Genomic DNA, 245,113 nt, shown 5'->3' on the forward strand with positions numbered 1-245,113 from the left:
CCCTTAGAAAAGAATGGTCTTCCATATTAAATGCCTCCAAACTTTCATTTGCGTTTTCCATGTGTATCCTGCGAGCAGAGAGAATGAGAAGGGAAGTTGGGGCAGAATAACTGCCATTCTCATAGGAGAGCAGATTTCCTTGCAAACCCCATGCACATTATTAGTCCTGATCTGCCTGTCTGCTCCTCTCCTGCTTCAGAGACCCAAGGACATGGGTTTCACTTGGGAGCCAGAGTTCATGGGAAGTAGCAGCTTGTGCAATGTTTGGGCAAGTGAAACGTCTAGGACATAAAAATCATCTCGGTGTGCCTTGTCTTCCATCTCCTGTGTTAAATAATAAATAGTCACCTAATGGAACTGAGTCTGACTGCAGGATGCAGCATAAGTGTAGCCAGAGCAGACCTGCGTCTTCCCCCTTACTTCATCATCAGTGAGTAAATGGGTCACTGGTGAACGGGATCTAAGTAAATCTCCATCCTTTTTATTCTGTCTTTATAGTCAACCTACTGCAATGGGATGCGGCTAAAACTCAAACACCTCTGCTACAAAATGCTAAACAGAATTAGACATGATCTCACCAAAACCTCTCATGTTTCTACTCTGAGCTCAAGAAAACTTGAGGAAACAAACTTTTTCGTTCTAGAAATCCTTCATTTGCTTTTTAATTGTGCAGTGGGATGTCTTGGGATCTGGTCTTTTTCTCCCTCCCCTTTTTTTTTTTTAATTTTCTATTTATTAATATTTAATCTCCACACAGTGCAGAAGAAAATCACTTCTGCAATAACATCAGAATGGAAGGGTTAGAAATCAATAGCCAAGCTCTCATAAGACACATTCAATCTCTTCTTAATCCATTTTCAACTGCTCCCCTGTCTTATTAGAACAGCCAAGTTTTCCCACACTCGTGAGGTTGGGATATTCGCCGTGCAGAAGGGAACTGAAAGCACCCAGAGAAGCAGAAACCTCCTGAAAGGCAGGAAAGAGAACAGAGCATTTGTCTTTGGGAGAGAAGTCTAAACCTTATTCTGAACCCAAATCCTTATTCTAAAAACCTTCTGCTAGAAAGCCTGGGTTCACAATAAGTTTCTGTGAACCCCGACACATCCTGCACACACTGTCAGCCCTGACCCATGCTGGAACATCTTTCCATCGCAGTTTTTCTTCAAGGCCACCTGTCACATCCCATCACCTTCTGTAGCGCATGGGGCCGTTCTGCAGAGGGGGAAGCGCCAAACAGGCACATGCAGTGGGACCAGCCGTTGTCTTAGAAAAACACTTGGCAGAAGAATCCTCTGCACCTTCTTTAATCCCTCTAAGGCTCGAGGATTTGACAACAGGGACTTATTATTATGCTTGAGCACAGAAAGCAAAGCCCAAGATTGCCAGCCTGCACCAACCCGACCACGGATCTGCATTCGCATTGCACATCCCCGGGCGGCTCCGAGCCCGGGTGCTGCAAGGCCGGGCTTTGCCAGCAGAGGGACCTGCAGACCAGAGCATCGCTCCTTCCGTCCTGAAACAGGCACCCAAGCTGGCGGCTACACAGTCTTTCTTCCCTCCTGCCTGGAAAAGAGAGGTGTCAGACACCTCTGTCAGTGCTTTGGACCAGCTGGGTGATGGTTGGTTTGGTTGTCGAGGGTTGGGAGGGGTGCTGCTAAAGACATCCATTCAAACAGTCAGACAGCTGAAAACTGCTTGCTGTATTAAAAAAAATATTTCTGCGAATCTTTATACGTATCTTCTTGCTGCCACCTAGTGAAGGGGAAAAAGTATGACTGACTGACACAAGCACAGCAAAACCTATCCCAGTTAAACAAACTCTTACTTTGAAGAGACTGCCTCAAAATAACCTTCAAAGGTGCCCGAAGCTCAGTTCCTTCCCTGTTGGAAAGTCTTCTTCAGAAAGCACCCTGCCAGGTCCTGGAAGGGACAGCTACTGATGGAGGCCTCACTTCATCCTTGTACACGATAAGCAATACAATATTGAGCATTTTGTTGTACTGAAACTCCTTGGAGTGCTTTTACAAGCTGTAGGAATTGTTGTGGTTTTGCAGGATCAGATAGTAAAAGAATCTCTCACTATCTTTTATTTTATCATGGATATGTAATTAGTATAGCCACTATGGCAGGGAGGATCGTAAGCACAGACTCTTTACACATCCACCTAATTTCTCAGGCAGGTGCCTTAGCCAAAAGGTCTTCCTTCCCTGAAATAAAAATGGTATGTTCCTGCCTCATTCGGAGATTTTTTGAGAGGGGACCCTCAGCTGTGTGATAGACAAGTGACAGACAAGAAGTCAGCAGAAACGCTAACACTTCAGCAGCTCCAGTTCTTGTTACTCTCCTGTCATGCTTCCAGGGAACAGCCATGACCCCGAGCTGGTCCAGATCTACATACGGGTTTGGCAGACACCTGCCAGGCTGAGCTCTGCCTGCTTTTCCCTGCCTTGAGTTTCTGTCCTCTGCCTACCCATCATTTCCAAATAGCTGGAACCAGCACAGCATTGCCGTAGCTTGTGCTTTTCCTATTTGGTTGCTCTTGCTGATTTTCTACTATTCTGCACAAGAGGGAAGAAGTATTTGCCCACTATTTCCAGCTGTTCCAGTGGAGCTTTCAGGATAGAATAACTCCACTTGTCCCAGCATAATTTGTACTCAGCAGAAGACAATTCATTCATGTGTTTTGATGCTGGAACACCTCCTCATTTTCCACCCTCCATGTGTTTCAATAAAAGATCCAAAGACCAGCCCCTCACGACAAGAAAGACATTGAACTACTGGAGCAAATTCAGAGAAGGGAACAGAGCTGGGGAAGAGGCTGGAGCACAAGTTGATGGGAGCGGCTGAGGGACCTGGGGAGTTCAGCCTGGAGAACAGGAGCTGAGGGGAGACCTTCTGATCTCTGAACTGCCTGAAAGGAGCTTGGAGCCAGGGGGGGTCGGGCTCTGCTCCCAAGGAACAAGCGCCAGGACCAGCAGAAACAGCCTCAGGTTGCACCAGGGGAGGCTGAGGTTGGATCTTGAGAAAAATTTATTCCTGGAAAGGGTTGTTGGGCATTGGAACAGGCTGCCCAGGGCAGTGGTGGAGTCACCATCCCTGGAGGGGTTGGACAGACGTATAGAGGTGGTGCTTAGGAATGCGGTTTCAAGGTGGACTTGGCAATGTGGGGTTGACGGTTAGACTCGATGATCTTAAAGCTCTTTTCCAACCCAAAAGATTATATTATTATATTATTCCAGGATTTTATGATTTCATGATTCCATGACTGCCAGGCTTGCTGCAGCAACAGGGATTCACAGGCCAGGTACCCAAAATACAGACTGCGGGATTACAACCCGAGACCCATAGGCGCACGTGGGTCCTATTGTTCCTGTTAGCTTTTGGGGTGACTTCTGATTTTTTGGCGCTTTGCCTCCCCGCGCCGCGATGCCGAGCAGGGCAGGAGGGGCCGCTGAGCTGCGGGGCTCGGAGCAGCCGGTCGGTAGGTGTCAGCCTGGGACCGCCACAGCGCCCACCGCTCCGGGCTGCAGCTCCCGACCACCCCCCCGGCCTCACCAAAACCAGAAAACCAGAGCATAGCGATCTCTCTTAAACCTCCTTCCTTCTCATCTTTTCAAGACATTTTCGTTTTGTTCGACTTTTATTATCCAAATCTAGCTGCTGGGGATGGAGACGGCATTTCTCACGGTTGCCCCCTCCTCTTTTCTGATGGGAAAAAAAAATCTGTCTGCGAATTGGTCCCTCAGTCAAAAATGCTGCTATTCAGCAGAGCAACTAAAGTTTTTAAAGGAATGCAGCAGTCTCTGCAACTAATTTTCTTATATACACAGAAAGGGCTGTCGGGCATTGGAACAGGCTGCCCAGGGCAGTGGTGGAGTCGTCATTCCTGGAGGGGTTTGAAAGGCGTTTAGATGAGGTTCTCAGGGACATGGTTTAGTGCTAGAGTTAGATTGCAGTTGGACTCGATGATCCTGAGGGTCTCTTCCAACTGAAATGATTCTATGATAATAGGTCCCTGAGGTCTTTTATCTACAAGGGACATGTAACGTGGCTCTGAGTAAAAGTTTGTGCTTCATAGCTCAGTCCTACCTCATCCCGGTCCTCTAGACATGCAGGCAGAAGGCACCAACATCATTTTATTCAGGCACATGGCTGCAAAAGTAAAACTGAAATTGAAGAAAATATGTATTTCTTTTGATGCTTTTCTCCCTCTCTTCGCATCGAAACTGAAATAAATTGTATTCAAGCTCTTCCTGTAGTAACAGGTGCTACAATATCCAAGCTGCAGCTGGGAGCTGTAGTCCTGAAATAGCCCCAACAACAAGTGTTTCTCTTCCTGGGCAGTTTTCACTTGTCAAACTAACACGAACCCTTTGAATTTATGAAGGCAGGTGTGAGGAATGCAGTAATCAGATCATTAACACTGCCTATTACTTATAAAATGTTTGTGGCTTGAAAGAGTGTTAATAAAGGTGTGTGTCCTGCCTCGAGGAACTCACAGTTACAATAACTGTTATAATTGCAGTGGTAATAGTCTGCTATTAATTATTAAATATTCATACCAAGTACTGAATATGTAAAACAGTACAAGGCAAAAACCCATTTTAAGCTGGCAAATACTCTACAGTATCTGATAAATTTAATTCGTATTGCATGTGTCCATTTTTCCCCAAGGCACCTGGAAGAGATTTTATAATGTTTTCTGCCATGTTTTTCCATATAAGTCACTCCCTTCTGGTTTTTTTTTTCTTCCTTGTTTGTTGGTCTAGTCTATGATGTCAAAACCCAAATCAGATTATTCCATTTCTCAGTTTGCAGTGAGAAACCAGGTTGAATAGTTTCAAAGATGCATATTCATAGCTGAAATTTGAGGAAGAATTCCAAAACAAATTCTTCCATGTGCATTTTTTGGTAGCACATTAAATCTGTTTTGACTTCAGTTTTATACAGGATTTCTCTCAGCTTTGCATTTTGGAATTACATATAAAGCAGCAAATCCTTCTGCTCTCTTCTCTTGTAGTTTATATATCTCCCAAGCTGCCTTTCAGTGTTGAAATAACCCTTGAAGAACACCTCTGTTTATTAAACCACTAGAAAGCCTGTGTGAAAAGTGTTTACTTCTAATTTCCAGCCCACTGCTGCTCCTGGCATTACCCTTGTTAGATGCATATGACATACCTAAAAAGCTAGTGCTACTTGTAACATGTCTTTACAAACAGAATTCCTATAATATTGTAACACTGCTAGTCCTTCTCATTGCAAGATTTCAACACATTAGAAAATAAGGTAAATCATTTTTAGCAGGGGACAGTCCTGCTTTTAACAATCCCTGATCATCTTTCTTATGGGAATGATTTATGCCAGTGATGATTGTCTAGCGCCTCACTCCCTTTGTCTGTTATCACTTGAAGTGTAGGACTGATTCCAGAGATGAGCAGAAGTTACACTGTGCTCACCTATATTTGAAAGTCACCATGAACATATACAGTGCTCTGTCCCAGGAGTAGTTAAGTGGTCCAATTCTCATAAAACAATTAAGTGACTAAAACCAGTAATCAATCTTCATGGTCTGATAAGCCTGATAAGGGCAGCAAAAAAAGAGACATGATGGTATTGTAACATGTTCAGACACTGGAGGTGAGATAAGAGAAGACGAGTGAAAAGTACGATGCTCAAACCTTGTACATCCTCTGACAGCCAGGCTGGGACAGCAGGTAGTTTAATGTGTTCCACCACTCCGAAATGCAGAACCACGACCTTCCAGACACACATTCCCGGAGCAGGGAGCAGCCTCATGCCAGGCAGCAGCTCTCCAGCCACGGGTGCATGTGTCACCTCAGATCTCAGCGCTCTTGGCTCTGATGTGGAGAAAGAAGAGAGACAAGCTCGTCATTTCGCGTTAGCGCGCTGCATAAAGGGAGCTGATGGGAAGAGGACAAGCTAACTACACTTTGTAGAGGGCCTGATGAAAACAAAACACATTCTGGGAAAAGCCTCATGTCACCTTAACGCCCAAACTATTTACTACGGCAAATAACCTACCAGGTACACCTGTATGAACTGATTGCATCTGCCTGTAGGCAACATCCACCTACTTGCATCTGTACATCAGGATACAGGATTCATCCCATCCTTCCTAGCAGACACTCAAAGGGCCTGGACCAAGCACACACCATGCTTGGAGAAAGTCTGGAATGCCCTTATACTATCTTTATACCAAAGCTCAGTACTAGGAAGCAGTCTCAGAAGCCTAAGGAAAAAAAAAATACTATGACCTCTTTCTGTTGCAATTAAAGACTAAGCCCTCTCTGTCATCTCAGTGCAGGAATATGGGACAAAGCACCCTGATTATCCTTCCCTCTGCAGCTCTCATCTTTGCCAATGTCTGCCTTGGATTCTCCATGGGATTTCTCTGTTGGTCAGACACTCCAGTGGTCACAGCAAGGATTCCCCCCCAGTGATGGTTTCTCCACATCATTGCGTGGAGCTGTTCGTTTCTTTTCCCAGCTTAGCACTTGATTACTGGTACTCACAACTGGGAAGAACAGAGAGTCCCTTCAGAGCTGGACTGATTCACCAAGGATCAAATTTATTTTTGGGACACATGGAAGGAAGGAGCAAAGTGAGTCTCTGAAGAAAATGGAAACAGACGGGGCCTTTGCCTTGGAAAACTCTCTGTGCAACAGGTGCCTCCTCTGTCATCCCCACCTAAATCAAATGTGCTGATCAGCAAGTCATGCCCACAGCTGTCAAGACCTTGCATGCCTTTGCCTCCCATCACAACATGTACCATGAGTGGTGCATGGTCCCATGTCTTGGCGGGGGGTATGCGGGGGGGACAGGAGTGTTCACTTCTCCAGTTTTTCCTGAGAATGATGCTAGGAAATTCTCCAGAAAAATATTTTCCTTCCCTAGTCAATTCTTTATTTGCTTTGAGGCTGACAAGGGCTAAGGTGAGAGGCAGCATGAAGCAGCAGTTCAATCATCACCTTTTCTCATCAATTTTAGAAAGGGAAACAAGCAAATTCACAGGCCTGGAGCTCAGCACTGTCACCTCCTAAGAGCTGAAACTGCTCTCATGTTTCCAAAGAGTTCAGACACGGCAAGCCAGAGGCTGGACTACAAAGTCATGATGCTTTCCCTGCCCTTCCAGCATCCAGGGGCAGCTTCCATTAAGCAGAGGTAACGACTCTCGTTGCTGCACTGTTCATTTTCTCCTCTGCTGCATTGTCCCAGCCAGCAAATATAGAATCATAGGATTGTTTTGGTTGAAAGAGACTGTCAAGATCATAGAGCCCAACCATTAACCTAACTCTGGCACTAAACCATGTCTCCAAGAACCTCATCACCCCGTCTTTTAAACCCCTCTAGGGATATAAGTTCTAGAAGCTCAATGGCGATTTGTGTCCATCCCCGCTCACTTTCCAGACCTGTTTTGTCCTGCCGCTCCTCGGGCAGCGTCTCCTTTCACCCTCTGGTGCCCACCAAGGGGTGTTTGTCGCCCCGTCGGACCCCGGGACCGCTCCGCCGGGAGCCGGGGGAGCCGCGGGGCTGCGGTGGCGGGGCCGGGGGCGAGGGAAGCCGGTGACGGAGGGGAGGGCAGTGTCGCCCCCCCCGTCCCCCCTGCCCCGCTGATTGGGCGGCGGGGGAATCCCGCCGGGCCCCTCTCCGCCGATATAAGCGGCAGCGGGGCCGGTACCGCGCTCACTGCCCGCCCCCAGCCCGGGCGCAGCGGGACCGCCTCCTACTCCTCCTGTTCTTCATCATCATCCCCATCATCATCCTCAGCGCTGAGGCAGCGGCGGCGGAGCGCGGCTTCTCCCCGCCAAGGCCATGGCAGAGCTCAAGTCGCTGGGCGGCGAGACGTACCTGGCGCTGACCCCGGGCTACGGGCCCTCGGCTTTCGCCTACGGGACCGTCCGCGGCGGTACCGAGGGTCCGCGAGGGACGTACCCGGGGGGCGGCGGGACGGACTTTCACCCCGGGGCGCTGGGCAAGTCGGCGGAGAGCAGCGGCGAGCAGAGCGGCGATGAGGAGGACGGCTTCGAGGCCGGGGTGAAGGGCGGTGCGGGCTTCGAGCGGGAGGGCAAGCTGAAGGGGGGAGCCCTGGGCAAGAAGCCGAAGGAGCAGCGCTCGCTGCGGCTCAGCATCAACGCGCGGGAGCGGCGGAGGATGCACGACCTGAACGATGCCCTGGACGGGCTGCGCTCCGTTATCCCTTACGCCCACAGCCCCTCGGTGAGGAAACTCTCCAAAATCGCCACCCTGCTCCTGGCCAAGAACTACATCCTCATGCAGGCGCAGGCTCTGGAGGAGATGCGGCGGCTGGTGGCTTATCTGAACCAGGGCCAGACGCTGAGCACCCCGCTGCCCGCCACCCTCAATCCCTTCGGACAGTCGGCCGTCTACCCGTTCGGCAGCGCAGCCTTGCCCGGCTGCCCCGAGAAATGCACTGCCTTCACAGGAGCCACCTCCGCCCTCTGCAAACACTGTAATGACAAGCCTTGACTTCTGGCTTCTTTTTGGTTTTTATTCATTTTTTTCTTTCTTTCTTTGCACTTTTCTTTCCACTGCCATCAGCCCTGGCTTCCTACCATCAGTTAAGTCTGGGTTTTCTTTTTGTTTGCTTCTCTTAAATATTCCTCTCCCCGCACCCCATTTGGAAATATTTGGCAGTTTATGTGGACCCCAAAACCACCCACTTTTCAACTTTTAGTTAACCTCCCCCACCCTACCATGCAACTTCATCTATAGAGTTATTTCCTTCCTGGCCTGTTAGTGAACTGTGAGCATAATGTTGCTTTTCTGCTTGCTCTGATCTACGAAGGTTTTGAGCAGTTTTTAAACTAAACTGTAGAAAAAGGAAGGGAGAGAGATCTGGAGATGGAAATCTCAGTGAGTTTTCTTTGGCACGATCAACCCGTGTTAAAAAACAGCTTAAAAGAGGGGGGAAGGGGAAGCAAAATCCAGCTGCAAAACTATGCAATGTTTCAGAATCTTGGGGAGGTGTCCCGTGTAGCCTGCTGGGGTTGGACTGCACTCGCAAATCCCAATGAAAATGTCATTCGACCAGCTCATGGGAGGGGGGAAGGTCAATGCTCTTGATAAAACAATAGATGCTTCAAAATAAGATGCGCTTTTTTTTTTTCTCTTAAAAAGAAAAAGGAAAAAAATTAACCTCTTCTTGAACTGAGAGGAACCTGTGATTGTATGCTAATGCTTGCTTTTTGCCTGTTTCTCAGCTTGGTTAAGTTTTCCAGATGATTTTTTTCCAAAGTCGTTGCTCATCATGATAAACAAAGCAAAAAAAGTCACGTAACATATTTATATGTATTTATAATAAATAAAAGACATGAATAACCACTTTCTCTGTCCTACATGTCTCTAAAACCAGCTGGCAGTCAAAGCTAAAGCCCCGCTGAAGTAAGGTAAAGCGGGGACGGCCACGGCCATCCTCTGTGGAGGAGCAGTGCTGTCAAGTTAGCTGAATGATGGGAATACGTGGGGAAAAGCTTGTGGACCTTCAGCTCCTTATCAGCAGGGATTTAGTTTTTTCCCTCCAGTTTCTCATGAATCGTGAACACGCACAAAAGTGTTGTTTCTGCCTGATGTTTAGAGTTAAGTAGGCAGAGATTTAGCTTGTGTATTTTGACACTTGCTGGAGGTTGCTGCGCCCTGGAAGTGGTGTTTGAAAGGGGTTATTGTGGCACCAAGCTTGGCTCTGAGGACACCGCTGTCAAACACGGCAGGGAAGGAAATGGCTTAAAGACTCTGCTTATCCCTTTCTCTTGGTTTTCTGTTATATCTACAGCTTGACCCTAGACCTGTGCAGGGGGGGTTGGACCACTTAATATCACAACTAAACTAATAATCTCTTGCCAAGTATTGACTGTGTTAGTACAAGTTACAAAGTGAGTCCCTTGCTGGCAAAGTTTGTGATGTTGCTCGTGTTGGTTCACTTTGGTTTATGATGTTTAACGCTTTGGTGGCTTGCACGCTTCACTAGTCATTATATAATAATAATAATAATTGAGGCGCATTCAGTGATTTCTGTTCAGATTGAAATACCCACCCAATGTCAAAGCAACCGCACAAACTGGTACAGCCGCAGCCTGAGGGGCTCGAGCTGTCCGTGCCCATTTGCGTTAGGAGTGGGGTGTAACTATTTAGGGTTATTAAACCAATTTCCATGCCTGTCGCTAGTGTTATGCTAATTTGAAAAAGACTGCCATCCCTCTAAAGCTGCTTGTCTGTGGCACTTGATTTTAATTAATACATTTCCAAAAGACTTTTTGTGTTTGGAAAACGAAGTGTGTGATCCAGCCACATTCATAAAGACATATGCCTGAAACTGGTTCCTGCTCATTTCCATTTTTATATCTTTATTTCTTCTGATGAAGCGAAAGCCAACCAAAACCACTCCTGAAGCAAAAATGACACAAAACTGCAAATCAGCAAAGGTCATTTAAAATGTTGCAGCCTGAGTTGTTGCTAGATAACATTTTGGAAAAAAAAAAAAAAGTCAGTTTAAAAGAGAATTATCATTTATAAGTAAATGCTTATTATTTCTCATTAACATTATAGAAGATTGAGCAGTTGGAAATATTTTAATGGAAATTAGTTAAACTGTTAATTTTTCACCAAAACTAAAATAGCTGCAGAATGAAGTATTTAACAGCTTAATATTAAATGTGAGTTTGGTTTGGTTAAAGACTTACACTAATAATAATGGAATTTATAATTGATTCTTTCTCGAGTAATTATGGCAAAGAAAGTGGCTCGCTAATTTCAGAGTCTAAAAAAGTCTTCATAGTCATAGAGAGAAGCTATTTTTGGAACAATGGTTTTTAGTACAGTGATTGTTTAACTCTTTACATGATTTATGTATCTACCTAGAATCCTAAAAATCCACCTTCTGAGAGTGCCTGAAATATTCAGAAGGCTCTTTGAGAGCCCACTTTGAATTAAACAATCTCAGGAGGCTAAACATGGAATTTCAAATATAGAAGATAAAACCTGCATTAAGCAGAATTTTGATCGCAAAAAAAATCAAGCTTGAGTATCTAAGTCCTATTACAAGTCTAGTATTAAAAACAGGAGTGTAGAACTTAGCAAAACAGTACTAGAGGAACTTGTAAATCATTATTAAAATCAACCTTGAAGTACAGGAGTTTTTAATTCAAAAGTGAAAAGAAGTCGAATCATAACTTTTCCTGCAACAAACATATTAACATGAAACTAAAACAAAGTTGCCTTCTCAGTTAATCTGAAAGTTCAGTCCTGTGAGTTGCTTCTGGTCAGCAGGGGCTTATAGGATTTTAACTCTTCTCTTGAAACTTGTCCTGGGACCTTCGCGTTTCCCCTCAACAGGAGGCAGCTATTTCGGTGTGATTTACATTTTGTCCTGAGCTGCTGCTAAAACCACTGCCCAATACCCCTGGCAAGATGATTTTGTTGGCACGGGATAAACTAGTCTCTGGTTATCGCATTTGCGTGTGTGAAGCATCGGTGCTCACCTTGCCAATGTGCATGGTTGTCCTGGGGATCAGACCCTGTAACTTCTCATTTGTTTTGCCCCTTGTCTGGCATATGAAAAAAACAAAACAAATCAAGCTTATTTTGTGTTCCATGTAAGATTTTAAGTGTCTGCTTCTAGTTGGTGTTTCAGACAATATGAAGGGAGGACTTCAAAATGCCGAAGATCCTTTTTTCTGCTCAAATGTTCTTGTTATAGTGCTCGCTTTTTCTCCAAGAAGGATTTATGGTGTATACTCAGATGGAACTGAAATACAGATCATGTGTTCTAACGTACTTGTTATCCTGGTATGTTCATACTTTGAAGAAAACATAATGCCAACTTTTAATTAAAGATAATATTTTATTTTCTAACCTCATTTAGTTTTTCTTTAAACTTCAGGAGTGATCAGCATGAGGAGTCTTTAGGAAGAGATGCAAAGAGGAGATGCAACTCCACTCTCTGTTGCTTTTTTTAAGCTGTTTAATTCCAGTCACTAACCAAAACTAACAACCAGTATAACCTTATTAATAGATAGCTGGAATCTGCTGTCAATTTGCTCTGCACCAGTCAACATTCACCATTAGCAGGCTTGAGCTTGCAAGGTAAAATCTTGTTAAATCAAATACTGGGAAGCAACAGGTTTGAAGATGGAGAACCCAGAAGGCTGCTATCTACTTCAGATACCAGCAAAACGTTAAATCGGTTTGAGTTCCTGGAAAGAAGCCGTGAGAATCGTGCAGTTTTTCTTATGCTTTGATGTGTTTCGCTGATTTTCAAGCTTTTTTTCGAGACTTTAGGAAGTGATTGATCTTGTTCTCAGTTTATTTTTCAGGATTGTTCTTTACATATATATTTCTATAATTTCCATTCTAAAATAGGAATTGACATTTTACAAGGGTGAAGGGAGCGGAGGGTCCAATCCTGCTGCTGTTTTACTAAATGATGGCATTTCTGGTGATATCGGTGACAGCGAGATATGGGGCCTGATGCTCCGGAGCACAGAGGTGGTTTCGAAAACCAGAATAATGCTGCTGCCTTCTCTAAGAGGCTCCAGAGGACCAGAAATATCTGTACAAGCTTTATCCTTTCACTGTATTCGCCTCATAGTATAACTGTAAAGTGTGGGCACGATGGATAAAGATCTCGCTTAAAAAGCTTTTGCGGTTCTTCAGCCCAAACCTTCTTGCTGGCTCAGCGTCCTGCAAGGCTGAGTTCTCACATACGGCAGGTTTTTAGTTAAGTTTTCCACAATTCAGATTATTTAGCTTAGAGTTTAGGAGAACAAAACTAAGCATTCCACATTGCACTTTCCCCTCCTTCTATAGCATTTCTTCAAACAATTGTGTTTCCTGAAAATAAGACTTTGCAGCGTTATTGGAATTTATTTTTGCCAATGCTTGTTGCCAGCCATGTGAATTATCAGCAGAGAAATCATTGGTCTGATCTCAAATAGGTAAAAATACTTTGAAAGAATACCAGAATACACCAACCAATATTTTTAATTTTCCAAACTGCTTTTACTCCGTTATCTGTCATTTGATAGGATTTTGATTAGTATTGCACAATAGAAAAGTTGAGGTTTTCTGTTTTCACTAATCCTGATTAAGGATGGAAAAGACTCTTGATTACAGTAATTTTAATAATGTAAATTTGTTTGTGATATGTCTTTAGTCTTTAATCTCCTTTGGCATTCCATTCAAAGGAAGATGAAAAATTTGGGCATTTCTAACATTTAAATCAGTCATTCTGCGAATGCTTCTCAGGCAGTTGTTCTTCTACCTGAAATAAAAAATACCTAATGGGTATATAAAAAAATATTTTGCTATCAATCTAGAAATGTTTACATATTTTTTATAGAGAAATAGCTTAATATCAAGTATTTTCTCTTTACAATAAAACTTATGTATAAGAGAAAATGGAAACTATTATCAAAACAAAGAATATATTTGAGACCTTTGCCATTCATTTAGATGTTTCAAAGTGTTATTTTCACCATGAACTTTTAGTAATCTTTTCATAGTTAAAATTTACATTAATTCTTTTACCTGTTACCTCAAATTCTGATTTTTATTTGTATTTATAAATATATAGTTTTAAAACCATCTTGTTAAATTTTTAAAGTATTCTTAGCTGCATTTAGCAACAGTAAAATCTGTGTTAATGTTTATTCCTGAAATGCTAAACAGTTTCAAGCATAATTCTCAAAATGTTTTTCAGGCCAAATAGATTAATCTGAAGTATTAGAGCTGAAATTAATTATTTTGTAGAGATATTTAGCCAAGCTGTTTCAGACAAAAAAAAAAAAAAAGGGTTTTAATTCTTTTGCTACACTCAAGATATTGAGATTTGCAGAACAAAGACTTGCAGAAGACAGATCACAAGTACGTAACATCTTACACAACAGAGGAGAACATGCTGGTTGTCAAACTCCTTGTTCTAGTGAAACAGTTAAAACATATATTTTTTATTACTATTTAATACTTATTTTAATTTTTAAGTCTCTAATTTCATCAGTAATTCGTGTTCATTTAAATCTGTTTCATTAATGCCATTTGCATTTGCTTAATTTCTATTTCCTCACGCTAACACTGATGTTTTCTGTGTTTATGGATATTGATACGAAATTGTGCTATGAATATAACCCAACCTTCCACAGCTACCAATGGGAAAAACTATCTGCTCTTTTGCCTTAAGTATTCAAAGGGAAAAACATGGCCAAGCAAAAAACCATCACCCCAGTTTTTCCTCCAAGCCCACTTTTGTCTAAAGTAATGAGGCCATAGTCAGTTGGCTCCAAAAAGCGGCGTGATTTAGTGTGACGTACAGTGAATCATTGCAGATCCACTCGGACTGCATTCGTTATTTTAATGAGACGGAGGCAAATCTGGTTTTTGGCCGCAAACCTTAAGATGCAAGCATAATGTGAAACGGTTCTTGATTGCCACAAGGCAACTGACATTATAGATTTTTATCGCCATCATTATGTGGCTTAAAACTCGCCACATCCCAAGGTATTTAGTCCCATCCCTTTTTTCCTGCAAATGACAGGGAAGTTGCAACCCTGACATTTAAAAGCAAAAAGCTCATCTGTTTAATTTCTGCCCTTATTAAAACCATACGTTGCATCCTAGAGTCTGCACTTTTGTTTTTATTATTCACATTTTCCCAGAGGAGCAGGAAAATCCCCCCGCAACGCGGTCACCCAAAAAAGGTCACATACAGTTGGGCGACAGCAGCGCTAGGTCCCCACCAGCCTTTGCTTGATGTAGTACAAGAAATGACAATGGGGCGGGCAGATCTTTGCACAGACCATAATCATAGTAATGGTGTTCATCAGAATTTACTAGTGCTGAACTTTTCCCCAGTCTGTAGTAACATTTCCTCTGCCGTGATACCAGTAAGGAATTTATTGTGCTTGTACTTGCCTTCAAGCAGATGGTGGTCGATTGATTATTGACAAAAAAAACTTTCAAAATCAGGTTACGCTGATAAATGTGGTTGTATGTGTGGGCATGTTTATCTGTGTAAAATGCACATCCACATGCGTGATATATTAATGCATATTCACGATGGCTTCATGTATATTGCACCTGTGCCTGCATGAACAAATATTTCTATAACATATTTACTCAATGTGTCTTTTTCCCATCAGTTGTTCGTAGCTTTCCTGGAATGCTTTTATTATATTTTCATGAAACTTAGTACACCACCATTTAATGATAGAACAGATAGTGTCATCGCATGAAAACAACTGGTCTCCTGAAAAAATTGCTTTGGCTTGTTCAACCTGAGAAACCCATGGATAATATTTTTCAGCATTTGATTTTACCCTTAAAAAAAAGAAAATGTTGTCTTGGGGTGGAACAGGGTGCTTGTTTCACGTTCTGCCTTTGGCAGCTTTGCAGGAAGAACGACAGAGAATCCGGCGTATTTTTGCTTTTACGCGTTTCCAAAAGCATGCACCCTCTTTTTATTGTTTTGCTAAAAGTAAAAGTCATGCATTGGGCTCTTCACAGAGATGTCATGAAGAGATCCTTGTGCCTCCAACTTGAGAATTACATTACCTCAAGTATTTTTCCTCTCCCGGCAGCTTCAGTGTAAAGCAAACTCCGCAGCTGACAGCCAGAGTGGGTGCGCTCGGTGTTTACAGCACAACTGAGGCTGTAGGGGAAAAAGATGAAAATCTCTCGCAAAATGTTAAAATGGCTGCTGACTTGGAGGCCTCTGGGTTAGTTTTACATCCTTCCCAATGTCCAAGAAAATACAATTTTACTTCTAACAAGTTTTCTCCCCTCGGCTTTTTCCCTCTCTTGCCTCAATCAGTTTGCTGGAAGATTTGAGGACAGGAAACACTTTAGTTACAGGAGCTCTATTACTCCTAACAGTCCTTTTTGCAATTGAATGTGGCACCGTATAGAATAATCTTGGTACTGGGAGATTGTACAACATTTTCAGCTTATTCCTGTGGGACCCGACTCCTCTTTCAGGTGTTTGCTTGTTCACAAATACCCTTTTGGGGGGGGTACGCAGTGCTGCAAAGAGCATCATTTCTCAACTTTGCAGATGTTCGGGGTCCATCTTACGTTGCATCAAAAGCAAAACCAAAATCCCTTGTCAGGCAAGAGATTTTCCTTTCCTTTTTGAGCTCTTGTGTGCACTTGTTAGGACCAGACAGCTTGTTGAAATTCTTCTTCTTGCAAATTATCCCCCCTGTAAACGTTTTTGCCCTCAGCGGGATTGTGATTCAGCCTGCAAACAGAATAGTTTGCATGTACATATGTGAAAAATTAGTTCTCAGCAACACTGGGTGTTGCATGTCTGCGTGTGTGTCTGTAGATATTTACCTGGTTTTGTTTTTAGAGTTAAACCAAATTTGGAAGTGGCATCTGATCATTTCAGTGCAATTCTGTTGCTTTTGACTCCCTCCTCCAGTTGCCTTGCCCTGAGGCACAGAAAAGATCAAGGCGTTTGCCCATGGACACACACTGACTCCAGTGAGTGGCTCCTCGTAGCTGAATTCAGATGATCTCAGCTTGCTGCTTGCCAAAATAAACCCCACATGACGCTGCCTCCTCGGCAGCATCCACACGGACATTTGCTCACTCCGCTCTCTCCGGGTCCCTGGGAAGATTGAGCCTCTATGGTGGCCGTGGTGTCACCCAGGTCACCTCCTGGTTCCTTCTGGTGCAGTGACAGCCGATGGAAAAGGAGATTTAGCTGGTATTTTTTAGCCATTTCCTGCTGCTAAGATAGCCCGAGGCGACTTGACTCTTCCCCAGGGACCAGTCGGTCCTCAGCTGCTTCCAAGGTGGAGAAGCAGCGAGGTGGCTTCAAGCCACCTTTGTTCTCCAAACCTTGTCTTGCGCTGAGTGCAGCCGAGTCACAGGGGAGAATCTGGGCCAGAGTTTACAAAATGCTTTGCTGTAGAAAACATTCCCTGGTTGCAAAACACAGCTTTGTGCTGCTCTGAGCTCCTGTCTCAACACCCGTCGCTTCTTGCCCTGCAACGGGGGAGATGGCAAAGGCTCCAGCCAAGATCCCAGCCTTGTCTGTAGGAGCACCAGGCTGTAACCGCAGGGATGTCCCTTGCTGCTTTCTCTGTGTCTCTGTCTCTTGTTGAGACACAGGCTCCTGCCTCAGAGGGTCCTGCACGAAGCTGGTAACCCCAGGAAACAGCCAAGACTGATACACGATGGGAGGAGGAGCTGCTGTCACGGGCTGAACAACTCTTTGTTTTTCTTTCTACAAGAAAAACAGGCATCTCTAGCAGGGATTTTTTTTATTATTCATATAGTCACATCCCTACTTTAGCCTCACTTTTGGTTTTGAACCAGCCCTGGTTTGCTCTTGTTCATCCTGATGTGATTGTATTAATACTTACACACCTGTAATTCCCTTCCCAGTTTGATATCCAACATTTGATTTTCATTCGGTGGACTTAATCCATTTCTGACACTAATTTTGCACCACCATCACTCTCCTAACCTCAGGGAGCCTTCTCATTTGAAAATGATACAAGCGCCAGCCTTATAAAATTCACTTCTTGTGATCAGCTGTATTTGAACAGTCAACTTCTAGCACATTTCTATTGTCTGGCCCTTCCCAAGATTTTCTGTGTAACATCAACATTGCTGATCACACACACACACTTCTGGCTGAAACACTTTTAATGGCTGATTCTAGCTGTCTGAGATGAAAGAATTCTTTTCACCCAACGACATTAAAGACTCTGCTAGGAAATGACACGAGGAGTGCTCTGGTCAAAAGGAGACAACCCAGGTGAGCAGGTAAGACACAGAAGATATTTAATTTAACCCAGACAAAAAGGTGTCTCTGCTCATTGCTGAATGTGGCAGGTATGCTCCGCAGGACAGTATCTCCCATCAGGTCCTGCTGTAGTAGTAACACTCATCTTTTGCACTTTAATAGAATCTAGCTTGGGATAGACCGGAGTGGTCTTGATTTCTAGTATCTGCCTGGATAGTCCCAGACAGAGCAAAGTATCTTCATTCATTCAGGAGTTAAGAAGTAGAAATTACATGTCTTTCCTCTTCATTTTCTCTGGGAAAATCTTTTAACTAATTTATGGAGTAGTTAATCTGGTTCTGCATGTGTGCGAGTAAATGAGCACGTCATGCGTCTTTGCACGCTGGAGAAAAAATTATTTCCTGATGGCAAGATAATGGAAACATATTGGGGGTGAGAGCAGGGTTTCATTAGAAAAGCACAGCTTCACAAATACGATTCTTGCATACGAATCATGACTCATCTGCTCCAGAGTGAAAAAAAAAAAAAAAATCACTGGGAGTCAGATTATTGTACTTAACATCTAAAAGTCAGACAACTAATTAAGCCTAGGCTGTCTCCATGCTGAGGAATAATAGATAACGGTTTCCCAGGGGTGATTCGTGTCACTGTGGAATAGGTGGACACGTTGCCTTCCGGGGATGCTCATCTCTCACCACGGTCTGCAGAAGCTACACAGGTAGCTTAGAATAGATCCCAACTTCCAGACACATAAACGTAGTGAGAGAAACCCTGGATTACAGCCTAGCACCAGAACTTACAACGAGAGCTTAAAAGGTTGCGGTTTCCTTGCAGTTAGAATAACCTGGTCCAAATGAGGAGCAGCCCATCAGCAGTAAGAATAACCCCAGGCGATGTGAAATTAAAAGCAACTTTCATTAAAACTGCCAAGGGAAAGTGTTTCTATCTGTGGGAAGCAAGTGTGGTCACTAAATAATATGGGATAGTAACAAAGAGATAAATGAATAGGGGTAGATGGAGTAAATTATGCTGACAAACCTCAGTTAAGCTCTTAAAACTGAAGGTTGAGGAGAGTGTCTGCGATCGGGACATGTTAATGCAGGTCAGAGCCTCTTTCAGAGGCCCCTTGGACAGAACTACCGAGTACTGCAAACTGCATTTGTCACACAAAATACTTGAGTGGGTGAGGTCAAGTTTGTACTTCTGTGTCGCCCAGGAGCTGAACGTGTTGATGTTATTTGCTGTAAGAAGATGATGCACAGACATGCTGCAAAAGTCAGCCAGCACGAATCTAGTGAAAAGTCCCAATTCCATAGTTACAAACTGGAAAAAACTACTGCACATGCGAGATGGCATTTTGCACCTGGGAACACTGCAAAAAACAACGTATTTCTGAAATGCATAGTATGGCACTGCATTATATGCTTACATCTGATGAATGTAATGTGAAGGTGCCTTAATGCAGTCTGTTATTTGTCCTGAAATATTCTGGAGCTTCTGTGAACAAATATTAAGGAAGCTGTGAAGCTGTCACACTTTGTAAAGGCCACTCAAAGGCTGTAGATTTAGTAACTATTATTCTGAAATGCAGTTGTGTTTTTAAAGCATTTCTTTTCCCCAGGTGGATTTTTCACAGACACCCAGAAGATTTTTTTAATTGATGTCCGTAACTCTTTCCAGGTGTGAGCAGGGCAGCAGAGAGGGCACCGATCCACAGGTGCACTGTGGTTTATGTCAAGGCTTGACAACAGTTTTCCATGCGTATATACTGGAAAATACTCTTAATTTCCCCTCAAACACAGCAAGTCTGCCATCCAAGATACCGACAAAACCTGAAATTCTGTGATGGAGTGAGGGTGGGCAGAGTCATCACGTTTAACCCATGACTGCTGCATTTTTCATCCTTACAAGGACGTTAGACGCAATAAAATGAATTCTGGTGGATGTGTGTGTCTCCCTGAAGTGGGCAAACGACAGGTTAAGAGAAAGCAAATGAAAGGTAAGATTAATAGCATTTATCATGGCAGATAGACTAGCAGTTTGCTAATTAAAGATGTTAGAACATAGAAGCAGCCAAGGATCAGTGGCTTTTAATGAGGATGTTGTAGGGTGATTTAGGTCTAATTTTCTGCTTAATAAGGCTGGTTTAAAAAGTAATTTTGTTGGGATGTGACTCTCCTAAACCTGTTCATTATCAGTGATGGGACTGCACTTCAACACTCCAGGAAATGTTGTGTTTAATTAATATTGTGTCGGCAAGTGGATATGCTGACAGATGAGAAAAAAATTGATGAAGAACTTTCAAGGACATTGACTTCATTACACAGCTTCATTATAGCCTGAATAACTGGCTAAATATGTCATTGGAAAGATAATGTGCCACTTTCAACTCTGTGTGTTGTTCATGTAAGTAAGCAGAGCGTATTTTCAAAATAGTCACTATTGGAAAAAAAAATGAAACAAAATCAAGGGATCAGTTCTACAATATTTTCTGATTGCTCCTTTCTCTTTATGAGATTTCTAACTGATGGTGGACTGTTTAAAGAAAAATACCATATAATATTTACATTAATTTAGCAACCATCTTATTTGGACAGAATAAGACTTTAGTAAGTGACATTCTTCATCATTGGGTAATTTTCTACAGGTCTCCTGAGACGTGAGTGGAAATTAATTTAAAAGATTTTTATTTCTCTGCACAAAATAACATCCTAAGGTATAGTGATGGATGTATATATATCAATATATCTGTGGATGGAGATATATTTACACTTGTTTGGCCAGTTTGTCAGCACAGCAATGAACGTTTGCCCATTTAAAGCCTGTGATCTTGTATACACACATACACTTCATTTTATGCATCTGGGTTTATTGAAGTGGAATTATGCGTCCCAAAAAGGTCCTACATACTTTGCCTCTATGTAGGGGGGAATGGATTTTAGCAGTTTGAGTGAATCACAACAGGGTTGTGTACAGGCAGGGATGAGTACCTTGCCTTCCTTGAGCCAGGGATGCTTTTAATATCTGCCATGCAAGAAACTGGTACCTGGGAGGGATCTCAAACAAACATTTTCATCTCAGCTCAGAAAAGCCACACTGCAATCTTTATTACCCACCAAGGAACACTAGTTTTAGCCCTGACCTAGTGGGTAACGTATTTGCAGCCTGAACCATCAGCATCTGCTTCTGCAGCATTCTTTGATTCTTTGATGATTTTCTTTGCAAACAGACTCAATTTTCCCCTGGCTAAAGCTGAGCTTGAGAAAATCACCCTATGGAATAATTCAAAAAAGAGAGTCTACTAAGTTCAATTATTTTTTGAACAAGGGGCCACAGAAAACTTAGCAAAGATCACCACATTTAAATCTGTTTCAGACGGGATGTTGTGACCCAAGCACGACCTTAGAGACTTTGGGTTGGGGTCCTCTGATCCGTGTTATGCGACTTTTTGCAGCAAGGGAAAAAAACTTCAAAATCTTTTAAACAAGGGTTGGGAGAAAAAAAGAAAAGTACTGAGCATAGAGTCTGGAGCAGTGTTTACCTGGAGGATACAGAAAAGCATCCAAAAGGTGTCTTACAATCTTTCTAGAGAAAAACAGGTCAAGCAGCAAACCACTGACTTCCTGGGTTTCAGTTGCCTCTTCTTTCAGAAATAAGACTGTTTAAAGAATGAAAGGAAGAAAACAAAGATCAACCTTTGAGGCTGAAAGCAAAAGATGAAAAACAAAAAAAAATGTTTTCAATCTTAATCATTAGGGATACTAGCCAAGAGAAGAGGGCCAGACAGGGGGAAGAGAAGAGGCGCTGACTGGAGGCGACAGCTGGAGTTTATCTGATGCGTCAGTTCTCTTTAACACCTCCATTTGGTGGCTGCTGTCACCTTCAGATGAGGACTTTTACAGAACGGGATTCACTAAAGCGTCCTGCCGTATCAGCTCTGTTACACACCGGAGAGCTTTGTCTCCATAGCAGTATTTGCATCTACATTCATGCTTCCTATAGCAGAATTTGCATTTATATTCCTATTTCCCATAGCTACAGGAAGACCCACACATGACAGCATGTCTGTGCCCATGCAGCCATGGGCATGTGTGGAATTTGGCCCTCACCCAACACCTTTGAACTTTGCCCACGTGCCAGCAACCATTAATAATGACTCGTTATTTTTTTACCCTTGGTAATAAGGAAGGCAACACTCAGCCCAACTGTTCAAAGAAAGAGGAGCAGATAACGTCCTGTCATCACCGCAGAGCTGAATCCACTCCAGCACCTTATGTCTAGAGAAACTCAGAAATATATCCTGGGTTTGGAAAAAGAGGAAGGGACTAACAAAAGCTGTCAATCTACGCCCAGGTTTGTTGTGTCGGTACATGTATAATAACCTCCCTAATGGGTAATTGCGGGATTAGAGTTTAAATACGACACAGGGACATCTGTCAGCAGAGCAAACCATCGCCTGGCTGCCGTACGATGCTCTTAGATGCTTATATGGGTCAGCCCACAGGAGAGGAGGTGCCTGGGAGATGTAACACTGGTTAAGCCTGTTAAACATCGCAGATCCCCCCGTTTCTTGCACGTGAGCATGGGATGATGGTGGGCAGAGCCCACGTGTGTTGTGTACACATCACCCCCATCATGGACACCTTGGGAAAGCAGGGATCTTGTTCCATAGTGGCAGCAGGGAGTAGCTGGGAAGCGGCATTTCAGGATGCCATTAAATGTGCCATGAGATTTGCCATCATCCGTCAGATATCTCTGATGGAATCACACCTAATGTGGAAAACAACAAGGGCCAAACAGCTCCTGGATGGAGGCTCGAGTCATACCCAACTTGCCTCCCATGGATACCCACCTTGAACACCACAGCTGCTTCTCTCTCCTGACTCAGGATAGAGTCAGGGTTGTGCATCTTCAGGAGCAGAAACTTTCTGCTCATCTTTTAGCAATATGGGTGGCATGGCAAGCACAAACCCTCAGGCACAGGGGAGATCACCCAGTCCATTCCTTCACACTAATCCCCATTAAAATGCTGTTGGCCAATAAGGGATTAAACAGCTTGTAATGGAGACTCAGGGAATATTTTGTGGCTTTAATGGAAAACATGTTTCTTTTTAAGGGCTGAGGTAATATTCTCAAGGAATCTTTCCATGGTGCTCTTGTCATTTTGGAGGGCACCTCATCTTGTGACAGCAGCTTCGGGTCATCCCCTTCGAGAAGTGTGTTGAAGTGAGGTTGTCAGAGCAGCATCATTGCCTATGGGTTGCCCATCCATGTGCTCTGTCAGCACCCGCAGGTGGAAATCACTGTGTCCTTTAGAACTGCAGCATTATCATTTATGTCTAAGGAGTCCACCCCATTATGAGCCACTCAGTGCACTTTGTCTCCTGTGATTTAGTTAAGGATGTGGCCTCTTGGGTAAATTCCACCCACATGGGATTTGGTCCTTGGTTTTTCAATGGTTGGACAGCCAGAAATATCACAAGGACTTCTTCTAAAATAACATCCTCTCTTACCTTGGTCCACAGAGGGATGTGCCTTACTTATTTATCTGTGTTTAATTGCATTGGTTGTGCTGCTGCATGCTCTGATGTAAATGATGTGCAGCATATGGCTCCCAATTCTCTCCGGATGTCTTGTTTCTAATAGCTTTCTCTGTGCTACTCATGTAAATAATAAAAGCTGGGGTCTGGTCACTGATCCGGGTCTTGGCAGGTAGAAGCTTTGTTTAGTTGCTCAAGATCTCATCTACAGGATGGGAAAATGAGAAACCTCATCCCCCACACAGGGCACTTACTGGTGCTGCTAACAGTCTCTTGGATCTTCTCCTGTGCCCGGGTACGCCGGTGTCGTGGTGACACCTCACAGGGAGGAGGTGACATGACCAAGGCCAGCGGGGAGGTCGGTGGCAGAGCAGGGCATCGTCTCCTGACTGGATCATCTAGGTATGAATTAAATAAAGAAACAGGTGTAAATTTGGAACATATATATGTCAGCAACACATACACCTGTTCGCCAGAAGAGCCTGTTGCTCATTTGTGCGGTTTCTGGAATATCTCAACTGAGCATTCACCTTCTGGGCTGGAACAGAGTCCCTCAGCACACACTATATAAATATTTAGAGGGACTTTTCAAACCAAATGCTATTAGAAATTTGGCTATTGTATAATCCAGTACCATGCACAGTTATATAATTGTCAGAATCCAAGAGTTTAATATTTTGTAACATGCCAAAATCAAAAGCGTGCTCTTATTAGCATCCCAAGCGTACCAAGTGTTTACTAAATACTGGAAGATCTGTTTCTTGCCCCAGAGAACATACAGTCTGAAAAATTAATATTGATTCTAGACAAATCAATGTTTACTTACTGAGATCATGTGCTGAATACTTTATAGCACCCGCACAGCTGCAGGGAGATTGTGAGCAACATCTCCCTGCGATGCCATGAAACACAGCGCGAATCTGTTCACAAGGCTTCACCTTCCCGCGCAGCTTCAAAATTGTGGCAATGATGTTACTGAACAACATCTCCCCTCAGTAATAGTGGAGGTAAAGAGGAAAAAAAAAAAAAAAAAAAAAAAAAAAATCAGACATTTTCTGCAGATCCCCAATGGGTTTCTTTTAGGCAGGGACTGTGTATATTAATACAAATCATATTTTATGTTACTCACAGGACATAGAGATAATCAGAAAGCTATCTTCATAAACAGAGGGTTATTCATAATCCCTCACATGGCATTTCAATTATCAGTCTGATGACGATGTGACATTATGGATGAGGTTGTGATTAAATTTTCTTGTGTAATGACCCTAAGTAAATCTTTGCAATTTTCATTTTGCAGAGATTTAATATAGATTGGTGGCCTGTTGTTTGGCCCCTGTTTAATCCAAAATCGCTCATTAAATTGGGACCAGTAAACATCTGATGATTGCATTTCATGGGCTGAGCTATGAATTTAACATATTAAATCTACATTCCAGATGGATATAAGCATCTGTTCTCATTATGGTTATTGGTGTTAATCTGAAACTCTGACCTGTTTCTCCTAACATTACTCATATTAAATTCCATCCCAAATTCTAACAAATATTGGCATGAGGGCAGAAGATAACTGAAATACCTTCACGTGCACATAATCCGGTGAAAGATCAACAGCAGAAATTAGGGGACAAATAGCATGAACCTCTTTCTTGTCCTCACAAGGTAGCTTTCATTGCTGCAGCATGTCAAACAACTGCTTTTGTCTTCTACCATTGAAAAAAAAAAAAAAAAAACCAAACAAACACCCTTGAAAAACCCCGGTAGCCAATTCCATTCAACCATATACTTGCTAATCACCAGGCTTGAGCTGTATCCTTTACAGAGCAGCACATCCCTAATTTGTAAATCTGATTTGTCACTAAATCTCTGCAGAGTTTGACCCAGCATCTTGCAGGCACTTGCCTGGCAGTAGCCAGGCTCCTCTGCTTCAGAGCCAGTCAGCTCAAAGTCAAATTAATCGGTGACTTCCAAAGACCATTAGGAAGAAGATATTTGTTACAGGGCTGCTGAGAGCTTCTCCGCACTGAATGATTCATGTTTATTGCAGCCGGGGCATTTATTTATTAGATTGCTCAGTGTAATGGGAAATTTAAAATGACACACATTGTATTACAGGGAGGCTTAGCAAAATATTATCTCCCTGTTATTGTAAATCAAACAATTCTCAATGTCAGCTCAGATCACCTTTGCTCAGCAGAAGTTTTTCCAGAGGGTTTGTTTAGTTCCTTCAGGTTTTTTTGCTTTACTTTAAACAAATATGCTCTCTTCCCAACCTGATATGCGAGACGAGCTGCACGGGTCGGTGCCGCAGACCGTGTCGGGATCCTGGCTGCAATGCTGTAATTCTTCCCTGGGTCTTCACACCCAGGTCCCGAGTATAAAGGATCAGGCAATTCATCTCCCTGGTAAAAATAATAATAATAATAATAATAAAAATAAATAAATTTTAAAATAATTTTTACCTTGAAAAGGAAGAAACCATTCAACGTTTTGCAGGAGCAGAAGTTGATCTGTTCTACCCACCTTGTACCAAAAGGCACAAACCCCGTCCTGATGCCTCATTAGCTGATGCCCAAGGGTTTTCCAGCTTGGCAGACAGAGGGCAGGAAGGATCCAGCTTCTGGGATGGGGGGAAAAGGGAAAAACAACCAGGAAAATTGTAAATAGCAGAAAAGCCTGGCTGAATACTAGTAAAGCTGGGCTGGAGCCAAAAATCTGAACTAAGCTCATCATGAGAATTTGCCTTCCCCTGGCACCTTCGCCCGGTCAAGACCACCTGCACATGGACTGTGGGTGACTGATAGGAGAAATAAGAGCTGGGGGAAAAGGCTCTGCTGGTTTTTAAACACCAAATATTCACCTGTGGCAAATAAACACTGTCCCTGCAGGACAAAGTGTTGGAAAATGTATAAAAGATGGGGTTATTGATTAAGCAGTGGGATGCAGCAATTCCCAAAGGCTGCTCCCTTTGCTGGGCAATTGCTCATCTGTAACATTTCCCTGCAATTTTAACAGGTTGAAAAGTGCAGAAACACAAATATATTGTTTCTAATATGAACTGCAGCTTGTACATAAAACAAAGGAAAATGAGATTTAAATATGTACTAGGTATTAGAGAGTAAAAAAGAAAAAGACACAGAAAAAGGTGCAGCCACCTGTACCCATTTTGTAATAGGGAAAAAAAACCAACCTGATCTCTCAAATACCATCTCAGAGACCACAAAAAGAAAGGGAGAAAAAGAACTGCAGCGTTCAGTGGGTGGAAATGCCCACTAAGGTGTGTGTTTACCATCACTTGGGGTTGTAACAGAAGGACACAAAAAAAAAAAAACCCACACACAAAAAAAACCCCAACATATCAGCTTTGTCATTAGTAATTAAGCCCGCATCATTCATGGGAGAGCCGTTGTGTATATGCAATGAGGCTAATTATCTCCAAAGTACTGTCTGATTTAAAAGAGTTGGGTTCCCGCGGACGCACGGAGGGGCTCGCACAGCCAGGCTGGCTGCGCTTCAGTCGGAGCAGTTTGACTTCGGCTCCTCGCCCCGACGATGGGGTTCGGAGGGCTGTTACCGCTCATCAGCATCTGCAGCTCCTGACAGCTGCAGCGTTGGAAGGATGGAGCACAGCGGCGGGATGATAGCAGTGGGTGTGCAAGTGGAGACGGAGGAGATGCTGCCTGAAATGATCGACCCAAATTCATTTTTGCTCCAGAATGTGTATTTTTCACAGCCAGGTTTTTGCCTGGTTGCTCCCCGGACAGGTGCGGCGGCAGCAGTTTGGTTGTGTGGGCATCACCGAGAGGGTCACCAGCTCATCTCAGCTACAAGACGAGGTGACGGTTTGTTGGATCGTTGTATCTAATGGTGTTTCCCACTGGCTGCAGACCACGGCCGCAGCACTACGTGCATGCAGGAGCAGACACATACGTGGTAGATATCTCTATATCTCTCATCACCTGGAGACTTCCACAGCAGAACCGTGGAGCTAGAGAAAAATCAGAATTAAAAACACCCTCTCCAACAACAGACTCATATCATTTTAAGTAGAGGAAGAGCCATCCGTGCCAGTGAGGGCAGTCCCTGAAATTCCCCCCAGCCTCCAAAATGAGGAGTTTTAAGAGAGGATAATGCTGAACAATGGCTCCGGGGAACCATCCTGAAACTTCCAACACAATGGACCCAAGATTTTAATTGCTTGTTAACTACTATTGTCGCACACAAGTTAGCAAAGCTGAAACCGTCTGACATAAATCACATGTATCAGCCCAATAAATCTCCTCCTGAAATGACAGCTTTGCAGACAGCACTAAATTAGAGCGGCCGTTGCACAGACCTGTACTTACAACTGCCGCCTGCAAACCGGTGACAGATCTGTTGGGACCAAAACACTTGGCATTCTGCTAATGTCTGTCATTACCGTGATTGATACAACCCCTCTATCACATTCTGCAGTTGTCTGCATTTGCAAAGCTTTATTAAATTACCACGTCTCCCAACTGTTATCCGGCATCAGTACAAGGAAATGACCAAGAGCAGTCAGGGACAACTTGAGGATTTTGAGCTCCAAAGATCCGGGAAGGTGGAAGGGGTTGAAAGTTGGGGGTTTGGTGATTTTTCTCCAGCTGAAAGCTGAGTACAGAATTATCTTCAAGCTCACGGATGGGAGCTGACACTGTCCCCACTTTTGGCAGTGAGGGGGGTTGCTCACAATAAAAGCAATAGGTTACACCGACAACTCCCCCTCTGCCTCTCAAGGCTTGGCAGGACCAAGGGACTTTCTGCTTCCTTCAATGTATTATAATTATAAAGGCTGAAAGATTAATTTTGCGAGCCCTAGTGCTCTCGGGGCCGGGGTTATTTAATGACTGTCCTGCAAGTGTTCCCTTTGACCTACCTTCAGTGCAAGCCTCAGTAACAGGTGCCATTACAATATATTCCGCCCCACTGAAAGTCCTGTCTTCGTGGAGACTTTAGGAGGAAGAACATACAGATATATTGTTTCTATAAATCCCCTGATATTATCTTTTATCGGCAGTAATAAATGTCCATATTAATTAACTTAATGGTTTTAACTGCAGTAATGACTTTGTATTAAACTAGTACGCTTTCATGTCTCATATAAAAGCTGCAATAATAAAATTCATCTGCGTTTTTTTTTTTTTTTTTTCCCCAACTTCTATTGTGCTGAAACAAAGCAAACCCATTGCTGGAATATTCCAGCCACTAAGACAAGCAAATGAATCAAGCTTGGTGTAAGACATTTCCATTTTAAAATGAAAGTATATTCAAGTTTGGAAAATTTTGAGCAAGCCACAGGTAGAATAGAAACAAAACAGGGCAACCACTTTTTTTTTTTTTCCTGTATTTTACTAATAAACGAGTAAATCTGTTACTCAGTCTTCTCTCATCTGTCACTGTGAATATTCTGGGTATTCCCAGAAATATTTGAGAAAAATCACGGGTTTTTGCAGTCGTTTTGGAATACGTGTCAGTGCCAGAGGAGGTGTTGGCCACCAGTAAGGGAGACAGAAATACTGTGTGTGATGAGAGTAGCAAGTGAATATCAAAATGAATATCTTCAAAATTTCATTTGCATTCTCCAGGCTGAAATTTCTTTACATTAAATGGCAACTTCTGGAACTGGAAATGCGGAAAATTGTGATTATGAGTAGCCAAGGCACTAGTGGAGGAAAAAAAAAAAAGCTTATCTCCATAAATTGACATCTGTGAATAGTTTTTATTGATTCTACCAGAGCTATGTCTGGGCCAATTGTATTCAATGGTTTTGCTGTGGATTTAAAATGGCATGAATGTCTCCACCATCTGTGTGAACTGGCCCCATTTTCTAGCTGACTGTTACAAACCTTTTCCCAGCTTTAAATCACTCAGACACATGTTTGTTCAGGGCTTCCAAACCTTCCTGAGAAAACCTGGGACTTCCCAGCATCCCAACACCACCTACACAGTTCCTTTTAAGCCATCCTTACCTGCTTCTGGAATTGGAGATAAAGCCTCTAAATTAGAGTTTCTTGACACATAGGAAGTGCTGCTTTCCAGAAATAGTTTCTCTCTTGCATTTGATTTGGAAGATAAAAAAGGGGATGCACCAGAGGGAAAGGTCCACAAATGGAACCCACCATTCATTCACAAGGATTTCCTTCACATCCGAATTGCACTGGAGAATGACTTAGGCTGGGTATAAACAGGTTTAAATTTTGCACCATAACAGCAATGGATCTCTGCAAATTAGAAGTTTTCCCCTAAGCTTCTTCACACTTTCTAACAAAAGCATATTGCTGGCACAAGCTGGTTAAAATAAAAGTGGAAGCCATGCTCACAGCCAGCTCACAGTGAAGGCTTCATAGTCTGGTCCATATTCCCAAACTTTTAAAAGTGAAAATTAATCCTAAAGTCTTTTCCAAGAAAAAATCGTTAGAGAGAATTAGCCCTTACGAACAACCAAGCGAACTGAGAGGCTGCTGCCACCAAAAATCAGCCCCTGTTCCCCCTGCTCTAACCACTGATCCAAGCTGCTACCCATGTCATGTACTCCTTCCTGGATTTTAACATCAGAAAGTCCTAATTTTTCTGTGCAGGGGGGGTACTTACCAATAAGCTTACGGTGCAACAAGTCTTTCCTGGTCTGTTAAGATGGTTTTGAGCTTTTCTGAGCAGCTTCTAACAAACTCAGGCTGAGTCCAGAGCAGCTTCCCTGTCTCCTCTGAGAAAAAGGTCAGAAAACATTCAGGCTCTTGATGACTTATTTAAGTCTTTGTGCTCTTTAACCCCAAGGGCTGCAGCTGTGTTTGCAGCAGTTTGCAATTTTAAAGCCCTGGTCGTGCTCTGCAGACTGGGGCAGCTGAGCTGAACTGGTGGATATCACCCCAAAACCAGCTGGTTATCCTGCAAGCTTTATGTAAAGATTTTTAAGTGGCACATCTGTCTGAATTACAGCCACGCCCTCCTGGATTGTTAATTGTGGGTGTTAATTCAGCTCTGGTGACCAGTTTACATAAATTAGGGAGCTGGCAGTGAGCAAGCTTTGAGGAGATGGGGTATGGGTATAGTGAAGGCTGATTTTTTTTTTTTTTCTTCTCTCTGAAATGTATTTTCTCCTAAACTAGTGCCCCATCCCAAAGCTTGAATTATTGTGGGGGAAGGAAAAAAAAAAAAACACAAACAAACAAAAAAACCCTGAGTAATCCAGCTCCGATTGTTGAAAGCAAGCAGCACAGTTTTGTTTTTACCCCAGTGCTGGTGTGCCCAACTCACACCAGTAGTCTAATTGACTTTAATTGGCTATATAAAAAGAAAAGGATTTGGCATTTAATTTTGATGGCTTACCCATTGGGCAAGAGGCAGAACCAGTGTAACTTGGCATGGCTCTGCTGGCAGGTGAGCATTCGCTTTCTCCAAACTCTGGCCTTAGGACTGGGATATCTTTGGTTGATATTCTTATCCATGTCATTCCCTTTGTTCTGCCTGAAATTACTATGGTCATGAGCCATTTTTCCCCTGTCACGTCCTCCTGTTCTCCCAGGCAATCATGCATTTAACACCGCAACCACTGACACGACTGATGCAGATGTTTAACCATCAAGACACCCAGGATTTGTCCCGAAGCCCATCAAGTGTCCCTTGCTTGGATAGAAGCTGTAAACAGGAAAGTCAGAGTTTCCTTTAGCAGCATATGCTTGTAAATAAAGTATTGCTGCTTCAAGGAGCAGTAAGCATGTATTGCCTGCTGGGGGAAAAAAATCAATGTCTTCCCCATAAATATGTGTATTCTGCAAATGAAACAGAGATGGTTTTACCATTGTCTGCCTCTTGCTTTCTTGAAACTCTGCTTTCCTCAGGCATTTCACAACTTAAACATGAGACTTACAGAAATACCCCCAAACATGTGCTAGTAGAGAGAGATTCCTCTTTGCCAGTCAAGATGGATCTGCAGTCACCTACCCGTATACTGTGTAAGACCATCATGCTGCACCTATGAAAAAACCCATCTGCCACCTGGCATCGCCCACCATAAACACTGTAATATTTACTGCACTGTTAGAAAGAGCTTTGCAAGAGGAACAGAGAAATGCATTATTAATAACCACCTATTTTATGGGTGGCTCTTTAGAAAGGTCAGCTGTCAGGCAGGAGGAGTACAGGACCAGATTCAGATTAAAGGAAGGAAAGAATATGAGAAGCACAGGCTGGAAATCTACTGAGATAATCTGGTCAGATGCACACGTGCTTAAACTGTAATTAAACTGTCTAATTAACTAAAAGAGTTGCTGCAAGCGTATTTTGCGCTCTGACTTTGTCTCGACTCAATTACACACTTCAGATCTTCTAGACGGTTGGAGAGTAAGAGGAATATGGCACCTCCTTGAAAAATGTCAACCTGAAAAAGCAAAACTAACTAAAAATGTGGTTATTCCCTCTGTCCTGTCTGAAATGAGACTGCAAGCTCCCCAAGGCACTGAGCGATGCCTGCTTGCTTGCTTTTTCCTTCTGTAAAATGCCTCCCATGCCACTGGGCCTTCTATTATTGTGAGAGCATCCTGGTCCCCATCCTTGCTGCCACTGCATGTTTTCTTACATCCCAGATTGTCTCAAATCCAAGGAGCCAAACCCACTGCTGACGCAATGGCTCTGAACAGGACTGCAGCTGGTTAACTTTTTGACCCTTCTTCCCAATATGTACACTAAGAACGATGAATTTCATCCACTTTGGCGACAATTCAGCTGCATCCAGGCTGGTCCAGAGCTCGTTAAGGCTGGCAGGAGTCTTCCCGATGCTCCAACAGACGCTGGGGCAGACCTGCTGCCATGTGCATTGCAGGCGGGTGCCACCGTTACCGAAGCGCGATCGCAGCGCATCACTGCATCCAGCAACCAGACTTTCCAGAACAAAAGCTTTAGGGTTTTTTGTTTCATTTTTTTCGCTCTGGCTGGCTGATACTTTTTATGGAATCACTCAAGGGCCAGGTTGTAGTTTTGTAATTGTACAGGGCTGTCATCCTCATAAATATTAAACACCGCTTCCAAGTGAAACTGCAGGTCCTTTTATTGCACAAAGAGGTGGATATCCCAGCTGAAACCATCCTGCTTCCTTGCTGGTGCCTGCTGAAAAGTGACTGTGGTTCAAAATATTTATCGATGCTTTGTTGTATTGGGAGAATGCTCAGTGACAGATGGACACTCTCTTTAAAACCTCAACGTATGCAAATCTCCATACAAAAGAGCCCAGGATGTTTTTAATATCACACACTTGCCTCAGGACATGTTTTTAAATCCCCACTTACCAAGGGCCCTGGCTTTTTATCAGTCAAACGCCGTAAGCGCTATGTCAATGTGGACATCTGGCCGCGTGTTTAAAAAAATTTTTATTTGCTAAAATATTTAGTGATGTGACAGGGGTTTTAACTGGGAACGTCGAGTCTAATGACATATGTTTCAACCCAACTGCTCAGAGAGGACAAACTAACGAGGTAGCTGTTCGGGGCAGTTTACCATTTGGTGTGTAGGAAGTCAAAAAAAGGGAGAGGACCAAAACCAGGCGTTATTCTCTACTAGCGCTGGGGCAGAAAGAATTTGGGTTAAACACACTGAAATAGCTCATTGGGATTATTCTGATTCCCCTCCATCACTTTGACATGCAAGAGAAAGTCTCATAAGGATGTGTGTGGGTTTTAAGAGCTTTTCCCTGGTTTTCAGGCTGTTGAGGTTGGCCAAGGAGGCTGACTCCAACTGTTCCCACCTGGGAGCCTGAGCAGCAGTGAAAAGGGGTTTGGGACTGGTGGGGATGGGTGGGGGAAGATTCCCAAGGAGTAAAAGAATGAAAAATAACAGACATAAAAGTGTCTTGAGCCTTTCAGGTTTCTTTCAGACCTCTTGCACTTAGCACTGAGTTACTCAGCAGTGACAATTCCCACCCAACATCGTCTGGAGAGGGAGTCTCAGAACTTCCCGCAGGTTTTGGTGCTCCATCAGCATCCAGACCATGAAAGAGTTCTGATCCCAGCGATACCAAGCATCGACTTTCCTTTGGTCCAATTAATCCTGGCAAATACTCTTCAAGGAGATCATCAAGTTGGGACTTGTACAGAAGGTATTGAATAAAAACCAGCATCCTACAGTATAATGGTGCCAGGGTTGTTCACTGGGACTTTTTGGGGCCCCAGCCTGGTGTCAGAAGCCCTTTTGCTTTCAGAACAGTTATCTTTCAGCTTTAAAAATTGGATATGCAAAAGTGATTTCTAGCCTACTATGCACGGATGTGACACGATACATTTTGCAATAGCAGGAGCATCAGCTAATTGTTGCTCACCTGCTAGAGCTATTCTGTTCCCAGTTAACACCCCTATTATTAGAAAGTCACAAGTGAGTTGAAACATCAGGCATGTTTGCCTTCTGCATGGGCAACCAGGCAGCCTGAATTGCTTAGAGAAATCCAGGCTTCCTCACCTCAGTGCTAAGGCTAAATCTGAGGATCGCCATTTAAAACCATGATTAACCATTTCGTCGCTGCCATTTCAAAAGGAATTTATGTGACACTGCTGCTGCTACAAAATGAGCTCGTGGAGGCAGAAAGTAATGTGGGTCACGTCACTGTTGTCATGTTTGATGGTAGGGATTGAAGAATCACTTCATTTGAGGGCAAAAGTTTCCTCTTCCTTCATTCAAGGAGAAAAATCGACCAGAAAAACCAACCCGCTATCCGACCGTTTGTCTTGTATACACGGGACACCTGTGTTTTATGTCACTGCATTATTCATGTCTACATTTGATTAACTAAGACCCCTTGGGATTTAATGGTATTCAGGGTGGATGCAGATATGTCAGCGTGCCACGGAGTTTTAGGTCAATATGTTAGAATAAATGAAGCCACTTTCTCTTAAAATAAAACGCTGCCTCTTGTATTGGCTGGCAAATGTTGCATCACTCCATTTCTCTTGTAAAATGAATAAGAAAACAAATTTGGTGGAAGAGTTGCATATTACAATGCAATGTGATGATGTAAGGCTAATGAACAGTGCAATCAATTAATTTCAGCTCATTTATGCAGAAAAGGCCAAACTGTGCCAGAGCCCAGCTCCATCCATATTGGCGTCCCGTCTCTGCTGGTGATCAGAACTCTGCTGAAGGTCTAAGAGCATCCAGATGCTGATGTGATAAAGTCAGGTGTGAAATCTGAACACACCACCACCAGAAACAGGTTTGGATCCTGGTGCGTGAGGTTCTTCTCTCTTCCAAAGTGCTGTTTATTTTGATCGTTGTGTGGGGGAAAAAAGTATTTAAATTGAGTTTATTAAAATTGGTTTTACCTGGGAAGTGCATAGATATTACAGTGGAGCTTAAAGGTCTGACAGGAGATACCTGGACCTTCTTCTGACAGTTGTGCCTGTAGAAAAGGGAGAGTTTCTGCAGGGGTGAACCAGCAGAGGACAATTGCCACACGGTCCCCATGGTCCTTCAGGCACCTCCTGGGTTTGGTGCCTCCCACCACAGAGTTCCCAGCTCTGTATCTGCTCTCCCCTCAGAGGGAAATATTTCTGCTTTCCCCCTTTTTCTCTTCTGGAAAGAGAAAAAATGTCAGGACTGGATCCATGGCATATCGAAAGAATGAGACATTATGGTAGGCATCAAGCTCTATGTTAGATTTGCTGCTTATTTGTCAAACAAGATGGTGATATAGCTCTCCTGAAGCTAAAGCTTTTTAGCAAACCCCTAGATTACTTCCTTTTTTAAATAAAAAGTTATTTTTCTCCTGCATATATTACTTTCTTTGTGCCATGTGCTTGTCTTTGCTGCATTTCTCCTGAGAACAGTTGGTCACTCTATTTTTATGAAGTATTAATACCCCACCAGTGATATTTATGTACCCAGATCTCTTTTTTTTTTTTTTTTTTTTTTTACCTTTAGATGTTCAACAGCATGAATATTCTTATTTTTTATTTAAAACTAATTTGGAGTTCTCACTCTCTAAGGGGTTTCTAATCACCAAAAAGTGCCTGAGGCTAGAACTGATTGACAGGAAAACGTTGTGGCTTCTGAAAAGTAAATTGGCTATTGACAGAGCGGTACACAAAGGAAAATGCTAAATGCTTATTATTTATGAGCTATTAGGGAAAATGTTATTAGCATCTGTTTCCCACATGGGCAAAAACACCTGTCAGACATCAGGAAACTATAAAACGATGCACAGTTAATAGTTACTTTGTTTAAAAAGTCATTAAAATTGAATGTCAGCTAAAACTTAGGAAAACATTATTCTTCAAACAACTTTTAATCTTGCTGTTCAAAAAAAAAATAGAAAAGACCTTGCCACATTTTAATTTCTGGGAGCAAAAAGGCAGAAGACGTTTGATTTGAAAGTGATGAGGTGACTTCTGGTACACAACAAACAAGGTATTGAAAAAAAAAAAAGCAGAGGAAAAAAGGGACAAGTTGGCTCCTCTCCTGGACTTGTACAACAGAGGGAAAGCAGAGCAAGGTCAGGCGTTTACATGGGTTTTCAGCGCACATCTTGGGGATGTTTGGATTTAATTGAACCTGTAAATAAGATGCGTCTGTCTGTCTCTGCCATGATGCTCTTCCCAGGTGGAGCTAAATCGTAGAGTGGCAATGGTTTGACTCCAGAGCCAGCATTGGCCGCAGACCAGGCTGGGGGCAGGAGTCATTGGTGGCCTTTCTGCAGCAATAGCAATTACCTTAACGAGTTGCACTTAGTGGGCAGACTAATGGTTGACCCTTCTCCAGGTGGGAGAAACCTCAGGAGCATCACCAGACCTGAATCGTGGCCAAACTGCTCTGCACAGGGTGGGTCACATCCAGGTAGGACTTTCTTATGTCTGCAAATAAAAAGGAAAATTTTGGCCCGGGTGTCCCAGAGAGACCAACACACTCCTGTCCCCCAGTCTGCATCACGTCTCAATAGAGATTGACTGTATTTTGATGACTTTTCCAACTGCAGAGTTGCAAAGAGCTGCATCTAAAAACACCTCAAGCATCTCTCTGCCCTACAGCAAGAAAGGGGATAAGGCTGGGATAATCCAGGCGTTTCACACTCAGTATATTTAGATCTAGTCTACCAAGACTCGCTCTAAAGCAGCATTTCTTGTTAGAGTTATTGAAGAAAATGAAGACTCATCTGGGGTTTTTCTGCTAAGGTGGATCCAGCCAGCATTACAGATCAGATAACTGGAAAGCAAGAGGCTTTGATTCTTACTTTTACAAAAGCCGTAGCATCTTTTGCTGTTCTATGTGCCATCGAAATTTATTTACATAGCGAGCTATTTTCCTATTACAAATTCGTATATGTTTTTTCAAGCAGCCTTATTCAGGAGGCAAACCTGAGCTCTATGTTCTACACACAGCTGAGCACACCCCCAGCATTTTAGCACTTGTATAAACAACCATGGTAAAACCAAAGGCTTTTTTTCACACATGTTGCGATGGCACTTTTCCCTCCAGCTTGGTCACAACTTTAGCTCAGGTTGTGAAACCAAACCCAGGGTCTTGAATGGACGCAGGGCCTAAAGGTGAAAATATGCTTAAAATATTCTGTTCTTAGTGTCTGAGCAAGTATAACAGTAAAATATACACACACAAGCCTTGGTGGTGAACAGAAACATGGTCCGCCTTCCCACAATTGCACAAAATACCTGCTGTCGCAAAGTAAAAAAATCCTTTGTCTATACAATTTATGTTTCCACCTGAACAGGAATTTCATATCTGGAGTTTTACTTTGGGAAACAAAAGAAAAAATCTTTAAAACAAGCCCTCACCCCAAAGTCACCCTTGGTTTGACTTGTGGTGAATGGAATCTTAGTGATCCGAGACACAAGGACAAAACCAAAGTGACACCAGTAAAAATGCCAAAGAAATAGAATATAAAATATTGCTTGTCCGTTTAAATTATTTAATGTTATTAACATTAATTACCATATTCGGATACCCTGAGTGATTCACAGGTTTTCCCTCCCACATCTTCTCCTCCAAAGTTTAACTCTGAATTTCGACACCCGCTTGTTTTCTCCATCCATTTCCGTAGAGCAGCAGAAGGGGTTGGGCAGATGGTGTCTCCCCATCCTGGTCCTCTTTGTTCCAAATCTTATTTCCTCTACATCTCTTTTTGCACCACAGCCACAAGTCCCGGTTTGGTGTGTCCCAGTTTCCAGCTGTCACATCCATGGGGATATTGGGGGGTCTGGAAGGGTTTGGCCAAGACCCAGGGTGGTCTCAGTGCTGTTGGGTATCAGAGACTCGCAGGTGATGAGGTTAAAGAGATACCGGTGGAGTTCAGCACTCCAGCACAATAAGAGGGTCATATAAATAGTAGCATAAATTATCTTCACCTGATGAAACTGTTGGCTTTCATTACTAAGTTTTAGCACAATTTCTTGTGTAGCCCATAAGTTGAGACAACGTCTGGTCTGCTCAAGGGAAAGAGCATCCTCACCATGTGAGGGACCAAGGAATTTGGATGTCCCCAAGACACACTGGCAACCTAACAGCCAGATGGAGGATGCCTCATCTTCTGAAAATGGCCAGGTAGGGAGGCAGAAGATTCTTTTAGTTCATTATTAAATTAATTTCTGGGGTTGGTTCCGATGACACTGTTGACACTTCAACAGCACAGGACAAAGCGGTGACTTTCCAAACAGCATCATAAGCAGATGTGCTTCCCAAAACCCTGATCTGGACCTCAGCTGCCTTCAGAAGGACATGGGGCTGCATCTCGACCCTTCCCACCCTCTCTCCGAGGTCTCCTCTGCCTTGTCCCATCCTCCAGGCAGGAGCCCTCCTGGCTGGGTGCTTCAATATCAGGCTGGAGCTGCCTTTGATGTGCCATTTTCTCTTTGAAATGCAATGTCTCGCTCATCTAATCCCCATCACATTTGGGAAGCTTCTCTTCAGTCTTTCAGATCGGGATGTCAGGGGAGTAGAGTTTACTTTTGAAAGGGGCCAGTTTGAAGATTTTTGGGGTTTTTTTTAAACGTAAATGCTTTTTTTTTTTTAAATCAAAATGTAAATGAACCCCTTTGGTGGTTGTTTCTGGTGGGGTTGGCTTGAGGTTTTACTGTTTTGTGGGGTTTGAGGTTTTTTTGCTTGAGACAGTAAGTAGCTCTCAGGCACCTTGGATCTGTTTTCCTCAACTTTTCCTTGATGCTCACCGTATAGTCCGTTTATTTCAAATCTCTGAATTGTATTTACCAAGCATTTGTGTGAGTTCACTCCAGAAAAACTGTACTTAAAGTCAACAGAAACCAACACCGTGCCCATTCCAGTCTCAGGGAGGAAATCCTAATGAGTAGAATATGCAAAGACCAAAACCTGCTGTAATTTGTCCCATTTGGCTCATTGAAATGATCGTCCCCAACTGCTGCGCCCATGACAAAGTGATGGGTACTTTCTTTCCAAGGAACCGATGTGAAGGATGGGAGCTGTGCTGGAGCTGCTCCCAAATCCCCCAAACCTGCATTTTTCACTTCGAAACAACTTGTCCTCAGCCTGTTTCTCCCCACACTCACCTTTCCCTCTCCCAGTCTTGAAAGTTAGAAACATCTTTTCTATTCCAGAGGCCAAGGGGCTAAACTTGCCTTTAATTAAAATGCATATTCTTTAATTAAAGGCCCCATAACACATGAAGGGCATTCATTGAAATACGATGTGTGACATAGTCATTACCCTGCTGTTAATTACTAATTAATGAAGCTATTTCAATTAATAGCTTCCCCACTGTCACTCTGGCTTTGACAGGGCTCCGTGCTGAGAAGCCGTAGTGGAATCACAGGCGATCGTAACTCCTGGAACGGCACCAAAAGGCATCAGCTGAATATTCATGTCGGACGATGTTAACGCTTTTCAATTAAACATAATAAAGTAAAAGCTCCCTCAAAAGTGTATATCAAACATGCGTCAGCCTTTCCCTCTCCCCCTGTTCTCTTCCAGCTTGTCAAAAATAACTAGAAAGAAGTAGAAAAAAAAATAATAATTGGGGTTTTTTCTTTCCTTCTGACACTTCAGGCTTATCAAGCAAAGGATGCTGCTGCACGCGGGGAAGATTTAAAATGAGCTCAGGCTCTCACAGGCGGCTCTTTTCCCTCCAAGGTCTGAGCGTTGCATCATCCTCCTCTTTTCTCTCCCTTTCCTACTGTAAAACTGCAGTGAGGACAGGCCCTCGGTGCCTTCCCAGCCTTGGGCCAAATTTGGGGAGCTCAGAGCAACGTGCTTCCTTTCCACAGTTAAACGAATCGCTTCCCAAGTGCGGGTTTTAATTACTGAGCTGTGTCACCAAAGAGGCTGCTGCTAAGGGCTGGTATAGGAACAGTGTGAAAGAAGCTATTTTGCAGTTGATGATGAGTTATATCAGGCCAAAAAAAAATGCAAAGCTGCGATGAGCTCTCTTGGGCGCCATCTGGTAGAAGTTTTCCATTCGAAACACTCGGAAAATGAAACCAAGAGAAAGTCTTGTGGAGTATATGGATATTGAACCCCAAATGGTTTATTATAAAAGCTGTTTTTTTCAGGTAAACCTTGAGGAGGGAGAGGAATCTTTTAGAGAGAAAATATTATTTATAGAAAACAAGAAATTGGGGGGAAAGGAAGATATTGTCCAACTATCCCTGTTGTTTGGGTACACAGAGGTCTCGTATGATTTGTTGCAGAAAGCAAAAAAAGACTGTGACCTGGTGTGGGATACTTCTGTGATGGGAACAGAGAGGAGAGATGGAGATTCCTGTAGAAAAAAGGAGGAAAGCAAGAGGGACTGGAAGGAAATGCTTCAATCCATGTCCCAACTTGCAGTTTCCCTCTGAAGCCAAGCAAGACAATACTCATTACGTTGCGTGTTGGTAATGCATTGCTGGGGTATTAGCTAAGAGCACATCATGTGGTGGGACTAATAAATAAATCATGTGGGTTGTGTTTATTCTTTGTGTCAGGTTGTGTTTCTGCGTTTCAGTGTCTCAAATTGAGCCGTGGCACAGAGGGAAATGTCCTTACTGCCCAATCCTGAACATCAGCTGGAGAAATTATTCCTGGTAGTTCTAAGAAAATGCAAATCCTTTTGTTATGTTTGTTGTGTAGCAATGGTAATGAAACAAAAGAATTGTGAGGCCATGTGGTTTATCAGCGCTGGGTGGAGCGATCCACCCCCCATTTCCTTCTCCATCCTTACAGACATGTCGATGATTTTCTTTGACACTTCAAGGACTTCCCACTTTGGTCCTAGACCAAGACTGGAAGCTAAAATCAAACCAGCTCTTAAAACCAAGTATTTCAGACTCTCAGAAAACTGTGGCTACAACACCCAGTTCCTTCCTTGGGTGGAAGGGCCGTGACCCTTGCCTGCTCTGCAGCAGCTGCCAGATGTGCTGATGGTAAGTCAGGACAATTTCCCCTGCAGGCACTAGTCCCCAGCTGGCTTTCTAACACCTACTCTGCCTTACAGCAGTGTTGTTTGCAAACCTGGGACCATGCAAAGAGTACAAGCAGATGAAGCGGTCAATACGCAGAATAAAATTCCCAGGGAGGGATAGGCAGTCCTTCTGAATGCTTTCTTTTGCCCCCACGCCAAAAATCTGATTTTTTAAATTCCTTTTTTCTTTTTCCTTATGGCCACCACCATAAAGCCAGATGAAAGAGGAGCCCAGCTGATCTGTCCAAGCACAACGGAGGATCGAGGATCAATCGTTTTTTGTCCGGCTGATTGACATCTAAAGGCTGGTCTCTGAGGTCTTAATTAGAGTTCGGGGCTCATTCACCTCCACCTCTCCTGGGACGAGGTTTCGCCTCTTCTGCTCAATTATCCACGGTGTCTCCTCCACGTGCAGGACAGACCAGGAGGGACGGAGCTTTAGCTCCATTTTAGTTGTAACCTCTGAAGCATAATTCAGAGCCACACATTGCCATAAAGGCTCCACAGATTGCTCTTATAACATAATAGGCCCTTGATCTGTTACTTTTGTGCGGGGTATGGAGGCCAAATTAATTAATTGGACAGACCCTTATGTCGTTTGAATGCTGTGTCCCTCTCTCAGAGGGTGCACGTGGTGGTAAGTGGCGCTACACAAGGATTTGTACCTGACTTCCTTGGTGCTGGTAGTAATTTATGTGTCTGTCTGACATGTGCCTGGTTTTATTCTTTATTATTAGCAAAGTAAAGAAAAGGCAGAATTCACACAAATTGCCCTTTGTATATTTATAATGGGAAATGCTGGTGTTAAAAAAGATACTGAAGCTCCAACACCAGTGCTGTGAACTGCTGTCTGTCTCTGGCCGTTAAAGATACTCCTCCGTGCCTGCAAAAGAAAAAAAATGTTTCAGGGTATGTTGAGAGAAGTATTGGCTGAGATCGGAGTTGCCCTTCCCTGGAAATATTAATCCACCAAACACGGATGAATCTCCTGGAATAATCCTCTCTAATGCACGTTCAGGAAATCAATTCGGTGCTTTATTCTTTAATCCAGAAATCTCCAAGGAGGAGGAGGAGGAGGGAGAGGATGAACAGTTACTATCAGAAGAGGATAAAAATCAGCACTGCATTTAAGGAAAAGAGAGAAAACAGTGTCTTTACGGAGAGTGGTACAATGCTCTTACCAGCCCAGTGGTAAAGATTTACCTACAAATACTGAAGCCCTGAGCTATGCCAAAATGTGCCATTTCTTACTCATGCTGTAGTTTTTGGCTCTGCTTTAAATCTGCCAGAAAAGGGCAGGTGCTAAAGAAAACCCCTCCTGGTTTGCAGTGCTCTGGGACCCTCCTGGAGGCAGATGCCTTATCGGAGCTGTCAGCCCCTCAATCCAAAGCCCCTCACCCCCTCTCAATCCAAACAGCAAAAAACCCCAGTAATACCCCACATTGCATCACCTTGGAGTTATATTTACAAGGCAGATTTTCATGTGTCTGCGCCATGTGTAACTGCGACCGTGCCTGAAGATCCAACCCACACATGCAGGTCTCAGCCAGGGTAACCACCACGGCAAATTCAGCAGATTAATAGCGTGTGTATTAGCATATTTGGTTTTGAAACCACAGTGAATCTGGTTTGGTTTCCATCCTGACCAGCTTTATCCATATCCTTTAAACCTGTGAGTAATACATCTTAATGATGCTCTTTCAGGCAGGGTTTCTATCCTAAACCCTTTAAAATACAGCTGGTTCCAGGCATGTTTATCTTTTAGCTGTCTCAAAAAGTTCCCATTTTTCAACACCAAGCTATTATGAAGGATTTCTAAAACCTGCCAAGAAGAGTTTGTCCATCTCTCTGTTCCTGGATATTCAGTAATTTTATACTAACTTGTTTCAAAGTTATACAGTGCATTTCTGAAAATATTTAACCTGAGGGTGCCAAGAGAGATCAGTTGGTATTTGATAGAGCTCAAATGATGAAGAGCTGTATCTGGAGTCTGGTGACATAAAGGCTAAAGCTTTTCATCTAGTTTGTCAGAGAGTCATGAACCAAGGGAAAAAAAAATATTTGGAGTGAATCAGAATTTTCCCACAGTTTTTAATCCCCAAAAAATGCATCACTTGACTAAGCTATAAGTTAAATTTGAATTTTGTGCTTTCAGCTGACTCCAGGCACAAAATCCCCAGAAAACAGGTACCCCTTTGAAAAGGTTTGTCATGGTCCCTGGATCTGAACCTTTTTGTCCAAGTGCAGAACAGCCCATCTCCTGCTGGCGTTGGCTCTCCTGGAAGGACAGCCCAGGGCTGTGCAAATATTTCTCAGGTCACACACTTGGTTGCAATTCATGTCCTACTTAGAGGCTCCTGTGTAATGAAATCACAAGGATGGAAGTTTTACCCTGAGCTCTGGCTGGTCCAGGTGGCTCCTGCAGTGGAAACTGCAGCCTCCAGCCCTTTTCAAAGCACAATTGTGCCCCAGATGGGCTGAAATAAAATGTAATAAAGCAGATCACAATAAACTACTCACCTGGAGACCTCATCTGTGATATCTGATTATGCTCTTCCTGATAATACTATTTGTTCGGGGAGGTTATTTTGCTAAATAACCAGTAAATAAGCAGAGTCAGAGGTGTGGAAGAAGAGGACACGTCCTCCCCTGAGCCTGGGATGTGTGGGGACCTCATCTGCTCCCCCAAACCAGCTCAGGGGGCTCATGGAGAGGGGCTGGGAGAGGGATGGATGGCGGGATGCAGGAGCCAGAGGGAGGATGCTGGAAGAGGCAGCACACAGAGCTGCAGGTACCAAGGAGCGGCAGCAAAACCACATGAAGGCAACTGCAGCTGGGAGATTTGTGACATTGGGTTTATGGGCACGAGCCGTAGCTTCTCGTTTGGGCCAAAATAAGAGCAAAAGCATAAAAAGGCTCCTGTGACCAGCCAAGGTTTGCACCAGCTCTGGGTATCCAAAGGGCTGAGGATGAATCTCATAGAAGTGTAACCCATGCAGGTACATGGGAGAGACTGTAAATGCATGGGTTTGTACGAGACTCAGTAGGAAAGCAGGGAAAAGTCCCAATGTGAAAGGAATTTAACAGCTGCAATGAGCCTAAATGGTTGCACAGGAAAATCCCCCATCAAGCACAAACCATTTGCTTTTAATGAGAATGCAAGACACGCGCGAGCAGGTTGCTAATTCTTTATGTAAAATCCTACCGATAATTGCTACACGTGTACCTTTCCATTTTGTCCCATGGAAGTGGGATTTTTAATTTTTTTTTCATTTGGAGCTGAAATTAAAAGCTATTTATTAGAGGATAATTAATGCTGAAGTGCCAGAATATCGTGCCTGGCGCTGTGTTTGGAAGAACAAGAGCGAGTCACCAGTAAATTGGTAGTTGGACAGAGCAGGGGAAAGCAATTTGGGAAGGATTCAAGGGATCAGCAGAAGCTTGTCTGGCAGGCAGTTCCTCAGTCAAACCATTAATTTTTGTTAATCCTTTGCAAAAATCTGGTGATTTGGAAACAAAATTTCACAACAATTTCAGTACTGCTTTAGGAGGCCAAATCCTATTACTGGATAATGGGACTTTGGCCTTCCAGGAGAAGAGACACTTTGGAAGATGTGGGTTTATAGGGGGGTTTCTTCTCTTTTCATTATTGGATTAAAACCTACTCCACCCTTAATCCTGCACTGGGAACGGTGTGAGCGGGGAGCTACACCAGTCTGGAAACCAACTGGAGCATAAAACCCCAGTGACCATTCCTGCGGCTGATGGTCACGCTGTGATTTCGGACTATTCCTGAGACTTTCTGCTGATGAAGTTTGGCTGTCCTGACTTACACCAGCTGGGATAGTCTGGCTCAAAATGATGCCCCAAGGATCTCTCTGCTCAGAGACATCCCCAAAAATGGCAGCCCAGGAGGACCGGCATTTTGGAGGTGTTTTGGTAGAGGAGAAAAGCTTTTTTTTTTAAATCAATCTGGACTTGTGGAAATTAAGATTGGTTTTCATGCGGTTTTCAGGCCACCTGCCCTGAGGACAGTTATGAACAATACCAGGAAAATTATTTTGAAGAAAGAAACGAAACTGAGAAGAAAAATCAGGGAGAGCATTTAAAGCTGCTGGTGAGAGCTTGATGCCCTGGACGGCAACTCCCTACCATTGCCCCCCCATTTTTAATTACAAGCAGTCAAACTGTAAAGACCTTAATGGACATCTTAATTATTACATTAAAGTTTGAAATGGAAAATTCCTCATTACGTGCCATGCAGTAGGTCACGGCTGCAATAAATGGTGATATTTTGCTTGTTATGGCGCTGGGTGCCCTTTGCAGAATGGTGGTGACTTTGTGGCATGTCCCAGCCCTGGGGACCTGGCAGGTGGATGTTAGATCAGGTTTCTGCTGTGAGAGCATCTGCTTGTGTTTTCAAGGCAAAAGTATCAGTGAGAAATGCTCTTTGCTATTTCTTTTCTCCTCCACACAGTGCTATTTTTCTTCTGTGTTTTGCTTTCCATCTGCTCGGATGGGTTTATTGATTTAGTGTTATGCAAACTGCAATAAAACAGTATCTTTCCAATCCTCCAGAGCCAGCTACTGAATGTGGCCCAAACAATTTAAATACAAACAAACGCATCAATTCCAGCTCTCGGCAGCAACACCATGTACCTGTGATTTATCAGCCTTTAAGCCCAGTCACAAATTCCCGCTCCCTTTCGCACGATACCAGTCCCAGCCCGCCCAGTTTAAGGAATGTGGCAGAGCTCCTTTTCTCTCAGGATTTTCACACTTGCAGGATACCATGAAGGAGAACAGGGCAGGGTTTAAGGTGGGTCTGTGGCTTCTTAGAGCTTTTCAGGTCGAAATAGCTTAAGTGTGTATGTCAGGGGTTGGCTATACCTTTATGAGAGGAGCAAAAGGACAGGAAAAGTTAAGGATAACTTGCGTTCTGCTGAATTACCTTCAGCATCACTTTCATAAAACAAAGTTGTTTTTTTTTTTCAGAGCACATTGAGAAGAGAATTAGTGGAGTCTGCAGTCTTTATTTTCTTGATTGTGTGACTCAACAGACATGGTTTTAAAATTCCTTTAGTGGCTGCTCCTCATGGGGCTGGGATCTGCTCACTGCCAGCTGTGCCAGCTGTGCCACCTCTGCCAGCCAAACCAACCACGCCATCCATCCCAGCCATTCCAGCTGTGCCAGCTGTGCCAGGCTCGGCAGCTCTCGGCTGGCCAGAAGCTGCCACATCCCAAATCTAACAGCTCCCTCTGTTGGCATCTGTTCGAACCTCTCAGTGAGGATGGAAAAAAGTTGGCAACGTATTAATTATTTTTTAGCCCAGTCTCCAGGTGGAAGGCGATCTGTCTGCAGGGGCACATCCCACCTCACCGAACACTTGTTTCATTTGTGTTATTACTCTAAAAATTTATATCGGACTATGTCTCCTGATGCTGCAGTGACCACAGCTCTACTGAAAACAGCTTTTCAGTCATTTTTCCAAAATAAGTGGGAAGAAGATGTAGCTGGATGTGCTCTGAGGTCCAACATCCAAGTATATGTGAGGATACTGGGAAAATCTGCCAGCCCAGATATTCTCACAGCTTCCCAATCCTCTCACACCAGCTCTAAGGAGTTAATCACACTAAATACACTTGAGCTCTGTCTGTCCCTTACTGATCATCAAATTAGCACCTCTGCATTCAAAGGAAAATCAGACGGTCTGCAAATGATTCACTACCTTTATTTTTTTCAGGTCCTTCCGTAACAAAAATCCTCAGATGGCAAGCTTTGGCAAGGTTGCTTAAACAAATAATAGCACAGCAATGTCAAATGGTTTCAATACTTCACCAAAGAGGTAAGAATATAATGAAACCTAAGCCTCAAATGTACTTCAAATATTTAACTTATTAGCCAGTTTACAGGGACAGATAATCCGGACAACCCACAAAAATGTTAGCTGGATTTACAGCGAAGGCACAGCTAGAAACGTTGATTTTCCTTTCATAATCTCAGTTCCAGACTTCCCAATTTGCAGAACCAAGGGATACCCAAGCTGCCTGGGTCGAATGTGAGTGATTTAAACCAATCAACTCGTCCACAGAAAATGGTGCAACCAGCAAAGACAACCAGAATTCACTCCTTGTGTTCCTGAATTGCAATGCTGAACAGCTGGGAAGATGTTGGGTTTGTTTTTTGGTTTGGGTTTGTTTTTTTTTTTAATAAAAAAGCCACCTTGGGTTTTTTTTTCCTGTGTCCCTATAGAAAAAGCTGTGCAAACAATCTGCTGGGATGGGAGGAGGGACAAGGCTGGCAGGGATGTCTGCACAGCCTCGGGCCTTTGGCAAGCCTGGTTTCCATTTGCTCTGTGTGCCCTCCCCATTTTATCCACTGATTCTAAGATGCTTCCCAGCAGCGTCCACGTGTCCTGGCTCTGCAGCACCCCAGACACAGGGTTGGACCTGTGGTAGTAACCAGCCTTTTAGAGAAAAAAACCACAGTAGGAGAAAAAAATACTTCCTTATCTCTCTGGTCCCCAATCAGACCACACTGATCCTTCATTCTCTCGTGAAGACATCAGGCAGTTGCATCTTTATCTCTTAATACCCCCAATAAGCTCAGCTTAGTTTAGTGGCACTCATTAGCATCTCTGCGATTAAAAGGCTGTCTGTATTTTCACTATAAACCCAGCTATTCACAAACTCAACATGGCTCCAACATGTCTTCCAAGAGGAAACTTGGCCAAAACAAAAAGAGAAGCAGGGGATAATTTATTTTTTCTTAAGGACAATTAATCTGAACTTATAGCTTTCCTGCACAGCAAGGTCCCTTGGGAAATCAGTTCCCAAGTCTCAGCTGAAGTTTTCTGGTAAGTACGAGATAAATCAAAGAGATCCTTTCAGGCCGTAAGAAATGGGTGCAAGGAAAAGCAGTGAATTGGTTTAATATGAAATGCCCCATTTAAAATAGATCCTACAAAACCAGAAACTGTAGGCTGGAATATTCTCTCCTTCTAGAAATACTGTGGGTTTTGGTGGGAGTAACACTCAAAATAAGAATGCAGAATCAGGCCTCACATACATAAAATATAGAATTTGGTACCTAAATTTAAAAATATTTATAAATAACTTAAGACATTCAGGCTCAGAGGCGTGTACAGCCGAGTATTTCCCTCTGACACGGGGAACAGCAAGGACCCACATCCAGTGCTACTGATCCCCAGTGCAGAGATTTGCTTCACGTTTAACGTTGAAACAAAACCCGCCCGTTGCAGGCTCTTTGGAAAGTCTCCCATACCCCTTTGAGAGCACGTGGAGGACACGTCTAATCAAGAGGAAAGCATTTGGAAGTGTAGATCCACCGCACAGAACACGACCCGCTGTTCTTACACATTCACAGCGCGTGGCAAACCAGCCCGCGGGGGATTCCTCGGCTGCACCTACAGTGCGAAGTCAAGCCCAGCTAAGCCTGACCACGGGCGGCTGCAGCTTTCCTCGGCTCCGAGATGGTCAACCTCAGCTCAGAGCTGGAGATAAGTGACCCAGGAGAGGAGGGAGCCTTCAAGCTCTGCCCTTGAGCAAAGCTGGGCTCAGCTGGTTCAAGCTATTGGCTCTGCAACCTCCTGGCTCAGCTCACACGTGGGGAAGGAAATATGGATGCAGCCTCATGCCCCCGGGTCTACAGGAGACATCCAGCCAGAAGCTTTCCCCTGAAGGGAAGCCTTGAATTCATCTCACAATCCGTTCTCTTATACACCCGGCTTGCTCCTGTCGAGCAGATGGCAAAATGAAGGCACGTGAGGGAGAGTTAAGGTCAGAGGTACATTCGTTTGGATTATTCCTTTCCTGGAGTTCAGACGACACGTGTCCGGTGGCAGCCGGAGAGCCGGCCATCGTCCCTGCTGTCACAGGACGGCGGAGCATGGAGGGACCCACTCCTGATACAGCAAAGCAGGTCCCCTCGGTGAGGGACCGTTCCAGGGCAGAGCATCCAAACCGCAGCTCCCTTTGGGTTAAGCTGCTTTGGCCACATAGATATTTGTCCACTAGACATGGACTGAGGCAAACCAGTCCCATGGGCCATATCTTCACTGGAGATGTTGAGCTGGATGGCTCTAGAGGCCATCAGCCATGCCCTGAGGAAAAAATGAACCCTAGATTTTTTTTCTCCCATGGGTTTCACTCAGACCCATTATGTACTTGGTCTCAGTATATTTTTTTTCCCTGTTAAACACCTAAAAAAAATAAAGTTCTTTGGCACTTGTGCGACAATGACATATAGATGTGACGTTTTGGCTGTTTGCTGGACTCATCTCTAGAGGTCCATATATGCAGAGTCTGTGTCCACCCTCTGGGCTGCTCCAAACATGAGGAATGCACAGAGGCCAATGCTGTTAACAGCAGCCACCAGGTTGAAAACAGAAATCCAGGAGCCAGTCATTTCAATCAGGTGGCCAGCCAAGTACACGCAAATGACACCTGGGACAGGAGAAAACAGAAATGCAAAGTTTCTGGGGCCAGATCCTGCCTGGAGAGGAGAGCAGAGGACTCCTCAGGAAAGGATGAGCTGCAGGGAGGTGTCTTACCTAGGAGGGCTCCACCTGTATTCCCAACACCTGCGAAGAAAAGAAAGAAATTGCATATTCAAAATGCAGACACGAGATGAAATTTTGTACACTGAGGGTGGTGAGAGCCTGGCCCAGGCTGCCCAGAGAGGTGGTGGATGAACCATCCCTGGAGACATCCCAGGCCAGGCTGGACGGGGCTCTGAGCAACCTGAGCTGGTGCAGATGTCCCTGCTCATGGCAGGGGGGGCACTGGGGGAGCTGGGAAGGTCCCTTCCAACCCAAACTGTCCTGTGATTCTATGAGTGCTTTCAGCCAGGCTCCAACCTGATGCCCAGGCTGTGCACAGCGAAATACTTTGCCGATGGCTGGGACAACTGACACTCGTCCTTGTCCCCACCCTTTGGTGCAGGGAAGCATTTGGCGAATCAAAGCCAAATTGGTGTGTTACCTGCCCCTGGCAATGGCAGGTGTATCACAGAAAGAACCTGAGGCTGCAAATACCAAGTAGACGTTGCACAGAGCAACTCAAACCTTAATTCTGACGACCGTGTTCCCCCCGTCCCGCACACCCCAGCTCTGCAGCACAACCGACACCCCGCAGGAATCCTCACCGAACAGCAAGCCAGCACACGAGGGGGCCAGATCCTGGACGTTCACTGAAATGCCACTAGTGAGAAACAGAGAGGGGGAAATGGCTGCTTTAATGGAGCACAACTGCTTTTTCGTCATTTACACAGAGTTTAGTTTGTCAAACAAAAGGAAGGGATCCTGGACAATAAATGGCACTGTCAGAGGAAAGGAGGAAAAAGGTTTGAGAGTGAAGCAGCACGGTAGAGCACGAGGAGGAAAAGGATTCAAATTAAAGTGGTCAGAGGGGCCGAAATGCAATTCCCCTCTCGCTTCATCTCCCTAATCCCTGCCTGGTCCAACGTGCCCTTGGTACACCCAGCCCTTCCCCATGACACAGGTTTGCCACATCAATCCCAATCCAGCAGGCACTAAACTCCATCGGCCTCGCAGGGACCAGCACACGATGCTCAGACAAGCGCCGGTTCTTGCTCTGACAGTCAGACGGAGGCAGCCTCCTCCAAAACCCCAAAATACCGAGTGTGGGGTCAGAGCTCCTGGTGTTATCACACTTCTTACCTGTGGTTAAAGGTCTGAAGTCCAACAGAGGCGGAAGCGAACACTATCGCTTTGCAAAAACTGGATGTCTGGCCCAGGCATAAAGCAAAAATGCTTGAGACACCGGAGCCAATGACCTGGAAGACGGGAAAATTAAGTACCACAGCACATTTTCTGCAAGGAAGAAAGCAACTTCTTTCACAAACTGTCCCCTTTTACAATGGCATGAGCTCGGATGCACCAGGTGCTTCTCAAGCCGTTTTTCCCTTGGTGTCCTGCTGTTCTGTGCCACAGCTGTGTCGAGAGGGATGCGGTGCTGCAGAGCAGAGGATGCGCCGTGCTCTCACCCAGCATTTCTATTTCTGCTCGCCCTTGTATTGCTATTTCCTTGTGTCTAGGGAGTCATTTGTACTGACAGCGTGTGGTCGGCCTTTGCGTGTGACAGAAAACCTCTTTGGAGCACTCACAAATCTCCGTGCTCAATGTTATTGTTGGCCCATGCTGTTTCTCCATCAGGTTTTTTCCTCCGGATTGCATTTCCCATACACACTGAGCACTAGTCTATCTGCAAAGCTACAAAACCTTTCCTCCTTCCACCTGAACCCACCAACCCCGCTCCATCCGGGTCTCACATGCCGTGCAAACTGAGCTCAGCAAGCAGCCCCAGCGTCACTCCTGCGGCTTCACCTCTCTCACCTGCATGAACTTACGGACGGTGATGGTTTTGTACCCTGGAGGAGAAAGGAGAGTCGCAGTTAAGCACAGCTCAGCAGGTCTGAGCTCAGGTGGCCAAGAGACCACAGGGTAAGGGGATTTCAGAGGGTCAGACTTCATCTCCAGGTGGATATTGTGACTGAGATCAAAGGGAGCCCCAAGGACATGAATGGATTTGGATCCTACACTACTTAACCCGTTTTCATATCAGAACCTCACCTTGTCTATTTGCTGGGTCTTCTCCCTACCAAAAAGCCCACCTCCTCCCACTCAGATCTTCCTTCCACATCGCATAAGAGCTGAGGAAAACCCAAAAGAGCTCTTACCCTGGTTGATTAAATGATCAGACAGAAATCCACTGAACAAGCTCGTGGGAATTGCAACCAGCCAGGGGACAACATTAAACACCCAACCCTGAAAGGGAGCGAAAAATCAAGAGAGGTTTGGTGTCAGAGATGAGTTTGTTTTCAAATATTGCATTTGATAGCCTGTGATATTTGTAGAAGGGAAGAAAAATGAAGTGATCAGGACTTCTTGCAGGATCTCAGCAAGCTCTCAGCTACACCCTGCACCACTCCGAAGTCTGTAGGGTGGCAGGAGCGTCACAGGGCTGTGGCATTTGGTAGCTTTGTTGTTTTTCCTTCTGTCCTGGTGATTTTGCATTCAGCGGGGAGGCAGAAAACTCTGTTTGCTCTGGGAAAGAGGGATTAAATGTGGCAAAGTTTACTGTTCAGCAAGGTGATGTGGCAGAGAGCCACCGAGCCCTGGAAAGCAAGCTATAGATTCTACTCTGTCCCATGGGTTGTTAGTAGAGCTGCCGGCAACATTTCCGACATCAGCTGCAACCTCATTAGCAGCGTTACTGCGAAGCTGGGCAAACACAGCTGGATTTTCTAATGCCAGGATTAGGTAACATTACGGGTAGCAGCATACTTTGGTCTATTTTCAATTAAGAGAGCTTGCTGCAGTTGTAATCACAGACGATTACTGGTCATCTGGATTATAGCTGCTCAGAGGCATTTTGATGCCCAGATCCCTGGAGGAGCTGAAATCAGCGCAGGTTGAGCTGGGTTTCACCTCAGCTGGTTGAACCTCCCTGTCCATCCATGGAGACAGCCCTCCCTTCCTCGGGAGGCAGGAAGCCCGGCTTCAGGATGCTCAGGAAGGCTGAATAATCTTGGGTTTAAATAATCCTCTTTCAGCTGCTCCTGGAAATCGTACCAGGGCCCACCTGCAACTTTCATTGCCTTGGAAACTCTGGGTCTTTGCCACTTTGGAAAATGTTAGCCCATAGGACTTGTGGTGTAATATCTCCAGTGTCTGAGGTTGCTCAGCAAGTCAACCTCGACACACCACTCTTGTCTCATCCCTATGGCCCATCGCCCTGAGCAGCAACAGCCGAAATCCTCCACCACCTCCATCCAGGTGGGCTGGGGCAGCAGTGGAGGCAGCTCACCTGCAGAAAGGGACTTTGACCGGTAGGTGACATTGGTTTCCCACACTAAGGATCATCACCCATCCTTTAAAATCAAGCATCCTCAAGCCCCATTTATTAAAATGTAGGAAGCGATTATCAGATGCAGGAACACTATATAGAGCATCTTACATAAGGGCACCATGATATAATGCTTAACAGATGGTAAATTACTGCTGCACAAGCATATTACTCGAGGTGCACAGATCTCATCACAACAATATGTTTGCTGGTTTAAGAGACGATTTTAATATAAATATCGAGTATGCCATAAAGCGCCTTATACATGTAATATGAAAAGGCATTTGTAAGCAGCTCTGGAAATTATAAAAACCAAACAGAGGCATTGTGGAAAAGATTGTCTGAGTTTCTGAGAACAAGAACACCAGCTTTCAGTCCAGCTGAGTACTGCCTAGTTTTCTGAAAAAGGGGGACATTGTTTGTGCTGAGGAGAAGGAAGCTTTCCTAGTATTTTTGAAGCACAAGTTTTTAATGGTAATTATCGTTTTCACAGGCAGCTCTTTGAAAACTCAGGAGTGAATGGGTTGATGGTCATTTGCAATAATGTCATGAGGTCTGTGCCATTTGGAAACCATCCTTCCCTGAGAAGAAAAGCAGACTAAACCCCAAATATAACTCTCTCTTCTCTCCTGGAAGGTGCCCCAGCTCTGCCTCACTTCAGCATCCCTAAAGAAGTGACTGGAATCCAGCCTCTGCCTGCCTGGATGGAGGATGCTTGCACCTCAGGCTGGACATGAGGAAGAAATTTTTTACACTGAGGGTGGTGAGAGCCTGGTCCAGGTCGCCCAGAGAGGTGGTGGATGAACCATCCCTGGAGACATCCCAGGCCAGGCTGGACGGGGCTCTGAGCAACCTGAGCTGGTGCAGATGTCCCTGCTCGTGGCAGGGGGGGCACTGGGGGAGCTGGGAAGGTCCCTTCAACCCAAACTGTTCTATGATTCTATCTCCAAATTAATGTGCACGGGGGTAACAGCTCCCAACCCTACAGGGAAACCTCCCAACCCTTCCTGCCGTCACCAAGACCCTTTGCCATCACCTTCCTCCCCAACCAACGCCTTTTGCCAGGAACCCAGCACGACCTCATTTGCACGGAGACCGGCAATGCCCATGCCTCAGAGCCAACTTACCTTTGACTCGGGGAAAGTTTCCTTAAAGAAAGTCGGCAGCCAGGAAAGGAGAGTGAAAAACGTGCTGGCCGTGCAAAGCTGAGCAATGATGACAGCCCTAGAAATACACAGCGGGGAGAAAATAATCAGGAGTGACAGGTCATGCCGGGTGGGAAACGTGCACTCAAGCAACCCAATATTTCAGTTCCTGGGCTATAAATAAATCCCTCACAGCACTACAATTGCTTCCTGAGATTTTTTTCATAGATAACTGCTCCTTTTGGCTCGCACCACTCCTTCCCTCGCTGCCCTCGCCCCCCAGCGCCCGACGTCATTCCTGGGTTCAGACAAGGTTAATTGCGGCAGCGATTGTTCAAGTGCATTTCCCACCAGTCCCTTGAGTGCTGCAAGAGCTGCCTGGTTCCAAGAGGTGTCGTTTGGGGTTTTCTAGGGATTTGTTATCAGCAGATGCTCTGTGGTTATTCAAGGCAGGAATGGGCTCACTGCCCTGCAGCCCCATCGCCCTCCTAGTCTTTAAACAGCCCTTGGGAACGTGCTCAGATGAGCTTCAGTACCAAATGCAGAATGCCAAAGAAAACAACGGCTATTAAAAAGATGTTTTGCCACCAATGAGAACACAGCTACCTACCATATCGGTGCCTTCCTAAACAGCTGCTTCCAGGGAACTTTTGTCTGCTTGGATATTGAGAGGCTTCTCATTAAATAATCGATGGGGATGATGAGTTCTGCAGGGAAGAAAACATCCAAAGGAAAGCTCTGATTAGTCATTTTCTTTGCAGCTGGAGGGAGCCCTGAGAGACCACTATACAATCACCTTTAATCTCCTTCTAACCCTTGCTTTTTGGCTATACCACCATTGAATGCTCAGGAAAACACCTTGTTATGTTGACCAAAATTTTTCCACTGCATCCACACACTTCCCCATCCAACCACCTTCGCCCACTTGTTATATTTCTTGTTACAATTAAATAAAAATCCCTTGGGCAGGGAGCAGGTTTGGATTTTGTGCAGCACCAGCTCCTGATGAGCTGGGCTTCTATATCGTGCTCACACTAATAATGCTGTAACCAGGTGTAATGATTTCCCCATGTGTGGAATTACTCCCAGACAGCTATTTGGGAAGAGATAGTCTGGATTAACTGGTTTTTAAAAGCTCTATGTGTAGATGCTCTTAGTTTGGAATAAGTATCTTGCCCTGCTTTAGCTTAATCCACTTTGAAGATCATGCTTTGTTTGGTGTTTTCACTGGTGCTTAAGGGTACTGAGGAGTCAGATCAGGCTCTCGACAGCAACATAATCCAGCGTGGGACTTGAAATAGGAAATCGGCAACGCAAGAGCTCAAAACCTTGTTTCTGGGTTTAGTGTCTTGGGTTAAGACACAGCGTGTATTATAAAAGGCATCTGAACAAAAGGGTTTTATGTAAAATCAGGCATGACCTTGGAAATATGGGGGATTTACAGAAAATAATGGAGAGGAACCATCGGGTCCCGCAGCCTCGGGAGCGCTGGCGGCTGCACTTACCTTTCTCACTCAGGAGGTACTTGCAGGTACAGTAAACCCAGAGCAAAGTGAGCAAACCAGAGAAGTAGAAAACGCTCTCCCAGCCGTACCAGTCCAGGAGGAGAGACCCTGCACCGCCGATCACCAGCGTCCTGCAAGGGAAGCCACACTGGGATTTACAGGTCTGGGTAAGAGCGTTTGGGCTGCAGGCGTCAGTGGGAGATGCTCCCTGGGGTGGACGCTGCGTGTCACCAAATGCACTTTAAAGAGTCCATCTGCATGGCCACCTCGTGACTCTGCAACCTGCCCTGTTCCCTGTGTGACATCTCAGGATCCTCATCTGGGCAGAAGAAATCACTGCAGGGTCCCACGCTTACCCGTCCTGCACTGAAAAGTGCTCGTCGGGGAAAGAAAATGAGGTTGCTGGTGTGCAGAAAGTATCTCAGAGAATGTATATATCAGCAAAAGAAACTAGTACACCGGAAAACCAAGTGATTAAACACAGTAATATTTCTAGTTGGCTTTTAAGCAACCCTTCCATCTAGACAGGACATTCTCATGGAGATTAGCAGGGATGGGAACGTTGTATTATCCTCGTTTATCAGCGAGGACAGGTGACCAGTCTCAGGCTGACCCTTGCTCTTCCTACTGAATCATGCTGTTTCCCATAGTAATTAAAAGTTGCAAACACTCTTCAAAGCCTGGCTTGAAAAGAAAGGAAAAAAAACCAAACCATAAATCTTTGACATACACGACAGCAACTGCCTGAGGCTTCCTCAGCCACAGCCGGTGTCCTGAAGGACCCAGGAATCCCCATGTACTTCGGGCTGCAAGTTTTGCCTCCAACTATTTAACGGCATTTCATCATGTGTGATGTCCGGAGACTGTCACTCACTGCTCAAAGCCTTTTGAACTTACCCAAACTGTGAGCCGGTCCCCACGGTGCTGTAGGTGAAGGCTCGTTCGCTCTCCCGGACCTTCTGGGACAGGAGACTGGCCAGGGATGGGAAATACGCCCCTGCGAGCGAGGGAGCGACCAGGAGCGGTCAGGCTCCTGTGCTCTCACCAGCAAATGAAAAGCAAGTTTAAAAGAGCCAGCAGGAGCCAAACACTGAGACAAAGCGACAAAACCTTTGGTGAATTCATAACAGGGATGTAAAATAAAATGAGTGAATTCAACCCCATGAAAGGTTTGTTTGTGCGTTCTCCGTAAGCCCCCGCTTCATCATCACTGCTGCTACTGAAAATCCACCAGTGTCAATGCACTTATCCCAACGGTTCCCTTAGCAAGAGAGAAGGAAAATCATCCCAAATTATCCAAAAGTTTTGGCAAGGACCAATTTTCCCCGAGTGCTTTGAAGGAATTTAAAATGTGGGAAATCAAGCAGGAGCAGTGATGATTTCAGAGCCAGCAGCCCTTGTCTGGCAGAGATCTCTACGGGGGAATGATTTGTCAGCTGCTTTCTCTAGAAATGTCACTTTCTTTTCCCATGGAAGTTCTGGATGTGAAGGCAGTTTTGAGGCAGAGGAGAAGGGGTCACACACTGCCAGCCACGACTCGCATCTGAATTTACTGCGTATGCGAGGAGGTCCCTGGGCAGACGGACACACAGACACACACCCAGGACGCAGGTCTCACCTTGCAGCAGCCCCATGAGGAACCTGGAGCAGGTCATGAAAACGAGATGGGCAGAAGTGAGGTGGGTGAGCAGCGGGGTGAGGACCGTGAGGAACCCCCAGGCTGACGCCGAGAGGAGGAGAACCTTCTCACCTCCTATTCTGCAACAGAAAACACGCTATGAAAAATGAGCAGGGGGCAAAAGGGCAAAGCCTCCCAGGCCAAGACTCAAGTGTTCTTCCCAGTTCAGCCTGTTTTCAAGAGCAACCTTTCCATCAGACCTGTTCTTCTCCTCTTACAGATGAGAAGACCAGCCCCAGGACACGACCACACTGGTGCACTCCAGTCTCTGATGGAGGAGAAGCCCAAGCTGCTGTCACCGTTCTGCTTTTCTTAGCCAATGACAGTGTTTTCTCTTCCATCTGTTCTTTCGCATCAGCTCTGCCTGTTAACATTTGTTGATTTTTGCAGGCATTTGCTTGCGAACTATTAAGGAACATAATTAAATAGCATAGTGCACTGCCTGGATAAAGTACTCCTTCCAGGCACATGTTTCTCACAAAAGATTTCATAGGAAAGCCCTCCTCACTAAGAACAGGGTGGCTGGGGAAAGGGACTGGAGCAGGTAATTACTCATATCTTTCATTACAACTAACCGGGAAAGTTCGTTTTCAATTGATATGATAAAATGAAGACACTTGATTTTCCCAAATACGATGGAAACCGTGATGGGCACTTGCTTGTGAAAAGATTGCATGAGAATATAGGGTGGAAAAACTGGAGGCGTTGAACTGAAAATGAAGGTATGACTGTGCGGATCATATAGAAAAAAGCTGTATTCCTTCCAAAAAGGAAATATTTTCTTCTCTGGTTAGTGATTGCAGCTATAAACCCTTCCAAATGGCTGTCCAGCACCACTGGGATTAAACTGTCTGTTAATGGACAAATAACACTCCTGGTGAGCAGCAGCTATGAACTATGCAAAGAGCATCAGCATTTATCACATTTCTAAAATAAAGCCTGCTTGACACCCACTATCTCTTTCATCATCTTTACATGTAAGCTTGTGGCTTTGCTTTTTTTATTCCAATTAATGAACCGGTGCTGAAAACAACCTCCATCAGAAAAAAAATAGGCTGGTATAAAAGCGCTCTTCACTGTTTCCAGGTGAAAAAAAAACCAAAACTATGTTGGTCGAAGTGTCCATTAACATGAGTGTAGATCTGTCCTGGCAGGAACCACGGAGGCTTTGACCATCGTGGGAACTGTCCCTGTGCAAAGTCCCCCAGCACATGCTGCTCTATAAGCATAGTGCCAATTTTAATATCCAGAGATCTAACCAGACAGTCAAAACCACACGTGTCCTTTCTGAATCACAGCTACAGACCCTGAGTGATGGAGAGACCTGAGCTGCTTTCAGAGCAACCTGCGGAACCCCACAAAGCTTTTCCCCATGGACGCGCTTCACCCTCCCATTCCATCGCTGTCCCAGGGTGAAAATTTCACAGCCATTCTTGAGACATGAACTTGGAGGTCAAAACCAAGTGAAGTGTCATTTCATAGAATCATAGAATGGTTTTGGTTGGAAGAGACCCTCCAGGTCATTGCGTCCAACCATAACCCAACACTGTCACTAACCCGTGTCCCTCAGAACTTCATCTCTATCTGTCCAACCCCTCCAGGGATGGTGACTCCACCACTGCCCTGGGCAGCCTGTTCCAATGCCCCACAGCCCTTTGGGGAAGAAATTGCTCCCCAGATCCAACCTCAACCTCCCCTGGCGCAACTTGAGGCCGTTCCCTCTGGTCCTGGCGCTTGTTCCTGGGGAGCAGAGCCCGATCCCCCCTGGCTCCAAGCTCCTTTCAGGCAGGTCAGAGATCAGGAGGTCTCCCCTCAGCTCCTGTTCTCCAGGCTGAACCCCCAGCTCCCTCAGCCGCTCCCATCACACTTGTGCTCCAGCCCCTGAAAAAAACGCTGAGCAGAGGGAAAAAAAAAAAAAAACAACAAACAAAACATGAGAATAATTTCCAGTACTGATCACTGATGTGTCCCCCGATAATCTGTGTCAAGCAGTAGCCCCAGAAGAAGCTGCTGAGCACGATGCCGGACTGCTTCTTGTCCCAGTCGAAGTGGGTGCTCAGGGCGATGGCGCAGATGGGGACGGTGACGCGGGTGCAGTACAGCAGGCACGTCCCCAGCAGCAGCATCACCATCCAGACACGGGACTCGGGCCTGCAAGGATGGAGAGGAGGATGGGAACAGGGCAGAGGGAATGGTCTGCCTGGTAGATCCACGCACAGTGAGGACTTGCTGGTCAGACTGGTTTGCTCAAAAGCTGCAACAAGTCTTGATTAAATAAAGGTCAGTGCAATCCCCCTGTGGCACAGTTGTTCTGACACAGGGCACATCGCGTCTGGTGACTTTTATCAAGGAATCATAGATTCTAACTTTCATCCCAAACATTATTCAACCCCAGCAGTAAAATGATGTCTGTCCGTAGGCTGCAAGGTGGCATGGGCTGCTCAGACAATGTTGACTGCAAAACAACGCAAAGGCAGGGGAAAAACCTGGTTTATTTGCTATTTTTTTCTCCAAACAAAAGCTTTAGAAACTGTTCCTTAAAAGATAAGAATAACAAAGGAAAGGTCAGTGCATGAGGTTGGAAGCATTTGCGTGAGACACACCATTCTTGCAGCAAACATTTGTTATTTGGCGTTCCTACCCATTCCCCAAGAGAAGCGGCATGTGTTGCCCTTCCTAAAGAGGAGGGAGATGCAGGAATTGTCTAGTGAGAGACAAGACATGAGGGGGTTGAATATCCCAGAGAGATGAGCAAGATAATCCAGCCTGGCCTGATAAGAAGTTTAAGATGAGTAATAATAAGTTAACAGAATACATTTTTTGGTGCATGAGTACTCAGCCCCAAGAAAAGTGCTCCTGCAAAAGATACAGGCTGGAAATCAGTGGGAAGGCAATTTTCTCCTGTTCCAAGTCAGTGATGTGCTTCTGGAGCAGAGACCCACATTTTGCGGCAAACTTCAGGCCCCAGGTGTAGCTGAACTCTCCCGCCCTACTGTCAGTCTGGGTCCCTCTTTTTCCGTGAATTATGGAGTTAAAAGCTCAGTGAGAACACCCACTATTTGTATTATTTGTATTTGGTTATTCTTACGCCCAGAGGCCAGAGCACAAAGCACTGAGCAAACAGACTCTCTCTGCTCCAGAGACAGAGAATTCACTGTACCGGGGCATTAACCTCTGTGCTTTCCACCCGACTAAACATCCCCATCTTCTGCATGGGAAATAACCTGGGTCACTTCTTACATTGAAATGAGCAGTTATTTCTCTGTACTGGAATTATGATAAATGTAGGTTAATTCCCCACAGCACAAAACCATTTATAAATGTGTCAAATGGCCCATCACAGAGGGAGGCAAAGGAACAATGAAAAGTAAACCACGTCAGGCAGTTGTACCCGCTGGAGGTGGATTTATTGCTGTTTCCTGATGAGGCAGATAAGCAGGTTGGCGCAAACTCTGGCAGGAGGAACTGGAAGTGTTTCAGTTGATGCTTTGAAGGTTGGAACCATTTTTGCACACATGAAAATGCACAGAATAACACAGGAACTAGGAAACCTCACGAGTCTTTGCTGGAAGAATAAGTAACCAAGGGTTGACTTGCCTCAGCCAGTTGAGCTGGCAGACAAACACTCTCAGAATCCCTCCCGGTCTTATGTCAAGAGGAAGATATGCAGCAACCATATCTTCATTTGCTGCAAAACCAAAGGTGATTTGGTTTTTTAATCACTGCGTTATCCAGGCAGCAAGTCCGACCTGCCCAAGAGCTGGAAACAAAGTGCAACGTCGCTGCTTGCAAAAGCACGACAGCAAAGTGCGGCTGAGACACAGCGGTGGGAAGAGATCGCCCAGCAGAGACGTTCTCTCGACAAGCCTCATCCCAGCTGATATTTTGACAAAAACCCAGTGAATTATTTTCACTTGACTTTTATTCTTTTTTCAAAAGCACTAAATAAGTCTCTGGGTGTGTGACATGGTCTCAATACTCTCTTTGGCTCCTACTCCATTCTACACATTTAGATTCATTTCCTGTAGAATCACAACAGTTTGGGTTGAAGGGACCTTCCCAGCTCCCCCAGTGCCCCCCTGCCACGAGCAGGGACATCTGCACCAGCTCAGGTTGCTCAGAGCCCCGTCCAGCCTGGCCTGGGATGTCTCCAGGGATGGGGCATCCACCACCTCTCTGGGCAGCCTGGGCCAGGCTCTCACCACCCATGTGTTTAAAGCATCATTAGAGACTTATGCTCAAAACAAGTGGGGAGTATAAAGATGGCTTCAGCTACCACTCGCTCTGTAGGTAGCGTATCCAGCTAGGAGAATCCACTCAAATAATATGAGTGTCATATGTAATCACTAGCTGCCCACACCCACCTGAAAGCACAGCAAGAATTATTTCTCTGCAAGGACAATGATGTGCTTGCATCAGAGGAAAGAGCTTTGTAAATGCATTTTCTCCTAATTACAGTTATCACAGAGGCTGCCGATGACTCAGTGTTCTGCTCAGTGCAAAACAACAACAGCAAAGGTTACAGCAGAAACCCTGACTAGCACAAAGGGGAAAAAATAAAACTCTCCTTCAAAAACTAAGGAATAATGACAAATCAAACAACAGTTTTTGTAGGTAACACCAGCCGCCTGAGAAGCAGAGCTTTACCAGCACTAATAAACTAAATCTAATGGCTTCCCTGAGGAGGGAGGTAGAGATAACCTGTGCTGGAGATAACCAAACGGAGTCAGAGTAAAGCACATCTAAACCCAAGGAAGTCACAGCCGTCGGTGTCATCGGTGTCACCGTGCCCATCCCACCAGCCATGGGAACACACCGAGCATCCCCACGTCCCTGTGCCCGTCCTGACCGAACCCCAGCTACGCGGGACAGAAACCTCCACGGGAGGGGACAGCCACCCACAAACCGCGGGGCAGGTGAATCACCGGAGCTTGTCTGGACGCATCTAATTGACTTAATTGGGAGCTGCGTGACGGCGGCAGCTCCTCGCTGCCCGGGCTGAGCTCTCCTGACCTGTCGTGCCGTTCTGCTCACAACAGGCACTGCAGGTGCATCCCCTCCTGCATCTCGCTCTTCACTGAGCGAAGCAGCCTTGCAGCTTGAAACACTTCCTATTTCATCAGCCTCCAACCACCACCCAGACTGACTATAATTAGCTTGAGCCCTAATGACTCTTCCTGGGTAGCTTTTTGCATGGCAGCAGCCCTATATTTGAGCAGCCCTGCCTGATGCCCTCTGGTTCTCCTCTTCCAAACACAGCCCTGGGCAGTGCATGGTCACAGCTTTGCTTCAAAACGTCTAGTGATTCCCCTGGAACCCAGCTCCCACTAATCCAGCAGGTCTCTGCTCAGGGCACAGTGGTTAAGATTGATTTTCAAGGACGACTGAGAGACCCAAAGGGGCAAAACCAAACCGAGCTGTCCCGCCGCAGCAGGAGAGCCAGCAGCACAGGGTATCTTTATCTTCAGCATGTTTTCCTGCTGGAGGAATTTCTCTGGTAGATGCCACAGAGCAAATATTTACTCAACTTTATTTCTCTTGACTTGCTTCCCTCCTTTCCCCCATCTGCAGGTCTGTCTGTTTGCAGACACTGCAGGTCGCTGTTAACATGGACTTGCTGGATTTTAGACTATCAATTAGATGACAGTTCAGCATCTCCCTCAAGGCACAAGTCTGGACCGTCAGGTATTTTGAGGTGGTACAAGAGCTGTGTTAAACAACAAGACTACAAACAGTCTGTCCGAGCAACAGCTCTTGGCCAGAAGCCATCTCCGAGGTTTGTGGGTGTTTTCCTTAATTGGAAGTGGGACAAGAACCAGGAGCTGCAGCTCCTGACCTGCATCAGAACTGGCCATGGCCAAGGTGGGCGCAGGTATCCTTGGCAGGGCATTACCACCCACCCCCAGGACATCTCTGCCTTAGTTCTCTTCTGTAAAAAGACACTAAAACCAGCTCTGTGGGAGGTACATGGAGGGTACATCACCTGGAGCCACCTCCTGTGTCCCCAGACCGCTCGCTCATTCCAGCCACCAGCAGCGGCCACTCAGCCGTCCCTGCAAGAACCCCGGGATGAACAGGATGGGGATGAGCCCCCGTGGTGGTACCGAGCTCCCAGCCACGCTGCAGGGCCACCAGCTCCCAAACAAGGGCACCCAGCAGCCCAAACACGAGGCCACCTCCCAGGGGAATGTCCCCAGCACAGGCAGCCGGTGCTGTGGTCCCCGCCTGGGGACACTCTGCTCCCCGTGACCCGTTCCCATGGGAGCATCACCCTTCGAAAACCTCTTTTCCAGCTTACCTGCCTGTGGCTTTAATTTACAGTAACATCCAACACAACCACGGCCTGACTGACGTGGCGTAACCACAGCACCGTGCAGACACTCCTGTGCCAGCAGATAATACCCAGGTAGCTATTTTTAACCCGGTTTGACAGTCCTCTCACTTCTCTTTGTTTTTTTCAACAATTTCTACTTCTCTTGAAAATCTAACCTGCTTTTCAAGAGAGACGTTTGTTGGTATTTTTTCCCCTCCTTGAGTTGATTTTGCCATGCTGCAGACCGGCTCCAAGCTAATGATTTGTTGCTGTCAAAAGCAGTTTTGGAGTTTAGAGGAGGGTTTTTTGTTTTTTTTTTCCAGCCCACCAGCTAACGGCCAACGCGAGCAGCACAGAGGACACTGGCCTTTTTTTTCCTGGGAAAGCTGCTGGTTTCCTGTCTGCACAAACTCCTTCCGCAGAGCAACCAAGTGGTGCTCAGCACGTGTGGCTCTGGGTTTATTCCCTCTCTTCATTTCTTGCTTTTGGCAAAAGCAAAGATAAAATTAGATTTCAGCCACTCCTATGAGCTGGAAATAGTTGTTAAATTCCAGGTGGAGATGGTGGGAAAACATAATAATAAAGTTCATACGTGTTTTGCACACTGATCTGAGAGCATACATGGATCAGCCAGGGATGAAACGTGCCCCTTGGTTACATTTTCCACGTGAAAAAAAGTTCTTAGCAAGGTCATGAGGAACTTGTACAATAAAGAAACCCAACCACCAAAAAAAAAAAAAAAAAAAGGCAACTGAAGCTGCAACATTATGTTGACAAAAGATCAGGGCACAGAGCTCAGAAAAACAACGTGACCGTTGGCTCTGGGCAGAGTGTGGTCAGGAGACTGGAGACCAGCTTGTGGCCAGTGGTACAACCGCTTTTATCTCTGGAGCTTGAAGAAACTGTGATTATAATAATCCCTCGTCTTCAGGTGTAGCCAGAGGCTGGGTGGTGCAGGGTAGTTCCAGGAGTCATTCGCTTCCCAGGACACGCTGACTTCTTCATGTTCTATTTCTCTCCTGGGGGTACCATCCAAAATGTGATCCCCGTGTCTACTGCTGGACCTGCCCGTGGCTCTGTGTGCAGCCTTCAGTGAAAAACAGATTTCCCAGTGCTTCGGTCTTTCACCCGGTTAAACCCGAGGTGCTAACACACTTCTACTGCCTGAAGGATCCTGCTTGGGCATGTTAAGATCTCCATTAAAAAGTGCTATTCAAATGTCCAGAAGCACTACATAAACATGAGGGCATTTTCAAGCCCCGAACAGAAATCTTGTTGTTCTTGGCAGAGCAAGAGGAGATGTGTAATAATGGAGCCATTGGAAACCTGCGGAAAAGTTTGGGAAAGGCAGCTGGAGAGGCAGGATAAAACGTAGGGCAAGAAGAGTGGAAGAGGGAGGAAAAGCCAGCTGAAAAAAGGGAGGACAAAAGAAGAAGCAGCATGAACAAAGACAGAAGAACAAACCTGCCAAGATAACCGTTTCTCTCTCCTTGCACTGAGGGTGCAGACAGATCTTGGAAGGCTGCCTGGCCTGCCTTTCATTGGAGCACGGAAGGAGAACCCATGTCAGCTCCCCCACTTGACAAAACCTTGCCTCCATGGCAATAACTCATTACCCGGAAATGGTGAGAGCTATTTATTTGCATATGATGTTCGAAAACTGTCCACCAAATTGGTTTGAAACCACCCAGCAAGGTGTTTGATAAAGCTCGACCAACCTGCTGACGTGACCTGGTGGATCGCTCCCCCTTTCTGCTCCCCATTTCCCATTCCCACTCTCCGCTGCCCTGTCTATTTCCATTATGGTCTATAGACCATAAAACCTCCATAAAACCTCTCCAAACAAGGGCTGTGACCACATGCACACATCTACAGCAAACAACAGGGACGTCACCTCAACTTCTGTCAATTACTGCAATATAGATAATAATCTGATTGGAGATATGGTTATCGGGCTGCTCCTTTGCATTAACCAGATTCTTTCAATGACTAGCAGCACTTAAGATAGTCAGAATCGCTTCCAAACACATCTGTCTGGACCAACGGACTGTCTTCATCAACAGCCTCTTGTTTTGGAAAGTGTTATCGATGTTCGTTTTTTTTTTTTTTAAAGAGATTTGAGAAACTGGAGGTTTCATTCTGGCCAAATGTATTCCATTTTTTTCTAGAGGAAAAACATTCAAATTTCTAGCAACCCTAGTGCCAAAGGTCGGCTTTTGAGATCTACGCCCTTACTCTTGAGATGAGCGTGGGTTTGATCAGACTTGCAGGTCTCTGACTGCAGGACAAGTCTCCCTTGGGACGGCAGTTTAACGCCAGCTATCGGTCTGTCACCACTGCAGGGAGCAATTGACGATAAACCTCTATTTACCCAGCAGCTAATTGCTATAGGCCACTGTGGCTGCCAGGCGTCAGTTCCTCTTTGTGGCAGCGTTAAACCAAACCCAATTTCAAAAGTGTAGAGATGACCCGGTGAAGTTCAGGGGCTCCCAGTTTGGAAAAGCCTCTGACCATCACTTCCAGCTGCCCCACGGTACTTCTGCATCACCATCTCACCCTGCCTCGGCTGGGAGAAGTGGCGGATCCCGAGGGTGAGGTGCTGGATGACTTTCCCAGGGTGGCAGAGAGGAGCAGCACTGCCCCACATCTCCCAGCTCTGCCCCTGGTTTGTAGCCTCTGCTCCAAACACAAGCCCACCCTGTGTTTGCTTATGCGCCTACTGTTAAAACTGGGCAGCTTGGGCTGAAGAGTGTTTTTAACTATTTCAGTTCCTCCATTTGAAGAACAGTTTGTGCTGTCTAGCTGCTGCCCAGCTGCTATTCCAGACTTTATCTTAATTAATTACTATCACCAGTACAAATATCCTTCTTCGATAAGAACCTCATAGTGGTTCCAACGGCATGTTTAACTGACTACAGGCCAGAAATAAGCTCAATAGACTTTTTTTCCCGGGTGTTTCTCAGTAATTCGGCATCTCCCCTCTTTCCTCAACCGTCTCTGGTGGAGTTGGCGGAGTGAGGCAGTGGGGACAGCCCGGGCCGGTGGGTCCGTGTCCCCGGTGCCGTCCTCCTGCACGCTCGGAGGGGCAGAGGAGGGGCTGGGACCGGCGGCATCCCGGCGGGGAGCACCCGGCACCTCCCGAAACCGCCTCTCCGGAGAAGGGTTCAGGCTGCGTGACCCCCTCCATCCCGAACCTGCATCAAGAGGTGGCGGAGGGGACCTCCGGCTAAACCTGCCCGAGGCTGCGGGGAGTCCCGTGGCCGGGAAGGGACCGGCCGGGGGATGCGGGAGGTCCCGGGCGAGCGCTGCAAGGAGGGGAGCGGCTTTTCCCGGGAGCGGCTCCAGCCTTACCTGGACCAGTACGGGTCCCCGCCGCCATCCCTCCTCATGCCGTCGCGCTGCTCGGCGCTGCACAGCGGCACATTCCTGCCGCCGGCACCCGCGGCCATGCGGGCAGCGCCTTCCGCCTCCGCCGCTTCACATCGCGGCGGCCGCCGGGCTCCCTCCCCCCGCCGAGCCGCGGCCACGTGTCAGCGCCTCCCGCCGCCGTTCCGGGAAGTCCCGGCGGCCGCGCCGCTGCCCGGGGCCGCCCGCAACGCGGGGACCCGCTCCCGCTGGCCCGGGGCGGCCTCGCACCCGGGGCAGCCGGGGGATGAACGGGCGGGGGTCGGTTTCTCCACCGAACACCCACGAATAGGTGTTGTGGGTTTTCTATTTTCTTTTTCATTCTCCCCTCCCTCTTTATTTTTTTCTTTTTTTTTCCCCTTGTTTTTCCCCTTTTCCTTTTTTTTTTCTCCTCCGGTAAATACTTAACAACCCCATCGGCAAAGTCGAGCGGGGTTGACAGAGAGGACTAAGCAGGGTCTCTCCTTCTGACATCTGGAACGTGCAACACTGCCGGTGAGGCGGCCCCTGCTCCTCTGGCTTTCACAGGTTTGCCAGCGGAAAAGTCTCCGTCTCTGCTTTTTAAGCATTAAAGCTCAGTATGATATTCCCACTCGAAGAATTTCACGAAAAAAATAAATAGGAATCAGTATAGTTCCAGCTTGATTTAACTCTGTTGGATAGAGCTGTTACCTTGCTGTATCTGAGAGAGATTATCAGACTCCTTTATGGAAACAGATAATTAAAATGATGGTTATCTCAGTCCGAAACAAGAGGTCTCGTGGCTCACTTCAGGGATATGAATGAGCAGGCAGAGAGCTTTGTGAAAACATCGTTCAGGTGATCCTGTGCCCCATGGCAGAACTTCAGGATGCAGGAGCTCCCGCTCAGCTCAACCATGGTCCTACATGGCCCTTGGGAAAGGGACCGGAGCTTCTGGGCTGCACCAACACGAACAGGGTGTGCAGGTGCAGGGCAGGCACCTCCTGCCTGCTCCTCCTGCAGCCAGCAGCCTGGAAACGCTCATTCAATTGAGCCCTTAGCAGACTGGTGTTTAGTTACCTCACGCATTCTCCTAACCTGGACACTTTGCCACTTACATCAAGAGTGGTGACAGTATTATTGAGCTGAACCTTAGAGAGTGAAGGAGCAAAAGGTTCTTCACACACTGTGGAGACAATTTCCAGGTCTCCACGGCTGACAAGAGCTGTAGTCATGAAATCAGACTTTATTCTTTGCTTCAGAATTTCTTCCTCAGAGGAAAGAGATCTACCTCAAAAGGCCTGTGGCATAATCAGAGTCACATAGACCTGCTACCAACAGAGAAAACAAACAATCCAACCAGCTTTGGTGCAAGTGGAAACTGAGAGGAACCACGTGTAGTAACCACAGGGCTCAACCTTCATCCTGCTGCAGGCTTTCCTTCCTTTATTGGCACAGGAAACTCGAAACTATAAAGAAAGTAATTTTATTCACTCTGCTACTGTGCCCGTTTCCAGAAGAGGGAGCCAAGTCATGGTAAAATACAGCCAAAAATCAGAACCGTTGTTCAATTGGTTGTGGAGGGTGTATATTAACTTTTTAAACTTTTTTTTTTTCTAAATAGCGTATATGTTTGAAGTTCATGCTAGGTAGGAGATGAGTACTGATGTAACTACAGAAGTGAAATGTGTGTAGTATGCTCAGAAAAGAACTGAAAAGGTAATCACAGATACAGAAAATTATCATTAACTCATTATTAACTCATAAATCATTAACTCATCCCCGTGTATGACTTAGAACTATGTTACGTCTCACTGCTGTGGGATGCAAGCACCTTCAACACAAACACTGCAACATTTCCTACTAACTTGTTAAAATTATCATTCAATTTGGAGTTTTCTGTATTTGTTGTACTCTTCTAGGTCCTCTCCTTGCACTGCTCAGCATCACCTCCTCAATTAATAGCTTCTTTGACTAATTTACTTCTCACGTAAGCACCTAGTTTTGCTGTCAAAAATAGCTGCAGTTTAAAAAAGTGCTTAAACATAACATCCACCACATACAGATAAATAATTTTAAAAGGTAAAAACAAAGACATGGTTCCTTTTACTGCTGCATAATTTTCTAGAAGCCAACCTCCCGCCAAGCTGATTAAATGGCAAATGGAATTGGTTCAGAAGACAGGTGCTGAGTAAAGAAAACGATCTTACGCAAGAACACAATCTCCTCTGTTTTTTCTGTGTTCAGTTTAATCTGTCAAAAGATTAAACCAAACAAAAGATTATTGGGTTAATATTTCAGCTGACATTTACTACTATTGAAGTTTATCCAGACAATGGTTGTATTATTTGAAGATCTGATGAAGTTAAGCACAGATCAAGGCCAAAGGGGTGTGAAAGGAGAAATCCCCGCACACATTCCACAAAGGACAATTTTTGTCCCTGAAAGGATGGTCCAGCTGCAGCTTCAAAGCTCCCGCTCACCAAGAGCAGCTTCAGTGCAATTTGTTCACACTCTGAAGAAAACGCACATGGTTCCTAGTACTAAATAATGCAGCTTTGCAAACCCACTGCAGACAGCGATATGCTGAAAAACAAGCAAATTATCAGAGAAGTTGGTCTTCAGTGGACAGCAACTCCCACACCAAAACTGACCCAGGTGGGTGTGAGTAGTAGCACCCTGTTGGAATCCCCAAACAACATGTGAAGGGCAGAAGGGAGAGCAAAAGAATAAAAATAGTTTCTAGCACCTGGACATGTCCATTAAGAAATAAATATCATTTGGAGGGTGTTATTCACAAGCTTTGTGTTTTGTCAGCTGATGAGCAGAGCTGGGGACACCGTTGCTCACAAAACAGCGATAAACCTGCTCGTCCTTTTTCATTAAGAACGTTATAGCAGAAACAGATACTGACCGGTAACATGCTTCTGGATGGATGAGAGATCCACAGCACAGGTTGGAACCCATCTCAACTTGCTGTAGCCTAAAGGCAGATTTGGGGCAAAAAAAATGCATTTATATTCTTTGCAGTGAGGATGTTTTCAGCTGCTGTTGGCAGCAGGTGGCCCCGTCACCCGTGAAGATACAACACACAGGGATCACGCTCCAACTCGATTTAATAAGCTTCGTAATCAACTTGGACAGAAAGTGGTTTGAAATAAGTCGAGCAACACTCATCTACTCGTCAAGGATATTTTTTTTAAGTAATGCTTTTAAGCTTATACTCAAGCATACAAAGCATAAATTTTACAAATTAAAAACAATAAAGTCATCCTAGAATAACATCATGGCTTCCCTTATGTGTACAAGGAGTAGAAAGCACACAAAATTCCTTCCGGGTAATTTCACACATCTTCAATGCTACGTAATTGCTCTCCACATTCGTTTCCATTTTTCTTTCAGTGTGGGTGGAAGGAGCTGAAAGTGTTTCAATGAAATAACCTTAAAGAGCGAGAGGTGCTTCCCCAGGTTCCAAGCTGTGTATGTTTGCCTCTTCAAAAGCCTTGAGAGGAAAAGCTTTACTTCAAATTCTGCTGTTGGTTCCTGTGCAGCAGCCTCTGTTTTTCCAGCTCTATGGAATGAAACAGTTCAGTATTTCTCAGGAAGTATCACCAGTACTTCACCTTCATGGAAACCCAGTATCTCCCACCCTTCCCAACTGACTCCTCTGTACAACAGAAGCAACCACAGTTTAGCTCAGATTTGGCAGGCAGAAAAGAAACATGGGAACAGCAAAGGTGACAGTTATTGGGGAGGCGACAGGTTTTGGAAAAGCACATTTGTAGCCTAATCAAAACACACCTGATACACAGCCTTTCTGCAGAGGCATCTAACATGGGATATTTACAACCCAACTTCTTCATCTCCACAGCATTAATGGAAAAGATCGTATTTGCTTCCAACAAAGGGAAGGTTGGGGGAGGAATGAGCGTAGTGCACCACGTTTAATTACTGGATTGGTTTGCCACCATTGAGTTGGGAACAGATCTTCTTACAAAAGTTATTTTCATCTTGTTCTAAATTAAGTGGAACAAAATACGTATTTTTACACTAAAGCAAACTGATCAAAGTGGCATTTAATAATATTTGTTAAAGTGGTTATCTAACAAAAATGGGTTAACAAAATCCCATTCATTAGTAGTCACCAAATAAGACATTTCTCATGCATATGACAAAAGTTCATTCGTGTACTGAGAGGTCTGTTTACTGTGTACAATACTTCCATAAATTATAATATGCTTCACAGCCCCTACCATTCAAGAATATTTCAAACAGATTATATATTATATTTGTATATGCAAACTATTTTATATACACTAATATAAAGATCCTTAGAAGTACCATTATCACTACCTTTCTGCTTTCTCTAAAATGCATAGCTTTCGAATATTTTCTTGCAGTTACCAAAAACTTTACAGATTAAAGCTGCTTATCAATGTGGCATGTTCATAAAAACAAAGTGAAATACTTCTATACTAATTTTATATTAAACCCCTTAAAAAACGTGTTTATTTTTTTAATGGAAAAAAAACCAAGCTAGTGAAAATTCAAGTAATCTATGCTCAATCTTTGCCCAAATACTATATGAAATTAACGTAGCGTTCTAGAAGTACAGTGAACTTCTCAACCAGGACTGCAATACTGCATTTCTCATGGAGAAAAATGCGAGTCATGCCACAAAAACGCACCACTTTCCACGTCATCCAGGAGAAGCTTTAGATGAGATTTAACAACACGAGTGTCAAAACAGAGGAAAAGCTGATCAGTTACAGAGGAAGAAATCTGAGCTATTCCAGTTTTGTTTCTGCAGTTTGTTATTAAACAAAGTTACATTAACCATACAGTTTCTCACAAACTAGAAGTTCATACATGGTTTTTAGACATCAACCGACTGGAAAAGGAAAAAAAAAAAACAAACCAAACCAAACCAAAAAAACCCCACGAAAAACAAAAAGAAACCCCCAAAACAAAAACAAAAAACACATAAAAAACAAACAAACAAACAAAACAAAAACCCCCACAAAACAATCCAAAACCCACAACTGTTCAAAGCTTAGTGTGAGAATAACCAGCCCGGGTGAAGAAAAGCCAGACCGCAGCTGCAGCTGGGGGGCTACTGATCACTAGTTTGTCATGTATAAACTTTAAGACTCGATATCACAAATGCCTCAAAGTGGAGAACAGAAGGATCAGTAATAAACGGGAACAAATAATTTTGTTATATCCATCATCTGGCTTAACCTTGGCGCTCAGCTCTCTAATAGCTGCTTAATAAACAACAGTTTCCCCCCACAAAAAATAGCTACACAAGTAAACAGTGTTCACAGTAATGCAATCAGTAACAGGTTTTGTTATTTTCCATAAGTCGGGTGTATCTGCAAAGCTTTATACAGTTTAATGCGTAAGTATTCCAGTAAAATTAAGTGAAAACTAAGTTTCATTCTACAGGGTAGTATCTACCATACAAGACTAGATTATGTACAGTATGGGACTGGTGTGACAACTGCCCGTGTCTCATGATGTTCAGCTATTTCACCCATCGGTCTTTGTTCAGCAAATCTCTAATAACCTGATATACAGACCTAAAAATCTAGAGATCGATGTGGCGAGATTAGTGCTTACTACCACTGGATATATACCAGCGTACAGTGCTGAAAATTTAAGTCGACCAGAACACCCCATACCCAGAAGATCACAATTTGTTGACTTGAAAGTCTGGACTTGACATGTAAGACATTATAACCCTAACTGGAGTGAGGACAGTCAGTAAACAAATACAGGTGAAGATGAACTGCATCTCTTCAGAAAGGTGAGGAAGAATCGAGAGAATGGAGATTTCTCATTTTAGACAGCCCTGCTCTGCTCAGCTCAAGGCGTGAAAACAGCCCAAGTAGCTCTAAAACTACGATTGTTTTTCAGCAAGCATAAAGGCAGATCCTGCGCAAGATGAGGCATCGGAGGCTTCAACGAGCATCTCTCCCGCCGCATCATTTCCTAACACAAGCACGTCTTCCAGCTTATAAACATCCAGTGGCCTTCAAAGCTTTAGTGGAATCACTGCAGTGTCTACAGCTGCAAATTTAATATAGGGGGAAAGGCCCCTGTTAACAAAAACCCTCAAATGCCTCTGGGGCCATTTTGGTCATTTGTGAAAATTAAGAAAAAAAAAAAAAAAAAACAAAAAAACCAACTTATTTCCAACAATACTCCTCCTGAAAAGATGGGTGACTGATCCATTATGAACATAGCTCTCATCATATAAAGCACCAAAAAGTCAGAAACAAGGAAAAAAAAAAAAAGTCCTTAAATTACGATTTACAAGTTTGTACACTATTTCCTAAGCAAAACGGTTGACCTTACTGCAAAATTTATAGAGGAAAACTTGACCAGTTACTTTTAAGGGGAATGTATATCTGGCTATAACTTAAAGGTAGAAAATATTCACTGTTCTATATACACATTTCAAACAGGAGACAGTTAAACTTAACTGAATAGTTGCCAATATAACTCCGTGTTAACTCACCGGCCACTAAACTAGGCATCAGCAGCCAATTAGAAAGCTCGAGTTCTGTACTTTTAAAAATGCTATTTTATATCCTGTCCTGTTTTTAAAAATGTATTATAGTGCATAGCCTAAGTCAGACTTTCAAAGAGATACAGCGCCTTTCAATGCAGTTTTTGCAGCATTTAAAAGGGACTTTTCTCCCTTCAAATCAGATGTTCATTGAAAAATCTGAATTGAGTGCTGTACTGTAGTAAAAATATTTCAGTCACAGACTGATATAAACGTATACTGTGCAGTACTAAGATTGTTTGATGTCCATCTGCACACTTTTTACTTGGGTTCTTCAATCGTCCCCTTGCTGAGGTCTGTCATTTTGGGATATTTCACTTTCTTCTGGTCCAGCTCATTCTGAGCCCACAGTAGTAGCTTCAGTAATTTTGCCAGCTTGGGTGTTGATTCACGATTTTCATAGTCTAGAACAGCTTGGTTAACCTCACTCCATACCTGGAAAAGAAATACTGGAGTTCAGTAATAGTTTTCCTATGATTAACAGCGTAAATGTCACGCAGACACTGAAAAGATCACAACTAGCGCGCTAATTCCTCAGAACAGGGTCGGGACAAAGCTCTATAGACTCTGAGCCTGGAGAAAACACGGAAGAGAGCCAAGGAGTTGAAAACATTAGCACCATTTTTTAAAATTTTGCTTAAGAAATATTTCTGTTCTTTCGCATACCACTATATGCACTTTTCCTAAACATTTCAAAAATATTTGGACATCGTTTTCACCACATATGAATAAAAGACATTGATTTCCTTTTGAGAAAGGACTACCTTCTGTCGCTGCATCATGTTCAGCAAGTCTCCAAATGGTGATTCTTCGGGATTATCAAAGGCAAGCAAAGCCAGCGTACGCTCCATTTCTGTCAGGCATTCCCTGCTCTCCTCGCCTTGTTCTGCTAATTGGGTCTGAGCAAATTCCAGAGCTGCTTCTGTCTCGCGCTGCCGAATCAGTTCAATCAAATGCTGCTGCTACATGTGAAAGACAGAGCAATATTAGCTACACAACTAACGAATCTTCAGTATTTCAAGAGTGTAATCTTCAGACATTAGTGCGCAATTCAGGACAAACACTAATCCATAATTTGACAATTTGAGGTCAATTCTTCTCAATGTGTGAGACAAGGAGCAGACTCGTCTACAAAATTACTGAAAAAGGTAACCTGACGCTTTTCAGTAACAGGTTTTGAAAAGATGTGTTACTAAAGGAACTACTAGAAATTCAGACTAGCAGTAATTGGCAGTTGATAAGTCATAGGCCACAGCAGCTGTGACTGTAAGTTTTCACGTTACTAAGTGTATTTGATGGTTCCTGAATTATGCCACAAAGTTTCCTATTGCTACAAAATGATGCCAAGAACAAACACTTGAAATTGCATCCAGTTCAGGCACAAACCTCCCAACATACTCTTAAAACCTGCACTATTTCTTCCAGTCTCTCAGCAACCTCTCAAACAAAGATGAAGTTTGCCACCCGTCCTTACCTGCAAATGAAAGTAAAGATATCTGTTTGTATCTAGCAATTCTGGATGGAGGCTGTTTATTAATGCGATGGCTTCTTGAATCTGTCCTTTCAATATCATTTCTCGAATTTTTATTCTTTCATCGAGAGTTTCTAAATCAACACTGGGTTCAATTCCAGACTCCATTCGAAATTTCTCTGCTGCTTCTTTAAAGCCCTCTGAAATAGAAACATTTTAACTATAAAATATATTCTATGAAACACTTTTTTAAAATAGCAGCTTAAATGAAAAGATTTAAGTATTGCGTGTGGATTTGGGGGGTTTAAAGATTAAGTCTAAACTTCTGAAAAATTCCTATCTGTTTAAATAGGCATTTATCCAACAGGCGTCTAACAGTACGCGCTTAATTCATTCCTAAATCAAGTGCCCTCATTCTCTAAGGATGCACACAACTTGTAGCCTGATACCTCTTAACTTGAAAGCTTGTTTTTTACTTAAACAGAACAGTGTACTTATTCCAAAATATGAGATTTTCAAAATCACATTTTCAAAATTTGGGTAGTTTTGCTTCTCCCTCTAGTCCCCAAATCTGCTTATACAGACCAAGCAGTTTTACTGAGAAGAAACAAAAAAAATAATTTTGCTTTCTCATACCAACACTGTTTTTTCTAAACATGCAACTGCTACTTAAATCCTAAGTCATACTTTCATACACGCAAAAACTATTTACGCCACTAAGATGCTCTTCCTTCATCCCAGAGGCTTCACCTACACACCAATGTAAACAGGGGCGTAGATCGGATGCAGCCGCCTCCGCCCTGGTGCAGCTTCCCGGGAAGGTACACAGCATAATTGCTTGGGACAATGTTCTAAGTATAAAGTTGGGCTCTATGCTGAAGGGGTTAATATTTTTGGTCTCAAACTATTTTGACACCAGTGCCTTTTCGGAGTTTATCTTTCCAGCCAGTTAAAACTTGCTTCTGACAGTTGTTCCGTGCAGCTCTCAAGAGTGCTACTTGACAACTGTAACATACCTGGATCTCTGGTTTAATGGCACAAAATAGGGACAACGTACAGAAGTGGGTCATGTTTGTTAACAGCATTTCAGAAAACACTTTATTTTCTGTATCTTTTAGCAGGAGAGCTAAGGTTAATAAACGTCAGTCTCTGAATCTTACTCAGTTTTCACTTAAGAGAACATAAGAGCAGTTACACATTGCTAAGAGAAGCCAACAGCAATCACTCAATCTTTAAAGCCCTAAATCTCACTCGATCTAGTAGCATATTCTAGCCAAAACCGTCTATCTTGATAAAATAAGTGACAAGCAGTTAAGAGCCTGCTCGCACTACTACTCATTTTTACCTGTAACAAGGTAGTTCATGATAAGGCGGTTCATGTCCGCTCTCTGGATATGCAAGTTATTAAGTTTTTCCATCCATTCATCTTTCGTGATTTCATCAGGTTTTTCTGCATAACTCATCCTGGACTCTTACTACAAGAAAATAAAAGCACCTCATTTAACATGGTTCAAGAAGTAAGTTTAATGTGTATACACTCTGTGTTACTATCATCTTTATATAAAATCTTGTTTATGAGATCTTTTAAAGTAATAGTCCAAAAGAGCTGCTTTCCCTCTCAAAACACATTTTCCATTTTCATCCTCACTCCTGCACTCTTTCACATCTGCTCGCCAGCCACTAAAGCTGCTTTCATCAACGGTCAGAATAAAAATTCAAATACCATCTTATTGCACTTACTCTTAAATCCACTCCAAATAAATCTCGTTTACAAGTTACACAGGACACACGGCACCATAAAGTGACACAAGTGAATCAAAGAGTTTGACAGCTGGCCAGAAAAATTGTAACAAACCTTTAAAGCAAAGACTACGTAAGCAAGACTTGCTTTAAAGTTTTCACCAAAACCTAGACAGGACAGTTCCATATATTGTATAGCTACAGCACAGTACATGCCACATTATCCAATGTATAACTTAGAAGACTTACACTAACTTAGCTTTGCTGTCCCCAAAAGTACTCCAGTCAACACCACTAAAATGCCATCTCCTAGTACTTTTCTCGACAGCATATTTTTTTCAGATTTGCAAGCAAAGCACTTCGCTAAAATTTAAGCCGACTTTTAATCATTTCTACCTTCAAGTCACGATCACAAAGGCAGCAAAGGGGGAGGAGAGGCGGCAACAACAACAACAGCAACAGGCTCCGCCGCCCCTCCCGCACAAACACGAGCGGCAGCGCGCCCTCTCATCCCCGGCCAGTTTCCAACAGGTTCTTCTCCCTCTCAACTACCGCCGGCCGCAGGGAAGTTGGCCGCCGGGCGGCAGGACCAGCCCGGGCCGCTGAGGGGCCGATCGCTCCCAGGCCCCCCCGTTCGCGCCGCTCCCAACCACGCGACGGGGGGACGAGGCTGTGTGCAGCTTCAGCCCCGCGCGGTCCCCGCCCGCCGGGACACCCCGACCTCCCCTCGCAGCGCCGCGGCCCCCGCCCGCCCACAGCCCGTGAGGTGCTGCCCCCGGCCCGGCCATCCCCGCGGCCCGGGCCACCCAAGCGCTCGGCCTCGCTCGCCACAGGCCCAGCGCCTCCCCGACACCCAGAGCGGCCCCCAGCGGGCCGACCCGCCGGGCCAGGGGAAGGGCCCCGCCAGCCCCCGTCCCCCAAGGGAAGGAGCGGGCCCGCCGGCGCCATCTTACCCAGCGCGCCGCGGTGCCGGCTCCGACGCACGAACGCGGGCCCCTCCGCCGCCTCCGCCAGGCCGCTGGTGCGCGGATCTCGCGAGAACAACCCTCTCGGCCAATCAGCGCCCGGAGAGGGGCGAGAACATGCAACCATAGAGTCGACCTCCGGGATAGAGTGTACGTGCGGCCTTGTTGGTGCACCCCGGCCGCGGGGAGGTGGTACCATAGAGGCGGCGAGGGGTGGCGGCGCCTGAGTAGCGCAGATCTGGGCCCGATCCCGCCGCGGCCACCGTAGCGCGGGGCGAGCGGGGCCGCAAGATGGCTGCACCGGGCAGCCGCGGGGACAGGGCAAGCCCGTGGGGATGGGGGCACTGCAGCAGAGGGAGCCGAAGGCCAGGCCTTGCCCCTTTCCTGCCTGCTCACGGCCGCACAGACGTCGGCGCAGGGCCCGTTCTGGCTCCCCCGTGCTGCCTGTGCCAGCAGCTGCTCGGTGACTCGTGTCCCCCTGACGCTTGAATAACACCCGAGGTGACAGCGGGGACCTCCCTAGGAGAGGGACACCAACCCCGAAGCAGAAATTCCGTGTCGGGCCGCTGCCCGCAGAGCTGGCCCTGCCAATCTGCCGGGTTAATGTAAAGGGAGAATCATAGGAGTCATAGAATGTCCTGAGCTGGAGGGACCCGCAAGGATCATCGAGTCCAACTCCTGTCCCTGCACGGGACACCCCGTAGTTCACACCGTGTGTCTGAGGACGTTGTCCAGTCTCTTCTTGAACACTGTCAGGCTTGGGGCTGTGACACCTCCCCGGGGAGCCTGTTCCAGTGTCCAGCACCTCTGGGTGAAGAACCTTTTCTGAATGTCCAGCCTGACCCTCCCCTGGCACATCTTCCTGCCATTCCCTCAGGTCCTGTCATTGGTCACTAAAGCGAGGAATTCCATGCCCACCCGTCCTCCTCCCCTTGCGAGGAAGCTGTAACCATGATGAGGTTTCCTCTCAGTCTCCTCCAAGCTGAACAAACCGAGCAACTTTAGGCACTCCTCATACAGCTTCCTCTCCAAACCCTTCACCAACTTTGTAGAAGGGCAGCTATAGATCCCAGCCCGGTGTATCGTTGTACAGTTCCACCAATATCCATGACTGTCGATTGGCTGGACTGTGAACCGCGGGGGCTGAGGGCTCCGATTTATGATCTCTGCCAAAAATCCACATTGGCTGCTGAGTTAATAAACCTGCTGTGGCAAGATCCAGTGGGGTTTGTGAGTCAAAGCACTCCCCAGAAAGTCCGAGGCGACACTTCGATTTACAGATTTAAACGAAAAACAGGCTTAAGAGGTACTTTTATGTGTGAAATGCTGCAAATGGTATTCCTCAGAAAAACATAATTTCACACAGAGGGGGGATATGGATACAATTACTCATTTTTCACTCTTGTTTTTGTACATATGCCATAAAGTGCAGCCTCCAAACCTCACTTCTGTTACAATTTTTCCTACATTGAAATGGAGAAAAGCCACAATGTAATCAGTAATTTATTATTCTAACTTGTTTCCCCAGACAAACCTCCACGTTTATAAAGACTGCAGAGTTGTGGACAAAGAGCCTCCAATATAAATATTACATATATATATATATATATCAATACATGCCATTAGTCGTTAGCCACGTGACAAAGCTACAGTGTGACAAGGAATCCCATCGATCAGGCTTTAATCTAAAAACTTATCGCAATGAATTTCACTAATTGGGAAATACCAACATTCAGGCTCTGGTTTTGAAGCAGGGGGTTTGTAAATCTCCCTGTGGCTCAGCTGTCCTGGCTGGTTCTTGTCAGCTCCTCCCTAAAAGGCGGAGTTTTTCGGGAGATTTCCATAAAGAGGACGAGGGGAGGAAGAAGCTTCTCTCTGGGGTGATTTCTTGGCTTTTTTACAGAGGGAAACGCACCCCGAGCAGAGGGGAGACAACAGAGTGTAATTCGTACCACAATTGCTGTTTACAGGTAAAGAGTAAGCGTAATCGCTTTCCAATAAGTAGAATAATATATTGACTAAGTAAGCTAAAAATGCGTGAGGTACTGTTTTGCAGCCTACTTGGTGGTGTGGTGCTGACACCTGCTTTTTCAATCAAATGCAACAAGAATTTACCACTTTATTGTACCTGAGCTAAAGCAAAGTAGAAATGGGGTAAAACCAGCTCCTGACTTGTGGTTTTGCTTGTTGTGAAAAATAGTTTAGGATTTTTTACAATTATTTTTAGGAGGTGTTTTGGTTTTTTCTCCTGACCCTAATGTTAACAAAAATAAGTTTGTAATGTTTTTGTGCAGAATACCATGGCCAGCCGCGTTCTCCTTTCTTTTCCCCTTTCATATGCTTTCTGTAGTTTTTTGATGGTTTCAGTAACGTCAAACCTTAAAAACTGAGCTTTTGTTTGAGAGAAGAGGCCTTATAACCACCTTAGTTGGCAACAAACATACTTGGAATGTTACTATTGAGGCATTTTCTTACTGTGTCTGAAAACAAAGTGACTTTGTAATGCTTGAATTGTTTGTATTTGGTTAAATAGTAGTAAACAGTGCTACTTGTAGTGGCATCTTTTTTGATGGTAGTATTGGCCCAAAGTGATAAAATCCTAAGTATACAAAAACTTCCAATATTCCTTTATCTTGATACAGGGCTTTTTTCCCCCTACTAATGACCTTGAGTGCAATGGAAACTCTGCATGTGTGGGTGATTGAGCAGTATCTTGAGTAATAAATGACACATTTTATACTAACTCCTGATAAAAGTCTGCCTAGTCACCTTCTGTATTCCCCTCTTTTTAACTTGTATCTCACTGAATAAATGTTTAATCATCCCATGTACAATACCTGCTGCTGTCTTTAGTGAAGAGGAACATTTATGTTCCCTGTGCTTTGTAGCCTGGCATACTCAAGGACTTGGAAATACCAAATTTGCATGGCTGTTCTTTGTTAAACCTCACAAAATTAAGAAGGGAGTTGGAAAATACAAAGCTGTGCAAAAAGCTTCCTATATCATTCCTCCTTTTCTTAGCACTAAAAGCCCTTACATTCTCCCCAAAGTTGGAACCAAACCTTTCTTTCATTACTCAGGGAAAACCTTGCAGGATACTTTTGTGACTCTAGATTTGGCATAGAATCATAGAATGCATGGAAACAAACTGCTTTGCTCTTGGGAAACTATCTTGTAGCTTCAAGATGCCATAGTCCTGCAAGAATCTTGAAATGAGGGCAGTAATAACATGGGAAGTTGAACTTTTTGGCAAGACTACAAAACTGAGATTGAAAGAAACATATAGTAACTAATTCAGTGCAGTTTATAGAATTTTCTGTATGGATTAAGGTTTGATAAATCCTAATTTCAAAAAAGTATTTTGATGGCTGATATTTGGAGTTGATTAGACTGAATCCCAAACCAAAATCACTAATTCCTGGAGAAGTCAAAAAAAAAAAATCCCTGAAAAAAAAAATGTATATATTGCAGGGGGAGGAAGAGTGTTTACCTAGAATTGGAAGGAAAAGAATCTGGAAGTTTGTCATCTGGTAAGAAAGGGGATTGCTTTATTTATTTAAAGATGATAAACTCTTGGTAAAGTGTTTCTCTGTGCTCTTGTAGTCTTTATGACAAATGAAGTATCGGCAGCCTCGGTGAATCAGGGATGCAGAAGGTACACTGCAGTGAACACCTGACATATCTATTCTGAGTGATGTGCTAAACTCTGAGGACAGAGGCCATTTTCTACCAAAAAAAAAGGTAAAGCTGGAGCACAGCCAACAGAAATTAGTCTTTTCTGACTTTAAATTATTAATCTGTTGAAAAAAAAAAAAAGGGCAAAACAATGCTAGAAATGGAGGAGTGAAGAGAACTCATCCCTACTCTTTTCATGGGCTAACTCTGTCTCTAGCTTTTACCTGGCTGCTGAAATGATTGGCTCCTGAGAACATTGAGTGAGGAAGGACTGAGAGAAAGGGTGAACATAAAGTAAGTATTTAAGGGCTTTGCATCTTCAAACACTGGAAGAGGTCACCACCTTGGTGAAGGGAAAGGTGGGTGAGACAAGTGACACCCCAGGTGTCTGGGGAGACAACTCTGCAACACAAAGGTGCCCGTCACAAATGGTTTCATGGGTCACGTGTAAAGACCATTGTGTACACACTGCAAATATAAGTAAGGGCAATTTGTAGACACCTAAAGTTTAAAAATGAATAATTAGGAAAACCCAAGGGATAAACAAAGCTCTGTCAGCTGCAGAGGACAGTTTCAGTGTACGGACCGCTTATTAGTGGAAAAGGTTTTGGAAAGCAGTGGAAAAAAGTTTTAAGGAGAGTTAGTGCTGAGGGATTTGTAGATATCTCAGCATAAGCTTATCCGGTGTTTAAGAAGGAGAGATAGATAAGGTGCTTATTAGGCTGTTTTAGAAGCTGATTGATAGTCATTAATCTATGCTAGGATTGCCCAGCAATGTTTTCAGTTCAAGCCAGTTAGAAGCTATTGTCAAGTTATATGAGAGGAGACCTAAACTGAAAGAAAACTCACTCTATTCTGAGTGATGTGCTAAACTCACAAAAAAAGCTCCTTCTGCGTGCTGCGAGGACAATGCAGATTCAGACAAGTAGCCCAGGAGTAAATTTCCCAAATTAAGGGAAATCTGGCTCTAACAGGAAAATAATTAGGAAGGGAGTGAAGCAGGGGAAGAACTGAGGTGCTGAGGGTTCCATTTAAGTGAAGGTGACACAGGTGCTTAGTCAGCAGAGGTAGATACTGATTTGGGCTGTAACACAAAAACTGAGTTTTTTCTGGGTTGAAAGTGTTAATGTGCTTTAGCTGGTGTTCACTGGGTGTGTAGAGTGTATCAGTATTATGTTAAGATAGTGTAAGCCTCTTACTAAATGTGTGTAAGAGGCATTTAATACTAGTTTCACTGTGGGATCCCCTGTTCACTGTTGGTGTGCAATTCCTTGTTTTGCATGTTCCCTCTCCCTGGGTGTGTAATTCCTGGGTTTGAGCACTCCCTGGATGCTAAATTTGTCTATTAACAACATCTCATCAGCTTTTCCCAGGGCATAAATCACAGTGCAGCTTGATTTACCAAATCACAAGGTATTTCCCCTCCATGTGTTTTTGATTTATTGTAGCCCTGTAGCTGCAAAGTAAAAATTGAACTTCTGTTTGCCTTTAATAATGGTGTCTTGTACTTTTGCACACCTCTTGGTGTTCCTGTGTGAAGTAAGTATTAATACTGTCCAGTTTTACAGGTGGAGAAAGAGGCTGACTATGCTATCAGAAAAAAGGCTAATAGTAGCTTTTCCAACATTATCCTGAGGTTTTACCACCAGAAGTCTTCTACAGAGTATTCTTTAGAATGCAGATTTCCAAAAGATATAATCAAATTACTCAATAGAATCCTGTAATTCTATAGAATTAATGCTAAGTATGTTTGTTTCCTCATGTTTTCACTCCTTAATTGTAGTAAATACTGCACCCATCTGGAATCCAACTGCAATCAATTTTATCAACCTATAAGAAAAAATGTGCAGGATCAGGGTCAATCAAAGAGCCAAACCTCACATTTCCAACTGCCTGAAAGGCTCCTCAGATGTTCAGGTCAGGAGTGTTTGCATGGCCTTGTTGGTCCCTTGGGACCCCTCAGCAGTTGTGATTTGCAGGCGTTTCTGCTGGTTAATATCACAAATGCTGACAGTGGGAACAATAGGAGTTAACTCTCTGTAACTCTTTATAGCAGCTTGGATCCTGGATTTTCAGTAGCCCAACCTTTAAGGGTTTGTTTACTGGGAAGTCTCCTTGCAGTGGATAAGCTGATCCAGTGAATGCTTCCCTTCCACAGCACCCCGTACTTTGGACCCAAGGGAAAGTGTTATTGCGGCAATTGCTGTTTGATTTTTCTAAAGCAGATGGAGTAGAATAGGAAAAACAAAACCACCATGGAATGAGGACAGGTGGGAAGCAAAGCTGCTGTGAGCAGCTGGGCCTGCAAGCAGCAGGTGAGCTCCTCTGCTGTGTCAATCCTGTGACAAAGCTGTACTTCTGTGTGAGAAGTCTCACTGTAAGCAAGAAAAGTATTTAGTGCTGCTACAATGTGGTTTTGCTTTGGCACTTGCAACTTCTCCAATAATGAATAAAACTGCCGTTCCTGTGGGGTAATATCACCCCATGTTTTGGTAAGAAAGCTGGAAGCAGGAGTTGTTGATCTCTAGAACTCATCTGCAGCAGAAGCCCTGAGGTGACCAGGGTGGCCTGCCTCGAGTTTTCCCCAGTGGCTTCAGGAACAGCAGCGTCTGGCTGACTAGAGCTGACGGCATGGGGACTCCGCGGGCAGCCTCGTCTCTACGGCTGTGTGGGGAACGGCTCAGCCTCCCCTGGAGCTGGAGGGAGGCGGAGAAGGGCGAGCGGGGTATGTCTGAACAAGGGGTGACCGGGCAGGAGCGACCGCCCGCCCTTTTCCCGCCCAGCTCCCCGCCGTGAGGGAGCACGCGCCGCTGGGGCGGAGCCAACGCCAACCGAAGTCTTCCGAGGTGCCGTGCGCAAAAGCGAAGCGCGGCGCGGGCGCTCTAGGCAGCCGTTGGCCGCCCGTTCGGTCTCTATGGTAGCGGGGGAGGAGCGTCCCCGCCCAGCGCTCGGGAGCGGTTGCGAGGAGGAAATGGCGGCTCGGCTCGGTTGAGACCTGCGGCGGCGAGATCCCCCTCACCCCCTCCCCGCGGTGAGTGAGGGAGGCAGCCGGAGAAGCACCGGCACGGGAGGAGAAAGGGAACGGGGCCGCCTCTGCGGCGGAGGAGGTCGCGGAAAAGAGGCAACCGCCTCCTGCGGCCTGGACGCCTTCGGGCTCGACTAGAAAATGGAGGCGGGTGGTGCGGGTCAGGGCGGCCGGAGGGACCGCGAGGGGGGCGGTGAGGGGGGGTAGCGCGGCCTGTTTTCAGGAGACCGCCGGTGCGGCTGCAGGGTACGTGCACACCGGAGGCCTGGCCCGGTTCCAGAGGAGGTCGGCGACTCAATGCGGCCCCCCCACCCCCGGATGGAGCCAAAAGCCGCCGCCCCATGAGCTGATAAGGCGGTTGGGCCGGAGCGGAGCCGCCGCCTCCCCGGGCGGAGCGGGCGGGAAGGCGGGCTCCTCCATCTTGTGAGGAGAGACAGAGAGGGGACGGTTTGTGCTGTGAGGCGATGGACGCCGGCGAGCTGCTCCCTGACGTCGCAACCGCCTTTAACCGCCTTTAACCGCCTCTCTCGCTCGGTGTCACCGTTGCCGTAGCAGCGGCCCCGGGGTTCGGCGGGGCGGGGGCGGCGGCGGCCTTGGCGGTGCCGATCGCCGCGGGGGAGCCGAGAAACCCACCCGAAAACTCATCCCGGGGCTGGGGGGCTTCGGAGGGTGGGGGTAAAATTAACCTGCTTTGAGGTGACTTTTTCCCGGGCGATGGAGGTGATCTCCATATTGGTGAGTTATACAACAAAAGTTGAACTTTATCACGTTTCTCGCAGGGGAAAAGAGGAGGGGTTGGATTTTTAGACTGTAGTAATGGCTGGCTGGCTTTAAATATTCAGTAATTTCCTTGTCAATAACTAATCCTTATGCCTTGCACTATTAAATACTGTCTCTTGGAGGTGATGGTAGTTGGAGTTGCTTATTTTATTTGGCTTGCAAAAGCCATTCTTTGATGGTGACCCAAATTCGTTTTATACAGTTAACTTCCAGTTTATACCTCCAAGTGATAGCTATATTTTGGTAGTGGTTTAAGAAGATTTTACCTTTTTAGCTTAGAAAGAACGTTACAATATTTTTAACATGTTACAAAATGTGTGTTACACTCTCCCTGCTGTTTGTATGTTCAGTAATTCAGAACAGTGTAACATGCTGGTTTTATTTAACTCAAAAGAATATATATAGCATTCATAGTTTCTCTAGTTTTTAATGCATAATCTTTGAGGTTTTTTGCAGAAATAGCTGCTTTGAATACTTAATCATCACAGCCTTGTTTAAGTAAATTCCTTGGCAGCTGATATTCAGCTATATTTTGCTTTATTTTATGAGAACTTTTTCGCTGCTTTTTGTTTGTGTTTTACACAGTTTTCTTAAATGGTAATTTGAGTTGGTTTAGCTTCAACTGTGTTGCTGCTTCTACAAACAATTTGATAGCTTTTTAAGCAATTTAATTGCTGGTCAATGAAAAATGATATGTGTAGTTACAGTATAAGTGTAGCATATACTGTGTTAATTGTAATAGATATTTTGGGTTCTGCTCCACTTTTATGCATGCCAGCTGCTTGTTAGCGTTCTTTGACATTTGGAACTTTCTGTAGGAATAAATGTAGAAGTACACTCAAAATAGCTGTTCGGTCAGGCCTTAAATTTTTTTCCCTTGATGGTTCCAGGAACATATTGCACATAAAGGATTTTTTTAATGGACTTTGGTGGAAGAATAAAGGCTTATGTTACCCTTCAGCCTACTTTGAGACCACATGACTCCAGTGATTTGCAAATCAAATAATTGTTGATTTCAAGACTAGCATTTAATTTTTTTTTTTTACAAAGTTTCTGTGTTGTTTTGTTTGTAAGGGGTGTTTTCATTGATTTCTATGGGTGTGTAAATGAAGTTTTTGCTCTGCTACAAATTTATATGCATTACAAAATACTTATAGGTTTAAAAATTTTTCAAATATAAAATAATAGGGATAATTCACACAGTGCTTTGGAGGGTGCATGTGATATAACTAAGATGTTGCTTGAGTTTAAAAACCAAACAAGCCTGAAACTCCCCAAAGCAATGCTAATAGAATTGTATGAGTCCAAAATAGTAAATAAAATTGAATAAATATTTTTCAGTGGTGGACTCATCAAAAGGCAGCGTTTGATCTAATTAATCCTGCTTCACTACTAAGATTTTTCTGGCAGTAGCTTATGTTATTCGTTTCTGTTTTAAGATAGTAATTGTTTTTATAGTTGTAACTTACAACTGTGCAATTTTAATTCTGTGTACAGCCTGAAAATTCAGCTAGAAATACTAAGCGGAGAGAGGAAGGGCAGGACTATAGGAGTTAGGCTGAGGGTTTGTAAAATGTACTGATTGAAGAAGGGACTGAAATCAGCAAGAGGAAGATCAGATGGTTTTAGTTGACAGAAGTGGTCGTGTCTATCTGCACTAGTTTTATGCTCTAGTGCGCTTTTTCTGCCTGATATCTTTTGTAGTGCTACAAGTAGTAGGACAGTGATAGGATATTTAAGGAGAGTGTTTTAATATTAAGTAAGATTGATCTAGTTTATGCAAGAACCGGTGGCTTTTTTGTGCGCTGTCAGGCTTTTCTCCTCAGTAGGAGAATCTTTAGTCAACTGTCAGTTAACACTTTGAGGGTTGTACTACTATTAAGTTTTTATCTAATGCAGCTTCTGAAATAAGTGAATATTTCGCATTAATGAACGATGGTGGTATCAGGAGCATTGATGGACTTTGAGGTTAGGAAAAATCTTACTGCCAGTTAAGGAGCTAAGGCACAAAGACTAAATGTGCATTATCTGTGTTCTCACAGTAAACTCTAAGCAAAATTAGGAACTGAACTGTGTTGCCGAAAATGTATTTTCAGTGCACTTGAAGAGGTCAAGTTCAGTAGCAGAAATTGAACATTAGGAAAGTAAGTAATATGTGTTTGTAAAATATTTTTATTCAAGGTGATGGAAAAAGAAACAATGAAAGTTTGATATTTCTGTTGCCTAAACTTAGGACCGTAGCTTGTAAAGTTGGCTTGTACTAGGACCTTTAAAAGGTTTCTTGTACAGAGATGGTTCTGTTTGGTTTTTTAGTTTAAGCTTTTGACCACAGAAGGCTGCCTTTTTTCCCCCTTAATCTATGTAAAAGAGAAATGAGAAAAAAAGAACTACCTATACTCTTGTGATTCTGCTCACAACTATTCTTAATGAGCAAAATCTGTTTGCCATCTCATTTTTGCTTATACTATTCAGACCCTGAAAGCAGAAATAAACCTGACCAAAAAATTAAATTTTATTTTATTGCCTTTAGGTAAATATTCGTTGTTAGGTCAGGTATGGGATTAGCTTACTCAGTAGAATGTGAATAAAAGGCTTCAGAAGGTATTATAGGAGTAGCAAAAAAGCCAAATGTCAGTCTGTTAGTAACACAACAGTGTACCTGTCTAGTCTTCTAAGCTCTCCTGAAGCTTAGGACTAGAAAATACCAATGTCATGTATATAATACTTTTCTTTCACCTTAAAATTAATGTTTCCTCAAATGCAGAAAACAATAAACTGAATACAATTCTCGTGTATCAAACACAATTACAGACCTGCAGGTTGGCAGATGTGCATGGTCGTAAGTGCCTCATGTTAAAGTTTGATTTTTGCTAAAGTTCTGTCAGTGCAGTTGTCAGTTCCAGTTCTTTGCCCAGCTCCTGACAGGCTGAGCGGTGCTGGCAAAAGCATCTTAGAATCTGTTTGCTAATGTAACTTTTTTCATTCAAGGAATTTGAGTGAACTTTCAAAGTCTTTACTTCCTCCTGAGATAAACTGCTTCCCTGCTTGGAAGGGCCCGTACTCGTGTGTTGATAGAGCTTTGTTAGTTATTCCGTGTGCACCAGAGTGATAAACCTGCGCTGCACCAGGCAGGTGCACACCTGTACCCACCCTGCAAACACACCACTTGTACAGGTAAAAGTACCATTCTGCAGATGTCATTAGCCAGCTCTCTGCTGATTAGGGGTTGTACCCTTAACATTCCTGACTTCTGCAGTTGTGACAGTGAACATCTCTAGTGTAGATACGATCATAGTCTCGTCTACTATTAAATAAAATTTTCATGTTTGCCAGATTACTGGTGGGCCTGCTGCTAAAGTGCCTTGAATGTTTCTGTGAGAAAGCACTATTAGCTGAATTTAGCAGTGGGAACTTCACTCTGGTTCAAAGAAGCACTCTTTGCTGCTTATCCAGAATAAAGTACACTTGTAATACCTGTTGCTGTCTTCATTCTGCTGCACTACCTCCTGAGTGGTCCATCCGTCCTTTCCTTTGATTTATTTTTTTCGACTGTTCTGGTCCTGTATGACACAACTTGAAAGAAGACATTTTAAAAAATGTTTTACTTGAGAAGATGATTTTTTAGTTTGAAAGACATCCAAATAAACTTCAGTGTGTGTGTGTATTTTGTGTTGTATAAACCAGGGAGTTACTTCATGCATTTTTGTTGGAGTAGTTATGTTGTACTGTGGAGTCGCTCGTTGTCTGTTCTAACTGCTGCGCACCAGTCTGTGCTGTGTGTGTGTGGTGATGTGGTTCTGTGCATACACATTGAATTCAACACTTCCAGGAGGTCCCACATTCACTGCACAGGTGCGGGATTGCTGTCCTGTGCGTGCAGTTACCGTCGTGCGAGGCACTGGCCTCCTTAGGAGGCTCACACAAGGTAAGTGAACGGCCTGACAGAAATCATGGGAAGGGTGATGGTGTATCTATTAGTTTCAGACATACGGTAGAGAGTGTTTATAATAATGGCTGACTAAAGACATTTTAATTTGGCATGGATAATTTATTATTACAAGTACAGAGACCAGATGAATGTATTTACTGTTTTTAAGGGAAGCTGTTTCTTTAACTTCTTGGAACGAATCTATTTGCTTAATTCTTTTTAAAAGTAAGCTGTCAAATTGGTTTGCTATGAAGTTTGTCAATTTAGAATATTGCTTCAATACCTTTCTCAAGTGGAAAAAAGTGGTCTTATGGAGTTTAAAACGTATTGAGTCTGAGTCATTTTTCATGAGAGAAAAGTCTAGAAGAAAACTGAACACTTGTTTTTGCATCTTTGGGGATTAAAAAAAAGTAGTTAATGTTTGTATTTTAAATCTTATTAGGTGGTTTGCATCAGCACTGCATCTTGCTAGTACTTGGTGTCATGTAAACGTGCACTTAATGGGGGCTCTTGTACCAAGACAGGACAAATGTTTTGTACCATACCATGAACATTTGAAATAATTTTTCAACACCAAGCAAAAAAAAAAAGCTTCATTCAAAGTCAGAAAGTCTGCAAACCACAAAACTTCATTGAAATGGTCTCTGTGGTTTTCCAGGCATGTCTGACAGTAGAAAGGTGGTAGTGATGGACACTACTGAATTATTTGTGGTACCACATCATGAAGCCACAAAGTCCTAAGAGTACCTTCAAAAGTTCTGTGATAAAATGTCAGTGAGATTGAGCAAGGAGGTTTCAACAGAGATGCAGAAGCCTCTGAATTAATTATTTTTCTGCCCCACTCCCCCCCTGTCCCGTGCAACTATTTCTATCCTGGGGCAGCCTGATCTCCCATGCTAGCCAAGTCAGTTCTCTTCCATTACTTTTGGTAGGAACTTAGATGGGTTACTACCCAGTGCTTCCCAGTTACTGAAAAATGAGGCTTTACAAGCACTGAAACCTGACTTTGTGAAGGGAGGTGGGGAGGTGAGGGAAGAACCAGCAGGTCTGAGTGGAAGAGTGGGATGTGAACTGAATTGTAGGTGTCAGTGGTGCCATCCTTGACAATATTGTGTTCTGTGCATTTGAGGTTGAAATACTGGGATATTAAAAGCACCCTTAAAACTAGATCATGGTGGTACTTTGCCCTAATTTGGCTATATAGCACTGCTCATATTTGCCTGTAATGCATTATTTAAGAAGAGTACACATTTCTTAAATTAGGATGGGTTATTTCTGAGGAACATGACTGTATTAATGAATTACGTATTACTTAATCTACACCATGCAAATTTTGAAACGTGTTAATGTATTCATTTTTTTAAATGGGAATAATATATTGAGTCCAGAATAGGAAGGAATTAGCTAGCACTTTTAAGGTGTTAGTATTGTGGGTATGTGAGGTTGTGGGTTTGTTTATAGTCTTGGAATTAATTTAGTGTGTTTATAGCCAGCATAGTGTTCACAGGTAAGTGTTACATTTTCTGTAGCATTATTTCTGTTTGGTTTTATTCTTCTATGTCTAACTACAAGCAGTGAAATACTTAATTTTATGCAAGTTTTATTTTAACGTGATCTTTCAAATGTAACTTATTCCTGGCTTAGAATCTTTGTATTTACCAGGGATATCTGGACTTTCGACCTTTAACTGCAGCTTATCTATAGCAGTCAAGTAGCGAGATAGTAAATTATTTGGGGGGCAGGGAAGGGGTTCAAGATCACAGGAGTTTTATGTTTCCTCACATCCAGAAATGAGCCTTACAGCTGCTGCCTTGCACACTCTTCAACTCTCATTACTTCTCTCTTGTTACAACATTCCCATTTCACAACTTTCTGAAAGGTGTTTTCCTCTTTCAGAAGGAAAATACTTAAATCACTAAGCAGTGGATACATTTTATATGAAAATAAAAGACCATGTACTAGTTGTGGGAAGAATTGGTGCACTGTACAATCAGAGCATCTTTAGCATGGATGTGACTGTTCTGTCAGGTCTGTGCTTGCTCATGTGCACCTACAAATGTCAGGGATTCTCTGCGCCAGCCTTAAGACAGGCTTGAACCAAGCGGGTTCTCCTCAGAGGAGCGGTGAAACATTTAAGTTTCATCACCTTATTTTCCCTTGCTTCTCATCTAAGTAGTCTGCTCCTGCATCTTTGGTGGATGAGCAGAGGGAGGGAACTGTACCACAACCCTGTGTTATGGAGCTTTTTCCAGCACGGGTGCAGAACCTGTTTCCTGCTGTTCTCAGGGGTCAGTGGATTGGACCTTTTGTCCGTGGTCAGAATGGAGCTGCTCATTTATGTACAAAGTAGGTTTTGCCCTATTGACTTCCTTTGGGCTGCTTTTGTAATGCTTGTTGATGCAAGGGATTAATTTTGCTGCTGCTTAGTAGAAAGAATACAGATTCCCCTGTTGTCATCTTTCACAAATAGGGATGCAGAGTAATTTTCAATGGGATTAGTCTTCTGAGTGGGAGCAGCATCAGCTCAGCCATACTTGCATTTCTTTTAGTTGCACCAGAAATTACGTCCTTTTATGAGTTCTCAGACAATTTTTTTTGTATCACATGATATTAATATGTTTGCTTATTAGGAATTTTCTAACTCTGGCCAAGCCCAGTGCTTCCTTCACAGGGAATAAAGCAAGGAAACAGTGTCACTTGTTATATCATTCTGGAACGGATGATTTCTGTCCTGTTCAAAACATTCTGCAGTTTTGACATTTAAGAAGCCTATCCTGGATATTTTCATTCCAGACAAATATCTTGCATGTCAAGCCTTTTAATTCTGAAGAAACTCACAGAAAAATATACTGAAGGCCAGTTACAAGTCATTCTAATTGAAGCCAATATCTTGTATCCTGGCACAGACTGGATTTGTGTCTGGATGTGGAGATGACACTGTTCACTGATGAATGATATTTGCTTTTAAAAGCTAGATGGTATAAGGCTCTTATGCTTTCAGTTTCTTTGTAGATGCCGTCAGTCCTTGAGCCTTATATTATTGGCCATTGTGGTTGAGATTTCTGTCCTGTCCTTGGGCACTGGCCACTGGATTTCCGTAATGTATCTAAAACATCACCGAAGTGTTCAGGCAAGGTGCTTGTGTACTCTCTAATAACGAGATACCAGAATTTGTGCAGATTACAGCAAACTGGCTGAGTATGGAGGAGTGCTAACATCCAAGAACATGGAACAAGGGGCAGCATATTTTGTCATCAAGCTGTTGACAATGAGGATTAACATTAATAACAGGATAAAGATCACTAATCTTTCAAATAGATTCTTCAAAAAACTAAATAAAATAGCTAGCAAGCTGAAACTGAAGAATTTACCCTGAATATTGGCATAGGTGGTGTTAGTGGGTTTTTTTGTTTGTTTCTTTTTGGTACACGGGTCCTCAGATGAAGGAGAAATTATTTCTTTTGGATTTTTTTAGTTCATCTTAAAGGTTTTATTACTAAGCTGTCTTTCAAGAGCCTTTGTTTTCAGAGTGAAGTCTTCCTGGCTGAGACAGAGAATTCTTAGTGCAGTTAAAATGACAAGTTCTAGAAAAGACAAAATCTTTATGCAGTCAGTGGACACACTGAATGTTTTATTACCTCTTCAGGGAAATGAGAGAAAAAATAAAAGTGGAGATACGGACTTGAATGTATATTTGCTGGTAACTTGTTGATTTGGCCTTTGCCTAAAAATGTAAACACACAAAAAATGGGGAAACGTTGGTGTTATTTAAAAGCTTTGCTCTGTCTTCATCAGATTAAAATGTTTTTTTTAAATATCCCGAAAAGGGCTTAATATTAAGTCAGCATCAGCAGATGCAGGTGTCTTCAAGCTGTGTGTCCTGCAGTTAACATCCCTCAGCCTGTGTTCCTGGCTGAGATAATCTCTCTCCCTTCCTTCTTGCCTGAGATCTGCGAACTGTGAGTTACAAAGATGGCAATAGGTAGCAGTAATGCCTTTCTTGAGGTTTTGTTTGAAAGTGAGAGTAAAAATATATTTACAGAAAAAAGATTAAAGCTTTCTCTTTTTTTTTTTAATGGATTAATAAAGACACGTTGGAGGATGGACTTTAATATGTGTTGTGAACAAGTAGTGTTGCAGTAGCAGGTTTTGGAATCTGGGAATATCTTTTCTGTCTCTTAGATTTGCTGCTGATACTGCTCTGAAATTTCTTCAAGCCATATATACTAAAAACCTTATGGTTTTGCAGTAGTTAGGGAATCCAGAGGGATGCTGAACATGGGTGATGGTTTCTGGAGCCTTGCAGAGTGGGCAGCCCTGTCGTTTTGGGTTTGTCACTGCTTAAGAATGGTTGTTCAAATTGAAATTAAAAGCTTGTGACAGTTTTGTGAATTTTCTAGGGCAGGATACTTTTGTGCTTCGATTGCTTCTGGAGTTTAGGTTCCAGCATGAATTCAAGTGCCTAACTTGGAGGAACCAGAGCATTTTACCTGCAAACTAATGGGGGAGGAAAAACCTGAATAAATGCTTTCTTGGCTGAATATTCTTTATCAAGATATTGTGCATTGGCTTTATACTCCACTTTTAGATCAGTGAGAGCAGCAGGATCCTGCACCAGCTCAGCCTGCATGAGGGCATCTTATTCTCTCTCCCTCTTGCACGTTTTTACACTGGTTCTGATGTTCATTTTTTTATACTTTTGGATTGCACTTTGGGTTCATTTTCTGCTGGATTCAGAAGCTGAGTCTCTACTGAGGAGTCAGGCGACTATTTGTGTGGCAGAGACCATGTCACTGAGCATGGGAGAAGGGAGCAGGACAGGAGCCGCTCAGGTAGCATAGGGTTGTACTTTGTTCTTCATAGTCCATAAACGTGGATCTAATAAGCACTGTGAATCCTTTGTTTAATGAGGACCTGGAGTGTATTTTATGTAACCATTTAAATCAACTTAGGGTTTGTATTGGCAAAGCATTCTTCATCTGGGAAGGGGGATGAGAGTTTTTTCCTTTAAGAAACTTGATTTGTTTCTAACTTTATTTATAGTAGGCCTTAAAAGTTTACACCTGTTCACAATGGAGATCACTTATCACAATGTTGCTAACCTAAGCAAAACTAGGGGACTTTTTGAATAAGCAACAGTGTATATGTTTATTATTGACATGATTTTGAGATTCTTGCCTCAATTTTTCGAAAGGTACATAATATCCTTTCTGTAGGTGATGTGGCAGCAAGGCAGGATGATGCTGGTAGGAGTTGTCTATTCGGGGAAGTACAATAATTTTCAGTTTCTAGCTAGAACTGCCAGTTTGAGAAATGTGATTAATTTGCTGTATTAGGAGGAATAAGATTAAGTTGATCATGGACATTCACTTCCTTTAAAACAAGATAAACAGTTTGCTGCTTCAGCTTATGTTTCTGTCAGCATTTCAACTACAACTGAAGAGCAAACTGGAGAACAAAATGAACAAAAAAATCACACTTGATTGGGAAGAGAAACAGATGTTTGAAGACTTCCAAAGTTGTCTTATGTTGTAGTAAATATTTTTGCAGGCAGTTAGTAGAACGTTTGCTTGGAAGTGCCAGCAGGTTTGTTAGGTTTAAAAAGTGTAATTGTGAGTTAAGGCTTTGTACTTTTATGTTTTTATAATCTTTGATTTTTCAGCTCCTTTTAGGTGTTTAAGTTTAACCTGCATTAAGATGCAGTTCTGCAAGAGCAGATTCATCACAAATAAGATTGAAACTTATTCTGTTTTTCATGAAAAATAATATAGGCCAAATGGCAAGAGGAAAAAATGGAAGTACTAAATAATAATACTAAGAAACCAAGCATTTTATAGCAAGTGTAGGGGGTATGCAATTTTAGTGTTTTAAGTGTATGGAATTTTTATACTTCTCAAATTTGTCATTATTTTAAAATTGCAGTTTTGTTGAAGTTTTTTCCTGTAGGTAATAGAGGTAATAATACAGGTAATAATGAAATGTAGTAATGCAAAAAACAGCCTGATTCTTGCATAGAATCTCCTAATTTTCAATTATTATTATATGTGTTGAATACCTAATTGTGCACTGGGAAGACAATAGTTTAGATAATTCTTTAGTTTGTTACTGGATAAATTATTCAAATAGGATGCACTTTTTGCATGTTCTAAAGGCATAGTTTGTTTTCATAGTTTAATATTAGAGTTGAACAAGAAGTGATTAGCTGATTTTCCCCTCTTCCTTTAGGCATATCACTTAAAAATTGCGTGATGTGTGATCAGTTGGAGATTCTGAACAGGGAGATTGAAAGGTTATTGCAGAGCAGCAGAACGGAAGAAGGTGCTTTAAACTCAGACTGTCTTCAGCCATCAGTGACTGACTCCCTGGATATAATCACTGATTCAGACAATGGACCAAAATACATATTAGAGCAGGTATTCAATACCATGAGATATAGCACGAGGGACTTGAAAATTAGTTTATTCTATTGTATTTCTTTTTTCTTCTCTTTTTGGAGTGGGAATAGTTAGCTGAGGGAAAGAATGTGAATAATGTATATAATCCCTAATAAAGGTAGAGGGCAAGGAAATACTGATGTGGATGTAGCTATACACTAATTTTTTTCCTAATTCTGCTTTGCCAGAGTCATGCAAATTTTGAGGTTTATTGTTTGTGAAATAATAAAGTGATGCACTGATGAAAATCAGATTTGGGGTGGGCTTTGTCTTTTCCCCTCTCCTTATTGTTGAGACAGTGACATGGCATTGGAGAATACCTAGAGATGATAGTTGCTTAAGAAATAAAACGTGTTTCTAAACAGCAAAGGTGCTTCAAGATTTGGGGGCTTGAGAGAATTGAAGAAAAATGATGTATTTTTTAAAAAGAAAAGTCAAGCTGTGTATTGGCATGTCTATGAAGGATTATGTATTCTGTTCTTAAATTTGTCTCCCCACCTGGAGTGTTAACAATAAGTTTTTACTCCTTTGAAAGAATTATTCATGTTGTAGTTATTTCCTACCCCTACTATGGCTGTTTTCCTGCATCTTTAGTTGCAGAATGCTGACGCACAGAGTCTGTGTCTGGTTTTGTTCTTTTGTTTTCACTGATTTATTTTATAGGCCAGTTGAAAAGTGACTTTTTCTGTCCTGTCCAGTCCATCTGGTCCTCATTTTCCTCTCAAATTGTTTTCTAGTGTTCTTCCAGGTTGGTAGACTACTTTGGGTTAAATGCAGGCATTTCCTACTGATTTTCAAGCTCTTGTGAGCTCAGAAGCAAGCACTTGATGTTCCATTGCCATTCTGCATGTGAATTGGGACCCCCGCAATAAACAGTTGTTCAGATGGCTTTAATGAAAGCCTAATGGTTTTGAGATATTTTCCAAGGGTTAGTTCTTGGGAGTATGTGTTGTTATTGATATAATCTGCTGTCCTTCAGATAAAGCTTCTGAAATTTTCTACATTGCAAAGCGTATTAGTAAAAGGAACAGTGATAAGGAATATTCCTTAATTCTGAAGCTCCGCTATAAATTTTTATTATCCCACCTTGCAAAACCATGGAGTAGCTGCTTGGATTTAAATCCTCAAAGCTGCAAGTGTTTTATGTGGTGAAATGTAGTACAAACCAGTAAATCATCCCAACTGTAACCTTGGCCATGCGGATGGAGTTTAAAAGCATTTCTGCATTTTCATAGCACAAAATACGGTTATTCAACTTCATTCTCAGAGTGCTTTTAAATACTGTAAATGGAGTAGACTTGTTGATTACAGTTTATTACTGTTCTTGGGAGTCTCAGTGGGATCTAGATGAATTGATCAGAGTGCAATCATATTTTTTGTTTATTTCAAAGGTCTCGACTGTTGGTAAGCGGTGGAGGTGGTATTGCTTTACTTCAACTTTTCTTTCCAGTTTCAGTGTCTTTCAGAAGTAGAAAACGATCAGTAAGGCAAAATAACAGAGTTTACTTTATGATGTAATAGAGGCAAACCAGTTCCAAATGTATGTAAACAATAAGAAGTTTATAAATATATCGGTGCCTTATGTTGCATTTTTTTTTTTCCAGGAGCCAGCAGAAAAAGGAGGATTGACAGTATCTGGTCCTGCTGGCAGCTCAGAGACTCGATTTGACGCTTCTGCATCCGGAGATTCAGCATGTGCTGGCTGGATAATGCTGAATGACTCCGACCCTTTGCTGCCCTCCTCTGGCTCTGCTTTTCATTCAGCTCTGCAGGGAGGAACCGCTCAAACTTCTAATGCTCTGTCAGGTAAAACATACAGAGGACATTGAAGAGACTAATTAATTCTTTACATTTTATCTGGAATTTAAATCTCAGAATTTGGATTACTTCTGCTTGTAGCTTTTAACATTTCTTCGTTTTCCAAGGTAAACAAAGATGTAAGCTTTAACTGTTTTGACTGTTCCTTTACTTCCATTGTAGCCTTTTTCTGATGTGAATATAATTTTAGTGTTGTGTTTAAAAAAAATATAGTTAATGGTTTTTTTTAGGGGGGAAGTTAATTTCATATTGGATTGAAGTAATTTCAGCTTTTTACCTGTGTTCTACAGACTTAAAATTAACTTTTTATTCTGGCTGTAACATTAAAAGTTATTAGTTCCTATTTAAATTGATGTTCTGGAGTCTGCTGCTTTTACAGCGACATTTACAATATCTCACTGAAATTACTCAAGTTACAACTTATGTGTTAATTTTTTTCATGTATCTGCATGGATGTTTAAATTTCCATAGCATTGACAGTTATGTTTCTGTCATATTATCATTAAATATAATACTAGAAAAAAGAGGAGTTGCGCGATAGAGAGGTCATGTTTGATAAGGCGGAACAGTAATGCAACTAGTGCAGTATATGAAATAAGGAGGCGTTTATCAGAAGTGTACACTGCAGGAGTGGGAGAAGCTCACTGGAACCTTGCAGCTGTAATATGTGCAGCTGTTAGAAATGCCTTTGATTCTTTCAGCAAATACTGCTATTTAGGAATTCTGCTACTGTTCCCTTTTGGCTTAACCTGTGCAATTCTTGAGCCAAGAATACACGTATAGCTACTTCAACAAACATTCTTAGAGGGAGAGCTGGGAGATCTTGTCTTGTTTTTAAAGAACTGTTTCTGTTCACCCAGTTCAATACTTACTACTATGTATTAGGGTTTCACATGGGGAATGGAATTGCAGTGACTGCAAAGCGTAGTTTCAGCATTTGCTTAGGAAAGCATTTACCTAGCATGCAGCTCATTTAAAACATTGCACCATGATGTAATACTGACTTTAATACTCGTTCAAACCAGGTTATTCCTGAATTACTCGAAGTGCCGTTTCATATCTGTGTCTGTCTTCTCAAATAAGAGTCTCCTACTATGCTGGAAAAGACTTTCAAGAGAAAGGGGATTTTTTTTGTTGTTGTTGTTCTTTTCTGTATAGTTTCTGCTGTCCAGTAAACCTTGTTAGAGTATGAAGGGAAAGTGTTCCTGCATCCTGAATACCCACAAGTGTTTCTGAAACAGCTTAAAAACAGCAGCTAAACTGTTTAATAGACAAGACATAGACCTAGTTTATGTTAAGAAGGAACATTAGGCTATTTCTCTGGTTTTACATTTTGTTTAAAATCCAAAACCTCATATGTCCATGAAAGGAGTGGAATATGTTCATACCATGAATGGATTTTTTGAGAAATATCAGAAGTCCTAAGGCTATTTAATAAAATGTCAGTATAATGTCCAGACCCATATATTTAACTTAGTGCTTTGTCCTTGAAGGAGTTCAGTCAACTTTTTGTTGGTATTCAGTGACTACTATTAGTGGCTTGAAATTAAAGTTAAGTATTTGTGACAATAACATAATGGGATTACATCAGAATATTTATTACTTAGTCTATGAATGTTTTTGAATCTGAGTTTTGAACCTTGTGTTTCTCTTCAGCCTTTCAGGGTGGGGACAGTGTTTTCCATACTATGGAACAAGCTGTGAGTTCACAGCCAGTGCCATTAGAATCTGAATCTAATACTGACAACATGGAAAATAGTTCTCCTGGTAAGGTTTCTTCCTTTCAAATTGAGCGAAAAATATGCCTATTTGTTCATTGTGCGTGTATATCTGTATATACATATATTTTTAAATAACAGAAGAGTTTAACAGCTGGCTTATGTTGTCACAGTGTTCAATGACACATTTAATTGCTACTGCTGTGGCGTTACATTCACAAGAAAGCGTTTTATCTGTTTTCAGAGTCATAAAATGAGGTGGAGATAGAATTATTTTGTTTTTGATAATATATATATGTTGGAAAAAAAAAATCTTTTAAGATAAAACCTTCACCATCAGTTTGATAACTATTCCCTTGTTTTTAGCATCAGTTTTGGATGAGAAAGGTGAACAAAGCAATGAGGAGGAACAAAAAACTATCAAGCCTACAAGTAAGGAGTTCAGGAAAACCTGGGGGTTTCGAAGGACAACAATCGCCAAGCGAGAAGGTGCAGGAGATGCTGATGTGGACTGCAGTGAACAACAACCACAACAGCAGCAAAGCTTAAACCTCAGGCGGAGTGGACGGCAACCAAAGCGAACGGAAAGAGTGGAAGAATTTCTTACAACAGTGAGACGCAGAGGAAGGAGGACTGTTCCTACCACGCTGGAAGATTCCAGTGAACCGGCGTCTTGTACAGCGACAGATGCTGAAACCGCTTCAGAAGACAGTGTTGAGAGCACTCCAGAGATAAAACCTGCAACTCGGAGGATTAGGACTAGGAGTAGTAAGGATCAGAAAGGCTCTAAAAGCAGATGCACAAAAGAGGAAGAAGAAGAGGAGGAGGAAGAAGATGATGATGATGATGATACTTCTGATAGCGATAGCGATGGGTTAACGCTAAAGGAACTGCAGAATAGGCTAAGAAAGAAACGCGTTGAACAGAAACCTGCGCAGCTGACGTTGAAGGACATACAGACGCGCCTGAGGAAAAGAAATCCAGAACAGGATCCTACAGAAACAGGGGACGTCCAGTCTGAAAAACAGGTTGAGCCTGAGTTGTCTGTCAAACAAGAGCCTGAGACTGCAGACAACATTGAGGTCGCAAGTCAAGTGGTTGTGTCAGAGGAAAACACTGAAGATCTTCAGGTTCAGGAGGAGGTGAAGCCTGCCCTTGGCACAAAAGGGATCTCGGATGAGGAACCCGAAGAACCGCGCAAAAGCAAACCTGAATCTGAGATTTATGACCCAAATGCACTGTATTGTATTTGTCGTCAGCCTCACAACAACAGGTAGGCAAAGGTTTCAACTAAAAGTGCAGTGCAAGTAGGTGGAATTTTTCTGTGATGAAAAATTTAACTAAATGCTAATACTTATTTTTTGAGTATATGTAAATGACATGTTGGGTTTGTTTGAGGTTTGGGGTGGAGTTTATGACAGATACTTAAAAGAGGGGATAAATGGAAACGGAAATGAACAGTGAGGCAGAGCAGTATACTGGTACTTTAGAGGGATACCTAACATCTGCTGCTGGAAATACCTGGTGAACACTGTCTCTTCTTTTCACCATGTTTTACTGTTCCTTGTTTTATTTTTTTTTTTCAGGTTTATGATTTGTTGTGATAGATGTGAGGAATGGTTTCATGGGGACTGCGTGGGTATTTCTGAGGCTCGAGGGCGATTGCTGGAAAGGAATGGTGAGGACTATATCTGTCCAAACTGCACCATTCTGCAGGGACAGGATGAGCCGGTCTCAGAAATAGAGCAGCAGGAAGCTAAAGTGGGGCAAGGAAATGTGGATGGCACAGAATTCACAAGCATAGGAACAATTGAACAAAAATCCGTCGAGGACCAAGGTATCAAGGGTAGGATTGAAAAAGCTGCAAATCCAAGTGGGAAGAAAAAACTAAAGATATTTCAGCCTGTAAGTATTTTAATTGTTCTTTATTTTTCTTGTTTCCCCAAGTACATTGAGACAATGGCTTACTTGTATGGCTGTAAATCTTAACCTGATGATTATTACTGTTTAGCAGGAGTTTATCCGTAGTTCTATCGGTAAAGGAACTAAAACTAAGAATGTTATTTTTGAACTGGGGAATTTAAAAGTTTTATGTAGATGTAAGGAAGTGCCACACTACATGCTTTGTGCTATTCTGCCTTTTATAAATACTGTTTTGGAAGTCAAATAATAAGTGTTCTTTTAATTAAAAAAACCCTAGAATTATGGACTAGTTTATGCTAGCTTTGAAATAATATCAAACAACTTTGGACATTTTCAATGATAGTGAAACTTTTTACTTACCATTGACAAGTATCTGTTGGAGTTAATTCCGGCTGTACTTCCTCTCTACTTCCAATTAGGTTTTTGAAGTTCTGGTGTTTGTCCCGATGCTTCTTAAAGTTATTAGTACATAGAGAATTGCCTTGTTCTGCCTTTTTTAGCATAAAAAGGTGTATTTTGAATTATCACAAATTCCGGCATAGAATACACAAGAGGCTTACGTTTTGTAGTAGCAAGTTCCATGTCCAACTCAAAATACAGGCAAAGAAGCTTCTTCAACTCAAATGTACACAAATTTAAAAACTTCATTCTATAGTGGTTGTCTTTGTAGTGTGTCAGCTACTGTGCTAATGCCAACATCTTGAACATTTTTTTTTTTCTGACTATGCCTTGAAGCGCATGTTTAGTGTATTTGCTGTTAGAATGCTACAGCTATTCATATTTTTTCTGTATGAATTTGTTCTTTGACGCCTCATCTTTAAACTTTGAAATCATCCCTAGAATAAGTGTTACAAGTTTGAGTAGAAGCATCTCTCTGGAGGAATCTCTCTGTTGTACATTTTCTACAAACTGTTTATGGAACACTCCTCCACTTTTACACAATTTAAATAGCAGAGCTATCCATATCAGTATAGAGAGCTGAATGTATAGATCAGAACAGTTTGAGCTTAATATATAGATATTTACTATTTTAAGATGTATAGAAAACAGTATTTTTCTCAAAGATGTTTTCAAATGCAATTTCTAATACATTTGTACTTTTTTGTATACAGAAATGGTTTTGGGAGTCCAGTTCTGTTGGCCTTCATTTCACTGACAGTGTCAGTGTTAATTTTAATTTCTGTTTCTGAGTGTCACCAATTACTCTTTTATATTATTTTCCTGTCAAGTTACTCTCCTTTAGTGAAGGAAGAACATAAGTGTCATTAACCCATTGCCTCTTAGGGAAGAACTGCTTATATTTTAGTTATTCTTTTGGCGTTTGGAAATGGAATGGAACTGCTCTACTGGTGTTTGCCAGGTGGTACCATGTTTTGAGAGAACTTAGTGGTCAAGCCTGTGTTTTACCCTGTGCTATCCCTCATACCTTGGTTAAGATCTCTCTAAGGCTGGTAGAAATAAGTGATTTTTACTGCAGAATTCCCTGCCCATTCTAGGCAAAAAGATCATTGCTATGTACTGAAATCCCTCTGTATTATGGTGCCTGGACAGTCATTATTCAGTTTATCTGTTCTCTTACACCAGTTTTCTAAGCACTTTGGGACAGACTCCTTTTTGGTGCTGTCCTTAAGCATTTACAGCTGTAGAGTTTTGGTTTGTGATCAAAACTCATAGAAATTTTATAAGTACAGACAACAACACTGAAAGTTTTGTCAGTGTCTGAGTAAATGACCTTAGTTAGAAATGACAGCTCAGTTAATCTGAAGTTTGAGATGCTTAGTAGGGGGGAATGTGAATTGATACTTCTTTCTTGTATTTCACAGTTAAGTGTGTACACACAGAAAAGTATTCGAAAGCATAAGATTAATTTTTATAGGAAAATTCCCAAACTCAGGTTTTATCAGACTGCAGCAGATAATGCTGTCTTACTGACTTCTCGTTGTGGAAAAATAAGCCACACTTTGCAAATAGTATTTTTTTTTAACTGGAAATATTCTTGAAAAAGTTGCTTTTGGTAATTACAAATTGCAGCTTATTGATGGGGGAGAGGCTGTCTAGAGTACAGTAGTTCCAAGTGTTAGGTGGCTTGTGTAACATTTTTAGGAGTAATCTAGAAGAGTGAGACTAAAAGGTATAATACCTGGAGATGATATGTTGGAGCCTAAAGAGCTTTCAGATATTTCTAGACTTTGACCTAATGTCCTTTAAGGGATAAGCTATTTTCTGAATCTTAAAATTTGAAGAGGAAGTGCTTAGTATATTACACTTTGCTATAAATGGAGAGTAATGGTGAAGTAGAGGAAAATACAAATTGCATATGCAAACTTCTCAGTGTGTAAGAAGTATATAGGCTATGGCAGAATTGTCTAGGAGAATGGTTGTGTTTAGGTAAGTTGGAGACTTCTAAAATTAAACTTGGTAAACCTCTAGAGCAAGGATGTTCTGTACACCTGAATAGCTGAGTTCCTCCTTTTGCTGTGTGCATGGGTGAGGACACCTGCTGCTGGTGAGATATAAAATGTGTTTTAGAAATCTTGCTCTTGAAAAAACAGTTCTGCATTGTCAAGGACATTTCTTACATGATGTAAAGGATCAGACAGAAGCGTTTGTGGGCTTATGAGATCTGATAATTTAGGAAACCAGCCTCCCTTAGTTCACTGCGGGCAGACCAAGCACTTGAAAATACAGGACATTCTGAAAATAGTGTGTTACAAGAGTAAAATTCTGTTTATATCATTAATGAAAGATGTTTTCATGCTGGCAATCATGTAAGTCACTAGCAGTCATAGCTGTGGTCTGTGCATAGGATATTTAAGCATTTGTACATATTATAAAGGTTTGGTTTTGTTGTTTCCTCTTTGATATTTGAACTTGCTCTGTTTCCATCTCTAGGTAATTGAAGCTCCTGGTGCATCCAAGTGCATTGGTCCTGGCTGTTTTAATTTGGCTCAGCCCGATTCTGTGTATTGCAGCAATGACTGCATCCTCAAACACGCTGCAGCAACCATGAAGTTTTTAAGTGCTGGCAAAGATTCAAAACCAAAACCTAAAGAGAAGATCAAACCAAAATCTGAAAAGCCTGGCGTCCCAAAATCTCAGCTGCAGGTAAGTGAATGTTCCTGATCCAGAACAGCTGTCCTGAGGCACAATAGCTTATTTCTGTGCTCTCCTTTTTGAGACAAATAAAATTCTGAAGTCCTGCTTTTAAAAGGAGCTTTCTATTTTTTTTTCTTTCTCTTTGTTTGATTCTTCTGACAATAAAATTTTTTCTGGACACTTTTAAAAATCTTAATAGTTGCCTCTGGATAAAGACAGTTTCTTGAAAGGGCCTTGTAGAAGGCAGTGCAATTTACAAAAGAAAAATCCAAATTAATTTAGCTTTAAAGAAAAAGTATAAGCAGTACACCTTTTTATTTTAATTCCATTCCAAAATAATTTAACCTTTTAAAATTCAAAATAACTGAGTTTTGGACATTAATTTGGAGTTACTCTGAATTGTGAGCTAATATGACTGCATTGTATGTGTGCTTTGGGAAGCAAAAAGATGAATTCAAATACTTTTTTCCCTTTTGAAACCATTATAAAATGACCAGTAGTTTTTCAAACAAACAGACCAAAAAAAAAACCTGAACCAACCCACACATTGATGATAAATAGTGTTGTTTTGGGGATGGTTTCTTTACTATTCTTTTTTCCTGAAGTTACAGTGTATATTACCTTTGCATTGTAGATGTGAAGGTTAAATTACCTCATTGCAAGTGCATGTACAGGAGCTTACTGTAAAATAAATGTATGTACATGTATGTAACTATATCTTTGCTTGTTTGCAAACTACTATGTTAGGTTATTATTAGTAATTAAGCCTCTCTTAATCATACAGGCAACTATTAAGCCTCTTTCAAATCAAAAGAGACCATTTCCTGAGAAAAGAGACATGAATATGAAGAAAACTATTTTGACAACGGCCAAGAGTGAGGCAAACGCTCAACCTGTTGCTAGAGAGACCCCGGCAGAACACACCACACCGTCCTGGGCAAGCGATCATAATTACAATGCTGTAAAGCCTGAAAGGACTCCTGCCATTTCATCTTCACTGTTGTTCAAATGTATGTATCGCATAGGGATATTGCTGAATAATCATTTACATTTTCTTTGAATACCCATCCATTCTTGGCTCTGCAAGACTAGGGAGTTTAGGATTTATTTTTTTCTTGATATGGCACCAAACCACTTTTCTCCACCTTCAAAGATTCACACACAAAGATACACACAAATGGGAGACACTTGTAGAAGTTTCACTTGTATTGTATGACAGTTGTATGATTAAGAGCCTGTCAATCTGCCCAGCTGATTTCTGGATGAAAACTACACGGTTAAGCTTTAAATTTTTCCCATAAAGAAAATAACAGTTTCTAATATAGAAAAGGTAAGTATTTATATGTTTATGCTAAGTTTTACAAAAAGGTTGCGCAGTGTGCGCCCTGAATCAGCAATTGCCTGTACTAATTTGAATTGTATTTTTGTAATTTAGATTTGGCACCTGTCTCTCAGGTCTTGCATTTTCAGTGCTAGTGCCGAGAATGAAATCTTCAACGTGGTATCCAACGATACTTTACACTTCTGCAAACAACTTTTAACTGTCAAGTATATCCAAGTTCTTCCTGCTGCTTTTCTTCCTTACATGAAATAATTTAAGGACCATTCTTTACTTTTAAGTTTGGGGGGAGGCAGTACTCTTTTGTTTTTTATTTTTTTTCCTACTTATGTGTTCATACTTCACACATTATTCACACACACAAGGACACATCTGAAGTGGCTGTTAGGCAGAGAGATTGCCTTGCATATTTTTGCAGGTTTTGAATAGCATCCTTGTAACTCTCACAAAGGTAAGTGATACTGCTTTGTAGCCTGAACAAGTCTATCTGCTAATGACATTTTTTGATGTAGTTTTATAATGCAGAGGTGGAACTTCAGATGAAATCTTACATTTGATGTTTACAAAACACATGGTCCAGTGTCTAATATTTACTCACTTGAAGATTAATGAATTCAGAAATTCCATTCCCACAGCTTTCTTAACCACACTTGAGCCAATTTTACATTTTATTTTCAGAAATAAACCTTAGTTATTAAACACGCTGTATGTAAAGTAGCTGATAAGTTTAGAAATTAAGATGAGAATTTTTTAGATTTAGTTTTTAAACACTTGAGGGAACATCAGCTACCCTGAATTGCTGTTTGTTATTATAGCACATAGTAGACTTAGTAGGTATATTTTATTTGTATTTACCAACATCAAATACTTAAATGGTCATGATTTTTCCCTGCAAATTTTTGTTCCATATTTTGTTACTTGGACCCTTTGCCTTTTTATAGTGAATGCTTAAGATACATATTTTGATAAATTTGCAATTTTTTTTTTTAGTTTCTCCTAAAGAAACTGTAGCTTTTTTGGTGTTTTTTGGTCAGAAACGGTAGGGTTTTAAACATATCTAAAATTAGGAGAGAAAGCTATAAAGGAATCTATAAGGGCTTATTTTACATGTCAAATTTCAGTGACACCTTGTCTCATAACCAAATCAGTTAAAATGTCCTTATTGCTGTAGTTTTTTTCCAGGAGACAGGAATACAGGTTTTGGGGCAGCGAGTTTGAAGTTTTTTGAAGGGTGGGTTGCTCTTAAGTTTTCCCACACTGGCAGTTATACAGTTTTAACCAATTCCGGTAGAAAATTGGATTATTGTAGTTAAATTGGTTCCAAAATATGTATATACCAGACTTTAATAGAAAACCGCCTAGTTCGTGTGATGAAGAAACCTCGTATCAAATGCAAGGAAGAACTTCAGATGCTCTTATTAAGGTAAGTTGTACAAATATGCAGAGACTGTGCCGTTACTGAATTGCCAGGGAAATTGTGTATTTGTGAAAAAACCTGTCCTTCTTTTTGATTGAGTGGCTCTAATCTGTTATCTTCCTGAGAAGCTGCTATTGCATCATCATTAAGAGCGTTCTACAACATTTCATTTCCTTAACAAATCTTTATATACCGTTCAAATCATAGAAGTTACAGCATTGTGGAAATTCATGTGAGGCGTCTCACTTCACTTTGAGTATCTAAAAGTTAGAATTATTTAAGTCCAAGCTAGTCTGTCAAGACGAACACCTTCAGTGGACAAAACATATAATCTGGTTTAGACATTTATCTTGGAACAAAGTGACTCACTGTTCAGAAATGCTTATTTCTGAACAATGATTATGAAAGACGTTTGACTAGTTCAGACATCTGGGTGTCTAATGTTTGGACTGAAGGTCTCCTAGAGGAGGCCAAGGCCGGCATCTTCTGAATACAGTATTTCAAACCACAGCCTGCGTTCTCCCACAGCCTCAAGCCATGTTCTGCAAAGCCTTTTTTGTGACTTCAGTGCACGTGGCCCTTTAGGAATTAAGGAAACTTAATGTGATGAACAGAGTTACTCTCTAATACTCTTTCCAGTGGTCAGTTAATCATATTTTATACATGAATTTACTTTACACATTTACTCTGTACTCATCAGATACAAGATTTTGTTGTTACGTATGACAGTAGTTTTTAAGTAGTAGTAAGAAGATCAAGCCACTCTTACAGACATACTGGGCGACAGAGGCATAGAGTATATTTGCATCTAAACCCTGCCACCAGGCCACCTTTTCTCCTCCAAAACTGTTTTGTATTTAAAAAAAAAAAAGAAAAAGGCTATTTGGTGCTAGTAGTATGCAGTTATATAGAGCAATGACTTCTTTTTCTCTGCTACCCCACTCATTTGTGTTTCTTTGCTTCCTAATTTTTTGAGGGGAGCTTTTTTGGGGATAAGTTAGGGCTGTACTTAGAATTGTCTTCGTACACAAAAATCTGGAGCCTGGTTAAGACTGTCCAACACCTTTGATGTTCCCAGTGAACAGAATCATAGAATCCTATTTATTCGTTTAATAACTAGAGCGGGAAATACCTTGAACTTGCTTTGATAAGCGAGTATTTAGTTCAAGTACTTTTAAAGTTGCAAACAGTGTCTGAGCTACACATGTAAGAAGAAATAAGCTCTGCGTCATGTTCCCTTTCAGAAATGTTGCTTTTAATTTTGTTAGGAAAATTGGTATTTATTTAATGTGCGGTGCTCAGCTTTTACATTGGATTTCAAAAGTCATCCTAGCTTCCAAATTGATACAAGTATACAGATTGTTGAGATCTAGGAACATTGTTCAGAGATTCAAGTTTTGATAGAAATCCTGAATTTGTCATGTGAGCAAGTGTTAATTATCATATCAAAGGACGTATAAAATTCACAACAAAAGCAAAACGGGCTCATCTATTAAGATCATCTAGGTGTTTGTGGGGAAGCACCACCCAAAACAATTACTGAAATGTTTCAGTGTGTTAGCAGATTAACATACATCTTACAATAACAGGAACCATTCTTTTTAATTATACTGAAGGAGGACAAACTTTAAACAGCATAATACATAAACACGTTTTTCCGGAAGGAGCCACGAAAGCAGTTTGTGTCCACTCCTTGTGTGACTCTGCCGAGAACTTTTATACTTAGTTTTGCACTAATTAATATCACGTTTGGATTTGTTTGCCCACTACATTCGCTGCTGCCCTGTGAAAAGGGGGTAAAGGAACACTTCAAACCTGAAGTTTGCTGGCACAGAAGTTTCTCAGCAGTATCAGTGTTTATGTGTGAAGCACCTGAACTCAAGTTTTCTGCTTGTTAGAGCAAAACTTGAGACTTTTTTCCTGTGTTTTTGCTGTTAATTGTCAAATAGAAGTCAGCAGCAAATCTATGAGCAGTTTTAAAATAGCAAATGAATCCAAAAGGAGGAGAGAATGATAGATGTTTGCAGTATCCAGATTTTTTAGCTACCTGGTTATAAGTGTACTATAATAAGTACCTATCAGTGCTTCAAATCTTTGAAGTTCAGCTGATTTACCTTATTAGACTTAAATACAGGATGTCCTGTGTTTGTAGTACCTCCTGCTTTACAGCAGTGAATTATGGAGAGAACTTAATGCTGCCACCTCCTGGAGGTGGGAGGCCAGGTTTGTAGCACCCTGCCGCAGGTGATAAAAATTTCCTTTTATTATCACTTTCAGTTTTCTTCATTTGTTCTGCAGCTAAATTTTCTTACACCCAAGACCTATTCACAAAGTGTTTGCGTAGTTAAAAATCACAGATACAAGGGGCACTTGGGCTGCTTTGTTCCTGTACACGTCTAATAAAATATGGAGACGTAAAGGGAATACAGTGATATTGGGATGCATCAGAAAATGTGATGTGCCTACCAAAATGTTTAGATTATAGCATACATATTTATGTGGTTTTTTTCTTGTGTAATTTCTTTTTTTTGTTATTTTTCTGTGATAACAGTATGATGGCAGGAAAGAAAGATAATATACCACTGTAAAGAGAGCAGGGGAAAGGTAGTACACTCAGGACAGCAGTTACGGCTCAGGAGGTAGAAGTGATGTAGGAAGCTGTAGCATTGTGAAAACAAAAAATAAAAAAATAAGGCCTTGTCTGCACATAGACTGGTGCCAATTTAATGCTTCTCTTCAGGCAAGATTGAACCAACTTAAGTTGTGTCTATTCAACTGAGTGCAGTGTATGTGGATATTCTGCTCTTGGTTCAGCTATTAAGAATACTTAACTACTAACTATAAAAAATATTTACTTAAACTGAGGAGCTGTTCTTAAGTCATAAGTATGTTTGTCTGCAAAGACTGAAATTGTAGCTAAACGTATTGCCCTTGTTTTGGTGTGAGTGCTTCCCTGTAGGATAAACAAGCCTGTGCCAAGTTCCATACTGTTGTAACTAAATTACTTCTGGCTTCTGAATTAACTCCTTGAAAGCTCAGGTATCTTTACTTAATGCTATATTCTGCAATGTAAACCCATACTAAGAGGCAATACGTATTGAGTAGTACCAGCAGAATAAAAAGAATTATTTACTTTATGTTACTGGCCATTTTCTGGGACCTGTGGCTGCTGTGTATGTAGGTCTGGCCTTAACCCTTTGTAACTAGCAGAGTTCTCAGAAAAGCTGCTGACAAACCAAATAATGATCAGAATACCTAAGATGAGTCTGCCAGAACTTCTGAGAAATTCATGCTGGATATCTTCTGGCTTTGCAAAGATGATAGTACAGGAGTGAGGTGTGAGGCAGCTCTGGTGCTGAACTTGAATCCCCAGGGCTGTGCTGGGGCTGCCTGTGCTCCCAACCCCGCTGTCAGCTGAGGCTGAGCAGTGGTGGCTGCTGAAGCCACTGTCCCCTGGGACCCAGCCCGTTAAAAGGAGCAGTGGGATCCTTGGGGAGCGATTTGTCATCTTGCTGTGAACTCCTGGAGCTCCCCTTCTCTGCTCTACAAGGTATGTTACATCTGTCCTGTGCCTGGCAGCCATCTGAAGATTCTTGCAGTGTCTTTTTAAGTTAGGAAGGTTGGTCCCTGCTGCTGGCGTGTCCTGTTTTGCCTTTGAAGCACCCCCAAGGTGCTTGGAGGACAGAAAGCCAGCACTCCTGCCACAATAGCTGCCTGGCTTCAGTATAAGGGGAGAGGTTTGGGGGGCAGAAACCTGGTACAACCTCTGAATGCACTTTGAAAATCAGGGTGGTTTACCTCTTGTCATCAACACTGAAAGTGATGAAAGTTTGATTAAAAAAAGTCACCACCCTCTATTGCTGTTCTGCTTTCTTTTACTAATATTACTTTAGTTCTTTGAACTTGCTCACTTGACTGCATAGCCAGTGAAGGAGATCTTCCTCTGCTAGTCCCAAAATAAAAGGGTTTTTTTGGGGCAATCTCTTGCACTTTGGAGTCAAGTTTTGCTGCTGATCTTGGTGCTGAGGATTTGTTGTGTCTATTCTGTACTGAACTCGGAACCTGAAGATGGCCTGTGCCTGCAAGGAGTGCTGATACCAATCCATAAACAGTCCGGAAAGTACGGAGCCATTTGTTTGCAGCAGCAGATAGTGCCTCTCACTCAGGAGTTGGTGTAGTTGTGAAGATGTAGTGGTCTAATGTATATCAGATAAATCACTGTAATTTCATGTAGATTACAACAAATCTTTGCGTGTCGAAGCTACAGATTTGCATGAGCACAGCTACAGCCTTGGCTTGAAAGCAAACAAATCACCACCACAGCAAGGGTCTTTGTGTCAGAATTTCTTAAATTAATTAACTTTAAAGCTGGATTTACTTTCTTTGTGTGCCTGAATGTAAAGGCTTGGCACACAGGCAGCTTAATTAGGAGCTTCTCGTTGTGGTGAAGATTAGAACTGATAAAAGGCTTTTGCAGAAAACCAGCTGGACAAGGAGGCACACCTCCGAAACAGGAGTGTTTGATAATAAAAGTTTGATTTGGTCTTGAAATTAGAAGCAGACACATTCTGTAGGCAATTAGCAGTGAAAGCTAACGGAGACCTATTTAAGAACAGTTCGACACTTGGAATTACTCAGAACTAACACTCAGCTACCTTTGAGAGAAATGACAAAAAGTTTAGCACAAACAGGTTTCAGGGAAGCACCACGTGAACGGCCGAGGAGCTGCAGCGGTTACAAACCAGCTCACCCTGAGCACCCGGGGCAGCGGGTGCTTGGTGCCACCAGAGGGTGCTTCAGTGGCACCGAGCAGGACCGGCTGCGATGGGTCCGAGGTGTCGGGCACGATCCCCGCAGGGTGACTGTGCACAGGCTGCTCTCGAGGAACAGCTTCAAACGGGTAAGTAACTTCCCATTGTAGAGTGCTTTAGAACTGACAGCAAAAGCACCCGCTCACCTGTGTATTTTGTTCAGTTTTTGCAAAGTTAAATAATGCATCGAAAGGTTTCACTTCAGAAGAAATCGTGGATTCAAGTTTGGTATTGGGCACTGCATTGGGGTGGAGGGATTGGTTAGAATTCTGCTCTGTTCAGATTTTTGGGGTCATCCAACAAGTCCATTTAGGACATGGGATCAGTGGCAAAGAGAAGCTGTTGGAACAACACCAGCTTTGAATTTGAGAAATCCTGCCCATCCTTCGTTTCAACAGTTTTACAAAGGGAAGAATCCAGTTTCTGAATTTGCCAATGTTGGGAAATACGGGTGAGATGTTTGATCTTCTCTGTCCTTTTCTGCTGTGGTGTGTGCCGAATCGTGCTGCCCTCACTCCTAAGGGTCAGCCCGGACCTGCAGCGCATTGGGGCAACATTCAGAGCACCGGGCAGAGCAGCCGCCTGCGGCTGAGCCGGGAGGAGCCGCAGGACCACACAGCCCTGCAGGACAGTCCCACGGGCTGGGTCTCAGTGGCACTCTGCTGGCTGGGCTTCTTTGTGTGAATTCCTAAGTAGGTTATTGCTTCTGGCTGGTCTTTTCAGACCTGCATTCATATCAGATGTTGAAGCTCTTGTCAAAGCCAGGGCTGTTGCCTGTCTTCAGAGATCAGCTCTTCTCAAAATACATAATTAACTCAGCTCTGGCCAGCCTTTATGCAAGCTGTAGGAAAATGCCTTCTGAAGGGTATTTTTGCCTTTTTAACAACTGCAAAGCTGCACTAGTGTGAATTTTCCTCCCTCTAAGTTGATATTAATTTTTTTTGAAAATAACATAAATCCTTTTAAGTAAGTAAATGATCCACTTTAAAAGGTGGATCACAGGTAGCTGTACTCTGCTTCTTAAGTTTTATTATTCATAGCGTGGAATGTTACAGAAATCTTATTACAGAACATCACTGAATGTTAGCTACCAACTTTCTTACCGTTAGTGCCTTACCACCCTGTATGCTGTGCATACTTCTGAAAGTTACTTGTGGTTGTGTTGTCTTGTTTTTCCTAAAACTCTCTATTTTAGTGACAGAGGAGCATGAAAAGTACCTGTAGACCCCCCACGCTTCAGCAGCCTCTGGGCTGGCAAAGGCTCACCGATGTGCCCGACAGCATCTCGCAAGGTGCCAAGTTGCCGACGTCCAGTTACTGCTGCGGAAAGTTCTGTGCGAGCTGGACAAATCGACGCAGCCATCGGCCTGTGCTCCCCACATGCTGCCTGGGGGAATTTTATTCTGGGGGGAACAAAAAGATACGTGTAGATGGAGGAGAACACAGGGAAATGTTAAGACAGTTAAGACACCAGAGGTGAGAGCTCCGGTTGTATGAACAGCTAAATTTTTAATTCTGTAGGGAAACGTCTCATAATTAGTATTGTGTAACAAACAATCAGCTCGCACAGCTGCAAGGGGGTTTTCGCAAAAGTCTCTAGTGGTCTGTAGTAAAAGCTTTAAAAAAAAAAAAAAATCTGAGCCTTACAGACTCATTGTGAGAGAGGCTATTCAGGAAGTGTAACTGCACATGGTTTATCTACACATCTTCTAAAACTTAGCATCAGCTACAGGAAGAAATTAAAGATCTTTGAAGAACTGCAGTTTGAATAATTTAAAAACTTTACATAGAAAAGTAATAGCCCATTTTTTCCGGTATTTAAAAATTGGATAAAACTAGAGAATGTCTCCAGCAAAATAACCCGTCACAAATGAGATAGTTTAAACAGAAACTAGGGATGCTCGTGGTGCTTTTTTGAAGTGGCTTTCTAAAGCTATTCCAAAGAAAGATTTGGTGGAGGGGAAAGGGAGAAGAACCAGAATAGGCTTGAATGCAGCATACAGAAATACTTTGAGGAGGTCAGAGGAAGAGCAAAGTTTCCTTTGGGTAATTCCCGTGCTGGTGGTGTAAAACACAACCTCCCAGTGAGGTGAGGGATTATGATAGATGTGCGTCCCACAAATTCTCCACACAAAATTAAACAGCACTGCACTGTGAAAATTGTTCTTGAATTGGGCCTCAACAACCACATTACGGTGCTGAAACATTGATGTTGAGATGTACAAAATGAAGTACATGTAACCATCGGGTTTTCAACGGGCCCCTCTGTAACACAATAGATAATGTGGTGGTTATGTCCTCCACCTCTTACAGAAGTTTTGTTCTCAGCTGCCTGTCGTAACATTTGGCTGAGCTTCACGAGGAATTTCCTTAGGGGACGGCTTCTGTGTCTGTTGGCATCTAGTGGGAGAGATGATAGTGATGTCTGTAGTGAACACACCGTGGTAACGCTGTTCCTTAAGCCTTGCATAGAATGCACTTTTTTTCTGCCAGGGGATTCCCTGGGTTTCTTTCTGGAGAGGAGCCGACTCATTAGCTCCATCTGCACCTCTCAGTCTTTTTAGCTTGTGCCTCTCTTCCCTCAATAAGAATCCTGTTGCTGTTCTAATAAGCGGTTCACAGGACAAAATGGGGAAAATAGTAATTAATGTTTTGTTTTAAATACCTTTTCTAACATCAAGCCAAGGAGGCACATCTGTGCGTTCAAAAGTGCTGAACAGAAGAGCCACTAAATGCCTTATTTTGGCACTGATCTTCATTCTGTGGTGAAACTCTGTGTCGTTCTGTTAGGCTGGATAGGCTAATGATCAACAGTCATCTCCATCCTTTTATTTTAAATTTAAGAGTATTTATTGTAGGTACACTGGAGCTGCTGATGGAAAGGACTGGAATCATCACAGTATGAAACCAGTGGCCAGTAGGTACAGTAGCCATTGACTGGGTCGCGTCCTCGTGGACTGCAAGGCCAAGCAATTTGAAACCCGTGGTCTGACAATACCTGTCCCATTGTATCTTGCATCAATTACTGAGCAACTGTGACATCCGTTCAGAAGTTAAACTCCACTATGTTGGTGTACAGCTCTCTGAGAAGTGTACATATTTCTGTTACCTCTTCCAAACGTGCACGTGTCGTAGTTCCGTACCCATCAGGAGCCAGGGTAAGCTTGGGGTGCTCGTGTTGCGGCACAGGGGACAGCTCCTGCTCCATCCTCACGCTCGACTGGTACTGGGGCACCTTGGATCCAAGACCCGTGTAACAACACAGTGAGTTGGTTCCACTGAATTACATGGCAGCACATTAATCTTGCCAATAAAACCCAAAACTTGATAGGACAAGAATTCTGGCTTCTCAGAGTCAGGATAAGAGGTTTTTTAGATTAGATTCATCTACAGCCATCACAGGTCATTTGCATATGTTAGATTTAAATAGTCTTGATTATTTGTCAAAATGTGCACGTTATTTGACAGTATCCTTCAAATAGTGTTCTGTAAATTTGCAAAAATACTTAGTAGATGTGCTGAATAACCTCCATGTGACTGAGTTAGTATGTACAAAATCTGTACCATCAACTTCTCAACAAGTACTGCTAGGCAGACAGTTTTAGTAGCTATAAAGTAGTAGTCTAGTTTGAAACTGTTAAACTTCTATGAAGCTTATGAAATATTTGCACATTATTGGCTAAAGAAACAGAATTACACCCCTTATTTTGGAAACCTTTCTAAACGGTCATGCTGTCAACTTGCCAGAATAAAGGATGCTTCTGCGTCTTGGACACTTACTGATTCTGCTGCCCTTCAACCCTGGGAACTTCAATCTACCTTCATACTAGTACATTTATTTATTTTACACATTTTCTTACTATGATGTAGCTGTAAGATAGAAAGGTTTGTGCTGTGCATATAGTTCTCATACATACATCTGATTGACACAAAACATCTTGGTTGTGCTGTTTGTAGTTTTTCAATGTAGTTCTTGTTAACTAATTTGAACTAATCGCTAAAAAGATAGCATATAGAGAATTAAATACAAAATTAGAGTTTCACATTTTGTACTTCTGCTGTAAACCAAAATAACTAAATGTCTTAGCACTGAGAACTGAATTTTACTGTCATCGTTTTGAAACCCGAGCTGTGCTGTCCTGCCTTTCCATGACAAGTCACAGAAACGTCCTTCTGTCCCACCTGCCTGACAAGGTACAGTTCTGTGCAGAACACACAATAAACCAGGAAAAAGAGAATGGAAGTAGAGTAATTCCTGCAGTGTTATCAGTGTGTGCATTTTGGATATTCACCTCTTGATTCAAGGCTATTAAAAGAGGTTGGCTTTTTCCCTCTGTTATGTTCTGGGTGCTGAATTTGACCAAACCATCAGGAATATTCCCCGATCCCCCTTCTCGCTCCTGGGATTGCCAAAGCCTCTGACAACCGGGGTAGAGAGACAGAGAGGGTGGGATGGACAGACAGATGAGAAGATGCTGTGGGTCACACAGGAGGGATCTCACAGTAACCAGGACCAGTGGGAATAGTGTGAGAATACTAATTTACTTTCAAAAAAACCCCTTCATGTTCTTTGAAATTACTTAATGTATTACAGCAGCTGGTTTTGGTTTAAGCTTTAAGTAGCTGAATCTCCGAAAAAATCCTCAAGGTGTCTACTTGTCAAATGCGTCTAGAAAAAAAAAAATCAGGATAAACATATGTTTCTGGGTGTTTTGGCTCCTCTGTGTTTTCCAGCAGAAGCAGCACACAACCCCATACTGAGCCTTACAGAAGTTCAAGTACAGCATCATTTCTTAGTTGATCTTAACCACTAGTTTCTGTATTTGTGGTAAAACTGCCAGCGGTGAGAGCCCATTGTAAGAAGCTGGGGTTAGAAGCGCCTTTCTGCTGCAAGCACGTGGTGACATTCCGGCGGTACCTGAATGTTATGGAGAAGGGTTACAAGGCTGTTTCCTCCCAAAATGAGAGAGTATCACCTTATTTCTCTTTAACATTTCAAATCTCCCCTGATTTTTGAGGGATGTTTCAATTGGAAGCTCATGCCGATTTGTGGGATTTCTTGAACCAGATTTCACAGGAGTGGTTCATCCCCTTCAAGTCCATTTCAGAACAGACTGGGCAATTTTGACCCTTTCTAGTAATTTCTGCTCTTGTTATAGCAGAGGTGGAAGGTGAAGAGGGACCTTTTAGTTCTTGGTAAAGTTATTTGAAGTAATTCCCAGCTCTTTCCCTGGAAAGTTGCATTTTGCAACCAGGGCTTCTGGGCTAATTCATCTACAATTTTCACTAGCTAAAAACATCAGATTAGAAATCGATTTGCTAGCTGGTCAGTGGTTATCTACAGATATGTGAGAAAAAAGGCATGGGAGAAAACTTGGCTTTTCTCATTGGAACAATTGCATTTCAGGAGTTGATTTTGGTCGTTTCCATCAGAACCCTTCCGTGTTTGAGCTGTCAGGATAAAAGTGCCAGCGTTAGTCTGCTGTAGTGTCTTGTAAATTATGTTTTGTTTGCTGGGGGGGTGTGTGTGGTTTTGGTTTTGGCTCTTTTTGCTGTGTTGAATTGTTCCTGTCAATGCCAGAAGGTGGACAAATTAAATCCGATGTGAAGAAATACTTGCTGTTAAAGTCCTGTGCAAGTGTAACTTTAACATGCGTGAAAACTGGAGCCGTTATCTATACTTCGTGAATTTTCTTACGTATGACGTGTATGAATTATTCTGTTAATATCAGGAAAAATATTTAAATGCAGAATCTGAATATTGTGAAAGGAATAGTTTGGGAATTAAATGGCCATAGCCTGAGCAGCAATATTAGTGTTTAATTATTCTATAAATCTAGAATTTAGCTAGGAACCGAATAAGAACATCCAATATTAGTTTATGGCAATGTCATCACTATGGTATTCATGCTAGCAACTAAGTAGATTATGTATTTAAATATTTTAAGCAACTTCTCTCCTATGTAGTTTGTCTTTGCCTGCTCTTTAAAATGAAAAATCTGTGTGAAAGGGTTTATTAAACTTCAGTAATCCTAAACTTAATGCAGTTTCAAATTACGGACTCTATCATCGGCTCAGTCTCTGGAATAAACTGGTTCCCTAAGATGCTATGAGAATTTTTCTGTTTAAAGGTAAAATATGGGTTGTATTGTTTATGGGTTTTGTTTTTTAATGTGTGAAAGTTTGGGGTGTTTTTGAAGCTTCACCATGAAATCCCTGAAATCTCACTCAGGAATCTTTGAAGGTGGTGCCTTTTTTTTTTTTTTCAGTTTTCTTTAGTAGATTGTAAATACAATTTTCAGCTTTCAGAGCCAAAGTGGAACTCTTTAAAACTCTTTAGTTGGCATGTCAGACAAAATACTCTGAAGGATCAAAGACAAATTTCTTCAAAAAAGCTGTGTCAACCTCTGCATGGTTTTTAAAATTACTTTTAAGTGAAAGTAAATAGCTTAAATTGCCTACTTGAATAATTATTCTCTGGAGATGTTATTTCACAGTCTTTTCTTTATAAGTTGGTACCTGGTCTTCATGAATAGCAAGTTATAAAGTTAAGCCTTTAATATTGTGTTACCCTCTTTGTTTTAACAGCTCAAAGGGAAGAGAAAAGGAATGAGGATAGAGCAGAGTCAGCATCCAAGAAAGCTGTTGCATCTCTAATGGAGAAACAGACGCCTTCTCTTACTAAAAACCTTCCTTCCAAGAAGTCCCCGTCCTTCTCTAACACATCACTAGCAAAGCAACCACTTAAACCTTCTGCTGGAAGTTTCAAAGTTATAATTCCCAAGAAACCTTGGACTTCACCAGGCAGTGTCCATCCATCAGGCAGTGTTCCCTCATCAGGCATCGTTCCTTCCAAACATTCAACTCTTTCTCACGGCTCATCGGTTTCCAAAAAACCAGCCACATCTTTCGGTTTGGGTGGAGGACTTAAAAAGCCTTCACCATCTTCCGTTTCTGCCGCGTCTGGAAGTAATCAAGCCAAAGCATCAGCCAACCCTGTCCAGTCACAACCCAACTCACAGATTCGACAAAATATTCGACGGTCCCTAAAAGAAATTTTGTGGAAGAGGTGGGAATTCAAAGTACTTACTCTATATAGGAAGCTACAACTAGAAGTAAATGTTTAGCTTGCGGCGTGCTCTTTACTTCTTGATAAGGGATATTGAAGGATTGAATTTATACTACAAAATTACAAGTATAATTGGCATTCAGGTTTATATTAAATAAAATATATGTGCATGTGAAAAAGCCTTTAAAAATAAACATCACTATTCCATTTATATTGAGGCAGATACAGCTGAGAAATAAAATTACAGCATAAAAGCCTTTATAATGCAGGTGCTCTGGAGGTTTAAAATCTGGCGATGGCCGTGCTCAGAGATGTGTAGGTTGTAGGGAACACAGTATACGAAATATCATAATGAAAGGTTAATGGCTTGCTGAAGTAGGGATTCCCTCCCAACATAAAAAACAACAAACCCCCAAGGCATATTAAGCTAGTGCCAGCCAGCAATACTGACTGTAGAGCAGTGCACTCTGGTATCGCCTCTGAAATGGAAATGCTGTTGGCAGGGGAGAATGTGGCACTAAAAGTCGAGAGTTTGGGCTCTCGTGTATCATTACAACAGAGAAACCCCTGTGAAACCTGCCTGGGCTGCCCAAGGACAGCAGGGAAGGATCCCAGAGCTCAGAGTTCAAGGTCTCGAGATAGACTTGGGCTTTGCAACGTCTTTTCAAGGAGTCCCGAGTCCTCCCTGAGCGAGGAGCAGCCTGAGTTGGCTCCTTCCTCTGAAACGTTCGTTTGATGAATGTGCCTGAAGATTCATGCCTAACATAAATGCACGTACCCTTTTTTGTTTTTAACAGAGTCAATGATAGTGATGATCTGGTCATGACAGAGAGTGAAGTAGGGAAAGTAGCTCTCAATATTGAAAAGGAGATGTTTAATTTGTTCCAAGTTACGGACAACAGATACAAGAGTAAATACCGTAGCATCATGTTCAATCTCAAGGACCCCAAAAACCAGGTTTGGAATTTTCTTAAACAGTAAACATATACTGAAATATACTGCTGGTTTTTAATGATATGTCAAACTGCCACCTCAACATTAAGAGTTTCGAGATAGAGACTTACGAATTATAAAATATTATTCCAAAGCCATTCGAATCTTCAAAAAAATTTTTTACCCAAGTAGGAGTTCAAAGTCTACTTTAGTTGGTCATGTGTATTTGTTAAGTTTGGGCATTTGGTGTGAAATATTTATTAACAGAATGGCTTTCTTAAAATAAATTCAGACTTTATTGATTTATCCTTTCGTGACAATCTGTAGGATGTGTTGAATGCTGCCCATGTACATGGCCATATTTGTGATTTAAAAGAAAAAATAGATGCTGATACAGATGAAAATATTCACTAGAGAACACTTGAAACTTTTTAAAAAAATTCTGCAATAGATATGAAATAGGAGAGTGGCTGATCAACTTCTGACATTCCTATTCAATTGTATTGATAGTTATTGATGATAACGAGGAAAATTTGTACTTCGTGTTTATTTCATCCTTATGGTTGCTGCAGCTTTCCAAATTTGCTTATAAGTAGCCAGTATTTTTAATAAGGAATTAAGAAACTAGAACAGGTTTTGCCTGTTCAGTGCTACAAGTCTTGTTAGTTCCCCACACAGGTTCTCTTCACTATAGCAACAAAGTGTGGTTTGTTTTCAGGGACTTTTTCATCGTGTCCTTCGGGAGGAAATCTCGCTGTCAAAACTAGTGAGAATGAAACCAGAAGAACTTTTATCTAAAGAACTATCTGTATGGAAAGAGAAACCAGCTAAGGCAGTAAGTAACTTTATTTTCCCGAATTAAGAGCAAGTTTTCCAGCCCTTGCCACCCGTATTATGTTAATGCACCATTTTCTTCCTAATGAAATACTAATAATGTTCAGGTTCGGTATAGTTTTTCTCTGCCACTAGCCAAATGATAACAAATCATGGAATAAAATTATAAAATACATATGTGGACTTTTTACCAAAATGTTTTTGTTTCAGATGATAGAGTCAAGAAGCAAATCTCATGAAATCAAGAAAACAGCTGTAAAACGGGAACATGTGCCAGCTGTGAATATGGAAGATTCTCCGCCAGTGTCTGATTCTGATGTAAGTATTGGCTGTTGCTTCAGCGTGAACCCATCGAGAGAGATAGATCAGCAATGCAGATTGTTCAATGAACTGTAAGGATATTATTAGCGAGTAGGTGTGCTATGAGCATTTTTCCTTTTAGTTTGAAGGAATGCAACAACCAAATGATAGGTGTACTTTGCATGCATATCTAAAATGGTGTGTATTTTTCAGCCCTTGCTGCTATTTACAGAGAAATCTTTTATTTCTGAACATTCGCTATCCAGAACATCATGGAATGAAATGAGGACAAATAATTTTTGAGAACTCTGACTTGATATGCTTTTACTAAGGCCTTTAATCTTTTTTTAAAGAACTGAAGTTAATTAACAGTTTCCGAAGTATTTTTTTATGGTTGAAATTAATGATCAACTGGAATATTTTTTGTATTTATTCACTTTTAGGAGCAGCAAGAGTCATCTCGAAGTGCACCGAATTTAAACAGTGCTCCTTCTCTGGATGTTTTTAGCAGTATGTTGAAGGATACAACAAGTCAACATCGAGCTCATCTTTTTGACCTGAACTGCAAAATCTGTACAGGTATCTACAGTGCTGACTTTGTGCAAAGTAGAAGAATTGTTATGTTAAGAGTATTGTTTCCTTATTTGTTCTTTTCCAAACTATTTCATTGTTAAATAGTAATCAAAAGCTTTTAAAATAAATATATAGGTCAGATTTCAGCCTCGGAAGATGAGGTACCACCTAAGAAGATAAAGTCAGCGGTTCCTGCTAAAAAGGCGGAGTCGAAATCAAAACCCGAAGTTCAGCCGAAGTATGAAAGTTCTGCACCATCCCCACCAGCAGAACCTGCCAAAGAGGCCGTTCCTGAAAACGCGATGGAAACTGAAGTTGCACCGGCAGCAGAAACAATTTCTCAGACAACCGTAGAAAGAACTTACGTTCCTACAACCCAGGGCCACAACAACACAGATTCTTCTGTCCCTGAAGAGCCTCCTGCTTTTCCTGCTTCTTGTGCCGGTGGAGTTGTCACAACCGTGACGGTTTCAGGCAGAGACCCCAGGACAGCCATGAGTGGCTCCTCGGGGGTTGTGATGCCAGCCCTGCGTTCTGGTCCTGCAGCCGACAAAGTTTCAACAGGGGAAACAAAACAGGAGACTCCCAAACCAGCAATGACCATCCCCAAATCAATATTAACAAAACCATCATCCTCACCAGATCCAAGATACTTAGCGGTTCATCAGTCACCCAATATCAAGTGCGTACATTTGATAGTAAGCCAAGCTGATGAATCTTTAATGTTTTATCTTAATATGTCCCATTCCCCTCCCCACAATCAAAAGGCATGTTCAACTTTAAAGTTCAGATAACCTGATTCAGATTTTTAATTTACTATCTCCTCATTTACCTGTTCTAGTTGGTAAAATTTCTGGAGCATTATTTATTCAGAGCAAATTCTATTACTTGAGAATCTCAGGTGCATACTGTTGACTCAATTAATGGGAAATGTATAATTCAGATTAGTTTGTTAAAGAATCAGGATCACAACAGTTACAGTGCTAACCTAATTTCCTCAAAGTCCTCTCTTTTGGCATCTTTTTGCCTGTCTGCAGCTACAAGTTTGTTTTCCATTACTCCTTGCTTTTTTCGCTAATACCAAATTAATGGAAAACATCAACAAAACATTTAGTAAAAATTCTGTTATTTGTTTAAAATAAAGGACTTGATCAATAGGAGGAGGGAAGAAAAGAAAAAAGAAGGGACCATTCTGGTTTGTATTTTGTAACCTCTCTGTTTTGGATTTGTTTTGCAGTGTTGCAGAGCCACGCTCACCTCAAGACAGTGACACTTCCCTGTTCCTCTCTCGTCTCAACACAATTTGGAAAGGATTTATTAACATGCAAAGTGTGGCCAAATTTGTCACTAAAGCATATCCTGTGTCCGGGTGCTTTGATTATCTTAGTGAGGTCAGCACTGACGTGTTTCTGTGTTTAGAATCAATCTGTACTGTAGTTCCTGTTGCTCGAAAGGCTGGGGTCGCTGTATGTTCTAATATTGAAACTGTCACAGTGGGGAAATGGCATCCCTTGAGTAATAGGAAAAGTAGCTCAAGAAAAGAAAAAAAAAAAAAGCTTTCTAAAAATTCCTCACAAATTTGTGAAGAATTTTCATGTCTTTAGACATATTTATATGTGTCAGGATCTAATATGGAGTAGTACCTTTATTTTAGCTTCACTTTTTGAAAAGAAGTTTGAGAGACAGTATTTTAAAGCAAATGTCTTGCTCTGTTCTCACACTAGATGGGTCACTGATGTGATCTACTGCAAAAGTTTGTTTTGGCTATGTATTAGAAATATCATCCTTTTTACTAATTTGCAAATCAATCAGTTGGATGATATTATTCTGGGAGGGTGTACGTTTAAATAACAAGATAGTATACAGGTTTATGCTAAAATTAATAAGCCTTTTTTTTTCTCTCTGAATAAGTGCATTTTATGTGACTGTTAGAAGTTTCAAACACAAGTGTATGTTTTAGGACTTTCATTAGTAGGGTTGGTGCTTTTTGGTAGTTCGCTAAAATGGGTTTCACTGTCCTTGTGACAGGGAGTTCACTGGAATTCATGTGACTCGAGAAACTGAAAGGGTGGAGAAAATCTATATTTCAAATAGCAGCTTCCCTATAAAAACAAACCCAATAATGAGCACACAGAATTATTAGACATTTTGCTGCTGTCCTTGTTGGGGAGTGCTTTTTCTCTTCCATGTATCCTTGTGGTAACACGTCATAGTAAAACACCTTGAAATTTAGAAATAGCCCGGCTGAAATTAGAAATGTATGAAAATTTACTAAAATACTGCATTATTCACTAGGCTGCTGGGATGGGGCAACCTGCGCTGCTTTTAAATATTAAGTCTCTTTTGATTTTTCTCACACTACTGTGTAATACTTCTTGTTTAGGATTTACCAGATACTATTCATATTGGTGGGAGGATCTCACCGAAGACAGTCTGGGATTATGTTGGCAAACTCAAATCTTCGCTTTCTAAGGTATTCACTTAAAATCCTTTGCAAAACTCAGAAGAAAAATGCAGCAATTTAAATGCCAACTTTTTATAATATAAATTAGTAAACAGCCTGATATAGATCACACCTGGAAAACTACCGACACTACTTATTCCTTTGTAATTTTGATTTATTGAAGAAACATGTTTATTGAGCTGTAGATCGCTTGAAATCTTCATACTGTTTATTCATTTGTGATGATTGAACATAAATAATCTATTTATTCAGTATTGAAGATTGAAATTTTTAAAGAAAAGGAACTTATTAAATGTATGTAATAGATTTTACTATATACTATTTTCACTTCAGAAGTGAAAAAAGGACACAGTATACAGATATAATCATAAAACTAAGACTTTTCAATTTCTTTCGTAATTAATTTGAGCCTCAAGATGTTTAGTTTGTAAGATACACAAGTAATTTGTGTTTCTGAAAATGACAAACCTAATTCTGTTTTAACATTACAAATTGAACTCAAAGCCAGAGTATTGCCTAGAAAACATAGTTGGAGTGATAAATGTCGAATTTATTTTTACCCCTGGAATTTGCCCTTTACTATTTTATTTGCTGCTATGTTACAGGTTGCGTTTTTTCCACTTTGCTTTTGTATTACAGGAATTGTGTTTGATTCGTTTCCATCCTGCAACAGAAGAAGAAGAAGTTGCCTATATCTCTCTCTACTCCTATTTTAGCAGTCGTGGTCGGTTTGGTGTTGTAGCTAATAACAACAGACATATCAAGGATCTCTACCTGATCCCCTTGAGTTCTAAGGACCCAATTCCTTCCAAACTCTTGCCCTTCGAGGGCCCAGGTAAGCACAAACCAGGGGAGGTTAAATGCTAGGGAAAAATCACAAACCAAAAGTCAATCTGAGACGAGTTGTTGTGGAATGTTTAATGTAAGCATTATTAAATTTTTCTGTATAAAACCAATTTTAAAGTAAGTAAATAGGGAAAAATTGGAAATCTAACTTGCTTCAAGGTAAAATTATCTGACATTTACGTAGCCTTTACAATGAGATGCTTAAATACTATTAGGAGGAGAAGTTTACCTGTAAAGTCAAGTATGTGGAACAGCCACTATATTAAAAAAACAATGAAAACCCCCCACCCCATCTTCAGCAACCCATAAATCCACAAAACCTGGGCCCTTACAATCCATTCACCATCACTTAAATCAAGCAGGAGACTTGGTCCACAGAGGAGTCAAGAAATCTATGAAGACAAAGGTAACATTTCCAGTGGCTTCACTGTGTTGTCATTGTCTCATGGTAACTCTCATGGTGCACAAGGTGTTAGAAATGTTTTGTTCTAGGTGGTACAAACTCTACCCAAATCACTGACTTCTGAAAATCGCTTTGTTGTGGGGGAATGGGATCCACATTCCTTAGGGCTAGTAGGTGGGATAGGCAGGTTATATTATAATCTTCTATTTTTAGATAAAATTCCCAGAACTAATGCTTGAGTTTGCTCCATGTTTGTGCCTTGAACATGGTGACAGAAGAACTGAAAATTAATTCAGCCATAAAACACCCCCCTGTTACAAAATTTGAAGTCATCTTCATCTGAGGATGGGAGGAGCTGCATATGCTTGGTTTCCAAATAAGCATCTGGGGTTTTATATAAAATAACAGATTGAGAAGATGAAGAACTACAGGTTACAGTTGTCATAACAGTGGTTTGCAAAATATTAAACGGTAAGTATGAAACAGCAAACGTGAAAGGAGCTGACCTTTTTGAGAAGCTGACTGTCATCTACGCCCCAAATACAAGTTCAGGACTAAACTCAATAAAACATTCTCAGAGCTGATATTCAGGAGTAAGAGCGTACAGACCAGGTTTTCACATTTTAGTAGCATATGACTGGAACAGCAACAAGCGATACATCATTAGTAAAATGCTCTCCCTTCCTGCATGACATTGCAAAGGGCGCTTGCTCTGCATCCTCAGATAAGATTTTTCTCATACACTTCAAGTCTGTCTTATCTGTCCTTGGACAATGCACAATCACGTCATTGTTTTTAGGCTATGTCTAAAATGGCAGGATTATTGCAATCTACATTAATCACATAGTCTATAATAATTTTTGAATCTGGGCACCTCATAGTCTTTAACTTACTGAATTGTTGAAAGGTAGGCAAAACGTGTCATTCCCATTTCATAGCCAAGAAATGAAAACACTAAATGCAAAACACTTCTGGCACAGGGATGTAAGCAAAGAGCCTTAACTCATGGACTAGTTCTTCCAGCTAGAACAAAATAAATACTCTTCTTCCTGGGTAGTAAAACACAAGAATGGGATTGGCCGTGGAATCAGCTGTAGATGTCTGCAGGTGTTTGCTGGAGTAGCGAATAACCTGCTTTTGGGAGGCACCCACCTAATCGTTGCTTACTTGCAATCCTGTAGAAATACCAGCTTTCCTTTTTATACTTCCTTTTGCTTTCCATTATAGATTTCCTGTCAGATGAAACTTAGATCTTTGATTGAAGGGTTGACAAATGTAGACAAACTCTACCAAGTATTGGTAGAGGTAATTGTAATGTCAGCCTGCTTTTGTTGAGTTGAAATTGTAGAAGTTTTTCAAAACTGGAGGGAATTGCTCAGAAGAAATACAGGTGTTTGGAGGTGTTCATGGAGGCAAATTTTATGAGTCCGTTTTTCAACTGAAATACATATTTATAGGCAAAGTGGATTAAAGGATAGCAAGAGATACAAGGTTCCAAAGGCAGAGAGGCCACATGATGTAGCAGATCCATAAAAGACCCACTTAGAGTTCTGCCATCAGCTCATGTGTCTTGGAAACTCCTGGAGCAGTCTTTACCTCATAGTTGTGCCAAGTTGTGTCATATTTTCAAACCAGATCCCGTATGGGGGGGCAAAAAATTCAGGTAAGCTGTTCTTCTGTTCTTGTGTATGTATTAAAACCACAGCATGAAAGAGATGTAATCCATACTTTTTAATGACATCTGATGGAATTTACCGCCTTTTCTTTCTTTCATAATCAATAAAAATATTTTACAGAAAGTGGTCATTGTCTCCTTAAATTTAATCGTGTACCTTCCAATAGAGCTGAGTGAGGACTCAAAGCATTGTGCTCTAGATGGCTTGAGATGATTTGATAAATATGACTGGATGGGGGGGAGGGAAAGGACACTAAACACCTGCCACTCCAGAAATCCTGGTTAGAGGATATTCCAGCTGTATCAACCAGTTCATCAGGCACGTATGGGTTACGAATTTCTCCTCTTTTCTGATGGACTGGATTTGAAACACTACTGAGGACTTCTGAACTGTGCTAGTACCTAGAAGATCTACAAAAAACTTTGACGTGGGTGATTTTAAAATAGAGGAAAATGGAAGGTTATCCATATTTATATTTAATTCATCTCAAACATTTCTTACCAGATTTGATGTACCAGTAGGCTGTTCTGCAATGGTTTACTGTATGTGAATTTACTTGTCTGTCACATACACACTTGGGTTATTTAGCACTTTTGTGTGTAGGTCTTAAATCACTTTGTAAAAAATAGTATAATCAGCCTTAATTACCAATAGAGTGGTTTATTATGGGATTTAGCAGCAATGGTAGGAATGTAACATAGATCTTACATAGTTAAAATCATTTTAATAAACCAGAAAAGGATTCCACGAATTAAATATCTCTTTTGGTAGTTTACAGTAAGAAGTGTGGGGTTTTTTAAAGGCATGAAATCTCATGCTGTTTAGAATGCTATTAAAAATGGCAACATATAGAACACAATTTTAATTGTATTGTTAGGTCTCTTTGAGCACCTGATGGATGGTGTCCCTGCCTTTGGCAGGGGGGTGGAACTAAACAATCTTTACGGTCCCTTCCAGCCCAAACCGTTCCATGATCCTGTGATCTCGGCAGGCACCATTACGAAAAGCAGCAGGACTAGGAGAACGTTATTTTCTGTGCCAGCCACTTCGGTCAGCAATGGTACCTTAAGGTGCCGCAGCGTTACAATGCAGGAAGTGATCTATATCCTAGATAAATTAGATTAGTCAGTTGCTTACAGGATTAATTAGGACACGTAGATAAATGGTGTTAATATTTAAAGAAAATATTTGTATTGGTCTCCGCAACTTAAAAATGTCCACCATGGGTATGCTTAGTCCGTTCCCGTGGTTTGTCAGTGCTGTACAGAAATCAGGTGAAGATCTTCACCAGTACAGGGAACTTCTCTCCAGCTGATGAGGAGAGGGTAAGATGTGGCCATTATACGCAGAAATATGGTAAAACTGATTTAATGAAAAAAAATGCATTTAAGGGTAACAAAAATATTCATCCAGTAGTCGTATTTAGTATATCCTGTTCTAATGGCTTTCGTTACAGGATGTAACTCAACAAAACCAGCACGTAGACTTCAGATACATAGTAGTATAATAACTATTTTATAAATAATTAGCACCGAAAGCTGCTAACTGTGCCAACACAGCTTTCAGCACTTTTTAAATGCTTGTGAAAGACAGTCCGTGAGCGATCGTTGCAGACTGCAGCCCACAGTTTCATGATTACCTAAAATTAGGCACTCAACCTATTTATAAATATTGAGTAGGGACCTTTGACGTGCTGCTCTGGCTGTGTGTTCCATTCAAAAGAAGCATTTGATCACTTTGAACTGAGTGCATGGAAAAGCCAGGTTAGACATAACTTCTGATATTTGTGTAAAATTACAGTATTAAAATGTGAAGTTTTAATGGGTTTATTATATGATGACTAAACTCTGAACAAATTATAACTAATGTTCTTAGCTTGCTACTGGAATGTATCATCTTGAAAGTGTGTTAAAATGTTACTGGTTTGATTAGTGACTTGATCTCTGTTTCTTACAGGGATTCAAAACTGATTTTTCAGTAGTCATTTTTTATCAGATATCCTGTCTGACAGATTTTTGAAACCTGTTCATTTCAATTATTCAGTATTTGAACCACAGCGGAACAGCAAATGCCTGTTAGGAGTTTTTGGATGAACACCAATTTGTGAGATACTCTGCACTGGTCAACACCGACCACGTGTGGAGCTGTTATTCATATGCTGATAAAGAAAATATATAAGATAAATTCACATACAGTGAACCATTTCTAACTACTGAGTCTATTCTGACTGTAAATTTTGAATGTGTTTTTTCCCGCTTGTCTTGAATTGTGCCTTGATCTTATATAGTAATATAATTTTGTTTAAGGTAGTAAATTATTGTGAACAGAACTGCTAGAATTGCTTTTAGGCTGTGGGTGCAATTGAGTATTTGGATAAGTCAAGTATTTACGTGGTACTTTCTGAGTAATCTTTGATTAACTGAAAATAATTATTTGTTTTGTTCCTGTCCTGCCTTCTTTCATTGCACATCTCAGCAGTCCTTACTCCTCTGATAGGGCAGATTTTTGTACGTACTGAATTATTAGCAAATCTTAGGTCTGGTAATATAGCTGGTTAATTTTCCTCTTTTTTTTTTTTTTTCTAAATATGAAAAAAAAAATTGGCAACACTTAGTAACGCTGAAATTTTGTGTTTCTCTGTTACTGCTTCGTGGCTAGATGCAAATAATAACTAATGGCACATAGGAGGGAAAGACAGTGGCCCTCAAATGAGGGCCCTGTGGAAGTCATTAAATCCACAAGTTAAACAGTCCCTTGCTATATGGATTTTCTACACTTGCCACCAAGTGTACATTAAAGGATTTATTCCCTGCCCTTCGTTCTGGACACGTTTATCTTCCAGAAGTGCCAGTGGGAACTGTGTACGTAAAAGGAAGAAATACAGTAATGTAACACAGACCTACAGACCTTTGTATTTTTCCGTTTTGCCTGAAACTTTCCCATCATTTTTAGATAGACTTCTCCAAGAATTCAAGTCTGAAGGTTTCACAAAGGACTAATTTTTTTTTACTGATAGAAAAGTCTTACAGCATGGAAGGGAATCCTGCTCTGGGGGTTCAGCCCCCCCTGCTCTGCACACCCGGGTCAGCCCCAACCAGGGAAATCAAACATCCAGTGGCCCTTGGCTTGTTTGCTACGTTAGTTATGAGTTTCTCTGCTTCTATCCTCTAAAAATAATACCTAGCTGGAAAAAAAATAAACAGGGAGTGGGTTACAAGCTTGAATGCTGTTTCCAAAAACTCTTTGTTTGAGGTTATCGTTTTAGCAATTACTGATGTTTGTTTGACTTAGAGATAGACAAAATATTTATAGACTGGTGTAAACACCAATGTAGCCTTTTAGCACAGATTATGACAGAAATGTTTAGCTCAGGTTTTCTCACTTCTCAATATCTCTGTGTATACAACATATTTGCAAACTATTTAGAAGTATACGTATGATTTTTCAGGGGAAGAGGTAGGGCCAGTTGAACAAAACCAAAACCGATGTAACAGTACAAAAAATATGAAAACTTATTTGGTTTTGAACATTTTCAGAGACACTTTTTAATAATGATACTTGTTTCTTCGACCTTTTATTAAAAATATCAAGGAAGGAATGAAAACATTATTTAGTATCTACAAATATATATAAAAAGTAAAGAAACATAGATGTGTATGCTTATGGACTACTGAAAATTGCCAATAGGTCATCTAATGGAATTTAGAAGAACTGTTATATTTATGACTTTTGTAGCTGCCACTATATAAAATAATAAGTTTCTTCTGAAAGCATAATTAAAAATTTGGTTTTTACATATACAATCTTTCTGTTTCCTTTCAGGTCTTGAGTCATCTCGGCCCAATTTAATTCTTGGATTGGTTATCTGTCAGAAAGGGAAACGTCCTGCAACTGGCATTGAAACGGAAAAGATAGAGGAAAAGCGAAGCAGAATTCAAGCACATGAGGAAACCGAAATGTCACTCTTCTCTAAAGGGCCACTAGCTGCTTCGCAAGAGAAGAAAGCTCCAAAATACTCTATTTATTCAGGAGATTCAACTGTAAGTACGACACCACCTGGATCTCCTCCTCCACCTCCACCTCCGCTTCCCATTCCAGACACCTCAGCAGTTACACCTTCAGTATTAAAAATACTGTCCTCGATTAAAAGTGGAACCACAACTACAGTAGCACCCCCAGTTTCAACTGCTGCTTCTGCAAGCGTTACTGCTACACATTCTTCATCCTCCAAAACTGCCACACCTCTCGAGCACATCCTGCAGACGCTTTTTGGCAAAAAGAAAACTTTTGAGCCTCTTGCTAAAGATTCTGAAACTGTCCAGTCTTCAAATCAGGAAGGCCAAGCTGCTTCTGACGGAGGAATGTCAGCTGTTCCTTTGTTAGATCCTATCGTGCAACAGTTCGGACAGATGTCAAAAGACAAAGCTATAGAAGAGGAGGAGGACGACAGACCCTATGATCCTGAAGAAGAATATGGTCCGGAGAAAGCTTTTGAAATGCAGACTGGTGAAAGTGAGAAACGATATAATGTGGAAAAGCCATCTAACACAGCAGAACTAGAGGATGAGGCCTACGATCCAGAAGATGAAACTATCCTGGAAGAAGCAAAAGTGACTGTTGATGATTTACCTAACAAAATGTATACAGACACTAAAAGCAGTTCTTCAGAAACATCCGCTTCATATGTGCCTGATTTATCTGCATCCTCCTCCTTGGTAGAACAGCAAAAAATGCTGGAAGAATTAAACAAACAAATAGAAGAACAGAAAAGACAACTAGAGGAACAAGAAGAAGCCCTCAGACAACAAAGAGCAGCTGTTGGTGTTTCGATGGCTCATTTTTCAGTGTCTGATGCTTTGATGTCACCACCACCAAAATCTTCTCTAATAAAGGCTGAATTATTCCATCAGGACCAGCAGGCTATGCAAAAAGTAGATTTACCTTCATCTTTAAATCAGCAAGCTCAAGTTTTAAACCAGGGCTGTGACCCAAGGCAGAACAGAGACCCTCGGCAAGCCAGAAGGATGGCGACAGAGACTAATGACAACGCTGATTCTCGAATAAAGCCACAGGTGGTACAGAATGAGACAGTTACCATTGAAATGGCTCCAGCAAGTTTCCCAAATGCTTTGCAGACTTCCCTTGGTATGGAAGATAAAACCTTAGTTTCTGCTGCTCAGCCTGGTTTTAGTGGTGATAACTGGGTTTCAAGTGAAACGTCTTCTACGGTGTCCCAGAAAGAGGCATCTAATACCAAATTTGAAAACACTGCTCAAGTTAATGTGGAAAACATGAGTCAAACAGCTTCTGGAGAACCTTCTACATCCAAACCTTTACGTAAAGTGCTGCTTCCAACACCTCCAAGTACATCTTTCCAGCCTAATTTCTCCACATCAAATGGCAGTCAGTCTTTGCAAGATATGCATCAAATGTCATGGCCGAATGAGTCAAAGGAACTAATGGGAAGGGATTCTTTTTCAAATGCAATGTTTACTTCTCAGGAACAGGCAGCTGGTCACTTTGACCCAGGTCTTTCATCCATGCAATATGATGAACAGAGAAATCCTCAGTCTCATCAGTTTATAGAACAAACTGAACCTCCATCAGTTCAGAGTGAGGGTGGACCTTCCCCACAGCACTTTGAAGAAAACAGAGTTGGACCTTCCTTTCCTTTGTCTGGGCAGAAAGGTGGGCCTCCACCATCGCTGATGCTCAACGCACCCGGAGGACCTCCTGGACCTAATTTTAGAGGACCAGCACCACAGTTCTCTGAAGAGCATGGTTCTCCAAATAATGACGGGCAAAGAGGACCTCCCTCTGGAAGATTTGGAGGTCAAAAGGGTCCTATTCCTTCTTTATTTTCTACACAACATGGACCACCATCTCTTTTTGGTGATAATAGGGGCCCGGCCCCTTCTTATCATGGTGTTCCAAGAGGAATGTCACCATCTCAGTTTGAAGATCATAGGGAACCTCACATGGAACAAAGAGAATTCTCAGATTCCCAATATAATGAAATGATGGGGCCGCCAGGACAGTTCGAAGGACCAGATCCACCTCAGTTTATGGGAAACCGAGGACCTTCGCCTTTTCCTTTTGGAGGTCAAAGACGACCCTCACCAGCTCCATTTAAAGGACAGAGAGGAGGCCCTCAGTTTGGAGGGCCAAGAGGTCCAGCCCCAAGTCACTTTGGGGGACCAAGAGGGCCTCACCCCAATCAATTTGAAGGGCAGAGAGGTCCAGCTCCAAATCATATGCCTGGTCCAAGAGGACTTTTGCCACAGCCATTTGAAGAACGGAGAGGGAGTCCACCACCCAGATTTGCCAACCAGAGAGGTCCAGCCCCACTCCAGTTTGGAGGACCAAGAGGAGCCGCACCTGCAATGTTTCCAGAGGAAAATGAGCCTCCCCCTTCTAGATTTCATTTCCAAGGTCAGTCACCGCAAGGCATGAAGTCAACCCCAAGACCACTCCTGGACCTTCCAAGCCATCCACCATCCCACAGAAAAGAGATGTGGGAGGAAGCTGGACCGCCTGCGTCTCTTCCCAATATTTCCGGACAAGGATCTGAGTCGGAAGGACAGTGGTCAGCACCTGAGTTCCGAGAAGGCAAAAATCCTGAATTTAGAGGCCAGACATTTGAAGGGAGACAGAGAGAGAGATACGAGGGAGGAAATAAAGACAAGGCTTTAGATCAGCCAGAGCCTCAGCAAGCAGATAATCGACAAGGTCGACCCTTTGAGGAAAGACGAAGGGAGCGAGAACATGGCAGACCTTGGGAAAGAGACCGTGGCAGAAACTGGAATAGAGACAGGGACTGGGAGAGACACAGAGACAAGGAGTGGGACAAAAACAGAAACCAAAACAAAGACAGAGATAAGGATTCGGAGCGGGGTAAAGAATGGGAAAGAAACAGAGACCGAGAGAGAACAAGAACCAGGGACAGAGAATCCTACAGGAGACGTGACAGAGACCGATCAAGGAGCAGAGACCGAGACCGTGACAGAGACCGAGATCGCAGCAGGGAAAAAGACAGAGATCGAGAGAGAGATCGAGACCGGGACAGAGACAGAGGAAAAGATCGCAAAGATCGGAGCAAGAGTAGGGAAACTGGGAAAGAGACGAAGCCAGAAACACCGAAGGAAACTCCGAAGCCAACAGAAACGGAGGCTTCATCTTCCACTAATCAGTCATAGAAATAGGGCTGATCGTGTATTTCCCATAAATAATAGACTTTTTACAACACAGCAAGGACTGAGTCGGCATCTTCTGTATATACTGTATATTCTCACCTTTACAAAAATGCCGTTGTACAACTAGCCTTACAAAATGTATGGACAAATTAGCAATTTTTGAACAACTGTGAATGAAAATACTCAAGTAGACAAAAGGCAAGAATATACTGGACTTTCACTTGCTGCATTTTGTGCATAATGTTTTTCTTATAAAAATTCACAGCATTACCTGGACTGAAATTTTGGGTTTTTTTCTACTTGCATCTTTAAATTTCCATTTACAGTACCAAAATGGAAAAAAGTCTAAGAAGAGCATATTGCTTTTTAAGATTATAAAGTTATGTTTTCCAGTAACTTGAATTGTAATTTTATAAGAGAATTTAATCCAGACCTTAGGAGCCATACCTTTACATCTCATTGACGTGATTTTTTTGGTGTCAACACTGTTCCCCAGCACACGCTTTGCAAAAAGGCGTCCAAGTGTTGCTGTCTTCTTTATTTTACAGCAGAAGGGTCGTGTGTATTTAGGAAAAGGCTGCAGAAGAACAGTGTTAATAATTACTTGTGACTGACAGAGGATTTGAAAACGGAATGTTTATAAGCTTCAAGTGCACTATCTTCCTTTTTATATCCAGGTATTTTGCGTTTCGGAATTCATCTGTTAAATGTACAGCAAAGAAACAAAGTCGTAGTTAATTTTTTCATGAGGCCGAGAGGTTTTAAGTGTCACATTTTTACAAATCTGTAATTAAAGAACATACCAGAGTAGCACCTTGATAACCAGCAAAACTTTTAAATTAAACCATCAGATGTTTATTTGAAAAAGGCTAAGACTACAAATGAATTGGTTACCAAAGGAAAGAAGAATAAGTTGGTTAAATAGGCCGCTAAATCTGTTACTTTGAACTGATTTAGTGAAGCATATTTTTTTGGTTTGTTTTGGTTTTGCAGAATTTTACCATAGACTTAAGAAATATTCCCATTTGATTTTGCTTTTCATTCTGAAAGTGTTTTGCTCCTGAAGAAAAAGCAACCCTGTCACTATTTTTTTGTTAGACCCTACTTAGGCTGGTAGTGTATATAAAATCCCCACTGAAGATGTAACTGCATTAAGTTTGGTACTTCGTGGTGTGACTCAAGAGGGAAGTTTTTCACTGTGAAATACATTTCATCGCTACTTTTCGTGTGTTCTTCAAGCATGTAATTCTAAAGTATTAAATAATACCCCTCTTAATTTATTTGACCGTGTAGATTAACAGTTGGGTAAATATTTTGATATTTTTTATAAAATAGTTTTGGAAATGTAAAATTAGATTCCTGTAAGATTTGCATCTTGAAGACTACGTGACAAGTAGTGTATGCCGTTGTATCTCACTACAGACTTTACAGTTCATATTGGTGCATCTTGGAAATCCTTACACACCAAGGATTTGCTGGTTGAAATGGTCATCGGGGTTTGGAACCTGTAGACAAAATGTTAAAATGCAGAGAGCTGGTATTAAATGCAGACATCTACTATGGTGTAAGATTTTTTTTTTCCCTAATGAGATGTTTCTAATTTAAAGACATACATAAAAGTATGCAAAAAAAGTGTGTTTGTTTAGGTTTACTTGATAGAAATTTCTGTAAATTGTATTTTATATGGCAAAATATATCCTGTACATTAAAATATGGGACTTCACAGGTTTTTGTTACTGTAATTAGAATAAACATCTACAGAGAACTGTTGTCCATTTCTTAAATCTGTGTCTATTATTTTTCAAATATTATGACTTCTCAACATGCCACAGGAGTCACCACGAGAGACTGAGGGCACACGGGTTTCATTTCCTCATTATTTAACAGAGAAGTGCAAACATCACTACCGAGTGGTGCTTAATTGTAGACATTCCAAAATTCATATGAAAATCTGTGCCTGTGATTTTCCTCTCAGTTCTAAAACATTCCCTGATTATTTTTTTAAAATTTGAATTAGGAAGTTTGTCATTTGTAGAGTTTGACACCAAAAGACCTAAAGAAAAGAAAAACATTAATTAATTCAGGTCAGCTTCGAACTTAAGAAAAACTCTGTTCACACCATTTATCAATTCCTTGACCTTTTTTATTTATAAAATATATATGTGGCTTTTCATCTAGGAAACTCCTTTATCACAGATCACTTTGGGGAATCTGTTCACAATTTAGAACAGTAAATTCACTGTCCAACAGATGGAGTGATAAAAATTCAACAGCAGACACAGACACTAATGACAGATTTTTTTAAGCCACAGCTTTCTGTAGTTTACAAGGACCTGGACTTGGATTTGGCAGCAAGGCTCCTGTGTTCTGCACTGCGGCAGCCAGTAAAGCCGGCCTGAAAAGAACATAATTTAACTCCATTTACAGAGACTAAAATTGGTGTTGGGTTATTGTCATGCATTGCAAGAAAAAGGAAAATAATTCACTGGCTTTGTTCGAACTTTTGATTAACATGAAATAACTATTTTCAGCTTTTCTCTGTACAGAGTTAACTTTCCAAAGAGGAGTATACTAAATTTTTACATAAAAGCCTATGAAAGGTTTAAATATAAGCAGAAAGATTATTACATCTAGAATATAGTAATTTTATGCATTCCAAAGGAGACTCAGCAGGATTCAAGGAGGGAAAAGTGTCTTATCAAGTCCAGCATGCACAAAGCTGCTCATAAAACTTCTGCTTTCGTTTCTGGAGGAAAATCACCAGTGTCACTTTCAGTGCAATGTGTCCCGAGGCTGCGAGATGGCGACATGAGGGGCCCCCCGCTGGCCTCTCGGCACTTCCCCTGGACATTTCCTCACAGACCGCGCTCCACCGCCGCCCGGACCGGGCAAAACACAAAACCCAAGACCAGGCCGGGAAGGCGGAGGCCGAGTGGCCATCGCCGCCCTGCGCTTCCATGGCGGCCGCGGGGGGCGGGGCCTCCGCCTGAGGGGCGGGGCCGACAGAGCCTGAGGGGCGGGGCCGACACAGCCCGAAGGGCGGGGCCTCTGTCGGAGGGGCGTGGCTTCTGCCGGAGGGGCGGGGCCGGCACAGCCCGGAGGGCGGGGCCTCTGCCGGAGGGGCGGGGCCGGCACAGCCCGAAGAGCGGGGCCTCTGCCGGAGGGGCGGAGCCTCTGCCTGAGGGGCGGGACTTCTGCCGGAGGGGCGGGGCCGGCACAGCCCGAAGGGCGGGGCCTCTGCCGGATGGGCGGAGCCCCTGCCGGAGGGGCGGGGCGGGGGCAGCGCGGGCGGGCGGCGGTTGCGCGCGGCGGTTGGGGCGCGTTGGCCGCTGCGCGGAGCGTTGGGGCGGCCTGAGGGGGCGGGGGGTTCCCGTTCTCCGCCTTCCCTTCTCCACCTCCCCTTTCTCCGCCTTTGCACCTCCCCCGCCTTCTCTTCCTCCTCGTCCCCCGGCGGGCGTGGCGGAGGAGGGGGCGAGCTGCCCACCCCCGGGGCTCCGCGTTCCCCGGGCCCCACGGGCGCAGGCCAGGGGCGCAGGGGGCTCCCCTGAGGGAGGTTCAGGCCGCAGAGAGCCCGGAGCCGCCCAGCCGGGCCCGGGTGCTGGCAGGTGAAAGCCGTTTCTCGTGAGCAGCGGTGCTGGTGTTGGGGGTGGGGGGGTCACCTGGGCTCAGAGGGGACGCTGGAGGGGGGACGCGGTGACACCGGCTGGCACCGCGCTGCCAGGAGCCTGTTCCTTGCCGTATCGCCTCGTGGCCGTGCAGAAGTGCAAGTTTTTGTGTGCCCCCGCCCTTCTTTAATGGGTGTCGCTGCTAATTCTTGCAGGTTTTATGGTTTACTGTTGAAAAGAGCCGTTGGTAACTGCTTAGGTTTACTGTAGTCATGTCAGGATCGGCCCCAGAGGAGCCTCAGACCTCCATTCCTCAGAGCACAGCTTGTGTTCCCGACCCCGCTCCCGTTGCTGTCGGACCCGGAGGCTCAAGTGACGTTGCCTTTGGTGAGCACAATCTTAGCTTCACCACCACGGACGTCAGCCTGGTGGAGATGATGGAAATTGAGTATACGCAGCTGCAGCACATACTTTACTCACATACGGAGGCACAAGCTAGTGAAGGTGAAGTGGAAACTAGGCTTAATTCTTTCTCCTCCCTTGGTAATTCTGCAGACTCCTCTCTGCACCAGAGCTCGGTGAACGCCGGTCAGGAGGGGTGTTCATCAAACAGCTCGGGGAACCAGGCGGTTTACCCAGTTATCTGTCAGTCGGGATTACCCTCTGACAGCAGTTTGCTAAGTTCAAACCCACGTTTAGGCTACGCTGACTTTCAGGAGCTCAGAATGATGTTACTTAGCGAGTCGAACCTCCCTTTGAACCAAACAGATAAAACGCCCAACAGTGGCTCTGTAGAAGTCCCAGGACACAGTTTAGTAAAAGTTAAACATGGTGAAAATTTTGGTGGGACGAATAAAGGAAACATACTTGTTGAAAATTCGGCACTGGCGCCAGAGCCTAGATCTAAATCTGCAGTCAGAGTTCGGTTGGAAGACAGATTCAACAGCATCCAGACAGAAAACCCCAGATGTCAAGAACCCCAAGAATCTGGAGTAACTCTTAACAAGTGTGTTGCAATTAATTTTAGTTTTTGTTGTTAAACTATATATATCATATAGTTCTAAACTAAACCTGAGAACAGTACTTTTTCTACTACATGAGAATGATGGGTTGGGCTTTTTTAAACTGCGCCAGTCAAACGTGGATGCAGCTCCGCTGATTAGACCCTGTTTGTGTTGCATAAATGGTCACCATGTAGTTCCAAAATTAATTACAACTTTATTCTTGATAACAACATGTAATGTAAATAGAGGTGAGAGAAGAACATTGCCTAATTTTGACATGCGACTTGCTGAAAGCAAAGTAGATTTTTGATCATCATAAATATTAAGAGAAATTGTTTAGTGTTAAAATGTAGAGGCCCAACTATAGCAAAAAATTATGAGCAAAAATAGTGTTTTACAATCTGGCCCTGTAACTGAATTAGTGTGCTGATAAAACATTTCATTGAGACATAAAGTTGAATTGTTACTGCACAGAATAAAATACCTTTTCAGCTGTTTTTTTTTTGTCCCTGAAGTCAGCAATATGGCAATAACAGTGATTTCTGTTTATGGTAAATGAAAGTGGTTTCTGGCTGATAGTTACCAAAGTATGTGTAGCTCTAAATTTTTCTGCACTCGTTTTCAAGTAGTCAGTCTGGTCTATTTTGTTGTTGTTGTATTTTTTTTTTTTTTTAAGTTTAGTAACATTGATTCGACAGCCGTCAGAACTGATCAATGTTCCTCTTCATCAGCAAGAGAACAAGTGTCCTGTGTTAGGGAAAAATAAGACTGCACCTGCCACCCCTTCTTTACAGTTCACATACCCGTTATTTACTATGAACGCGTGTTCTACTGCTGGAAGTGCTAATCCTCCGCAAGCACAGGTACATCGTTTTCCATCACTAGTGGTACTCTGCTAATTTCAAATGCTAATAATGTTAACCTCTTAGGTGTAATATAATTCTAGAGGTTTGTTTTGAAGTGTGACTTCATTGGGATAGGGATGATCTGAATGATCTGTAACGCAAATTATTTATTCTTATGTCAAAACCATCAAAAATACTTACTCAAATTAATCACGTGGCATTTATAATAACATGCATCCAGGTGATGATCAGGAGGTCGTTAGATTTCGCACTAAAAATATTTTTTTCCTTCAGTTTATCAGTGTATCATCAGCTTCATTTCTGCGAGATGGGGAGACAGTACCGTTTTCTATGGTTCCTTTTCTTCTCATTCATTTTGATGAAAAAGGTTTTTTGATAGCATGGCAGTTGAAAATGTCAGGGGTATCACAAAAAAATTCATCAGTCTGTCAAAATCCTATGGTTGTGTGCAGAAGTAATCGAGATGTATTGTGATACAACACATTGAATCACAGGGCTAAAACTTGGGAAGTTAACATGAGGGTATCAAAATAGTCTCTTTTTTGTGTATATAGTCCTCTTAAGTATTTCCTTGTTGGTTTTCACAGACCTCTGGAACATCTTGCACTATTTTGGAAGCTGCCAAACATCAGGACCTGGGGATTCCCAAGACATTCTCTTTCTGCTATCAGGAAATTGAATCCACAAAACAGACAGTAGGTGCTATGAATAAAGCTTTGCCTGAGGAAGTCTGGATTAAAGTTGGAGGTAAACCATTCATCATCTTTTCACTTTGCTTTCTCTTGGCCTTCAAATCTACTTTTTTTTTCTGAATTTGTGTTGTTTTTACAATGAATATGATTTTAGTGAATCATACGACGTGGTTTTTATGTCTGAGATGTGCTATAGGCAACATGGGACTCCAAAAAATTCAACATCTATGATTGTAGCTGCACATTGAAAATTGTTTAGTGCTTCCAGCTTGACATGAGAAAGCCCGAGGTTGCAAAGTACCTTTGAAAATCCGGGCTTAGAATAAACAACTGGTTTCTTTCTACACATTCTGACCCCAAAGTGGATATAGCAGATCCAGTCAGAATAAACTGAAGAGCATTTAAGGGATGGCCTCACATGCTCATGAAAGGTTAGGTGGATTTTGAAAGAGCAAGCAGATGGAGATGTGCTACTATAAAAGTCGATGTAGGTTGGCAGTAAAGCTTCAAAAATTATTTCACATAAAGTGACCAAAAATAAATTTTCCATTATCAATATTTTCAGTGATTAGTGGGAGAGTTATAAATAGGTTCTTCTTTTTGTTTTTCCAAGAAGACACCTTATGCAAGCAAGCAATAAACAGAAGAAGTTGCAGCCGAGTAAACCCATCGGATACAAACGTAGATCGCAAACCTCTTAGTGAAATTCAGAATATGTGCGATGACAGCCAGGGCTCTGTGTCTGCCCAGGGGCCCTGGCAGGCGGCACAGCCCGGGGCGAGTGTGCAGGTGCAGAGTGTGACACAGGACGGGATCGCCCAGCGAAGGGAAAGACACAACCGCATGGAGAGGGACAGGAGGTAATTTCTGTGATAAGTGGCAAGATAAAGTTTTTGAAGCCTAAAATACTCATATGGTAATATTCCCGTCATCAGCCAGAGTAATATGTAAATTTGACATATCTTGTTTTACCCAGAAGAAAAAGCAGTGCAGGTGGTGAGGGTTTGGTGGTGGTAGAGGGAAAAACCACGTATGTTTCATTGTGGGTGTTGGTTTTTTTACTCTATAAACAAACAAAAAGATTTCAAAACATTTAACCAATTCTGTAAAGGTAAGGTAGCCTGGGTATAACATGACTAATATACAAATATAAAGCCTGTAGCAAACAAAAAGAAGTCTCCAAAGTCCATGGCTTGTAGCGCCTGTGAGGAGTCTGCCTTTTTTCCGTTGTTTTCATTCCCTCTCACCCATCAGTACAAAACCTTTTGTATTTGTCTGCAGGCGCAGAATCCGGATTTGTTGTGATGAGCTGAATCTCCTGGTCCCATTCTGTACTGTTGACACTGATAAAGCAACAACTTTACAATGGACAACTGCGTTTCTGAAGTACATTCAGGAAAGGCACGGCGACTCTCTGAAACAGGTTTTTAAATCTAATTTCATTTTTGTTCTTGAGAAAAATGTGAAATGTTTTAATGCTAAAAGTATCTAGAATACTTCTGCTTAATGCTGTTTGTGAAGGACCACTGTATCATTGAAACTTCCTTTTAAAAATGTTGTGGGGTTTGTTTTGTTGGTGGTGGGTTTTTTTTTTTTAAATAGCTGGTTCAGTTCAGTAGTATGAAACCATAAGCTGTCCTCAGGGTTTTCAAAACAGATTTTTGCTTTCATTTTTTAGCTTTGCCCAATTCCTGAGTATCATATTGGCTGGACACCAATGTGAATTGAAGTCCTCTTCAGCCATTCCCTCCTCCCGTCTTAATTTTCCCTGTTTCCTACATTTGACAGCATTGTCTTCTCGTTAGTTTTCGTGACCTAGTAGTTACGTGATGGGTCTGGCTCTGCTGAGTATCTTCAGAGAACAGATGGAGTATGTAGAGGAAAACCTGCTTGTCAAACACTGGAGTGGCTCCTCAGCATCTCCTATTCAAGGTCTATTAGGGTTTTTTTAAGACACTAGTGAAACAAGACCATACATCTCATTGTTGTTTATTTTTTTGTATTTTGATTTTTAGGAATTTGAGACTGTGTTCTGTGGTAAAACAGGCAGGAGACTAAAAACAGCAAGATCAGACCCATTTGTAACATGTCCAGTGCAGGAAAACACGCACAGCTATGGAGACCAAGTAGTCTGAACTGCCCGCCTTGAAGCATATGACAAGTGTGGCTTAATTAACAAAGGCCTAAATATTTTATTTTACATGCTGAATATGAATTGCAAAATAGAACTTGTAAAAATATATAAATAGAGCTTTAAAGAAAACATTCTTTATTCAAAATGGAAATGAAAGTTAACTACCGGCAATAGCAATCAGTGCTCTGTTAGAAGGGCTTTGGGGCCAGAAGCTACAAGAAAATGTCATGACAGCCAAGTATTTTTCCCTTTTAGTTATTACAAATATGTTCATTTTCTATTTGTGGTTCTGCTTCGGGTGGTTTTTTTTTGTTTGGTTTGGGTTTTTTTGTTGTGTGGGGTTTTGTTTTTTTAAAGATCTAATACAGTTAGGAATAGTTGTAGAACGTCAGTCGTGTTATTTTAACGACTAGAGGCAAATGTAATTTTCAAGTGTAAAAAGAAATTAAATTTAGCCTATTATAATGCCCTTTTTTCCATTAAAATGTAAATGTTATATCGGTTAAGTGCATAGTTTCTAAACTGTGCTGATCTTACGAAGTTCATTTGCCATATATATTTTAATGTACTTGGCCCTGATGAGCAATACAATGGTGTTAGCATTTATTTTAAATACAGTGCTGTTTTTAATGCCTGTCACACAACTGTCCAACAGTTTCTTGTGTTGTTACTTTAATCCAAGAGTGGCATATTGTAAACAGATTATTTAAATGCATAAACTATTTTCATATTTAAAGATTAATATGACTCTTCTTTGTTCATAAGCTTTAGCATATAGAGCAGAAATAGAATAGTATGTGAGCTGAGAGTGGTTTTATTTATTTATTTTTTTTATAGATGATGCTAGCAGGTTTTAAAGTACAAAAAGGTTTCTCGAAATAAATAGTGTCTTAAATCACGGGTATGGGCAATTTTGCAGCAATTTATTTCCAAACAATCCTAGTAAAACCAGTTCTGGGGAATGGAGTTCAGCTGAGTTAATTTGATGTGTTTAGTGACACTTAGAACATCACAAAGAAAAGGTTACAAAAAAAAAAATCTCCTTTTATTTTTACAACAGTTCATACAGGTGTTTTTGGCTGGACTTTAAAAGAGCATCCTGTCTTATTTGGGGTGTCATTCACAATTACTGTGCAAATAGCTTCAGTAGAGGTGGTGAAAATGCTGTTACTTCATTTCCTTTATTATCATATGGAAATATACAAAAATTCTCCCCTGTAAATTAAAATATATACATTACACCTTTTGCAGAATTTGATTGCAAGAGGATTGCTATTAATATTTACTAATCTTGGCAAATATTTGAGGTGCAATCTGAAAACTGATAATTGACAGCATATACATAAGCTATGGTCTTTACTTAGGCCAGAATGTTAAGATATTAGAATATGGGATATTTAAATGCCTCATTTCCACTGATGTAATTAGCAGTTGGATGCCTGAACACCTTAACAACATGTGTCTTGTGCAAATTTGTGAAATGTCATGATCTTAGAGTTACGGGTATGATGGTAAAAAAGAAACAACACTTTCTCTTGCAGGTCTCGTGAACAAAGGGAGAAAGGGAAGGTGAGGTTGTTTAGCAGTAAAAATTCTGGAAAATATTTGGGGGAGGAGAAAAATACTCATACAGCATCTTTTAATTAAAGTTTTCATCTGATGCTTTCTTTTTCATAGAACTGTGTCAAAGTCTCCACTTTATAGAATAGAAGGAACATCTGTCCATTTACCACTAGGAGGATTCTGTCTGTATTCTTACAATGCAACATTTATTTAAATATTCAGTCACTTCTCCACTTCCTGTACTGTTGGTTTATGATTTTTTGGAGGTCGATGCTCCCACAGCTCCCATACAAGCTGACGTGTCGCATATTCCGGGAGTTCCCTGAGCCCCAATAGCACCAGGAGTACCAGGATCCCCCGGCAGACCAGGTTCACCCTGAGCACCATCACGGCCGTTTTTAGTAATTCCAGGTACACCGGGTGGTCCTAAACAAGGAGAAAAATATTACATTAATTATTTCCTTTATTTAAAATATATCTATATATATGTGTTACTTTTAGAGTTCTTAAAATATTTTAAGTGTCTCGACATCAGACTTGTTATGGCCTTATTGAGTACAAGGTGTTGAATAAATTTAGCCTGAATCTGAAGTATGTTTGTTGGATTTTGTGAACTATCTTTGCATTTTTACTGCAATTACCTCCGTATAGTCAAAGGCGGAACTTTAGTGTTGCGCTTTTGTTACCACATGCGTCTGGTTGGACTTTTGCTGATTGCTGTAGAACTGAATTCCATCCCAGAACTGCCCCATTAGTGTAGGACTCCATGAACAACACCAAGTAATTGGTAACTAGAATTATTTTACGTCGTCCCTGAATATTTTGCTCAAGGGATGTCCTGGATGGTTGAGCTCACAGTTCTCTTATTTTGACAAGAGTTCTCACAACTGTCCCTCCTTTCTGGCCACCCGCCTGCTCTTGTGAGGGACGCCGTGGCCTTCAGCTGCTTCAACTCGTTGCACCTCCTTAGTTGTAATTAAAATGCTGAATAAGGAAAGGAGAGTAGAAAGAATGGCGATACAGAACATCTCCCTGATGGTGCAGATAAGGACTTGCCTTTATATTTGTCTCTAATTTCAAAAATTTGCTCACGATGAAATAAATATTTTGTTTACTGGCAAAAAGGCTCAAGCTATTTTTATTTTTTTTTTCTTTTTTCCTTCAGATGCCAAACATAATTCGCAAAATGCTAATTTCTGTAACAGCAAGCTACTGAAGCTTTCTTAAATACTGTAAAATATTCTTCTGTCTCCCTGAGGGACAGTGGTATCAGGTGGTGTATAAACCTGCATTCCTCTCTTAATTGTGATAGAGACACAGTGCCTGATTCTTTTTATTCATGTAAGTGATAAATTGCATCTACTGTTAATCTCCTTACATTGCGTGAGTAGGACAAATGCTCTCAATATCTAATTTGTGAGACATAGCCTCTTTTTATATGCTTCAGAAAAGCAAACATTTATCACAGAATGTTAGGGATTGGAAGGGACCTCAAAAGATCATCTAGTCCAATCGCCCTGAATTTATGGATTAATGCAATTATTTTATGGAAGAATCTGAGACAACTGGGTATAAATATTCTGGTTTTATGAAATTACATGGATGTAGAGCCTGATTTTGGTGCCTGTAACTTAATCTCTGTGCAGATATAATAGCAATTAGAAAAGCTGCTTTAATAGGTGAGCAAAATAAATAATATTATTTGAGTTTCTAACAGATACTCATTAATTTGCATAAATTAATCTTTGAATCTTTTGATAGAGGATTCATGACTTCAGGGACAGGGATTATAGCCAGGTACAGAGCAAGAACACCGTGATACTCTCGAGATCATTACACTAGGATATTATATTTGTTTCTGGTAAAAAGAAATATTGTCCCTGATTTCTCTGGTTTGATCCAGAACCATGAACTGAATTTTGGAGGACCCTACTATAAAGATTACAGGGACAAATTGTATCTAATATACTGATATAATATACTGCCAACAATACGCAGAGCTGTCCCTGTTCAGCCTTTACTTAAGTCATGGTTTATTACATTATTTGCACAGCCTTACCTTGAAGTCCTTGATCGCCGTCAGGCCCATTGATACCTTGACCAACGGGTCCTTTGTCTCCCTTTTCGCCAGTGTCACCTTTAACCACAAACAGACAATTTCAACAATGAGTCGTGTACTCAAAATCCTCAGGACACCGCTGGGGTCTTTTACTTAGGCCGCATCCCTAAAGATGCAAAACTGCCCTCTAGAACTCCACCGGCTGCCCCTGATCTTTTCTCCTCCACTGCTGAAATTAGGACAAGTTTGCAATTTATTTCAGTGGGCATAAAAGAGAAGGGGGTTGGTTTAGTCTTACCTCGGGGACCAGGATCACCGAGTTCTCCCGTTGGCCCTCGGTACCCGGGGGGACCGCGAGGACCGGGGTGCCCAACGCTCCCCGTAGCTCCGGGAGGACCCGGGGGACCCGCTGGACCAGGACGACCCGTCATTCCAGGAGACAAGGGCTTTCTCAGATTAGCAGCTAACTGTGCAATTTGATCTGAAAAGAACAATTAAAAACTGCCTGACATTTTCACTCTTTGCTTGGCTGTTCGTCGTCTGCCACCAAGTGTGAGCGACAAGCTGAAATCTGAGCGTGTGACAGAAAAGCAGAGCTGGGTGCTTGGGCAGGTCCTGCTCCCTGCCACTCCTGCACACTTGCCACTCCGGGCAGAAGAAAACATCGAATCTGGCTTTTTATTTTCTTAAAATGTCCACAGGGGAAGATTATGGTCAGAAATCTGCAGGTTTTTCAGCCATTGATATTTCCTGTTCCCTAAACCACTTTAAAACATGTCAAGTATTCTAAAAAATTATTCTTAAATAATGAAAACAAGTTTTTCGAAACAAGCTTTCAGAGTTTAACTTCATCCCAAGTGGCAAAAATAACCTCAAATGCAGAACGGTAACTTCAAAGAGAAAACACTACTCAATGTATTTTTTTCTTATTAAGACCAAAATAACACATCTTGGGGGCCACCTTATGCTGAGGATCTGCTCATCTTCAGTTAAATACGGTAATTAAACTCAGTTTTCTCTAATACTCACCGTTTATCATTTCCCCACAGAGTTCTCTTATATGTTGTTCACTGGCCTCTTTGCCCTGCAATTAACAGAATAATTTGTTGTTATAGAAACCATGTTATTGACAGAAGTTTCAGGACATGAAACACATTTCCAGTAGCTCCGTGAGAAGCACAGGATCCCGCATGAAGAGGAGTGGTGTTTTTTTCCCCTCTTCAAAAGACAATGGCTTTAATTCGGAACCTCTGTCATACTAATGGCAGAGATTTCATTTTCATTCATTTTCAGATATTTAATGTGGGGTTTATTTGGTTTCTCCTGAATGATGAAACATGAGCTCTGGATCAAGACAGAAAAGGTCTAACATTTGAAGCAGTGAACAGGAGTTGTATTTTTAAATTACCAACTTCTAACTCACTTTTGTAATGAGCACAGTGTCTTACAGCCTGTTCCAATGGACACAGATAATCATTTTTATATCAGTGTGAGAGAAAACTAATTCTCCAGAACATGCATTCTGGGGGACTTTAATTCTGAAGCTTGCAAACTTAATATGTTTGCACTGGTAAACTCTTGATGCAAGACCATTAGCCTACATGCACGGTCACCTGCTTTTGCCTGCTGAAGCGCAGGACCTTATTTTTTGAATCTGCAACCAAAATCCACGATCCATTTATTCATTTTAGAGACTCCTTGACCATGCCCCAGAAGCAGATCCCACTTACCGGGGGCCCAGGTTTTCCTGTGATGCCGGGAACACCTTGTTCTCCCTGGTGGCCCATGGGCCCTGGGTGTCCTGGGATCCCTGGTACTCCAGCTGTCCCGTTAGGTCCTTGGACACCTTTTGGACCAAGTTCTCCTCTTTTTCCTGGCTGTAATGAAAAAAGAAAAGAAAAAAAATCACTTAAAACAGAGGATATGGTCTATTCTCTTCTCATGGGGATTAGTTAAGCCTCTCTTCAGGTTTCCCTGACCGGGCTGACCACGTACGGGTCTTACGTTGTATGGGTGGTTTTACATATATAGGTCATGATAACAGGAGTTCTTGCTGCAGCAAAATTATCACACACATTTGAATATTTTGAATGCCACAAAAAAAAAAAAATCTCATAGTCATAGATTTTATAGTGTGACCATGAAGAAAACGTGCTTCTAGGAAACAACGCCAGAACACAGTTTATGGAGATACATCATCAAAAGATGTGATAAGCACATTTACTCCCAAACCTTTCAGGGCATGAGCCTGCAATGTCTGACACGTACCTCTCCTTTTTGGCCAGGGGGACCAAAGGGACCCTGTTAGAAAGAAAAGGGAAATAAAAAAAAAAACAATGATCCATTCAGAAAATGCACATCTAAAGTCCAATCTCCCAAGCTGCAGGAAGCGCTGAAGACATGTACATGGCACCCGATGGACTTTTCTGGCAAAGGGGCCAGGAACGAGAACAGGATCCCGGAGACCAGACTCATCCCTGGCACAACAGGGAGACGTCGCCGATGCTACGACGCAGCCCCAGGCAACCTGGGTAATTCTTGAGATGAACCAAACCCCCCGTGGACAGAGCAATGTCAACCGCTCTGAGGAGCAAAATAAGGGGTGAGTGCTGATACCCCCAGCTCTGCACAGGCCACATCTGGGGTGTCCTGGAGACAAGAGGAGAGCTGATCCACACCAGGTGGTGGAGGGGCTTGGATTGCCCTCTCCTTTTCACAGCCAGCAGGGTTGGAGCTCTTGGATGGTTCATTCTGACTGACCATGCTAGTTCTTCATGGTTCTCTAGATCCATCTGTTATTTAAGGAGTCAGTTCTACTGAATTCCAGGACACCCACCAGTTCTCCTTTGTCACCTGGGAGGCCGTCTGCTCCAGCAATGCCCTGAAAGTGAGATACCAGAATTAACACCGCACCTGTTGTACACAAAGATTACTGACAATAAGGCCCACTCTGAGACATGGATAAGCTCAGCTCCTGAGGGAGATGGGGGCATTTCGCAGCTTATACAGCTGCTCCAGCAAAAGCAAATTCTCCCTTCCCAAAGCTGAACCCCGTCCCCACTCAGCCTCTGACATGAAGTGTCCAGAATGGGACTTTTTACAAGTTTCTTACAGGGAATCTAAATTTCAGGTTCCCCAGCGCCAGGTCTCGCAGAAAACGTGAGTTTGCAATGACAGTTCAATGTTCAGTGTCCAGTGCGACTGTGTCCTCAGTGGAAAGAGTCACCTGCAGAACAGCTTCATCCCACCCTTCAACAGCAGTGATCCATCACACGGTGAGGACCGTCCCTCTCTGGGGACCCTAATGCAAGGGTGCCTAAAGCTCTGGTGATGTTAATTTTATTAACCGCGACAAGGAACATCAATTTTGGGATCACGTGCGTTAAGCCGATAGCAGCGCGAGCAATTCGAGCATCGCTGGGAGCGACACGAATCGCTGCATCCGCTGCCACGGGCGGCGCTTCCCACGCCAAACGCTCTGCGGCAGAGCTGCCTTATTACACGGCAATTAGAGCAGATAATGAGCATTGTTACCATGACTCTATGGCTCTAGAGAGGAAGTTATTTCAAGAGAAATTCAGGTTAGGTTGGTAACTTTGCCTTAGCAACAAAGCAGGGACCACACAGACACTGGGAAACAAAACAAACAGCGCTTGCTGGAAAAGCACACGTTTTCTGCAAGAACACAGTCATAATGTAAGTCATACATTTGATGAAAACTGGCTCAGAAGCTTATCACTGAGATTAATCCAACTATGGAAGATAAGCAGCAAAAAGTAAAAGATTAAATTAGTCTATTAGCATGCCAGGCTTTGAGGCCAGGACAAATCCCGTTCAGATGATGTTTGGTGAAAAGCCGAGCTTCTAAACTTAATTCGGAGGAATATGATGTGAGGAGCTCACAGGCAGCATCCTTTGTGATTACAAAATACACAGCAAGACACTCACATTTTTATCACAGCATTTTCATGTGTCTCCATGAGAATGACTACATTTCTTTTGCCAACACAGGAAAATCCGTACCAAAGAGGTTTCTGTTGGTGCCTGCTCTAGAATATTTTCATTTGAGGGAGGAAAAGCAGTTCGTGCCGTCAAAGGCTGCGCCTAAGGTACAGCTTAAATGCCTCTGCTGACTACAGCGTGATAGTTGTCACTTACCTGGTTACCTTTGGGACCAGGAACACCGGTAGGACCCTGCGAATAAGGAAAAGAAAGAAGGCAAATGAGCTCAAACTGTTGTTTTCCTGTGAATTCCTGGTGGGTCAGACATTCACTCCCTCAGCAAGGGGCTGAGAATTAAGTCTCCCGGCTGCCAAGTAGGAGGGAACCAAATCTCATTCGTACTTCATAGAAAGAAGAGGAGATTTTAAGTGTCCTTTCTAGTTCTGGAGCACTCTCTGCAGTCAGGGGTTTGTGTTGTGGGATGGTTTCTCACACCGGCCTTTGTCACACCATCCTCCTCAATTACCTAAGTACAACCAGAATGAATTTTGGGCTTCTAATTCTAGGTTTTTTCACACCTGTTCCACAAAATTAATTTTTCTCATCCATCCCAGGGGCAGGAACTCTGTTTTACTTCTGCCTCTCTGCTTTTCGTTATTGTCATCTCACAAGCATGACCCACACAGCAATTTTACAAATTCACAAATTAAAGGACGAGGTCCAGGATGAGACTGGTGGGTGATTGATCTCTGCCTTTCACGCCTGAAGATGCAAGGAGGAGATTGGATTTACGGTATAAAATGGACCAGAATATTTTTGTACTGCAGAGGCAAAAAGTCAGGATGTTTTTTCAAGGCTTTATTCGACTGTCAGTTTTCCTGGGGATTTGGAGTTAGGTGCTCCTGACTTTGAGAACCACAAAACAACACGGCCACAGGAATAAAATACATTTAGACGATGAGCTGATTATCACCCTAGCGATAATTCAGGCAGCTTGAAAAATCCTTCCAACTTAACTCTACCTACCTGGCATTCACAGAGAGGACAGGAGATGTTTTCGCTCCATTCTGTGACTTTGGATTTAGCAGAGCCAATGAGTAGTTCAGGAGAACTCCAGTTTTTTTTTTCTCTACTGCAAAATCTACATGGGAAATTCAACTATTTTGCCCTTCAAAGAGGATTTCTACAGCACATCCATCAATCTGACATCTGCAAACTGATCTTTTTTAATAACTAGATCTGGAGATGGCTCATCAGAACAGAATCTTAGAGGACATGTCATTTTGCTCAAGCACTGAATAAGTTAAAAAAGAGGGGATTTCTACTGAAGAAAAATAATTCTTGGCAAAACAGACAATGGAATGTTCAAATGCAAGAATGGCTACAGCTATTTAGAACTCGCATTTTATGTTTGCCGAAGGCAAAGGTAACATATTCTTTCCTGAATGTTATCATCTAGATTTATACCTCCATCTTCAGAGTCCCAAGGCTCCATGAAAGTTTATGGCATTAAAACTCAGTCACCAAAGACTGTGTCCTGCGAGGAACAGGCCCTTAAAGAAAAGCTTGGCCCAAAAGATTTTGATTCAAAACTGTGTAATTCCCAGCAGCAGGAACAGGTGACAGGACTTCAGGGCCAGCAGCTCCAAATCCACCAGCCGTCCTCACGTTTGCATCGTTCTATCCGTTAATTACAACTCACATTTTTCACCAAGCATCTGGTGATGCCACCACTACGGAGCTGAGAGAGACATCGCCCCAGGTTGCTGCCGGCATTCAGAATCCCCAGGAATTTGACCTTAATAAAAATCTTTAGGAAAAATATTTGCCTGTTGCTACCTCAGTCAGCAATAACAGCCAAGTCCTTCCCCTCCGCAATACCCCATTCCAACAAGATGGTTTATATATCGTCTCAACGCTATTTATATCTTATGGTCAAGCACACTAAACTTCCCATATTTTTCATGCAAGAAAATACACTTACTGACATGCTGGTTTATATTCCTGGCCACAGTCAGCCCAAGGACTGGGAAAAAGCATATCAGTACCTGCGAACACAGGCTTGCAGGACTTTTTTTTTTTCTAATTAAAAATGCCACAGTTGATTTCAGCAGAGTGTGATGGGTGAGCTGCAGCTGGGCCCCTGGAATTGTATTGATCCTGCATTTGCAGATCCTCTTTAGATGTGTCAGGACCAGCAGGCTGGGCTGGCAATACAGCAAATACAGCTCTGTGTCCGCCCCAGCAGATGCCACCACCCCCCAGCAGCAAAGGCTGTTTATTTAACATGTAAAGACACGGTCTGAGGTTTTAGGGTCTGCCCAGCCCTGATCTTGCGCCCAGTAATAAACACAGAACCCGCAGTGGTGGTTGCTGGCACAGCCCTCGCTGCTGCACGGACACGGACTGTGGGACGTGGGGTTGTCGCCGACACCAGTGGGGTTGTCACCGACACCAGTGGGGTTCTCGCTGACACCAGCGGGGTTGTCGCCGACACCAGTGGGGTTGTCGCCGACACCAGTGGGGTTGTCACCGACACCAGTGGGGTTCTCGCTGACACCAGCGAGGTTGTCGCCGACACCAGTGGGGTTGTCACCGACACCAGTGGGGTTGTCGCCGACACCAGTGGGGTTGTCGCTGACACCAGTGGGGTTGTCACCGACACCAGTGGGGTTCTCGCTGACACCAGCGAGGTTGTCGCCGACACCAGTGGGGTTGTCACCGACACCAGTGGGGTTGTCGCCGACACCAGTGGGGTTGTCGCCGACACCAGCGGGACATGGTGAGTGGATGGAAGATATTCTCAGAACCAGGTGGAAATCCTACAGCGTTACCCAAAGCCGCTCCAGCACATTTTCCTGGGGAAAGCTGCGAACGAGCCGGGGCGTTAAGCAACCACCAACAATTACATCTCAGAGTAACTGCACAACTTCAGAGCCAGAAATAAAACCTAATTTTTTTTTTTCCTTTAAGCAGGACATTTTCCCTCCCTCTCTGGACACTGAGCTGTTCTGTGCAGGGGCCTCTTCCCCTCCGAACACACATTTTTCACCGCGGCAAAGCCCAGGAGCCCACAATAACCCTCCTGTTCCACATTCCAGGCTCGCAGTCCCTCCAAGGGGGTTTTTGAAACCTGCCTGGAGCCGGCACAGAAGGGCCATTGTGAAACCCCCTGTGCCGCTGCGATCGCTGACACAGAAACTTCACCTTCGAGCTGCAGTCGAGGGGGCCGGCGAACACACGGCTACTGTTCTCAGCAAACCCCGAATAAATGTCCTTTACTTTGCCCTGCTGGCTTCCTTAGGAGGAGAGTGAATTCGTTTAAATAAAAAGTGGCATTTATTCTGAGGCGTGGGGCCCAGGTGTGCCGCTGTTCAGAAAGAAAAATCACTGAGGAAACTGTGATTTTAAAAAAGCCAGAAACCCAAATCCAGCATCTGAATGACAAAAGTGCGTGAAGCAGCTCTGCTGTGCTCATGAGGAGCAAGGTTTTGGTGAAATCAGTGTACAGAGCAGGAAAAAAACCCAAACATAATAATCTCTTCCGGCTGGGAGAGGATCCCAAAATCTCTTTTAAACAATCCATCCTGTCTGAAAATAGTGGGAGTTCCTGAACTGAAACAAGGATGGGAATGGAAGAGTTGGGATGCACGAATCTGTTACCTGCCGTCGGGTCTGTCCTGGGCAGGCAGCAAACTCGGATTTTGGATGGGGACACCCCGTGTACCCCGCTCCGACCTGCTCTGTTTGCTGGGCTGACATCAGCCACGGTGTTTAGTGCCTCGTTACGCTCTAACTTCACATCTCCCAAACAAGAATGGGTTACAGATATTCTCTCCTTACCCTGTCACCCAACTCGCCACGAATTCCAGTGGGACCAGGGAGGCCGGGCTCCCCGCTGGCACCTTTGGGACCCTGTTGGAAAAAACAACAAAAAAAAGGAGTTACAACTTAAAGCACCAGAAAACCTTGTGTGTCTTGACATTCCCAACGTTCACCAGTCTCCGTAACACATTCAAAAAGGTCATTTTCCTCACTTGTCCCCTCTCCTTTTTCCCCCAGGACCGAGGGACCACTTGCTGGCTGCTGGGACCACTTGTGTTGGTCGGTCCAGCTCCCTCTGACTCCTGTTCCCCACATTTCAGCCACCTGCCCAAGTGCTCCAGCCCCTGGCTTGCCCAGGTCTTTTGCTGATATTAAAATAATAATTTAAAAAATATATATTAATATTAATAAAATCTCATCTGTGACTCCTGACTGAGTGATGCTCCCAGAAGGCTGGACCCTACACTGGTCTTCAGCCAGTTGCACTGGGGAATGGGGACTGGTTGTGAACACTCCCTTGGTAAGGGGAGGCAGAAATATAAGCATCCCTCCACGCAGCAGGAGGGAAAAGGAGTTCACTGAGACGTCCAGCCTGGAAGTGTCCAGATCGAGAAGAAATTAAGGCATCTTTACACAGGTCAAACTCTTCATTTTCAATCCAATACTAAATATCATTTGCTCCAGCAGGCAGGTCGTCGCCTTTGTGCTCTTTCTACTGCACTCTGTTAATAACGGTGTCAAACTGGTTCTGGCAAGTGGAAAGACATTTCTTCCCATCACTCGTCCTGCCAGACATTTGCAGAAAACAGTGGCCTGACAGAACATGAGACACTTTAAACAACCCCATCAGATACCGACCTGGAAACCTCTGACACCGGGGGCTCCCATTGGGCCTTGAAGACCAAGCGGTCCCTGAAAAAAGAAAGATAAGAAGAAGATTTAGGGCCAGGTAAGCGACTTGTATAATTAAATTAGCACATTTCTAGCAGAGGGCAAGCATGCAGCTCTGTGCTGCAGCAGCCGTCGCCCACTGGCATTGCTGATGGACCCGATGAGCTGCTGTAAAGTGGGGCTTGGCGTTTACTGGGCTTTATTAATAGTGTTATTATTAGGAAAAAGCGCTTATTTGTATCTATTAATGCTTAATGACATACCATACTCATAAAGCGTAAAAATCAATGACAGCAAAAAGTGGTAGCATGATAGAGCATAGACAATATACACTAAAGGGGCTTTGCTATCCCAGTATTATACTTTTAATTGATCCAATTGATTCTGCAAGAAACTGCTGTAAAACACGTGCTGCCTGCACTCGGACATGAAAAATGGCAATTGCATCCACTTGCTTTGGCACATTTTGTACTTGCAACGCAGAAAAAAGCAATTTCTTGTGCTGTTAGTGAGGCTGCTTTTTGGAGCCCGGCTCACCAGACAGAACATAAACGTTGCCACTAGGAGTCTATTGCTTTCTACCGAGAAAAATCACATATGTGATAAAGATCTTGGGTGAAAAAAACCCCTTGAAGTAATTTAGGCACCTAAATCCCATTTTGTAAAGTGTCTTCTTGAAAGAGATGCCTTGGGCAAACTTGTGCCTCATTTCACAGCGTCTCTGCTGGGCGCAGCATTAAGGGACACAAATAAACTCCCAATCGGCTGCTGCAGGCAGAAGATAAATCAGCACTGACCGTCCAACGTACCCCAGAAACCAGCTCTGCCGGACTGCAGTGCAGCTCTGCCTTCAAATGCCAACTGTATTTTTTCCCTAATTGTCAGCCCTACAAATTCTCCCTGGTACCTGAACACCCACTGTCTCTTATAATTTTTTTCTGGTCATCATGAGGAGGAAATCCTCGTGCTTCGTGTGACTCAATATCCAACCTAAAGCAGTCACCCGTACCCCTGCCTGGCTCTCCAGAGCAGCACAGACACAACCTGGTGCAGAAACCAGGCTCTGCCCAGAAGAATCTGCCGAAATAAAGCAGCATCCTCTTCAAAAAAGCTACAGAACCGCTCAGGTGTTTCTGTGGTTACTGTTTCTGTTTTCTGCTTGTAATTCACTGAGGAACTTGGAGAGTTAGAAATACAGAGCTCTAGCAAAGTTACATTAAATTGCACCAAAAACGACTCTGCTGTGCTGGTGCCTTTAGAATTGGTGGGACCTGATGGAACCTGACAGCCTCGGAATGGGCAGAAACCCTTGGTATGTCATGATAAATAAAGTCAAATTGTTTTGAGCCAAACTATCTTAACACTAGACAAATCCTGCAACTTAGAATAGCTCAGGCTTAACAATATTTCATATAAATTAGGACTCTAATAACACAAAACAGAAACTAGGAACCCAGGTTAGAAATAAACAGAGGTTCATCTGCACCCACGTCAGAAGTCTGCACCAACGCAATTAGCTCGACTGTATTTGATTTTTAGCTGTACTAATATGATACCTTTGTGGGGCCAGCTATTTTGATGAAAAATTGCAGACATAAAAGCAAACATTATTAATTTTGTTTCTTTCTAAGGCTGATTTCCCTCTCCTTGGAAGTTTAGAGAGCACCTGCTCACAAACAATAAATCATCATACTGTTCAATTTCTTCCAAGTGGCACATACCAGAAATCATGTTAGACTTGCTGTAGGCTTCTGGATTTCAAAACGAGATTAAGAAGGGGGGAAAAAGGGAAGAAAAAAGTGCAATGAAACCACTGGAATGTCAAGTCCAGCCACAATGGCAACACTAGTTGGGGAGTGATAAAATAAAAGGTATCCTCGCAATTTTAGTAGTGTGAATAAAATCAGGTTTTATCACCCTGATACCATTTGTTGTTATCTCTGCTGTTCAGCAGGGACAAAACAGGTGGCCATGCTGTTCTTTTTGGGTTTGCATTGCAACTCCTGCAGCTTTTTATTTCTCAGGCTCTGAGATGATGCAGGGAATGCAGTGAGAGCAGGAACGAGATGCTCCATTGGGGACCTCAGCGGTTTCCAACCCAGAAATTTCAAAAAGTTGTCAGTTCACAGAGTAAAAGTGAAAACTGCTGGAGCTGTGTATGGGTTTTTGTTTGTTTCTTCCTAGGGGTTCCCAGCAAGAGAATGCCGCAGCAGGAAGGGTGGGAGAAGGAAAGGTGAACAGATTCCCCACCTGAAAACTGTTCTGGTGTCGCACCCATCCTGTGGTTGTGAACTTTGGGGCATTTTCAAGCAGTTGGGAAAAGCACACAACTACACGCGAGGAAGGCAAGAGATTCCTAACAGGTCTGCCCAATTTGTAACACTTTTCCAGCCCTTGTCATTCACCGTGGTGATGTGCAGGCTGTTCAGTTTTGCTGCTTCAGGTTTTGTGAACCTCTCCTGCTCCAAGGGGCGCGATACAGGAACGGGAAGGATTTCATGATTTACGTGCTGGTGGCAACGTACATTGAAATAACAGGAGTTTTGCTTCTTAATGACTCACATTCAGCACAAGCTGAACCTTATTATTGCTGTCTAATGAGGGAAGTGCCGACTGTCCAGTGGCTCCTGTCTGACTGTGGCAGCTCCACAAACCCCTTGGGCAGCTGCAGCTGCCTTTGCCAAATGAAGTGGGAGGAATCGCTTTGCATTTGCATGGAATTGTCAGCAAGAGCAGGATCTGACCCACTTACAGAGGAGTAATGCCTCTGCTGCCAAAACTACCCAGAGAAAATACCAAGACAAGACGTGGCATTTTATTTTAGCCAGAGAGTAACACCCATGTACATAACTCGATTTTGGCATCTATTAGATTTACAAGCAGCGTTGTACTTACGGTTGCTCCTCTGGGTCCCGGCAGACCCCTCTCACCAGGAATCCCAACATCACCCTGGCAATAACACCAAAGTCAGATGTGCCTGTTAGGAGCCGCTGATCCACCCTTCCCAACCCAGTGCAGAGCCAGAATTCCTGGATCCCAGGCTATTTCGATCCCAAACTCCCCGCCTCTGCCCCATCCAAACAGGTCGCACCACCTGCCTTGGTGGGCTTCGACCTCTATGAGCTCCAGCTTTGCAGCTTGGTTTAAAACGCCCTCAGCAGAGCTCATGATAAGCGTAAATGCTGGGGATACGTACAGGAATGCCCGGCTCTCCAGAGGGACCGGCCTCTCCCATCTCCCCAGGGCTGCCCTGCAGAGGAGAAAGCAAACACCTGGTTAGGGCATCACTTCAGAGAGTCATTTCTGTCCTACCTAGAGACACAAACAGAGCAGGGAGTTAAAACCCGGATTAGGACATAAAAACAGCTTTAAAATTTTATAGTTCTAAGATCAAGAAGAGAAAACCCCAAAGAATGGACATTTAAAGAGCAGGTGAGCTGTATGTCCTGTCCTGGGACTGGTGAGCAGGGAGGGCTCCCAGCCCCAGGCAGGGCCACCAGATCCCACCTCGGACTGAGACAGGGATGCTTTTTTGGAGGCACACTCAGGACACCCCGTTTCATTCGTTTCTGCATCACCTTTATGCAAGGAGAAGCGTTTCCCCCTGCAGCGCTATCTCAGCATGAGGGTTAAAGAGAATAATGATGCAGATGGGGAAATTCAGAAAGGAATGGGAGGAACAGAAAAAAAGCCACTTCCCAGACCAGCTTTGTGCTGGATTGCTTTGGTCTGTCTGAGATTTTCTTTTATCGCACACTCTAAAGCTCCGTGCTGGGGGGAAAGTCTCCAAAAGGCAAGTTGAGATCATCCTGCTGCTGCTTGCAGCTGCTCAGCCTTTAGATTCCCAAAGATGAAACCTGCTCTTGGGACTTTGGCAAAAGGCCGAATGCTTCCTCTGAGGTTTCCTAAACCACTGGCATCTCCCCAGTCCATCTGGTATGTCTCCCCTGATCTGGGTGCAAGAGCAAAGCCTTCCCCGTGGAGACACCTGACGCCGGCTCTTGGGGACCCAGCCCTGACACCATCACTTTGGGGCGAGTCCTCCCAGGGTCTTTGTGTGGGCACCACTCCCCAAAAGCTGAAAAGCCTTGTGGTGACAAGTTCAGTAGTTTCCACACCAGAACCCGTCATTAGAGAGATTCACTTACTGGTTCACCCTTTGAGCCTTTAACACCTGCTCTTCCAGGCAGTCCCTGAAAAAATAATATCAAAATAAAGCAATGTCAGAAAAAGTGAAGTTATTAAGTTTGTTATTTTGGTCTGATTTGTTATACAATGGGCAAAGTTTGCTTGAAGCAATGGAGAATTTACATTTCTGCAGCTTTCACCACAAAAATTATGGCTTCAGTTTTCCCCTTGTTCACTGCACCAGCAGCTCTACATACACTAAACCTCGACAATTAGAGCAAAAAGGAGGAATATACTAAATAGAGCAGCAGCAGCATTTTGCACAGCAGAAACCCCTCTCCAAAGGTTTTCAAAATATTCTATAAGACAGGAAGAAAGGAATACTTTACCTCTACTTAAATAGCTGGAAGACTGGAGAAATGAAACATTTTGCCAATGAACACCAGTAAGCCAGGGACAGAGCTCAGGCTATTGTTGAATTATGGTCATTTGTATCCCAGATTTCACCTCTCCCGCATAAAGGATGCACATCACTGGGATGTGAAAGAGAAAATTCCTCTCAAATTTAAATTTTAAACAGAGCCAGAGAGGCCAAAATCCAGGGTATTGCTGTATTAGCATTTGGTGCTACTCCAGATGTTTTCCACTCTGTCTTGTGCACTGCTGCCCTGCTGGTATGGTGGGAAAAGTGCATTTTCTTTTGGCTTAGATGGGGCCGCCTGTGAGACAATGCACAAGATGACGCCCCTTCTCCCCAGGAAGGGTCTCTATGCACAGCCCAAGCTGCTGGACCCCCGATGGTGACAGGTCCATACTCACGGGCAGTCCGTTCGGTCCCTTCTCTCCAGGAGCACCCATGCGAGCTGCATCACCCTGCGGATATCGAGAGGTTAGGAGAGACTCTCTGCTACTGGAAAACGGTCTGACACAAGCAGGGGACACATTCCCAAACAGGGATTTGAAATCTTCTCCCTCCCCACATGTGCGGGACCCAGAGCATGTTGCATCTTCGGGAGGTGGACATGGTGCCCAGAGCTCCTGGGTGGTTCCATAGTCCCCTTGCAGCTCACGGCCCACGTTCCTGTGGGATCACCATTCAAAAACCTGACAGTACTTTGTCTACAGGCAATTAAAACAAACAGATGTCTCTGTCAACAGCTCTGAAAAGGCATCTCTGAAGGGCTGGAGTCAGCCAACAGGAACCACTAAGTAGAGGGACACAGTTGAATTTAGATCATATGTGCATGGCCCATGTGTGCATCTTCTTTCTTTAGAGAATTTCCTTGGGATTAATTAACAGAAGGAACTTCACTCTTTTTTCACTAGTTGTGCTACTGGAAAACTTTCTAGAAGCAAAAGCTTTCCAGTCATGCTCTTTCTTGACAAGTATCAGTAGCTTTGCAACACACAAGGGACAGTACCAGAAATGTTTCCTGCAGTGTTTAAGTAGGACTTTACAAACCTTCTCACCATCGAGTCCAGGAGCTCCATCCTGTCCATCCTTGCCAGGCATGCCCTGCAAGCGTGCACAACGCAGGTTAAGGTCATGAGGAGACTCTGTGGTTTGCAAAATACATTCACAAAGAACCTTTTGGCAATGGGTCCAGCTCTAGTTGTACTGGGAAACAGGGAGATTTTTCACGGACCAGCAGCACAGCGAGGGCTTGGTCCAGCCAGGATAACACTGAAGGTTACACAGACCAGAAGTTTGATAGCAAAGACCATAAGATGAAAGATTTCTCCTATCGGATTTTATTTCATCGTCTGCAAGCAAAACAACAGTGAGACTTGCATCTTACTTAATTGACTTACAGGCTCTCCTATGAGTCCGCGAGCCCCTGGGTTTCCTTTCGGTCCAGGTCTACCCTAGAAATCAGCAATAAATCCCACGTTATCCAGGATATAACCCTTAAGAACAATCAGTCAACAAAGATAATACTCAAACTCTGTAGGGACATTTTGTTCAGTTTGTGCTGGCTCCTGTCCTGGTCACGTAGGTACGGTGGTTCTTCCAGGATACACCAGAAAACTGGCCCAGTGCTGGTTGCAGCAACTGGGAAAATTCTTTATTGTTTCAAGGGATGGAGATGCAAGATCTGATCCCTGGACTGTAAGAAGCACTTATGCATCTTATTACTTAGCCATCTTTAATAAGACTTAAACATCTCGTTTTTGAGAGGAACACTTTCACCCCTTTCACATGAAACAAGGGGGTGCAAGCCATAATAAACCTGTCAGACTCCTTCAAATGTCACATCCAAAATTTGAGCAGACACGTATTTAACTGCACTTACAGTATCACCTTTGGGCCCCCTGAACCCTTGAGGTCCTTTGTTTCCTTGGATTCCCTATGACAGAGGAGGAAAAGCCATTAAGCATCTTCATCACACAGTGACAAAGACTAATGTTTCAAGGATGTAAATGACTTTTTTTGTGCTGTTTGCTGACGTTAGCAGAGGCGTGAGTGTACACACTCCCCCCAGAGCTGGGCTGTACTATCTGTTACACTCTGTAACTCCTGACACACAGATGAATTGCAGCAGGGACATTGCCAACAATCCCTTGGGGCAGAGACCATCTTCCCCTTCATTTAATAAAGCAAGAACAAGAAACAAAGAGGCAGAAAAACTTTAATATTTAGTGTCTAGATCCTGCTTGGCTTAATGAAATGTTTGGTGGAGAGTAGGTGCTTTATTTTATTTATGTTTGGATGAATTTCTTCTATAATTGCAAAGACTAGGAGGGTCCTCAGAGGGTGGTTCTGCCTTGGGGTCACTGGAGACTGTGATGTGTTGGCTGGTGTAGGCAGATGAAGGTGCTATATATCAGATGCCAAATTATCCACACTAAGGAGAGACTGTGTGGAAGCCCAGTGGAAAATGCTCTTAGAGAGACCATAAAGCTGCAGATGCAGCTCAAGTCTCATATTTGGGCACAGCACGGAGGATACAGGGGTCTGCCCACAAGTTCTGTGTTCTGCGTTCCACCCCAGAGCTCTGTATCTTTAACACACGACTGTTTCTGCATCTAGCAAAAGTCCTTATGAGCTGTGGGCGCTTGGGAATAGACCAGGCCCAAAGGATGAAGCTCAGGACAGCACCTACTGATTCTTCCTCAAATTTCTCCTTCCCAAGGACAATACAGATGCTGCTCTCAAGTGCTTGCCTGGAGCTGCTGATGCTCAGGGAAGAGCAGAGAAGAATGGAGAGCAATGGAAATGGGGTGACTTTAATCTGGCATGGGACATGACTAAGTGAAAGACATAATGATATCTGCATCAGGTGAAATAGCATTGCTCTAACTGAAGGGAAAAAGGCAAAGGGAATGATCTGATGGAGATGGTCAGCACACTCCTCCTGTTCACCGGCAGCAAAGAAATTAGTGCAGGAGGGATAAACTTGAGGCTTTGGCTGTGGAAGGCAGAGCCACAGAGATGCTGAGAATTAGGTACATACGGCTTTCCCTGGAGGTCCAGGGATTCCAGGTGGCCCTCGGAAACCAATGTCACCCTGCAAAGAATAATACAACATTGTGATATTCTGGTTGGCAGAGGGTGAAGTAACAGTATCTCTACCTTATACCACTATCTAAAAAAACCCACGAAAGCCCTGTAAAGACACCCCATATTTCTTGCTAATTTGCAATACAGCCTTGCAGAAGATCCCCTTCTGAACAAGCAGGTTTTTACTCTGGATCTCCCCACCACTACCTCTGTGATACACTGATATCATTCACGGCCTTGATATCCTGATAACACACTTGTTCCTAAATCAATGCAAGACTTCTGCAAATTCAAACCCATTCAGCCTCTAGGCTGATGCTCAAGGGACCTTGGCAAAAGCCCAAAGCCACGATGAGCTGGAGGTTGACCCTGTTCTCACTGAGGAGACTTTTCACGTTCTGAAAATCTTTGTCCACCAGCGATTCTTTAGCTTTTTCTTGTAAAGAGAACAGAAATTTAAATGTTCATGAAATGTTTCTCAGGGTTTTTTTTTTTAAGATTCTGTAGCATCGTCAGTGCTGCAGGGACAGTGCTTTGTCCTTCTGGTCTGAATGCTTAAATCAGGCTGGGCCTGATCCTGTCGGTCCCTCGGGTACAGGGACTCCTCCTGCCTTTGGAAGGTTGTTCTGCTCGGGAGGAGCAGGAAGGAGCCTGCACCTTGTATCTTCACAAGCTCCCCAGTGGTCTTCAGCCAGGACAGATGTCATATGGACCTTGCATGAGACAAAACTGGCGGTGGAGGGGGAAAAAAATCGGAAGGTTTTCCTTACTCTGTCACCGGCTGGACCCATTGGACCAGGGAGACCTCTTAGTCCTCTTGGGCCCTAATTAAGAAAACAAATCAGTTAAAACCCAATCACTATTAAATATAAAACGGCAGAACAGCACGAGGTAGCAACTCATCAACACAGAGAACATTAAGTAACAGCGAAGAGCGGCAGAAAGCTCAGCCTCCTGATGCACCAACAAGACGTTTTCCCCTTCAGTGATGACCTCTGAGCAGGTGACGCTGGTGACAGCCCATGCAGAGCCGTGTTTGGAGTGCCTGCTCTCCCCAGAACACCTGCCAGGCTGTCAAACCAGCCCAGAGCTCAGCCCCAAATCCAGCCAAAAGGTGTCCAGGGCTCTACTGGAGCACCAGCAAGACTGGCTATCGCTTGGATCTGTCATCCAAGGTGAGCAGGACCTGAATTAGAGCTCAGTGAAACCAGCACGATTTGTTTTTCTATCGGCATCAGCTTCCGCATCTGTTATTCTGCAAAGGCAAGAGCTGTTTGTATAATGCAAAGTGATTGATGGCACCGTTGAGTTTCCCTGTAAAAAAAGTGACGGGAACTGCCCTGAAGAGCAGGTGTTACCTGCAGGCCAACGCTGCCGGGAATGCCCGGAGGGCCGGGAGGGCCAGCGTTACCCTGGGACAGGAAAAAAGAGACAAAAATTAATTATACAAGAGGCGAGACAGCATGAGCCGCCAACCCGAAGCCAAGGACCTTCCCATCTTATTTCTCCTCCCACCCAGATTTCTGCTTCAGAATTTGCTTCTGTGCTACAGGCAATTTCTTCTACATGCAGGAACACTTGAACAGTCAGGAATTTACCCGAGTGATTAATGCAGAACTTTCTCCTGAGCTGACATCCCTGCATGTCAAACAACAGGTCTTAACTTACTGATCTTAACATGATTATTGGGAAGATGAATTTTCTTGAAGTATGAGCAGACTGTCATACACACAGAGCAATGGCAGCCAATGCACTTTAGCCATAGCAACTTCTCCTTGTTCAGCCAATTGCTGATTTCGCCCCATCTTCTTGAAAAAATAATTTGTTACAGTGCTTTTAAAGAGAAAAATCCTGCTTCGCCCCCTTTAAATCTAAGTTTACCTTCTCTCCTTCTTTTCCTATTTCACCAGGTTCTCCTTTGTGACCAGTGTGTCCCTAGAAAGATGAACTCAAATTATTCACATTCCAGTCTTGTTTCAAAATATAAATTTTGTGAGATAGCTGTAAGAACCTAAACCCACACAACAAATGACTTACAGGGAAAATCATCTACACACATGCTGTAGATACATTAATGGAGGTCACTTCTGGGGTTAGTTCACCGTATACCATTCCTGGGTTGGGTTTCATTGTGTCAGAATTGATCTAGCTTTAGGAAATGCTCAGATTTGGTTTTCCAGGGTGGCTTGCTGTGAGGCTGGGCTACAGGTCTCCAGATGCAACTCCCAATTACCGATCAGGGACCACAACTCCGTTCCCATCACTTTTGAAAATGGGGCCAAGACCCTTCTGAAAGCCTCATTCTGCATCTTTAACCTCCCTTTTTGCTTAAGTCACCTTTAACGTCTGCATCATCAAGCTTGCAAAGAAATCCACGTCCCAATTAAATCTTTTACATAAACTCAGATTCAATTTGCTTCTCGGCTCCCTTCCTACTATTGTGGGAGAGACCCAGTCTAATTTCAGCCATGGCAGACGTTATTCCTCACCATGCAAAAGGGCCTGCATCATTCGCATTGTAATGGGAGACTTTCACAGGTGTTTGCATTTCATAAGCTATGAATTTTGAATAGTTCTACGCTAAACATTATGTGTTTCAAATGATGTTTATAACTCAGCTCAGAGACCAAACAGACCTGCATAAGGTCAGTTCATGAGGAATTAAGAGCTTTTCCCAGATGTTCCACGCATCGCCAACTTCTGATAAAAAAACTCGAGTAATTTATTACTTCAACTCACTGCTGGAATGTAACCTACTGCACAAAACTCATGTGAATCATAGAAGGGATAGAGAAGGGGATGTTTAACCACTGAGTGAGGTTTCCTGAGGGTTGCAACCTAATATTTATGTACCAGGATAAAACAACGTAAACAGAAAGCTACCTGGTGCTACACTGGGTATAAAATGACAATTAAATTGTATTTAATAATGTAAGTTATGTCTTGCTGCCGTAAGATGCGTACCCCTGTGTTTACAGGGTCTGTGAGCACAGTTTAAGAACTGGTGACATTTTTGCAGCAGCCCTGAACCACTGCTCTCTTCTGCTCGCTCCTGTTCGGCCTCGCGAGGCTTGCACGGTGTTTTAATCTTTGTGCTCATCCCATGCAAAAGGTTAAATTTCATTTGTAGGAATGAATGGCCATAGTCAAAAATCAGTAAATTCTTCCGTCTAGCAAAGTTTGCAATCCTGCAAGCGAGGGAGCAGCAAAGCGACAGCAGTTACTTGAGGGATGCAAAGCCACTTGCTGAAGGGTAAGTGCTCACACACTTTGCAGGACTGAGTTTGGCTATTCTACGAGTCAGGGAACAGCAAGCAAAGAGGGCAGGATCAGGCCCTTCATCCTCCCCTTGTCTCATATTTGGCTGCTTTACAGGTTTTCCGTTTCAACACCATAAACCCAGGAAAACACATGGCTGGTTTGGAGAGGCGTGGAGCCTACAGGAGACGTTTACTGTATATAAACCAGTTTAATCCCAGGGGTTCACAGTGGTATTTGCTTTGGGAGACAGACTTTTGTATCTGCAGGTGGTATTTTCCTTACCTTGAAGCCTGGCATTCCCGGAGGACCTGGTGGACCCGGTGGGCACAGCGCTGGGCACTGCAGGAGCAGAAACACTCGGGTTTATCAGGTACACACAGCACAGCCAGGGAAGACGGTTTCTAAACCATCTTCCCAGTCTACCCCCAGTAACCCACAAAAAAATGATTTATGAGTGATCCGCTTCACTTGGAGCATAGACTGGGAAAAATTCTGAAGGCTGAGAGTTGTCCACAGTGCAAAGTGCCAAAGAATCGCAGTTCCCCAGTGAAGCAGGATCGGTATCTTGTAAATCATAAGGAACATATTTAATCCTATGCATTAATTGACTCCTATTGATTTCCTTTAGACAACTCACCTATCTGAAGCAAGGACAAACATTAAAGTTTATTGGAAGGGGACCTATAAAACGTTAACCCAAATACCTATAAGCTGGTACCTGCAGATGTCTAGGGCTGGGTGAGCCCCTGGTGGGAACTCTAGCTTGACTGGGAACAAATCAGAACCTGCACAGAAGTTTAATGAGGGCTCAAAGTATCATCCTCTAAAAATTTCATAATCAGGGAATGAGATTTTCTTCTGCAGCTTTTCTTTCATTTGTTTGTTTGTTTCTTTTAAATAAAACTTCAGGCAAATCTGTGTAGCAGAAATGTAATTTTCTAGTGTATTCCACAGGGTAACTTAAATTAAACTTGCAAAAATAGTATCATTTTCTATTAACTTCCACATGACTTGCCATAAGGCAGTCTAAACTGACTCTGAGCTTTTTTAGGGCACACCAATTAGAAAAGCAAAGATGCTGTCACAACAACAGCTGCGAAATCTGGAAATGTCACTTCCATCGCTCATGGACTTAACATTCCTTTTATTCCATTGAAAGAAAGGAATCAAGACTTTCTCAGAAGGAAGGAACTCTAAACAAAGCATATGCCCGTAGGAACCTGGTGCCACCATCCATGGAAATAAACAGTGCAACACTGGCGACCTTTTGTTTTGCAAAGCAGGATCGGAAACAGATACATGAAAAGCTGTTGTCATTTACCAAATGCTAAAGCTGTTTTGTAAATGAAAACTGTACGCAAAACCTGCATTTTGGAAACCCAGCTAGAAAGTAAAGATCAAGGCAAAAACTCAGCACTAGCATTTCTATCCCCTTGAAAGAACATTTCGGTCTTGTAAATATGCACACACTCTGCGTTCTGCAATACGGCAGCTTAGACTCGTGTCTGCAAGTCTGAATGATGCATGTTAAATGGTCTGACCCAAGTATGCCAACAAAAAGTCACATCAAGGATTAAACAAAAGATATTTTCATACTACACAAAGAAAAACCTACCTGAAGGTCCCCACCACCATCAGGAAGGGCACCTGGAAGACCCTGTAATTCATGAAATGTGGTCTTTAAAATACATCAAGACAAACAGCAGGAGGAAATACAATTTCTAGCAAATGCGCTTTACAGACCCAGTTCAGTTAGACCAGCACGAGGCAGATACCCAGCCCCGCAGAGTAAAACGCAGCCCCCGAACCCAAAGCATCGTGAAGAGCATCAGTCCTTCAAACAGATATGTCAGGGGTGTAATTATCTTCCAAAGACGCACAGATGAGCTCAGGGAAGAGCCTTGAGCCTTAGGTGATGACAGCAGCAATGTGAGAAGAAAAACTGTGCCTGACCCTCCTTCGGGCCAGGGAATTCCTTGGGAAAGACCTCTCTGTCCCTCCAACCCTCCAGAGATGGCGCAGCAAACCCAAAACAGAGACTTGCTCATCCTACAAGAACATTTCACAATCCAAGCAACCATATAAACCTTGAGACAACAGAAAACCCACCCTGCGAACTGTCTGTGCCACAAAGCATAGTTCCCCCACCCACACAGCACAGGCAATTAACAGGAGATAATCGACACTAAAAGTGCAGCCAGTGCAAAGTCACTGCTGTCCTTGGGGCACAGTGTTTATGGGCTGCTGAAACGGAGCCCGGAAAGGGAACACTCAAGGTAAAGGCAGCAAATAAAATGTGCACATCCTGGCAGCGAGAAGAAAATTCTGAACTCCTCATGCAAATTTTCTCACATCTACTTGCAAGTGTCAACTTACGGGAGGTCCAGGTGGTCCAGGAGGCCCTGGGAATCCTGGCAGGCCAAAAGGCCCCTAAAAAGAGTGAAAAATAGTAAGAATTCACCTTCTTAATCATTATAATGAAAATTAAAAGGGAGAGGACAGGTGGCTACCAAATACCACTGCATATTTTTAAGTGTGGGGTAAGATATCTCTAATGGGACTAAATTACACCTTTGCCTTCTACGACTGCAAAGAGAAGAGCAGAGTCATATCGAAGTACAGGGATTAGGACAGAACATATCCCTCCAACAACATCCCTGCTTCCACCGGCTCTGTCCCTTTCTGGGGAGCTGTGGGCACCCAAAAATGACAGAATGCTTCTGCAGAACGAGCTCCCTCAGACCAGACCCATTCTGTGCAGCAGATTCTTTTGAGGATGCTGGAAGGAGACGCCAGCTGGTAACTCATCTCTTTTCTCTTGACATTGGCCGCTCCTTTGTCCTTACTCACAGTTGGTAAAGGAAGAGGTGGCTGCAAACAGCTGCACATGTTTGGCATTTCACTGGTTGACTGAGGTGACCCTACACAACCCGATACAAGAAACAGCCTGTGGGAATTTATAGAGTTCATAGGGTCTTGTGCATCAGGCATCCAGAATGGGGTAAGAGACCAGAAATGAACCTCGTTCTTCTGTGGCTGTGGCATGTTCAGTACATGAGGATCAAACAGTAGGAGAAACTCACAGGAGGACCCCGAAATCCATTTCCACCTGGGAGGCCACTGGGTCCTGGAGGCCCCTGTTGAACAGAGAGAAGATGCTTTATACCCATGGTGACCTCGCAGAGCTGCCAAACCCAGGGGCAAACAAACAGCCTGGCTGTCCTTGGTTGTCTGACACCCCAAGAGCCCAGTCCTGCACCCAGACAATCAGTTTACCATCGCGCATCTTTCTTTTTGCTCCATCTTTCCATGGAGCACACTCTTGTCATCATGGCCTGTTAGAATCATAGCAATATTTTGGTTGGAGAAGACCTTTAAGATCATTGAGTGCAACCATTAAAGAGTATCCAATGAAACTAATATAATAATGCAAATCTCTATTTTGAAAAAGAGCCTCATAACTTACTGGAGGTCCTGGTAGTCCTTTGCCCTGGAAACAACATTTAAAACAGTAAAAGATCACTTAGAAACTGAACATCCAGGAAGAAAAGCAAACCTCAGAAAAACAATGCTTAATATTTTTTTTTTCCTTTTAAGTTTCCTTAGCACTCCCCTGTCCCCAATTATTGTAATTTGCAACCAGAGCAGAGCTGGAGTCTTAATACATCTTTCTGTCGCCTCTAATAATTTGTATTCCCTTCGCATCACTGTTACCTACGAGATATCTCTAAGTAAAGCCACGTAAGGTGATGTGATAGCAGGACACAGACATTTATGAAGATAACATTCCAGTTAATCTACTTTTTTTTTCCCCTTTAATTTTTTATTAGACATTATCTAATGTCTAATAATTTTGATAGCATTTGATATGCTAGTCTGGCTTGCTTTTAGCATCTTAGAGTCTAAGAACAGGGCCTGCGATACCAGCACAGGTCACACATACATATTTAAAGACTTCAAACAGTATTTTCACTCATTCAGGCTTTGATCCCTTTTGTTTGGGATACAAGGCTTCCCATCTCTTGGTGATGGTTTTGGCATAATATTACACCCCATCTTTACTTATGCAGTTCCAGGAGTTACTTACAGCTGGTCCAGGTGGCCCGGCAGGTCCTAACGCACCCTACGGGGATAAACCAGAGTGACAATTAACAGAGATAGACCAGAAACTCCCATATGGGTAAAAACCAGTGTCTGGTGTCCTTGACACCAATGTTGGTTTGAAAACTCCAGCAGTGTCTTACAGTAACAGCTGGAGATGGTCAGCTGAATTCACAAATATAAGGATAGAAATTGATGGATAATGACTGTCATTCCTGGTTAATTACTTGACTGAAGAACATTTTAGGGTAGGAGGGATGGATGTTCTGAACTGGCCACAGCAACTTTCTTCACCATTTGCTGGGCGACTAAAACATGAGCTGTGCCTAAAAGACCAAAGGGACACTTCTGCAAGTCATAGCTGCTTCAGATTAGTCTTCACAAATATCTAAAGGTTCATAAACTGAATTTCATCCATTTGAAATATTCTGATTCATAATACTTTCATGATGTAGATCAAATGACTAAATTGTGTGAAACTGTTTAAGATTTGGGCTTGTTCTAGTTAGTTAATTTTATTATTTCATACGTGTTCCTTTCAAGCAAAGACAAAGATTTAGCAGTAATTCTGAAACAGAACGTAAATGGAAATATAAAAATAAACAAAAAAAATAGTGTGCCACAGACAGCTCTTTGCTTGCATTTGTATTGTTCTTGGCTGATATTTCTCTCTGATAAAGGCAGAACTTAAAATAGTGAGTGAGAAGGTGACAGACTTCAACCCGGAACAAACCACGTTGTTATTTATGGACTGCGTCAAACTAGTGCCAGCAAAATCCTCATCTCCTTGCGCAGGGGACGAAGAGCGATTACAGCACAAGGCTTCCTCAGCCTCTTGCCAGCCAGATTGCCCAGACCTGTTTTCCACGTGTTCTCAAAATCCTGCACAGAAACATCTCAAGAGCAACGTCCTGAGCTGGAATTAAATGGTACCCACCCCTACGACCAGGAGAACAAGGCAGACGGGCAGAGCTGGAAAATATCTCAAAATGCTGCTGCTTATTGGGATCCCATGGACAACTCCAGCCCTTTCCTGCTGTTCCGCGTACCAAATCAGATTAGAAATATTTTCCCTTGTTAAGCTGAAAGAGAAAGATACCGAGGACCCGAGGCCTCATTAAGAGCAGGCTTGTGAGAAAAGGACTGTAATCCAATAAAAATCAACTCAGTTGCAGATGTCAGCTCATTCATCTCTCTTGCTGTGGGTTATTCTGTGTTTCTTCCAGTCACTTTTATCTTTAGGCTGAAGTCCTTACAACTACTGATGGCTGTAAGGGACAAGCTGGGATCTCCTATAAAGAAACCCTTGAATTTCCGGCACCTACTGACTTACCCCCATCCTGCCCCACTGCACCCCGTTGTGTGTCCACTTTCTGCTTTGGCCAACATGCCAAAAGCTTGGCAGAGCACACAAAGTGCCAAGTATTGGCACTTTACCCTGCTTAATTTTGATATCTTTGAGTGTGCAAGGTGAAGCATGAAGCAGGGAGCGTTCCTGGTACAGTAAAAGATCACTGAGTTCCTGAGCAAGCTGACGTGGCTCCGTTACGTTCAAAGGAAAGACTCTGCTTTACACCTCAGTTTTAATCACATTGTCTGACTCATTCTCCTGGTAACAATGTTCTTTCTCTTTTGATTAGAAAACAATCTCACCATAATTTTTCACTTTAAAGTAATATACTTTATGAATACACAACCAGGGAGCACAGGAAATGCTTGATTAACATGACATTCATAAATAACTATTAACAATTCCGTTTTCCTCATTGCTTATAGTGTAAAGCACCCAACTTCAAAATGGCCTTTAAAAACTTTCCAATGAAGGATTCCAGTATCTAGCACTGAGGTCAGAACCCACCTCATTCCTGGCTAAAAATAAAGGATTTTTTTTCATTGGAAAAACAAGTAGGCTTGATCTAATCAGTCTGTAAGCAGAACCATGAGAAAAGCTAATGGATGCTGGTAGCAACAGGAGTATTTAAGATAAAAACCACTGTGGTATGCTGCCTTCACAGTACCTGTCCTTGGCCAGACATAAATCACTGCCGGATTGATGCCATGTGGCATATAGAGGAATAGAAATGTTTAGCAATAACATATTACTAAAAACCATCTTCCATGAACCCACTTCCATATGCTAAACACCTTCGTTCTCAGACACTCCAGTTCAGAAAAAACATGCTTATTCAGAAAAAGTCACAGTGTTAAACATGAATTCGATTCCACATCTGCATATTTCAGTGATTCCTGGGAGACTGAAATATGTTCTTGAAATTGGGGAGAAGAAAGAAAGACGAGATAATAACACTGTCCTTCTAGAGTGCTAAAGCTTTTAGAGGTTTTTTTCCTTTTTCCAGGCTTTTATTAGACCAATTAAAACAATTTTCCAGATGGACCACTGACCTTGAAAAGCTCCCATAAGTGACAACAGGTCCCAAGTTTGCCCCATGCTGATAGATTGAGTTACAAGACATGGGAAAGCACGTCCAATCAGAGCACGTAGTGATGGTAACTGGGTTTGCGTGTTTCTGCTAAACAGCTGAAAAGGAAATTCTTGTGTCCAGAAATTATGTGCTCAATTGCCCTGCAAACTAGGAGCTTGTGTGCTAAAGCGGGCATGGGCAAATACTACCGCCAAACAGAAAACAGGGGCACAAAACTGTTCCCAGTCTTGTGCGTGTGGTCCTGAACTTTTCCTTTTTAAAAATCAGTGATCGGTTCCCAGAGGGCGCTGGACTTTTGTCTGAGAGTGGTCAGGATTTTGCAGCCCTGGATCTCTGGGGAGAAAGGTGAGCATGAGGAAAAGTGAAGAAGGTGGGTTTTGGTGCTGATGGATGGAGGTTTGGAGCTACAACCGAGATGTTTGGCTCCCGACTCTCAACTTTCCCAGTGGCCAAGCAAACTTTGCTTTGCATGTGGTAAAAGGAGGAAGAGTGTGTCAAAGACACACAAAGATTTGAGCTTTGGGTACCTCCTTAGGACAATAAATGGATTCTTGAGATTTACTGAACATGTTAGAAAAGTGCATCCTTTTTAACCTCTGCACGCTGTGCTGTGTGTTCAGCCCATCACTGCAGCCCTGAGTTCGAGAGACCAGTAAACACCAGCTGTGGATAAAACCCTTATCTCCCCATGCTGGGAGACAGGAAAATAGCCACGCTGGAGAAAAATCTGTGCTGAATGGCTCACTAGTGTTTAGTTCTTAATGTCACCAGGAGGCCTAAGCACCTTTCTGGCCCCGTGATGATCTGAAGGACACGTGTAACATCTCAGGCAGTCATTTCTCTGTCCCCGTGGTTCCCCTTAGCAGCGCTATAATATGTAAGAAGTAAGAGAAAACTCTTATTTCTTGCTGCGCTGTCTGGGGAAGTCTATGCCAAAGCAACTAATAATGTCAACCATATGGACAGATCCAAAATTAACAAAAGTTCAAATAGTTAATACACAGTAGCAGTAATTACAAACAGAACAGAGCTGCGTACTCAGACTGCAAATAAAGGCCAACATAGCTTCACTGTGATAAATGTCATAATTAAGTCTATTGACTGCTTCAAGGAGCTTTTTAGATAACTCAAAATATCACCAGAGCGGTTCTGCACTGATGCTCCCACCACTGTGGCTGTCCGAGCCCATCCAAAGCCATGCGAACGCAAGCTGGATCTCATGCCCTGCCAAATGAAAACCCATCTGGGGCTTCATTTCAAGGGTCCAAGTATTCTGCAAGTGTTTATGTATAAACCATCATAATCAACACTCAAATGTCACCGATTTACAAAGGAGTGAGAAATTATCAATACAATCACCAACAAGGTTCATTTAAAGGGACTTAAGTACTAGTGTGGTACTCACACGGTCTCCTGGAGGCCCATTTGGGCCAGGTGGGCCATCAGTTCCAGTTAAACCCTGGGAAAAAAAAAAAAAAAAAGGTGTAAAACCAGAGAAATACAGTAATAAGAGCTATAAGAAGTCCTTGTCACTGTCACCAACACAAATCACCTGTATGCCAAGCTTTCAGGAAAGCCTAACCATTTTCTTTCTCTCTGTAATGCACCACAAAGGCGCAGAAGCAAATTATTCATACTGTTCCCTGTGCATTGTAAGCATGGATTAATGCCCCCAAGTAGTCTTGTTACTGGTGTTTATTGAGTTGCAGCACAGCTGTGGAAGCTGCCTGAATGCAGAAGAAAACGTGCTAGTTAAAACCTTAACCAGACTCAGCTACCAGGGCAATAAGTGGGGAAAACTTGACCAGAGCTGTAGGGCAAGTCCCAGTGACCAGTAAACCTCAGCCAGTAAATGCGACTGGATTTCTGAACTGAGGCTCAGTGGGTTTGCTCTAGAAATGTCAACCGATGCTTGTGTTTCTGCAGCCTTGCCAGGCGCACCTCTCAAGAACTGCAACGTTTCATTGCCAGCGTGCCATCCTATGCATCTCAAAATTGCCCTCATACTCCTTAATTCAATCAAGAGATACTTTCAACTCTTAAAATTTCTCCTAATATGCAAGACAGAGCCAGGACCCACTTTGCTTCTCCAGCAGACGCAGAGCGAGTTGACGACACGCTTCAGGAAAACACCCATACCTATGTGAAACATCGATAAGATCTAACAGAAGATGAGAAAATACTCACATCCACTCCAGGAAGGCCAGGCAATCCAGCTTCACCAGCTGCTCCAGGCTTCCCTGGTGCACCTTTTGGCCCCTAAACCAGATAAACAGGCAATTCTTTTAACACAATAACAAGAGAAACGTGGCACGTGTTGATACAGGCTGCAAGACTGAAGTCCATTTGTTGGTGCGTTAATCTTACACCATGCAACATGGAAGAATTCCTGCAGAGAGGTGAAGCTTGCCGTGAATCCATATCCAAATCTTAAATTCATTTCAGTGCTTTGGCTCAGTTCCACATGGAGTTACCCATAAGCTGTTCCTAGTGAAGGGGTAGGGAGGGGTAGAAAGTGGCAGAAAGGGGTGGGGTAAATGGCCCAAAGCAAAGAGCTGTGCCACCTGGTACAATTTTGAGCAGCTGGCAGACTGAGGAGCTGAAGCAGACTCAGACCAATGCCAAAAATAACCACACATATGTGGCTTGGTGCCAATTTTGTCACACTGCTGACGGGTGAGCTTTATTTCGTGCGTATCCTCTGCTAGCAATGAAGCAGGAGAATGTGTTTGTCCCCAGGACCAGTGCTGAGCATCTCCACTCCTGTGTACCCCTGTGGAAATCCTGCTGCAGATCAAGAGGAAAGTGAGCCAGTAAGTCTTAGCTTTGCACTGTGTCCCTCTCAAAATGATGAGCAAGTCAATGTCAAGCAGAAAATACTTACTGGTGGGCCTGGCAAACCAGGAGGGCCTGGCTCTCCCTAAATGAAAGAGAAAAGACATGCATGTTAGTGCTGAACCTCCTTCTCTTGACTTTTTGCAACAATGACGTTCCCAGCTGTCACAGTGCTCAAGTCTCCCTTGGTGCCCACGCCAAGATTTACCACGCTCAGTCTTATGAAGCTGATGCTCTAGGTCCTGCTGACCCTCAAAAGGGATAGCCCTTTCCACATCTACAAAGCAGATTTGGTGAAGACCCACATCCTCAGCCTCCCAGAGACAACTAGTCCTTCTGAACAGTGCCCAGCACCTCCAACGTTTTCCAGATATACTTAGAAATTATTTGCGCTTGGGCTTGTCTGCAAGTGGGGCAGAGAGGAAGCTGGGTGGCTATCGAGGCTTTCAAACATCTTCCTGATGAAGCAGAGGATAAAACAATAATCTCCAGGTATCCAGAACACAGTGGGAAACTGTGGTACTACCAGGCGCTGACGACTATCAGAAAGTGAAGAATGAGCAAACTGTCAACAGTGATTTTCTTCATATGACTAAACTTTGACAGGAAAAAGCAAATGAACAAAGCCCCCAACTGATTTCCACCTAATCCAATTGCACAATCTGGATTAAACCCGATTTTTATAAAATATTTCAAAAGCACTCATTTTTTCTGTCCTAATAGAAAGCAACTTTTAAGAACAGCATTAAAGGTGTTTGGGAGGTGATATTTTAAAAAGTCTTTGAATCATTCCTTCTACCTCAGCCAGCTGTAACATCATTCGTGAGCTCACATGGACCCCAGACAACAAGATAAATGTGTTTTATTGTTAGACCCTGAAAAAGGAGATAATTTGTGAATAGCAGGAGCTTGGTTTCTCATCTCATCCTGCAGAAAATCACTTTGTGTATTCCAGATGTCTGGATGGCACCTTCCCCTCTTGGCTTTAGGATAAGCGCACTAAATATTGTGAGAGACTTGGATGTTGTGGGTGAGCAAAGGGGAAGGGGCACATTGATACCCTGGAAGAAGAAAACATATAAGGAAAACAGGTGGTTATTAACAGAGCAAGGCTAGAAATAACACCACCCCTACTGTGGGCCTGATAATTAGGAGTTACAAGGCAGTAAGCAAAGTTGTGGAATTTATAGCACATTTCTATATTTACTGTGGCAACAACTGTGAAGCCTCGGGCAAATCTCTCCAGCCTTGATTTGCTCAGGTGAGGATTACCTACTGCACTGGTGACCGAGCAATGCACAGACCAGAGGCTCACGGAACAGAGGTGTCTTTATGCTCTGCCTTGCTAAAGCAACTGCTTTGCCTACAGATTTTCCATAAATAGTTATCATTATCATAGGTGGGGAAGGTCCCCCTGCCAAGGAAATGAAAGGAGCAGTTCTTTTGCAACGAAGGGTTTGAAAAGGCACCTAGAAATGGCAGCAGAGGTGGTTTACTCCCTCCCTCCACCACTCAAGATCACCAGCCCCTTGGATTTTTTCTTGCCTGTGCCATGGCAAACCATACAGCGAAGCCACAGCGAACCATACCGCAAAGCCACGGCATCAGCAAAGGCTGTTTGGGACCATCTTAAACCCTGATCCTGCCACTGTGGACCCCTGCGGGACTCTGCGGGAGCACCAGAACTTCAGCCAGCTGAATCGAAAGCCTAATCAGTGTTTATACCCCTGATGCCAGATCACCGAGAATTAGAGGTAAAGGCTGTCAGCAAAAGGAAACGCTCTCCTGGTGCCTCACGAGAGGGAAGTTTACTCTTAGCAAGTCAAGCCAGGAGATGGAAAGTTGAGGGAAAAAAAAAAAAAAGAAAGCTTGATCTTTGAAAAGTGACAATTGCTTATTAGCAATTTGGAGAATTACATCCCCAGAAATAATTCACAGGGACTTGTTGCTAATTCTTTCGATCATAACATGCCGTTTCTATTCTTGGGAGGGAGAAATTTTGCTTGTTACGGAGATGAAACGTGAAGCATGGTAAAGGCTATAATTATAAAAGATTTCAGAGGGACTTAATGCTGCAGTTCCCACTGAAAGGCAGGAATGAAAGCAGCAGCTTCTAGAAATTGTGCTTACGGGGTTCATTCAAGGTTTCTTCGGAGATACCCTGAATAATTCAGCTGTACGTTAGGCACCGCTCAGTGCCAGCAGTAAGGGACCGCTGAGCGCCTCGGTGGCATGCATCCAGCTCAAAGACTGCCCAGAGACTCTTCCCACATAGAGTTTATCCAAAGCTACCTGTGAAGATGACCCAGCCTGAGCGGCTTCCAGAGTTCAGGAAACTTGCACAGATACAGCCCAGAAAAGCTTCGATTGTGCTTTAAAAAAAAAAGTCTCATCATTAAAGAAAATAAATAATGGTTTCATTCTTTGCGGTGGGAGAATTGCCACTGCCACTCAGGCTCCACATGATTGTCTCCGTGGAGTGCTATGACAATGCAGAGTAGTGCTGGATTTTATATGCCATAATTTTTGCCCTGCTTCTCCTGCACAGTTCCTTAAAGGACTCAGTGTCCTGTTGAATATTAACCATCCTGGAGCCTGTCTCAGAACCACCGGACCATCTCCCATGAACAGGGCACCTGACAACCTATATCCATAGGGGGATGTAGATCAAATCTGTTCAAACGACTGCTCGTGTGTAGCCAAAACTCCAGGCTCAAGCTGAGACTGTGAGACTCAGCACCTTAAATACTTTACTCAGCCATTTGATTTATTAGAACTAAGTTGTTCATATTAATTAGATGTTATTTGGTCATGTCCCACGGGGAGCCTCTGAAGCTTTGAGCAGCAGATAACAGGGTGCAGGTTCACATGACCAGCATCTCCCCAGGCTCCTGTTTCCAAGAGCAATCAGAAGCAATGCTGGTGCTGTTCCAGAATTAAGGTGTAAAACATCCTGTAGAAAGCAGGAACTGAACGACACAATTACAGGGATTTGTTTCTTTCCAACTGCCTAAGTGCAGAAGCTGGTTATCACTTGAAGTTCGAAGGGTTTCATCCCTCCCAAATTCTTCTTTTTCACTCCGTACAGATGTCCTGCTGCAGAGACTCTACCAGCAAACCGCTGCAAACGGGAACACGTGTCCTTCACCCTCTTCCAAGGTGTCCCCTTAAGACTTTGATCATGAAAAATAGCAGAGAGAAACTGCTGAAACCAGCTCTGAACTTTTCACACTGCAAAACCAGAGAGAGATTTTCAGTAAAACATTCTCCATCAGCCAAGAGGATGCATTAGAGGGACAAATCAATGAGGTTCTCTCTTCAGTTCCCAGAGCCACTGGGAAAGCTCACCACTGCAGACAAAAAAGCTCCTTGTTCACCATATACCAGGGAACTCATATATCTTTTTTTAACCTTCCCATCCCAAAGAATATGACCCGCATGGAATGAATAGATTTTTTCAAGGTTGCTTAAGGGTGCAATTCCAATAAACTTACTTCAGACTAGCCTCAAAAAAAAACCACCCTGCCCTATTCCATAAGCAGCTTAGAGAGACAAGCGCTACTCAAACTGAATGTCCAAGCAGGAATCCGGCCTTCTGCATTTGATGTGGTCTTGTTGAAGGTCCATCTGATGCTCTTTTTATCCACTGCCAACTACAGGACACAATTCAGTCCTTATCCAACAGATGCACAGAAGCAAAATTGTACATTTTTATGGAAACATAAATCCCATAAATCCTGCGATACAGTCTTCTATCTCTGCAGGAGGTGTACTTATAAAGAACTGCCTACTGAAATAAAGGGCGCCCACTTCATCTGCCTTTTGTGCCACTAAAGGCGACTCCTATTTGGCAACACACAAGCCACGTTCTGACGTCTCACATACCAATTTAAGTTAGAGACAGCCATACTGACAAATCTAAGAGCAGTGTCAGCAGTGTCAGCCATACTGACAATCTAAGAGCAGTGTCCAGTGCTGTATATTTGAGTTTCTTGGGGCCTCTCTAGGAACATGGATGCCCTGAAGTGTCACATAAACCTCTCTCTGAATTACAGAACCTAATGACTCCAGCATGCATTGCACCCATACTCTCAACGTTACAGATTACATTCCTCTTCCTCCATAGACATCAAAAGAGAAACACGCAGCTTTGCAAGCAGGGTCACAAATCCCTGTGCACACACCAGCTTCATCCGGAACGCTCTCCCGAGGCAGGAGATTAATGCTGCGAAGAACCTGAAGCCACTCAGCACCTCCGCTCGCTGCTCTGACTCTTGCAGAGTCTCCTGCGGGTGGGCTGGTTCTCCAGGTCCATCTCTGAAGGACATCGGCCAAGGGCTGGGGCTCTGGAGAAGCAGAGCAGCTCCTCTGCTCGGCCAGATCTGCCCCCCCTCCACCCTCGCCCTCCCTCAGCCATCCCCACTCACATCTATGCCGTCCTTGCCAGATGGTCCAGGGGGTCCTCGTGGTCCAGGAGGGCCTTGTGGTCCTATTCTCTGAAAGGGTTGGGGGAAAGAGAGAGAGAAGAGTTTATTTTTTCATCCAAAGAAACATATGGGCTAAATCAGAAAGCAATGGCCAAGTCCTACAGTATAACCCTAAATCTGTACTAAGCCTCCATCCCTCGCCCATCCTGGGTGGACTCCGAGGAGCTCAGGAGCAGCACAAGGCTCTTTGGAGAACTCTCTTGACTGAGCACATCCTCAGGGCTCCCAGCTGAACTGGTGGCTTATGCTGGGAATCGGAGCTGGTCACTGGGAAGCAAATGGGTTTGGTTGTATAGGGAACAGTTCTCACTGCCTACGGGCGTGTTTCATTTTGGACAGAGGAGGGAACGCAAAGCCCATGGGAAACAGATGCTAAGTGCATTAAAAATAAATTTATAGTCCTAATATAATGGAGTGATGGAAGAGCCAGGTGGACACTGCTGAAGACAGAAGAAGAAAGGGAAAATTACCTCTCTGAGCAGGATGCCATTTTAAAGTCTGGGATTTTGGAGGTCTAAGGTGGGGGAAGGAAAGAAAGGTCCAATAAATGACTTCTGTGTGGAGAGGGCTCCAGAGAGCAACTTGCTGTAGCTTCAGCAAACAAAGGTTTCATTGTAGAAGCAGCTCTGCTCGCAGACTGCAAAAATTCCTCACTAACACAATGAAAAACCTCACTGAGGAGTTACTTCCCCAGGAAATAATATTATGACCATATAGGGAAGATTAATATAACTTCATGTCTGAAGTGAGCAAGGCTTAAATATGCTATTTCATAAATGTAAAATTTTAAAAAATTGATTGAGGGAAGGAATAAGAAATTCTGATTCAGAGGAAGACCCAGATCAATCTCATCAGCAACCTATTACTTCATTGTAAAATAAAACTGTTTCTCTTATACCAACAGGTCTCCCCTTTCCCAAGGCTTTATCTCTGGTAACTGCAGCCCTGGACGGGAAGACAATACTTTTACGGAAAGTTTAAAGCAGCGGTTTCTACACATGAGGATACAAGCCTCCCTGTGCAGGTACAAACTGTTAAGTGTTTGCTGGATGCTCTCTGTATAACAGCACAAGCAACATGCACGTTTTTTTAGCAAAGTTTAGACTCTAATAACGTGCCTATTACCACGTTTCATCCTGCAGGTATAACATATACAGGTCACAATATCTTTTTCACTTACAGCCTTTTTTCTTGGGCATAAGATACAAATGAGACTTCTTACCTGAGCTGATGCTGTGGCCAAGAGCTGGCATAAGAAGAGAAGTCCAAGAGCAGAGAATCCAGCCATGGTGCCCAGGCTCTGCCTCTTGTTCCTCCTGGGCAGCTGAACCGTTTCTGCTCCAGGGTCCAGCAGATCCCTCCTCCTCAGTCTCAGCTTACAGAGCCCTGGTCTCCAGATAAACCTGCGGCTCCAGCCGGAGGGGCAGAGCCCAGGAGCACAGGCTGGAGGGGCTGAGCTGGGAGGAGGTTTGGGAAGGAGGTGGGAGCAGGGGAAGGTTTGGGAAGGAGGTGGGAGCAGCAGCCCCTTAGGCTGATGCTCATGTTTAAGCCCCACTGGGCAGTCCCAGCCTTGAGCAAACACGGCTGGGGCCCAAGGCTGGGCTGGACTTGCAGACACGCCGCAGGAACAAAATTCAGCGGCTCTGGCTGGAGATACAAAGATGTTCCTTAGGTCTCACCCAGGGCATTTCTCAAAGCCCGTCACCATCTTGGTGCTGGACAGATAAAAAGCAACACAGAGTGAGAGCTATTCAGTGCCTGAGGCTACCTGAAACTAGAGAAATTAATATACCTGTAATGAGTGCAAGACACACAACAGAGAGATGCACTTACTGCTTTGCGAGATGGTTTATTAGCTCTGGAGGTGTATTCACATCTGTAATTTATTTTTCAGGGAGATCTAAAGAAATGCCAACTGATTTTTTGAGAAAGTGATGAATCCTGACCAGAGAACAGATGATCACAGACAGATGCAAGGAAGAAAAAAGGAGAAACATTCTCAGAGCCACTAAAAGAATACGGAAGAATTGGCTTTTGAAATATTGGCAAGGAAGGAACAGGATGACAGCTCCCAGCTAGGTGATCCCAAATAGCAATATATTAACAAAGAGGCATCTCCTGCAAATAGCTTCATGCTTCCCTTTATGGATTAAAGATAATTTCATCCAAAGCAGGGCTTGGTGAGGAACAGTGGAGAGGTTCATTGGAATTGAAATGATGCAGCTCATTTGGTTAGCAGGAGGAGAGCAGAAGTGGAAAAAGCAAAGTTTGGGGGAAAAAAAAAAAAAAAAAGAAATGCCAGGTTTCAGTTTGGCATCCTTACAGTGGGAGGTTCATCTGAGCACACAGTGTGTGCCTGCCCAGCTCCCCAGCAGCCAAGGTTCCACCAACCCTGACAGAGGGATAAAGGGCTCAAAGATTCGCTAAGTCCCTACGAGATTTCGTGGAACAGGCAGCTGGGGGCAGAAAGGGAGTGTGTGTCTGTTTGCATTTAGATGGCCTCAAAGTAAACTGAATGTTTTATTAGACGCCACAAAAACCACAGAGGGGGAGCAGCGCAGTCGCATGAACCGCTTTGCACAGCGCTTGTACCTCCTCCCTCGCACCGATGCCAACGGGTGGCAAGAGAGACGGCAAAGCAGATCCAAACAGAGGCGGCAGAGCAGATCCAAATTCCTCGACCACACGTTTCCCATGGCAATGCAGGGCTTGGAGAGCTGCTGTGAGCAGAACCTGCTTGTGACCAGTGACGGAAGAGCCCTGGGAGCATTCGCCTTCAAGCCCACCCACAGACCAAGAGGACGGGTCCTACTGGTCCTCCTCTCCTTCCACGTCCTCAGGCAGAGGGAGCACAGCTGAAGGGACTTAGAGAAGTTATTACCACAAGGACACCCCTGTGCTTGTGTCCTGAAGGAAAACGCCCTCTAGACTCAAGCCCCCATAGACAGGCTGGGCAGCTGCACTCCTGCCATAAACCCTGAGAGCTGCTCAAGGCAAAGTCGCTGTTTGCTCTGCAGAGCATCACATCACAACACACTTGATGGATGGTGGCATGGAGCCAAGATGGGGTATCTTGAATCATTTCAGAGGCCATCATTTAACAAGAAGCATGTGGGGAGGTGTCTTTTCCCCACAAACATTCACTGGCCACATTTGACAGCGGTGGAAGAAGGCTTGGTCACCACCTCCATGTGGAACAAGCAGCAGGTTTGGCTCATGGGCAGCCCAGCAGAGCTCAGCTTGGGAAGGCTGGGCAGCCCCATGGACCCGCTCTTTGGAGCTGCCCAAGCAACAGCAGGTGGCGGCAGGGGGGGTGGTGGTGATGGAACAGATACGTGGTCACATCCTGACCTCCAAGGTGAAAAAAACATAAGTGGAAATGGGTATGCATTGAAGTCATGCTTTAATAGGTGACATAAATGTAACAGACTGTGATGCAGGTCTGAGTGCTGGAAAACATCCTATGAACTCACGGCGAACACCTACAGCTCAGACTCTACACCTGATCGTGGTGGGGAATAGTTTGGTTTGAGCACTCCAGACCAAGACTCACAGTGAAATCCCATTAACACAAAACCAAATCACACATCACCGTAACAAGATCTATGCCCCAACTGAGCGCGTATTCACAATGAAAACTTCATTAAATAAGAAAATTACTATGAATCTGTACAAAAGCCAGGATTAATGATTTCTTATGAATCTTTTATGAAAGAATTTTCAAGTCAATATCTTCAAGTATTTATATCTGCCATTAAGCCTGTTATTATTGGCTATTTAACTCCATTTGTTCATAAGAAAAAAAAAGAACTATTTAAAAAACATTTAAGCCTTTTTTTCCAGCACATATGTGACCATCATGAACATTAGATGTTAAGCTTGCAGACTTTTATTCCCACACACATGTATGTGGCATGCTGGATCAGGACCTACAGTCTGGGAAGGCAAATCACTGATCAAATTCCTTGAAAGACGAAGTTTCAGAGCTGTAGCAGAGAGAGGAAAACCATTAACATTGCACAGGCTACTGCATCTGCTCTCTGTCAAGGCGGCCAAGCATCCAGCCATCTCCTACACAAAACAAACAGCACCTAAAAACCCCCAAAATAAAGCAAACAATCCGAGCAAACAGCAAGTCCAGACCTTCTGGCTGTTGGAAACGGTTTCCTCCGCTCCATGAAACGGGCCCTCTGTTGTAAATCTCTAGCAGTGAAAGTGCTAAATTGTTTAACGCTCCTTCAGACTTGGTTGAATACTGTGTAAGTCGGGCAGAATAGCTAACAGGGAGGTCAGGCAAATGGCTGGCAAGCTCTGAAGGTAAATTCTTGAGGGCTGTAAATAAATGAACCAGACAAGCACATCCCTCCAATTAAAGTTTCAATTAGCTGCCCCACAAAGCCCAGTGGTTTCCAGACATGTTGCACTCGAACGTGCCCCCACTGCCTGACATGCTGATCATTAATGGGAAAACAATCCTGCCCTAACTAGGAAGCATCTGACACATGTAAATAAATGTGACATCTGTAACTTCACGCAATGGGGCTGCAGAAAAGAGAGTCCTGTGGCAAATACAAATTCACAGCAGAGTCCAAAAAAGTGCAATGACAAATACTTGTTCTATTTTGGCAGTTGAGGAAGGAAGGAAAGCCTTCGAACCAGTAGTGGATATAAATATCCGTGGAAGACTATCAAGGGTCTGAAAGTGGTGGAAAAACCTGGGGAGGAAGAGCTCTAAGCTTTCTGCAAAGCCTGAAGATTTTACTCTTAGAAACCAGTAAACAATTCATATTCTGAATTCTAACAAATTTAAAAAGCGACTTCCGTGGGGGATAAATGGAACAAGTTACTCAGCACTTTGCATCCTAAAAACCAGTATCTGTACACGAAGGTTCATACTGGTCAGAGATATGGTTGACTATGCATTTTATCCCAGTTTAAAGTCAAACCTACTTGCTTTATAGGAGGAGAGGCAACTATGCTCTTACATGATGTGAAGTGCAGATACTCATCTCTCTTTCAGGCAAACACCACAATTTATGCCCTAGGAAGCAGACACACAGCATCTTTGCCAGAAGTAAATCTCCTGGGAAGGTAGAGCCTTTCAAAATAACAGAGAAACGTTACATGGTAATAGAAAGGCCTGGCAAATTAGGTCATGCTGCTTTACATTAAAAATTAGTATTAAATAAATATTTGACTAGTTCAAACATGGAAACAGATTTGTTTTCATCCTCTCTTTAAGAAGAGACATACCAGAACCAAAGCAAAGTGCAAAAATCCCTGTTACTCCAAGATAGCCCTGAACATCAGATAAAAACCGGACAGGACACAGCCTGTCCATGGAGATGACAAAATTGAGTCTTCCTCTTTAGGGTGACCAAGGGCTGCATCTCAGTGAAGTTACTACAGATGATTAAAAAAAGCGTGGAAGTGTGAAAGTCAGTCAAGGTCTAGACTGGATCAGCCCAAAGGAAGTTTATTTTTCTGTGTACTTCTGCTATGTGAACCGCGACGGCCGGCTCCGGGCAGTGTCACCTCCGCTGGCTGGAGCTCACTCTGCCCCCACCTGCTCCTCCTCAGGTCCTGCCACACGCTCAGGGCTTCCAGGTCTTTGTGGTGCAACCTCAGCGCTGTCTTCTTCAGGACAAGTGGGTGCCGCGCTCTGCTCAAGACTCTCTGGAACCCGTTTCTTGCCCGTGACTTCTGCTTGCCCTTTGCCATTTGCATTTTCTGCCTTTTTATGCTGCTCTGCCCCACCTCCCTCCCTCTCGCCCTTTTCCGTGCTGTTGTGGTGCTCATCACTCCTTGCTGCGTCTTGATCTCCACTCGATTCCAAGCCATCACTCACCGGAGAAGTCCTGCTGGTCTCGGGGAGCCTGGAACCAAGCGGGGGTCCCACAGCCCCACCATCTGCATCACCACCACCCTTCTTGCTTGTCGCTTCCACTGTTGAGTTTTTCTCACCGACGTTTTCTTTTTCAGCCTCAGTATTCACAACAGATGGATTTAACTTGGCACTCGAGGCAGAGGGCCCCATGTTCAGGTTTATGGCCAAGTTGTATGTTTTGCTTCTCGATGTTCTTTTATCAACTTTCCTCCGTTTCACAGCCGCATCAGTGGTCTCCGGCACTGCTGAGTCTTTGGTGTTCGCATCGTCTTCTTTCAGCGGTTCCTGGTCCTCTCCTGCTTGTAAGAGTGGACCTGAGGAAGGGGTTTCTGCATCAATTGCACATTCTCCCAGATTACGGGAAATATTTTCAATATCAGTAGGGCTTTTCGATGGCCCAGTCTTTATAGCATCTGCCATAGTCACATCCAGTTTTCTCTTCTTGCTCTCCTTTGTGCAATCGTTCTCTGCCGTATCTTGCACTTCTTCAGTCGCGCTGTTTAAATCCTTCTCCTCTTGCTGGGTACGTGAAGCCTCTTTCTCCTCTTCACCATCCCCTCCCTTCGAAACGCATTCACTTAACTTCTCTTTTACATCTTCATCGTTCGCTTTAGGCTGCAAGCCCGCAGCATCTCCAGCTTTCTGTTCTTCTTCTAGAGGCTGGTTCTGATCCTCTTCCACAGAATCATCGCAGTTTTTAGCTGAAGGTTCCTGTTTATCTCCTGCCTTTTGGTGCAGCTGTGACTTGGCGGAGCGAGGTCTGTACTTGGAGAGTTTTTCGTGCGGTCCCCACACGAAGCTGCCTCGGGGTTTGTAGTGTTGCCAAGCGTAGTAGACGAGTTCTCTTCTCTTCTTTTTGCTTCTGACGGTGAACAGGAAATAATCCAAGGCACTTCTCTTGACGTTCGGTAACGTCTCCTTAACAAGAGTTTCTGTTAGGAAAAACTTTACCAAGTGCACTTGGTAGTGTTCATATCCCATCTCTCCCAGGCACTTCAGGATGCGCGTAATCCGCAAATTGTTGTGGCTAAACCTGAAATAAACAGATAAGCAAAGTTGTTAAGTGAGTCTTACAAGATGAAAGTCACAACAAAACCCCAGGGTACCTGCAAAACGTTTTGTGCATTATTGACTGGGATCTACTAAGGACACTTTGACAATGCAGACAGGAGTATAAGCAGAGTTACTTTTAAAGCACCTACTGCTGCTGTCTCCCCTTAGTAATACCTTCCTAGCCCTTCTTGGACTGCTTGGATTAACTGTCTCAAGTGCTTGGGAAGGTTCTGGCTTTCTGCATCACCCACCAGTAGATACCAGGCACCAGACCGGGTCAGACACACGAGTCCCTGCAGCCCAATATCCCCTCCCTGACAGTGACCCTGCATGGTAAGCTTGTAGAAAAATATAAGAACACAGGCATGTAAGCATGCTGCCAGAAATTAATGACTGAGGGATTAAGCAAGACACAGCTTTTTTTTTTTTGCTTTTTTTTGCTTTTTATACTTGACAGTTTTCAAGTTGTTTTTTCTTTTGTGACTATGCTCAGTCCTTTTAGAGCCATTGTTAATACCATTCGGGTACTAGAATATGAAGGGTCATCACTCTCTCCACGATACGATGTGCAATAATATAAAAACATTAACATCAATTTGCAGAGGGCTTTTCAACCAAGGATTCAATAGGCAATCATGGAAGGTTATGGAAACACTCCTATTTTGTAGTTTAACAGAGCACTACAGAGGCAATTCAGCTACCTGTGAAAGTGTTTCAGTGATTCCTGCTTAAAATATGGTTTTAAACACAAGCTCTGCTAGAGCAAATATTAACATCTTCAGGTCTGTATTTGATATTTTAGGAGACCGACACGAGCAATGCCTGCTGGTAACAGCTGCACCACATACAAAACAAAACCAGTCTCGGCTGGTTTAATTATTATACTTGTCACTGTAAAGTGACAGAGAAAGTGATGACCTACAGTCAGAAGCTGCGCTGAGTTAAAAATAGTTTAGCTAGCTTACTTTTTTACCAACAAAACCCTCCGTTCCTCAATGTCTGAGGATTTTCTTGACTTTGACTTTTTTTTTTTCCTTCTCAAAGGCACATCTTGCTGTAGTCAATGACCAGCAGCACAGACAGACACTCACCGGTTCAGGTTTTGAAATCGTTCAGCCCAATTCTCTGCTCTCTTCAGCTCTCCAGTTTCCTCGTTGATCAGATTGATCCCATAAAATCTCAGCATGAGCTGATAAGCACGTATAAACCTTTGCATAACTTCCTGGGACTTCTTAAAGGCCTGAAAACAAGACAGACCAAGGAGCACAAGGTGCATCTTCCTAATTACCTGAACCAGTTTAAGTGGCACCTGAAGTATACAAGGTGAATTATATTACTAAGCATTTCATTTGCTGGTGTAGCTGCTGGCAGACACAAGACAGACAAATGCTTAACAGTGCCTGAGTGAGCTCTGTTAACACTAGGGCACCAAAGAAGCAATGTAAAAAAAAAAAAAAAAAAAAAGACTTCAAATACAAGGCATTTAGGGAAAATCCTAACATTGTTCAGATCTCAAAAAAACCACAAAAGCTTTAAATACCTGGATTTCTTGACACGTGAGCGGTTTGGCACGCCAGTTCATCCCATGTTCGCGTAAAGGGAAAAGCCTGAAGGGGAAGAAATTTTCAGCCCAGATGAGCAAAGATGACATCCAGCCCAGGGTACCCGTTTTGTTAAAACTAAAAAAGATTCCAAAAATTATGATATCACAGGCATCTCTTGGAGACCTCACACCCTTATGGGCACAGAAGTAGTTTACTATATGACAAATAAATCCCTCCCATAAAAGCACTGTCTACACCAGGGATAACAACATACTTTGCTTATCTGCATCTCTCTCATTGCACTAATACTTTATTCTGTGCTGTAAGACCGATCATGACTGAGATCTACTGCCACAGCTGCACTTCTTCCCAGGATAATACAACTATAGAACTACTCTATTCATGCAGGCAGTTTACCACTGTATGTAAGAATGGTTTTCTTCCAGAACTTCATAGTTGTCCCACCAAGATTCAAGCAGAGTTTCAATATGCAAACCTGAAAAGAAAAAAAGTCAGGTAAGAAGAAATGACACCAAACAAAAATCAGCCAGTCACCCAGGGTGGCTCATTATTCAGAATCAGGTGTTCGCACACAGGCATTAACTTCTCTAACTCAACAACCATCCTGCTAGGCCAGAAAAAAAAAAAAAAAAAAGAAAAAAAAAATCTTAGTTTTCTAGCACCAAACTAACATACAGCAGGAGCAAGGACATTTTTAAATGGAAATTCTTGGTGGTTTTGTTTGGTTTGGTGGTGGGTTTTGTTTGTTTGGTTTTAGTAATTGTCCCACATGGATCAAGCTACTCTTTTACCAATTCAGTCATCACACAAGGTACTCACCCTGGGGCAGAAAACTAATCTCATTTTTATAAAAGCTCAAGTTCCACATCTCTTCTTCCTCCTCATTTTCTGATTCTATCAGACCCTGGCGATGAGAACAAGAAATGAATATACAGGAATCTTCCAAAAGGCAGCATTCACTTCAACACTTCTTGCTTCCCCCCACGTTTCCTAAACATTTCAAGCCAAATCCTTGAAACGCGTTTTTGGGAAGTAACAGCTTGTTTATGACGCACCCGCATGCACATTCACCCCTTTCCCCTCACAAATGAATCCCTTAGAGGTTCTGAGCCTGCCAATGTAAAGACAAAAGGGTGCTCTCAAATCTAGAAAGTGTTTCTAAGCTTGGCAGACGACGAGGAAGAGCCACAAGAGCGTCTGCATCATATTTAGTCCGTACCGGGTAACGGTGCCTGTATCTCTGCAAGTCTCTTGCTGCGTTCCAGTTGCGCCTGCCTGAGAACTAGAAAAAAAAAAGAGACACATCAGAGATCCAGAATAAAGTTGTCTTCTGAACAACAAACAAACAAAACCAAACCACTGATGGGATTCAGCATCTCTCACACGCGTTCCCCTGGCCCTGCACTCCCAGCATCCCAAACCCAGCCACTTGGTTACTGCAGTTAGCTCTCCGCATTCCTGAAAACAACTTCAAGAGAAGTTCGAACCAAAACATTTCTTTTTCTTTCCTATTAATCAAGGTCTTTGTGTTTTATACTTCTCGTTAATCCCCGTTGGGTTTTCCTACAGAAACGGTCAGAACTAGCTGGAAATCCTGAATAGTAGAATGTAATTTTCTTCCATAACTCAAAGGTTTTAAAACAAGACAATCTAAGCCCTGTCTCTCTCTCTCTCTGAGTCACTATATGCCTTAGTCAAGATAGAGATCAGACTAAAATTGTAGAATTCAAGATGTAGAAATATCCCTCAAATTCAGGATTCTCATTCCCTGTAGACATTATTGAAATAAACTTTTCTTTTTCTTCACCTTATGCTTGAGAGCAGCCTTGCTGATTTAGCATCGTGCTGATCTAGTGGACAATAATAGAGCCACATGAGATACTTATTTTACTGGCCTTCCATTCCAATCATCATCTTCATTATCACTCATCTCTCCAAGTAACCAAACTTTATGTCAAACCTATCTGAAAACCCCTCTGAGACAGTGGTGACGAGTTTGATCTTTTCTCCTACAAATAAAAGGCATTTAGTTGGAAACAGTTTGAAACAGGACTTCACTAATAGGATTAAAAAGAAATATAGTAAATGAGAATACCCACAGCAGTGACTCACATGGCCCGTACCAGTTGCCAAGTGACAGATTTACCTAGTTACAGCTGAATTCACTTCATTCACAATTCAAATAGCTATATAGAAAAACCTGTGGTGCCACGTCCACCTGAAAACTGGGTGTCAGGTTCTCTTCACTACACAGACTTGCTAGATTCCTTCCAAATGTAGCATTTAGAGAGAAGTCACAAAGAACAGCCCCATTTCTTCCTCTGAACTTTGTGAAAATAAAAGTTGCAAGTATGACTTAATTTAAAATGCATTTTAACTGTGTTTTTTTGGGGTTTTTTTTTGGTTTTTTTTGGTTTTTTTTTGTTTGTTTGTTGTTTTTGGGGGTTTTTTTGTTTTTTTTTTTTTTTTTTTTTTTTACAGTGGATTACTTCAATAAGAGATTTTGTTACACTTCACAAGCAACACAGGTTCAATCTTGCCGAGTGCTGAACCGTCTTGGCCCAAACCTTGAAAGCGCTTAGAAGTGCCCTGAAGCGTCAAGGCAGAACCACCAAAACGACCCAGACTGCTCAGGAATAAAAGGTCCCACCTGGTGCGAAGCTCAGTGCAGTTATAGCATTTAATATCAACTCACAGCGAGAACAAGGTCTCTGTGAAACGGGTCAGATGTGCAGACTCATGCAAAATAAGCATTTTATGAAACGCAGAAGAAAGAAGCAAAAAATAATCTAAGTTATTTTTTAACTTAATTTTGTACTTCCTAACCTGACCTGCCCAGAGAAAAATAAAAAAACCTAAATGACCGTCCAGTGAACACCTATCACTGATTCATTAATTATTAAGGCAGGAACTGGATTAGATTTTGTAACACCGTGTAGTGGCGAAGTCATACATTCAGCTGCCCTGTTGATTGTTAATACTTCAAATTCATGCAACATCCACAGCATTTGGGAGCTCAAACCTTGATCCACAGAGGGAGGTCATCAATGCACAATTTTTTAAATTGCATTTAAAATATACATTTATACATTACGATTCCCCCACACTTTGGTGAGAGGAATTAAACAAAGTTCAAGTTGGTGGTTTTCTTTTTTAATGTGATAACTTGTGATGACCTAAAATAATGCTTGTACACCTTGGAAAAGATTTCCATTTTATACATGACAACACAGACCAACACAGGTGGCAGAACCTCCCACAGCCACAGCCCATGGGGGATTAGAAATTCAAGTGCTGGTGTACAAACCCAGAATCTACCAGACCGCAGAAATGCACAGGACTCCAAAAAACTGTGGTACACAGCTAACATTTGGGGGGAAAAAAAATAATAAGTCACTGCAAACACAAGACTAAGAAATATGTTCAGCCAGAGCAGATCAATATTATTCTTTTGTTCAAGGTGTAAGCAGAGACTGGGATTTCACACTTTGAAATTCATCGATTATTTTGACTAGAACTTTTGAACTCCACAGATAACACATGATATTAATGAAAATTTTGCTCCCAATTACAGAAGAATCAATTTCCAGATATTCTTGATGCTTAAGGTTCTCAGACAAAATCCTTCAAGGCAGTCGGGTGGGACAGGCTAACGGAAGACTGGCTCCAATTCTGAAAAAGAACTGGTTTGCTGAAGAGTAAGCGTAGATACAGAGACAGATGCAATGAGGTGGTGCCAGGGGCTGTAAGGCTTCTCTAGAAAGAAGCCAGATCCAAAAAATTAAGGTATTCTGGAGCACAGCATTGGAGAGCACAACACGGGGAAGCAAAGAGAACAAAACCCAGCGCTCTCTCCAAGCAGAGGTTGTTCCTAGGTCTCTATAATCTCTATTTAAGCCACACAGAAACAGAACCTTCCCTTTCTTCCCAGGTTAGAAAGGCAAACTAAACTTGCACAGGTAAATCAAACCTCCCTATTTCTCATGATGCTGATAGTTGACCTCAGTGGGCTTCTCCCTGCAGAGCCGCGACGCATCCATCAGAACATGCATCAGGAAAGCAGAGAGCAAAGGCAAGAGGGGGTAATATGAGCAATATTTGGCTGAAAACTGGAAAACAGCTGCAACTGAAAGAGAAGGTGCAGATTGCGAACAAGATAAAGGAACGAAAAAGACAACAGAATCCTAGAAAAGTGCCCAAATCCTTTTGTTGATGGAGAATTAGGAGAAGGCAGAACTAGCGGGCTTGTTACTAAAACACAGCTCTGAGCAGCACGACACAAACCCCACGTGTTACAGCAGTGAGCACAAACCCCGAGATCGTCAACATTCGCTCTTAGAAGCTAAAAGCACTGAAACACAAAAGAGCTGCAAAGACACACCTGCAGGGATTTCAAACCGTGAACACGGAGTATTTGCAGAGACACAGGTGAGATGCAAAGATACAAGAAGAATTTTAGGTTGGTTTTGCAAGTGCATAGTGAAAATAAAAATGAAAAAAACTCTAACCTCAGTATTGAATAAAAACCTTGGCAGCTTCAGCCATAAAGTATACCATCCAGGCTGAGGGGAGAAGAGTGAGAATTAGTGTAACAGAAGCAGAAGTAGGAACCAGTTTTGGAAACTGACTCATGCCTTTGGCTGGTTGTAAAGGCATAAATGAATAACAGAAGATTTACTGTTTCTTTTTGTATTCATTCTTGCTCCCCTTAATATTTTTTCAGGCACTGTCAGACAAAAGTGACTACACACTCAACGCTGAAGGAAGAACTCCTCTTTAAAGATGCAGAACAATATTCCAGGGGCCATGGACAACATCCTCCCTGGTAAGGCAAAGTTTGAAGAGTCCACTTGCTGGAGTGAAAAAACAGTCCTTGATTTTACAGTTGTCACAATCTGGAAGTTGCTCTAAGGAAAAAAAAATATCTGAAGAATAAACACATTTGAAAAGAATAATCTGGATGTTCTAGAGGCATTAAAACTTGTGAACAAAACCAGCACTCCAGCCACGCACAAAAGATTTCCAGTGTGCCCTCAAACAGTGCAAATCCCTTCAGAGGAAATCCCTGCCCCTTCCTTGAGGTACAAATATTACAGGTATTCCACCCAAAACACTTGTGCCCTTTCACAGAGCGACACGCACAGCGACGGCGACTCCGCTCCTGCAGTGAACTCCAGGAGGAGATGTGGAGATGCACGTCAGCACGTCCATCTGCTATATTTAAACCTTGATTTTTGTTCACAGAGTAGAGAGCGTGTATTTCTGTAGGATATCATGAGTGCTTGGAACACTATGTTGCACGGAATGTGTTGGGGTTTTTTTTAAGGGAGGTTATTTTAATATCAACCTTAAAATCATTACGTTATGAAACTCCTTTAAAAGTATATTAATTAGAAAGCTTTATCTGCCTATTTATATTCTAAGAATATGGACAGGTTACTGAAATGAAACTGAAGGGAAGATCAGTTTCCCTTTCCCTGAAAGGGGAGGAGTTACATTAAAGGACTGTAGTGCCTTGAGTGACCCAGGAAAGACTGAAAAACAGTTCTGCATTTGCCAAAGCAATGCTGTAGAACAAATTATTGACACTCCACATCAAACACAGAAACAGATGGTAAAGGTAAGAACCTCAGATAAGGCTAACAAGCTCCTTTTATTTCAAAACAACATTATTTTAAAGCACCAGGGACAAGTGTTCACATTTTGCAGCGCTGCCTCATTCACTGGAATTTCACACACTTACCTGCAGATCAGTGCATCTTTTTTTTTGTTTTCAGAGGTGCTTTATAATATGGTCCCTAGAAGAAAACAGGCCTAAAAGAAATTAAAAGTTACAGCTCACTTTCAAAAGCGAGCAGATGTTATGTGATGGCTTTCTATTGGTGGCATGGAAGAGACCAAAAGGCCGCCGTGCAAAGATAAAGATAGCAAGAAAAAACTTAAAAGTAAATGTTGCTGAAGAGCATCAGTGTCATAATGTCAAATCCACTGGCCGTCAGAATGTGGTGAACAGGCGGGTGCCATATAGAACACAGAACTTGTGTTTGTGGGATGAAGTACCCAGATTACAGGGGATGGTGGGGAAAAAAAAGAAAACAAATATGAAAACCCAGCTCACGGCAGCGTAATTAAAGAGGTCGTAAAGTTGCACATCTGCCTTCGCCACTCCTAGGGCTGACTCCTCTCTTTGATTTGCTCCATCAAGACGAGAATAAAATTATATGCTAATAATGTCAGGACGAAAAAAACCCCCTTGGACTTGCTGTAAGTATTTTAAGCTACTCCCGTTCCTGATGATAAACGAAGATAGAGAAGGGGCCCGAACACACCGACGAAGCGATCGGCCCGGGGAGGGGGACCCAGCACACACCCAAGTGTCCCAGACCCCCGCGGGCGGCGGCGCCGCGCCCGGCACCGCCGCGGCTGCTCGGTTCGGAACGGCCGGAGAACCGCGGGCAGCGGCCCCGGAGCAGGAGCCGGGGGCGGGCAGGGAAGGGGCTTCGTCCCAGCTCGGAGGCTGCTCCGTGCCCCGGGCGACCCCCCGCACCCACCCACCTGCTGCCGGGAGCCCCGCACCGGCTGCTCCTCCGCATCCTCCGGCTCCGAGCCGGCTGCCGCCTCCGCTCCCTCCGGCTCGCCGCCGCCATCCTCCTCCTCTTCCTCATCGTCGTCCTCCCAGGTGGAGTCGTACCTCCAGAAACCCGCCTCGTCCTCCGCCTCGCTCTCCTCCGCCCGGAACCCGAGCCAGGCCGCCATGGGAGCGGGAGGGGACGCCAAAGGGAAAGCGAAAGAGGCGGCGGGGCCGCCCGCCCGCCCGGCACAAAGCCCGCGCACGTTGCGGGGGGGAACCAAGGAAAGGAAGCGCGGGGGAATGCCCCGCCCCCTTCCTGCGGTGCCGCTTCCCATTGGCCGTCGCCCGTGTCGCCGCGCGGTCCCTGCGCCCGCCCGCTCTCATTCACCGGTGGCTCCGGCGTTTCCCCGGGATTTGCCCCTGCGGAAAAAAAAAAGGGAGAAAAGGTAATTCTGCGCTGTTTCATCCAGCCCGGCGCTGGGCAGCAGTAAGGGGTCCTGGACAGGCTACGGACAGCCACCCCGGCCGCTGGAAACAAGCTACTGGAGGAGCGGGAGCTTTTCAGCGTTCAGCAAAACTTGTGTATTTAACTTCTTCACACGGCAAAAACAGCACTACGCATAGAAAAAAGTAATATTCCTCTTACAGGATAACGAATAACAGAACAATCTTCCCAAGAAGACAGGACTCTTAGAAAGGGGAGGTAAGGAGCTGCAGCGCTCGGGTCATTTAAAGCATTTGCATTTTCCAAATATCAAACTTTGCAACCAATGAAGTACTGAAAATAAAAAATCTGTGTCGCTGGATTGACCATGAAATGCCAAGTGGACTTTCCCTGCTTGGAGGATAGCGTTGAGAGGTTGTACCACTACATGTCATGTTAACACATTCCTACTTTAAGCAATGAAAAGCATTTCATTGGTATAGCAAAAAAAATGTAGACTAGAAGCCCATGGGTGAAAAGGATTTAGCCACAAGGCCGTGAGACTTTAAAGTTACAAAATCTGCACTTTATGGCCAAGATCTGTGTAGATCACTGCAAAGTAAACAGCATTTTAATTCTTAAAGAAACAGCAATACTTCATCCTTCATCACTTGCTCCAATGATCGGTCTGTATGTAAATTATTACAACTTCTACAACCTTGATCATACCAAATAAATTAACTTGTACATTTTTCTGCAACATCGAAAATAAAACCAGGAGTTTCCTCACATAAGGTTATATAGAGTTTGATTTCTACCCACCCAGAAGACCTGAGGCACCTGCAGTATCTCTCCCACGAACCAGAGCTCTCTTGCACGGCCCATCAGAGCACCGCACGAAATTCATGGCGTTTCATCCCTTCTGGCTCAGAATTTGTTTGTGTCCTGCTCTTTAATTTCAGACCCTAAAGCAGTGAACTTGCATCATGCTGGAAAAGCGGTGATAGTGCCCATCCCAGCAGATGGGCAGAGTTCTGACCTTCTAGAGCTCGGAGGGTAAACAGGTAAGATTCCAAAAGGCTGCAACCAAAACTTCAACTTAGAGAAATAACAGGGTAGTTGTTCGTAAGACCCAGATGAAATTTGTAAAAACAAACAAAATAAAAACCAAAACAACCAAACAAAAACATGGAGGCACTTTTGACCAATCTCACTAATGGCTCAAGATACCTAAATAACTTTCAAAATAAATTGGGCCAAATTTTAATCAAGTTACACAAGAAATACCATTTAGTAAAATAAAAACAAGTCAAATTTATTTTTGGTATAAAACAGGTGAAGCAGACAAGACAGAGAAGAACTTGGCTACGTACCTAGAATAAAAGCAAAAACTAGTAGATTCCTAGTTCCTCACCTTGAAGCCAATGCTGACAGATAAAGAAGTAACTTTTCTTTTTATTAACGGATAGTTAATATGGTGAAACAAATTCAGTAACATTTCAGCCTACTTTGTTCACCATTTAACACGTGTTTGTTAAATGGTCCATCTTCTCACAACACCAAAACAGTAACTTCTTCAAATCTTATTTTTCTAGCATAGAAAGGATAAGCATTACAATGTCAGTTAAGATTCTTAACTTGTAGAACAAAATTAACATTTTGGAATACAAATGCCATTAACATCTACTAAAACTGCTTTAAACAAATAAATAAAGACGTACAAACCCCACTGTTATGTACTATGATATTAGAAACTGATGAAGCAACATCTCCAGTTTTATGCTCAGCTCAGCTGATCCATCAGAAAACCATGTGACATCACCGGGGTTTTTATTATTATTCAAGGGGCATTATCATTTTCAGTCCACTTAGGGTATATCGACTTAAGATTGAAAAACGTTATGTCACTAAGGGTGAAAGAAGGTTCCTTCAGCAAACAGAGTGAAATAATACTTAACTTCAAGTTATCTGTATGTAAAAGAAGTTTAGTTTTACTGAATCAACAAATTCAGACATTTGATGCAAACACTGTTTGCAGTAAGTAAAACTGCCAACCAACATTACCCACAGCAGTTCTGTAATAGTCCAAGACAGCAAAAAAAACCAAAAGGCAGAAAGAACAACCCAAAATTTACAGAAATAACCAATGCTTTTAATGAACTGAGGTTCTGTGTTTCACTGGGCACTTGTTTTCAGGAACTACACGGGTGCAGAGCCTGTTACTTGTTTGAAACACACCCACCAGAGTTGTACACGCACAGACTCATGACGCTGCCGCGTTTCTCCTCCAGCGCCCCGACACGGCCACCACCACTGGCCACAAAACACACCGGGAAATCGGACAAGAAGTCTTGTGTGTATAAGGCCAACGTGGAGATTCTTCAAATACTTGGCTCAGATATTTTGTCCTTCCTCAAAAAGTTTACGTAGCGACTATCCTGCTACTTGCTTTTACTGTTCGCTCCTCACGTCGCAGAGTTTATCGCTTCTCTCTACGTTCTGCGTCGCTTCGCAGCACTCGGGCTTGAGGGGTTACTGTTCGCATTTAGGACCTTCTCAGTGACTCTGCTGCGCTTCCTCTTATCACATCCTTCTTTGGACCCAGAATCTGATGAAGTTTTCTCTTTTTCTTTGCTGCTTGGCTTTTCAGTTGTTTTTCCTAAACTTCCAGAGGGTGCAAAAACTGAAATAGGATCAAAGTAATGATGCCAGATCAGAGTCATACACATAGACAAACAGAAGTGATACCAAATTTCTTTATATTACATAAAACTTTTCAAACCAATCAATTATCAGCATATTTAACAACCATTTAAGTATTATTTTCACTTTTAAAGGAAAAATATGTAAGAAAGGCACGTCTTGCTTTATTATTTGTTTTTAAGACAGGCATGTATTTTGACAGGCTAAAAGTGAAATTCATTAAGTAGAATTAAACAGCACTTAAAATTAAATGATACTTAATACGAACATTTACAGAACATAGGACCAATCTATGAAATGAATGATCGGCAACAGTCGTTACATTTGGTATTATAGATTGATTTTAAAACTGAACACTCAAAATGTGAAATTTTACATATTTAAAAAATACATTTTTGGATCTTTTATTACACTCAATCTTAAAACACCACTTATTCTGCGATATAAATATTATGAAATTATATAGTTAACAGTTGGCTTGGTCTGTTAAGGTAAATAGCAGGATCTCTGCTGTTCATGTTTGACTTTGTTCTACAGCAAAGTGTTAGGAAACTAAGCCTTATATTTAGAAGAAGCAAGATAATGTAAATAAAAACCCCACGCTCTGCCTGCCCTCCCACTTCAGCATACAGTCTTACAATCTTTTTTGATTTATAGGCTCTATTTTGCCCCACGACTATGCAGATCCTGACACAGAGTATTTAGGTTCACTAAAACTGGACTCGACTTTCTTTCAGAGATCCTTCGATTACTTCAGACTCCCAGGGTTTTGTCAAGCACATATAAAAACCAAAAAACTCCAAAGCTATACAACTCTGCATATATGAATTAGGAGCAAAGGAGACATCTCTTGAAGTATCAGATATTGGCAAGTGCTTACTTTGTGCATTCTTAAATTATTCTAGTTCTTGGCATGAGCATGTGCTAAGTCTGAATACAAATCACAACATACACCATATTTGGGATTTACATTTTAACATTAATTTCTCAGTTACAGTGATTTTTTAATCTCGTATTACACAGTACAGAGTTACAAATTTACCTTCTTCTGGACCTGTATGCGTTTCCATCTCTTCTTTTATTTCCTCTTTCACTTCTTCTTCCATCATAACTTTTCCTACAGAAAGGGTTGTTAAACTACGGTTATATGGTTTTGAAAAACCGGATGTATTTTTTTCTGGATTAGCAGCTTTAGCACATGTGCACAACATTAACAAGTACTCAGTGCCACATTTGGCAGCAATTTAGAAAGGTTCTATGACACTGCAATAGAGAAACGCAGCTAACAGTTCAGGCATGCTACGAGTGTAACGTAAAGCACTGAATGAGATGATGTCCCATGCCAAAAAGTTCCACCGAAATTACTAACAGGAAGAAAGTGAAATATGCAAATACGCAAAACATAATGCAATGTCTTAGCTATATTATGACTTTATATTGAATTTTTAGTGTAAAGCTTAGCGTACCTAGTAATTGAGAAGCATTACACTGTAGTTTAAGATATCCCAAGAACTCTTTTGGCAGATGAGCTTCCCAGCTCCTATCTTGGGTAACAGTACTAAGTAACATACATGTAGCTAAACTGAAACTCCAGATTTCACTGCTTAACCTGAGATTTCTGTCAAACCGCTGCATATTTCTATTAGATTAGACACTACATATCGGCTTGTCATGAGTGAGATTCAGAAGAACTTGGTAGTTCTGATCAGCTCCATAGCTCTTACTCTTTAAAAAAATATCTTGCTACAAAATGAACCACATTAAAATGTGCAGATGATCCATGTTAGCAAAAATTATGGTCTGATGTAATATTACAGCCATCTCAAAGTTTTATTAAACTACCTGTTCTGAGATGAGAGTAGAGCAGCCAAGAATAAGAGGCTGCTCTCACATCTTACCTTCTCTCACTTCTTGAATCATTTCATCAGGAAGAGCAAAATTCTTCTCTATATTAGGGAATGGAAGAATCTCAGACTCGTGCTTAGAAAAAAAAGAAACATCTCTATGAATTACTTCGGTATAAACTTTAATTTGGATTTAGAAGTGCAATTTCAACTTCTATTTTACATGCAATTAGTAGCTAAATAATTCTTAAAAAGAGGCTCCTGATGTCAAACTCATTACTAAGGTCGAGATATCTCAGATCACGACTCAGGATGATTTGAGGTAACTTTGGGAACCCAGACATGGCAAATTCTTATGCAAACACAGTATAACCTCCTTATTTGACACTCAACTACATATGTAAACATTTGCTGGATCAGCATTTGGGCAATTTTAATAAACAATGTCAGAACACAGTATAGAAGAAATAACACAACAACAAGCCACTGCAAGTTTCCTTGTCTCCACCTAATCTACTTTCACACAGGGAAAACCTCATCAACTCTCTGGAATGAAACACGATTCTTACTAACATGAAAGGTGTAACAGGCCCAGTGACTTAGGCCTATCAAACTCCCTGAATTCTAAGAAATAAGAAAGTGGCTGCATCAACCCTTTATACTCACAAGAGCCTGCATATCATACATGGTGCTCAGGTGGTCCCAAATCACTTTGGAAGAAATCTGCCGTCCAATATTCTGACTGAATTTATCCCGGATACAAATCATGTGGAAGTGGCGATTCACACCTGGGGGAAGAACTCAGTGCAGTTAACACTACTAATAACTTACATACATGACACGATTTTTAAAAAAAGCATCCTATCATTACAAGGAAATCATACAGTATGGGAGAGACACATAGCAATCTCAGCAGCCCTACCTGGCTGATATTTTCTACGATTCTGTTCATTTCACCCTACGGCACAAGTACTATTCTGGAGAGGGGCTGAGGGTGCCCCCCTGACTGATGCTTCCACACAGGGCTGCAGCCAGAACTTATAGAGCAGCTGCGTGATAAACAACTGAAGGAAAGTATAAGGCAGCAGAGTCAAGAAAGGTGATGGCAAGAGGGAGTGTGGAGGTGTAAGGAGCCAATGAAGGAAGAACGTTGTTTTTACAAAACTAGGGAGCTGGCACCTGACCCCAGTGGGGGGAAGGACTGAAAGACATCTGACTATGAATCCTTAATTAAAACGAAGTCTCTTCGAACTAATCCCAAATGCAAACTGATTACTGTGTTTAAGAAGTTAAGCTAGCGGGAAGGGTAACCAAAGAGCCAGGAATCCATATTTTAAATAAATCAGTAAGGGGAGGGGGCTGTTAGAATTAAATGAATGAGACAGGTAAACTGAGGCAGGTGTCGGGGGGTCTGTAAACCCCGCAGTACCAACCCCTGGGGAACAGGAGAGGGAATTTTTGGCAGGCATTTGGGAGGGATATAAGCAGAGGCTTTTTGCCTTATTCCCCGTGCATGCCTTTAGGTAGAACACCCGATTTTGCAAAATCGTTAATAAAATATGCTTTGCCGAGAGATCGTGCCGGGGCCTGTTATATTGGCAAGATGATGGTTTCCTACAGAGGGCTGGCCCGGTGTCCCCGGAGGCCGGAGCACACGGCGCCTCCTTCCCCGCAGGCCCCGCCACGACCGGGAGAAGCCCCGGGGCCCTCTCCCGGCTGCTGCGGGCCCGTGAGGCCGCCAGACCCGGGCTGAAAGGCCCCTCACACTCGCCCCGCCCGGCCCCTGCCGCTCCGGGCCCAGCGCCTGGCTCTCCTCCCCGGCCAGCGCCGCTACCCGAGCCCGCGGCCTGCTCTCACCTACGGGCTTGTGGCCCAGCATGGCGTGGAACAGGCAAACCTCCACTTCGGGGCTCCACACCACCACCGCCTCCTCGGCCGGCACGCCGGGCTCCGGGCCGCCGGCCGCTGCCGCCGCGGCGGCCGCAACAGCGGCAGCGACCGCAGCCGCCGCTCCCGGCCCGGCCGCGGGCAGCGGCGGCTTCTCCACAGCGGCCGCCGAGCCGCCCTCCGCCTCGCCCATGGCCGCCCCGCGCGGGCCCGCAGCGGCTCCTGCCGGCCGGGCCGGGGGAGGCGGGGCCGGGGGGCGGCCCTGGGGCCCGGGGCGCGGGGCTGGCGTTGACTCGGGCTTGGGGCGGGCCGGCGTTGTCGTCAGAGAGTCATAGAATGCCCTGAGTTGGAAGCGAAACGGGGAAATGAACTTGTGTCATTATTTTGTCAGCGCTGGGGAGCTCTGGGGATCATCCTCCATCAGTGCTCCGAAGACTCGATGCTCTCGCGTTGCTTATATTCACATAATTATTACATATGCATTACAGTTTTTGAAAATTTTGACATACAGTACATTTATACTAAGAAATAGTTAGAAATAGTTAATGGTGTTAGAATTGTTTAGTTCCTGACGTACAATACATCTATTAATTATTAGTTAAATATAAACTAAGCACTCTGCTTCTAAACAATTTATTACTTAATCTTCTGTCTCCCTCTTGTCATGCAGAAGGATCTAAAACTTGAAAAATATCCCCTCGTTTTGCAGGTGGTCAGAAAGCATTTGTCTCATGTCAATTGGTATGTCTTTGTATGATGGGTACGTCTTTTGTAACTTAATCACAGTGTGCATTAATTTCGCAGCTTCTCTTCAGAATAGACCCACACGGATCATCCAGTCCAACCCCTGTCCCTGCACAAGGCAACCCTGCAGTTCACACCGTGTGTGTAGGAAACAATTACCTTGCCAATAGAATAAGCCCAGGCAGGATCTCTCAGCAAAGCATATTTTAATAACAATTTTGCAAGACCGGGTGTTCTACCTAAAGGCAGGCACACGGAATAGGGCAAAAAGCCCCCGCTTATATCTCCCCCAAATCCAGGCTGCAATTTCCCTCATTCCCCAGGGGTTGGTACTGCAGGGTTTACAGACCACGCGACCCTGCCTCAGTTTACCTGTCTCATTCATCTAATTCTAACAGCCCCCTCCCCTTATGGATCTATTTAAAATATGGATTCCTGGCTCTTCGGCTACCCTTCCCCCTAGATTAACTTTTGTAAATACAGGTATCAGTTTGCATTCAGGGATTAGTTCAAAGAGACTTTGTTTTAAATTAAAGATTTATGGTCTGATGTATTTCAGTCCTTTCCCCCTGCCGGGGTCAGGTGCCAGATCAGTTGTCAAAACAGCTTTCCTCCTTCAGTGGCTCCTTACATGTGTCTGAGGGTGTTGTCCAGTCTCTTTTTGTCATCACTTAATGAATCCTGTCTGCAATTGCTAACCTAAAGATGTGTAAATCTTTCTGGTTTAGCTCAGTCTACTCATACAACAAAGAAAAGAGTGACTTGCAAAACACTCACAAACTACAGACCCTACTGACGGTGCAGCTTTAGACATTTTGCAACCTGCACAATTAGTTGAGTCTTGCTTTAACATGTTGGATAAAGTGTCCTTCAGCTGAATGTTGCTCATTCTGCACTAAAATGATTATGTAATGTAATATGCAATTGTGTAACCAATTGGCTCTTTAGGACTGCCCTGAGCAGTGATACAATTTCATATTAACACCTTTTACTTTTCTTGCTGGCGTGCTGGCTTTATTCCAGCGTTGAGACTTGCGCAACTCTGTAATAAACAACATTTCATCTCTGTGTGCTAAATTTGGCTCATTCGGATGCGCACTGAGTAAAGAACCCTGGTTTTGGGACAACAGCGTGTGCTGGGGACGGAGCCTGTCCCCTCAGACATGGGACGGGGCCACCAGGTGCCTCCGAGAAGTGTCTCATCGACCGATGTCAAGCTTTAGAGTTTCTCGGCCCGGTCACAGAGGCAGCGCAATGTCGCCATCCCAAATGGCCTCCATAGGCCTGTTCTTGTGCATTTGGGGTCACCAGAGGGTTGGCAAGATGACACGTGGGGGGCAGAGTGAGGTCTGAGGCTGCCAGGGGAGCCTTGGCCACCCCAGCACGCACCATCCCACCAGGAGGAGAGGCCAAGATGGGCTATAAGCGCTGGGGAAGGGTCCAGAGCGCACTGGAAAACCCCCTGAACCGCTCGTCACGACACGATGGCTTTCTATCAGCCTGACATGCTTAACAAATATCTACGCCTGGCATTCTTGAAAAATTCAGACCCTACCAGCTCTGCCCGTCATTTAAGGCATAAAAAGCATTTTGTTTGGGAAGAAAGAGAATGTATCATTCTCTCGGTGACGGGGTTTTTTTGCCTTGCTAGGTATTATTATACACAGAGGCATGAAACAGGTCTTCTGTTGCTTAGGTGATCAGGTTTTCCTATTGCTCAGCCTCCCTTGAAGTCTTAATCCTTTTTGTGACATTAAAATTATTTCAATAGCAAATAACAATGACATCACATGTAAAGAATGACTGTTCTGAGTGAATAATAAAGCAGCGGGGGCAAAAACCCACAAGCAAAGAGACATCATTTTCTTGCAAATTATCCAAATTATTAAGATGCCATTTTCTGCAATGGAAAACCCTCTGTATCTTTGACACCTGAAGAATTAACTCATATCATTCTTTAGGGTCTGATGTAATGCTTATACCCCAACCAGACTAATTTAACATTAAGTAAATGTTCAAAATGAGCTAAACCCAAAGGTTCACCCATGAAGCCTTGGGAGGAAGTTTGGTGGTTTGGATCCTGGGTTGTTTAATCTGCCAGCGCTTGTTTGATCTATGCTGCTGCTTAATCTTGAGCTGCTACCAAAGAGAGGGTTGCGATTTCCTGTGATGACTGCACAGCAGGAGTAAATGAGTTCCTGAACGATTTAAATTCCTGTTTTCATACACGTTTCTAGGTGTAGAAAAATGAAGGGAGAAAGAAAAGCAAATAAATTACAGAGTAGAAAAATTGCTCCCCCATAGAATAGTTTTCAAAGTTTTGCAGGAATATTTTTTTTTAATTGCTTTCAAGTCTGGGTGAAACACTGAGCTTCAGCACTCTCATCTGTCACATTATGCTCCTACTTAAAGACTGTCATCAAGAGGGAATAACCATGTCAACTCAGATAGCAATTTTTATGTCATTAAGTTCCGATGACTAAAATAAGTAGCATGTGAAACAGCATGTGAAAAAACATATGGCTACCTCTGAAAGTACAGTAGCATATGAAAATAATTTAATTCAGTAGAATAATGTTAATTCGACAGGAAGAGTACATGCATGAACTGGCTGCTATTTTGTTTCAATCACAAATAATTACATTTCCCTGTGTCTAAATTTCCTTGTCTCTTTCAATGCCTCTAGGAAACATACGAGAGCTTATAATAACACCATCTTCTACCTGGATTCAGACCAGAGTTAAGTTTTTCTCTTTTTAAATTTTAGAGATTTTTTTCCCCTCAATGAACAGATTTTTCAGATTCTGAAAAAATTACCCTCCCCTTGTTCAAATGTAAATCTTACTTTTGGTTTTAAGCAGATATCAGCAACCTAAGACATGCACAATTTAGTTCCTCCCTTTCCCTTCCCACTCTTTAGGCTGCTTTCAGCCTTAGAAATCCAGTTACCTGTTATACCAACAAGGGGTGCTCAGCCCTTTGCTGGATCAGGTTGTGTCCCCCTGGGAACATTCTGATATTTCATAAGACATCACAGTCTGATCAACTGAAAAATACGCCCAGCATTTGTCTTTCTCTCTAGAAGGGTTTAATTTCTGGGATAAGCAATATGGCTACAACTATTTCTGTCATTATTTCAGAACACCATGTGTTAGTGCCCTTAACAAAGTAAAAACTTCAGTCCAAATTCTGGATCATTTTTGGTCTGCCACATGAACGTCTGTAAAAGAATATAACCTGTATACTTTTCCATTAAAACCAGTCACTTAACCTTTACTTGGGGTTTTTGGTACCTCTTTGATATAGAATCTAACAGATTTTTTCTTATGTAGGTGAGTGAAACCTCCTGAGACCCCCGGAGAGCATTACCAGCTTTATTCTAGAGAAACTGAGAAGGAGAAATACAGCGATTTGCTGGAGCCCACTGACAGGGATCCCTGCTACAGCTGCTGGATGTCACTGTTGGCTGATGCCGAGTGTGTCGTTAGCCATAGCTGGGTTTAATTTTTGGCAGACCGAGTAATTAGCTACTATATCATGCCATTTTCATTGCATATGTAGTTTTTATATGCAGAAGTACATACATAGTACTGCACCGAATTACTCTCAGGTCCATAAATCCTCCTACAAGGTAAGTAACCTCAGTGCCTTGACATATTTTAGTATTTCCAAATATAATCTCCTTTCTGACTGACGAGGACTTCCTGAAAAGTGGAGTTCTTATCTGATTTGTGAGCTTTTCCTGTACTTTCCAAACCCGCCTTTCAATGTGAAATCTGGGGGAAGCTCCACTTTAACAGGGAATTGTCCAAAAGTTGGAGCTTGATGATTTTGCACATCTTTTAATAGGTCGATGAAGATAGTTTGACATAGATGTGCTTTTCTCCTCATTAAACCTGTCAAGGAGGAAGAACTAAAATGATAAACCTATTTGTAGTTAGAGTCTAATCACACAGCCCTTTAGAGCATCTTTGTCTCTTCCAGCTTCTTCCTAATTACATAAGTTCTTAGCAAAAAGGTGCGTTTGATTATTTTAAACAAGGACATTGAACAAGGAGTTCAATCTCAGTTCTGGCCTGCATGGCTTCTTAAGGGCTAAAAATATGGAATTTAATTCAAAAGAAGCGGGGGGATGAAGCAGCAGAGAAAAGGGGAGCAGCTGTCAGGCAGAGGATACGTTCTGTTTGCTGAGACATATGTTCTTGAACTGAACTTCTCCCTTGTGATCAGTTGTGCTCATTCTCCCAGCAGAGAGGGGCTACGTATCAGATGGGCATCAGATGGCGAGTCTTAGAAAAATAGATTGAAAGCAGCACAAATAATAATCTTTAAGCACACACAGAGGTGTTCATTACTGCTATTGTTAGGCTTCAGAATATCCCAGTGCAGAGTGGGAATTGGGGAAGGAAAAGCCATATTACTGATTTTTCAGTTTCATAAATCCATTGTATCCCAGGCTGACAGAGAAATGTAAAGAAGAACCAGTGGATTTAGAATGAACCTGTTCAAGGTGAGCACAAGAATGAGTTCATGGATGCCTGGCTATCCCAGGACCGTAGCACGTTTCGCTGCAGGTGATTTTTATTTAAAGTACCTGAAGTGCCTGCCAAACCAACCTCAGCCTGTCCCAGGTGGTCAGCATAAAGCCACAAAGAATCCCCTTCCGTGAGAGTTTCAGTGTTGCGATCGGGATTGTTCAGATCATCATTTTCTTCTCTGGGGAATTTTAAAAATTTTGTTTTTCAAAACAAAAGCACTAATTTAAAAATGATTTTAAAAAAATAGCCGGCATAAACAGGAAGGATCTTCCGAAGGAAAGCAGCCAAGCATTAAACCTGACTTGCTGACATTAAGATGCCGACCACACTCAGCCTTTCGCTGCGGGGGAGGGCGGCAGAAGATTTTCATAAAGTTCGTGTAGACCTTTAAGCACATACAAACCTTGGCAGAACTCTGCAAGCCGGGGGTTTGGGAGATTATGTTAAGGCCCTTTTTTTTGCATATCAACTTTGACTACCCGAGAGTATTCCCAGGTGCCCTTCAGCATCATCCATTTGGCTATATCATCTGGGTGATGTTTAAGATTGATTCATAGGACGGATCCTGTGCATTGGCAAAAAATAACGTGTTAGGAGCAAACTGGAGCTGCAGCCAGGCAGTGCTGCTGTTACGGAAAGCTGTGGAAACAACAGGTTAGTATGAAATTTGGCTTGTAATAATGACAAGTCAGTAGCAGCACCCGGGACTGAGCCAAGTAACTTGTCAAAGAACTCCTGGCCTTGTCTGATGTGAGGGAATGTTTCTCTAGATTCAACGTGTCTCTCAAACAAGAGACTGCGCAAAGTGCCAGTAACAGGATCTTTTTTCCTCATTAGTTATGGAAAACGGGCCTGTCCTGTCTCCTGTTTTGTTTTATAAACACTTCTGGTTTGATTCCAAAATGTCAAGCCTGCGTTTGATTTACAGAACCAAACCAGAGCTGTATAATTCTGGGTTTATCCTCATGTGCAAAGAATGTAATTACAGCAGGGAATGGTTGATAAACCAACATATCTGGTGATGGAGCTTTATCTGTTGAGCCAAATTCCTCGCGGGGTGTAAAGTTGATGGAGAAGAAACTGGATTCTCAGAAATCATCGGTGTATTTGCAGTGGTTTTACTGGTAGGAGATGCTTTTAACATGGGGCAGAGTTCGTCTTCAAGCAGACAGATGCTCCTGTCCTGGATCAGGAGCAAATTACTGGTGTTGCCCAACGTCTCTGGGTTTTATACTTCACCATTTTCAGTGAATCCACCACTATCTTTAATAATTCTAAACCAGACAGACTGAAAAATAAAACAAAACAAATTTGTCTTATGCTTAATTGTTAATCAAAGGGGAAAATCCATTGATTTCAGTGAAGGTAGAATTTCATATGGACTGTATTCTTGTTTCTATCTATTTGGCAGTTTAGGAGACACCCGTAAGAAGAGATAGGAGATATTTGTTTACTGTATTTCAAGCCTGCGACTCTTTCTTTTTTTGCTTGTAGCTTGTATCACGTATTTCAAAGCCAGTTATTCCTTTTAAACAGCACAAAAATGCCAGAGTAACTCTATCAGTAATTTTAAGTATTTGGATTAGATCTGAAGCGTGGAAGTTGTTCCATCTTCATAGCCAACGAAATGTCAGTTATCACCATGTGCATCCCTAGGGCATCTTAGGAGGGGAAAAAACCCTCAAATAAATAAACAGATTTAAAGAAAGGCTGTAGACAACACTGTCAGGACTGACGTGCCTATGTAAAAATATAAATATCTATCTGTTCCTGTAAAAAGGAACAGATACAGCTAACAATCCTACCAAGGTAATACATGCACTTCTTTTTGTTATGGGCCAACACACAAAGCCATTTTTTGTTTTCTGATTCAGCAGGCGTTTATTTCAGTGCCTTGCTGCTTGTATACCATAACTCAGTGATTTTATAAAGTGGACAGAGATGATGTAAGTTGATCTATAAGTCAATGATGCTAACGAGCTATTGCTTAAGAAGTTTGACAAATGATGTATGTTATCTTCATGAGAGACCTAATTACATAAACCTGCCCAGTGGATCAGCAGTTCTCTACTGCACTCCAAAATTCTAATTACCACCTTCTGCACTGTTTCCTACTAGGAGTATGACATACTTAAACTCCAGTGTTGGAGGAATTTGTAGTGGATTGATACAGGCTGACTTGGCCAATGTTCTCTACGACTTTGCTAGGATCACCGTCCATCTTTAATTTTAAATTTAAATTTAAATTTAATTCTATTTTGCTTGGTAGGTTCTACCCCAAAGTTGGTATTTCAAGCTTGCAGAAGTGAGTGTTCACCCCAAACTCCAACTCTGATTCGTCTCAGAATTCATTCTTTGCTGGGTCAGTTCTGTAAGCAATTTTACATATATATCATAATTCCCATCTGAACACATATGTTAGAGCATCCTGAGGCCAGCTGTGATATGCAGACTTCTTATTTAGAATAGCCTCACTTTTTTTCTGGAATGAAAGCAACTGAAAACTTGCACATTTAAAGAGATTTTTTTCTTTTTGCATTTTTGAAATAGTCTTCCCCCTTTTGAGTAATGGATAGCAGCCTTCCTGATTCTTCAACTGCATCAGCCATCTAAAGGTCTCATTTTCACATGAATCCTATGGCAGGGCAACCTGACAGACCTAAATTCAATGAAAATTGCATCAAATTGAAAGAGAGCAGATGCCATTGTAAATGATGGCAGGGCAGCACTATTACTATCGGCTCCTTTGCATAATCATGTTAAGGACAAAGCCGGTGAGCACATTTCACTGCTTTTCACAGCAAGCTGTGGCTGTAAGTTTTTTGGAAAGAGACAGAGCTTCTCCTCCTATTCAGGATTTCTCAATTGCCTCAGCCATTCATGCTGGTTTTATGCTTCTTGACACAATATCAGAGGTAAAGTATCAGATTTAAGCAATTTTCTGAATGGCAGGAAGGCCCTAATTTCTTTCATAATAGTTGACTTCATCGTTTAACTGAGAAACTTACAAAGAAAATATCTATTGGATTTTTTTCATCTGTGTTGGGGGACATACTTTTAAAAACTCGCTAGTTATTTCTTTATAGATTTGAACTGGAAGGTGAGGCATGGGACACTCATGCTCAAGCACACATCACATTTTGGCTTTGGATCCCACCTCCACATCCTGGTGCTGCTGATTAACCCTCCTGTCCATGTCAGAGAAATCCAGTATCTCTTGCTCTTACCCCATTCTTAAAACCGTCTCTGCTGATAATCCGAATTGCTCACACTTTTCTTATATTCCCGTTAGAAAAGGATCTCCACCGTCCCAAGGAAATGCTGATACGGAATGTACTGATGGCTGGAGATCCTTTACCACAAGAGAGATGCTACTGCACCATCAAAAGAATCAGGGAGGATAGAATCCTCCAAATCCTCCTTTTTTCTAATCTTCCTTCGCTGAGTAGTAGTTTTGAGATTTGCTGAGGTGTCTGGATCTGGCCGGATGGGACAGAGGGAGCTGACCCTTCGTTCACACAAAATCAGTGCGTTTATTAACTACTAACATCGTAATGGTTGAGGGACGATTTCTTAACTCACGTGCCTCAAATCAGGTATCTGTGCATTTTGTATTTTAGGGACTGTGTGCAGGAAAACTTGACGTTTTTAATTCATATTTGCCAAACGTACTAACAAACTTACAAACAAACTGACTCCAGGTATTTCAGAACACAGCTCTTTTCCCAGCTCTCTTTGCTGCTCAGCGATATCAAAATCTTTTTTATTTTTTTTTCCAGCAACTTCAGAGACAATGAGTTAGACCCCAGGTTCACTTGCAATCCTGAGATAGGAATTATTCAATCTCATTGTATTTTTGACTTTCAAAAGTTTTTCTCTATTTATTCACTATTAGAAGCAGATGAAAGTTCATTTTGGATCCATACACATCTTGCCATATAATAGAATACAATGTACTTTAAGTAAGTAATAAGAATACAAAAATCCTGTTGCTTTACCAGTAGGAAATCTGGGGCTCAGGTGAACTATGATGGGTCCTGTTGACGTTACACACCAGAATTCTGAATTGCTCATGCAATGATAATAAATATTTACAAGATTAAAAGTATGGCTTTATTCCCAGTGTTTTATTTCCTCTCCCTGGAAGCTATTACCTGAAGTGCACTCTACTTTTGGTGATGTTGAACGTAATCACCACAGTTTTTCTTTTGAATGACTAAATCTCCACTAGAAAACATTTACAATTGTGGTAAGTTTAGCAGAGAACTTGCAACAACCAACGTTTTGTTTGATGCTTTTAAAGGAAGAGTCGTGTCATATTTTAAAATTATCTTGTTTTTATTTGTTACAGGCAGATCTGATTCAAACCCTCAGATTTAGGTATTTGCTGGTTTCAGCAGTTACAGATCCAGGTCCAGCTCCAGAAACAGGGTTACAAACCTCCCTTACATGGATAGGAGAGGTGGAAACCTCCCAGGTGGAGGTTTCAGTGGATTCACAACAGGGCAGGGCTTGTCCAAGAGGTTTAAATTCCCATATTCCTCAAACATCTAGAAAACAAGACAATAAACAAAATCAAAACCCTCTTAAGATGTAATATTAATATGTATGGTATGCCCTAATATGAGAAACTTCTTCTGTAACCAAACCCTACATTTTAATTTTCAGTTTGGAACAACAATTGCTATTTATATTGCAAAAAATCACCGACCATTGAAGATAATGTAATTTTAAAACTTTATGACCTATTATAATGAGAGGGCAGCGGAGGGGAAAAGCTTTTCATTATGACTATTACTGCATTGTGAGTCTGAATTTTTTCCTCAATTTACTGTTCGGTTGAGTCTTCTGCCAAGAAATACTCGATTAAAATTGTTTTTCTCTTTAGACGGTTAACGAAAGGTTATAATTAAGATAAGTGGGATCAAGCATCAGATCTCAAATTTCTGTTTTTTGATGGAAGCAGCTATCTTCTTGCTGCTTTATCAGCTCAGTTGATGTCGACAACTGGAAACCTGAATGTTCTTCAGAATCATTATTAGTTTTTTGTGCCTTTGCGTTCAGCCGCAGAATGAAAACTCTTTGTAATCCTCGTGGCTTGACCCAGTGGTGACACCGATTTGAGTGCTCACACGACTTACAAATTCAGGTCTTCTTGGGAAGTGGGGGCAGCCAAACATTAATGCAGGCTCATTTCTTGGCTTCTTGGTACATTCTGACAGTTTCTTCCTTTCAAAACTCAGCGTAACTTTACCAGTAATTAAACACAGCTCCGACTTTGTAATGCAAAAATGGTTTTCTTTTAAGAATGGTCAAGCAGTTCAGTGCAGCTCTGCTGAGGATACTGGGTGGTTGGATCCCTGCATTACACCCCCTGGAATTACCATAGAGCAGAGGAATGATGTTTTCTAGCCCAAATGTTTTAGTTCTCTAATCTTTTCACAGGTTACCACTGCCCCGTTCTGAGGACCACAAACTGTTACATCAATCCAGACTGAAGGTTGGTTTTTTTTGATAGACATCTTCAGTCTCCATCCACTGTGACTGCCTCCTTACAGAATAATTTGTAATACTTACAAATTCATAACAGCAGGCTAATAGAGGAGATTAAAGGCTCCACGGATAAGAATGCCCCAGTCTTTCACAAATGAACTAATAGAAGAAAACCTGGAAGTGCCTTTTTTAATATCACGCTAAATATCTGAGTGGGGCAGGATTCAGATATTCTGACAGTCCCGTATTCATTCTTGTCTCTCGTCCATTCCTCTGTGGAACGTGGTGTTTCTGTTTCAGCCATAAAACCCTCCCAGACAGTGATTTTGCATTCGCCATTCCAATAATAAATCACACACCAGCGTTCATGGGAATCAGACAGACACAGATAACAACAGGTTCGTATACAGAGGGAAATGCCGAAGTGCTGGATGTGGCTGTGTTGTGAAAATAACAGGTTTAACCACAGCAATTTTGCACTGGAATCAAGTCCCTGGGCAAATTCCGAAGCCCCGGTGTGGCAACAGTTCTGTGTTTGCTGTGGTGCGGCTGGCTGGCTGGTCCTGGGTGACATCAGTGACATCTGTGATACCTGGAGGATGTCATCCTGGGGGGCAGCAGGAAGGGGAGCAGGGAAAATATTTCTGCTTCAGGTGCCTGGAGATAAAACCGAGGAGGTTTTGCTCCTGTCTGGCACCTGGGCTCTGACAGGGACACTTACAATCATCACATCCAAATCTACTATATTATTCCCTTAATTGGGAAGATAAGTACGGCTTATCAGGCTTAATGGGCGGTTAACATCACTGGTTTTTATTGTGTAGTCTGAGAATGCAGATAACAATCTGCATTCAGGCTGCTGGGACAGAAGCGCTGGCGATGCTTTGTGACATCAGGCGGCTCCCCTGGGGATGAGCCCGACGCACCAAATTCCAGAAGAAGGAGCCACATCCAGGTTTAGGATTTAGTGCAACAGGTGAAGACTTTCCATGGGCGTTTGTGGACTGTTGATGGGGCTGTTCACAAGGAAGATGTCTGCAGATTAAGTGATTAAGAGGCCATTAGGTATTTTTGCTTATGTCTGTAAGCAGGAACAGAATGATACCTGCTGAACCATCAACCAGAGAGCCACAGGTAACAGGGGGGGTTACCTGTGAAGTGGCAAAGCAAAAGAAGAGGGGGAATTCGAGCTTTACAGCCCTGTGCCTCAGCAACAAGATTTCAGCTCTCCTCTGTCCCATGAATTATTTGGGTGCTTCCCTTGTGGAAATCCTGCTGGTTCTTGTCCTGCTGGTTCCTGTGGTGGGTGGAAGAGGTGGCACTGGGCAGGAGAAACCCAAACAAACCCAGACAGTGGACAGGGGAATTGGTTTCTTGGCGATTTCTTTTTTTTTTTTTTTTCAATTTTTTTTTCCAGGCCATGTAGATAGAGGGGAAAAAATGGTTTGTAGATATTTTAAGTGCACAGCTCCCTTGAGGCCAGACGGTTTGAAGATAAACTGGAGGTTACCTGTTACCTGGCTGGTGCTTCACTGAGCAAGCCAGGGGCTGCAGGCAGAAAACATTAGATGGAAAGATTTCCTATTTTAAAAATGCTTGTAAACATGACAATAAACCCCATTATATCTTCTGGCGTTGTACTTAATTATATAACCTTCAAGTCTGGATGTTTTGCAAAGCAAATGTTTACTAGGGTATTAGAGGCATAGATGTGCAATTTTGGGGGGTAATAGAACCTGGTAATAACTTTAATTTCAAAAGAAAAAAATCCAAACAAACATTGCCAGTCACTGTTCCTGTTCTGCTTCTATAGTGAGTCTAATATTATGTTTCATCACATATTCACATGGGTGCTTGAATCACTGTATAGAGTAACTCAGTAAGAATTTAATCACACTGCCAATTAATTTGCAAAGAAACTTATTGAAAATGCTGCTAAATGCAAGAAGTTTTGGAAATGTAATATAGAAGCTCACCAGGTGTCTATTTTCTAAATCTGAAGGACTCTAATGTAATCCGATAAGTTGATTCTGTAATGAAGTTGCTGTGCTGAATTTCAAGGCCTTCGGCAATGAAGAAAGCTGTAATCTTTTGTTTTATTAGGCTGCTAAGGTAGGATATATTTACAAAACTGAATTAAACAGACTAAAAATCTCTAGTCAAATGCTCTGGCAGGAACTAGGAAATTGGATATTAGGATGTGTATATATGTGTCTATAGCTCTGCTTCCCCAACAGCAGGATGGTGCCTCACCGCATCTTTTTCCCACCTGCATATTGTAACCCTGGAAATATCCTTGTTCTGTCTGCTAGTAATGAGATTTATCCTGCCCTGAGTCCCAGCAAATACAATCATCCTTAGGACACAACATTGTGATTCCATAAATCCCTTTTAATCAAGTAATATTAAATGAAGAAGAAAGAGTGACGTGAAATAAAAAATAAAACCTCCATCAAAGCTAAGGTTTTACTCCAAAGTACAAGAAATACAGAGAATTAATTGAAGTTTTTATTCACTCTCAGTTTTTATGTGGAAAGTGTTTGGATACTGTGCGGATGAGGGGTGATATAAAATGGTTGCATAATATCAGAGAGTTTAAAGAAAAGGATATACAAAGACACATGAATTCTGAGGAAGTTTAGAGTTGTAATTTATGTAGATAATGCTGCAGAAGGATCTTGTATAAAGTCCAGTCACAAGGAACTGAGACTCTCAACAAAACTTCTATTTCTCTTCAGAAAACACCTCTGAGCAGACCATGATCTTAAATACTGTGAGCATCCATACAGTTAATTTTTGCGAGGAAGCAAATTAGAAAAACGCTTGAATTTTTTTTGCTATTCAGATGCAGCAGTTTATCAGGATAGACAAGTGAAAATTTCTGCATCTCTAGGCAGGCAATAAACCTTGGCCTTTGTCCTTTCTGATGCTGAGATAGCTGGTAAATGTATTTTAAATTAGGAAGTTGTGTGAGACAAGAAGTGAGATGTATCTAAGTGAGGAGAAGCCTGATGCCACAAATCTGAAGCTGCCAGTCAATAGAAAACTTTGCTGAAGGAGTGAAATACCTCATAGAAAATCTTTCTCACAGTCATGGAACTCACAAACATATTAGACAGGGCAGAAAACCAGCTGGAAGGGTAGGAAAATGCAGATATTAAGGCAGATGATGCCTTCCCAGATTGGAGGGACGCTGCCCAGCTTGTGGTACCCAGGGGATTTTTTTCACTTTCATCCAAAGCATCTGGTGCTGCCACTGTCAGAGGCGAGAGGAGTAAACGGACTTTGGGAGTGATCCAAACTGGCAATTTCCATCTTTCTGATAGACACGGTGCGCAGGTGTTGGGGAAAGGGCTGTGTTGCTGTATCTCCATCTCTAAAATGTCCACATGCTTGGCAGGGTTTCCCGCATCCAGATGGCCGGAGCGGGGTGGGTACCACCCCGACCAACAAACCAGTAGCCGATGTGCGGTGGGAACTCCATGGAAACCTGTTGTCCTCGGAAAAAGCCTCCAGCTGCATCCTCTACGGCACCGTCATCTCCAGCTTTTGAGGCTTTAGAATATGTCCCTCTATTTCCCCCTCCTCTGCAGGAGACAGAAAAGATGCTGCTTCTGCATTTGTTGCTCACTGTGCCAAGATCCTAAAGTGTCTGGTGTGCTAAAAACACTTAATAGCGCAGAGCAGAGCCGGCTGCTTTTTCCATTCTTTCAATGTGCTGACAGCTCATTTCTGAAAGTTTTAACTGTAGAGAGGAAGCAATTTGTCTGCAATTTCTGATTATTATTTTTATTATTCAGTCTTAAAAGGAGATTCACAGTAAAGAGCAGTTTAAAGTTAGTGGCTTAGAAGGAAACAGGTATTTTCTGTGCACTTCTAAAAGCATATATGTCTTTTATTGGGTTGATATAATTGCTCGGCTGACTCCCCTGGGATGGCTGGTCCTGGGGACAGGGTGGTGGCACAAAACCAACCTGCTGGTGCTCCCTGCCAAAGGGTCAGCGATGAATCCACAGTTACCAGAGATAGATAACAGGATGAGCAAACCCCGTGGCTAAACCCAGGACTTTGAACTCGAGCTGTGGATTTGTGCACGGGGATGAGGTTGAATCACGACTTGAGTGGAGCCGTCGGTGCAGCCCTGGTTTCCCAGCTCCTTTCTCAGGGCCTAGACCTGCTTTTCTGGGTTTTAAACTACTTTAAACGACAGGTTTTGTGGTTTTCTTTTTTTTTTTCTTTTTTTTTTTCTTTTTTCTGGGTAGACGAAAGATTCTTCTTTAGCTCAGTGTCTGATCCCTGGGCTTGTGAGACACCTTTTATATTGCGTGACAAATTTGATCAATATGATGTTCTTTCCACCTACTGCATTTCTGTGTCCCCTGCCTCTGCTCTAGTGCCAGTGATATTTGAGGTAGGTTCTGTGGAGAGCTGAGAACACCCTCTTCCCCATATATTTTTAATCTTTCTGCTTTCACCAACCCCACAAAATACCCTGATGCTGTTCCTGCCTTCTCTTTTGCCATTAACAACTATGTTTTGTGACAAGAGCTATAGTTGCAGTCAGCATGCAAAATTTGCTGTTATTTTAAATAACCATCTGCTCTCCCCACAGTCTGCTACCTCACCCTTAATTTCTTTATTTTTTGGATGTTTATTTTGATTAGCCTTGTCACATGGTGCTATAAGGAAATCTTGCTTCACTTCACAGGCAACTGCCATGTTGATACAGAAAACTGGCTTACAACCAAAAAGATGTTATTTTTTTCCATCTCTCCCCCCGCCTTTTTTTTTTTTTCACAGAAAAAAGTTTTATGTAACAAAGTGTTGTGTAAGGAGGAGAACAGCAGGGAGTGCATCAGGACTCATGGATTTTCTTTTCATCTCTGTCACAAATCCACTATGACGTATTGGGCGAGTCAGTCCAGCCCAAATCTTCTTACTGGGATCAATGCAATAGCTGCTGAAGTCGCTTAAGTAGATCCATAGTCACACCTGGGTAAAAAATATTAAACTCTAACCTGGAGCAAAAAGAAAATCTTGCAAGAACCTTTGATATCAGGGAAGAGCTGATGGGCTAAAGTAGGTCACGTTTGTTTATTTGCATTAAAATTACGGGTAGAGACAGATCACAAATTGCAGACTAATATTCATATTTTTATCCCAGGTTTGCATGTTTAATGTTTATAATATATTAATATCTGCTCTTTCTTCATTAGATGCGTAACTGGCCTGTGTGCATAAGGTTGTGGAAACTAAACAGCCACAATTCTGGCTGGGGAATTTGTGCACGTGGTGGAAATGGGACATAACGTAACAAATCTCTCCTGGAGGAGCAAACAGTCATGAAGAAATTGGTGTTCATTTTGCAAATGCAAATGTAACTAGTCTGGGTTGAACGAAGGAATGTGATTTGGCTTCCTGTGAGAAACACTTTCAGAGGAAATATGGTTCCACTGATTGAGTCGCATACATTACAATTCTTGTAATATTAAAACTCCTGCTGTGCTGTATTTCAGTTACACTGGATTTTTCCTTTGGACTAGCTAAGTGTTGTCTTGGGGCGGATAAAACTGACTCCGCTGACCTTGGATGTGCTGCTGTGGAGGCAGGAGGGAGAGTGGACTTGGGCCCCTGGGAACAAACCCCAATTAGTTTAATGAGCCTTCCGAGAGCGTTAGTGCACAATCTGGGTTTATTTGTTCTCATCTCTTTTATCAGTATAAACTGTAATTCTACTGGTAAACATGAAAGGAGAATAAGGTTTTGTGGTTCTGTCAGGGATTTCGGAAGTTCACTTAAGGTGCAATTTTTCTGTTACAAAACACAAAGGATTCCTCCAGCAGCTTTAAAAAGACATTTTCAACTGTTTTAACACCACATGCGGCTCTCAGTGGTGTGTGTCAAGAACAACTCTTCAGAAATCAAAACAGTTCTTAAGTTTCTCCCTGAATTAATGATATATTGACCTCATTATTTAGTAGGTTTTGGATAAATTTGAATATATTTATCTTGCCTTTTCTGAGGCTAGATTAACTCACGTTATTATACGATTTCTGCAGATTGAATACCAGCACAGGTAGTCAGCAGGCCTATTCCATGTGTGTCTGAGCCCAAAATGGTTATGTTACCAATGAAAACAGGAGCACGAATGTTCTCAGGATGGATTTTCCTTTATACTTCCCTTTACTTGTCCTAAACGCCATTCCATTTTGGCTTCTGCCAGTGTTTATTCTACCTGCCCACTCTGACAGGTTTTTCTGGGGGAAAAAAAAAACCACCACAAAACCAACAAACCCAACCTACAAACAACTTCGAAAACCAGAAAGAAGTGAAACTTTCAAAAATCTTTAAGTGATTTTATTTTTTAAAAGAGGAGGAGAATAGAAAAGAGAGGTTTTATTAATTTAAAAATTAAAAGGTCGTAAGTACTAATTTTATTCTGCCCCAGCTACACTCAAAATGATCTTTTGCCTTCTCTTGTGACTGAAAAGACATGGATTTTTGTTCAATGTCCAGGTATTTTTCTTCTTCATATGGCTATGAGGCTAGCCAGAAAATCCAGTAAGAATCCCTTTCCATCAGGCATTTGTAGATGTTTCTTATAAAAACAGCCTGGGATCCCAAGGGCTTGTAGTCTTCAGCTACTGAAAGAAACAGGATGGATAAAGCGGGGTATTACAGCAAGCCACTTGAAATACTTAGGTGTCCCAAAAAGAAAGAAAGAAAGGCTGATTTTCAGTGTATCAGAGATATTTCACTAGTTTCACCTTTTAACTCACTTTCCATAGGCATTTTTATGTTAACAGACTTCGAGTTTCTGTCTCAAATAATCAGTTTTGGTTTCATTTCATAGGACAGGAAGAGTTCCCAAAGAAATAAATGTCTGAAAAACCTCTTAGCAGCTGGAAGCCTGGCAAAGAGGAAGGACTTTGTTAATGTTCTCATTGAGGGAATGAGAGCACAGCCCTGAGCAGACACCAGAGAAGACACACAAGAAAGAGTCGTTATGAATATTGCATTCATTGGGGAAGACTTCAGACCAAAAAAAGTGTGCCTTAATAAATACTAGAGAATCCAGCCGTAAAACACCAGTTTGCAGGCTATCGGGCTTCATCACTCACGGAACAACGTGCTTATGAATATCCTGGGAGCATCCAGTTTCCTTCACCCAGCTGTTACCCCACGCTATGTCCTGTAAGTGCTTTGATTTTGTAGGTGAGCTCCTCAAGGCAGAGACGTTTGCTGATGGAAACAGTTAAACAACTTTTCTGTTTAACTACAGGCTTCCCAGCTGATCTCGGAGCACAAACAGTGCCCTTCTGCTTCCTCATAGACTGCTATAAAACCCACCGTGCAATGCTTCTTGCTCTGAAAGTCTTTAATTATGAAGCAGGTATTCTACTGGACACAGGAACACGGCACATCTTTGTCATCTGTGTCTTGCTGGCTGTGATTTTTCCACCCGGTGAACAGCAATGGAAACTTTCCACCTCTCCCTGCTCCTCCAGGTTCTGCCGCAGGGCGCTCTCACCTGGGAACGTCACCCCAGCTGTAACCCATGGCCCAAATGTCAAACCTTTTCCCATAACTGGCACCATTTGGGGTTGGGATGGCTGAGCAGAGCTGTATTGCAAACCTCTCAGCACCACTTCTGAGTCAGCCAAAGGCAAAGCTGTTGAATGATGTGAATTAACCCCTTTAGCAAGTGCTGGGCATGTGTCCCTGAATCTCCTGCCCCAGAGAGCAGAGCACAAGAACCATCAATCAAGGCAAAGCTGCTGGCAACGCAGTGCTGGCAGCTCCCCAAAGACAGTGCACGGCAGTTACAAGAAGGCTACAACAAATTGCAAAATTTAGAGCAATGTTATTTTACTTTGGTGCTTCATCACCTCTTCTATCCTGAGATGGCACCTACCAACCAGGATTCATCCCCAGAACAGGAATATGCTCAGGACAGTCTACAGAACCCATGAATTTAGTTAACTACACTAGAAATCATAAGACTTGAAAGGTAAACCCTGGATGAACTGGAGTAGAGGAACGTGTGACCAAGAGCAAACAGCAAGTGTGAAGGAGGTTAAAGAACTGATGAACTCCCCTCTTCTTAAACAGAACGTGTTGAACAGATAACTGTGTTTAAATCATACCTACCAGCTGGCATATTTTCCTAATTATGCCTCCAATTATATTTAGTCTATGAAAATCATCAGGCCACACAGTTCTACCCAGATTACTTTTTAACTACCTGAATCAGGAGTAATTGGAGGCATTGCCCCAATATATAATTTACTTGACAGCTGCAATGAGTGCTTAATTTCCACAGGGAGTTTCCCAGCCCCCATTGAGCTCTGTGCTGCTCATGGTACTGGAGTGGTTTAAAGGCAGCTCAAGCCTGTTTACAGAGACAGCCACAAATGGGACCCACCCTTGGTGGTAAGCGCAACAGTTCAGCTCCATCCATCCATCCATCCTCCATCCATCCTCCATCCATCCTCCATCCATCCACAGAACAATCTGCCTCTTCTCTGTCTCCTGTGTCTGAAGACTGTCAGTCAGAGTATCGCTTGGAGAACAAGGAATTCTGGTTTTGATTGAGAAATTCTGTAATTCCGATTAATCAGAATACCTGCAGGTGACTGAGTGCTATTTGGGGCTACAGCTGCAGGGAGATTTTTGGTGGTAGCACTTCCACTTACAGTTTAATCAAATTACTACCAAGCTTATGGCATCCCAAAGCTTTCAGAAAGTTGGTGGCACCAGCTTTTGCTGGAACAATAGCCTGAAATTCTTATTTTCTAATCAGTGATCGTATTTACTAATTCGTGAGATGACCATGTAGGCACCTGTGATACAAGAGAACTGGAAAATCTTTTTAGAGGCAAAAAAGGCAGCCTTAATGTTACTAGAATGTATTTCCAGATATTGCTTTGCCCATGTCCTTACAGCTGTCCTGGCACTGAGTGTCACCGGGTGTGCCCTGGCTCTGGGCGAATATTCTCACACACAGAAGACAAGTTACATTTGCTGGTGTTTTACTCCATGCAGAGCAGCAGTTTTTAAGCCATACTTAAGGATTCAGCCTCTTATTTTTTTTATTAGCAGCTTCAATTTTTGGTTCTTGCTCTCCCTTCCCATTCAGAGAGACCTTAGTTCTCTTTGGAGAATATTTAAAATAAAAGCATGTCTGATTTAGCTGGAACAGCCCTCCTTCCCTGACAACTTGATAAATTATCTGCTGCCGTCATTTCTGATTACATAATTTTAGCATTTCATAACCTTAATCCTAAACTGGAGCTGGACTTGATCACAACATAAGAAGTTTATGTGCACTCTGACTTGAGCTCTGCCTCAAATCTCTGCTGATTTCCAGCCACATGCTTCTTGGGGCTAACAGAAATTTTCAATCTGCACAGAATTTGTTCCCAGGTTTAGAAGACTTTTGATTCCTGCTGAAACAGATCCCAATATTGAATTTTTTTTTGCAAGTAATGAATGAGGCTGTAAGATCCAACAGTATAAAAATATTTCCGAATCCAACTATTTTTATTTTTTTAATGTTTTTACCCCACTCAGTAGGTAAATGGATATGATGACTTCAATAGTTTTAATTTTCTTCTGCTTCTGTTATGTAGCAAATACTCAGGAGAGACTGTAGGAGAATGTAAGATAACCTATGGTCAGATATTTAAATCTCAGCATTTCTGTAAACACTGTAGGAGAGACTTCTGCAAGTCCTGCCAAACTCAATTATCCACCATAATTACATAGTATTTAATCTGTATGTGGCCTGCACTTCTCTGTGTGAAAATAGTGGAGACTACATACCTGGTTTCTACTTTTTTTTTTTTTTTTTGGTGAAGGTATAGCAAAGCAGCTATGAAATATTTCAACCTTTTCCCATTTAATCTATAATTTGGTCTTCTTTTGCAGTAAGTAACAGATCCATATTTCTCTGTGCTTGGTTATCCCATGTGGCTAGTATTCTGCATGATAAAGAATGGAATAATGTTTTCAAATAATGAAATACAAGAGTGAAATTGTATAACCAAAGTCCACGGGAACGGATTCCTAATGCTTCTGAAATTTTTTCCTAATATTTTATCCTTATATATATAAAGTATAAAATGTGTGTATATATATATGTATATAGTATAAAGAATATATATATATTAAAAAAGTATAATTTATTATTTATTCACATAATAATTTCTCAGGAACATTCAGGAGAGCAGCAGCACATTAATAATTTAATAAGGCAGTGCTTCTCTGATGGCAACGTTACGCCTCTTCGTCTGCGTGTTGGTCCCTGATGCTGCTGAACGAGATGAGGAACTGTGGCCTGAGCTCAGCATGGGCAGGACGATGGCACTTTGCCTTTCACAGGCTGGGGATACCTTCACTTTTAGTCTCTGTTTACTCAGCTGAGATGGAGAGGTTTTTCCATAGGGTAACTTAGGTTAGACTTTTGTCCTCTGGAGATGCTCAGCTCTTCCCTTGGGTGGGTACCATACTGCAGGGATGAAGCCTCTGCAGAGTTGTTACAGTATATTGCCCTCAAAGCGCACAAAATACAGCACTTCAGGGGATATTATTGAGAGCAAAAGTTTGGGTTCGCTTTCCTGATGGTCTTTAATGACCTGTTTAAAAAAGTGCAACCCCAAACAGGCTTCCCACACTAGGAACTGGAAGGTGCATGGCAAAATTAAAGAAAACTCAGAGCTCTTGTCCTGCATTACCTACCAGTTAAATATTTTGTTGTTACCTCATTTGTTTTGTGCTATTTAGTGGGATGCTGACCAAGCTGCACAGGGAAAATGTCATTAATTATTAAGAAATTGTCTAATCCATCAGGACATCAGTACTGCTATAATGTTTCCCCTGAGGAGACAAAAAGAGCCTTGAGTAAGGAGCTGGAGGTGTTCCAGTAAGAACATGCAGCCCCAAAAAACCAGTCTTACTTCTTAAATTTGTTAAATGAAATTTCCAGATGTTTCCTTCCTTCTCAATGTAGCACACCAAAAAAGGTTAGTTTTTAGAAAATGGAATTTGTTTTCTAGAAACGAGATATTGCTGAAGGGACTAAAAGACAGTATCCTGAGGGACTGAAGTCCTCTGGCAAGACAACTGCCCCTTGTCCTTTGGGCACCACCATGGTATTACATGAAATAATATAAAAGCTCTGACCAAGGACTGCTTTGTAGTCATAGTACTGCAGTAAAACCCTATTGAGCTTGAAGCCAGAAGAGACATCAGACCCTATGGTTTTACTTCCAAGTGCATCATAGACATGAAATTTCACCCATTTACCTGGCTTTTGACCTATTTTTTGAGTCTGATAGACGGCCAGGAAGACACCCAGTATTGATCTGAAGATAACAAGATCTTATTTACTCTATTGCAGTGTCTGGCTTCAACTTTTAGGTGCTAAATCCTGTTGTGCGTCTGGGACAGCAACCCAGAACCAGGCGTGCATCAAGTATCAGAGATGGCCCACCATGGTCACCCTCAAAGAGGGTTTGGGGCAAATCTACTTTTTCTCTGCCAGTAATTCCCTATTGTGTGGCAAAATAAGTCAAAAAAAGTGCAGCTTCTGTAGCCAGGTATGAACAAGTATTAAATCCGTGTTTCTCAATTCTCATTCCTTACACTCAGGGAGAAAGCATCCGTCTTCTGTCTGATCTGGTAGTATTTTACTTGACAGCAGGAAAAACCTTGATAAAATGTTTTCTCTGAATCACTTGAATTTAAGAAGGGGTTTTCATTTTATCTCCTGTTTCCAACCTTTCTTCTCCTCTCTTCTCTCAAAGCCCCGAATTAGGAGTGAAAGGCTCATGAGCTTCTTTCTGCAGTACTAAGGATGCTTACTGTCAGCTGATAAAAAGGCTTTTCTAACCATACAAGCAAGCCTGTGAGGCTGCAGCAGGGATCTTCGTGCTTAAATCTGGTAGTTTCACTCTCCCTCTTTGCAGTTCCAGGTGTCTCTGGTTCATCTTTAAACTCTGGAGTAGCTGGAGCATCTCAGGGTGCTCTGCATCTGTCTGACAGATACAGCTGCAGATGTTTTCTCTTGTGATCAATACCATGCATCCCTCCCTTCTTTAAATATGTTTGGGGCATGATTGTGAGCAGGATCTGATCAGAAACATTTTTGGTGGAAAAAGCAGATTCTTTGCAGTTCTTCACAGGAGCAAAAGAACAGTTAGTATAAAGATTTTGTCAAAGATTGGTTCTAGTGTTCTAATAAATTAAATTTCTGGTAGAAATGAAAGAGCATCTAATTAAGGCTTACTGTCCCTCCATGATCTTCAGAACAGCCTGGGATGATATTAGTCTCCCTCAGGGTTTAATTTATATCCCAGACTTCCAGGAAAATACCACTCTGATTAATCGTGGCATCAGCATTTGATGAATAAGTTTGCAAATAATACAGTAATCCTTGTGCACATTAAAGACTCTGCTAATCCAGGGTGAGAAGTTTCAACATGGGAAATGTTATCCAGACACAAGAAAACAGCTTTCCAAGGAAAAATCATTACTGAAGGGGTTTTGACTGCTCTGTGCTCCAGTGTCTGGTAAGTTTACCAATAATTAAATACACTGCAATTTAACTAATTGTTTGATTAGGGGCAATTCCCTAGACATTATAACATGTCAGTTCTTCAGTGACAGAGCTGACAGATTAGTCTCATTTTGTTGTTATAAATCACAGAGTATGACTTGCTAGCAAACCTGAAGTATGGAAATGAGATACAATGAAATGCACAACCACACAGAGACTGTGGTGTTTATAAAGCAAAGGAAAATAGCAAAGCCACAGAGAGTCTCTGCGTGCAAATGGATCCCTTACAAGTGAAATCAAGCCTTATGATGCTGAGGCATAATTACGTGGAATAAACACAGAAATTTACGTTTTTCATATGTGTTCAGTCCAAACATAGTTTGCTTTGTCAAGAGTTCATAATTAGGAATTGATAGCAAAAGGAGTGAATGTGAAAGACGTTATATACGAGAGTGAAGGAAATGGATGGGAACAGAACAGCTATAACATAGCAGAGGGAATGGGCCTGAATTTCATGTATTTCTAGCATGATAATGTTCTCCAGGATCTCTCATGCAGAAATGAGGTTCAGACAAACAGAAGTGGCTACTACCATTTTATTAAGTCATCTGTTATTAAGCCATAAACCATATGAGTGGAAGTTGACGATCGTTGTGTTATTTAATAAGGTACTATCCAACTTTTCATGAGACTGAGACACAGCCTGGAAATTGTCAGAAGTGTTTTTAAATATCAAAAAATATTTTCAAAAGTTTTAATTTGACTTCTTCTCTCAGAACCACTACAAACTAGATTAAGGACAGTATGTGGGCATTGCCATTCTGAACTCTCATAGTGAAACTGGTTTTGAAAAGGACTGAGATAGTCCAGCTTTCCTGCTGTGCATGGACAGACCCCATTGCACACCCAGCCCTGAACTCCAGACCACCTCATCACAGCCCGTATTCAGATTTTTCTCTTCGTTTCCACCCTCAAATGTTGGCTGTAGATCTTGAGCGCTTGCTCAGTGCTCAGTGCTCCTTGCTCCGTCCTCAGCAAACCCTAAAGCAACACAGTGTTCAGCAAGGGGCAGGAGAAAGGTGGTCGGGGAATTCATGGCTCACTCACCTCAGGGGAAAGGTGATTTCTCCCTCGCTTTGGTTATAAAGGATGTTATGGGGTTTCCTATTAGGAAACAGGTAAGAAAAGGTGCATCTTTCAGTCCCATTGTCAGGAGATGCTCCATGGTACATTGTGTTCTGCTGTTTCAGGTGGATAATTGTCTCTGCTTTTGTGAGCGCTGCTACATAATCCTGTTTAAAAAAGTGCAAAGGTCTTTGCTGGTAGAAAAACCTCTTTCAAGAACTGTTTCCATTTGCTACAGGAAATCTGACACTGTCTTTGCCTAAGACCCTGGCCTTTTTTTGTGTTTCCATCAGTCAGCTCCCTCTCTCCATGAAAGCCTGCCCTGTAGCTTCAGATCCATTTCTTTTCTTGGACGTCAATGCATTTGCCAGTGCCTTGATGGCTTTCAGTTCTTGGAATTTCACTGTTTCTTTTGTCCTTGCATCTGAAGCAGCTGCGGTGCAGATCTGCTCTTTAAAGAGAACTGGAGCATCAGTCAAGTGGATTACAGCAAAGCCGGCAGGTTCCAAAAGTTGCATGAAAAATACACTCTTTTTTTTTGGCAGGCAAATTGTCCCTTGAAAAGGGAGTTCTGTCAAAGCTGAGCTTGTCTGGATCTGAGAGTTTCAGATAATTTGTGTAAAACACACATCCTTCATTTTTCTCACAATGTGAATACCTTTGATGAAAAGAAATTATTTCTCTTTACCATTCTTTTAATGTCCCCTAAATTAGGAAATAGTACCAAATAAAATAAGAGTCCATTATCAATTATTATTCCATAACCTTTCCATTCAGACACAGTCTTTGAAAAACTCATTAAGGAACTAGCAGTGGCTAATGCGTGCACTCAAAATAATGCACATTCATACTCTATTTTCAGCAAGAGCAGCCGAGGTTCATTAACATTATACACTACCAAATGAATTCACTTTGGGATAATGCCATTCGATTAAACTACCCACAGCCCACTTAACTGGAGCTTTGGTGTGTGTTTGACAGACACTTTAAACTCCCTGGAGATCTTCTGCTTTCCCATTTTCATTCCAGCCCCTTCCAGAGGCCAGATTCTGTCTGCTCACAAGTTGATTAGTGACTTGCTCTTTCCATAGAGTTTCCGGGGCTTAAGTGAGATGAATCACAGAGCTAAATGTTGTCCTGGCTGGGGAAAGGCAACAGAATGGGATCCAAAATAATGAAGTGAACAAAAGGGTAGTTATTCAGTTATCTCTTCACAGCCACAGCTCAGAAAATGGGTTTCAGGTAAGACACTGGGCTAGGATTCAAGAAATGAGTTAGCATTAAGCTCAATTCTTAAACTTGAGTGAGATTGTAGACCCAGTTTACCTACCTCAGTTGTCTGCTCACAAAATTAAGACGATAATTCTTCCTAGCTGCCATCTCCCTTTAGCTTCCAATGTGTTTTCAGCAGGTCCTGCCCCTCAGCGACAGTTTGCGCAGTGACTGTCACTGTGGGACTCATGTGGGAAACGCAGAAAAGATGCAGATTGACCGATTTGCACACATTTGTGCTGTGAGAAGGAGAAGAATGGACGGTTGTGTCTCGGAGCCTCAGACAGATGGTGATGGCAGGATGAGACCATCCTCATCTCACAGGGATGACAAGTTCTAAAATCCTGATCAAGCAGCCAGCCAAGAATCCTGCAGATGAAGCTGCTGTGACCACCAGCAAGTGTTGAGAAGAGGAACCAGCAGGATGGGGATCCCTCTGCACATCGTGTGGGTTTTATTGAAATGATATTCAAACAAGGACATTATTTCTTCTAGGTGGCAGCTCTATGCAAATTAAAAAGTGAGTGTCAATAAATACACACTCAGGGATTGTCTTTATCATGCATTTTGATTTTTATTTGAGTGTTTTGCTGCATTTCCTCAGAAAAATGAAGAAACAAATACTGTGTTAATAATTAATGGGTTGGCTAATTGAGTTGCTGCCCTTTCCACTGGTGTGATTAACAAATATTCACAGATTTTGGGAGTTCTTTCCATTAGGATGAGAGGTGGTTGATGTCTGACTTGTGTGTTCTTTAGACATTAATTTATGAAGAATACACACACATTTTCAGTGAATGTTGCGGAAACACAGCAGGTAGTTCCCTTGATGAGAAAATCCTTGTCTGGACCTCCTGTGTGTGCTCCCTCCATGAGATCTGCCTTTCTGCCTATTTTTGAGAAATTACAGAGACTCGAGGAGTCTGAGGGAGCTCTGCTTCCTACAGTGAACCTGTACAATATGAAAACAAGGTGTGAAGTGGCAGCAGCAAGAGGTTTTTTGAGATACAGTTTGCTAAACTGTGCTTTATAATGAGCACAGGGTGATACTTCTGGCAAAACATTATCGTGTTTAAAAGCAGAGAAACTCCTTAAGCCCCTCAGAGGGTCTCTGATTTTCCATGTACCCCAGGTAATCTGTTGCCTGTAGGCATCTGAGCTGGCTGAAAGGTCTTGATTGCACCGCTGATGAAGCTCCATTGTACAGGAGCACGGAGTCCATCCATAGCCTTCATGCAAAAGTGGTTACAACTCACCAACAAATCCTAATATGGTATTAAAAAGTCCCTTGAGTAAAGGCAAAGGCATTTGGGGAGGCTGTATCAATTGGGAAAATGCTTTCTTTTACTCTATTTTTTCTTTCAAATATGCATACTGCACAGTATTCAATCAGCTTTAGTGTTGTGCTCTGTTTTCTGCTGAGGTTGTTTGGATGGATGTACCCCAACACACCCACAAACACCGGTGGATGTGCATGTGTGTGTTTGTGTGTAAATTTACATACATCTGTATGTGCATAAACAAAACCGAATAAAATCCTTGGATTCTTCAGTGCCCACAACTGGACAGGACTGGAACCACACTTTCACTTTGGAGGTGTGTGGTAGAGTCACCTGGGTTTGGAGATGTTCTCTTTGACCACGACAATGTGCCCAGTGTCCTGAGCTGGGCATGCGTCCATTCGGCAGTGAATTAATTTGGCCTGAGATTGCTCAGATGGCAAAAATCCTCGATTTATCTGCCAAGAAAACTGAAAATGTGCTTCAGCTGAGATCTGTCAACATGAGAGAAGCAGAGGGTTGCACAGTCAGCCAGAAGATGAATTTGTGCTTGTTCTGTCAACTGCTGGAGATTGGAATGTCAATATAGAGCTTAATAAACTTCTAGTTTCTAAAGAATTAGCTGCTCTGAGATAATGTTTAATAACAGTCTGGTCTACCTGAGGTCATGCAGCCATCTGTAGCACTGTCTCCAAGCTGGTAATGTTCCCAATACTCTGGTTTATCAGGTCTGCTGAGATGCGCGATTCACGCAAATTAAATTTTGGCCCCTGGCGGCTTCACTTCTCAAGCTTCCATGTGCAAAACAAAGGAGAAAATTAAAAACAAAAGCTAGCGACTAGAGACTGAGAGATTAATATATTTCATTAGATTGCCTCAGAGAAACTGAAGCAGAGACCAGGTACCAAACGCACACAAACAAATACACTCATGAGAAGGGTATAAGACCCAAATTTGATGGAGGTCAGCCCTTACCAAAGGACTCATCAGGCTCTTAAAAGACTAGAACCTCAAAGTGTGATATCTGTGAAAGGACATGAACGAAACCTCTTTGGTGCAGACAACTGGTTCCTCTATCAGCGCATCTTGCAGGGCAGCTGGGAGGGAAGTGGAGGGACCGCAGAGGGATGTCTGGGCACCAAAATGTCTTCTGACACTGCCTTCCCCAAAGTTCATTTTTTGTGGGATATACAAAGTGCGAAGAAAATATTGAATGCAGAGATTTCTTTCCTTTGTTTTTGCCTTGGCTAGATTAATTAAAAATGTCATTGATCCTGACAGGACTGCCTTAGGGTAATACAGCTGATGCTGTGCTTGCTACAAATAGCTGGTGATGAGGGTAGACACAGCGATCTTTTTATGCTGTATTATTCCATTTGAATCCACTTGAGTTCCTTTTGAACAACATTTCTTTCCAGAACTATTACATTCTTCCTCTGTTTTTTGATAACGTATGGTAACTTATTCCATGACACTGGAAATGAAATTAGTTGTTGGTGACTGTAGGGTTTTCATCTGAATATTCTTTAGATGCAAAGCAATAATTTAGATAGAGTTAAAGAGAAGAAAAGAGACATTTCCCACCCTGCTACACTGATATGTGAGCACTGTTCAATTAGAATCATGCTCATCTTTCCACTATCACAAAGCAGATCTCTAAATATTTCTCATCAAAGCTGCGATTCAGTTGTCAAACACTGGCAGGTTGGAGCTTGCAAAGATGGGGAAGGATGGAATAAATGCATTTGTGGGCAGAGGGCAGGTGATGGGGTCAGAAGCACAAGACAGATCCATTTCTACCACAGCCCTGCAATTTGTCGTGTGACTGTCACATCCATTTATAGGGTATGGATTGACTTGGTGACCCATAGGTGAGCGCTGGACCAAAGCATGAAGCATCTGTCTTGGGTTTAATAAGGCCGTAGTCATGGCATTACTTGGGTGCCTTAGGGGCAGGAATGCATTTATCACTGTAGTTCCCCTTGGAGGTTGGGCAAATATATTAAGATTTTTCTTATTTTATTTATTTTGGAGACAGCAGAAGAATAAATGAGATGTTAAAGGTCACAGGGAGCATTTCTTGCAGAGCCAGGAATTAAAGCGTATTCTTCAACTCAGTCTAATATCTTGATGGCAAGACTTACTTGTCAGGTGGTATCCTAAAAGCCTCTTTTATTTACCCTGTTCCTCCAGGGTCTTCCAAATATATACATGTTGAAAAGATATCTGCAGAAGATTTAGTTTAACAAGTTTTTCACTGCTTCTCCAAGGGTGAGATCACTTTAAAATCAGCTGTGCCCTGTTTTCAGTATTATAAATTACTGTATCTGAGAAAAAAATACCAAATGTACATTGTCTTATACTCCACATCCATTTATGCTTGATGTCTCTCTAAATCAGTGATGGCTAAACTACAGGTGACTCAGCGATCCAGTGCTAAATCAAGTTTTATGCCTCTGATGAGAAGCCTGGAAGACAGAAATAAGGCAGCTGAAACTTTAGATCTTTCCCAAGAAACACCTTGTTCTTTCTATAAACCAAATAAATGCTTGTCTCTAATAGCCTCTAAATGAGGCTATTTCCCAAGAGCATCTCCATGAATAGTTATTTACCTGGTGGCATATAGTTTCAGGGAAAAAAAGTCAGATCTTTCCTAATTTAAAAAGAAGAAAAGTTGTCCATCCAGCCACATCTTCTGTGGCAATACTTGTTTTTTCTGCCCCATTCTGAATTCCCTTAACTGCCCCTTTCTTGCCATGTTTGGGCTGTGCATGTCAGTCCCTGAGCCCCACTAGACCTCTAGCAAGAACCAGGAAATGTAATTATTCCCACTCTCTCTGTTTTCATTATGTCTGTATTAATAGTCTTCCTTTTTCCAACAACCTTTGCTGACAGCAAACCATTATCATATGATGCACATACACTGCCTACAAATTCAAGTTAATACACCACGATGCTGCGTAAATACACTGTCCTGCCGCTGAGCTTAACCTAATGCAATGTGATGGAGGAGGCACCACGGCACAACTCAGTGTTTTACACCAGGATGCATTATCTTGCATTTTTTTTTTTTTTGCAGAGGGCTTATTTAAAAGCTCGCATTTTCGATCAAAATCTCCCAAGACAATGTTTAGAGGGCTGGTATAGGCACTTGCTGGTACCAGCTGGGTGCTGCTTGCTTCTATGCCACCCTGTCCTCTCTTGGCTATCGAGGGGAAGAGCAGCAAGGGAAGAAGGATGTCGGGGGGAATCCCCAAGGTGCCACCAATTCAGCCCCCTACCTGTGAGCTCAAGAAGCTTTACAGTTTTTATATGGAGTAGAGAGAGGGCACAGAGGATGCCAGGGGGAAAGGGAGATCCCGTGGCCGTATGCAACCACCCAAAAAAGATTCAATTAGAGGTGTGAACACCGTGCCTTCATGGATCCTGCAGGAAGTTTAATTAAAGCCACTTGCTGTAGCAGAGCGACCCACTTTCTCTCCCAGCTATCACATCAGATGTGATGTTTTATGAGATGGGCTATAACAGCAGAACAGCATTTCGATCTTTCTGCCTTTTTTTTTTTTTTTTTTTTTTTTCCCCCCTAAGCAGAGAAAACAACAAACTCACATTGCAGGCAAGGAAAGGAAGATGAACTTTTTATGTTGCAGTCATGGTAAAAAACACTGACACATCGCATAGCTCTTCTGGATCCCAAGCTCAATAGCTCTTTCAATCCCATATTCCATTTTTCAATAAAGTATAGGTGGAGAGACAACACTATCTGGAAAAATTTAAGTACTTTGGCCTTGCCTGTGTCTTCTGTCCCCACACATCCCACTGAATTTAGAATTTCAGAGTCTGGATTGCTCATCCATGCACAGTCCCCACAGCAAATCTCTGTATGGGACAGATTCTGCATTAACCATCTCCCCAGCATAAGATTTTAGCACTTTCTGCTTCCTGTCTTGCAGGTGATTACTGTTATGGAATCATCCCTCTATGATGGGGGAATTTCCCCCATCTGTCTTGGATCTGCTGATAGAGAAGCCAATGCAAAACGATGCACGGTGTCTGGGAAATTGTTCAAACATTCTCCTAGAGCCATACAGGCTGTCATCTTTCATCCTGTTCTTTCTCCTAAGAACAAGACCATTCCAGGAGCCAGAAGAAACAGCAAGGTGGAAATAATTTGGCTGGTTATTTTCCGATTGTAACAGAGGATTTGTATCTTCTCGCCACTGCAGGTACAGCTGTTTAATTTATTAGACCTCAGTGTAACTCCACTTAGCACACTGTATGCTGGTCTGAGACCCAGATCTACCAAATCAGCAGCAAATTCCACTTTTCTTTCCACAGGGAGACAAATTCATGACAGCTGCTGCCATCTCTTCATTTTTATAGCAGACTGTTAATTTAGACTTTTCGTTCAATTCAAAACCAGAGAAAATACCAGTCCACAGCAGCAGTGACAATCATTCCTTTTCTAGAAATAATAACACTGACTAAACAATAGAATCTTTAATGCAAAAACTCAATAAGAATTACACTGATGCTTGAGAGAAAAATTGACTTATCTTCAGGAAGGAGGAAACTCACCCACCTGTCACAGCGATGAGCCCAGGATGAAACTTTTGATCTGATGCTCCTGGGCCTCTAGATCTTGTGGACAAGAAAACCCAAATGCAGGCAACAGACTGAGTTAACATCAAACCCGGAGGCACTCTGTTTTTGCTGTTGTTTCTAGGTGCTATAGTAAACTAAATAATATGGGCAAGGAATAGCTTCTACCAGCAGATAATTATCCACAGCAGCAACTTTTTTCCAGTTTTTCTTATCAACCAGGTGTGCCAAGGTAGAGATGTCAGATGTCCATGGCTTGTACACATTTCATGTCTCTGCTTCCCAAAAGCACCAGCACTGCTTTCATCTCTGGGACAGACACTATTTTACATTGAGTAGAGCCAATACAAACCCCAGAAAACAGCCCACTACTGGAAATAAAAATCCTCTCCAGGGGTGAGGAAGGAGAAACAATACCAGGAGAACTGATCATTTAGCCAAAAGATTCAAGAAAGAAAGATGCTGAGGAAAAATACAACTCAGAGACATTTAATTTCTTCCAAAGAGTGGTGTAGCTTGAGTTCTTTTCCCACTTGTATCATATCACACATTTGTGCCCTTGCTGTATGTCATACACTCTATCATGGCTGAAAAATAGAAGCTGAAGAGATAGAAGAACAACAAAAACCCCAAAACATCCCAATTCACCCTTACCCTCCTTCACAAGAGAGCAATAAGAAGGAGCCTCATTCAAGAAATCACCCCTTAAGCTGCCTCCACACAGCTGCTGAAGATTAAAAGGTTTCATCCTTGCAGGGAGTGGATTGCTAATTGCTTCCCTGCCCTCCGCCTTCCCCTGGGATTGCCCAACGCATCCAGTTCGTATCAGAAGAAGCAAGCGAACAGCAGAAAGCTCAAGGGTTCAGCAGCTCCTGCTGTGGGTGTCACTGCAAATCTGGGAGAGCCAAGGACAGGGGAGACAAACCTGATAGATGACAGAAACTGCAAAGGGCAGCCCATTGCCCTAACATAGTTTGAGCACTGTGAGCCAACCTGCCTCTTTATAATTACATCTAAGGACCTTCCTGAGATGAAGGAAGAGCCTTTCACTGTGCTCAGCAGTTGATTAACTCCTTTTGCTTTGCACCTGTGTTGTTTAATCAACATAATTAGAGCTGAAGTAGTTACAGGTGCCTTTGATGTAATAATAGTTGGTAATCACATATCTAACATTAGTATATATAATTTGCAGTAAGTCCCTATGCATATGAACATGAGCTTGACATTTTGCCCTCATATTTGTAGCCTGATCTGTGGGTCAGATGTAACAGGAGAATTGCTTTCAGCGGCTCTTGAAACAGGCTTTGGTAAGACTGAGGGCTCTGCTCACATGGTTCTGCATGAGAAATTAATAACACTGAGAGAGGTTTTATGACAGTCAGGTTATCAACAAGACATGACAAGAACTATTTGGGTCATTGAGAATGAAGAGGCTGTGAAAGTCAAAGATATACATGAAATGGAGTAAATACTAGTGACTGCCTTTTCTAACTAGGATCCAGAAAATTAAACACATGAAATTCCTTGTATGATATTCTTGGCCAAAACCAGATCCTCTAGATATTGAGCCAGGGGTTTTGTGCATACACTTCTTTCTTTGCATGATTATCCCAGCATGAAAAATGCTAAGTGCAGATTAGTGATACCCAAATAAGCTGAGAGCCTCTTGGCAGTAGAAAGCTTGATCTTTCCTGTTCCAAACATGTGCCATTTGTTCCTCATAAACCAGCAGCAGCTGAGGAACCATTTGAATGTCCAATGTGCAGCAGAACTGAAATAACCAAACCATGATGTTGGCAGAGCGGCATCAGGAAGGTCTTGTCAAGATCCTCTCAACATGTAGGAGGCTCAGATCATCAAGTCAGCCAAGACCATGTATATTGTAGCACAGCTGACATCTCATCTGTGCCAATCGGGTCGTGCAAATGCTTGGTCAGTTTTCCGAGGGCTGAGCAGAAACCAAATTTCAGCTAACAAAAAAATCTCTGATGGGCCACTTCAATAAATAAAACAAGGGTGTTGGCTCTTCCTTCACAAGATAGTTACTCTGACATACTACAAGCTACATAATTTTCTGTTATTTCCTGCTTGTTTTTCCTTTTTTCTTTTTTCTTTTGAAGTTAAATTGTTTTGTCCTTTCCCTTTAAACATATAGCTTGTTTTGATATGTATAAATCCATACACTTAAAATATGCTTCCTGAAGGAATTTAAAAATTAGAAAGACCCATCATGAGACATGCACAGAGCATCTATAATAGATTTATATCATGTGAGTCAGTCTGAAAACAATTTGTCGTCTTGGGACAAAACTATAGGCAGGAAGGAATATTGCATGACAGCTTTGTCTTTGCACAATGTATTGCTGCTGGCCTGACTGGAAGCCCACAACTTAAGAAGCCTTTTAGTTTATTTAAGTGCCAGATGCCTGATTTAAGGCAAATTTGGCCTGATCCCAAAGCCTATCAGAGATGATAGGAAATCATCCTTTGAATTCCTTTGGCTCTGACCCAAAATTACAAGCTGGTCTCTTACAGTAACATTTGTGCCACATTCAGTGTCACTGACCAAGAGTATTTATGTATTATAAATGGTCTCCTTACATTCTGGATTTGAACTTTAGGCTTTGCTTGCTGACACTCACCAGAACTCACAAATACAAACTCCCCATATATTTGACCTCAGTTTTCAGTGTGAATGTGTGGCAGAAGTGACATTTTTGAGGCTTCCACTTCTGAATTAATATGCTTGGGATGGTGCAGGAAAAGGAGCTCATTATAAAATTTTGCATTACAAAATCACGTTGTCAGTATCATTTGTGATGAGAACTTCAGAAAACTGGTTGTAAGGGCACAGAGAGAGAAAAAAACCAAAAGAATTGCATAGTATATAAGCAGCAAGACTGAAAAAATAAGTAATGGAGCTGAGTGATAAGTAAGCAAAGAAAAAGCAGATCTGTAGGCAAAACTGGGTAAACAAAATAAATAATCACTTCCCCAGTTTGGCTTTTCAGTAAAAGATCCTTTCTTCGTGTTTTTAAATCCTCACTGTACTAAACCTGGTGTTAGGACATGCTCTTCTTCCAGCCACATCAACATTTCTTTAATGTGGCTATAACATAGCACTTTTTAAACTGGCTAGGTGTTTTTGTCCAGCTTCATTTAAGCTTCCCTCTGGCATCCCAGGAGCCACTGACGCTGCCCTGAAAACTGATACTTCAGTATTTCAGGGATAGCTGAAACAGCAGGGCAAGACCGATGTGTGCCCTTATGTGTGCACCTGCAGTCTGACGAAGAGAACGAACAGAGCTGATAAAGGATGCTCACAATTAAATCCAGGCCACGTAATAAAATTGGGTGAAGAACAGACCTTTGCCCTGAAGCTTTAATTCTTATTGGCGAAGTGAGCGTTAATGCAATTTCATGTACTGCTACCTTCACTCACTTCTCTTCTTCAGCAACAAATAAACTTGTGTATTTGTGCACATCAAAGTTTAGATTCCAGGAAAAGGGATTCAAAATACCTGTTCCCCTTCTGCATGATTTCTAACGTTGGAAGCCTGGCTTTACATCTGGGCTCGCTGAGGGTCTCTTTAGCTGGTTGTTATGGCAGTATCTAGATCTCAAAGACATTCTAGCAAAATTGAGAGAAGAGAGAAAGAGGCAAGATCTCATCAAAGTTGTTTTTTCAAAGACTGAGAGCTGGGAGGAGGGCAGAACTCTGTTTTACTGTGGATGCAAACCAAAGCTGCACAGGTTTTATTGCTATCAGTTCCTTAGACAGTGTTTTACTATCTAACTTCAGTGTCACCGTCATCCAACAGTGGTGGGTGCAAGTTAGTCAGCTTCTAGGAATATAATAATAGACACTGGGATGTGTTTGCTAACCAGTATTTGCCCATGATGGTAGAAGTTAATGTATAATTGTCCTTGACTGCATAGCACACGTCATCTCATCAGCCACCTTGCTCATCCAAACCGTTTGATCAACGAGTGCTCGCTGGATTATTCCTGCTCCGGTCCTTCTGCTGCTGATAGTTTCTGCATCAGTTTGTGGATGTGGTATATTTGTGTTAATGCTGTTGCTTCTTCTGTTTCTGCTTCTGCCAAGTCATCGTTCTGCCTGATGAAAGACATCATGTTACAGCTAAAAAACGAGTATTGAGAATAGTAATCACTCTGACGTAGGAATACAAATTTCTACTAATCCAAACAAGGATCCAGTGCCCAAAGGGTTGGGTTAACATAGCTCCACTGAAAACTGATCAATTTTCAGTTGAAAATTGATCAGACATATTCTCTCCCCAAAGATGCAGACTTTGATGTACTTCTTTTACTTTGATAGATATCCGTTCACATTGGCTCCTCCTGATTTTAAAATGCTGCCAAGGAGGGAGGATTTGCACAGATCTAAGCTGGGCTGCAGCCCTGCTTCATGTAGTGCAGTCAGGGGTAATTTTACCTGTTTGGGGTCTACAGGGGGGAGCAGAAAGAGTCTGTGTCTGGTGAGTGGCACTAGGAAAAAAAAGCATCTTGTAGCACAGAAGGTTTGGTTTTTTTTTTCTGTACAAATTGCCTCAGTTCCACTTTCATAAGTAAACAACCAGCTACAGAATTAGCTACAGTGCTAAATGAAAAAAAGAAGTTGAAAGAGAGTAATGTAGAACAATTGAACAGGAAGAAAGGAAATATGCATGTAGCAGAACCTGAAAAGAAGAAAGAGAACTAATTAAATGTAGTACAATTAATTTCACACAATGTCCTTTAGATGTGGCATCATAAAATGTTTTGCTAAATGAGCGCACCTAGAATCAGCTACGCTTTCAGGAACTCTTTTCATCTCTTTTGCTCTGGCTTATTGTTTTGAACCTGATGCAGAGAGCTGTCATGAGGAGAAAACATCAGAGCTCACCAGCCCTTGCTGAGATCAAGGTGAAATTCCACCATCTCAAGCAAAGAGCGGCAAAGTGGGCAGTGCAAAGAGACCAAAGCTCTGGTGTGGGCGACAAGTCAGAATGCAAATTTACTGTGTGCGTTTGCAAGAATCCGTGCATATTTTTTGAGGTATGCAGGTAACACCATGATCTTGCAAAATGCATGTCTGTATGCATGTACATTGTGGAGAACGTTCCAGAGTGCACAGATGTGGAAGTGTCTGACAGTCTTTTTTGGAGCTTAGTACCATTATAAATGTAATCTTTTGTCCCATTTTGGCTGTGCTAAGCTGAGGAGTAGAATCTGAGGACCGACTTTAGTCCCTCTAATAATTTCTTGCTTTCAAATGTCAGCAGCACGCTCTCTGTATCGGTTTCCAAGAGTGCTATTCAGAATGTGCAGCAAATTGAAGGTTAATGAAAATAGCATAAATTTCATTATTGTTGGAGGAAAAATATTATGAGTGGAGCAAACTGAGAGTCATTGGAGAATGATGGGGTTGAAAGGAAGAAATGAAGTATGTGAGCATTCTTTCAGGACGCTGATAGCTCTGCACCACTGGTTTTGTGCAAAAAAGCAGAACTCAGGAGCACTATTGCTTCCTGCTCTGTCTCTGATCTTCAGCAAACTGCCTGATTTTCTTCTAACAGAATGTGCAGCCATTCTTTTCTGTGCTTGTGGCATGAATTGCAGACACTCCTGGGAGCTGCCGTGCAGCCAAGCAACTGATCAACACGTGCAACTGGACACACAACTCAAGCACATGTGGAACCAGTTCCTCTGATCTCAAGCTTCCCATATTCCAACCTGCTACATCTCCTGTCCTTTTGATACCTGCTGACTGATGCCCATCTCAGAGGGGCAGATGTTGGAGGCAGAAGTCTTCCCTTTGGCTATGGATAACTTTTCAGCCACTGATTACTTTGAGTCTCACAAATGAAGGCAGGCTTTTCCTTGGCCAATGTGGAGAAGACTCCCTTTTTGGTATTATGCAGTAGTTAACCGCCCATCTCCAGGAATAAATTAGAATAACAAGCCAGAGCAAACCATTTTATTCGTACTCCATCTTAGCAGGATGTCCCTCAAAAGGGAGATGCACTTCAGTGTTTCTGCTCCTATCCTACGTCCTCCTTTGTTATCCATAAGGGGACTAATTGAATCATAAGATGCTTTGGATGTCAGTGCTAACCTCCTGGGTCATCCTCTCTACATGGGATATAATGAGGGTAAGTAGAGCTTTAGCTGCTTACATTGTAGCCTGTGACCTAGGAAGGCATCCCTTTGCTCATCAGCGAGCTTGAGGTTGCTACGTTATATAGTTTTCATGATAGAAAAAAAAGCAGTTATTGTAAGGCACTGTTATCTCCTGTCACTTTCAATAAAATCAGCTTGGCTTTCTGAAAGTCCTACGAGGAAGGCATCGGGATGAAAATTCATGAGTGCAGACTGAGAGACATTGGCAAACAAGACCTTCTGTCAGTCATTACTCGGCAGATTCTCTTTTTAGGGAGGGTATGAGTAAGCTGGCATTAGGGGACCTTGCTGTGTGATTTGCCAAACATTTCAAAATGTCAGCCCTACGCGTAATGACCAGTGGTGAACGCAAGTTGTATTAATGAGCTTTGCACTGCAGCAAGGTGGGGTTATAACAACAATGCAGCTCTGCCCAATGATGGATGTTGGCTTTGATCACCAGGCCATGGCAGGTCCTTGCAGGAAAGAAGTGACTGTCATTAACTGGGAAACCTTTTGAAAGGCTTCATAGCGTAAGTTCTCTCATGTGAGCAAGGACGAGTGGGCAGCATCCTCAGAAGTCCTGGTGGGCATCCCTGAACAAACACTAAGTAGAAAAGCTCCTGACAAGGCCATTAGATGGATAGAAAGGGCCTCTTTTTTTTGAGTTGAGACTTCTCCACTGAGATGAGATCTCTACTGGGGGCCAAGGAAAGCCACTGGTGTCATTCTGTTGTTGCTATGAGCAGGGACTCCACAGCTCATGTTAACACTTTGCCAAGGAGGAACAACTCACAGTGTCATTGCTGCTGTCACACCCATAAGTACTATTATCCTTCATGTCCTAAAGTTAGGAGAAATTAAAATAGTGACTTGATTCCTCCTGCCATCAAAGGAAGTGATTTGAGACCATCATTTTAGGCACCAAGAAACTAAACCCTTCAACACCCATGTGGCTAGTTGACCATGTTTGCTGATGTTTGCTCTTGGTGTCTGCATGTGAAACATTAAACTCAAATTGCTTCTAACTGGGTCTGCAGGGTTCCAATCTCTCTTCTTTTTTTTTTTTTTTTTAAAGTGCAAGTGACAAAAAGCAAATTGCTTTTCTCGAAAAGCTCTCCTGTCTCAGAAAGAGCTCCATCCTACAAAGCATTGGCAGCTCTGCACCCTTACTGACTTCAGGGTGCAGGGCTAATCTTGCTTAGTATCTTGCAGAGTAGACCTCATCAGGGAATTTTAAAGCATTAAGGCCCCTGTGATTCATACTGCTGCAGCAGTAATTTGAAACACATTTATTTTGCATGGAGATGTTGTAAGTGTAGCTGAATAATAACATTGTATGTCCATTTTGCTCTTTCTGTTATGAGCTGTTTAGGGCCTTTGATGCAGATTCCCAGGAACATGTGTGTTTAAATTCAAACTTGACCTTGGGAGGGAAGAACCCATCTTCTGCTTTTGTGTCAAGCCTGTCTGATGAGCAGGACCTGCCTTTCTGACATAGATATTTTCACTTAGATCCATTTTAGTATTTTATTGAAAATGAAATTCTGAAGCCAAATGACCCATCTTAATAGGCTAATCCTTGTCCTTGCTTTGCTAAGCATCAAACTGAAATAGCTTATGTCTTTCTGAGACATTTCATTAGCATCTCATGGGAAAACAAGAGCAGACGACTGCAACCAGCCTCTCTGCGGCTTTGTTCCAAACAGTGTGGGCAGCAGCGTGGTGGATGTGTGGTCCCACAACGTGTGCAAGCAGAGAGACTGTGGCCGTGTTACCCCCTTAGCTGACAAAGACCTCAGCCCAGTCCCAATTTAAGCAAGAGGGCTGTGACACTGGGGAAGCAAAGCTACTTTAGCTCACTTGCCCGGTGTCAACACCAAAAAGTTACTGCAATGGAGTGGGGAGAAGCGAGAAACTTCTCCAGAGAAGCTGGGCACCTGTGAGTAGGATATTTTTTTTTTAATTGCTTTCCACCTGTCAGACTTGTCAGTGGTGAACCTGGATGTTTGCAAAGAGAGAAAAAGCCCTTCCCCCTCACCCACCCCCACACGTCCTCCCTCCCTCCCCTGGCCTGTCTCCAGGCTCCGATGTGACATCTGAGCAAGTTTATTTTGGCATCCGCTGGCAGCAGGAGAGGAGGAGTTTGTGAGAAGAGGCATCCCACGGCTCGGCTTCCCAAAGGATATTTGGTGTCTGAGTTGCATTTGGGAATCATTTCCTTTGGATGCTGTTAAGAATCTGTTGTGATCCATGCCCTGGCCTTTAGGCTCAAGTAGCTTCTGAGATGCACTAGTGCTTTACCAACAGCGTTACAGGTCTGCACAGGTGAGGTGACATGCTCAGGATGATCTGTCCATCTTCAGAAAGTCCCAGGTGCCACCACATTGGTCTGTGAGGGACAGTCATCAGCTAGAAAAGAGAACCAGCCAAGGTGCTTACCAGAATAATGAATACCCAATGCATGGATATGTGGTTTTTGCTTTTTATCCATTTAATCCAATGACGCAATAATGACTTCAGCTAGGGGCAGCAAGGGGAAATGGGAAATCGGATGTAATAACTGAAGCTGCTCCCAGCAGTGATTTCAGTGGTGAAACCAAAGTGAAAGAGGATCACAACTTTAAGTTATGGGGAAAGTGATTTTGTAATCAAAAAAAAGGGGGGAGGAAAAAGGAAAAGCATTCCTCTTGTACAGAGTTGTCACCTGCAAGGCCTCTTGTTGCACAAAATTGCCTGAATGGGTGAAACAGAATGTATCAGTCCAGCTTCGTGCCAACAGACAACTGAGATGACAAGATTGTTAGTGTTCTCAGGTCAAACCTGTCATGTTGAATTAACAGTTCATAAGGCACAACAAGCACTGTTCCCCCATGTGAATCAGAATGGAGACATCACCTGCACAAATAATTGTGTTAGTTTTGAATCGACAATGAAAACAAAGGATAAACAATTATCTACTTAAGTTCTTCATCTTTTTTGTTAACAACATTGTGCAGAGTAATTGAATTACCTTTGTCTTCCCATTTGTCACGGGGTTTATAAGACACCCTCTCTTCCTTCCCCCCTCCCTGTGCAGTTGTGCACACGAACAGTCTTTGCAAACAGCCTCATATGCCTCTGTCCCTGCATCCAAGGATGGCAGCATTGGTTCAAGATGTCTCGCTCCTCAGCTACCCGCGTCCTGGGGACGTCAGGCTGCAAACTCCTGGTGTGGTTTAAACGGGGACGGTGAGCTGCCAGCCAAGGGGATGGGAGCAGAGAGGAGAAAATATAAGGTTAACGATTATAGACTGTTGGAGATGTTCACCTGAAAAGTGAGCTCCTCTTTCAAAATAATGCATAAAAAGAAGCTGATGTGTGCTTACAGGAGCGCTATCCTTCAGATGAGCTGCAAAATGAGATCCATACGTGGCTGCTCATGATCCCCATGGTGGGGCTAGAATATCTGTCTGTGATATCTCAGTATCTTCACCTGGTTGTGCAATATCAGTTTTGCTTGCCTCAAGTTTGCTTTCTATGTATCTATGCACATTTCAAACATCAACTCTCAGTATACAGCATTGCTCCCAACACAGTTCTTGATTTATTTGAAATGAAATCAACCTTTCTGCATCACAGTTGTTCTGGGTACATCTGGTTATGATGGGGTCTCAGTGTTTGACTTTTGAAACATTAGATTTTGTAGCAGCACAGAACAGTTCAAAGGAAAATAAGGACTTTAGCTATAAATATTTATGGTTGGAGTTGAATTGTATTTTAGATTGCAATTCATTATTGCTGGTAGAATAGTAGATAGAAGCTAACATTCAATTTAATTGAAATATGCTCTCTTTTTTGCCTTGACCGTTGAACAAATTTATCTAAAATCTGTATACTGTAAGTCTCAGTATTTAATTCTCATTAAAGTTACAGACTTATTAAAGAAAACAAAGCTGGGAATAAATCTGTTCGCAGTGTCAATAAACCAGAATTATTTCTGCTCGCAAACAGTAAAAATGTAGAATTGACTCAAGCCATTTTATAGATCAGATGCTTGGATATGAGCAGAAACACAAATTATCCTGAATTTAAACATTCATGGGGTGTAACCAGAGCTGCTCAAGTGAAACTTCTCCTTGTTAATCCTGAATAAAAGGAGCTGATTGGAAAGCTGTGGGTATTAGCAGTGGAGATGAGGTAAATCCAACCAAACATGCATGCGTTTTAAGGAACCGGGGCTGACCATTTTTTCCAAATTTAACGTTCGAAAATTAGGGATGACGGTGAAAACATCTGCGATTGAAAAGACGGACATGGGAAGGGGAGTACAGGTGAAGATGCAGCTTGATGTGCTCTGCAATTGTATTTGGCTGCAGAGAAACTTGCAAACCTCCCCAAATCTGAAAGTTTAGCTCCTTCTTTGCTATCCCACTTCTCTCTCCTGTAAGCCAGGTGGGTGTCCCATTCCTCAGCCTCTGCAGCATCAGCTCAGATCCTCTTCCTCCTCTTCTGCTCTCTTCCCCCACTGACTTTCCAAGTGTCTCAGCAGCTCTCCCTGTAGCTGGGTACGTACAGATTAGAAACTAAAGGAAGGAGATGCTTTCACGTGGTCCAAGGAGCTGCTACCAAACTGCACAGAAGTGAATTTCATCTGAGCAGAAGGGAAAATGTCCTCAGTTGCACTTTGGAAAAATTGCTCAAAGAGAGAGTTGAGAACAGTTGAAAAATACAGAACTCTGGCCAAAAAAAGAGACAGCAATTGTGGGAAGAAGCATGTGCTGGGAGACATGAGCAAACTTAACTCTTTGCTTCTCTTCTTTACTCTGATGCTCGGTGAGGGGATGCTTTACTGAGCAGGATAATGGGGTTGTACCCTTGCCCTTCCTTCATCCCACTGTGTTGGGTGCATTTTCTGACCAGCCCTTGTTCCCTTACGGTTCATTCTGATCATGGCCTTATTCTGTATTTCTCTGTCTGTGCACAATTAAACAGCTTCCTAAGAAATTGCAGTTTGTGACTTACAAGAAGTAGGCTTAATTTCAAATAAAAATGCAACATCCTCAGCTTTATCAGTTGTTGCCACAACAGAATGTCTTTCCCATCCTATCATCTGATTCAGTATTTCATTTCAGTCCTATAGCTCCTAATTCTCCATCGCTCTGGTGCCAACTGCTAAGGAAGTCTATTGGGCTCATCAAAGTCTTGCTGTGACTCACAGCCTCTTCTTAGATAAAACAGCCTTTTCATGTTGATCAAGACAACCAATCTCCAAACCCTACGATGCCTCCTGGAGAGATGGATAGAAAAAAATAGGCAGACCCTGAGCCCTGGAGGCAATCTGCAAGGAAAATGAATAGCACAGGAGGATGAATTGTCGTAAACAAGTGGAAGTGAGATTTTGGTTGAAGAGAAAAGCTTTTGACTGATTTGTGAAGATGCAAAAATCCGACAGGAGCAGAATGTTCGCTTTTTTTCCCTTTCCTTTTTTCAGTGTTTTTTGTTACATGCTGACGTTACTAACACAACTATCTGCTCTCTGGGAAAAGTCTGCAAATCCTTTTGATGACATGATGTATATAGAAACACAGAAAGCAAATAGAATTATTACCATGCACTTATTTCACCTGTGCTTTCTGAAGACATTTGGACTCTTTTGTACCTTTTATCATACATCGTAAGCTGATATGGCACAATCTTTCTCACAGCTGAACATTGAAAGTCAGTAATTTTTGGGTGGCATGCATTTCAAGGGGGGGCCAAACAAAGCCAGATCTTTTCCCTGCAGAAACCTTTTCTGCCTCTATCTCCCTGTACAGAGGTTCATTAATTTTGCATTTGCCTTCCAGACTGATGAGTGGAGCAGAGATAGCTCTCCACAATTTCTATTTTAGTGTTTGGCTACGGGTAGCTTTGGCTTTCCTGTTCACCGTGGGTATACATCTGCCACCCGCACGCACACTCACACCTGTGCTTCCTAAAGCTTACTGATGAAATGTTTTCCCAGCAAAAGACAGCACTTCTTCCCCAGGAATCAGATTATAACAACGTTTCACAGATCAGGGGCATTTCTACCAGTTAGCTGTACTAAGCCAAGGACATTGCTCTTTGGTGAGGAGCTGGTTTTAATGGTGCATAAATGGTGTGAGACTGGCAGCATGGGAGCACGTGCTGTGTCTCCCAAAGTCCATGAAAACTTATGAAGATACAAAAAGAAATCTGAAAAGGTGTTTCATGAAGTCCAGTGAGCTCTATATGATAAATAGTATATTAAAAAAGCAATGTGGTATGCTGTAATAAACACTTTTCCTCCTTGCCCTTGCAATATATACAATAAGCAAGAGATATTGTCCCGTATTCAATCAAAATCAGGACCAGAGTCTTTGTTCCTTCCAGACACAAGCTACAAACCGTGATTTCTGTTTTAATCTGATC

At 42.7% G+C, this 245,113-nt stretch overlaps 8 protein-coding genes across 12 annotated transcripts; 3 read left to right on the forward strand and 5 right to left on the reverse strand.

Annotated features, from left to right (window-relative positions):
• Positions 1-7,833: 7,833 nt before the first annotated feature.
• Positions 7,834-8,508, forward strand: BHLHE23 (basic helix-loop-helix family member e23). The gene has a single exon (XM_065645887.1). The coding sequence runs from the start codon at positions 7,834-7,836 to the stop codon at positions 8,506-8,508; it is 675 nt and encodes a 224-aa protein (XP_065501959.1).
• A 40,476-nt stretch (positions 8,509-48,984) lies between these two features.
• Positions 48,985-66,726, reverse strand: SLC17A9 (solute carrier family 17 member 9). Its single transcript, XM_065645851.1, has 13 exons — positions 66,629-66,726; positions 58,918-59,115; positions 56,905-57,044; positions 56,184-56,283; positions 55,287-55,417; positions 54,392-54,488; positions 53,764-53,860; positions 51,468-51,555; positions 51,124-51,158; positions 50,449-50,564; positions 49,914-49,969; positions 49,321-49,350; positions 48,985-49,213 (listed from the first exon to the last, which is right to left on the reverse strand). Exons 1-13 carry the CDS (start codon positions 66,724-66,726, stop codon positions 49,050-49,052), a joined length of 1,350 nt encoding a protein of 449 aa, XP_065501923.1. The 3' UTR covers positions 48,985-49,049.
• Positions 66,727-71,548: 4,822 nt separating this feature from the next.
• GID8 (GID complex subunit 8 homolog) lies at positions 71,549-77,463 on the reverse strand. Its single transcript, XM_065645668.1, has 5 exons — positions 77,382-77,463; positions 76,034-76,163; positions 74,692-74,888; positions 73,982-74,179; positions 71,549-73,652 (listed from the first exon to the last, which is right to left on the reverse strand). The coding sequence occupies exons 2-5, from the start codon at positions 76,149-76,151 to the stop codon at positions 73,479-73,481; spliced, it is 687 nt and encodes a 228-aa protein (XP_065501740.1). The 5' UTR covers positions 76,152-76,163; positions 77,382-77,463; the 3' UTR covers positions 71,549-73,478.
• A 6,540-nt stretch (positions 77,464-84,003) lies between these two features.
• DIDO1 (death inducer-obliterator 1) lies at positions 84,004-135,368 on the forward strand. The gene is made up of 17 exons (XM_065646010.1): positions 84,004-84,099; positions 96,840-97,041; positions 98,710-98,820; positions 99,138-100,044; positions 100,358-100,676; positions 103,587-103,799; positions 104,575-104,800; positions 117,946-118,426; positions 119,224-119,383; positions 120,078-120,194; positions 120,404-120,511; positions 120,937-121,072; positions 121,202-121,748; positions 122,304-122,457; positions 123,450-123,539; positions 124,170-124,365; positions 130,278-135,368. Exons 2-17 carry the CDS (start codon positions 96,945-96,947, stop codon positions 133,649-133,651), a joined length of 7,236 nt encoding a protein of 2,411 aa, XP_065502082.1. The 5' UTR covers positions 84,004-84,099; positions 96,840-96,944; the 3' UTR covers positions 133,652-135,368.
• A 1,804-nt stretch (positions 135,369-137,172) lies between these two features.
• TCFL5 (transcription factor like 5) lies at positions 137,173-144,053 on the forward strand. 4 transcript variants are annotated; one of them, XM_065645653.1, is made up of 8 exons: positions 137,173-137,253; positions 137,469-137,640; positions 138,939-139,120; positions 139,711-139,870; positions 140,429-140,675; positions 141,097-141,238; positions 143,491-143,518; positions 143,627-144,053. In XM_065645653.1, exons 2-7 carry the CDS (start codon positions 137,526-137,528, stop codon positions 143,497-143,499), a joined length of 855 nt encoding a protein of 284 aa, XP_065501725.1. In that variant the 5' UTR covers positions 137,173-137,253; positions 137,469-137,525; the 3' UTR covers positions 143,500-143,518; positions 143,627-144,053. The 4 variants fall into 4 exon arrangements, with proteins under 4 accessions (XP_065501725.1, XP_065501724.1, XP_065501722.1 ...); XM_065645652.1 differs by lacking the exon at positions 143,491-143,518 and having other exon boundaries at positions 143,779-144,053; XM_065645650.1 differs by lacking the exons at positions 143,491-143,518; positions 143,627-144,053 and adding an exon at positions 141,831-142,631.
• A 435-nt stretch (positions 144,054-144,488) lies between these two features.
• On the reverse strand, positions 144,489-180,275 carry COL9A3 (collagen type IX alpha 3 chain). Its single transcript, XM_065645418.1, has 28 exons — positions 180,210-180,275; positions 178,928-178,996; positions 173,853-173,924; positions 173,071-173,124; positions 169,208-169,243; positions 168,587-168,610; positions 168,397-168,492; positions 168,204-168,257; positions 167,497-167,550; positions 166,736-166,798; positions 165,403-165,459; positions 163,741-163,794; positions 163,218-163,271; positions 161,813-161,866; positions 160,652-160,705; positions 159,820-159,873; positions 159,177-159,230; positions 158,378-158,422; positions 154,197-154,250; positions 153,357-153,428; positions 151,811-152,335; positions 149,730-149,765; positions 147,840-147,872; positions 147,302-147,448; positions 146,601-146,655; positions 145,870-146,052; positions 145,572-145,649; positions 144,489-144,496 (listed from the first exon to the last, which is right to left on the reverse strand). Exons 1-28 carry the CDS (start codon positions 180,273-180,275, stop codon positions 144,489-144,491), a joined length of 2,205 nt encoding a protein of 734 aa, XP_065501490.1.
• Positions 180,276-182,400: 2,125 nt separating this feature from the next.
• Positions 182,401-194,328, reverse strand: OGFR (opioid growth factor receptor). Of its 2 annotated transcripts, XM_065645744.1 has the most exons (8): positions 194,048-194,328; positions 192,001-192,054; positions 188,712-188,774; positions 188,312-188,396; positions 187,889-187,967; positions 187,468-187,534; positions 187,019-187,167; positions 182,401-185,907 (listed from the first exon to the last, which is right to left on the reverse strand). In XM_065645744.1, the coding sequence occupies exons 1-8, from the start codon at positions 194,246-194,248 to the stop codon at positions 184,539-184,541; spliced, it is 2,067 nt and encodes a 688-aa protein (XP_065501816.1). In that variant the 5' UTR covers positions 194,249-194,328; the 3' UTR covers positions 182,401-184,538. The 2 variants fall into 2 exon arrangements, with proteins under 2 accessions (XP_065501816.1, XP_065501817.1); XM_065645745.1 differs by lacking the exon at positions 192,001-192,054.
• Positions 194,329-195,798: 1,470 nt separating this feature from the next.
• MRGBP (MRG domain binding protein) lies at positions 195,799-201,114 on the reverse strand. Its single transcript, XM_065645726.1, has 5 exons — positions 200,892-201,114; positions 199,701-199,822; positions 199,089-199,170; positions 198,233-198,307; positions 195,799-197,170 (listed from the first exon to the last, which is right to left on the reverse strand). Exons 1-5 carry the CDS (start codon positions 201,112-201,114, stop codon positions 196,980-196,982), a joined length of 693 nt encoding a protein of 230 aa, XP_065501798.1. The 3' UTR covers positions 195,799-196,979.
• Positions 201,115-245,113: the final 43,999 nt, after the last annotated feature.

This window comes from Caloenas nicobarica, chromosome 15, assembly GCF_036013445.1.
Source record: "Caloenas nicobarica isolate bCalNic1 chromosome 15, bCalNic1.hap1, whole genome shotgun sequence".
In the NCBI taxonomy this organism is placed as follows: Eukaryota; Metazoa; Chordata; class Aves; order Columbiformes; family Columbidae; genus Caloenas; species Caloenas nicobarica.

What these genes read in the sequence shown, in the direction of transcription:
- OGFR (XM_065645744.1), bottom strand. Translation starts at nt 194,248, where the DNA reads ATGGCGGCCTGGCTCGGGTTCCGGGCGGAGGAGAGCGAGGCGGAGGAC. An exon ending in GGTTTTTATTCAATACTGAG is followed by an intron (nt 188,775 to 192,000) that starts GTTAGAGTTTTT and finishes TTTTTTTTCTAG; the next exon opens with TTCTCAGGCAGGCGCAACTG. An exon ending in AACCATTCTTACATACAGTG is followed by an intron (nt 187,535 to 187,888) that starts GTAAACTGCCTG and finishes CTTCCCCTTCAG; the next exon opens with GCTTTTCCCTTTACGCGAAC.
- GID8 (XM_065645668.1), bottom strand. Translation starts at nt 76,151, where the DNA reads ATGAGTTATGCAGAAAAACCTGATGAAATCACGAAAGATGAATGGATG. An exon ending in CATGAACTACCTTGTTACAG is followed by an intron (nt 74,889 to 76,033) that starts GTAAAAATGAGT and finishes TTTCTATTTCAG; the next exon opens with AGGGCTTTAAAGAAGCAGCA. An exon ending in ATCTTTACTTTCATTTGCAG is followed by an intron (nt 74,180 to 74,691) that starts GTAAGGACGGGT and finishes TTTCACATGTAG; the next exon opens with CAGCAGCATTTGATTGAACT.
- MRGBP (XM_065645726.1), bottom strand. Translation starts at nt 201,114, where the DNA reads ATGGGCGAGGCGGAGGGCGGCTCGGCGGCCGCTGTGGAGAAGCCGCCG. An exon ending in GCTGGGCCACAAGCCCGTAG is followed by an intron (nt 199,823 to 200,891) that starts GTGAGAGCAGGC and finishes TTCTTCCCCCAG; the next exon opens with GTGTGAATCGCCACTTCCAC. An exon ending in GCATACAGGTCCAGAAGAAG is followed by an intron (nt 197,171 to 198,232) that starts GTAAATTTGTAA and finishes ATCCTATTTCAG; the next exon opens with TTTTTGCACCCTCTGGAAGT.
- BHLHE23 (XM_065645887.1), top strand. Translation starts at nt 7,834, where the DNA reads ATGGCAGAGCTCAAGTCGCTGGGCGGCGAGACGTACCTGGCGCTGACC.
- COL9A3 (XM_065645418.1), bottom strand. Translation starts at nt 180,275, where the DNA reads ATGGCTGGATTCTCTGCTCTTGGACTTCTCTTCTTATGCCAGCTCTTG. An exon ending in CTGGACCACCTGGACCTCCC is followed by an intron (nt 166,799 to 167,496) that starts GTAAGTTGACAC and finishes TGTATTTTAAAG; the next exon opens with ACCACATTTCATGAATTACA. An exon ending in ATGGTGGTGGGGACCTTCAG is followed by an intron (nt 165,460 to 166,735) that starts GTAGGTTTTTCT and finishes CTGCTCCTGCAG; the next exon opens with TGCCCAGCGCTGTGCCCACC.
- TCFL5 (XM_065645650.1), top strand. Translation starts at nt 137,526, where the DNA reads ATGTCAGGATCGGCCCCAGAGGAGCCTCAGACCTCCATTCCTCAGAGC. An exon ending in CTCAAGTGACGTTGCCTTTG is followed by an intron (nt 137,641 to 138,938) that starts GTGAGCACAATC and finishes TTTTAAGTTTAG; the next exon opens with TAACATTGATTCGACAGCCG. An exon ending in ACGGCGACTCTCTGAAACAG is followed by an intron (nt 141,239 to 141,830) that starts GTTTTTAAATCT and finishes TTTGATTTTTAG; the next exon opens with GAATTTGAGACTGTGTTCTG.
- SLC17A9 (XM_065645851.1), bottom strand. Translation starts at nt 66,726, where the DNA reads ATGGCCGCGGGTGCCGGCGGCAGGAATGTGCCGCTGTGCAGCGCCGAG. An exon ending in TTTAGGAAGGCACCGATATG is followed by an intron (nt 53,861 to 54,391) that starts GTAGGTAGCTGT and finishes GTGTATTTCTAG; the next exon opens with GGCTGTCATCATTGCTCAGC. An exon ending in CCGTCCGTAAGTTCATGCAG is followed by an intron (nt 50,565 to 51,123) that starts GTGAGAGAGGTG and finishes CCCGTCTTCCAG; the next exon opens with GTCATTGGCTCCGGTGTCTC.
- DIDO1 (XM_065646010.1), top strand. Translation starts at nt 96,945, where the DNA reads ATGCTGAATGACTCCGACCCTTTGCTGCCCTCCTCTGGCTCTGCTTTT. An exon ending in ATCTTCACTGTTGTTCAAAT is followed by an intron (nt 104,801 to 117,945) that starts GTATGTATCGCA and finishes TTGTTTTAACAG; the next exon opens with CTCAAAGGGAAGAGAAAAGG. An exon ending in CTTGCCCTTCGAGGGCCCAG is followed by an intron (nt 124,366 to 130,277) that starts GTAAGCACAAAC and finishes GTTTCCTTTCAG; the next exon opens with GTCTTGAGTCATCTCGGCCC.